This window comes from Panthera tigris, chromosome A3 (assembly GCF_018350195.1).
Source record: "Panthera tigris isolate Pti1 chromosome A3, P.tigris_Pti1_mat1.1, whole genome shotgun sequence".
Classification (NCBI taxonomy): Eukaryota; Metazoa; Chordata; class Mammalia; order Carnivora; family Felidae; genus Panthera; species Panthera tigris.
The window spans coordinates 113,404,320-113,692,677 of NC_056662.1; the positions used below are offsets into that span (position 1 = coordinate 113,404,320).

Genomic DNA, 288,358 nt, shown 5'->3' on the forward strand with positions numbered 1-288,358 from the left:
TAAGCCTTACCTGTTGCTCTGTGCTAACTACTCCTGGACAAGATTAGAAGCAGGAAGACAGATTAGGACGTTATTGCTTCATTTACACAGAGCAAATCATTGATTTTTGACGTTTCTTTACAGTCTTTTTAAAAACAAAATTGGAATCAAACAGTACATATTGTACTGTTTTGTGTAAGGATGTATTCTGACTTTTCTTTCTCTTGTATCTTAATTTTCCCAGAATTTTGTATTACTGGCCTTAAAAAATTCAATCATAGGCATGTGCCTTAACGTACATAATTCCTCAGTGATGAGTATAACAGGGTATAAATGTAGCATAAAGAAATCTCTCAAGCTATTTTAAAAAAGAAGATATACTACAGGGAATCGGGTATAAAATCATAGGAAAGAACTATACAGGAGATCAACAATGAAACAGAAGACTTGAGCAATACTATATACCTATTAGACCTAATATATCTCTAGAATACACCATCCAGTAACAGCAGAATACACATTCTTCTCAGGTGCATCTGAAGCATTTTCCAGGATAGTACATATGTTAGGTCATAAAACATTTTTCAAAAAATTTAAAAGGATTAAAATAGAAAATAGGTTCTCCAGACATACTGGAATGAAATTAAAAATCCAAAACTACAGGAAATTTGGGATTTTCACATCTTCTGGAAATTTAAAAAACATAGTCTTTAAGTCAGTAGGTCAAAGAAAAAAATCTCAAGAGAACTTTGAAAACACACTGGCCTGAATGAAAATGAAAATTCAACATACAAAATGTACTGGATATAGCAAAAGCTGTAGGTGGAAATTTATAGCTATAAATGTCTATATTTTAAAAAGAGGTAAGATCTCAAATCAATAAACTAACTTTCCATCATAGTAAGTGCAAACAAAAGCAAACAAAAGGAAGTAACTAATAAAGCTTGGAGAGGAAATACATAAATAGAGAATAGAAAAATAAAAAACTAAACAAAACCAAAAATTGGTTCTTTGAAAAGATCGATGAAATTGGCATAGCTTTACCTAGACTGACCAAGAAAAGGAGAAGACTCAAATTAATAAAAATCAGGAAAGAAAGAAGACATTTTACTATTGGTTTTGCAGAAATAAAGAGGATAATAAGGGAATATTATAAACAATTGAATGCCAACAAATTAGATAACCTAGATGAAACAGACTAATTTCTATAAAGACACAAATGTCTGAAACAGACTCAAGAAAAAATAGAAAATTCAATTAGACATTTAACAAAATATTGAATTTATAATTAAAGAAAAAAAACTTTACACAAAGAAAAGCTCAGGCAAAGATGGTTTTACTGGTGAATTCTACCAAATATTTAAAGAATTAGCACCAACCATTCACAAACTCTTCCCCCAAAATAAGAGGGAACACTCTCCAGTTCCTTACAAAGCCAGAGTTACCCTTGATACCAAAACTAGACAAAGACAAGAAAACTACAGACCAACATTCTGTGTGAATATGATGCAAAAAACCTCAACAAAATAGCAAAATAAATCCACCAATATATAAAATGAATCATATACCAGGAATGAGTGGGAATTATCACAGGAATGAAAAGTTGGTTCAACATATGAAAATCAGTGTGATATGCCATAATAATAAAGGACAGATGATCATCTCAATAGATGCAGAAAAAGCATTTGACAAATCCAACACCCCTACTTGGAAAAACACTCAACAAAGTAGGAAACACAGAAACGGGTTATTTGAGTAATTAGTCCTTTTAGTTTGGAGGTATACTATTTTGTAATTAGACCTAGATCTTTGTATAAAATGTCATCAGGCTTTTTATTTTGAAAATATTTTTGCTGTTAACCTTATTCTTCTTCCAGCTCTTTTGCTATTATCTGTATTATAAAGTCTCGCTGCATGTGTTTTGTTCACATATTATTTGTTTAATGTATAAGGGACTGTTCCAAAGGAAACAGATGTGGAGTATAAACCTGCTAAACCTTCAATTCAATCCTAGCCAGTTCTAAGACCTAACAATTGGAAGTTCCATTAGACTGGCAATCAATTGTTGAAAAAGTGACTTGTCAAATTGTGCCTTGGTTATCCTGGGCCTCCGTGAGGACATTCCCTGTCTTATCCATGTATCATTTTGGTTAGTCTATATTCTGGGGTCAATGATGGTTTGAATGTAATATCATTTCCTCTCCTTGGCTGCTTATAAAATATTTTTGCTTTTTTTTATTTTTTGCAATCTGATGTATCCAGATATGATCTCTGTTGTATTTATTCTTCTTGGGGTTCACTTAACTTTTGGTATCTGTAAGTTGATGTCTTTCATCAAATCGAGGGCAACTTTAGGTATGACTGCTTCAAATGTTTCTTTTGCCCCATTCTCTTCCTCTCCTCTACTTTTCGGTCCTCAAACCAGAGGTAAATAAGACTGATATTCTCCCCTACTCCTGAAACCAGTATTACACTATATGTTAAATAACTAGAATTTAAATAAAAATATGTAAAACAAAAATGACACATGAATTAAAAATAAAGTAAAACAAAAAATATTGATATTGTCCCACAAGTATCAAACCTTTGCTATTTCTTTTTTTCTTCCTCTGTGCTTGAATTTGTAATTATATTGGCTTGTCTTCTGGGGGTCTTCCTTCTGCTGTGTCCAGTTTACTCTGAAGCCCATCCAGTGAAATTTATTTCAGATACTATAGATTTCATTTCAGATTTTTACTTTTCATTACCAGACTTTCCATTTGGTTTTTAACTTCTATTTCTCCACTGAAAATCCTAATCTGTTCATCCATCTTTTTTCCCTATTCTTTAAAAAGTATTAAAACTGTTTTAAAATAACTGTGTTAATTCCAACCTGTGGGTCATCTCTCCATTTGCTTCTACATATTTTATGTTGATTATGGATTTAATTTTTCTTTGTATGATTAATTTTTTACTGTGTACTGGACTTTGTGGATATGTTGTGAGGACTCTGGATTCTATTTTCTTCTAAATGTGTTTTCTTCTGGCTAGCTGTTAAATTACCAATGGATAATCTTGATGCTGTGAAAGCTTTATTTTAAACTTTGTTACAGTGAGTTTATCCTTTTGCCCATAGTCCTAACAAAAGTATGGCCCTTAGGTCTAGGATGCTGTGCTTTCTCCTTATTATGGTCCTTTTTGGATTTCAATGGGAAACCCAAAATACTTACTAAATGTCTCTTAGTGGAAATTTTGAACTTTGTATTCCCCTGGCAGCTACTTCTTCTCTACAGTTTGTTAGACTTCAACTATTGCTTTCTGCTAGGTTTGACTATTATACTGCACAGGTACAATTTTGGAGTTCACTAAGGATTTGAAAGAAATTTGTAGGCATATTCTAGGGCTTATAGTTCTGAAATTCTTTTCAAGATTTCTCTCCTAATTTCCAGCTGTTCTACAAGCCCCAAATGTCCCCTCAGCCCAGAAAGACTATTACATTCTACTTGAAGTCTATTTCTAAGCACAGTGCACAAACTGGAAATTGCCCTTGGGGCAAAAGCTAGTTAATGTGGATCTCTTCTAGTACATGATTTTGTGCAATTTCTGCCTATTTCTGCTTGCTCTCTAGAGTCTTCTAATTATTGCTTTTTATATTTAGTTTATAATTATTGGCAAGAGTTAGTCCAATACAAGCTACTGCTAGACTGTAACCTCTGAAACCTCACATTTCAAATAAACAAGTTAAAGGCAAAATAAAATTTATTTATTTCCACTCCATTAGGATAAAAACCCTCTTTATGCAGCTGAACCTAATTCATTTTTTTTTTCTGAAGTACAAAAGACCAAATTAAAATTTGAAGCATTTCAAGGAAAATCCTTTGACTTAAGAGTCAAAAGCCAACCTGTAAAAGGCTCATTCTACCAAAAGAATTCATTTTTGGGGCACCTGGGTGGCTCAGTCAGTTAAGCGTCTGACTTCAGCTCAGGTCATGATCTCATGGTCCGTGAGTTCGAGCCCCGCGTCAGGCTCTGTGCTGACAGCTCAGAGCCTGGAGCCTGTTTCAGATTCTGTGTCTCCCTCTCTCTGACCCTCCCCCGTTCATGCTCTGTCTCTGTCTCAAAAATAAACGTTAAAAAAATTTTTTTTAAAGAATTCATTTTTGTACAAAATATAAAGAATTCTAGCCTATAAACAAAGACTGCTGCGTATTTACTTACATTGGAATGCTAGTAGCTGCTTTTCCTCCACTTCTTCCCAAGCACAAAGCACAGTCAGAAATCTAATAACCTCAGTGGGTAGACTGACTTAGAATATGCTTTTACCTGGGTTGCCTGGCTGGCTTAGTCAGTTGGGCATCCAACTTTGGCTCAGCTCAGATCATGATCTTGCAGTTTGTGGGTTTGAGCCCTGCATTGGGCTCTGTGCTGACAGCCCAGAGCCTAGATCCTGTTTCAGATTCTGGGTCTCCCTTGCTCTCTGCCCCTCCCCCACTTGCACTCCGTCTCTCAAAAATAAATAAAAACATTAAAAAAAATAAAAAATAATAAGCTTTTACCCTTAAGTTATCTGGAAAGACAGTACTGCTTTTTCTCCTGGCTCAAAGTCCTGTACATCAGTAAGTTTTAATGTAGTTTATAAAACTCTGCCATGTTAACCTGAGCACACCAAAGCTGAATGTTTTAAGCATTACTTTTCATGATGTTAATATGACACAGAGCTCAATGCAGAACCCAAAAGGTCACAATCTAATATTAATTCAGAAAGTCTCGACAACTTCTATCTTTATCGAAAATGACCAGACCGATCCCTTACACCTATTAGATCATTATCTTATTTTCATGATCCTTCTATGAAAAAAAAAAAAAAAACGCTTAAAATAAAACTTGGTCATAGTAAGTCATAGGAAGTAGGTCTCTAGCTCTAAGCTCAACTTCAGACTTTAGTCAAGGAAGTAAAATAATTTCTATACTGTATGGTTATTCATACAATAATATAATTCTCAGTGTTTATGACAATATTAATTTGTCTACCTCTTAATATTTGAAATCTTTGTTACATAAAAACTATTCCAATAAAAATAGTGAGCTACATTAAATTACTGCAGGTAGAATCATGATAATTTTAAAGATTATATTTTAAAAGCTGGGCTTGAAGCACACAGATCTTTAATATGACTGAACAGTTATTCACATATGAATAATGCTAATCCTTTTTTTTAAATGAAAATACAAAGTGAAATTTTATGAGCTTTATTGAAAATGTCTTAACTTTGGATATTCCCAACTCTTGTCATCATGTATGTATATTGCATCATCTTTTATTATCAAGATTTTATAATTGATGCTTTAATGTTTGAGACCTTAAAAAGACAGAACATATGACTGAAAATAGGCATGGTTCTGGCTTAAAAAAAATTTTTTTTTCTATTTATCCCAAGCCTCACTTCTGTTACCTAGGGAGTTCTAAGGTCATGATTAGAAGAGACATTTAAAATACAGCTACAAATAGCATATTATCTTAAGAAATGAAACATCTTCTATGTTTACATAAATCCTTGACAGGAACAAGAGGAAATTTAAGAAGAATGTATGTTTTCATTATAAAATTCTTATCTAGCCAGGGCAAGTTTTTAATGTATTCTCTCAAAACCAAAGGTATTTCTCCTAAATGAAAAAGTCTTTGTTACTACTGTAAAATTATTCTTTCCACCCATGACATCTTACATAAAAGCACCAAAGAAAATTTCTGTAAACAAACTTTTAACCAGTAAACTAAGGGCAAATATCCATTTGCCTTTATTACAGTATTTAAAAAGCCATGATATGAGTCACTACTTCCTACAATGACAGTTTTGTAATAAAATCCAGGCATACTTATACAAACAAGAAACGGAATTACTGTACATTTTGGGGGGAACAAAAGGCAGATTAACAGACTAACTTTTTAGTTAACAAAGTGAGCACAAGAAACCTATAAAATGTACGCAATGTATAAAAATTCAGTAATTTTTAAAGTTTCATTGACGGGATTAATCATCATTAGGAATAAAAGATGGTAGATCCACTGGCTTATAATCATCCTGTAAACAGTATGAAAGCAATGAGCAATAAATTAGAAATGTCTTAGCTCTCAGTACTTCCCTTCTCTCACACAGGAACCACTTTTACGGCAGTTAAAATTGGCCTTCTTAAATATTAGAATAAATCTAGCAGAAAATAAACTCCATTAGGAATAAATTAACAGTCTACAATAGATTTCTGACAAATATATTAGAAAAAAATACTGCAGGTCACACGAGGATTGATCTACACGTTGTATGACAGAGTGACTCAAACCTTCTAACCTCCTTTTCTATTTTACTAGATTTGCTGTGTTGCTATCAACAAATGGCTTTCTAAATTGGCAGCAAGGTAACAGAAAGGTGAAAATGCAATTGTATCCTGACTGTAGATTTATGGAAAGAAAAAAAACAAAAAACTTCAAAACACTTTTTCCTTTTACTGTTACATAGGAAGAAGTTTCATTTGGCACACTGGATTTGTAAAGAGGAAAGAAAAAAAAAGTAACTTAGAGTGTTTGGTATTCTAATCTGTAGTAAAGACAACAGTAGGAAAGGAAAATAGAAAAATTACTATTTTAAGAAAAGACATCAGAAGACAAACAACCAAAGGCGCTTGTGTCTTCTACCATTCACTGTCTCTGGAATACTTTCATCTGCAACACAATATACAAATTATTATTTACATTATGATTATATTGGTAAAGAAGACCAGAATCAGTTTTTGTTGTGCTCTAACTTACAGTGCCCATTGGGATAACTAGCAACATAGGCAAGAAGGCCTTCAACAAAATACTCCATTTCCATTGTATATTTTATTTAAATTTGTTGTATGGTTCATCTGCTGGGGTGCACAAGTAATTGTAAGACTCTGAAAAGTCCTGTAAACTTAGGCTGAATTTCTGTAGCTGATAACTATTCGACGAAGATGGTGTGTTACTCTCTTCGAAAGCAAAAACGTTCTGCAGGCTTATGAAGGTCTTTCCTTAAACAGTGGTATCGCCAAAGTCCTTGTTCCAACGTATGTATGCTTCTAAGGTTTGAGGGCTCACGCTGCGTTTTATCTTTTTCAAGGATTCAGTGAAGTCAGATAATCGAATATTTCTCATCTAGATTTTAAAAAAACACATGACGATACAAATGATGAATACGTACACAGTATTTAACCCAAAGATGGACTGAAGTAATGATGCTATTGCTTATTAATGTTATAAATCTATATAAATATATTCTTAGAAAATCACACCAATCATCTTATTTTACCTACTATAGGGTAGGCAAGTTTGCTATGTAAGAAATCTTACAAAAATGCTATACTAACATATGTGTTTAGCTTCTTAGGCATTAACATTTTAAATCATAGTATCTTCCCATTATAAAAACAGAAAACACCTATTATACAAAATGTGACAAAATATAGACAGGCAGAAAAAAGAATCACAATCCCACCCTTCAGAATTCTCAAGTTTCACTCACTAGCTAAATTCATGCTATGTTTATCGAAAAGGGAAAGAGGGTTTACAAGAAGCACATGAGACTTTAAGGAAATATTGCTTTTTACATTTCTTGTCTCATTTTCTGACCTTTTTAATGGGCTATGAGAATGTAGAACAAAACAATGCTGAGTTAACAATGTATCTGTATCTACTGAGAGATTTTTAAAACCCAAAAGGAGCTTGGCACAAAAAGACCCATTTTTAAAAATTGTCAGTAATATATACATGTGTATTTTGCCCAAAAAGAAGTTAAAGGAGAATCTGAGACAAAATGTCAACTGGATATTTATATATATTCTTTTTATTACTCTTATAAAACCCAACCTAAATACTTCATGCACGCTCTGATATCTTGATGTGCACAGATTGATAAAAATCACCCACATTTGTAACTTGTAGCCTAATCTTAGTCAAAAAGTAAAAGGATATATTGTTACCACATAATCACTATATGAGCCCTACATGTTTTCTTATTTAGCTATAAAACACACAGTGGCTCTTCCTAAAGGCCAAAGTGTGGAAGGATGATAAATGTACTACCTATGATATTCCTGAATAAAATTTATTATAGAAATTAAGGTTTTAAAGGTTTTGATGAAATTCTAATTGAACTGTAAAGTATGGTGTACATATACATATGAAATTTATATATGATATTTTGAAGTTAGAGACAAATGTATACAACAGGAAAAAGCAAATGGTAGCTAATTTGAGAAAGAGAAAAATAAATAGCAAAGATGTCTTAACAAAATAATGAAATAATAAAGTTAAGCTGGATACAAACTGTGTGCTTTAAAAACAAAGTATATTATACCCTGAATTTATAACCCCAAATTTTTAGCATTAACTTTTAAAAACACAGAATTCCAATACAATTGTTTCTATTCTTATAAACTATAAAATCAAATGGAGTTCATCTTACCTAAATGTGTGTATACAAACCAGTACCTGACAATACAGTTAGTTATTAAAGTTGTACTAAATAAAATTCTAGTATACTTAGGGCACCTGGGTGGCTCAGTCGGTTAAGTGTCCGACTCTTGATTTTGGCTCAGGTCATGATCTCCCAGTTTGTGAAATCAAGCCCCATGTGGGGCTCTACACTGACAGTGCAAAGCCTGGTTGGGATTCTCTCTCTCCCCCTCTCTCTCTGACCCTCCCCACTCATGTTCACTCACATGTGTGCCCTCTCTCTCTCAAAATAAATGAGTAAACTTTAAAAAAATAAATAAAACTTAAAAAATTACAAAATTCTAGTATACAATTTTAGAAACCAAATTACTTGTTTTCCTCTCATCTCATAAATATGACTGATAAAATAGATTTCCTTAATTTCTATATCAAAATGCCATTAATTATTTATGTATTTTTAAATCTATGGACACTTACATATGGATACATAGTATCCACACATTACACACAAGTAAGTCTCCGTATGGATACTGTGAATACTAGGATACTATGTAAGTGCCAGTCTGCTTTAAGCATTTTATATATATTAACTCATAAGTCTGGAACTAACAGCTAAAAGTCTACCAAATAATTAATACTAAAACCATCAGATTAAAAATAAACTGGATAAAATATACAGAACCAAAACTTATAACAAGGTCACAAAAGGTACTGTAATGTTATTTCTTGTAATTCATTCAGTAGTTTCATATTTAATTTTAGTGTTCCTAACATTTAGTTTAAAATAAGGTTCATATGGGGCGCCTGGGTGGCTCAGTCGGTTAGGTGTCCAACTTCGGCTCAGGTGTGATCTCACCATTGGTGGGTTCAAGCCCTGCCTTGGATTCTGGGCTGACAGCTCAGAGCCCGGAGCCTGCTTCAGATTCTGCGTCTCCCTCTCTTTCTGACCCTCCCCCACTCACACTATGTCTCTCTCTCTCTCTCAAAAATGAATAAACATTAAAAAGATTTTTAGGGGCGCCTGGGTGGCTCAGTCGGTTAAGCGGCCGACTGCGGCTCAGGTCATGATCTGGCGGTCTGTGAGTTCGAGCCCCGCGTCAGGCTCTGTGCTGACGGCTCAGAGCCTGGAGCCTGTTTCAGATCCTGTGTCTCCCTCTCTCTGACCCTCCCCTGTTCATGCTCTGTCTCTCTCTGTCTCAAAAACAAACGTTAAAAAAAAAATTAAAAAAAAAAATAAAAAGATTTTTAAATAAGGTTCATATATATTTTTAAAATAGTGGATAAAGTTATATTTTTAAGTATGGGATTAAAATTCAAGTAGATATTATGCTGTAATACTGGAATAAATGTACTCCATCAGAACGAATTCATGGTATTTTAAAAATACGTGTATTTTCAGGCTCTTGCCATTGGAATAGTCTAATTCAACACCAGTACTAATAAAAAACAATGTAGTATGGGGGTGCCTGGGTGGGTCAGTTGGTTAAGCGTCAGACTTCGGCTCAGGTGGGTTCAAGCCCCACGATGGGATCTGTGCTGACAGCTCAGAGTCTGGAGCCTGCTTCGGATTCTGTGTCTCCCTCCCTCTCTGACCCTCCCCCACTAGCACTCTGTGTCTCTCTCTCTCTCAGAAATAAATAAACATTAAGAAAAAAAAAAAAAGAAATGCGTTAGCATCTCATAAGAGGGCCTATCACACTAAGAAACTGCAATGAATCACATTACATTGGTATTGTTTTTATAAGGAGGAAAACAAACACTGAAAAACTAATAGAATATGAAGGGATTAACTTGTTACAAAGAGTAAAATCCTCAAGTTTTCTATGATTTTCTTCTGTTTAGTAGTTACATAACATGATTTGATAGAAAATGACTTAATGACTATGTACAATAATTTTTGTCCATTACCAAAGAACATTGTAAGAGACTGTAATTTGATATGCCTCTAGATTTTGAAATGAAACAAAGAACTTTTTCTAGCTTCTAACCAAATCACAGACAAAAATCCAGACAAAAGAGAAGTCTTACAATATAGAGAACCAGAGCAAAGAAAATTATAGAACAGTATACCTCACTGGCAGACATATTCTTTACTTGTTCTGGTTTCAGTTCTGTAAAATATAAGACAGCCACTTTAAAAAAAAGGTCTGTAAGTTTAAATTGCTGAAAAGCAAAACCAAGTAAAATGATCTAAAAGTACATGTTTGATAGAAATTATTTGTATTAAAAGGAAGACACAAAATATTAAGCACAATTTATAAATGCTTAGAATAACATTCCTTCTTAGGAGTAACTGGGAGGCATTCAATTTCTTTGCATATTGCCTAGGAGTCATAAATTTTACCAATTTGAGATTGAACTTAAAAGATTCAACTTGTTCTTTACAAAGGCTTTAGGTTATTTTTTTTTAAAGCCAACAGCTTTTGTCTGCTTCAGAATTAATAGCTAAAACATTCTGGAAAAAATACAAATGGTTTATATATTAGCTACTGTTTTGAGTCCACTATCTGAACAAGATTTTGTACCTCTGGCAGTGAGAGTTTGACTAGAATGCTTTGCCAGAATCTCAAAATATATTCTCAAAGTTATACTTATTTTGCTCCAAAGCAGCAATTCCGAGTCAGTACACTGTCTCACTGCAGGAGATGTGTTCTAGAAGCTGCATGTTCCATGTTCTATTTTATTACCACAGACAGCAATCTGAGTGCATAGTTAAGAGCATCACCCATCCACTGCCCATGCCGCCTGTGGAAAAGCAGCTGAGAATATCTAGTCTAAAGTGGTATCAGAATGGTATTTCAGAATCAACAAATAGGAATCAACACAAAGCAATTCCTCAAAAGATAACAAATAATAATACAAGTAAAAACTTCTCTTACACACTTTAATTTCAAGTGATAATCAGATTACTCAGGTTGAAAAAAGCCCAAAACCAGAAAAGAACATTTTCCCTTTATTTTTCTTTTTCGCTTGCTTAAAAATGTTTTCTTTTCCTTTGGGTTTTCTGCTGGCTACCTACTATCAAGAAGTGAAACGTAGGACAGATGGTAATTTATCATGGTGAGCACTCCTTAATGTACAGAGCTGTCTAATCACTATGTTGTACACCTGAAACGAATATAATCTTGTATATTAACTATATTTCAATAAAAAAATTTTTAATTAAAAAAAAAAACAACTGAAACCTGTTGTTTATAATAGGGGTCATGGTCTACTGATCCATGGACTGTCTTTGTATGGTCTGTGAGCTGAGAATGGTTTCGCATTTTTGTTTTTTTATAAAAACAAAAAACAAAAAGAATATGCAATGGAGAGCCTATGTGGTCCCACAAGCCTAAAATATTTATCAGGCCCTTCACTGAAAAGTTTGTGGACACTCAGTCTAGAGACTACCACATACCGGGGCACCAAGGTGGCTCAGTGGTTAAGTGTCTTGACTTCGGCTTAGGTCACGATCTCCCAGTTCATGAGTTCAAGTCCCACATTGAGCTCTGGGCTGACAGCTCAGCGCTCAGAGCCTGCTCTGGATTCTGTATCTCCCTCTCTCTCTCTGCCCCTCCCCCGCCTTGTGCTGTCTCCCTCTCGCTCTCTCTCTCAAGAATAAACATTAAAAAAAATTAAAAAGAACAAACAAGAAAAAGAAACTACTTCATATCAAGTTTTCCAGCAGCTTCAATGCTTTCCTACTACTACTTAAAAAACGCCTCTCAATAGGGCTTCCTAAACTTCGAAAGTGGGTCTAATCAATAGGTCAAAATGTCTCAAGCTCTGTACACATACCTCGGATAGGACCCAGTGCTGCATCTTTTGCCAAAGCTGTTAGATCACTTCCTGAATATCCATCGGTCATTCTGAGAATGGGAAGGAAGAAAGAGCAAATGATTCTCATCTTTGCAGATTTAAAATCCTCCATGTAGAAAGAGTGTAAAATCTAGTTTGCCTCTGTCATCAAGCAGACAGCTACACACTTTGATTTTAAGGGCACAGAAAGGCCCACTTGCTGAAAACAAAGAAAACCATCTATAGCAGGCAAGGCTCCTTAGAATGAATGTCTCAAATTTTCATCATAAGAATCATTTCTTTACATTAAGGCATATTATATGTCCAAGAAGCTCCATTAGATATAAATACATCCCCTGGAAAGGTAACAGCCATAAGCCATTGCTGGCCAACTGATACATAACCATTAATTATTGCTCTGTAAGTAAGTTAATGAAATGAATGTTTCTTTACCTTGACAAAGAACACTGCCAGTCAAGGTAGATTCCTTTTCTTTTTTTTAACTAAGAATATATATTTTTTAATTTTTCTAGTAAGCTCTGCACCTAACATGGGGCCTGAACTCACAACCCTGAGATAAAAAGTTGCATGCTCTACTGACTGAGCCAGCCAGGTGTCCAAGGTACATTTCTTTAAATATAGGACAGACAAGGTAAAGGACGAGTCTGGGGTAGAAGACATTGGCAAAAAGAGGCACACCTGAATGGGATGCCACAGTGGAGAGTCCTGGGCAGCCAAGAGATTATCAAAGGGAACTAAGAACTAGGGAGGGCAAAGGGGAAGAAGAAAATAAAACACGAAAAGAAAGCATTTACTTATCATGTACTATGTTAAATAACTATAGAGATCAAACATTATTAGCTGAATTCTTTACTGGAACAACAAAGAAGAACTTCACTATTTCCAAGTATTGAATTTATTCTTTCTTCATAGGTTATCTGGGACTCAGAGTATTTACTAAAATTACCAGCTATTCACATACTTCTTGAATATTTAAATTACTTTGTGAGATTTTTCAAAGACTAAAATTCAACAAGTGCACCTCCCATATTCAGTTTCTACTTAAGTACACCACTTAGAAGATGTAAAAGTTAAAAAAATTATGTGTAATATAAAGAACAAATTTATATGAGAATATTTGTGCTGGTGTGGGCAGAGATAAGTGTCTTAAAAATTTTTAAACTATTTTAATACCACTTATAAGTTTTAATAAATTTATAAAAAGCATGTACTACTATCAGATATTTAGGTCATGTCTTGTAGAGGATCTAGAAATTTAAATTCAGATACCATATCTAACAATGAGAGATAAGAAAAAACATAAAGGAAGCAGAGGATGAGACGAGCAGTTTTCTGAAAAATAAATTACTCATTTCACACTTGAGTTTACTTTAAACAAAAAAGAAAAAGACTTCTTTATGAAAGAAAAAACTTTAAGATAGACCAAATCAAATTACTCACCTAGCAAGTTGTGCTAGTTCTTTTTGGGTCAATGGGCTTCCTTGTTTACATAATAGATTTTTAAGTAAAAGTAGTCGTGTCTAAAAAGAAATATTAAAGAATTATCAGTCTCAAGAATTAGCTTAATGAAATATCCAAAAACTAGATTCAAATCCTGACCCTCATTTACGAGCTGAATGATCACACACAAATCACTCTAGTTCTTAGAGCCTCGCTCATGTCTGTTAATTGGAGTTGAAACGACCATTTTTTGAGAGCTCTTAAGAGACTTAAAGATAATCCAAATAAAGCACTAAGGAATTAGCTGCTGCTACTATCAAGGATGTTAAGGGTCTGAGCTAGACAACCACAATTTTTAAAAAAAACACTTTTCTCGAGGTATGAATTCATATAACACTAATCTCACCATTTTAAGTGTAACATTCAGTGACTTTTAATAAATATATAGTTTTGCAACCATACCGTACTCCACTTTTAGAACATTTCTAACACCCAAAAAAGTTCAATCATGCCTATTTACACTTAGTTCCCACTCCCACCCACAGCCTCTGCAAACCACGGTTTCCTTTGTTTCTAGAAATTTGCCTTTTTTGGATATTTTATATAAATGGAATCATATGATAGGTTATCTTTTACATCTGGTATCTTTCACTTAGTATGTTTTTGAGGTTTTTCCATATTACAGCATGTGTTAAGTATCTCAATCCTTTCATTGCTAAACAGTATTCCATTAAATGCATATACCATATTTGTTTATCTATTGTCTAATTGATGAACATTTTAGACTCCTTACAGTTCTTGGCTATTATTTATAATGCTGCTATAAAAATTCTTATATGTGTCTTTGTGTAGACATGTTTTCATGGAATTACAGGGTCTTATGGTAAGTTTACATTTATCTTTTTAAGAAATTGCCAAACTGGTTTCCAATCTGGCTGTACCAATAATTGGAAGATCAATATTGTCAAGATGGTAGTCCTTGTTTCCATGTTAAAAAAAAAAAATTCAGACATAGATACATACCTCCTCGTTTGGCAAAGACACATATACCCGTTTGATGAAACGCCTAAAAAAAAAGGATTCAAACAACTTCAGAAACATAGATTTGAATTTACAAGTAACTCCACTCAAGCAGCAAATGACAATAAAAAAGTTTTTTTTTTTTTAATGTTTATTTATTTTTGAGACAGAGACAGAATGCGACTGGGGGAGGGGCAGCGAGGCATAGAATCTGAAGCAGGCTCCAGGCTCTGAGCTGTCACTACAGAGCCCGACGCTAAACTCATGAGCTGTGAGATCATGACCCGAGCCGAAGTCAGACACTCAACCGACTGAGCCACCCCAACAATAAAAAAGTTGGCGCCCCAACAATAAAAAAGTTTTAAGTGTAATACTCAAGGTATCTGAATGCATTTTAGTAGTCATTAAAGTGAAAAATTATTTTGTTACTTTTTTTTTTTTAAGACTTTATTTTTACATAATCTCTACCCCCAACATGGGGCTTGAACTCATAACCCCAAGATAAAGACGCACACGACTAAGCCAGCCAGGTGCCCCTTGAGTTACTCTTTAAAACTCTCTAGATAATGTTTAAAATTCCTTAATTCACTATTGTCAAGTTCTCATATGTTTTTAATACAAACATACGAGAGCTATTAAAACAAAAAATCTGATATGAGGAGCAGAATAAAGAGATCTCTGCTGTCTTCTTGAAAGGGAAAACAATTAAAATCAATAAGGACCACAGAAACAGATATGCAAACTTCACTATCAACAAACTCAGGTAACATTTACACAACTAGAGTGTATGAAGAAGGGCTGCCTAGGGCAGTGAAAAATATACGAAGGAGGGTACACATAGCATCTGTTGCTGGAGGTTCCAGACACGGCTATCAGAGCACAGAGTTTTCCAAAGGAAACAGCACACTCAGGAGGAATAAAGCCAACGTCCCCATATTTAAAGAAGCATGTGAAGAACGGCTCTGCATATCATGTGAAACCTAGTCAGGCAGGAGCAGGGGAACTGCAAGGCAGGTGAGGCTGAACGAAGAAACTCAAAGACACATCATTTTTGTAAGAAGACATCAATCAGTCTGGCAAGATCACAAACTGTCTTGCATGGACTAATCTTCATCAGGTACGGTTTGATTGTGACTCAGGGAGACTGCCTGATAGTCCAGTCTACTCATACGACAACTCAAGATACTTGCTCGGTAGCTCTTCTCCTAGAGTATCACTCCAAAACTAGGTTTGCCAAGAAAACTCCCCTTTATTCAAATAAAAATAGTAACCAAACAGGCAAAAGCACATGGCTATTCTTTTAAGTGCTAAAAAAAAGAGGGAAAAGGTTACAATAAATATAGAGAACATACACAAGAAGATTTTTCCAAAGAGCAAATTAAATTTGTGACCAAGTAACTTTCTGTGAAATAAAATTATTTAATAAAAAAAAAAGTTTTTTACGAAACAAGAGCTCAATGAGATGTAAGTGTCTCAAGGCAATGACACACAAAAGCTCAAGGAAATAAGACAATAGAAGATGAAAAATGGGATTGCAGAGATCCGGAAAGCAACGAAAGCGAAGAAGAAAACCACCAAAGACACAGAGGTTACAATGGTAGCACAAAGAAGATCAGACACAAACTGAGTAGGAAATAAGGACAACAAACAAGAAGACAAACAAACAAAAAAAGAAATTAGAGTTAAAAAGGACTAGAAAGGAAATTAAAGATAAGGAAGACAAAAAGAGGCAACATAATGCATAAATTGTGTGAAAGAAAAAAAACAGAATAATGAATCAGGAAAAACAATTAAAGGTAGTATTCAAAATAACTTTCCTAAAACAAAAGAGATTCATAACTCTCAATTTAAACAAACACCAAATCCCAGAAAAAATAACACAGATCGACATCTTTTTCAAATAACTAGATTTCAATAGTTAAAAATTATATCCAATAAAGAGAAAAAAATCAAGTTAATCCATAAATGTGAATAAAAAGTAGGCTGGCTTCAGACTTCTACACTGCAACATTTAATCCTAGAAACAATGGAGCAATGTAATAAATTCGTCAGGCCAAGAAAGGGAGGCCCAAGAATTTTATGCTGAGTCAAACCATCCTTCTAGTGCGAGGGGAATAAATTTGTTCAATCATACAAGAACACAGAACATAATTTCCATGAATCCTGCTTTTATTTGCTTTTCATGAAGCCAACTAAAAGAAAAGTAAGAATCAATTCTGGTGTTTTAAGATAATTTAATCCTAATCAGAAGAAATAAACAATTTGCCTGCAACCAAAGTGAAAACTAGTTTTCGTGGTATCATGTTGGCTCTGCCTTCAAAATCTTTAGTAGGTAACAAGAGGCCAAAGGATGAATACCAGGAAGGAAATAATTTGTCTTCAAATTGAAAGTGAAGGAAATAAGACATATGTGAGGTGAACACAGGAGCAAATACACCTGTAATCGATGTGTGTTTCTACATAAATCCCCCTACCTGAGAACAGCCTCATCAAGCTCTTGTGGCCTGTTAGTTGCACCCATTACAAGCACTCTGTCATCTCCAGCAGATTGTACCTGTAAGACAAAAAAATTTTTCAGTACTTTTAGGTAAAGTAATAACAAAAATATGATAAATATCTGTATTTCTAATTTGAGTCATTTAATTTGAAAATATCTACACTAAGATGCTACCACCTTAAAAATACCATAATCAATACTTACACCATCAAATTCTATTAGAAATTCAGTTTTTAGACGTCTACTAGCATCATGTTCTCCTTCTCTTCTTTCACACAAAAGGCTATCAACTTCATCTAAAGGAAACAAAAGGATAAGACTTTAACATAAAGCCACACAACACCAGTCATCTGAGATTAATCTAGTTTACTACTTAAGTTATTAATATTGTAGGTCCTGCACAATTCATTAGTCTTTAACTTTGCACTTCTTTAAAACGTGTTCCTTCTGAATACTCTTTTTCATTATACCTCTCAAACTTGGAGAAGGGAATTTCATAAATATTCAACTAACTTAGTTAGAAAACATTTTCTTACCTATAAAAATTATAGAAGGCTGAAGTTCTCGAGCCACAGCAAAAAGAGCTCTCACCAATTTCTCTCCTTCTCCCACCTAAAAACAAGGCATTATACACTGTAATACACATAAAATGCAACATTATTCCAGCTGTTTAAATTTCATGATTAAAAGTCTTACATCTAGGAATTTCCTTTCTTTGCAACAACCAAAGATTTGGTTTAAGGAATTGTGGGAGGAAGGTTATTGAACCATCGCTTATTAAAAAAAAAAAAAAAAAAAAAAAAAAAAAAAAAAAAAGACTATTATTTAATACAGTCTGATAAGTTTTTTGGGTTTTTTTTTGGGTTTTTTTGGTGCTGAAACCTAGACTGGTCCGGTAAGTACTTTAAAAAATGAAAAACATCTCTGCTTTGCTTGACCCTACATTCTTAAGACTTGAGAATGGAATAGCTATTAGGGGTATAACTAGTGAGAAGATGGAATATTAGGAGAGAGGAACAGACACTGTACATATTTCTTACGTCCTTGGTTGTAGGGTATATTCATACAACCAGGTAAGTTACAAAGTGCTCTACTAAACTAAACTTACTTAAATTAACTCTCACAATAACACTGTCAATAAGTATAAAAGTATTTCTAGATAGCCAAGGAGGTCTATGAACACCCCTTGCGACATTCCAGGGGATGAAATGCTATAATAAAACAATTCTATGCATTAAAATCAACTCATGAAAGGGTCATGAGGTTTGGGGTAATCCACTGTAAAAACTCTTCTGTCCTCTAGGTGGCATCTATTTTTTTAATTGAAAATTTCATTAAAAAAAAGAATGGCCTCAGATTTAGAGTCACAAAGCAAATATTCTGAAGGACCCCCGTGAGAGATCACCTGCTGACAACATCAACACTTTATAAATGAGGCCTAAAAGTTTTCTTTTCTTAACACCAGCTCAGTACCCAACAGTTAAGTTGGAATCCTTATCTCCTAACTTCCAAGACAGTGTTTTCCATTATACTATGTGTATCATGTTGGGTACATCTACTTTAATAACAATTTCACTTATAAAATTTCACATAGAAAGTAAAATATAACTAAGAAAAGAGATATCATTTTACAGTTACTTTTAATTATGTTATAAAAATGAGAACTCAGCCAATACCTGATCTTGGATTTCTCGTCTTCAAAACTATAGGACAATAAATTTCTGTTGTGTTTATGGTACTTTGTTACACAGCCCCAGCAAATTAAAACAGTATTTGAGAGCACAATCCTAACTTCAAAAGAGCCTAACTTTGTCTTTTGAAGAGTGATTAATGTCCATCAGAGCTAAATAATAGATATAAAACTCAAAAATATTTCTTGTGTAATGTTATTACCATTTATACTTAGTAACATCTAGACACCAACATAAAATATGACAATACTGGAAAAAGAACACTCACATATTTTGAAGTTAAACTTGCAGCACTTATGTTGAAGAAGGTTGCATTGGATTCTGCAGCTACTGCTTTAGCCTTAAAAATCACAAGGGCAAAACATTATATTAGTTCAATATCTTCCTTCACAAAGAACCACACTTGAGGGGCGCCTGGGTGGCTCAGTTAGTTAAGCATCCAACTTCAGCTCAGGTCATGATCTCATGGCTTGTGGGTTTCAGCCCCACGTCAGACTCTACGCTGACAGCTTGAAGCCTCTTTGGATTCTATCTCTCCGTCTCTCTCTGCCCCTCCCCGACTCGTGTTGTCTGTCTGTCTCTCTCTCAAATGAACATTAAAAAAATTTTTTTAAATAAAAGAACATTTGATCAACTTAAACACTAAAAAAGATTTTCCAAAAATATAAAATATTACATGATTCCTGATATGTGGCAATCAGTGTGTTTCTTCTCAGCAATGAAGAAAAAGTCTAGGAAGAGCTATGCTTCTTTCCATTCTCCCTATTTTTTCTCAGGGAGATGGATAAGGAGTGGTTAAAAAAAAAGGGTGTTAATTCCCTTCTTAGTTATAGAAAGATAACTGGTTGGGGAAAGAGAAACAGCTCAACTCTTTTCCTCTTTACTTTTCCCCTCTAAAAGAGCTATACAGGAGAAAGAGGTATACAGATCCCAGTAAAACCTCGGGCAAAAGGATACTGGAAAAAAAAAATGTATGTAAATTATACTTCAATAAAAAAAGAAAGAAAAAGTGTGTTATCCTGATTATTTATTTATTTTGAGAGAGAGAGAGGGTTAGGGGCAGAGAGAGAGAGGAGAGAGGGGGAATCCCAAACAGACTCCACACAGCCAGCTGGGAGCCTGACATGGGGCTCAAACTCACAAAACGTTGAGACCACGACCTGAGCCAAAATCAACAGTCAGACGCTTAACAGACTGAGCCACCTGGGCACCCCCTCTGCTGAATATTTAAATAAAGCTGTTAAGATAGGAAGAAAAAAAAAATCAAGGGCTAGGAAGATACAGAATATAGTAAGGTAAGCTTTTCTGAGGTAAAAATGTTATTATTTAACTTGGGAAAATAATGAAAACTACACTTAAATTTAACCACTCCAAAACATACTACTGAAGAGAACATAATGTGTTTTTCCATCTATTTCTTCATTGAAAACATGTTTAAAAAAAAATTTTTTTTTAACATTTATTTATTTTTGAGACAGAGAGAGACAGAGCATGAACAGGGGAGGGGCAGAGAGAGAGGGGGACACAGAATCCGAAGCAGGCTCCAGGCTCTGAGCTGTCAGCACAGAGCCCGATGCGGGGCTCTAACTCACGGACCAGGAGATCATGACCTGAGCCGAAGTCGGCCGCGTAACCGACCGAGCCACCCAGGCGCCCCTGAAAACATGTTTAAAAACTTAGGAGAAGGGGTGCCTGGGTGGCTCAGTCGGTTAAGCGGCTGACTTCGGCTCAGGTCATGATCTCGCAGTCTGTGAGTTCGAGCCCCGCGTCAGGCTCTGTGCTGACCGCTCAGAGCCTGGAGCCTGTTTCTGATTCTGTGTCTCCCTCTCTCTCTGACCCTCCCCCATTCATGCTCTGTCTCTCTCTGTCTCAAAAATAAATAAACGTTAAAAAAAAAAAAAACAACTTAAAAAAAAAAAAAACTTAGGAGAAGTATATTATAACAAAAAGAAAATCATAAAAATAACTCAGAGGTTGTGCTTGCTTCGGCAGCACATATACTAAAAAATAACTCAGAGGCAATATAAACTTTTTTTCATAACATTATCTCTAATTATCTAAACAGAACATTCAAATTCTAAAAGAATTCTTACCAGCATTGTTTTTCCATTTCCAGGTGGACCAAAGAGTAACAATCCTCTGGCAGGAGCTCTAAGCCCTGTGAACAACTAAAATCATATACTTTAGTTCACAACTATGATTCTGGAGACACTTTTTTTCCCAAACATTTTAAGTCTGTCATCTGAAAAGCATCATTTTGGGGACGCTTGGGGGTGCAGTTGGTTGAGCATCTGACTTCGGCTCAGGTCATGATCGCATGGTTCGTGGGTGCGAGCCCTGCATAGGGATCTGTGAACAACTCAGAGCCTGGAGCCTGCTTCAGATTCTGTCTCTGTCTTTCTCTCTGCCCCTCCCCCACTTGCTCGCGCGCGCTCTCTCTCTCTCTCTCTCCCTCTCAAAAATAATTGTTAAAAATAAAAAAAAAAAGCATTTTTCTGTAGCATCCTCCTAAACAGAACTCCTCAGAGCTCTAAAGAGAACACATATAATCAATAAATTGGTGTAATTATTAAAAACAGAAGAAAACAAAGTTTTTAAGAATCTCATTGAAAATTAAAGCAAATTGGTTAAACAAGACATAATGAACACAGATATGCTTCTCTACTTCCTTTGGAAATGTCACCAAAATAATAGTAGATGAAAAAAGAAGATCTAAATCTTTAAAATAAAGAGAACACGAAAGGAAAAAACAGAAGACACAAAAATTTTTGTAGAGAGAGAACAAAGTGTGGTAAATTATTTTGCAGAGGTGATGGAGCTAAAACCTAAGTGCCTGCTTGTAAAGGGATACCTAGATACCAGCAGTGAGTGGATGTGAACAAAAACCCTGGAAAACGTCAGGACGTGGAAGTATGATGTATCAGAGAAAGCAGGAGGAAGGCGGACAGCCACAGAGGAACTGCTTGAAAGTTTGTATGAGGAACAACTAAACTGAGGTGCCCACCCCCCCTACCAAGATCACCAAGATCCAAGTACTCCTCTTTCACAAACAAAGGAGGCAAAAATTTTGTCCTTTAGAGATATTAAACCTGAGTCTCCAGACTCAAAGACACCAGGCATGGCAGAGAGTCAAGTGTGAAGCACAAGACTGATATCACTTTGCTTAATAGTGAAAGAGTATGTATTTTTAAGTTGAACCATATGAAATGGCTAATACTTAAAAAAAATTTTTTTTATTGTTTATATATTTTAGAGAGAGAGAGCACGAGTCATGGAGGGGCAGAGAGAGAAGGGGACAAAGGATCTGGCAGATATTCAACTTTCAAAAAAGTATTTATTTTGGGGGCACCTGGGTGGCTCAGTCGGTTGAGCGTCTGACTTCAGTTCAGGTCATGATCTTGTGGTTCATGAGTTTGAGCCCCACTTCGGGCTCTGTGCTGACAGCTCAGAGCCTGGAGCCTGCTTCAGATTCTGTGTCTCCCTCTCTCTCTCTCTCTCTGCCCCTCCCCTGCTCATGCTCTGTCTCTCTCAAAAATAAGTATTAAAAAAAATGATTACAATACTATAATACTATAATCCATGTAGTTGCAAATGGCAAGCTTTCATTCTTTTTGATTGCCGAGTAATACTCCATTGTATGTATGTATACACACACACACACACACACACACACACACACACACACACACACAACATCTTTATCCATCAATAGACATTTGGGTTCTTTCCATATTTTGGTTATTGTTGATAGTGCTGCTGTAAACATGGGGGTGCGTGTGCCTCTTCGAAACAGCACACCTGTATCACCTGGATAAATACCTAGTCGTGCAATTGCTGGGTCGCAAAGTAGTTCTATTTTTAATTTTTTGAGGAACCTCCATACTGTTTTCCAGAGCGGCTGCACCAGTTTGCATTCCCACCAGCAGTGCAAAAGAGATCCTCTTTCTCCGCATCCTCGCCATAATCTGTTGTTGCCTGAGTTGTTAATGTTAACCATTCTGACAGGTTTGAGGTGGTATCTCATTGTGGTGTTGATTTGTATTTCCCTGATGACAAGTGATGTTAAGCATTTTTTCATGTGTTGGTTGGCCATCTGGTTGTCTTCTTTGGAGAAGTGTCTATTCACATCTTTTGCCCATTTCTTCGCTAGATTGTTTTTTGGGTGTTGAGTTTAAGAAGCTCTTTATAGATTTTGGATACTAACCCTTTATCTGATATGTAATTTGCAAATATCTTCTCCCATTCTGTCAGTTGCCTTTTGGTTTTGCTGATTGTTTCTTTTGCTGTGCAGAAGCTCTTTATTTTGATGAGGTCCCAATAGTTCATTTTTGCTTTTGTTTCCCTTGCCTCAGGAGACGTGTTTAGTAAGAAGTTGCTGCAGCTAAGATCTAAGAGGTTTTGCCTGCTTTCTCCTCGAGGATATTGATGGCTTCCTGTCTTCCATTTAGGTCTTTCATCTATTTTGAGTTTATTTTTGTGTATGGTGTAAGAAAGTGATCCAGGTTCATTTTTCTGCATGTCGCTGTCCAGTTTTCCCAACACCATTTGCTGAAGAGACTGTCTTGATTCCATTGGATATTCTTTCCTGCTTTGTCAAAGATTAGTTGGCCATATGTCTGTGAGTCCATTTCTGGGTTTTCTATTCTGTTCCACTGATCTGAGTGTCTGTTTTCATGTCAATACCATACTGCCTTGATGATTACAGCTTTTTTCCTTTAATTTTCTTTTTAACATTTACTTAATTTTGAGAGACAGAGAGAGAGTATGAGCAGGGGAGGGGCAGAGAGAGAGGGAGACACAGAATTCGAAGCAGGCTACAGGCTCTGAGCTGTCAGCACAGAGCCCGACGCGGGGCCCGAACTCACAAATCGCGAGATCATGACCTGAGCCGTAGTCGGACGCTCAACCGACTGAGCCACCCAGGCGCCCCGATGATTACAGCTTTGTAATTCTACTTGACGTCCAGGATTGTGATGCCTCCAGCTTTAGTTTTCTTTTTCAAGATTGCTTTGGCTATTTGGGTCTTTTCTGGTTCCACACAAATTTTAGGATTGTTTGTTCTACCTCTGTGAAGAATGTTGGTGTTATTTTGATAGGTATTGCATTGAATATGTAGATTGCTTTGGGGAGTATTGACATTTTAACAATATTTGTTCTTCTTATCCAGGAGCATGGAATATTTTTCCATTTTTTTTGTCTTCTTCAATTTCTTTCATTAGCTTTCTAATGTTTTCAGTGTATAGGTTTTTCACCTCTTTGGTTATATTTATTCCTAGGTATTTTACGGTTATGCCCACATTTTAACTGGGTCATTTGTTTTCTTACTGTGCAGTTTTAAAAGTTCTTTGTATATATTTGGATACCAGTCCTGTATCATGTAATATGTTTTGCAAAGATTTTCTCCTGGTCTGTGGCTTGTCTTCTCATTCTCTTAACATCTTTCACAGAAAAGTTTTTAATGTTAATTAAGTTCAACTTACCAATTTTTCTTTTAAGGATCATGCTTTTGGTGTTATATCTAATATGCTATCCTCAAACCAAAAGATCACCTAGATTTTTTTTCCTATATTATCTTCTAGGAGTTTTACAGTTAGGTTTGCCTTTCACATTTAGGTCTGTAACCAATTTGAATTAATTTTTATGAAAGGTGTAAAAGTACAGTTCTAGAATTATTTTTCACATGGATGCCTATTTGTTCCAGCACCATTTGTGGAAAACACCATAGTTTCTCCATCAAATTGCTTTTGTGCCTTTGTCAACTGATGATATTTGTGTCTCTTGTGTTTCTGGGCTCTCTAGTCTGTTCTACTGATCTATTTGTCTATTCTTTTGCCAAAGACACACTATCTTGATTACTGTGGCATTTTTTTTTTGTTTTTAACATTTTCTGGTTTTACTTTGATATAACAGACATGACGCTAAGCTAAACGTGTACAGTATGATTTGATACATACATATATTGAACAATATTTACCAAAATAAGGTTAGTTAACACACCCTTCACTTCACACAATTATCATTTTTTTGTTGTTGTTACAACGAGAACAAACAAACAGATACATAATCATAAATACAGAGAACAAACAGGTGGTTGCCAGAGGGGAAGGAGTTGAGGGGTGAGCAAAACTGGTGAAGGGAATTAAGAGGTACAAGCTTCCCATTTTAAAATAAGTAAGTCACGGGATGAAAACACAGCATGGGGACTATAGACAGTTCTACTGTAGTAACATCGTATGGTGACAGGTGATAACTATATTTATCATAATGAGCACAGCTTAATGTACAGAGTTGTCAATGTTGTACACCTGAAACTGAAATAACATGGTATCTCAACTCTACTTTGACAGAAAATAGTTCTTCAAACTTCATAATTTTATCTTAACTTCCCTTGTCTGCAGTATGATTTGTCTCTTAATTTTAAATTCCTCTTCCCTTGATATAAAAATTATTTTCTGTTACCTACTTTTCCCTCAGAATGTTAAAAATAGATTGGTTATTAGGAACCATTATAGTCATTCTCCTCTAATAACCGGTCAACATCAATTGCTAATGTTTTTTTCAAAAAAAAAAAAAAATTTTTTTTAACGTTTATTTATTTTTGAGACAGGGAGACAGAGCATCAACGGGGGAGGGTCAGAGAGAGAGAGACACAGAATCTGAAACAGGCTCCAGGCTCTGAGCTGTCAGAGAGAGCCCCGACGCGGGGCTCGAACTCACGGACCGCGAGATCATGACCTGAGCCGAAGTCGGCCGCTTAACCGACTGAGCCACCCAGGCACCCCTGTTTTTTTCTTTTTAAAAACATCAAATGGGGGCGCCTGGGTGGCTCAGTCGGTTGAGCGTCCGACTTCGGCTCAGGTCATGATCTCACGGTCCGTGGGTTCGAGCCCCACGTCGGGCTCTGTGCTGACACCTCAGAGCCTGGAGCCTGCTTCAGATTCTGTGTCTCCCTCTCTCTGACCCTCCTCTGTTCATGCTCTGTCTCTTCCTGTCTCAAAAATAAATAAAACATTAAAAAAAAAAAATCAAATGAATTATATGAATTAATCAGTCTAGCACAGCTCACACATTTCTTTACTGCTAGTATGGATTCAGCAATGAATGATGCTACAGGAAAATGATAATATAAAGTGCTTACCTCAGGCCTTAGAGAAGGAAGAATAACAATTTCTTGCAAGGCTTGTTTTGCCAACTCTTGTCCAGCTATATCATCAAATTTAACAGCTGTTCCACTAAGAAAGAGAATTACAGTTAGCTCCACAACAAAATATGCTTCAGTTACTACCATATGAAATAAAGTTATTTTTTGGAAATAGTTATTTTTATGTTAACTGTGAAATTATAATTAAATCGGTAAAACAATGGTTTTCTGCATTTACTGTAACTGAAAACATAAAAATTAAATAAGTATATTAGACAAGATACTTTATTTTTTTAAGTTTATTTGAGAGACAGACACACACACACACGGAGAGAGAGAATCTCAAGCAGACTCTGTGCTGTCAGCATGGAGCCCAATGTGGGGCTTGAACTCACAAACTGTGAGATCATAACCCGGGATGAAATCAAGAGTCGGTCGCTTAACAGACCAAGGCTTCCAGGTGCTCCTAGACAAGATATTTGTTATCTATTTTACTTATATTAAATAAATTCAAAACTAAAACCATTAAATGAAACACTTTAGATGGCAAAACTTACTTGTCCACAATTTCGTTCATTATAAGGTTAGCAAGGTTGCTGTCCACATTCCTAAAATTCTTCAAGTCTTTCTTTTTGCGAACAGCAGTTGTAGGGGTAGAAGGTTTATTTGTTCTGTTTGTTTTTGGTGTACTCTTGAAGGACACAAAATTATAATGTAAAAATACAAACAACAGTTTTCACAAGTAAATTAACCTCAAAGTTCACAGAATTAAAAGCTTAACAATAGGAAAAAGGTTATAAAAAACCCAAAACTGTGTATTTACTCCAATGCAAAATGGTATTAACTACAGAACTACATTTGGCATGAAGTGGGCTTACAAGAGGATTTAACACAGAAAGATTTAGATACCATAAAATAAAAAGACACTATGATAATTTTGATTATTGTTAGAATTCTAACAAAACTCTGTGGTTAATGTTATAAAACATGTACATATATTTAAACAACTGAGTAACAAATTTAAAATGAACTCTATAGCATTACATAAAACAGACTGGATAAGCAGTTTACTACACAATACCGAATTAGGTCCAAAGGGAGTTAAAGTAAGATTTACTTTTTAATAGCAAGTTGTCCTTACAGATTTTTTTCTTGTAGATTAAAAAAAAAATTACATTCCGCTTGTATAAACTTATCAATGCTTTAAGATATTATAAAGTATTTATTATTATCTTAAGCAAGCAATTAAAGTTACTATCTCCAAATACCTTATGAGTTCCAGCTGCAGGACCAGGTCCCTGTCTCACTCCAGAAACCATGGATAAACCACTACAACTAGGTGCTCTGTGGTGGCCTGAAAGACCTGTGGATCCAGTTTTCATAACTGTTTTTGAACGAGGCAGTGAATTACTAGTGTGTGTCAAGGGATCTTTTCTTTTCGGAACAGCTCCACTTTCTATCAAAGAAAAAGTACAATCATCATGGATAGAAAACTGTGGCTAAACATTATAAAATAAAGATGGGTACAAATTTGCAAAACTAAGCTAAATACTATTTTTTTTTACATTAGCAATATTTCAAAATAAGATTTCAATTAGACTATCTACTAGGGTGGTCATGGGGTTATCACTTGGCAGACAAGATTACGGGTATTTAGGTTTTTCCTTTTCCTGATGTATAATAGTCTTATAAGGAATATTTATTTGTAATAAAAAGAACCACATTTATTTGTGGGGACAGGAGGAGGACATAAGAAGATTACCCAAAGTTGCTGAATATTTAAAAAACAAAATGCAATAAAGGCATTAAAATTATGTTGTAGAAGAAGTGGGGGGGTGGGGAACACTGCATTACCTTGTTCCAAACTTTCAAGACTATAAAATAGTATGAAAGTCCACAGTCTGTGCCCACCAAAGGAAACAATCAATTAATTTAATATCAATCAACTTTTAATTTAAAGGGTACAAAGACGTGGTTTTTATATGCTGAGTATTCTATGTGCTGTATATATGTAAATAAACACATATAAAACATTTTCAATTAAGCTTAAAAGGTTACCTGACCTATCTATATTGCACTTCTACATACGTTACAGGCTTTCAAATGTTCAAGTCTTACTACTTCTAATATTTTTATATACTCCCTAACAAACATCAGTTTATTAGTAACAATGTTTACAGTAAAGACAAATGTTAAATCAGTCAGCAAATTAGAACAGCCTAAAGACAAAAACCTTATTTTTGTGTTTGTCATCAAATCCAAGTGTTTTAAGGAAACTCAAAGGAAGAGAACTTTAGAGTAGAGAAAGGTGATCAAGAGGTTCTTCCAGTAAATAAATGTAAAGTTCTGAACCATATGTTCAAAGAACTAGTGGACAGTGACCCTAAAGGACAAAGCAGGAAAGCAATCTAGAAAAGGGGAAAATAATAAGGAAAGCAAAGGTGTGAAAAAAAGAGCAAAATCTGCTCTTATTGTCACAAACTGAACAAAGCAATGTTTACTTTCATAAAATTTAAGTCCTGGACATGAAACTAATACTGAAAAAGTCACCAATAAAACTAGCCAAGATGTCACAGAACTTAGGAAATGAGTATCTGTCCCCCACCCCAAAATAAAAAAGCATGTGAGATAAGATAAAGATTCATTTCAGAGGGAAAAAAGGAGAGGGAGGGGTGCGTGAGTGGCTCATTCAGTTAAGCGTCTGACTCTTGATTTTGGCTCAGGTCATGATCTCTCAGTTTGTGAGTTTGAGCCTTGTGTCAGGCTCTGCGCAGAGCCTGCTTGAGATCCTCTCTCTCCGTGTCTCTCTGCCCCTCCCCTACTCAAGCTCTTTCTCTCTCTCTCTCTCAAAATAAATACACATTAAAAAAAAAAGAGTGGAGAAGAATTTCTTCAGACAGTAAACATACAGTCCTAAGATTGTAAGTGAATAGAAATTTCCACAAGGAACTAAGAGAACAGAAAGCACACTTTTCATAAAAAATAGCAAAAGTTTAGTAGGCAACAGAGTAGGTAGGTTCAAAACACGGTAGCAAAAAAAAAGTGTTAACCTATTATCATTAAAAAAAATTTTTTTTTAAGTTTATTTTTGAGAAAGAGAGAGAGAGAGACAGTACGAGCAGGGGAGGAGCAGAGAAAGAGGAAGACACAGAATCCAAAGCAGGCTCCAGACTCTGAGCTGTCACCCAGACCCCAACACAGGGGTCAAACTCACTAGCCGTGAGATCATGACCTGAGCCGAAGTCGGACACTTAACCAACTGAGCCACCCAGGCATCCCAGGATTACTATCTTTCTTTACAAGCCTTTCAGTATTTCTTTTCTAATCAACCTTTTGAGGTATAATCTATGAGTAATAAATTGCATCCATTTAAAGTGTATAATTTGATTGAGTTTATAAAGATATACTTTAAAGATGACAGGATGCCTGGGTGGCTCAGTAGGTTAAGCATCCAACTCTTGATTTTTGCTCAGGTCATGAGCTCATGGGTAGTGGGACTGACCCCTGCCTCAGGCTCTGTGCTGGCTGTGGAGGCTGTTTGGGATTCTCTCTCTACCTCTATCTCTGCTCCTCCCCCTCACACTTTCCCTCTCAAAATAAATGTTAAAAAAAAAAAAAAAAAAAAAGATGAAATAGCCACTAAAATCAAGATACAAAATGTTTCCATCCTACCCAAAAGTTTCTTTGTACTCATTTGCACTGCATCCCTTATTGCCCCTGGCCCTACACAAACACTCATATGCTTTCTGACAATGTTGGGGTCACCTGATTTAGTAGTTTCTATTGATCTAGGATCAAGGTCATTGAATCTCTCATATGACATCTCCAATATGCTGTTGAGGTTATCTAATAATTTTTTTTTATTTTAGCAAGTATACTTTTCAACTTTAGAATTTCCATTATCTTTATTGTATAGTATGTTATGTGCTAAGTAAGATCACAGGTTTGCTAACTGATGCCGTATTTTTTTTTTATTTAAAAAAATTTTTTTTAACGTTTATTTATTTTTGAGACAGAGAGAGATAGAGCATGAACGGGGGAGGGTCAGAGAGAGAGGGAGACACAGAATCTGAAACCGGCTCCAGGCTCTGAGCTGTCAGCACAGAGCCCGATGCGGGGCTCGAACCCACAAACTGCAAGATCGTGACCTGAGCTGAAGTCGGACACTTAGCCGACTGAGCCACCCAGGCGCCCCCTGATGCCGTATTTTAACTCTTTGAACACATTTAATAATAGCTGCTCTTAAGTCTTTGCTACATCAACAACTGGGCCCATTCAAGAGTCAATTTCTATTGACTGATTCTTTTCTTACAAAAAAAATTTTTTTTAATGTTTATTTATTTTGGAGAGAGAGAGAGAGAGAGAGAGTGTGAGCAGGGGAGAGGCAGAGAGAGGGAGGCCCAGAATCTGAAGCAGGCTCCAGGCTCTGAGCTGTCAGCACAGAGCCCAACGTGGGGCTTAAACTCACAAACTGTGAGATCATGACCTGAGTTGAAGCCGGACACTTAACCGACTGAGCCACCCAGGCACCCGTGACTGATTTTTTTTTTTTAATTTTTTAATGTTTATTTGTTTTGAGGGAGAGACAGAGCACAAGCAGGGGAGGGTCAGAGAGAGAGGGAGACACAGAATCCAAAGCAGGCTCCAGGCTCTGCGCCGTCAGAACAGCGCAGCCCGATGTGGGGCTCGAACTCAAGAACCGCAAGATCATGACCTGAGCCGAAGTCAGCCGCTCAACTGACTGAGCCACCCAGGCGCCCCTGATTCTTTTCTTAAGTAACAGTCACACTTTCTTATTTCTTTGCATGTCTAGAAATTCTGAGTTGAAAACTGGACACTACAGATAACACACTGAAGTAATATGTAGACTTTAGCATAACTATTTCCTAAGAGAGATGAAATAACTCATCCATGTGAAACATCACAGAATATTCCAGGAGTGTGTGACACTCGTAAAACAGGCCTGAGTAAGCAAGTTCATTGACTAGGACTCGATGGGTATCAAATACCAGTGCTGCATTAATTAGCTGTGCAGTTGGTAAATACCCCCATCAAGAAAACAGGATAAAACAGATCACTATGGGAGGGGGGATGGGCTAAATGGGTAAGGGGCACTAAGGAATCTACTGCTGAAATCATTATTGTACTATATGCTAACGAATTTGGATATAAATCTTAAAAAATAAAAATAAATAAATAAATATAAAAACTGATCGCTAGGGATTTGAAATAAGATGGTTTGATTTTTTAACATAGGTATCAGGAAGAGAAAGTTGCTTTTTTGTTTTGTTTTGGGTTTCTTGCATGGCAGAAAAATACAATGGGATCTCACATGTGAAATGAAGTAGAAGAGAAGCAAGAAAACAAGGCAAAGGCATACCAGCTCTTCAGGGCTAGAAAATTTTGCTGTTTACATTGGTGGATTATTAGGATCTCAAATTTATGTCTTAGAAACTTAATTATTTGTATGTGGTAAATTCTTACATTTCTTGGTTTTTAAAAAAAGTTCCTTATGAAAATGTCAGCTCTTCATAGCTGGGCTGAGAGAAACAGGCAAAATATTTATTTCTAAATTAGAAATGGTGTTTTAAATCATGTACAGGAAGGGGGGCACCTGGGTGGCTCAGTTGATTAAGCGTCTGACTTCGGCTCGGTCATGATCTTGCGGTTCGTGAGTTTAAGCCCTGCATTGGGCTCTGTGCTGACAGCTCAGAACCTGGAGCCTGCTTCAGCTTCTGTGTCTCCCTCTCTCTCTGCCCCTCCCCTGCTTGCACTATGCCTCTCTCTCTCAAAAATAAATAAACCTTAAATATTATTTTTTTAAATCATGTACAGGGAGGAAAAGGAATACAGCCAGTCACAAGGGGCTCTGTACTAGAAGACCAAACCAAAATGAGAACTCCATAAGAGAGAAGTAAAGCCAGAAGGGAACGATTTGATAACCTATTGTCTCCAGTCCACTTACCTTAATTCTTCTTTTTTTTTTTTTTTTAAATTTTTTTTTTCAACGTTTTTTATTTATTTTTGGGACAGAGAGAGACAGAGCATGAACGGGGGAGGGGCAGAGAGAGAGGGAGACACAGAATCGGAAACAGGCTCCAGGCTCCGAGCCATCAGCCCAGAGCCCGACGCGGGGCTCGAACTCACGGACCCCGAGATCGTGACCTGGCTGAAGTCGGACGCTTAACCGACTGCGCCACCCAGGCGCCCCACCTTAATTCTTCTTAATTGAAGTCTTGAAGGTTTGTATTATGTATGAATAAAGAAGACAGTTGTCTTATAGTCTAAACTAAGGTTTTTCTGCTACAAATTGAACAAAGCAATGTTTACTTTCATAAAATTTAAGCCCTGTACATGAAACTAATGCTGAAAAAGTCACCAATAAAACTAGCCAAGATGTCAGAGAACTTAGGAAATGAAGATCTGCTGTAAGCTTCTGTAGGAGTTGATACCCCAAAGTTCGTGGAAAACAAATTTAACCCATAGTTAATAATAGTATTCTAATGTTTCCCCTTACTATGTGAACTCAGCTTCAAATTTTTCCTAAGGTACTATGATAAAACGTTCATGCATAGTAATTAAAATTGTAGAATTAAATATGTGCAATTAATATTGATATTTAACAAAGAGAAATTAAAATTTCTGACTTAAAAAACACCACTTCATGAAAACTTGGTACAGGTATGCATGAAAAAAACCACAAATGCTGAAAATGCAACAGAAACAAAAGAATATTTTAATAGCTTAGGAAAATGAACCTTCATATTTTATACTCTCAAAAATGGGTGGTTGCAAAATAAGCAAATAAAGCGTGTTGAGAACGGTTATATCCTATTTGCTACATATTTATATACCATGAATGACAGGGATACTGTATTTTCAACACAGCCCTGTGAAAACAAAAGCCAACGAAATAAACCATTATAAAATCAAATCAACATTATCAAGTTATATAGGACTCTACTCTGCATGCAAGCTTTATTATCTTCCATGTTAGTTAACCTAAACCCACCTGACTGGAGATGTCCATTGCGGCATGTCAAGTTAGTACTGTCATTATAGACATCCGTTTGGGACTTGGAAAATTGCAAAACTGGTTGCAGCTTCTCTATGCAACAGAGGCAGGTAAAAAAAAGAACAAAATAAATAAAAAGCAAAAACACATTATGAAAAAATAAGATGTACATGTGAAAATAAAAAGTAATTCAAGGTGTTAGAAGATGAAGGATTTTGGCATTTATATAAAATTATCTTAAAAATATCATTAGTAAAAACTCAGACATTAAAATAGCAACAGAAGTTCACAACTGGCTATTTTCAAAATATGCTTTATATAGGTGTTGTAACCTGAAGCAGGTTTCATATTACCACTATCACCAGCAAATATTTTCTGAGTATCTAATATACCCACATCATTATGTAGGGGAATAGCCTGGAGACAAAAAAATGAATATTGTTTTTATCATCCAGATACTTCTTTAACATGGCTGGCAACTTACAACACAATTTTTTTTTTATTTTTCATTTTTTTTACAACACAAATATATTAAAAAAAAAAAAAAAAAAAGATGTATAGGAGCACCTGGGGTGGCTCAGCTGATTAAGCATACAACTCTTGATTTCAGCTCAGGTCATGATCTCATGGTTCATGGGTTCAAGCTTGGGATCCTCTCTCTTCCTCTCTCTCTGTCTCTCCCCTTCTCACTTGCTCTCTCTCTCTCTCAAAAATAAATACATTTTTAAAAAGAAAAAAAAAGACTGTTTCAATCCTACCCTCAATTTCAAGTAACGACAAATCCTCTCAAGACCCAGGTCGCTATGTCTAGCACCTCAGGCCCAGGAGGGTACCATTTTGTGCTATCTTGCCCCTCTCTATCACTGATGCACTACCATTTCCCCATTCAAGTCATCCATACTACTAGTTGACCCTGTTTACCCTGCTTCACCACTTACCAGCATGAACTTGCTTTAGCCTCAGTTTTCTGAGGGTCTCAAAGATTAAACAAAATAATATACAGGAAGAACCTGCTATGTGCCCCTATTCATCACAGGGGCCCAATTCTTACCATAATTATTTTGTTGCAGTACTCCCAACTGTCATACTGATTCTTTTCTTCTGTACTAGGAGCTCAATGAATATACGAAAAAATGTAGCACATACATACTAACTCTCCTAAACTTTCATTTCTAAGGTCAGACAAGCAGGCGCCATGCTTGGTTTATGGTACAACCACACATGCCTTTGGGACAGGTTAAATAGCAGCTACCCTTTCTGCACAAAGCACAAAGTACTGAACTGTTTTTGTATCCTAGAACTGGCTGATACAATACACCTTGGAGCTTTTTGTTGTTGTTGTTAGTTAACAGATAGGTCATCTGATTTTTCTCAATGATAATACTTTTCAAATCACTGAGAAAGAAACCATTTATGTTGGTAATAGACATAACTTAGAAAAAAACTGTAAATATCTTCTTTATCAATTAACACTCCCTTCACTGAAATGTGACAAGAAGATCACGTATACATTCATTACATACTAAACATAAAGTAACTAACTCCTTGGTTTTGATAACTAATAACTAGGAATAAAAAGCCAGAGAAGTTGTTTTGGTGTGTAGGGTTTAGATTTATAGGTGTGGAAACACACATATACACAATACTACTATACTGCTAATATGAGCTTGCTCCAATTCATTTTTGTTAAAGAAAGTAAACTTAGTTTAATGCTTCTGTTTAGAATCATTAAGGTTGTATAGATTCATTAATGATTTAAAATAAAAGCATCACCTTGCTTCTTGGCTCCCACACAACCATCCGAGTCATCTACTTTATTAAAAGGAAAATATTACCACGTAACTTTTCTGTTTAAAACCCTTTAGCAGCTTCCCACTGCCCACAGACCAGAGCTCAAACCTCTTGCTATATAACATTAAGGCCCTCCATGATCTGCCTGCATCTCTCATACTGGAGTAATCCTATGTTCACTTCTTCTCCAGCACCCTTCCCTACTTGCCATGCTATTTCTTACCCAGAACCTCTGTTCATACTGTTACTTCTTCCTGAAATGTCTTTTCTTCCAAACATTCTTTACAGCTTTGTCTTTTTGGGGGCACTTAGGTGGCCCAGTTAGTTAAGTGTCTGACTCTTGGTTTTGGCTCAGGTCATGATCTCACAGTTCATGAGTTTGAGCCCCGCATCAGGCTCTCAGGCTCTGTGCTGACAGTGCAGAGCCTGCTTCGGATTCTCTCTCCCTCCCTCTCCCTCTCTCTCTCTCTCCATCTCCGTCTCCCTCTCCCCCTCCCCTGCTCGTACTCTTTCTCTCAAAATAAATAAACTTAAAAAAGAAATAAAAGTAATTTAAAAAAGAAAGCTTTATCTTTTTTAATCTCCCCTTTAGGTTTCACTTCTTCCAGGAATATTTCTCAGACACCTATTTTCCACCTCTATAAAATATTTGTACACCTCGTCCTGCAGTAATGGTGATTCATCTATTTATGTATCTGCCTCAGCCAATATATCATGAGAGCCTTAAAGAGAGGAATGTTATATCCAATATGTCAGTATATCTATCTGGTCAACCTTCATATATAATTATAATCCTACCACTTGTTACAATTTCTCCTCATATTATGCTGGTCCAAGCCTCCATCATTTTTCTCCTAGCTTACTACAATTCAATAGTGATCCAACTTGTTCTCCCTGGCTCTACCCTTGGAGCCTATTAGCAAGGTGATCTTTTCAAAATTTAAGTCAGAGAGGTGACTGGGTGGCTCAGTCAGTTAAGCATCTGACTTCAGCTCAGGTCATGATCTCACGGTTTGTGGGTTCAAGCCCTGTACTGGGCTCTGTGCTGACAGCTCAGGGCCTGGAGCCTGCTCAGATTCTGGGTCTCCCTCTCTCTCTGCCCCTCCCCTGCTCACACTCTGTCTCTCTTTCTCTCTCAAAAATAAACATTTAAAAAAAATATAAGTCAGATTATGTCATTCCTTTCCTAAAAATCCTGTAACTGCTCCTCTTTTCAGAGATGGCAAAAGTTCAAATCTTTATGGTGGCCTATAAGGCCCTGCTTGTTAGGATGAACCTCCCTGCCCCATCAGTTCTCTTACCTCCTCTCTACCATACTCTCCTGGCTGGGGCACACTGCCCTCTTTGCTTCTTATCAGACACACCAGGTATGTTTTCTTAAGGTTTTACATCAGCTCTTCTCTCTGGACCATTCTTCTCCCAGAGACCTGCATGGCTAACTCCTGTCATCTTTTCAAAGAGGGTAATTAACCATCCTATTTAAAACTAAAAGCTCAAACCACCTCCCATCCACTCCTAATCCCCATTACTATGTTTTATTTTTTTCTTTTTTTTCCACATATTTATCATCTTCCAACATACTGTATAACTTAATTCTTTTTTATGTTTATTCCCTACTGTCAGTCTTCCCCCTGCTGGAATAAAAACTCTATGAAGGATGGATCCTTGTCTATACCCTAACATTTATATGTAGAACATGGTAATCACCCAAAAACTATTTGCTGAGGGGCACGTAGGTGGCTCAGTTGGTTAAGCGTCTGACTTCAGCTCAGGTCATGATCTCGGGATTTGTGAATCGAGCCCCATGTGTGGCTCCACGCTGACAGTGCAGAGCCTGCTTGGGATTCTCTCTCTCTCCTCTCTCTCTCTCTCTCTCTCTCTCTCCTCCCCCGCTTGTGCACTCTCTCCCTCAAAATAAATAAACTTAAAAAAAAACAAACAAACATTCGAGGGGTACCTGGGTGGCTCAGTTGGTTAAGTGTCCGACTTTGGCTCAGGTCATGACCTCATGACTCGTGAGTTCAAGCCCCACATTGGGCTCTGTGCTGACAGCTCAGAGCCTGGAGCCTAGTTTGGATTCTATGTCTCCCTCTCTCTCTGCCCCTCCCCTGCTCACACTCTCTCTCTCTCTCTCTCTCACCAAAATAAATAAACATTAAAAAATTTTGCTGAATTACTAAATAAATTCAGTTAATATCATTGGCACTGTACCTGGTACAGAGTAAAGATTTAATAAGTGGATGCTGAATGAAGCTATTTATTTTTTTACAAAAGGGTAACCTCCAGGTATGCCAAAATTATTTATTTATGGTTAAGCTTTGCTCGAAGGCTTACTAACTTGAATCTAATATATATGAACTCTTCCCATTTTATCAGAGAGTCTGCATCCTCTCTAACCAATCTGTAGGCAGAACTCTTAGTATGATTCTCCATCCTAACTAGGTAACTACTGGGCATTCCACCTCTGAAAAGTTCCATTTCTCAACCAATACGTAGTATATAAATATGCTCTACTATGCACGTGTGCACAACTCTTTTTTACTGTCTTTGGTAGATACAGTCCTAGACTTTGAGATCTCAGAAGACAGGAATATGTTGAGGCCTCTATTCCACCTCTTCTTTTTTAAAGGAACCTCTTGCATGAACGGGCAAAGAGCACTTTTGAGGATGACAACAGACAATGACATCCAAAATATTAATTCTTTTAATGCCTAGCTTGTTATAGATTCTCTTTTCATCCTAGCACAAATAAGAAATTACAAAGCCACATTAAAAGACAAGTCTATAATAGATGAGATGCTTCCAATAATTCATCATATCACATCTTCAAAAGATAAATCAACCAACTCCTAATTACTCAATTAGAAACATGCTACTAAATGTGCCATAATTAAACTTAATCTGCATTATAGATATGATAATTTGTACATATAGTGAAAGGCATTATAGCCAAAACATAGAAAATACCAAGTAGAACAATTATTTTACTACAATAACCTTTGATATTATATTTAATTTTACTTGATACACTAGTGATCTTCACATAGGAAGTAAGAAGACAAACTCTGTCAGCCATAGACACCAGGCGAACATTGCCTTGTTAATTACCTGAAAACATTAAAGGCTTCTTTTTCATCTCTGTGGGGCAAAAAATTTACCAACACAATGGGTCATATAAGAATGAATGAACGAATGAAATATTTACATATGCATGTGTAAATACATTTTTCCACAAAAGCAAGGTGGTGATTACAGATAGACAAGGAGGTGAATAAAAACCAGCATTTTTGAGTACTTACTATGGTCTCTGTGACTGTCACAAATATAGTGAGATAAGTATTATCTATTAGCATATTATAAATGAGATGAAAAAGGCTCAAACATGCTAAATAACTTACCATAAATCACAGAGTAATAAATATATAAGGTCTATCTGTTTACCAAATATATACTTCTATCAAAACAAGTTATGGTACAGAATCACCCAAGAAGGATGGATTTTAGTTCCACTTTGTTTTAGGGGTAGATTTACCTTAAAAAAATAAGTTTAAAATCTATACCTTCAAAGAGAAGATGAAAAGTTTCTCTTTATAGACCTATTCAAACTGATAAATGCAGGAAGAATGACAGAATTATATCACTAAGCATCAGTCATCAATTGCTACTACTATCACAAAATGCCAGAAGTACTGACAAATAAGCATACAACCACCTATCACATATCAGAACTTGGATATTAAAAGAGACATATCGTATGAATCTTCTGGAGATCCTGATTCAAAAAATTACCAGAAAAATACTAAGTTATTCAATTATGAGATACTAACTAAACATTATATTATGCATTATATTACATTATATTATATATTATATATAAATTCTATTTGGACACTAATCATTTATTTGGCTATGATTTTTTTGTTAATATTAAAAGAAATATTGGTTATTTTTTAGATGTGATAATGGCATTTGATAATTTTATTTTTAAGGCATTTTTAGAAATACAATAGGAAATATTTATAAATGAATTAAAAAAATGTCAAGAATTTGTTTCAACATAATATGAAGGGGGGAAAGTGGGTATATATGCTACCCACTTTCCCCCCTTCATATTATGTTGAAACAAATTCTGTACATATACATATATACATATATACGTATATGTATATATACACGTACACACACACTGGAGTTGGCAAACTTTTTCTGTAAGAAGCCAGATAGTAAATATTAAAATATTTTAAAAAGCTATATATCAAAAGGCTTTGAGAGATTTATGATCTCTGTATCAGCTACTCCACTGTCACTGTAGCATAAAAGCATCCAGACAGTATCTACAGGAATGAGTAGCTGTGTGCCATCTTATAAAAATAGGTAGTGAACTGGGTTTAGCCCATGGGCTGTAATTTGCCAGCCCTTGAATATAGATACATCAAGACTGACTAGGAGTTGATAACTATTAGAGCTGAATGATGGATAATTAATTCATTATACTCTTCTATTTTGTATATGTTAGAAATTTTCTGTAAGTTATAAAAAAAAGCCTAGAACACATTTTTAAGATTGATCTATTTCCATCTAATTTTAAAGTTTCACTGAACACACATTTCAAATACATCTCATTCCAGTTATACAATTTATTAAGTGATACCTAGAAGTTGTAAACGGTCCTTGGCCATAACCAAATTAGTCATCATTTTAGCTTGAAGGCGTCTAGCTCTTTCACACTGTTCACCTGAAAGAACAAAGAGGAAAAAAAGTGAAAACATCTACATTTCCCTACTAATATTACTTCAAGATAAAATATTATCGGGGCACCTGAGTGGCTCAGTCGGTTAAGTGTCTGACTCTTGGTTTCAGCTCAGATCATGATCTCACAGTTCATGGTTTCGAGCCCCACATCGGGCTTCACACCACGGAGCCTGCTTGGGACTCTCTCACACTCTCATTCTCACTCTCACTCTCTCTCTCTCTCTGCCTCTCCCCTGCTCTTGCTCACTCACTCTCTCTCTCTCTCTAAATATGTAAATAAACTTAAAAAAAAAAAGAAGATAACATATTATCCCAACTAACCTCATGGAGAGTCATAGTCTTTATAATGAAAAGAGTATCTTTAAAAAATCAGTTACATTCCTTTTGATGGTTTCAGATCTACTGTTGTATTTCATGGATTTCATGTGTTATTTCATGGATTTTGAAGCATATCTTTTCCCCTACATTTAAAAATCTTTCAAACTGAGATGGGTTTTACAACTAGTACCAACTTACTAAAGCTATCAGCCAGGCTGCAGTCATACCACAGTCTGTCATTGCCTGTGCGTGAACAAATTTGGTCATTGATGTTAATATTGCTGTTACAGCTTTGTCTAAATAGGATGAAGACAGTACATTCAATAAGGTAAAAGTCAAATTCAAAGTGATGATAAGAAGAGAATGTGTCATATTTTAACTGACACTGTTTTTTCTCTTAGTGGTATAATCAAAGGCATTTTCGATTCAGTGAAGTACCATTTTTCTTATAATTTATTTTCTTCTAGCTCTTCTTCTACACAACTGACAAGGAAGAGCAAATACATTCTGTACATAATTCATAAAGTCATGCTCATAAACTCATGAAAAGTCTCAAAGGCCTAACCTCCCATATATACTTGTTCTATTCTGCTCTCTTTTCTATAGGACACCAGTAGCTAGAGAAGTAGTCAAAAAGGGCAAAGAAAAAAACCTGGCAGACATTAGACATGTTGCAATTACTGGGGATGAGATGATGTAAGTAGTAGATATCAGCCAACCAGATAACAAATATCCCTGGGTGGACTGATCCATAAGGCTAAGATTCTCATCCTATATAATTTTTCCTTCTGAATTTATTTTATCTTGATAACTAAAATATTTTACTTATTTTATAGTGATACCCACATACTGCACAATAGTCACAGCATAGTATTTTAGAATTCAGGCTCTGAAGTCAGATTGCCTGGGTTCAAATCTTGACTCTACCTACCACTTGCTAGCTATGAGACCTTAGGCAAGTTACTAAACTTCTTGGTACTTAAGGTTATTTATGTAAAAAGTAACAGTAATAGCAGCAGCCTCAGAGTGTGGGGTTGTGGTGAAAATTAAGAGATAACACACATGAAGCACACACACTGATGCCTGGGCACACAGCACAGTGTAAAATAAATGCTGCCTATATAAAGATAATATTAGACTCTAATTTTTAATTTTAGGTGATAGGAAAGTAAAGATGAAAAATAATTGCTTTGGTTTTAAAATGCCAAGTGTACATCAAAGTAAGACATTTACAGCTCATATTCTAACATGCAGTCAAGCATTACCCTTAAACACAAAAGGGAGTCTGATTAAACCATTCCTTCCTGCCTTGACAATGAGGGAAGGACCAGTTTCAAAACAGAGCTAAAAATGAGGCTAAAACATCTCCAACAGTGGGTCCAAGGAGGACACAAGTAATATCCTGGTTTTTGTCAGAATGCTATAGGTAATCAAGTTTGAACACAGGTAATAAAGCATTAACTGTAAGTCTATACACATTAATAATAACACTTAAAAATCTGTCAAATACTTTCAGTAAGTAGCTGGATCTGAAATCAGGGCAATCACATGAATATTATTTGGGATGGCTACCAAACAAATGTAAATAAAATCTTACCTTGTCCTGTAACTATGACAGCTATTCCTTTTTCTAGTTCTTCAATACCTTTCTTATACCATTCCACAGCTTGCTCCTTTTGTCCTGCTTTAAAACAGAAATAATTATTTGTATATATACTAGGCATTACATACTAGAATATACTAAACATTTCCCAAATCATGCTGTTATTAGATGATATATGAAAAAGAGGACTGTGATCAAATAAATCTGAGGAATATTACTATATGACCTCTTGGTACCTTTAGCATCCTAATGTGTATACATTTCCCAAAGGGGAGGTATAGACATCAATATTTCTCAAAATTTTAGGGTTGAGTCCTTTGTTTATCATCTCATGGTATTGATGCTTGTAACCACTGAAATACTGTACTATGGAAAGAAATTTTAATTAGGGAGAATTTATTTTAAATAATGGTATTGAAAATACATACAGTTAGAAAACATAAACCTGATTTCAATAATGGGGGAAAAAAGCACTATTTAACCAACCCAATTGTATTCAAATCGGATGTAATTTGTTCATTGTTGGGTGCCTCCTTTTTGGAGTTAGCTTTTATTTTAAAAATGATTGCATTATGAGAACTGATACATGAGATTACAAGTATGGCATTTAGTAAATGTCTATTTTCTTTCAAACAAATGACTGGTTTACAACATTAATTCTTGATCCAAGTTAAGCCTAAAAAAGACCTAAAAATTCAGCATAATCAGTATGTATCAATTTGTATGTAGAATATTTCTATAAAGTGTATGTATGTAAAGTGATAACAACCACATGCAAATCTCATTGTTTTTGAAAATTAATTTCTTAGTCTTTAGAATCTGAAAAGTGGCACAGAGATACAGTAAAGGTGGAAATCATCTATCAGAACTAAGTTTTTCTTTTTTTCCCAACTTACGTCCCCATTTAATCAAACAACAGTTCCCATGTCATTCCTTAATATTATCTGAAATTTCAAAGCCAGTAAAATATCATGACTCCCTTGATTAACAAAAGTGAAGTAGTCTTACCAGAAGCACCACACACAACTAAGTAATGCTGTCCCCTTATGAATGTGTACCACCTACTCCTTCCATCATCCCCCAAATAAATCACTAACTAGATTCAGCCCCTGGGATGGGGTAATTTCTTACTAATTGTAGTGCCACTAGTATTTCACACAGCTTCTAGGCCAGAATAATGACACATGAAGAAATTATTAAGCATTTGTTATAAGGGTGGGTGGCTCAGTCGGTTAAGCATCCAACTCTTGGTTTAGGCTAAGGTCATGATCTCATCGTTCTTAAGTTCGAGCCCCACATGGGTCTCCATGCTGACAGCATGGAACTGCTTGGAATTCTCTCTTTCTCCCTCTCTCTGTGCCCCTCCCCACTCACTCTCAAAATAAACTTAAAAAAAATAATTTCTTACGTACCAATTCAATTCAAATTTCTTACCATCCAATTCAAATTATTTGGATGCTGACCTTCCTATTTTTTTTAATAAAAAAACCTATTTACATGTACTTTTGGTTTTTTAATTTGAAAAAGAGGGAGGGAAATTATAGAAAACAGTAAAATAGCATTTACATTCTGAGTGGTGGGAAATGATAACAATGTCACATTTGCTTAAACATTTTTTTTCATAAATTACAATAATAGATACAAAAGAAGTTCCTTTTTTGTGCCTCTTCCCATTTCCAAGCTCCTTTCCTTTCTAGAAACCACTATAATATATTCAGTGAGTATCTTTCTAGTACATGTTTTTCTATTGTACCTATTTTATTTGTACCATTTAAAAATTTTACATCGCTTTTGAGTTCTATGTTGCCATATAGAGATCTACTTCATTCATTTTGACTTCTATATAGTATTCTTTAAAAAAATTTTTTTTAATGTTTATTTATTCTTGAGAGAGACAGAGACAGAGCCTAAGCGGGGGGAGGGTCAGAGTGAGAGAGGGACACAGAATCCGAAGCAGGCTCCAGGCTCTGAGCTGTCAGCACAGAGCCCGAAGTGGGGCTCAAACTCACAAGCTGTGAGATCATGACCTGAGCTGAAGTCAGATGCTCAACCGACAGCCACCCAGGTGCCTCTCGATATAGTCTCCTTTATCATCCTATAATTTATTCGACTATTTTTCTATTAAAATATATTTAGGTTATTTCCAGTGTCTCAGTATTTCAAATAATGCTGCAATAAACATGCTTGTACCTGTCCTTGTACGTATATGTGCCAATTTCTCTAGGGTATGTTTAAGGGGTAGAATTAATGAGTCATAGTTCAGTTCATTTCCATCCACCAGAAATCAACAAACTACTTTTTGAGAGTGCTTGCACCAATTTCCACTCCTAATAGCAGTGTATGACACTTACCACTGGCAACATCCAAATAAATGTTTTAAGGAGGCTGAGTAAATTACTATCTGCAAATGAAATGACTGATTACAGATAAATTCACGTGCTCAGTACTCAATTACCTAACATTTTTTGATAAGAGGTAGTTGATTTGCTGTATTAATTGAATCTCTAAGTCAGTATGATAGTAGAAAATGCATAAATAATTATTACAAGACTTATAAGTACAAGACTACTGGAGAAAGGATAGATATATAGGTCAGTAGAACAGAAGAAAAAGTCCAGAAATAGACCCACACGCATAACATGGATTGACTTTGACAAAGATGACAAGGTAAGTCAATGAAGAAAGAACAGCCTATTCAAAAAATGATGCTAGAATAACAGCCCTCCATATAAAGAAACCTTCATACAACATAGAAAAAATTAACTTAAAATGGATCACAGACCTAAATGTAAAACCTAAAACTACTTAATTGATAGAAGAAAACAGACAAAATTCTTTGTGATTGTGGCTTAGGCAGAGATTTAGAAGATAAAAATCACAAACCTTAAGAGAAAAAAACTTGATAAACTAGATTGCATTAAAATTAAAAGCTGGGGCACCAGGGTGGCTCAGTCAGTTAAGCGTCCAACTCTTTATCTCAGCTCAGGCCTTGATCTCACGGTTGTGAGTTCAAGTCCTATGCTGGACTCTGTGTGGAGCACGAAGCCTACTTTAAAAAAAAAAAAAAAATTAAAAGCTCCTGCTCCTTAAAAGACAGAGTTAGACAATGAAAACACAAGCCCCAGACTGAATGGGAGAAAATATTTGCAAACCACTATGTCTAAAAAAAGACATGTAACCAGAATACATAAAGAACTCTTACAATACAATGATAAAAAAAAATTATCCTCATTAAAATATAGTGGGCAAAAGATCAAATAATGTATACTTTATCAAAGACAGACATAACTCGCAAAGAAGCGCGAGAAAAGATGTTCAACATTATTAGCTTTTAGGTAACTACAAATTAAAATCACAAGATCTCACTAAGTACCTAATTTAGAATGGAAAACAATTCCAATACGTCAACTATACCCCCCCCCAAAATTTTTTAAAGCACTTAAAATTATAAGACAAAATAAAAATGGACCTCAATATACTTGGAAGGGTGAATACAAAGTACAGCCACTTTGGGAGAAAGTCTGATAGCTTATGATATTAACGTACACATGTTTACCACACAACCCAGCAATCCCTTCTTCTTTGTATTTACCCAAAGAAATGAAATGAAAACATTAAAGACCAGTACATGAATGTTTATAACAACAGCTTTATTCATAAGAGCTAAAAACTGGAAACAATCTAGATGTCCATCATTTAGTGAATGGATTAACAAAATGTGGTACATCCATATGTAGAATATTATCCAGCAGTAAAAAGGAACAAACTACTGGTAAATGTAGGAACGTGGATGAATCTCAAAAACATGCTAAACGAAAGAAGCTAGACACAAAAGGCTACAGACTGTATGAATCCATTTAAATGACACTCAGTGAAGACAAAACTATAGGGACAGATCAGATCTGTGACTACCAGGGGCTAATCGAAAGGCAAGGGGACTGATTACAAAGGGGCACAAAGTAGCTTTTGGAATGATAAAACATTCAGTATATGTTGTTGTTATGGTTACCCAACTCTTTGTAAATACTCACTTAACTACACACTCTTAAAAGGGTTCAATTTTACTGTATGTAAATTATACCTCAATAAATCTGACTCTTAAAAAGTGCAATACTCTTGGGGCGCCTGGGTGGCGCAGTCGGTTAAGCGTCCGACTTCAGCCAGGTCCCGATCTCGCGGTCCGTGAGTTCGAGCCCCGCGTCAGGCTCTGGGCTGATGGCTCGGAGCCTGGAGCCTGTTTCCGATTCTGTGTCTCCTTCTCTCTCTGCCCCTCCCCTGTTCATGCTCTGTCTCTCTCTGTCCCAAAAATAAAAAAAAAAAAAAAACGTTGAAAAAAAAAAAATTAAAAAAAAAAAAAAGTGCAATACTCTTAACATTTATGTAGAAGTATATTCATTGTGGCTTAGAATATTACACCTGAACTACAATCTTCATTACAAGATTAAAATACAAAAATTAGAAAAATATTTTTAAAACATCTGTTTAAAAGGATCAATGAGTTTTCAAAACAGTGAAAAGTACCAAAATTTGTAAAGGTACCATTTCATATTCATTAGCATGAATTACTAAAATTACAAAAATTACTAAAATATAGAAAGGAAAAAGGCCAACAGAGGTGGGTCTACTTTCTACTTGAAGCAACTGCCAATTCTGAAAGCAAAAGTGGCCAAGAAACTAAGCAGAGCTTTCAGCAGACTCATAGAACTAAATTGACAAAATGCAAATTCCAGGACATGTCCAGAAAAAATAGTGGCAAAGCTTCCAAGATTTTGGTTGGGACCCTGCATTACTGAAGAGTTAAGAACTAGACCAGCCTGCACAATGGCTAGAAACCATACTTAAATCACTTCACTACCTTTACCCTGAAAGTAAGGGAAACTACAGCCCTTACCGTCCACTGATCACCCTTTTGACTAAACTGTGGCAGAAAAACCAAAGCTTCCAATGGTCTCTAGCACAGAAAAGGCCCTCATTACAGTTCTTAGTTTCCTTTATACATTGTTCTTAACTCTATAAACCCAAGTAATACTCAAACTCAACCAACCAAACTGTACCAAGTCAAGAGAAGAGTGGGGTGGCAGAAACTTACATTCACTGTTGTAGTTGAAATTATTAGCTAATAATTTTAACTACAAGCAAACTACATAATCTATGGCAGTGACCCAAAGGTCAAATATTGTCAACTACCTGTTTTAGTACATAAAACTTTACTGGATCACACCTACTACATGAGAATTTTGAGTAGCTGTGACAACTTAAAATATTTACTAAATATTTACTAAATTCAACAACAAAAAATCAAACGCAACATAAAAACTGACAAAGGACATAAAAAGACATTTTCAAAGTAAATACAGAAATAACCAATAAGCAAATGAAAAAATGTTCAACATCATAAATTAGGGAATGCAAATCAAAACCATGATGAGGCATTGTTTCACATCCATTAGGAAGACTATTATTTAAAAAACCCTAAAACTAACCAATGTGGAGAAATTAGAAACCCTTGCCCACTGGTAGTAGCAACATACAAATGGTACAACTGATGTGGAAAAGTCCCTCAAAAAATTAAACACAGAATTACCATATGATCCAGCAATTCTACTCCTACGCAGATACTCAAAAATACTGAAAGCAGGGAAGCAAACAGATACCTGTATATTCATGTCCATAGTAGCATTATTCACAATAGATGGAAACAACCCAAATGTCCATCAAAAGACAAATAGTGAAACAAAATGTGGTGTGTGTGTGTGTGTGTGTGTTTGTGTGTGTGTGTGTGTGTGTATATATAATGGAATATTAGGCAGCCTTTAAAAGGAATGAAATCTGGGATGCCTGGGTGACTCAGTCGGTTAAGAGTCCAACTCTTGATTTCAGCTCATGTCATGATGTAATGGTTCGTGGCAGAACACCTGAAGTGTTCTGCACTGGCAATGGGGAGCCTGCTTGGGATTCTCTCTCTCTCTCTCTCTCTCTCTCTCTCTCTCTCTCTCTCTCTCTCTCATGCTCTCGCTTTCACTCTCTCTGCCCCTGCCCTGCTTGCTCTCGCTCTCTAAAATAAATAAATTTAAAAAAAGGAATGAAATCTGATACATACTACAACATGGCTGATGAACCCTGAAAACATTATGTTAAGTGAGGCAAGTCAGACACACAAAAAATACCGTATGATTCCATTTACATAAGGTACCTGGAATAGGCAAATTCATACAAACAGAAAGTAGAACAGAAATTACCAGGGACGGAGGAAAGGGGAGAATGGAGAAGGGAATATAGGTGGAGAGTTATTATTTAATAGGTACAGAGTTTCTGTCTGGATTGATAAAAAGTTCTAGAAATTGGGGCGCCTGGGTGGCTCAGTCGGTTAAGCGGCCGACTTCGGCTCAGGTCATGATCTCGCGGTCTGAGTTCGAGCCCTGCATCGGGCTCTGAGCTGTCAGCACTGTTTCAATTCTGTGTTTCAATTCTGTGTCTCCCTCTCTCTGACCCTCCCCCGTTCATGCTCTGTCTCTCTCTGTGTCAAAAATAAATAAACGTTAAAAAAAAAATTTTTTTTTAAAAAAAAGTTCTAGAAATGGATAATAGTGATGGTTGCACAACACTGGGAATGTATTTAATGCCACTGAATTGTATACTTAAAATGATTAAAACAGCAAATTCTATGTTATCTATGCTTTACCACAATAAAAAAATTACTGGGGCACCTGGGTGCCTCAGTTGGTTAAATGTCTGACTCCTGATTTCAGCTCAGGTCATGATCTCATGGTTCATTAGATTGAGCCCAGCATTAGCACAGAGCCTGCTTAGGATTCTCTCTCTCACCCTCTCTCTCTCTGACTCTCCCCCCACCCCACCCCCTGCACGTGCACATTCTCTCAAAATGAATAAACTTAAAAAAAATTACTAAATGGCCCATTATAAGCAATTTGCTATCCCTTGGTATACAGCAATGAAAATGAACAAAACTACTGCCATGTGCAACATCACAGAATAATTGACAAGCATTTATTGATTTCATTGTAAAGCTCAAGATGGGGAAAAACTGACCTATAGTGTTAGAGTTAGGATTTGTAGATACCTTCACAAAAGATGGGGAAAAGGAGCACGTGGAAGATGGAAGAAAGCATGACAAAGGCAGGCTTTTTGAAGTAATATTCTATTTTTTTAAATGTTTTTATTTATTTTTGAGAGAGAGAGACAGAGCAAGTGGAAGAAGGGCAGAGATAGAGAGAGAGAGAGAGAGAGAGAGAGAGAGAGAGAAAGGAGACACAGAATCCGAAGCAGGCTCCAGGCTCTGAGCTGAGCTGTCAGCACAGAGCCCCACATGGGGCTAGAACCCATGAATCACGAGATCATGACCTGCACTGAAGTCAGACACTCAACTGACTGAGCTGCCCAGGTGCACCAGTAATATTCTATTTCTTAACCTGGTGGGGTTTCAGACTGCTATGTTCACTTTGAAAATTCATTAAGCAATAAAGTAATTGTGCACTTTATATATAAGTTAATCAAAGTTTACTTAAAAACTAAAGAACAGGAGAAGATCAGATATATTGATATGCAAAGAGAGTCCCAATACATTGAAAAGGTACAGATCAGTTTATTATAACATTTGTTTCCTCTAATGAATACTTACATTTATATTAGTAAAATCAGATAACTTATTAGCAATCATCTTCCCAAGGCTAAGATTACAGAGGATTTTCACTCCCTATATTTGTTCATTATTTTAATTTTTGAGTATGTGCTACTGTACAAGCAACAGAAATACTAACAACATCCGTCTTTAAATTGATGTAAGTCTAGGGGTACCTGGGTGGCTCAATCAGTTAAGGGGCTGACTCTTGATTTCTGCTCAGGTCACAATCTCATGATCTGTGAGATTGAGCCCCATGCTGGGCTCTGCATAATGGCATGGAGCATCCTTGGGATTCTCTCTCTGACTCTTCCCCACTTGTGCTCGCTCTCTCAAAATAAACAATTTTAATTTAAAAAATATAAATAAATAGAGGTAAATATAGTGGACTAAGTTATGAATTATCTACTTCATCTTTTTCATTCATATAGTAGTAGTACCCACACTGCCAGAGGGAGGGTCAAAACAAGAGTAGTTTGAGGTAGAGAGAGAGGATATGTGTTTGCAGTAAGTAAGAAGATGGGGACATAAGTCCTCGCTCATCATTTAAAAAAATTTTTTTACATGTTTATTTTTGAGAGAAAGAGAGACAGCATGAATGGGGAAGGGGTAGAGAGAGAAGGAGACACAGGATCCAAAGCAGGCTCCATACTCTAAGCTGTCAGCATAGAGCCCGACGCAGGGCTCGAACTCACGAGCCGTGAGATCATGACCTGAGCCGAAGTCGGACGCTCAACTGACTGAGCCACTCAGGCACCCCATTGGTCATCATTTAATAGCAGTATGACTTTGGGAAAGTCAGTCAATCTCTCTGAGCTTTAGTCTCCTGACCTAAAAGCAAGATGACATTTTTTTACCTAACCGAGTTATGTCAAAAATCAAATGAAATAGGATATGTGACAGACAATACTTTAAATAATAAAGAAGCATGTAAACATTACTTTTACTATTTTTATTACACTTAGTACATTTGTTGGTTGACTAAATCCTTCTACTTCTGAACTGCATGCACAGTTGTACGTTCTTGAGTTTTCCTCATTTAAGTTATATAAAGCCACTGCTTTTACTTGTTTAGTCCTTAGTATACGCCTACAAAAAATTCCAGGGAACAAATATATTCATTTTCCTACACAATTTTCTGCTAGCAACTTGCAAGTGTCACAATTGACAGAGTAACAAGTATCTTTAAAAATCCTACAATAGAGTTTATTGTGTGCTAAATACTAAGAAACCACAGGGACCATGAAGCATCAGCAAATAGCCCCCAGATTAATTCTCTCATAGGTCACTATCACTGGAAAGGACACTTAATTTAAAAATTTTTTTTAATGTTTATTCATTTTTTGAAAGAGAGAGAGCACGTGCATACACACGAGTAGGGGAGGAGTGGCGAGAGAGGGGACACAGAATTCGAATCGGGCTCCATGCTCTAAGCTGTCAGCACAGAGCCCAATGTGGGGCTCAAACTCATGAACCACAAGATCATGACGTGAGTTGAAGTTGGACGCTCAACCAACTGAGCCACCCAGGCGCCCCTGAAAAGGACACTTTCTACTGTGTTTTAATTCAGCAAAAAAGTCACACTTGCATTCACTTTCTAACTTCAAGGTTTATTTCTAAAGTAAAAACTTATTTTCCAGGGCGCCTGGGTAGCTCAGTCGGTTGAGGGTCCAACTTCGGCTCAGGTCATGATCTCATTGTTTGTGGGTTTGAGCCCCTGATCGGGCTCTGTGCTGACAACTCAGAACCTGGAGCCTCCTTCAGATTTTGTGTCCCCCTCTCTTTCTGTCCCTCCCTGACTCATGTTCTGTCTTTCTCTCTCTCAAAAATAAAATAAACATTAAAAAATATTTTTTAACTTATTTTCCCATTTAATTCCCATGTTTTGAATTAAAAAGTTTTGAATCCCATGTAAAGAAATCATTTTGGTTGTGGACATTTTCTTTAAACCTTAAGAATGCCAATTAGTTTATCTTTTTAAAAGTCTTTTGTATTTACTATGGGTAGTGGGTAAGTTTAATTTTTTTCAGTGCATTTTCTCTATTTTCCAAATTCTCCACAAAAAGCTTGCATTACATTCATATATGAATACAGAAAGATTGGGGCGCCGGGGTGGCTCAGTCTGTTAAGTGTCGGACTCTTGACTTCAGCTCAGGTCATGTTCTCATGGTTCATGAGTGGAGCCCTGAATCGAGCTCTACACTAACAGTGTGGAGCCTGCTTGCGTGCTTGGGATTGTCTCTCTCTCCCTCTCTCTCTACCCCTTCTCTGCTCACGTGCATGTGCCCATGCTCTCGCTCTCTCTCAAAATAAACTTTACCAAAATTTTAAAGAAAGTACAAAAACATTAATTTTATCTCTTTTATAATAAGAAGCTAAGACACTAAGTGAGCTTAGGCGGAGACTTCCAACTTTTTTTCTGAACTAAGGGTCACAATTAGCAAAAAGATTTTTATATCACTCTTTAGATAATTCTCTTTCTTTCCCAAATGTAATTTACACTGCACTTGTGTCCTAAAAATGGTAACAGAAACTAGGTATGAAGGTTTAAAACAATGTTCTAACATAACCTCTAGGAGTTATAATTTAAGAGGATTGTTGAAATTAAAAACAGTAGTCTCATTTTCTGAGGACCTACTAGGTGCAAGCACTAAGTATTTTCCAAACATGGTCTCAGTATAGTAAGGAACTTGCCCAAGATCTTAAATAGTCAGAATTCAAATGCCATTTTGGATATTAGGCGCTGCAATTAAGGGTAAAATTAGACCCTCAAAGCTAAGGAAGAGGAAAGCAGTCCCTAACACCCAGGAGCTGGCCTAGTACTATTAGTATCAGCTAGGGTCTGGTGTAACTAAGAGTTGATCTGGCATTACACCTAGGTCTGGTGTTCTTTTGAACATAAACAATTTCATACAACATTAGCATCAGATAAGGCTACTCTATGATAGTGATGGATCAAGACAAACACAAGACACAGACAAAACATGAACACTGTCCAAGCCATGAAATACCAAACACCCCCCTTTTCAGCCTAATGAGTGCTTCTCAACCAGTAACAGCTTTAGCCTTATTCTATTCTTCCCTCTTCCTAAATCACATTTAATCACACTTAATCATAGAATATCTTCACCTCCTCATATCATCCAATCCAGAGTAAAACTCTACTTCCTTAAAATCCTCCTCAAAATCACCCAATACAAGCCCAAATCCTAGAGTAAGTTATTTCCAACACCCTTTCCCTAGGATGCCATGGTTTCCACAGCGCACGTTCTCCCTGCTTCAATGATAAATTGCACCTGTTCAATTACAGGTGTGTGTTCCTAGTGATGGTTGACTGAAAGACATTGACAAAACCCACTTAAAAACAACAGTTACTTCTCTTCCTCTCTATTGTAGCATAAAGTATCTGTAGAAGAGCTGGAAAGATACATGAATAAGTTTAGAATGTCTATGCTCTACCTAGTTAGCTGTAAAACAAGTCTCCAAGATAATCATAGATTTTGCTATTTTTCTTTCTTCATTGACCAGAAAGAACAACTGCTGACATGTGAGTCTGCTCAAAGTTTTATTCTATAGGATATCTAGCATGAGCAGTTAATCCACAAAGAGAAAAAATAGGCTACATTAGCACATTAATAATTTCACGGGTATTATATAGGTCAAGGAGAATTGTAAGTCAGAAAAAGAGGAAACCATTAGAAAAATAGAGAATCCATACATTGCTAGAAGTCAAAAGGCCAACTACTGGATTGGATGGAGCACGGGGAATATGATAGTAGAAAAAAGAGGTAGGAAAGGTTAGGGAAGATCCTTTGTCAATAATTTAATAATTTTAATAATTTAATAATTTAATATCCATTTACTGACTATTCCTCAACTATCATCTAGATGACTCATCTGGATAGATTCTTAGGAATCCAGTTACCAGGTGAGTTTTATAGGGTTTAACTACATTCTACATTAGGAAAAATATAAACTGCAATAAAAAAGATCTAAAAACACAGCAAGGGATACAGTTCCTAACAGTGGCTGCCTTTTTGTCTTTTTAGTGCAAATGCCACTAACTATTCTTGAAGAAAAATGTGAAATGTTTATTGTGTATTTAATAAAAGATGATGTTATTCTTTTGGAAAAGGGTGATATTATGTGAATGTCCATCCATCAGAATAATTATTTCCTTGTTCTAATCATAGAAACTTCAGAGCATAATCATCAGGCCCAAGAAAATTGTCTGAAATCAGTCTTTTCAACATGGTGACTAGCAGGTTTTAAGGGTAAAAGAAAGCATACCAAATCTGACATTTATTTTCTCTATTCTCTATCTTTACCTTCTGAAAATATAGATAGGCAAGTATTTTGTGCGTGTTTTAAACAGCGTAAGGATGAATTATAGGGAATTACACAATTATACGACAATGTTTCAAAATTCTGTTTTAAATATAAACTGGGAATAAATATAAAAAGATTCTATTAGACAATTTCTGTCCTTGATGCCAGGTTCTTCAGCCCTACAATATCCTGAGAAACCAACTCTCTCTCTTTCATACAACATACTGGGCCCTTACTGTCAAGTTCTACACACTCCAGGTAATCAAACCACACCTACAAAACCTGCACCACTACTTGCAGGAGTCATGCCAAACATGTTAGGTCATGTTCCGGTTAATCCAAAGACCCACTATGACAACCTCCTCCTTTCCCCCAAGTATTCCAAAGGGTCTAGTGCAAGCATTACACAATAGAGAACCTGCCTAGTATAAAGCAGAAAGTACAATATTCTTAACTTCACCTAAACTCTGTTCCTGGTTCTGCTAATGTGAGTTCACTCTTTAAATTTCAGTTTCTCCATACACATGATGAATATAAAAGGTTATCAGTTTTCCAAAGATGTTCAACAATTAAAAATATATCCACAAATTATTTAACTCCTTGACAAAAATGAGAGATATATAAAATGCATGAAAACACACACATCTTTTATTAATCACATAGCAAATGCCGTCTTATCTCACTGGAGAGGAAGTGAGTTTTTCTTAAGTAGCATCAAGAATGCAGAGCTATGCAAATGAATTAGTATCCAATAAATTCTTGCTTTAATGAATAGAACTCAACTATCCTTACATTAGGTAAACAGAATTTGCTGTGTTATTCTTCTCTGTTTAAAATAGTGTGGCTTCGGGGCGCCTGGGTGGCTCAGTCGGTTAAGCGTCCGACTTCAGCTCAGGTCACGATCTCACGGTCAGTGAGTTCGAGCCCCTCGTCAGGCTCTGGGCTGATGGCTCGGAGCCTGGAGCCTGCTTCCGATTCTGTGTCTCCCTCTCTCTCTGCCCCTCCCCCGTTCATGCTCTGTCTCTCTTTGTCTCAAAAATAAATAAATGTTAAAAAAAAAAATTTTAATAAAAAAAAAAATAGGGTGGCTTCATACAAACTTAGGCATTTATGAAAATTCAGTATCAAAGCTGAGTATGCCAAAAGAATAAAATACAAAATAAGCAGTCACTATATAAACCACATGTATACACTACTTTATTAAAATAAGATTTAATTTGGCCTTTATTACTTCAAGGCATCAAATGTTTCAATTAATTAACACCACTACAGTCTGAAATAGCGCACTTCACCTGCAGAAACAAAGTGGCTTTCAGCACATTTAGAAGCTAAGTCAAGTTGCTAAGGGAATAGCAGTGCATCACATTACTAGCCCCTTGATGGTTTACCAGAGTTAGGAAACCTTTGATGACTGATTTAAAGACAATTCATTTCTTGCTTTTTCTTTCTTTCTTTTTTTTTTTTTTTTAAGTAGGCCTCATGCCCAGCACAGAGCCCAGTGTGGGGCTTGAACTCACGACCCCAAGACCAAGACCTGAGCCAAGATCAAGAGTCGGACACTTAACCAACGGAGCCACCCAGCAGCCTCAAAGGGTTCTATTTGTTTATATATACAGTATTTTGACACAGTGGGAAAGAGGGAGAATGAAATTCTCGTATTCTTCTATACTGTCAAAGGCAGCTGAGAGATAAATAGGCTTCAAATGTGAACTCTTGCAACTACTGGATTAAGGCTCAAGTACAAAAAGTTTCAATATTCTAAAGAAAAAATAGGAGATAGAAGAGAACCATGACAATATAAACTTAGCTTTAACTCATTTTTAAAGGAAAATGAATAATTTGTTTCAGTTTGAATTAGTTTTGGCATATAAGGCATCAGTTGCAGAACTCAAACTGAAGAGTTACCAAAGCCCATTCCGACATCTTTTAGAAACTAAAATAAAGCAAAAAACTTTGAATAGAAACATTATTGGTAGAATGAGGGTGATGTGGTCCATGGATTGCTGAAATATTTATACTTAAAAAATATTTTAGGAGGATTTAACTATAATAGATGCAGGCATACATGTGATACTCTAAGATAAATTATAAGTATGAAACACAAAGTCTAAATTCTACTTCTGTCACTTATCCCTCACATGAAACTGATTTCTCTTTAAATCTAATAGCCTCAGATCTTTTTTTTTTTTTCATATCTAGGTTTTCCTTGCCCTCTCCTCTTATTCTACCTCCCTCCTAACTCCCATCACTCAGTGTTAAATAAAATATCCTTATATTTTCTGGCATTCTTTTCCTAAATACTACAATGAATCTACCTTTAAAGATCTTCCCTCTATTCTAAACCATCTTTTGACCTAGACTGGTAAACTTCTGAAGACCCTACTGTAACCAGATAGTGCAATAAAACAGTGCTTCTCTAGGAAGAGACGATGGTACTCTTCACCCTCACCAAGGATCCTTGGATGTTCCTAAATGGTGGTACAGCATAAAGCAGTTAACAAAAAACTTCCTTCCACAAACACATGGTATTTTTGTTCTTAAACAGAACTCCTTCCTATAACTCTTTTTTTTAAATAAAGATTTTTTTTAAAGCAATCTCTACACCCAATGGGGGGCTCAAACTCAGAACCCTGAGATCAAGAGCTGTGTGTTCCACCGACTGAGCCAGCGAGGTGTCCTTTCCTAGAACTCTCTTAACCTCCACTGTCCTAACAATCAAAAACCATGAATGCCTGTCCCTTTCCTTAAATCCAAAGGAAATAGGTTTCAACAAAACTGAAATTCTAGAACAGTTTCTGCAGTTGACAGTGGTGAAATATTGCAAATGAACAGCAGATTGGTTTTTTTTTTTTTTTCCTTTCTAACTGACAATGTAAGTGAACACCTAATTGAGGTGGGATAGAAAAATGTTCTTTGGTAGTTACAGGAAAAAGAAGATCTCAGCGTACCAGAGGAAGAGATGAAAGGAGGGATTTTCAAAATGTTTTAAGACATCTTCTAACTTCAGCTCTCATCTTCCATAAAAAAATTTTTTTCATTAGCAATCAGCATAGGTTTGAAATGCTTTAATCCTTTGGGACTCAGTTTGTTCATCTGTAAAATGCTGATACTAACAGTACTTTTAACTCACAGGGTAGTTGTGAGGATTAAATAGGTAATACACATAAACCTAATAGTACAGAGCTTGGTGCACAGAACCACTTAAAAACGTTTAAAAAAATCTAAAGGATATAGATTTTGCTTTCATTCAAAGTGGGAAAGAGGGAGATGGAAAAAAAAAGATATACATCTTTGCTTCAAGTTTTATTATAAAACGAGCTATGTAAGTTTTTCCTGTTCATTTAACATTTCAATTTAGAAACTTAGAGGCAACCTTGTTATGCTGATTTACATAAAATCAAACAAGGCACAAATTTCACGTTAAACTAGAACTTGATAGAAAAGCACTTGGGAGTCATTCTATTGATAAAATGCCTGTCCTGTAACTTCAAACAAAATGCCAATTTAGCTATAATCCGATGCAGCTGTTCCTTTCAAAATTAAGTCACCATTTGTTCTTTTTTTTTTTTTTTTTTTTGACACTACAGTACTTTGCTTTCATTAAAAGCTTCTAACAAGGCACAGCTTCTCCGATACCAAAACCTTTTGGAAACCTGGCTCAGAGGAAGCCACACACTGTTTACAGTGCTAGAAAGGATCCGTGTGGTCACTCTAGGACAACTGTCACTGTCACTAGCACGTCCGGCTGTCTCAGGGACTTGGGTCATGTCGAAGTGAAGGGGAAGGCTGGTGTCTGAAACAAAGTCGACAGCTAGGGTGGCTGAATGGGGGGAGGTTTAACTGAGAACAGGACGAGGGTCTGACCGCGGTGAAGCCGTCTGGTGGGGTGGATCAATTCCGAGGGTGCACTGCCCACTCCCAGAGCAAAGGGACGCAGGTGTTGCCATCCCTCGGCAACCCCACCGCTTTCTTTCTGGCGCCGCCTCCCCCCCTCCCCTCAGCCCCCTAGTTACCTTTCTCGTCCTCATCGATGCGCAGGGCAACGGAGATGTACTCGAAGGCCTGTTTGTGGAAGGCTCGGACGCGCTCGGCCTCCCCGCCCGGCACTGGTGCCGGGGGCGAGGCCGAGGCCGGCGCCGGCGCGGCCCGGGAGCTCCTCTTGGCAGCCATGAGGGCGCGGGAGAAGCGCTGGCAGAGCCACACGAAGAGGAGCCCCAGGTGGAAGGCGACGAACCGCAGCAGCGCGAAGCCTATGTACAGCGGGTAGGAGAAGTAGTACAGGTTTCGCTTATGCGGCGACTCGGGCGGGGGGGCCGGCCTGGGGGCGGGACGGGCGGGGGCCAGGCAGGGGGGCGGAGGCCTGGGAGGCACCGGGCTGCTGCCGCCGCCGGAGCCTTTCTTCTTCCCTCGTCCACCCGGAGAATTCATTCACAGCTCCCACTGCCGCCGCCGCCATAACCCGCCTCCCGCAGACCGACGGCGACCAAGCGACGGCGGCGGCCACTGGGACGGCGAGGGCCACAGACGCCCGCGCGCCCGCCGGTCCCAGGAGCTCGGCACCTCCACGCGCTGCTCGCAGGCTCCGCCCCTTTCTCCGCGCTCGGCCAAGAGCACAACCCCTTTCCTCCTCCAGCGGTCGGTAGCTCCTGCCCCTCCCTCTCGGTGTCCTCTCAGCCTCCTGGTAGCTCCGAGCGGTGACCGCGCACGCGCACGCACACCCATGTCTTTCTCCGGCGCGCGCGCGCACGCCGCCGTCTTTGTTGACCCGAGCTCCTACTGCGCTTGTGCAGTTCCCGCCCTTTGGGCCCTTCCCAGCGGGACTACTGTTCCCAAGGTACAGTTCGGCTACGTTGTCCTCAGGGACTGGTCGCTCTACTGACAACGCTGTCCCCGGTAACTGCTTAGCGGGGAACCTTGGTCATCAACTCCTCAGCGCAGCGGGTACAGCTGCGGCTTGGGGTCGTTCTGCTAGTTCGCAGGGCTCCTATCTCGCACTGTCATCGTTTTCTTATATTTCTTTCAGCATTTTCTGCCAGTCTTCCGCAAGGGATGGTTCACCTGTGTTCCATCTCAAAAGTAATGGGTACCATGAAAACACTCTCAGTGTCCATCTATAGGAAAATGATTAAATGAATTTTGGAATACCTATATGTAATTCCGTGGACCATTTAAAAAGAATGAGGTGGACCTATATGTACTGATAAAGGAAGGTGTCCAGGATATATTGTTAAGTGAAAATAGGAGATTACCGATCGGTGTGGTATGATCCTATTTTGTATTAAAAAGAAAAAAAAAAAAAGTAAGGGTACCAATCTGGGAATTATTATCTGAGAAAGAAGCAATTGTAGAGACGTATAAACTCAAGGTCACTGAAAACAAAAATGTTAGCTCACTGGAATGAAGTGAACGATTCTAGAGGTTTAATTAGTATGTGTTTAGATGTCTATTTTGAAGAATTAATTCGTTTGAATAGGGACATTCCTAGGTTTTGCACAGTAATCACCCCACAGCTTACTAAAGAGTCCAGACTGGGCCCTTTTTTTTTTTTTTTTTTTTTTTTTTTTTTTTTAAGCTACTGGATGTCCCTTCCTTTGGGGAACTACCTACCCACTTCTGCTGCCTGTATTCCAATGAGCTGCAAGCAATGAACCCAACCTCCCAGATCACAGAAGTGGAAACATGAAGTTAATATACTCTCCTACAAACTGGAATCTTGGATGGACACACTGGGATAAAAGATAGTAGGAACTGAGTTGCTCTAAAGAGCTAGTCTATCAGTTCATCTCATTGAGATCCCCAGAGCTGCCAGTCTCCTGGACTGGTCACTTGATAGTGTAACCTATCCAATAAACTATTCAGCCTGTATCTCTATTTCTCTGTTTCTCTCTCTCCCTTTCTCCATCTATCTCTCTTTTGTTTCCTCTCTTTTTCTTTTTACTTGGGTTAGCCATAGTTGTTTCTTGTTGCCTAAAATTAAGGAATCCTAACTGATAAAGTCCCCATTGTTGACAGAGTGAGGTTTATAAATGCTTCATGCCAGCTTCCAAGAATCTCCATATTCTGGCCAAAATTTTGTCTAATTTTTTCCCACCACTACCTCCCTACAAACATAGGTTATTGCAAAAATGACTTACCCCCTGTTTCGCTACAACTGCTCCCCACCCCTTTGCCTGCCTCTGTGCTTCTGCCAATTCCTCATTCTGAAATGTCCTTTCCTTCATATTTGATTAATTTCCATTCCTGACTTTTCTCTTTCGAACACCATAGTACTTTTGTTGTAATGTGAAATCCCTTATATTTATACATGTATCATGCAAAGAAATATGTGTAACTTATATGTACAAAGAAAAATAATGAAACAAACAGCATCCAGTTTAAGAAAAACTAATGTGACCTGTTCCTTGAAGCACTTTGTGAGCCCCTCCCTAATCTCAATCTCCCCCTTTCGAGGAAGCTGCTGTCCAAAATTTTGTACTCATTGTTCCTTTGCCTTTCATTTTAGTTTTGCAATGTCTGTATGTATTTCTATAGAATATATTGTATAGTTTTGCCTGGTTTTGACCTTATACAAATGCAACCATACCACATGTATTCTTAATTAGCAGTTTTCTGCTCAATAGTTAAGTGTTTGTGATAACTCCTTGTTGATTTGTATAGGTATAGTACATTTATTTTCACTGCTATGTGGTTTTCCACTATATGAATTTACAACAATTTATTTTACCATTCAACTGTTGATGGTGCCAGTTTTGTTTTTGTTTTTCCTTAAACAACTTTTTAACTTGCCAAGACATGGCATACAGTAGAGTGGATCTGGAGTCAGATTGGTTGCATTTTAATCCCTGCTCCACCACTTTCTATGATCTTGGACTAGTGAGTGACTCAGCTTTCACATCTATTACATAATAACAGATTAGTGCCTGGAATGAAGTTGCTGCTTGATAAGTTGTTGAAGGAAGAATGGTTCTCTCACATCTACACATATACTATAATCCACTAAAATGAATTACTAGCAAGTTTCCAAACATTCATTGCTCTTTCCTAGGACCACAGTTATCCTTGTGTCATTTTTCTTTCCCTTAGAATTGCTTCTCCTCCTACTTCCACTGTCAAAATCTCTCATGGCTTAACCATAATGTTATCTTCTTTTCTTAAATATTTATTTATTTTGAGGGGGGAGGGGCAGAGAGAGAGGGAGAGACTGAGTCCCAAGCAGGTTCCATGCTATCAGCACAGAGCCCCACCTGGGACTTGATCCCACAAACCATGAGATCATGACCTGAGCTGAAACCAAGAGTCAAATGCTTAACCAACTGCGCCACCCAGGCACCCCTGTAATGTTATCTTTTCAATAAATCCTTCCCTTATCACCTGCAGCAGAAATGATTCTATTTTTTAATTCTTATGACAATTTGGTTGTGTTACTCTATGACTCTTCTAATATATTGCCTTGTGTGACAGTTATTTAAATGCTTTATCACCTCCTGGTATAGATGATAAACTTATTTCAAGGCAGTGGCCAAACCTTACCCATTTTGGCTTACTTTCTATACCTAACCTGATGCCTTGCTTATAGTACTCACTTAATAAATACCAACAATTTGAGGGGCGCCTGCGTGGCTCAGTCAGACTTCAGCTCAGGTCATGATCTCACGGTTCATGGGTTTGAGCCCCACATCAGGCTCTGCACTGACAGCTCGGAGCCTGAAGCCTGCTTCCAATTCTGTGTCTTCTGCTCTCTCTCTGTCTCTCCCCTGCTTGTGCACACTCTCTGTCTCTCAATAAACATTTTTTTAAAATTAAAAAAAATCAATAATTCGAAAAACAATTCAAACAGGTAATTGTTGTAAATATCTGTTGCTGTGTAATAAGCCACTCCAAAAATTTACTGGTTTAAGATTACAGCCATTTATTTACTCATGATTTTGTGGATGAGCAATTTGGGCTGAGTTTAGCAGGCAATTCTTCTTTTGGCCTTGCCTTGCCTGAGGTCATTCATGTAGATGTTAGTCATCTGATGGCTTGATTGAGCCTGGGTGGCCTAACTATCCTCACTCATGTGCCCAAATGGCAATGGTAGCTGTTGGCTCGGGTATGTCTCCAGCAGTATATTCCAGACTTCTTTACATAGCATCTGACTTCAAGAGAGCACGTGTGAAGGGGCGCCTGGGTGACTCAGTCGGTTAAGCGTCCTAAGCTCAGGTCGTGATCCCACGGCTTGTGGGTTAGTGCCCAGCAGCATTAGGCTCTGTGTTGACAGCTCAGGGCCTAGAACCTGCTTTGGATTCTGTGTCTCCCTCACTCCCTCCCCCTTCCCCACACACCCAATCATGCTCTGTCTTTTAAAAATAAATAAATATTAAAAAATATATATTAGGGGCACCTGGGCGGCTCAGTTGGTTTAGAGTTCGACTTTGGCTCAGGTCATGATCTCATGGTTTGTGGGTTTGAGCCCCACATCGGGCTCTGTGCTGACAGCTCAGAGCCTGGAGCCGCTTCAGATTCTGTGTCTCCCTCTCTCTCTGCCCCTCCCCTGCGTGTGCTCTCTTTCTCTCTTGAAAATAAATAAATGTTTAAGAAATTAAAAAAAAAATTTTTTTAAAGAGAGTATGAGTGGAAGTGCAAGTTCTCTTAAAGCCTAAACCCCACAGCTGCACATTGTCATTTCTGCTGCATTCTGTCATCAAAGCAAATTGCAAGTCCAACTCCAAAGCCAGAAATGGGAGAATAAATTCTACACTTGATGGAGGAGTGACAAATTCACACTGCTAAGGGGGAATTTCTGTATGGAATTATTGTGGCCATCTTTGCAAATAATCTACCCTAGTGATTATGTGTAAAATTTCCTTTTATCTCAAGTTAAAATTTCAGCTTAAACTGTAGATGGATTACTCATCTAAGAAAGCATTTCCCAACCATTTTGCTGAATCACAAAAACCTTCTTAGTTTTAATCATGAGGTAAACTAACACAATTTTAGGGTAACAGGAACAATATGATGATGACTATTACTACTGCTAATATTTATTGACTCCATATTCTGGGCTAAGCAGGTTAACTTATACTATCTCATTCAACCATCACTATTTGAGTTAAGCATTGCTGTCTACATCTTTAAAAATAAGGAACCTGAAGCTCTAAAAGTCTGTTACTTGCCCAAACATCACATATTAAAGATACATACTACTTCAGGAAGTTAAGGAAAATGTTTTTACATGGTCTGTTTATATATTATTAATTATGAAATAAATATATCTTTGGCCCCTAGAGCAGGAGTGATCTTTTTTTTTTCCTTGGCATACAGGTGTTAAGTCTCTGGCCTCTGGCCTCCCACTTGCTAGGTCTCTGCTATTCACTTGTGCTTAATATAGACTGTGTCAATATACCTTTTCCAATTTTTTGTATGGTAAAAATATAGGATTGAGAGTCAGAAAGACAGGTTTGGTGTTCTGGTTCTGGCAGTCATTAGCTGTGTAATGTGGAACATATTCTTTAAGTAGTTCCTCTGTAAAATGAGTGGAATAAGAATTAAATTACAAAATGAAAGAATTCACTTAAAGCCTTCAGCATAATATCTACGATATAAGAGGTATCAATAAATTTTCTGTCTTTTACACCTACAGTGCTGTTCCAGAAATCAGACTTTCCTGGGATCTCAATTTTTAGTAAACTCAATACACATCTTCTGCCTCTTGGAATTATACCCCAGTCAAATCCATTTTCTGAATTGACATCTTCCTAAATTTGTTTCAAGAAGAACAGTGCCTGGTTGTTATCCTGGCCTTATAGTCTGCCTGGACTGAAGATCCTAACCTTTTCATTTAACCTACAGTGGGACAGCCTCCCAGTTTGCAGATGGTAAGGACTTGCAGGACACTTAATCTTAAATGGAATCTGGGCCAGTTTCACCAGGACAAAAAGGAGTAGCTGAGTACTGTGCTAACTAATCCAGGACATTTGGTCATTTTATCACTTTAACCCATTAACTTATTTACAAAGTGATTATCACCAGATAGTTTTTTGTTTTTTTTTTTTTTTTGGTTTTTTTTTTTTTTTTTTTGGCTGTTTTAGCTCTACTTCTCTTCTAAGGAACTCCTCAAACCTTCAGCTTGAGAGACACTGGATTATCAGAAGTAGGGTCCAATGACAGATATTAAGGACCACTTTTCAGAAAAGTTAAGAGAGAAACAAAAGACATGGTTGAAGGTGAGAAAGGGAGGAGTACAGTAACAGTTGGGGGATTATTATCCAATAGCTGTGTTAAGCAAAAACCTAATTGTGGGCAATTAATCATTTCTCTGTATTGAGTCCACATTGTGATGCATTTTATTCATTTACTTGTTCAACAAATAGATATTAAACACTGACAGCATGCCAGGCAATGAGTAAGGTACCAAGATTATAGGAGGGGGTAAAATCAGATTTATTGTCTGATACACTAAATAAAAAACTCAAGTAGCAACTAGCAACAGTGATGAGACATATACAGGAGTTCCAGGTGTGGTTGTGGTATTCAAAAATGTATGTATGGTATGAACAATGAAATTTATGAGAAATCAGAGTAGCATCCCCTTATGAAACAGGGCTGCTGTTAATCAGCCCCAGCTGATTTTTACTTTTCGAGAATATGTGCTGTACTGGGGCACCTGGGTGGCTCAGTCGGTTAAGTGTCCAACTTCAGCTCAGGTCATGATCTCCTGGTTCATGAGTTCGAGCTTTGAGTAGGGCTCTGTGTTGACAGCTTGGAACCTGGAGCCTGCTTCAGATTCTGTGTCTTCTCTCTCTCTGCCCCTCCTTTACTCATACTCTGTCTCTCTTTCTCTCTCAAAAATAAATACACATTTAAAAAAACTAAAAAAAAGAATATTGGCGTACTGTTGCCAGATTTTTAAAACATCTCAAGAGAAATGAGAATTCTCAATTTTTATGTGAAATCTATAGCTGAGGAGATATGGGCTCAAAATTTAAAAACAAACAAACCAAAACAAAACTGAGACACCAGTTTGAGATTCTCTGTTTCACAGAGGATTTGTTCTTAGTGAAAGCGTGAATGAGCTCATGGTTTTGAAATAGTAGTAGGTGTAAGAGTACAAATTGTTACCTAACCTGCTCAACGTGAGTTTTCAAGCTGTGATGCTGTGGAACCATAAGCAGAGGTAGCTAATACAGAATTTGAAATGAATGCCCTGAAGTGGCCATCCAGATTATGAGACAGTACATGCAATCATCACTTGGAGTACTTGGTTATAGTAATACACTCTTACATTTCTGTATTTATGGTGGGCAGGGCATGTTTAGCGCACATGAAAAGCAGGGTAATGGGAACTGTTAGCACCAGGTGAGTGTTGGGGCATGCCAACGGAATTGTCTGTTTTCAAACCAACAGCAGTGGGTTTAGGAAGCCTTCTTTATCCTTGAGATCTTCCTCTCCACTTTGTCAGGTTAACTCATTTCCTATATTCTGGTAATGATACCTAAGTTTCTCCATTTACTCTCCTCATTACTGTTTCAGTCTGTATTATGTCTTCCTACTCCTCCCAGCTTTGCTTAAACACCGATTCTTTGTTAATACTGCTCCAAAGACATATATCTCAACCTCATGTGAACTTCTTCAGAATTCATTTTCTATATCATTTATCTTAACCTTTAGGCGGTTATTATCTTATATCGTCATTTAAATGTATCATGTATATGTATATATCTCTAATACAAATTAACTAGAATACAAATTTATGAGGGCAGGCACTGCAATCTATATTTATCTTAAATTCCCTGAGCATTTGAGATCCTCAATATCACCTCCTGATTTGTTAGAAGGACTCATAGAACTCAGAATATAGTCATACTTACAGCTATGATTTACTTTTGAGAAGTTTTTTAATGTTTATTTATTTTTGAGAGAGAGAGAGCAAGAGAGAGAGACAGGGTGTGAGCTGGGAAGGAGCAGAGAGAGGGGGAGACACAGAATCCAAAGCAGACCCCAGGCCCTGAGCTGTCAGCACAGAGCCCAATGTGGGGCTCAAACCCATGAACTGTGAGATCATGACCTGAGCCGAAGTCAGACCCTTAACCAACTGAGCCACCCAAGCGCCCCTACAGCTATGATTTATTAAAGCATAAGGATGCACAGCAAAATCAGCAAAGGGAAAAAGGCAGGTGGGGCAAAGTCTGGAGAAAACTAGGTGCCAGCTTCCAAGAGTCTTCTCTCAGTAGAGTCACACAAGACACACTTAATTCCTCCAGCAATGAGTTCTGACAACAATATTGTCCACCATGACAGTCATTGGAAACTCAGCGCTTGGGTTTTACTAGGCACCCACTGACCACGGTGTACCAAAATTCCAGACTCCTAGAAGGAAAGCTAGTGCTTAAAAGAAATTATAGTGTTTGCACAAACAATTTAAGTCACTCTAATCATTTAGGGAAGTTTTGTATTTGTGTGGGGAACTGTTTATCATTCAAATTCTCAGATACCAGGCTTTCTGCTTTGCACAAATATATACATGCAAAAACAGATTCTTAACTATACATTTTCCTACAACATAAATTGTTTTTCACATAAAATTATGTAACAAATGTTTTTTTATGCCAGTATCTGTAGATATGTCTCAATCTTTTCAATGGTTACACAGTAGCCCATTGTATTGAGATATCTTAATTTTACCTACCCCCAATCTTTTCCTGCTAAAAACTATGGTACAATAAATATCTTTCTATTTGTGCATTTTTGTATTCATATGGGATAAAGTCCTTCACAGAGAAATGCTGTGTTATAGTGAAAATTCTGTTTTAGTTTATCCCTTTTATGGTAAGCTCATGTTGAAATTGAACTCTTTACATAATATGTAGTAGTGAATGTTTTTTGACTGACTAGCCAGCACCCAATCCTTTCTTTCCCCTTCCTACCCATTCTAAGATTTTCTCTTATAGAACCAACCCTCTTCCATTGTACCATGTTCATACAATTCTGGTGGGATCAACTACTACCAGGAATGGGCATTAATTCAGGTTAGCACATCACATCCACATTATCAACATAACTGGTTCAAGACGGATAGATTAAAGGAAAGTTCAGGTTTTTGGTACATGAGTAAACCTAAGAGAAGTGATGCTTTCTGTCTTTGAATATGAAAAAGAAAGCAAGCTGTCCTGAGTACTTGTAGCAACGATATCTTGACCATGAGAAATCAGCCTGAGAATGAAGGTGATATATAGAAGAGATGAAGGTGAGAAACTTGTAGATAAACAGTATAAAATCTAAGCCTGGAGGCACCTGGCTGGTTCAGTTGTAGGAGCGTGCGACTCTTGATCTCAGAGTCATTAGGAGAGCCCCATCTTGGGAGTGGAGATTTCTTAAACAAAATACTTAAAAGCTATGACGAGGGTGCCTGGATGGCTCAGCTGGTTAAGCAGTCCGATTTAGGCTCAGGTCATAATCTCGTGGGGTTTGTGAGTTCGAGCCCTATGTGGGCCTCTGTGCTGACAGCTTGAAGCTTGGAGCCTGCTTCAGATTCTGTGTCTCCCTCTCTCTCTCCCCCTCCCCGGCTTGCACTCTGTCTCTCTCTCAAAAATAAAAAAATAAACATAAAAAAATTTACAAGCCATGAATAGAGTGTGTTAGCTACCCACCTTATTACCACTGGAATTTTCAGTTGTTACTCAAAAAGTCTTGCTTGTTGTTTAACAAACTGGAGTTGGGATTTGTTACTGGAATCCCAAAGTATACTAATACATTTGTCCTCTATTTATGCATAGCTAGGAGCACCACTTTTGGAATTAGGTAGATCTGGGTTAAAATTTCAACTAGCCATGTAAGTTATGTAACTTTATATGACATTTTCTGAATCAATTTTATTATTTTATGGGGATAATTGTATTTACTTTATAAGGGATTAGAATATTATGTGGTAGAATATGTAAATCATTTCACAGGGTGCCTGAATCCAGTTGGATGTTTTTTTTTTCACCCTAGTTGGACTTCTAATTCAATTTTTTTCTGCATTCTCTTATACATGAATACATCAGTAATGCATTCTGATAATGATACTATAGAGAAACACTTTACACAATAATCTGGTATTATTGTGTAGTAAATTAGGTGGCATAACTACCAATTTCTATTTTACTGACCAAGTTTGTCTTTAAGAAAAGAAAAGGTTTGGGGCATCTGGTTAGCTTGGTCAGAGCATGCAACTCTTGATCTTGGAATGGTGAGTTCTAGCCTCATGTTGGGTGTAGAACGTAAAAAAAAAAAAAAAAAAAAGAAAAAAAAGAAAGAAAAGAAAGAAAGAAAAGGGAAAGAGAAATGATTTCAACATGTATTAATATGGAATGGCTCTGGGTGTCTTAAAATTAAAACATATCATACTTATATATTGTACTTATTACTTAATAACTCATGACCTATTTATAAACATACATTTAAGTTATTTGGATTGTAAAAGGAAAACATAAAACATAAAATCAACACTTTTTTTAAAAAAGATTTTGTTTTTAAGTGATTTCTACACCCAATGTGGGGCTTGAACTCGCAACGCTGAGATTAGGAGTCACATGCCTTTCCATTTGAGTTAGCCTGGTGCCCCTAAAAATCAACACTTTAAAAAAATTGAAAATCTCTTAGGAAATTTTGGGGAAAAATCTAAATATAACCAACCTCTTATGTGAAATGGAAATAATTGACAATTTAGGGACTGGGAATTATAGGAAGTTTAGCTTTTTTATTTTTAGTACTCTCATTGCTAAGATCATGGCTGTATCATAAAAATCTGAATACACTCTATTCATGTCTTTAAACAGCCCATTTGACATGTTCCTTGGTATATCAACATTTCTGAGATGAGGATGGTGGTAAGGGTGCTTGGGCATGGGGTTTGGTAATGGAGACAAGGGAGTTACGGGTAGAGTAGTTGTCTTCTAATATTAGCCACCAAAAGACACTTCCTTGGAAAGCTATTAAGCAAATCTGGAATATACATTTCTAGGTCTTCTTCAGAGGTGGTTGGTGTCCCTGTGCACAGACTATTCTCAGGAGGGTCTATTTACATTCAATAAATTCTATGTATTCCTCTGCAAAGACATTTGTGTTTGTGTGTGTGTATGAGTGTGTGCTGAATCATGCTCTTTATTTGAGCACTTTCTCACAAATCAAAAGAAAAAAGACTAGAAACAACAAAAAAGGTAGAACATATTCTTATAAAGAAGTAGTAAATGTAGATAAAATAGAATGTTTCACTTATGTACCTTCACACAATGCAGTTTCTTCTGTTTTATCTCATTTTATCCTCAACATGAAGAATTGTTATCCTAATCTACATGTGAAAAGACATGAAGCTCAGAAGAGTTCAAGTATTTGCTTATTTCCATGTGACAAACAAGTGAAGGAACCAGGTTCTGATATTCATCTAATCCCAAATCAAGCGTTCTCTACTACACATATTGCATTATTCCAAATAGGTATCATCTAATAGGTTAATATTTTATAAATGGGATTTTCATCAAGTCTATAAAAAGGTTCAAGTACAGTAATTTGTCTTTATTATTCTAGATTCTAGAATTCTAGTTCTAGAATCTCTAAACTACTGTCTCCCTAAAACTGCAAGAAAGAAATTCTAGAGTAGTGCTTTGGCGCAAGTGCTTGCTTTGCTTATAAATTCACTTCTTTGGAAAAAAAAATTTATTGAATATAAGAAACAAATACAAAGATGAATGTAATAAGATTTTTCCCTTTGAAGAACTAAAGAATCTAATTGTGTTTGACTGCAAACAATATATAAGGCAGAATGAGGTAAGCGCTGTAACGGAAGGACATAACAGAAGCAGATGAGAGTGCTGAACCGAGTTTGGTACTCCAAGTCCAAATAAGAGTTCAATGTTTTTCTCATTCTTTGCATTTATCCCTCTCTAGAGAGCACACATTATTGCAAATTTCTGTCATAATTATGGTTCTCAGGGCCCATCCTCTTTAGAATCTTTAATTTCATATAAGCACTCAGCATTCTGCAGTCTCTTCAAGTAACTTTACACTTCCTATCACTTTTGTGCTAGTTCATTTAAATCATCTGTAGTTGTCATGTTTTTCTCCCACCTCTCTGTGGCTATGTCTTTTTCTCTGAATTTTTCAAAAAGTTGTAAATGTAAAAATTTTAGTGAAGCTTTTTGTAAACCATACTTAGAAGTCTCTTCTAGATTGAGAGAAACCTGGCTGATAGTTAATTGTGTGTGCGCGTGTGTGTGTGTGTGTGCGCGCGTGTGCGTGTGCATGTATTTACCAAAAGAAGCAGCACGTATGTATATATGTGTGTGTATATATATATATAGAGAGAGAGAGCACACAAACACACACATATATACAAAGATATATATAGTCTTTAGTAGTTTCAGCATATATATTCATACTCAGCTTTGACTATGAATCAACTCCATATATGCTGTGAACCTTATGAAGTACTAAGTTATATAGGACAAGGTCCCTGCCTTGAAGGAGCTCAGTCTAGCTTCCCATTTTACTAAAACTGTTGGTATTTAGAAAATATAAATTCGCAGCTCTCAGTTACTTTCTGGAATTTGGAAATATTTATTATGCACCTATTGTGTTTTGGGAAATGTATGGATATATGCTGATATAGTAATGCACATTAACTATTAAGTTTCCCAACTATTCTCTAGACTTATTTGCTGTTATTTCCCATGCCTGAAAAGTATTTAATCTTAATATATGTAGTTGTCAATTTCTATTTCCTACACTTATGCATCCACATCTTTGCATCAGTCCTACATGAAAAATCCTCAAAGTGCCACATGGTAACTACCACCAATTACAATACTAATCAAGTATACTTTACAAAATTAAACTTTAAAAATGTACCCACAAGTCTAGTTACTAAACAAATGTATTTCAGATCTTTATCAATTCAGTTTTTGCAGAGTAGCAAAATAAAGTTGTATTCTACCTTTTTCAAAATGTAATATTATAATCATAAATATTTCTGTATTTCTAGAGTAATGACTTTTAATAGTTTACATTCCTTTATATTGATATGACATATTTAGTCTCCAAATATTCCATATGAAGTTTCCACATTTTCATATTACAAGTGCAGCTACAAATGGGATTGTTGAATCAAAGGTAGGAACTTCAGTGTATCACTTTTATTTACATTAAAATAAATGGAATTTATTGAAATTAAAACAATCTTGTTTGCTATTTACAAATTGTATGTAGGAGGCATATTATCCTTTGTGTTTTTTACAAATACAACAGTATCAATAGTATCACACTTTGGAAAGCAGGTTGCTTTTTGCTAATTTGATACAAGTGTAAAATAGCTTTAACATCGCATATTCACAGATTTAAGGACTTGACCAGAGCTTACCATGAAACCCCTAAACACTGCTTCTGCCCCCATCTGTTTAGAGTAAAACACTGACATTCTTTCGTAGACTGCTCAGCTTAGGTCTGATTTTTTTAATAAAAACCACCCAGCGGGTGGGTGATTTTGCTTCCGCGCGGAAGGGCTTCGGCAGAAGCTTTCAGGCAGCACCGCGGCATGGCGGGGCTGAACTCCTGCCAGTTGCGGTGGTCACTGGGCCTGCAGCTGGGCTGGCTCTTGCCTTGAGTGGGCAAGTTGAAGGACGAGTCTCTCGCGACCTCCTGGACCACATTTTGACCAGGACACTGCGGACCGCACAGTGCAACGTAAACTCAGGACAGGACCAAGGTACCATCCCGCCCCAGGTCGGCTGGGGAGTTCTGCGCAGGCGCGGCAGTCGTGCGACATCCGTCACTTACGGCTGAAGCGGTTTGTGCTGGGAGTTGGTGGCGCGGTGCAGGGCTCATAAGAACGAGCGGCTTGGGCGCGGGTAATCAGCTCCCTTTCCCCCTTTTCCCACTTCTTCTAGGTTCTTGGGACTACCGCGGAGCTTCCGGACCTGATGCGGGCGCCCTGTCTTGGACTGTCCCACCTTGCTCCTCTACTGCTCCGGGTGCTCCCGCGCCCAGGTGGGGGTGAGGGGCGGGGTCGGGGGCTGGGCTGGGCTGGACTCCATCCTGGCATCTTCGTGTTGAAATCTCCCGGGTAACTCGCCGTTCTTCTTGTTTTCCAAGACTGGTTTCCGGGGATTGTGACTTGCAGGGTCCGCCATGGAGCCAGAGCAGATGCTGGAGGGACAGACGCAGGTACCAGGAGGCCCTGGCTTCAGGGTGGCGGTGTGCAGCGAGAAGGGGCGGCTCGTGTCTCAGTGACCTGTGTTTTGTTTTCTAGGTTGCAGAAAACCCTCACTCTGAGTACGGTCTTACAGACAATGTCGAGGTAATTCGCCCAGTTCTTTTGCCGTTTCTGAGCGTCTCTTATGTGCTGGAGAAAACTTAGGATCCATTTTTACCAGGTTGCTTTGCACAAGGGAAAACTTTTATCTCAGCATGAACCAAACAGTATCAAGTTATGGGTAGCTTGTTTTATTAGTGGTACTAATGCCTCGTGGTATACAGAAGTCCAAATTACTTTTGAGTCAAGAGTTTGAACTTCTGAAAGTGATATAAAGAAACGAACATGCGTCACCAATGGAGACTGTTAGAGTCGTTTTTGCTTGGTGGCTATTGATGAATCTGTTGGGATATTCTTTGGAAAAATTGCGCATTAAAATTACACCCATTGTCTTTGTAGCAGAATAGTGTGCTGGTGGAATGAATAAGTGTTGCGTTCTTTTTGCGTTCAGTATTAGATGCCTTTGGAAGCTGTAACACACATAATAGACATTGTTTTTGTCTTACACATTGAAGTCTGAATTCAAAGAGTACACACAAAAAACATACACAAGTGGATATACTTTCCCAGAGCTTTTGCATATAAGTGCTAGGAGGTTGTTTAAAAGTGGAAGTTAGGGGTGCCTGGGTGGCTCAGTGGGTTAAGCATCCGACTTTAGCTCAGGTCATGATCCCACCGCTCTGGGTTCGAGTCCCATGTGGGGGCTCTGTGCTGACAGCTCTGAGTCTGGAGCCTGCTTCAAATTGTGTGTCTCCCTCTCTCTCTGCCTCTCCCTCGCTCATGCACTGTCTCACTCAAGAATAAATAAACAACAACAAAAATTAAAAGAAGAAGTTATTTTGTAAATGAATGAGTAAATGCTAGAGCAAATGAATTAGCCAAGGCTGGGTGGGATTGGTTAGGAAAATAGAGGCTTCCAGGAGATGTGTATGTTTTCTTGGAGGAGAAAAAAAAATAGGGAAAGACCTTGCCAGTGATTAAGTTTGGATAAATGAGTACAGGAGTATTTCCAAGCAAAGTAATAATAGTAGCAGCTACTATTTACACAAAAGAAAACCTTGTGTAAAGTAATTACACCAGTTTGTGTTCTATTCCTTTAAGAAACTTCTTTTAAGGCATCAGCGCAATCTTTCTGTGATGGTGCTTGTGTACGAAGGCAGAGCCGTGATACGGTACAGCAGTGTTTCCCAAAGTGTTTCTCTCAAGTCCTCAGACCAATTTCCATGGAAAAGTGAGGAAAAAATGAGTGGAGGGAGTACTTGATAATGATACATTGTTTGGTGATTGGTCTTCCTGCTTTTATAATTTAAAAATGCCCATTCTCTTGGGGCGCCTGGGTGGCTCAGGTCACCATCACGCAATTCCTGAGTGTGAGCCCCACGTCGGGCTCTGTGCTGACAGCTCAGAGCCTGGAGCCTGCTTCGGATTCTGTGTCTCCCCGCCCCTCCCTTCTCTCTCTCTCTCAAAAATAAGTAAACATTAAAAAATGTTTTGAAAAAATGCCCATTCTCTTATGAATTAATGGTGGTAGTAAAATAATATATTTATTTATTTGTAAGTTTTTACTTTGGAAAATAGAGTTCATTTCCCTATGTTGGTCCCTTCGTTAATTGTGTAATTTTGAATTTGTTGTTTGTGATATCTGAAAGTTTGGAAACCACTACAGCTGCTGCTACTTTCTGTCTTACTCCATTTTGTTTCCTAATTTCTTTTGGGGGGCTTGCTTTATGGTTTATAGCATGCAAGTCTAGCTTAACAATTCACCTTCAAGTGGTATTATTTCCTTTAGTGTGCAGTGTAAGAACCTTAACGACAGTGTTCTCCCATTGTCTTTCAACTGGCCTTTGTGCCATTGTTATATACCTTCTACATATTTTATAAATACCATAACTCATTATTTTTATTTTTATTTTTTTTTAATTTATTAAAAATTTTTTTATTAGTTTTCTTTATTTTTGAGAGGCAGAGAGAGACAGAGTGCGTGTCCGGGAGGGACAGAGAGAGAGGGAGACACAGAATCCAAAGACAGGCTCCGGGCTCCAAGCTGTCAGCACAGAGCCTGATGCAGGGCCGAACTCACTAACCATGAGATCAAGACCTGAGCCAAAGTCGGCCACTCAACTGACTGAGCCACCCAGGCGCCATTATTTTTATTTTTTTTATTTTTTAAAGTTTATTTATTTGTTTTTGAAAGAAAGAGAGAGTGCAAGCGGGGGGTGGGGAGAGAGAGAGAATGAGAGAAAAACCCAAGCAGGCTCACTGTGCAGAGCTGGATCCAGGGCTCAAACTCTTGAACCGTGAGATCATGACTGGAGTCAAAATCAAGTGTTGCTGCTCCCTTAACTGACTGTGCCACCCAGGTGCCCCTCATTATTTTTATTTTCTTTAAAAAGTTGTCTTTAAAGAGATTCAAACAATAAGAAAAAGGAATATTTCACATTTACTCACTTATTTACCATTTACCATATTTACCATCTTGACTCTAAATTCTTTTGTGTAGATGGAGATTTCCATCCGGCATCATTTTCCTTCTGCCTTAAGGGCTTCTGTTAACATTTCTTATAGTGTAGGTCTACTGGTAAGGAAGTCTTCGAGCTTCTGAGTGTCTTAAAAAAGGCATTATTTTGTCTTTATGTTTATTTTTTGAATTTATTTTTTTGTCTTGAGATATTTTGCTGGGTATAGATTTGTTCTATTGTCTTTGGCTAACATTATTTCTGGCAGGAAATCTGCAATCATTTCTGTCTTTTCTTCTCCATACTTAATGTCTCTTCTCTTGGTGTTTTTAATTTTATTACAGGTTTTAAATAATTTGATTATGATATGTCTTGGTGTGTTTTTTTTTTTTAATTATTTTTATGCATCTTGTGCTTAGGATTCATTGAGTTTCTTGGATCTGTGGGTTTAGAGTTTTCATGAAATTTGGAAAAATTTCGGCCATTATTTCTTCAAATATTTTTAAATACTGTTAGCTTAATTTATTTACATTTTCCTTTCCCTTCTTGGAGATGTGGAATATATTATAATAGCTGGTTGATGGCATTGCCTATTCTATCATCTGTATCATTTCTGGGTCTCTTTCTGTGGACTGAATTGTTTTCCTCATTATGTGTAGTAGTTTCCTGCTTCTTTGCTTGCCTGGTGATTTCTTACTGGAGGCTGAGCATTATGCATTTTATCTTGTTGGGTACTGGTTATTTTTGTATTCCTTCAAATATTCTTGAGCTTTGGTCTAGGACACAGTTAAGTTACTGAGAAACAATTTGATCCCTTTGAGGTTTGCTTTAAGCTTTTCCAGGTGAGACCAGACCGACCTTTAATTGAGGCCTAATATCCTTCTCTTGCATCTCCCCCAAGGCTCCGTATATTATGTGGTTTTCCAGTTTTGTGTCACAGGAACATGAACTATTCCTGGTCTTGTGTGAGCTCCGGGGATTCTGTCTCCTGCTTATTCTAGGTGTTTTTTTCCCTTAGCCTTGGGTAGTTGCCCTACATCCATGCCCTGATAAGTACTCACCTGAAGACTGTAAAGCAGTCTCTTTAGTGTCTTTCTGCACATTTCTCTCCTTTCCATGTACTCTTCAGTACACTGTCCTGTAAATTCTAGTTGTCTTGATCTCCCTGAAGTTTCTTTTTTTTTTTAATTTTTTTTTTTTTTTTAACGTTTATTTTTTTTTGAGACAGAGAGAGACAGAGCATGAACAGGGGAGGGTCAGAGAGAGGGAGACACAGAATCGGAAACAGGCTCCAGGCTCTGAGCTGTCAGCACAGAGCCCGACGTGGGGCTTGAACTCGTAGACCCCGAGATCATGACCTGGGCCGAAGTCGACTGCTTAACCGATTGAGCCACCCAGGTGCCCCAATCTCCCTGAAGTTTCACGTCTGTCTTCTCAGCTTGGGGAGATTGCTGGGCTCTGCTTTGGTTCTTTCTGCCTTGCATCCTATATGTTTTCTAGCAGGAAGCAGTAGCCTACGACAATCATAGGGGTCACCTTTTTTTTTCCCCCCTGTTTTTGTGATCATTGTTCTACACCATTAACATCTTATACCTTTTTTTGGAGGGGGGTGGATTTGTGTGTGTGTGTGTATATATATATAGATTAATTCAGGATTTTGGCTTAACTAAAATTAAGCATTAGCAGTTCGTACATAGTGCATATTCATTAAATATTTGAATGAAAAATGAGAGGATTTGGTCAAGGGGTTTTATTATAAGATATATAGGAGTTAATCAGGTATTGCTTAATTGAAGCAATTAATTGCTTCCTTATTGAAGGTATTGGAATGTCATGTAACTGACTAGTTTTTGTCGTATATGGGCATTATCTGTTGAAATTTACTGAGGAACAGTAAGTTTCTTAATCCATGAGCAAGTAAATAGATATTTTATACATTAATTAAGTACAGAACATTATCATCTTACTAAGTCTCAAAATAAGATGGAAAAATCATCAGCCTGATTAGAGTAGTTGCCTGACATAGTTGTGGGAAGTGTCTTTGGAAATCATGGTACATATATATTGTAGGTATATGATTAAAGTTTTTTTGTTTTTTACCACTTTTTACAAAATAAAATTGTCTAAAAAAGCTAAGTCTAGAAAATGTTTCTTTGTTGTCATTGACTCATTTATATCCAGTTTGAGTATGATTGAAGCAAAAGTTCATTTTTTTTAAAAATTTTTTTTACATTTATTTATTTTTGAGAGACAGAGTGAGACAAAGTGAGAGTGGGGGAGGGGCAGAGAGGGAGGGAGACACAGGATCGCAAGCAGGCTCCAGGCTCTGAGCTGTCAGCAGCACAGAGCCCAACGCGGGGCTTGAACCCACAGACTGTGAGATGACCTGAGCCGAAGTCGGATGCTCAACCGACTGAGCCACCCAGGTGCCCCAAAAGTTCATTTTTTTAAAAAGATTTTAAGTAATTTATACCCCCAACGTGGGGCTTGAACCCACAACCCTGAGATTAAGAGTTGCATGCTCCAGTAACTAAGTCCTCCATGTGCCCCAAAAGTTTATTTAAATGAAAGTGTTCTTACTAGTGGTTTGTCTTGTAGATAGCCACTTATTTCTAAATTTCTAAAATGGTCGATTTGTAAAAGAATGCAAAGTTTTTCAGTAAAGATGTCAGATGAATCTATGTGAAAGACCTAAATTTGGGGGTTTCTAGGAGTAATAGTATAAGTCGTTTCTTAAACATCATTTAAATATCATATTAATGATCTTTTCCATATGATCCTCATTTTTTGACTATCATTTACTTAATATTTTTTCTTAATTCTGTTCACTTTTAAAAATCATGAATGCATTTCTTTAAAAAAGAAACCAATGGAAAAACATTCTCATTTGATAGAGGATAACCATAAACAAGAAAATAGTGAATGTGAAATGGTGGGGATAAGTTTTAGCTATATTCTATTGCCATTGGAAAGCTCTGAGCCTGAAGCCTGCTCTCTCTGTTAAGAGTTTAGCAAGTGTTGCTAAAGTGTTACACACCTATTACTACGGAAGTGAGACTTATCCTTGATAACTGCCTGTGATGAAAGGATTGAAACAGGACTAGCTTTCTCACTGTGATTCAGTGCTACTTATTGTCATGTCCATATTTTTTGAAGCATACTGTAGGAAAGTATTCTTATGAAAGAAAGAAAAAGCACTTGTATTTATTCCTAAACAGGCAGAAGGAGAGAGAGAAAGAGTAGAATCTAGAGATAAGACATTAAAAGAATAGATACTATGGTGCCTTCAGAGAAGAAAGACTTAAATGAAATTTAGAGATGGGTCTGATTTTATTTTGGCAGAGAGATTTGCCCTACCATACCAACTCTGGTCATTGATTTGCCTTTTCTACTCAAGTCATATTTCCATTATTTTTTGTTTAGCACTCAATCTAGTTATTTGTAATATACATGCGTGTTTTTTGAATCCACTAGAGGATAGTAGACAATGAGAAGATTAATGCAGAAAAGTCATCAAAACAGAAAGTGGATCTTCAGTCTTTGCCAACTCGTGCCTACCTGGATCAGACAGTTGTGCCTATATTATTACAGGGACTGGCTGTGCTTGCAAAAGAAAGGTAAGATAGTGTCTGCAAATGGAGTTCCTGGAGAAAGCAAAATAAAGGCTTCCCTAAGTGAAATCTCATTAGTTATCATTAGTTATGTTTAATTATTTCTCGCAATATAAAGAGTTAATAAAATAAAATATAAGTCAGCCCTAATATCATCAATTAAGACACTTTCATTTATCTCTACTGATCTTAGATCATATGCATATTTGTAAAGATTTGCAATTGTGTACATGTAATTTTATCTCCTTTTTACTTAATATTATAAACTAAAACTTTTTCCATATCTCTGCATAGGCTTTGTGATTATAATTTAAATTATAACAATATTGCAGTTAGCCATTTTCTTATTGTTGAGCTCTTAGGTCCAATTTCCTTTGTTATTATAGGTTAGCAGGCAACCTGTGTTATATGTTTTCATGCCTCTTTTGCTTTTGTTTCATTACTTTCTTATGATAAATTTCCAAGAGTTGATTTGCAAGTTTGAGGAACATGACTCTTTTTATAGTGTTTGACACATAATACCATTTTTCCATCCAAAAACTCATCCTTAAGTTTCTTCCATTATCATAGTCTTAATAGCGTGACTGTTAACTTTTCTTGTCAAGGTATTTTGATTTATATTTCTTTATTAGCAACATTACAGTTTTTTCTGTACATGTTTTTTCCTAGTAATTCTACCTAAATTCTTTTTGTATAAGCAAATCCAATAGGGAAAATGTTTTTATAAATTAGTTATACGTATAAAAGAGGATTTATTTATGACTGCAAGTTATGTCTCGGCTCTAATTCTGTCAATTAAAATATGGGCATCTTTTATATTTTCTTGTTCTTTACAGAAAGCCAATATATTAGAAATTATAAATATTACTTTAAATGCTAGAAGGAAAAATTTGAAGAAGTTTTTAAGTAACATGCTATTATTAAAAACCATTTTTAAGGAAGGAATTCTGGCAAAATTATTCATGAAATTAACCATAAATATTATGTGAAAAATGTTGTTTATGTCTAGGCAGTTCAAAAGACTATTTAAAATGGTAAAGGAATGTTTTGAGATCACTGTAAATGAATTCTAAATACGCCTTTTCATAGTAGGATTTTAAATATCTGATTCCCCCAATTTTTCATCTTTCATCTTCTTTTTTCAGCAAGCATAATCTATGGAAAAGTGATAAATAGGAAATGACATCTTCTGTTAACATTTTTTCCTAGTTTTATTGAGAAATAATTGGCATATATCGCTGTATAAGCCTAAGGTATATACCACGGTGGTTTGATTTACATATATTGTGATATGATTACCACAGTGCATTTAGTTAACATCCTTCATCTCACATAGATGCAATAAAAAGGAAAAAAAAAATGAAAAGAAATTCTCGTTGTGATGAGAACTCTAAGATTCTACTCTCAACAACTTTGCTGTCTCTCACACAGCAGTGTTAGCCGAGGTCATCGTGTCAGATATCACACCCCTGGTGCTTGCTTATTCATCTTGTAACTGGAAGTGTGTGCCTTTTGACCACCTTTCTCCAGTTCCCCATTCTCCCACCTCTTAATTCTAAAAAAATATGTTTTAACTTCTCAGATGTGCTGTAGGGTAGCAGTATTAGAATTATTATTGATTTAAATATTTGAAGTAAAATACAGGTGACTTAAAATATAATAGAACTTACTTGTCCAAATGAATGTTGATTCCTTTGATTCGTTTTTTGGGAGTTCATCCACTCGTCTCACTGATGCTACAGCCATTTTCCTATATTGTTTTTGTACTCTTATTGAAGGATGATACTTGTGGAGAAAATTGTGCATGTCATAGGTGTACACTTCGATGAATTTTCAGAACCCAAACATACCCACAAAACATGCAGTCAGATCAAGAAACTGAGTACTGTCAGCACCCCAGAGTTCTCCCTGGTGACCCCTTTAAGTCTTTATTTCAATATCCTGGGTAATCGTCATCCCACTGTCAAACATTACATTTTTGAAACTTTGTGTTTTAGAATTGAGTTTATAACCAGATTTAAGTCATACAAAAATCTCAGCCTCTTTAAACCATATTGTTGACTAACTTGCTTGTCTGTTTCACTTACCATATTTACTACAAATGGCCTTTGAGTGTAAAATGAAAATTAAATTTAAAAAGATGTGTTTTTGTTAATGGAATAATACATTTAAATTAATACACCTAGAATATAAATTTCTAAATTTTGGATTTCTTTTCCCTTCCAGACCACCAAATCCCATTGAATTTCTAGCATCATATCTTTTAAAAAACAAGGCACAGTTTGAAGATCGAAACTGACTTATTGGGAAGAACAGAAAAAATTTTGTTTCTACTGTAGATTTACATGATTAAGAGGCAGCTTTAATTGCCAAGATTTCCCCCCCTTTTGGAAGTATAAGAACCTTCAGGACAACAGAACTTATTTCCGGAATTGCAGAAGAAAACATTTCCCTTATTTTGATTTAATCACAATACTTATTTAATGAGTGTATTCTGTGCAATTTTTTTCTCAGATTGTCTTTAACTTTGTTTTTAAAATTACCTTCAAAATAAACTGTTAAAACGTCATTATTTGAAAGTAGTTTTTGTTCTCTATGACAAATATTTTATATGGTTCAGTTATTTTCATGAATTGCTTCTTTCTTGGGTCTTAGAATGCTGCAAAATTTTACAACAGCATGAAAATACAACAGAGTCAAGTTTAACATAACAATCTCAGCCAGTTTTTCTCTTTGTTGTCCCTGGACCTCCTGGAGGGTGGGATCTGGGCATCTTCAGTTTTTAATATCACAGGTGATTCTAATGCACAATGAAGTTGGAGTACTGATAGAGGCATTGTGGAGGGTGTACAATATCCTTCACTGCTATAAACCTTAATGGTAATACAATAACAGCTGTCGTTTGTTGCAATTCTGTGTGTCAGGCATAAGTACTATTTTACTTAAATTATCTTTAACATTAGCAACTCTACAAAGTAGATATTGTTATTCCCATTTTGCAGATGAAACCTTTGGAGAGGTTAAGTGACTTGCTCAAGACCACACTGCTGGTAAGTGCTTGAATGGCATTCAAACCCAGTTCTGTCAATGTGTTGTTGATAGCTAAGTGAGAAGTACTTATGCAAGTTAACATCATTGCTGCTTTTTGAATAGAAAACACCAGCCAGTCCTTTCTGGGGGTCTGCTCACTTTGTCCTATATGAAGAAATTAAATAACTCATTAGCTCAGAAAAAAAAAAAAATTGTCTGAAGAAAGCCAGGCAGGAAAAATATTCATTAGGAGAAGTGGTTCTCAGTGGGGAGTGACTTTGCTCTCTCACCCCAGAGGACATTTGCTAATGTCTGGAAACAATTTGGTTATCACAACTGAAGTAATAGGGAGTTTTACTGGCATCTGGTGGATAAAGGCCAGAAATGCTGCTAAATATCTTATAATACATAGGACAACCTGTGTGCCCCACCTGTCCCCAAGAATTATCCAGCTCAAAATATCAACCAGTGCTAAGGTTGGGAAGCCCTGGTTTAGGGGCACATGGCTGGATCAGTTGGTAGAGTATGCAGCTCTTAATCTCAGGGTTATGAGTTTGAGCCCCACATTGGGCATAGAGTTTACTTTAAAAAAAAAAAAGAGCTTGCTTTGGAAGTGTATTAAAACTAATCATGTGAGGGCCAAGTTAGGAATTTAATGCTAATGAGGTATGTCTTAAAGTTCACTTCTTAAAATTTTTTTTATTTTTTAAAATGTTTATTTTTGAGAGAGAGATAGAATGTGAGTGGGGGAGGGGCAGAGAGAGGGAAACACAGAATTCAAAGCAGGCTTCAGGCTCTGAGCACAGAGCCCAATGTGGGGCTCAAATTCACAGACTGCAAAATCATGACCTGAGTCAAAGATGCTTAACCGACTGAGCCACCCTGGCACTCCTGTCTTATAGTTCACTTTAATGCATCAAAAGCTTATTTCAATAGGAGTGACACTTGTGGGGAGGTGACATGGTTTTGATTTAAAATTGCATATCTATATATTTGAATAGGAAAAACCTGTAAAGATTGGGATCTCTTATAGTTTCCACAAATATTAATTCCATCTGATTCATTTTGGTTATTTGGCTAGCTCCTACATTAATCTGCCTGAGTCTTTTTAGTGACATTTTTAACATTTGATTAAGTAGTAACTGGGTAATTTTTATTAAAGCATCAATAATTTTATCATCTTGACAGCAGTTCTTCACCTGTGACTCACATCAGAGCCACTTAGGGAACTTTTCATATTTGTTTCATATATAAATAGTCCTGGAGAGCCTGATTCAATTGTGATCAAGCCTGGGCTTCTGACTTTGACAAAAGCTCTTTAAGCCATTCTGATACACACCTCTGGTTAATGACCACTTTGAAGTAATGCAGTACTCTGCCTAGTGCTACATTATTTCTGGTGTTCTACTGAATTCTCTTTGAGATGGGGTTTAAATTACTCAATCTTGAAATTGATCCTTTTAAAAGTTACAGATGAGAATAGGCATATTTTGTGCTGGTAGTACACACGCTTCTTACTGAATGCTTATCATGTACCAGGCACCCATGCTAAATACATGAATTGTTATATAATCTTCAAACCCTGTGAGGTAGATTTAATTTTAATAACTCGCTTTTAGATGAGAAAAGTGAGATTTTTTTAACTTGCTCAAGGGGAAATAAGTTTGGGGCAGGGATTCAAACCCAGATTAATGCTATATTACCTTCCCTTAATGCTATGTTACTCTTTGCTTTAATGTTCTCAGGGGTGCTTACAATTTTTCTTTGGGGGAAAATCAGTTTGCCCTTGTGTGTGTACAGTAGGAGACCTTTTATCTAGTTGGTAGATGGAAAAGCGAGTCATGGTAGGGAAGCCTCAATGACACTGAACAATTTTTTTTAAACTTAAAAAAATATAAATCTTTTTAACCTGATAATATTTTTTTTCAATCTTTTCTTGGGTATGGGTTCTCTGCTTAGAATTCTGTTTCGTTTTTCTTCCTCAAACCACTTGTGTAATGTATGGTCTGAAAATTCCAGTTTTAGTTTTTTTCTGAAAGTAGAGGATTATTTTAGACATTTAAGAAGTAATTTCTAGAATCCTATAATTTTTTAATGATTTTTTTTCTCCAGGCTTCAGTCATCTTATCTGCCTCTAATTTGGCAGTTTTTACTTAGTCTTTCCAGAGTATTCCACCTAATTTTTGTAGCTCTTTTGCATTATGTGTTTGCATTTCATTAGTTTATGTAATATTTGATTAAATTGTGTAGTGGTTGTACCTAGTACAACTGGTATAAGTCAACTGGAGAACACGATGGACTCTTGTAAGTTATGTACATAAACCTGGGAGGAGATTGTAATAATGTGAGACTTTCCTAAAGAGTGTAGTCTATAACCTTCAAGAGTTCAACTTATATTTGACTATGGGAATGGAGAGCATCACTTACTCCAGTAAGTTAGTGAAGTAGAAACCAGTTAAGAAAGTTTCTACTACACTTTGATGAGGTATTTTATGTGTAGCTGGCAATTACATTATAGAAGCCATTCCTACCCTTTGAACACTTATTTGGGTAGGTTATTGTTTAGTAAACAACTATAGAAATAGAGTAAGAAGTGCTACGTGTTACAGAGAATTTGTGAATTATGTTGGTAGATAGCTTAGTGGGAAGATGAGGAGAGCAAATTAGGCATAGATTCATAGAGGAAACGGAGACCTTGAATTGAAAAAAAAAGAAAAATGGCTTGGGTAGAATGATATTGTCTACTTAATTCTGACAATCCTATAGAAAGAATATTGAACCTTTGCTTAAATCTCATTTAGGAGAAGGTATAGTGAGATTTTAGGATTGATAACTTCCTGCTTCCTGATAGAATGGTTGTAGGGATAGCATAAAATCTTGTAGCCAGATATTTTTCTGGACTGGATTCCAAAAAGGCATTAACAAATCGGATGCCTGATACCTGTCATCAACCTGTAGAAATGAAGGACGAAGATGAAAGCTGTAAATGGCTATCACTGAGAATCTATTTGTTTAAAAATCTCTCAATTTAAATTAGAAAAGTAATATAATAGTGGAAAATAGGTCACCAGAGATAAAAGGGCCAGGCAGTAATGAACATGAATTTTCTTTCAAAAAAACCCTCTTGTCAGACTTAAAAAAAACAAAACAAAACAAACCCTAAATCTTTTGACTCAGTTGTTTCATTTCTGGGAATTCTAAATAATATTAACAATACATTTGACAAAAGTTTTGAAAATTTTTTTCCAAAAAATTAGAAGTGAACAAATTTTCATCTCAATAGGAATCACTAAATCTGTAGTTAGCTTAGTGTCAGGTACATAGTTAAGTGTTTAATAGATATTACTTATAAAATTTGACTTCTAATGGAAGGGCAAAGTTGACTGACAATTAGTTTAGAGTACTAGTTAAAATTTTTTTTTTACTGAAGTATAGTTGACACACAATGTTACATTAGTTTCAGGTTTACAACATAGTGATTCGGCAACTCTAAGTTTTGCTGTGCTCACAGTATAGCTACTTTCTTTCACCACACAACACTATTACAGTATCATTGGCTATATATATTCCCTGTATTGTTCCTTTCCACCCTGTGACTTATTCCATCACTGGAAGCCTGCACCTCCCACTCTACCAGTTTTTTGCTCATTCCCCCAACCCTGTCCCCTCTGGCAACCATCAGTTTGTTCTCTGTATTTATGTGTCTGTTTCTGGTTTTTTGTTTATTCATTTGTTTTGTTTTTTAGATTCTGCCTATAAGTGAAATCATAATGGTATTTGTCTTTCTTAGAGTATCATTTTTAAAAATTTATTTTTATTTATTTTTGAGAGTGAGAACAAGCATGAGTGGGGAAGGGGCGGAGAGGGAGGGAGACAGAAGCCAAGCAGGCTTCCACTGTCAGCACAGAGCCCCATATGGGGCTTGAACCCATGAACCATGAGATCATGACCTGAGCTGAAATCAAGAGTAAGACGCTCAACCAACTGAGCCACCCAGGTGCCCCTTAAGAGTACCAGTTTTAATTGAAATCAAAAGAGCATCTTTATGTTAAAGTCTTCTCTCAATGTTGATTTGTCCAAAACTCTGTAGTTTTATTCTAGAATATTTTTCAGATATGGGGGTTTTAGTAAGTAGTAGGCTGCTCCTCAAGCTGCCAACCATGGATAAATAAATTATAAAAATGGTCAATTTAATATTGTCATGTAGATTCCAAACATGAAGTCTAAAGATGTAAGTAGTGTGTGTGTGTGTGTGTAGGTATATATGTAGATGGCACAAGTTTAATCTTTTGTCAATCCTTATGCTTTGGCCACCTAAACAAGTACCTTTACAATTTATTGTGTTTCCTTCTGGAGGTAATCTGTATATATGCAAGTGTACGAGAATACTTCCAAGTATTCATTTTTACATTAATCATAGCATACTTTAAACATTGTTTTCCAGTTTGCTTTAAAAAATTTTTTTTAAAGCTTTCCATACCAGTATATAGCACCACCTGTTCTTTTTAACGGGTGCATATGTGTGGATATATCCTAGTTTAACAAGACTCATATTGATGGGTATTGTGGTTGTGTTAGTTGTTTGCTAGTACAGACTGATGCAGTGAATATATGACATGCTGTTTCAGAAAATATGTTGGGCTATGAATGTTGGGTTCTGGGACTAGTGGTGCCTTATTTATTAAAGTCTTTGCTTCATAAGGACTGTATTAGTGAGGAATTCTTCCTTGCCCTTTGCTGTGACTGATGTTTATGGAGTGTCAAATCCAAACCCCTGGTGGATATAATGGAAATTGTATATAATACAGGATATAACACAGGAATTGCACAGTATTGCCACACAGGCTTCTCCTAGGATATGAAATGAATATTTTGCATTATATGGATCTCCATTAATTTAAGGGGAGGTAAGTGAATAGTTTCAACATATTTCTTTCAGGAGTCTGTTCTTGAATAAAAGATGGACAGGAGGAATAATGATGGGATATTTTGAGAGCATTCTAGAGATAATAGTAGATCTTTTAACCTTTCACTTCTGTTGGCATTGTGGTCTTTGCTGAGTTTGACCAGGAAGAAAACTCCTTCGGGGGAAAGAAGCCTTCAACAGAGCATTTCCATAGGGAGGAAGCTTAAATTTAAATTACTAGTTTGGAACGAGACCTAGAGTTGTTGCTAGGAGTAGAGGATAATGTTAAGAATAAACCAAGAACAGCTTATAAATTGTTTTCAGATTATTTTCACTTAATCTCACAGCAAGCCTGTGAGTTAGATATTATTTTTTGCATGTTGACAGATGAGAAAACTGAGGCTTGAAAAGGTTAAATCACTAGATGCCCATGATCACATAGCTGATCAGTGACAGCCAGGACTCAAATCTGATTTTCTAATTTGACCAGCCTGAAATATGAAGCTTTCTTAGTTCATTGTATCCAATATCCCTTCCCTGTCTTTTTTGGGGCCATAGAAACACAGTTAGGAGTCATTAACTTGAGGAACTACCACTGCTTATCAATGCCATATTAACCGTATCAACAGTTTTCTTGAAATTTATAATGAAAAGTTTACCGATTTACCATGTCATCATTTGCCACTGAGTTTTGGTATTCCAAGAAGAGTACCATGGAATTAGAGCTCCAGCCCGCCTTTTTGTTATCTTTAAATTGACTACTTGGCACATTTTTTTTTTCTTTTGGCTGTAAAATATGTTTATATTTGGGCAGGTTAGTGGTAAAGTGAGAGGGTTAAAAATTGAGTAAAGAAATACAGGTCAGTCTAAAATAAAAATAGATTTTTTTAAAAAATTTTTTTGTCTAATAACTGTGTAGAAGAAGGTGTGAAAGTCAGAAATGGTCCAGTATTTGACCAGGTTTTTAGGCCTGGGATCTCACACAAGATCCTTGGGCCTTAAAGCTGAAAAGGTGGGAGGAGGGATGGGAACAGGACAAGTAATTTAACACTTCCTCAGAGGTCCAAGATATCCTACTTTACTGTGATTCCTCTATAATTTTAAAGGAATTCTTTGTTCCTGGAACTTCTGTGGAAAAGTTGGATTTATAAGAGGAGGAAATGTTGTATGCATACTATGTCAGGCTCTTTACATTTATTAACTCTTGTAATTCTAGGGACACTCCTTGAATAAATTATTCCCTTTTCATAGAGAATAACTGATGCTAGGTATATCACACTTGAATCTCAATTAGGGAGTTAAGACAGGCACTTCCATCCATATAAAATGAAACAAGATAACGTTTATAGTAGTCAAAGCCAGGATTAGGTGGTCAGGGTGGCCCAGTGAAGCAAAAACTAGAATTTGCGGGACCACAGGCACACCACCATGTGCCTGTTTCTACGAATGAACTTCCCAGCGTGGCCACGAGCTCGCATCCCTGGGAGTGAAACCTTGGGGGTGTGAATTCACTAAAAATTCGTGTGCATGATGGGGGTGGGGGGGGGGAAGGGCAAACTGGACTGTCCTCGTGGAAAACCGCATCGGCGTGCCCTCGGAGCTCTACATTTAAGGAAGTTGGCTGGGGGAGGGGGCTTGCCCTGCGGCTGCGTCCTGCTCCCCGCCCCCCCCCGCCCCCCCCCCCCCAAAGCCTCTGCTGCCGCTAAACCCCGGAGAGCGGAGCGTGCACGTTGAGATTCCTCGGCGGGCCTGGCAGCGGCTGCTGGGCATGCTCAGTGGGCAGGACCCGTTAGAGTGGCGAGTAAGGAAGCGTTGGCTCGTCTCTGGGTCTGCCTTCCCCGGTTCAGGCCCCGGCCCTGGGCTTTTGTGTGCGCGGAGCTGCAGCCGCCGCTGCCTCCTCGCGGGGCCGCCCGACCCCAGATGCCGGCCGGCCTGTCCGGTTTCCGCCGTTAACCTCGCCGCGCGGCTGGAGGAGGAGCGGGGCGGGGCGGGGCCCGCGGGCCGGCGGCCGGGCGGGCAGGAGGGCCCTGCCGGGGGTGGGGGTGGGTGCGGGGAGTCCCGCGGGGGGTGGGGGGAGGGGGCGGGCGCGGAGTCACGGGGGTGGGGTCACCGGCGGTGGCTCGGGGAGGCCAGCTGGGAGGGGAGGGGGCCGTGGGGGCGGCTCGGCGGAACCGGCCGCGGCTGGGGAGCAGCGGCGAGGCCGGGGGCCGGGGCCAGGGCGTTCCGGGCTTCGCTGAAGCCGCCGCGGGCCCCATCTTCCGGCGGTCGCCGGAGTTTGTGGTGATTGTTGCTGCCTCCGCCACCGCCCCGGCTGCCATCTCCTCCTCCTGGGCCGCCGCCTCCTCCTCTTCCTCCTCCTCCTGGGCCGGGCCGATCCCCTCCCCGCCGCCGCCTCCTCCTGGGCTGGGCCCGCGGTGTCTCGTCCCCTCGCGGAGCCGCTCCTGCCGCCGCCGCCGCCGCCTCCTCATTCATCCTCGTGCACCATAGGCGGCACAGGCACCAAGATGTCCAACCGAGTGGTCTGCCGGGAAGCCAGTCACGCCGGGAGCTGGTACACAGCCTCAGGTAGGGCCCCAGGCCGGCCGGCCCGTCAGCCCGCCGCCGCCGCCTGGCCCCGCGCCCGCGGCCGCCCGAGGTCGGCGGCCCGGCCCCGCGCGGCGGCGGGAGGGACGAGGGCGCGGACGGCCGCCGGCCGCGGACCGCGTGGGGAGGGAGCGGCCCGGAGGCCGGCCTCGCCGCCTCCCCCACCCGGGTGGCAGCCCGCCGGGCAGCCCGGGGCCGGCCGCCCTTCTCGCTCAGCCCGGAGTTGGGCGAGAGGGAGAGTGGCCGCCTCGGCAGCCTGCGCCCTCCCTCGGGACCCGGCTGGAGGAGGGAATGCGCTCCCGGAGCTCCCGGACCCGAGTCTGCTGGTCGCCGCCTCCGGCTCCCGGGAGGCGGGCGGGCGGGCGGGCGGCTGGCCGGCCGCTGCCACCCCCCCCCCCCCCCCCCCCGAGAGGACGGTCTGCCCGGCGCCCGAGCCCCGCTTCCCCCACCCGGCGCCGAGGGAGGGACGCGCGTTCCTGTGCTCGCGGTTGCTCCCCGCCGGCGGTCCGAGCGGCGCCCGCCACCGGGGCAGTCCTCCGTCTGGCGGCGTGCACGGCCGCGTCCGCTCTCCCCTCTCCCGCGAGGAAGTCCTCTCCCTCCTCCGCTGGCAGTTTGGCAGGAGGCAGCGCTCCGCTCTCACCTTTAAGGTGCTCAGCTGTCTGGAGAGGAGTGCGCGGGGTAGTACTTTTTCCCGTTGCCGGACCGGAGCCCACGGCTCCGCCCGTGAGGTCTGCGGGAGCGGGGTCTTTTCTGGGATTTGCAGCTCTTGTGTGTTGGGGGTAGAGTAGAAGTATTGCCAGGCGGTGGCTTGGGGTGGCCTCCCAGCTCTTTTGTCAGTGTTTTCATTGTTACTGTCATTCACGAAGGGGGCAGCTGGGATTGGCATCAGCACTTTTGCTCAGCAGCCTCACCACTCTCTAGTCGCTCAGCACCACGCAGGTGCTGAAGTACCTAAGGAATTAGATTAGGGTCTGAGCGAACGGAGGCTTCTGTCCACACTGCCTAAAAACGTTTTAGAGCTCTTTAAGAAAGCCTAGGGACTTTCCCTTTAATAAACGTTTTGTTAGAGCGACTGTTTCCTGGGATTACTTTCAGGAGTCACATTTCTGGTAAGTTAACAAAGAAAAGTTCCCCTGTGATTCCTAATAGTTCTCAGTCATTTGGTATCGGCTTATCAATAGCTAGACCTAACTTTAACGTGGATCGCCTCATGTTTCCTTTTGCAAATAGTTGGATTGGCTAGTGACATGGTTTGTGAGACAGCAAAGATTTGGAGGAAAATTCATTGCTCTGAAGTTGCTGAACGAGCTCATAAATACATGCACTTTACTGACTCACTGAAGATTCGCTGCCTTAGGAAGACACAAAAGAATCATAATTTGCAAGCCTAACAGGTAGCTGTAGTTTTGTACTAAGCAAATGACATTTGACTTACCTTCATGGTCCTAAAGTACTTCATAAACATTTAATCATTTCTCACAACCTGAGAGTGTCAGTTAAGCTTTTCTTGTTCAACATATGGGCTGTGCCCAAGACTGTGTACTAGGCAGAACAGGAACTGAGAAATGGGGGAGTCCCTAGCTCCTGGGTTTGCCCTCCAATTTAGTGTATTGTTAACATCCAGTTTATCAATTATAGTCTTTTCAGGGTTGTAAGTCACTAAGCTTCTTCAGTGTATTTTGAAGGTTAAGAAGTCTCAGTTTTCACTTTCATGGCCTTCTTTTGATTTATTTCTTTTGGTTTTGTTTTCTATGCCTTTCTATAAGTGTTAAGTGTTTTAAACTTTTTTTTTTTTTTTTTTTTTTTTTTTTTTTTTGTAGCTTGCATTGAAATTTCAACAAAGGATTCTGGAGGAATCTTTATAGTTTCTTGAACATTCTTTGGGTAATAAAATAAGGCAGAGTTGACACTTTGGACTTGAAGAGACTTCTTCAATAATCTCAAATATGGGAATTCTTTTATCCGGCTCAAAACATTCTCTAAGTATAGCTATCATTAGGGAATGAAAATGAAGTAATTTCTTTCTTTCTTTCTTTGTGTGTGTGTGTGTGTAAGCATAATTTTATTTTTTTCAGTGTTAGGTTCAGGTGTACAGTATAGTGATTCAACAATTCCTGTAATGGACTGTTTTCTTAAAAAATTTGAAATACAATCTTATTTCCCTAAACTTTCAAAGAAATCAATAATGCCATTTTGATAATGTGAATAGTTATAGACAACTTCATTGTTAAAAAAAATTCAGAGCATGAGTGTCTTGTGTGTATGTATATATATGTGTGTGTGTGTGACTTTAAACTTAAGTGATTATTTAAAAAAAAAAAATTTTAATGTGTATTTATTTTTGAGAGAGAGAGACAGAGCGCGAGCCTGGTGGGGCAGAGAGAGAGGGAGACACAGAATCCGAAGTAGGCTCCAGGCTCTGAGCTGTCAGCACAGAGCCCGACGCTGGGCTTGAACCCACGAGAGACCATGACCTGAGCCAAAGTCAGACAACTGACTGAGCCACCCAGGCACCCCTAAACTTAAGTAATTATTAAGGACGAATTTAAAGCAGTGTAGTTGTAAAAGCTTATTTTGTATTTGAGAAATAAGTGAAGTAAAAATAAGTAAACTTCAACTTGGTTTGGTAACTTGTTTAACATTACCCAGTGTACCTATATTGATAACTTTGACCATTGGAAAAGTTTTACTTGTGTTATTATTGTTTTCCCTGGTGAACTACTCTTAAAAACTTGAGTAATAGGAGAGAGACAGATGTCATTGTGGATTGTCATTCTGTTCTTCCTACATCATTCAGATCATGTCCATAGAATTAAAGTATTTGGTTATGGGTGAAATCACATTTGCTTCAGTTCAGAAAAAAAAAAAGTGTGTGTGTACTTATATATGTTACATGTATATACACATATATATCTTTGTTTTTATTTACTTCTTGTTATATGCTAGATCCACTAATAGAAGTCTAAATTATTCCCTGCCCTCGAGGAATTTACGGTTTATTTAAAGTAGGTAATAAGACAGCAAATACATTTTGGAGAAATTAGGAGTGCTTTTATAGGAGTTCTGAGGATTGTGGAATCACTTTAAGGTAGGATTTGAATTGTGCTTTGAAGGAGTGGTATTTAGGTGGGTTTGGAGAGGAGAAAAGAACATTGGGGAACACCACAAAATACAGAGACAAATAATGTGAATAGATCAATTTAATAAGAATGGAAGGTTCACACTTGGGTATAGTTCTTGAGCCTGGAATAGTAAGTAGGTTCGTGCTACAGTATGGATGCCTGTGAATGCTATGCATAATAGTGATTTGACTTATTCAGTAGGCAGTCAGAACCAAGGGAGAAGTTTCTGAGTAGGGAGCTAATATGTGAGTAGCATTTTAGGAAAATTAATCTCATAGGAAGGTTAACCCTCAGTTCTTTACCTGTGTGTAGCAGGGATCAGCAAACTATGCCCACAGCCCAGATCCAGCCTGCGGTCTTTTTTTTTTTTTTTTTTTTTTTTTGGTAAAGTCCACTAACTAAGAATGGTTTTTAATTTTCAAAGGGTTTAAAAAACAAGCATAAACTAAAAAGTGCAGTAGAAACTGTCTGCGTGGCCTGTAAAACCTAAAATATTTAGGCCCTTTACAGAAAAATATGCCAGTATTTTACAGGAAAAATATGCTTCTAGTGTAGGTTAGTGGTTCTCAAAGTGTGATCTCTAGACCAGCAGCATAATGTATCTGTACTCTATATTTTCTCTTATAGCTTTTATTTCATTATTTCAGGCTCTTACTGTCTTATATCAAGACAGTTATAACTGCCTCCTAACTGGCCTTCTTTCTGCCAGTCTTATCCTCCTTAAGTCCATCCTCCACGTAGCTCCCTGAATAATCTTCTGACCACATAATTCCTTTACATAAATCTCACTGACCATCTTGCTTGTTGGAAAAGGTCTGTTTCTTCATGACTTGGCATCCTCCTTTTTGGCCACTCCCTTCTACCCCATCCCAGTCCTTGCTTTTACCACCCCTTAAAGCAACATGTAGCAGCTCTAATTGTTTCTTTAAATACATTGTGCTTTTTTACTCAAGCTGTTTGTCTGATGGAATGCACTTTGCCAGGATAATTCCTACTCTTTTAAAGACTCAGGTGTTCGTACCTCCAAGAAGCCTATCCTGTTGCCTTGCCTCTTCCTGGCTGTTTTTGATGTTCCTTTGTACTCTCATAACGTCCCGTGCTTAGCTTTATACATTTACCTGGTTCTCTGTATGTGTGGTCTTCCGTAACGTTAGGAATTGCTTGAAGCTAGGAGCAATATCTTACTCATTTTTTGTACCCTGAGTACTCAGAACAGATTTTATACTTAGTAGGTATTTAGTAAGTATTTGAATGAATGAATGTTAAAGTGCTTCACATATAGTAAATATGGACAAAGATCTTGATTGTTTAAATCCTGAAGAACAGCAGCGTGATATAAGATCATTGCTAGTTAAATCTCTGAGTGTACTACCAATGAAGAATGTTGGTGGTGGGAAAGGATTAGAAATCCTTTCACCAGTTGGGGACCTCATTTTATACAAGACTTTTAAAGAAGTGTAACATGCCTTTAGAAAATATGACTAGATGAATTTTCACATTATAAGCACATTCGTGTAATCAGTACCCAGCTAAAGAAACATATCAGTGTTGGAATCCCCAACCCCTGCTGTGTTCTTTGTATTCTAACACTAGAAAAGTTTTGCTTGTTTTTGAACTCTATATAAAGTAGGATCATAAAGTATATCTTATTTGAGCTTCTTTTGCTCAGAATATTATATTTATGAGATTAACCCCTGTTGTGTTGTAATTTGTTTTTTCTTCTTGCTTTATTCTGTTATGTGAGTATACCACAGTTTATTCATTCTCCTGTTGGTGGACATTGGATTATTTGGTGCAATGAACATAGTTGTACTTTTTTTTCTGGTAAAAAAAAGGTTTTTTTTTTTTAATTTATTTTGAGAGAGAGAGAGAGCGAGCGTGCGCGAGCGCATTACACGGCAAGTTGGAAAGGGGCAGAGAGAGAGAATCCCAAGCTGACTCCACGCTCAATGAGGGGTCTGATTCAGGGCTCGATCCCACAAACCATGAGATCATGACCTGATCTGAAATTAAGAGTTGGCTGCTTAACCGATTGATCTACCCAGGCACCCCTACAGTGGAATTGTTAAGTCATGATTATGGTATGCTCATTTTTAGTAGATTCTGCTAAAGCTTTGGAAAGTGGTTTTACGAATTTATGCTCCCACCACCAGTGTATGAGTTCTAGTTGTTCTGTATCTTTGTCAACACTTATTATTGTCAGTCTTTTTATTTTTACTTATTCTGGATTGGTAGGTAGTGGTATTGCATTGTAGTTTTAATTTTATTTTCCTGATGACTAATAAAGTTGAACACCTTTTTATATTAGGGACCCTATGATATTGGCCATTTGGATTTCTGCTTTTGTGAAGTATCTGTTACAAAGTCTTTGGGTCTTTTTCTATTAGGTTGTTTACTTTTTTCATATTGATTTGTAGTTCTATACATATTGTGGTTATAGTCTTGTTAGATTTATATATTGCAGGTATTTTTTACTCTGTAGCTAGCCCTTCCAGGATCTTGGTGTCCTGGTGAATCAAAGTGCTTAATTTTGTCCTGGTGAATCAAAGTGCTTAATTTTAAAGAAGTCTAGTCTGTCAATTGGTTAGTGCTTTTTAATTTCCATTTGTGAAATCTCTGCCTATGTCATTGTTATGAAACTACTTTCCTATGTTTAATTTTTAATTTTTATTTTTAAATATTTATTTATTTTGAGAGAGAGAGGGAGAGGGAGAGGGAGAGGGAGAGAGAGAGAGAGAACGAGCAGGGGAGGAGCAGAGAGAGGGGGAGAGAGAATATCCCAAGCAGGCTCCTGACTGATAGCACAGAGGAGGTCATGAGATCCATGACCTGAGCTGGAATCAAGAGTTGAAATAAAAAATCAGATTCATAATCAACTGAGCCACCCAGGCACTGTCCCCCACCCCCCATGTTTTCTTTCAAAAGCTTTATCTTTTTTTTTTTTAATTTTTTAAATGTTTATTTATTTTTGAGAGGGAGAGAGACAGAGCATGAGCAGGGGAGGGGCAGAGAGAGAGAGAGAGAGAGAGAGAGAGGAGAGGAGAGGAGAGAGAATGAATCCAAAGCAGGCTCCAGGCTTTGAGCCTTCGGCACAGAGCCCGATGCGGGGCTCGAACTCACCAATGGTGAGATCATGACCTGAGCTGATGTTAGCCACTCAACAGACTGACTGAGCCACACTGGCACCCCTAAAAGCTTTATCTTTTTACCTTTCATATTTATATCAATAATTCATCTGGTTGATAGCTGTATGTGTATGAAGTAGGTATATTACATAAATTTTTTTTGTTGAACTAAATGTAGATACAGAAAAAGTATTCAAGTGTACACTTTGATGAATATTCAGATTTAACATACTCTATGTAACCAGCCTGTTATATCAAGAAATAGAATGTTGTCAGCATTCCAGAAGGATACATTATGTTTTAATGTTTAAAAAAAATTTTTTTTAAATGTTTTTATTTATTTTTGAGACAGACAGAGACAGAGCATGAGCAGGGGAGGGGCAGAGAGAGGGAGACACAGAATCTGAAGCAGGCTCCAGGCTCTGAGCTGTCAGCACAGAGCCCAACACGGGGCTCTAACTCATGGACTGTGAGATCATGACCTGAGCTGAAGTTGGATGCTTAACTGACTGAACCACCCAGGTGCCCTGTTTAAATGTTTTTTGAAATTGGTATGTCTAAGTGTATATTTAATGTGGGGCCTTTCCCCCCTACCCTGTCCCCAAAAATGGTTGTTATATTGATGGTACATCTCATAATTACTGGTGTCCTGGAATCAAGGAAATATAGCAAAGTCTGATGATTTCAGAAAACATTCTTGAAGTGTTTGTATGATATATATCTTAAAAAAAAAATTTTTTTTTAATGCTTATTTTTGAGAGAGAGAAAGAGAGCATGTGTGTGAGTATGGGGGAAGGGCACAGAGAGAGAGAGAGAGAGAGAGAGAGAGAGAGAGAGAGACAGACAGAATCTGAAGCAGGCTCCATGCTGTCAGCACAGAACCTGACATGGGGTTCAAACCCATGAACTGTGAGATCATGACCTGAGCTCAAGTTGGACACTTAACTGACTGAGCCACCTGGGCACCCCTGTATGATATATGTCTTAATTGCAGTTTTACTTTTTGAGTTGTTTTATTCATTTTGCCATATTTCTAAACTTTTAATAAAATTTTGTCAGGGAGCTGTGGTTGGAAAACTGCAATTGTTTTACTTTTTTGACATGTGCCTTGAGTTTAGAGTGTCAAAATACATCTCGGTGTGTGAGAAACTGAAAAACTGTCTAATAAAGATATTCTCCTTTGAAGTAAAGAGATTATATGTATAATATTTAGTCTTAAAATTAACTTTTTAGGTTACTAGATACAGTGTTCTGTATGCTGATTTTTCTTTGCATTTCATCCTGCTGTTTTACTTGGAAAAAGGCAAGAAGGAAAGAACAAATTTAATAGGCAAACTGTTAAAGTTTTGTTTGATTACCACTGGCTCTTTCTCACTTTCCTTCTTGTTTTTTCTCATGTATTTTCCAAGTCAAAGTCATCTTTCTTACCTCCATGGTATAGTTTGTAGTTATCTCCTTTTGGATTTTTGTCCATTTGAAAGACCAGGATGATAGCAAAAATGTCCTTCATTAAACATATTCCATGGGTATGTTTCCTATATTTGTATATAATCTGTAATCCTCAAGGACACTACAAGGTTGGTATTGTCTCCATTTATGGATGTGGAAATAATGACTCAGAGAGGTTGAATAACTTGTTTAAGGTATATTTAAGTGGAGGAGTCTGATTGCAGGCAGCCAGTCTGACTGCAAGGAGACATGGTGAGATATGCTGCTCCAAACATTGAAGTTTTCTGCTCTTCAGGTTTTTTCTAAACTATTGACATTTAACTCACACTTGTGTATATCTTATGGTTTATAAGGCATTTTCTCATACATTTTTGATTTTCACAATAGTCCTGTGATTAGGTATAGTATAGGTAAGGCAGGCAGGCTTTAATCCACCCCCTCCTTCCTCTCTTATTGATGAGAAACTAAGACTTGGCGGATGCTAAATTGCCTGAGTCATACTACTGGTAAACGGCGAACTAGGATTTGAACACAGGACTTCTGGCTGAAGGCTACTGTTTTTTGTTTGTAGTGCTGCTGGAGTAAGAGAGAAGTGGAATTATTTGGAGTCAGTAAGCATCTCTATAATTGTTAAATAAATGTTTTAGATTATAAAATAATAAAAGTGTGACTAGAAACACTTATGAATATTGAATATTATTCATAGAAAATAAATACTGGTAAAGGAATTGGTTTATTTTAATTAGGCTGGTCCCAGAATTTGAATCAGGCCGAACAAAACTTGATACTTCTGGAGAGGCTTTGTTTAACATTCAGTGATTCAATATTGAATAAATTGAGCTCTGTGTGAAGGGTACTGCTCTAGGGACTAGTAGTGTAGCAGGAGATGAAACAAACAAAAATCCCTAGAGTGTATATTCTGTTTGGAGGAGATAGACAATAAATAAGGTAAGTAAGTAAAATATATAGTATATTAGACATGGGAAAGTGCTATGGAGAATTATAAAGCAAATCAGAGCTGCTGGTGCATAAAAATGTTTAAGAATCGGAGGGAAGTTGCAATTTTAAATAACATTGGAAGGGAAGACTTCATTTGAATGACTTTGAGTGAAGACTTGAAGTAAAGGAGAGAGAGCAAGCCTTGCATTGTAGGTAATTTTAGAGGCCAAGATAATTTTTTAAGTTTATTTATTTTTGAGAGACAAAGACAGCATGAGTGGGGGAGAGGCAGAGAGAGATGGAGAAAGAGAGAATCCCAGGCAGGCTCCACACAGTGCAGAGCCTGACATGGGGCTCAAACTCACAAAACTCACATGACCTGAGCTGAAAGCATGAGACTCTTAACCAACTGAGCCACCCGGGCGCCCCTAGAGGCCAAGATAATTTTAGGCTGAAGGTACGTCAAGTTCAGAGGTCCTGAAGCTAAAGCTGGCTTGGAGTATTGGAGAAACAGCAAGGAGGCCATTGCAACTGGTATGAAGTGACATGGATAGAGTAGTGTGATATGAGGTTAAAAGTAAATGGCTGGAGCAGAGGCACAGAGGTGCTTTGGTCAGATAGGTCTTGAAGACCATTGTAAGGACTTTTCTTGAGTGAGACAGCTGTTGGAAGGTTTTGAGCAGTTGATGACATGCTCCATTTAGATTTACTAGAATCACTTGACGCTGTATTGAGTGTCAGGGAGTGGTGAAGCCGGTGGCAAGGGCAGAACCAGAGAGACCAGTTACGAGTAAGCACTAATCCCAGTAAGAGATGATAAAGGCTGGCATTGAGTAATAATAGCAGTGGAGGCAGGTCAGAGTGATTGGTTACTGGATATATTTTGAAGGTAGAGCTGACGGGATTTGCTGCCATACTTGGAAGTGGGGTATGAGAGAAATAAGTCACAGGTATTTCTTTCTTTCTTTTTTTTTTTTTAATTTTTAAAATGTTTATTCATTTTTTTTTGAGAGACAGAGATACAGAGTGTGAGTGGGGGAGGGGCAGAGAGAATCTGAAGCAGGCTCCAGACTCTGAGCTGTCAGCACAGAGCCCGATGCAGGGCTCAAACTCACAAACCATGAGATCATGGCCTGAGCCAAAGTCGGCCACTTAACCTGCTGAGCCACCCAGGCGCTCCAGTCACGGATATTTCTTAAGGTTTATCTGTTAGAAATTGCAGTAATGGAGTTGCTACCACCTGAGGTAGGGAAGACTTATGAGAAAAAAAAAAAATTGGTAGAGGAAGGTTAGGAGCTCTATTTTGGTTTGTTAAATTTTGAGGTACTTACTGTAAGTCACGTGGGTACATGAGCCTAGACTTTAGGGGAGAGGCCTAGACTGGAGATGTAAAATTGGGAATTATCATTATATAGATGGTATTTAAAGCCAAGTGTCCGGTGAAATCACAAGAATGGGAATAGCTAGGCCAAAGAGGTTCATGACTAAGCCTTAAAACGATTCCAACCTGAAGAGGTTGGGTAGGTGAGGGAGATCATGTAAGGAAGACCAACTGAGCATCTCATTAGGTGGAGAATGAGATAGCCCAGGACCCAAGTAAAGAAAATGCTTGAAGGGGCGCCTGGGTGGCTCAGTCGGTTGAGCGCCGACTTCGGCTCAGGTCATGATCTCGCCGTCCGTGAGTTCGAGCCCCGCATCGGGCCCCTGTGCTGACAGCTCAGAGCCCGGAGCCTGTTTCAATTCTGTGTCTCCCTCTCTCTGACCCTCCCCCATTCATGCTCTGTCTCTCTCTGTCTCAAAAATAAATAAACGTAAAAAAAAAAAAAAAAATTAAAAAAAAAAAAAAAGAAAATGCTTGAAGACATCTCAGTGCAGTTAATATAGATTTGCCTTGGAGTTTTTTCTTTGACATACACATTTCAGTCTTGTCTAGGCTGCTCTGCTCTTCGACATCGTTTATGCTATTGCCAGAGCTTCTCAACTTGTTGCCTACTTTCCATTCTGTTCTTTACACAACAGAGAGAGAGAGAGAGACAGAGAGACAGAGCGAGAGAGAGGTATCTTCTAAATATGTGAATGAGATAATAGTCATTTTTCAGAACCCTCCCCTCATACTTAAAATCACATTCATAATTCTTACTGAGGCTTAGAAGGTCTTAACATGCTCTGACCTCTGCTCAACTTTCTGATTTCATCTCCTACCACTTATTCTTTATGCTGTTCCAACCATTCTGGCCCTCTTACTGTTTCCCAAATATGTCAAGCTTATTCCTGCCTTAGGACTTTTGCAGGTACTTCCCAAGATTGGCTAGTTCGGGCAGAGTAGCCAAGGAAAGGATATTTTTACTAATTCCCTTATTTTGCTAGTCACAACTAGGAGTAGAAATAGGAAGGGGTGAAAATGGGTGGGATAGCTTTTCTCAAAGTGTGATGAGAAACAGTAGTCCCTGGAGATGCCTTTGCAGAAAGGCTTTATGGTCAAATAAGTTTAGGAAATGTTGCATCTGTTTTTCTCCCTTGGGCCCAGATAAGTAACAATAGACTTGTTTTATGGCTCATTACATGGTCTGTCTTGGTGAATGTTCTGTGTTCATTTGAAAATAATGTATGTTTTCTGTAGTTGTGGGGTGGAATGCTTTCTAAATGTTAATTAGGTTAAGTTGGGTTATTGTATTTAAGTCTTCTACATTCCTATTGATTTTCCTTATTTTATTATTTATGTTAGTTCCTGAGAGCAGTATTGAAATTCCCAACTATAATTCTGGGTTTGTGTATTTTTCCTTTTAGTTTTGTTGATTTGTTGATTCATGTATTTTAAATATCTTATTTAATGTACATGTTTGGGATTATGTTTTCTTGAATTAACTATTATTATGTATGTTCCTCTTTATATCTGGTAATATTTTTTGTTCTGAAGTGTTCCTTGTTTTATATTAATAAAGCCAGTACAGCTTTCTCATAGGTAATATTTGTATGGTACATGCTTTTTCATCGGTGTCAGGGGTCACTGAGACTACCTTCAGGTTTGATGAGCCCTTAGAAGGACTCCTAGAACTCAGAAAAGCTGTTATACTTACAGGTACAGTTTATTACAGAGAAAGGATACAGATGAAAATCACAGAAAGGGAAAGGTGAATATAGTGGAGTACAGGACAAATCAGGTATCAGTGTGTCCTCTCTCAGTGCAGTTGCTCTGACAGTGTTAAATTCTCTCATCAATGATTTGACAACAAGTGTGAAGTCTTGACCGCCAGGGAAGCCCATTTGGGCCGTGGTATCCCAGGTTTTTATTTTATTGGGGGTGTCAGTCTTATAGGCATAGAGCACTCTTGTGACTGACCTTAACTAATCAGTCTCCAGCTCTCCTGTCTTTTGCAGAGCTCATAGTGATACAGTGTGGCCCATAGTATCAGGAAAACAAAAACAGGAATTTACGACAAATCATATTGTTAGCATAAACTAGCAAGGCCCTAGGTATACGAAGACCCCCCTTTTTTTTTTTTATTGTGGTAAAATACACATAGCATGAAATTTGCTATTTTACCAATTTCTAAGTGTACACTTCTGTGGCATTTAAGTACATTAATATAATTTGCAGCCATCACCAATGGTTTCCCCAACTGAAAGTCTGTACTCCTTAAATACTAACTTCCTATTGATTCCTCTTCTCATCTCCTGGCAACCACCATTTTACTTTCTTTATCTATGAATTTGCCTATCCTAGGTGTCTAGGTTAAGTGGACTCATAAAATATTTGTCCTTTTTTGTGTGACTTTCTTTACTTAATATGTTTTCAAGGTTCATCCTTATCCAAATTAGTATGTGTCAGAATTTCATTTCATTTCAAGGCTGAATAATATCCATTGTATGTATAAACCATATTGTATTCATTCATCTGTTGATGCAGAGTTGGGTTGTTTGTACCTTTTGGCTTTGTGAATTAATAGTCCTGTGAATGTTGGTGTGCAGGTATCTGCTTGAGTCCCTGCTTTCAGCTGTTTTGGGTATCTGTCTAGGAGTAGAATTGCTGGGTCATAGGGTAATTCCATATTTAACTCTTTGAGGAATTAGCAAACTGATATCCACAGCAGCCACACTATTCTTCATGCCTACTAGCAATGTACAGGGGCTCTACTTCCTTCACACCCTTGCCAACACTTGTTCTTCCCCCCCTTTTTTTCTTTGATAATAGCCATCCTAATGACTAATGATATGGAACATGTTTTCATGTGCTCATTGGCCATTTGTAGATTATCTTTGGAGAAATGTCTACTCAGGTCTTTCTCCTATTTTTAGATTGGTTTGTTTCGTTTTATGAAATTAAAAGAATTCATTGGATATTCTGGAAATTAATCCTTTATCAGACATATGAGTTATAAGTATTTTCTCCCATTCTATAGATGGTCTTTTCCTTTCATGATAGTATCTTTTCATGCACAAAAACTTTAATTCTGATGAAATTCAGATTTATTTATTCATTCATTTATTTATTTTTCTTTTGTTACTTGTGCTTTGGTGATATATAAGCAACCATTGACAAACCTAAGATCATGAAGATTTGCTTCTGCAGTTTCTTCTGAGAAATAAGTTTATATAGTTTTATATAATTTATAGTTTTAGCTTTTACACTTAGGTTGTTGATTCATTTTGAGTTAAGTTTTGTATATGGGGTGGGTTTGGGTTCAACTTTATTCTTTTGCATGTGGATGTCCAGTTGTCTCACCACCATTTGTTGAAGAGACTATTCTTTCTCTGTTGAATGTTCAAATCAATTGATTATAGATGTTTGGGTTTATTTCTGGACTCAGTTCTAGTCCATTGGTCTCTATGTCTATCTTTCCTATTCCATTACCACACTGTTTTGATTACTGTAGCTTTTTTACCCCATTTTTGATAGGTGGTTTGGTAAATATCGAATTCAGTAGGTGTGTTGACATTACTTCTTTTGGCACTTTATAAATGTTTTATTGAATTTCGGCTTGCACGGCTTCTGAGAATTCTGTGATTTTTTAAAAAAGTATTTGTTTCTCTCAATACAGTGTTGTTTTTTTTTTTTTTGTTTTCCTATGGTTGTGTTAAGCTTTTTTTTTTTTTTTTTTTAAACTTATTACCATTTTCCTGCTATTTTATCATCATGTGCCTTTGATCTGAGTTTATCCTTTTTTGGGATTCACTAAGTTTCTTGGATCTGTGGGTTATAGTTAGCAGCAGATTTAGAAAAATACTTGTCATAATCATTATTACCGCAAATATTTTTTCTTTTTACCCCCTTTGTTTTCTGGACTCCAATTAAAAGTATGCTAAGTAGCTTGGTATTGCCCTATAGTTAATTCAGAATTTTTTTCTTCTTTCTCTCTGTGCTTCCTTTTGGATAATTTCTTTTAAGTTCACTGATTTTTTTTTTTTTGTCTTGCGCAATATCTAAATTAGCTTTCAATTCCATCAGTGACATCTTTTAAGTACAAAAAAGTTAATGAAATAACTGCTAATTTCACCTGAATATTACCTTTTCTTTTTTAAGTTTATTTGTTTTGAGTTTGAGAGAGAGAGACAGGGAGACAGAATCCCAAGCAAGCTGTGTGCTGTCAGCACAGAGCCTAACCTGGGGCTCAATCTCACAAACTAAGAGATCATGACCTAAGCCACAATTGTGAGCTGGAGTCTTAACTGACTGATTCTGAGCCACCCACGTTCCCCTCATCTGAATATTTTCTTAAAAAAATTTTTTTTAATTAATTTATTTTTTAATTAAAAAAATTTTTTTTAATGTTTATTTATTTTTGACAGAGAGAGAGAGACAGACAAACAGAGCATGAGCGGGGGAGGGGCAGAGAGACAGGGAGACAGAATCTGAAGCAGGCTTCAGGCTCTGAGCTGTCAGCCCAGAATCCAACACGGGGCTCGAACTCACGGACCGCGAGATCATGACCTGAGCTGAAGTGGGATGCTCAACCGACTGAGCCACCCAGGCGCCTCTAAAATTTATTTTTGAGAGAGAGTGGGTACATGTGTGCATGCGAATGGGGGGAGGGGCAGAGAGACTGGGACAGAGGATCTGAAGCAGGCCCTGTGCTGATAGCATTGAGCCCAATATAAAAACATTAAAAAAATTTAAAAAAAAAGTAACTTTTTATTTTTTATTTTTTTCCTGATATCAGGGCAACCTAGAAATTGAAAATACATGTGAATTATACTTAATATTGGTTTAGAGTTATTTTCTTTTAAATTAATTTTTTTAATGGTTATTTTTGAGAGAGAGAGACAGAGCATGAGCAGGGAAGAGGCAGAAAGAGAGGGAGACCTAGAATCAAGAGTAGGCTCCAGGCTCTGGGCTGACAGCACAGAGCCCGACACGGTGCTCCAACCCATGAACCTTGAGATTACGACTTGAGTGAAAGTCGAACGCTTAACTGACTGAGCCACCCAGGCACCCCCAGTATTATTTTCTTTTAAATTAAATTAAGTTATAAATTTAAAAATACTGTGAATACATTCATGTGTTTTAAAAATTAAAGGATTGAGAAGCTCATTCCTATACCACCTTTGTAAATTTCATATTCCCCCTTCCTTGTAGGTGTGTGCTTTTATCAATTCCTTGCATGTCTATCCATTGTTTTGTTACGCATATACAAGCACATATGAGTATGTCATCATTTCCTACACCTTTTCAGCAAATGGTAGTATACTGTATTGTATAATTCTTTTATACTTTTGTACTTAACAAATTCAGTATTTGAAGGTCTTTCTGTGTTATAACACCAATAGTCATTATTCTACCTATCACATTCCCTTTTTTGGTTATTGCTTATTCTGGTTCTTCAAAGGAAGATAGTTATGATGCATTCAGTAAGGTGATACAGAATTGAATAGCTACATAAAGTATCATTAGATCTCTAGCAGTTATTTTGAAACTTTTCAGTCTCAGAGTCCCTTTATACTCCTTAAAATGATAACACCAAAGCACTTTTTTTGGCATGTGAATTAATCTATCAGTATCTGTCATTAGAAACTAAAACTGAGAAACTTAAAATATATGTGTAATTTATTTAAAAAATAATAAAAACCCATTGCATGTTAATATGAATAGCATTTTTAATGAAAATAACTTTATTTTCCAAAACAAGGAAAATATGAGAAATTAGCACTTGTTACATTTTTGCACATATTTTCAATGTCTAGTTTAATGGAAAACAACTGGCTTCTCATATCTGTCACTGCATTCATTATGTTGTGACACGTTGTTTTATCTGAAGCATATCAAGAAAATCTGGCTTCATACAAATATGAAATTGGAAAAAGGGCAGAATATTTTAGTGAACTATTCAGATGATTGTGGATATCCTACTCTGATGCTATACTAAAACTAAAATTTTTTTTTAATGTTTGTTTATTTTTGAGAGACAGAGCATGAGCGGGTGGGGGGGGGGGGGTGCAGAGAGAGAGGAAAAGATAGAATTGGAAATGGGCTCCAGGCTCCGAGCGAGCTGTCAGCACTGAGCCAACGCAGGGCTCAAACTCATGAACCAGGAGATCATGACCTGAGCTGAAGTTGGATGTTTAACTGACCCAGGTGCCCCTAAAGTTGTAGTTTTTTAAAAATTGTTTTATTGAAATATAGTTGACATATGATGAATGACACAAATGCAATATACCTGTGAGACTGTCAACAACAACATCAAGATGGTCTACTTCTAAAAGCACTTTTAGAAAAATTAATTCCAGGGTTGCCTGGGTGGCTTAGTTGGTTAAGCATCTGACTTGATTTAGACTCAGGTCATGATCTCACACAGTTCATGAGTTCGAGCCCCCCGTCAGGCTCTGTGATGTCAGCAGATTCTCTCTCCCTCTTTCTGTGCCCCTTTCCTGCTTGCACGCATGTTCTCTCACTCTCAAAATAAATACACATTAAAAAAAAAGAAGAAGAGAGATTAACTCCAATCTGGAATTTGAAATCTTAGCAATGAAGTTTTCATACTGTTTTCATTAATATCAGTCTATCCTCCACTTGAAGTGGATCTTTCATCCTTGCAGAATTCTTGTAACACCGTGTATTAGTCATATGGAAAGTATTTGTTCCTTGGGTTATATAGATCTTCCAAATGTTTACACATTTTATCAGTCATTGTTAAAGAATCACATTTGTTAATATCACCATTATTGTCAGAAAATCCTGTTTGACTTTGGAAGGTTTTAAGCCCTTAATGGTAGAAACAAGTTTTGCAAAATTTCAGTTTTCTCAAAGCTTGGATTTTATACTCAGCAATATACATTGACAGGTATGTTTTTTGATGTGATAGGCTCACTGTTGATTTTCAAGGAAATATCTGCTAAATACTCAAGATTAAGTAACCAGTATTTGTCAGTCATTGTTTCAAGAAAAACGGTGTTCCATAAAAAAGTGGCTAGGTCAGCTTGCAACTCAGTCATGTAAGTGCTTTCCCTTGAGACAACTGTCATACTTCCCATGTCAGCACACAGAATATTGAAAAGTGTATACTCCAGGCTTGAAATTTAATAAAATTTGTAGTATTTACAGCTATAGCTACATCAAAGACATTCTTAAAAGAAACTGGCTTTTTCTTTTTTTTAAAGTTTGGTAAGTGTGTGGTGGTGAAGACTGTAATAACTGCTAATATTGTTTAGTGCTATTGCTATTAAGATCCCAGCAGTTTGACCTAGTTACTTTTCAACCATCAAAGTAAATACCAATACAGTGAAAGAAACAGTCTTTTAGTATTATTATGAAAATAATTTTAACTTAGTGGACCTTCTGAAAGGGTCTTGGGGATCCCCAGGAATCTGGAAATATTACTCTGAGAACTGCTGGTGTGTAGAAATCCTCACTTCTTCCTTTGCAATTGTATTAAGCCCTCACCAAAAACAAACAAGCCCTCAAGATTTGTCTATTGTAGCGACTGTCAATCTTACTGTCTTTTCTTCCTGTCTCCCCGCCCCCCGCCCCCACCGCCCCTAACATACCCTGTACTATAATATACTCCTTCCACTAATTATAGTGGCTCATTTTTGCCTGATTCTGAGTAGGATAATGGGGGGATGTAATTTATAAATTGTAGGTGATTTTGATACACTTCTTCCTTCACCTCTGTTTCTTAAAGTGTGAGGGATTATTGGAAACCTGTTGAATTAGGATTGCTGATAAGTGGGGCCCAGATATCTGCATTTTTACATACACTAAAGATGGTTCTAATACAGAACATAGAGAACCACTGCTTTGAGACTTTAGGAAGAAAACTGGGTTGCTCGGAGTGGATGCTACCACCATTTTCAGTTTTGTATTTACTGGTCAGACTGAAAGGTGACATCACCACTATCATCTTTGCATTTCTAGCGCCCAAAGTAGCATCTGGCACATAACAGGAGCTCACTAAATGCTTTATGAATGATTACATGATTAATCTGACTACCTTGTTCTGTTATTTGTCTGATACTAACTTGCCAAATATAGGATGACAAAGTTAGCTTTAATTTATGTGTTTAATTATATTTCGTAGTGTGCTTACTTTACAAGAGTATGTTTTAGAACTTAAAAGCCGTGTAAATCAGATGTGACTCTACTGCTTCAGTGATTTTCTTTTGTATTTAAGCTTCTGATTATGGATAGCCTGCATGATTTGGCCTATGCCTGACTATCCTACATTATCTTTTGTCATTCTCCCCCTTGTTCACTAGGATTCATGAAACTGGTACTTTTTCCTTCCGGATTCTTTTAACATGGTAAGGTCTTTACTCAGGGCCGTTGTGCTTGCTGTTTTCTCTTTCTAGAAATTTCTGCCCCCAAGTATTTTCTTGGCTCTTCGTATTCTTTACGTCTCAATTCAGTTGGTAGCTACTTAAGGTGCCTTTCCTGCACCCCCTTTTTTAAACTGTCTTCTCTACTGGACATAGAGTGGCTATGAAATAATGGTTCTGTTTATGTGTCATAGCATTGATCACAATTCCAAGTTATTTTGTTGTTTACCTATTTACTGACTGCCTCCTTTCTCTAGAATACATGCTCCATGAGAACATAGACCTGCCTGCCTTTCCTTATTGTTGTCTCCTCAGTGTCAGAAACAGTCTTGACATGAAATAGGAATTTTGTAAACTTCATTAAATAAATAAATTAATGAATAGGTGAAGAGAATATATGAAAGAAAATTATTTTGGTTACTCTATATATCTTTTTAACATTTTTATTTATTTTGAGAGGCAGAGCATGAGTCAGGGAGGGGCAGAGAGAGAAGGAGACACAGAATCTGTGTCAGAGCCTGACATGGGGCTTGAACCCACAAACCATGAGATCATGACCTGAGCTGAAGTCAGATGCTTAACCAACTGAGCCACCCAGGTACCCCTGGTTATTCAATAAATATCTTAAACTTAATAGAAAAGATAATGTCTATATTTATTAATAATTAAGGACTTTATGTGAATAAGTTTGTTCTACTAGATTACGTGAAATGTTACATACAGATTAGGGCTTCTGGTTTATAAGAGGGAATAACAATAATTTCTGGTAGGAAATATGTAAATGAATAAGATAAAACCTTTGCTGTTTATAACCATCCAAGGAGTCATTTATTTTAGATCAGTTACCACTTTCAGTGTTACAGCTTTTATTTTAGGGATTTGGAAATATATGCAATATTTTCAATTTTCAGAAACACATTCTTTTTTTAACTTTATTGAGGTGTAGCTGACATATAACATTGTGTAAGTTTAAGGTGTATATGTGATTTGATTCCATGATATATTACCAAAGAAGGGTTAGTTCACACCTATGTCAACTCACATAATTACCATTTCCTTTTTGTGGTGAGAACATTTAAGATTTAGTCTCTTAGCAACTTTCAAATAGACATTACAGTGTTGTTAACTGTGGTCACCATGCTGTGCATTAGATCCCCAGCACCTAGTCATCATATAACTGGAAGTTTGTACTTTTTGACTAACCTCTCCCTGTTTCCACCACCTTCCAGCTCCTGGCAATCATTATTTTCCTCTCTATGAGTTTGATGTTTTTGGATTCCACATATAAGTGAGATCATACAGTATTTGTTTCTCTTTCTGACTTGTTTCACTTAGCATAGTGACCTCATATTTTCTCCATGTTGACACAAATGGCAGGATTTCATCTTTTTTAATAGCTTAATAATATTCCATTGTATACATAACTGCATTTTCTTTATCCATTCATCTTTGATGGACACTTAAGGCTTTTTCCATGTCTTGGCTATTATGAATAATGCTCAGTGGAGAAATGGACCTCTGGCAGCATCCTGCACAGCTGGATCATTCACATCCTTTCATTTTCCCTTGTGGGAGAAATCACGAGCAGAGGAGGTTTCTCTTGCTTTTCTTTTTTTTTTTTACCTTAAAAATTTTACAGCACTCTTCTTTAAAAAATTAAAAAAAATTTTTATTTATTTTTGAGAGAGAGAATGAGTGGGGGAGGAACAGAGAGAGAGAGAGAGAGAGAGAGAGAGAGAGAGAGAGAGAGACAAAGGCTTTGAATTGGGCTCTGTGCTGACAGGGCCTTGAACTCACAAACTGTCAGGTTTGTGATCATGACCTGAGCCGAAGACAGATGCTTAACCTACTGAGCCACTCAGGTGCGGTGCCCCACTCTTCTTTTGAAGTTTATTTATTTATTTGGAGTGGGGGGATGGGAAAGAGTGTGTGCTAGCACATGCACAGAGAAATAACAGAGAGGAAGAGAGAGAATCCCAAGCAGGCACAGTGTTGTCAGTGCAGAGCCCAGTGTGGGGCTCCATTCCATGAACTGTGAGATCATGACCTGGGCTGAAACCAAGAGTTGGATGCCTAACCGACTGAGCCACCCAGGTGCCCCACTTTTTAATTTTAAGTAGGCTCCACACCCATTGTGCAGCTTGAACTCATGGCCCTGAGATTAAGAGTCATATACTCTACTAACTGAGCCAATCCTGTGCCCCTGAGGAGGGTCTTTTGGTACTGAGCTGTGCTGCCTTGGGCTACAAGTGCCATGGGAAAAGTCAGACTTCCTCTTACGCTCTCTAGTGTGCCTAGACTTTTTAATTTTTATTTATTTATTTTTTTGCTTCAGTGGTATGCTGGAATTTTGCTGCTGGGCTCCTAGACTTCCACAAAGACTCTGTCATCTGTGGGTGATTGCATAGGACCATCTTCTCCAGGGGCTCTAATACTGTGGCCAAGAGGGACTGGAGCAAGTTTGTGGACCGCTGCAGGATCCGGAGCCAGAACTGAGATCTGTAGGCCTGTTCCTCAATGCATGGGTGGGCAAGACTCCTCATGGGTCTGTTGGCATGTGGTGCTGATTCCCACAGCTCCCACTAAGGAACTTTTTGTTCATGGATACATGTCAAATCTGTTGAGTCACTTAAGACTCTCCTAGGAATGTCGATTCTGGTGTGGTTTTTTTTGAAAGCTTTCCAGGTGATTCTGATGAATACCTTTTTGCTCTAGTGCTTTACAGGTGATTCAGGGTTTACTTCTCAGTTGGTGAGGCTGACCAACATAAACTGTGAGAATAGAAGGGAGGGAGCTGTTCAGTAGGACACAGATTAGTTTATCTAGTCTCCGTTTCTGCTTTGTATATAATTCTTCAATTTCTGAGGTTACCATATGGGCTGTTGCCTAACCTGTCAGTTGGCTCTTCTTGGGTTCAGACTCCCATTCCTGATTTAGCAGTCAGTTGTGACCAGGTTGGAAGGGTCATGAGGTATTATTACTGTACTTAGTACTACTTGTCTTTACGTTTGATTGCGGTGAAGAGGTAATACCGAGTGACTAAGGGAGAAGTTACCATAGATAGAGATTAGAAGAAGTCTTTCTGTGGAAGTAAAAATTAAATTGAAATTCAAAATGGTATGAAATTCTCAGGGAGAGAGATTTCCAGTAAGAGGGAATAAGTGGCTGAATTATAGTGAAGAATGTTGGAGAAGGAGATTAGGACTACATCATATAGATTCTTGTAGGTCTGGTTAAATGGGTTTTATTCTAATTATAATGGGAAATTGAAGTGGCTGGGAGAACTCAGAAAAAAGTCTGATTGGGCATTAAAATGTTTATGATAAACATTGAATGAAGAGTAGTGGTTTAAAAATAAAAAAATCTTAGATTTTTTTAAAATTCCATTGCTAATATGAATTTTAACATTAATGTATTCTAATCATCATTTTTTAATTCTTCCTAAATTTAAAAGTTATTTTTAAATAACTGACTTAAGACAATTTGTATTTTATAGACTTCTATGCAGTCTATTTACCCGTTTGTCCATCTGACATGGTAATAAATGGTTGGTTTGTACATATCAGTTGGTCAGGAAGTGTTTACTAACTATGCGGTAGTGTTTAAGAATTTTAGGAAGTAGAAGATCAGTACAACCCTGACACAAGTTCAGATGAGCCATGTGGTGGGGCTGCTGGGTTCTATTTAATGATTATGGCCGACATTTATTGAGTCTTTACTGTATGGAAAATCTATACTGTGTGTGAGGCATCTGCACTTGCATTTCTCTTTTAATATCACAGCCAGTGAAAAAGCTGAGGCTTCAGTTATTCAAGGTCACAGCGTTGTGCTAGGGTTCCCACCAGCTCGATCCACACTCAGAGCTCTTAACTACCATTCCATATTCCCATACAAGGCTTTTAATAAATTTATATCTTAGACTATTAAACATATATGTTTATTTGAAAATAAGAAGTTAGGGAATCACTTAACTTATAAAACATTTTATTTTGTGGAGCTTCATTGCGTAAATCGACAAAAGCAAGATAATAATACAAAAATTCTCAAATATGTAAAGTTTTTATCCCTGCATGTTGTGTAAACTATATAGTGCACATGTTTCAATATTCTGTCTTGTAATTAAAACACATTTTCAAGCATAAGAACTTTCATTGGTTACCCATTGTCTATATGGAATACAAGTAACCTTTTTTTTTATATCTCGCAGTGTCTGTGGGGCAAGAATCCACGTGTGGCTTAGCTGGCTCCTCTGTCCTAGGGTCTCCAAGTAGCTTCCTTTTTTTTTTTTTTTTTTTAAGTTTATTTATTTATTTTAAGGGAGAGAGAGACAGAGCGAATCCCAAGCAGGCTCTGCACTGACAGTGTGTAGCCCGACACAGGGCTCTAACCCACGAACTGTGAGATCAGAAACTGAGCTGAGATCAAGAAAGAGTCTCATGCTTAACCAACTAGCCACCCAGGCGCCCCTCCAAGCAAACTCCTTAATGTCAGCTTAAGGGGTTACTTATTCTAGCTCTTCCTTTCTCAACTATGCAAGCTTTTATTTCATGCAACTGAAAGGTCATTTCCACGTTTGTGCTTTTGTGCAGAGCTTCCTTCTGTTTGGAAATACTCTGCCATCTTCTGCTTTTCTGGTTCAGCTTTTAAGACCTAAGTTAATTTATTTTTCTTCCCAGCATTTTTCCTTCATCTGAACTCTTAAATCTCTCATTAGGCACTGTATATATACCTTACCTTGTTTTATTTATCTATTTCCTCAGCTAGGTAAACCTCTTGATGGAAATGGCTGTCATTGATACCTTTTTGTAGTTTGTGTTTTATACATACAAAGAGCTCAATAACTGCTTGCTAATGAAAAGATGGTAAAAAGCCATATATGCAATGTCAGTAATATTTTTATTGTTATTTATCTTAGTGTGTGTGTGTGTGTGTGTGTGTGTGCGCGCGTGTGTGTGTGTGAGAGACAGAGAGAGAGGCAGAAGGGGAGAGAGAATATCTAAAGATCCACGCTGAGTGTGGAGCGCAGTGTGGGGCTCGATCCCACGACCCTGGCATCACAACCTGAGCTGAAATCAAGAGTCAAACGCTTAAGTGAGCCACCCAGGTGCCTCAATAATGTTTTAAAATAAACATTTCATTTTGTTCATCTTATCTCATTATAAATCTTAAGTTTAAAATCTAAAAATTTATATTCTTGTGGAAGATTTTAGTGTTTAATTTCATGAAGAAATGTAAGGTTGGAGCTCTAAAAGAGAAAAAAAGGTATGTTATGTGTCAGTCTGTATAAATAGCAAGAATATGATCATAGTAATTAATATTTTTAGGTTTTTTTTCTTTTCTTTTCTTTCTTTTTCTGTTTTTAGTAGGCTCCACACCCAACACGAGGCTTGAACTCATGACCCTGAGATCAAGAGTTGCACGCTTCACTGACGAAGCCAGCCAGGTGCCCCAGTATTTTCAGTCTTTAGAAATGGATATTGCCTTTGACACTTGATATATTTAGTTATCTGTACCCCCAAAACAATTTTCCTGAATACTTTATATTGATTTGAAAACATTCTTTATAAATTTGGCTTACATTTCTTTCTAAATTTGGAATGTACATAGAGAAAGCTTTTAAATTCAGCTTGTTTATGTTCTTCATTAGTGTTTTTTTACTTTCAACTCTTTAAAAATTTTAAACTTTCTGTGAGGATTTGCTTCCTCATTTGCCACTTTATCTTTCTACTCTTCAGTGTTTAGTTGAGGAGCACTGATTTCAGGAGAAACATTTATTGAAAGCAATTGAAATTAGCTATATTAAGAGTCTAGGTGGAACTTAAGTTTACCTTGTTCACATTTTATGGGCCACGTCAAAAGAAAGCAGTTTGTAAGTGCAGTCCACACAATTTTCTGGGCATTGTGGGCTCTTTTTAAATTATCTCTTTATATTTTTAATGTTGGGGCACGAATCTTTTAGTACATTTTAGAAACATGGCTAGTTAGTCACCACTGATACTACATCTTTATAATGTATATATTTTCACATTATTTTCAGCCTTAAAATTATTATTATTATTATTTTCACAAGATTACATGACCATGCAGCTAGCTACTAGCACAACCCTGTGTGAGCAGCTAATCAATGTTTTCGTTCTAGGACTCTGTTCACAAGACTTTTTTTTTCTCTGAGACAGGTAGTCTGTTATGCTACTGGATTGACATTCTCCACAACCTTTGGAAATTCACATGGATAAAATGGTATTGATTGCGGACCATGAATGAATGTTTCTCCTGTGACAAAAAAACATTTAGTATTAGATACTGCCCACATTTTTAATACATTAAAACCAAGGATTGATACATTAGAGATTTTTTTTTCTCTCCTATTATCTTTTTTGGGAAATGTTTGAGGAGGATTTAAGTATTTTCAGCAGTTTTAATTTTTGCCATATTTAAATATGTTTATAGTCTAGACTCCTTTCTCAGCTCACCATTGCTGTACATTTGCTTCCTTCTCTTCCTTTCAGTCTGTCTAGAGACTGTTTCCAGGCAAAGATACTTTGTTTTCTAGTACTCTGCCCCCATGTGGGGGGCAGTGGGGAAGAAAAGAAACTAGAACAGACTACCTTTTTCTAGATGCCCACTAAACAATGCGTTGGCCAAGTACTCTCGAGATCTCGGTGGCATCTTCTTGAGATCTCGGTGGCATCTTCCATGAGTCTAGGTGGCAGGGCATGGGTTTAGGACAAGTGTAGGCTTCCACTTAACCGGGGCCAGTAAGACCCTATTCTATGTATGTTGCCTGCTGACTCCTCTGTCACACAGATCTAGAGATGAGAATTTTCCCTAAATCCCAGCTTTGTCTAGTTAAAGGAGCTTTATCCCAGGAGAATGCATAATTTAGGTGTCATTCTACTTGCCAAACTGGTATTAATTTATTTAATATTTAAAAATTCAATATACCACTGAGAACTTTTGTGGTTTCACTACCTATTTTATTACACATGACCATTGATTTATTGTTTAGTGTAGCATTATAAATGCAAATTTGAGTTGATTTAGATTTTGGTACTCTATGTCCGTCCATAGATGTTTTCTAAGTTTATTTCGTTTTGCAGTTTGAAGTGCTGTATTCCAAAGATGTTGAAGCCCTGAGAAAACAAACTGTATGCATGTGCATGTTTTAAATTTTTTAAAAAAGATTTTGTTTTTAACTAATATGTACACCCAACGTGGGGCCTGAACTCATGACCCTGAGATCAAGCGTTGCATGCTCCCCTGATTGAGCCAGCTAGGGGCCCCTTTAATTTTTACTTAGGAGTCAGTTTGAGTCCCAAGAAATGTGTGTAACACCTGAAGTATCCTTTACTAAGTCATCTTGTTAGGTATATATAACATGTTTTTTTTAAAACAATCATGTTTCGAATATAAAAACAAAATATGATTCCAACCAATATAATGTTAATTGAAAATAATTTTCATATATTTTCTTATTTAGTTTATTTATTTTGAGAGAGAGTACAAGAGAAGGGCAGAGAGAGAGGGAGAGAGAGAATCCCAAGCAGGCTCCGCACTGTTAGCATGGAGCCTGATGGTGGGCTTGAGCTCCTGAACTGAGATCATGACCTGGGCCAGAATCAAGAGTCAGACGCGCAACTGACTGACTAACCCAGGTGCCCCTAATTTTCATTTATTTCAACTGTTAACTGCAAATGATGTGATAAACTGACCTAGCTTCTTTTCTTCTTCTTCTTCTTTTTTTAACCTACCTCTTTCATTGATTATTAGGCAAAAATGTAGTAAGTAAATAAAGTGCCCCTATTTTAGTAATACAGAGTAAGTTAATATGTTTTATGGATGTCCTTGGTGTTAAACCAGGTACAGAAGATTAGAGACAGAGGGAAAGAGAGAAAGTTTCACAGTTTCTGATATAATGATTTTTCATTTTTATCATGCTTACGAACTGTCAGCTGGAGATTTGTGTAAATTGTCTTTTTTTTCTTTTTACCAGGGTGAAATCCACATAATATAAAGTTAGCCATTTTAAAGTGTACATTTCTTTTTTCTTTTAATTTATTTTGAAAGAGAGATAAAATGTGAGTGGGGGAGGAGCAGAGAGAGAGGGAGGGAGAATCCCAAGCAGGCTCCACACTGTCAGTGCAGAGCCTGACATGGGGATTGATCTTACAAACCATGAGATTGTGACCTGAGCTGAAATCAAGAGTCGGACACTTAATCTACTGAGCCACCCAGGCATTCCTAAAGTGTACATTTCATCGGCATTTATTATATTCACAATATTGTGCAGCTACCAGCTGTATTGAGTTTCAAAACATTCTTATAACCCCAGAAGAAATCTATTAAGCAGTTAACCTATTAAGGCTATTAAGTTGCACCCCATTCTTGCCTACCTATAGCTGCTGTCAGTCACCTATCTGCTTTCTGTCTCTGTGGATTTACCTATTTAGGGCATTTCATATAAATGGAATCATACAATTTGTGACCTTTTGTGTCTGGCTTCTTTTACTTAGTATAATGTTTTCAAGGTTTATCCAAATTGTAGTATATATTGGTACTTCATTCCTTTTTTACGATTGAATAATATTTTTTTGTATGCACATACCACATTTTGTTAATCCAGTTATCGGTTGGTAGGCATTTGAATTGTTTTCATCTTTTGGTGTTTGTCACTAGTGCTGTTATGGAGATTTGTGTACAAATATTTGTTGGAATATCTGTTTTTATTTCTTTTGGATGTTGTTGGAATTGCTGGATCATATGCTAATTCTATAGGAATTACTTAGGAACTGCCAAACTATTTTCCACACTGGCTGTACCATGTAATAGTCCCACCAGCAACATATGAACATTCTAATTTCTCTACATCCTGTCAATCACTTGTTATTTTCTTTAGAAAAAATTTTTTTAATGTTTATTTTTGAGAGGGAGAGAGAGAGAGAGAGAGCGAGCGAGCGCGAGCATGAGCACACAAACAGGGGAGGGGCAGAGAGAGAGGGAGACACAAGATCTGAGGCAGGCTCCATGCTCCAAACTGTCAGCACAGAGTTGGATGTGGGGCTCTAACTCATGAATTACGAGATCATGACCTGAGCCAAGGTCGGAGGCTTAACCGACTGAACCACCCAGGTGCCCCTTTTTCTTTTTTTAAAGTAAGCTCTGTGCCCAACATGAGGCTTAATTTATGATCCTGAGATTAAGGGTTGCATATTCTATTGACTAAACCAGGCCCCAGGTGCCTTTTCCTTCTCCTTTTCCTTTTTGTTTTCCTTTTCCTTTCCTTTCCTTCTTTCATAGCCATTGTAACTAGCGTGAAATGGTATGCCAGTGTAGATTGATTAGCATTTCATAATCACTAATGATACTGAACATCTTTTCATGTGTGTATTGGCCATGTGTATACCTTATTTGGAGGAATGTTTATTCTGGTCTTTTGCACTTTTTTAAACTGGGTTGCTTGTCCTTTTGTTGTTGAGTTGTAAGAGTTCTGTATATATTCTAGGTATTAATTCTCTATCAGATATATGAGTTGCAAGTATTTTCTCCTTTACGGTTGTCTTTTCAACTTCTTGACAGTATCGTTTCATGTGTAGAACTTTTTTATTTTGATGAAGTCCACTTTTACCTATTTTTTTCTTTTGTTTGCTCATACTTTTTAAAGTCATTTTGTTTATTTTTATCTCATTTCATTTCATTTGAGAGAGAGAGGAAGAATGCATGCATGTGTCGGGGAGAGGGATTGAGGGAGAGGGAGAATCTTAAACAAGCTCCACATTCAGCATGGACCCTGTGCAGGGCTCGATCCCACAACTCTGGGATTGTGACTTAAGCCAAAATCAAGAGTTGGACACTTAACCAACTCAGCCACCCAGTCGCCCCTGTTTGCTTGTACTTTTGATAGTATGTCTAATAAGAAACATTTAGCTGGGGCGCCTGGGTGGCTCAGTCAATCAAGTGTCCAACTTCAGCTCAGGTCATGAACTCATGGTTCATCGGTTTGAGCCCCATGTTGGGTGGGCTCTGTGCTGATAGCTCAGAGCCAGGAGCCTGCTTTGGATTCTGTGTTTCCCTCTATCTCTGGCTCATGATGTGTCTCTCTCTGTCTCTCAAAAATAAAAATAAACGTTAAAAAAAAACCACCCAAATTGTTAGCAAATGCAAGGTCGTGATGATTTGCCCCTGTTTTTATTCTGAGAGTGTTACAGTTTTAGCTGTTACATTTAGGTTATTGGTTCATTTTGAGATAAATTTTGTATATAGGGTGAGGGTAGGGTTCCAGCTTTATTCTTTTTTTTTTCTCTTTTCTAAAAATTAATTTATTCTTTTACATTCAAGTGTAATAACATGCAGCGCTATATTTAATTTCAGGTGTGCAATATAATGATTGCACAGTTCTGTACATTACCCACTGATCATCACAGTAAGTGTGCTCTTGATCCCCTTTACCTCTTTCACCCATATCCCCTCTGGTAACTGCCAGTTTGTTCTCTATATTTAAAAGGGATTTTTGTTGTTGTTGTTGTTTGTTTGTTTTTTCTTTTTTTGGTGTGTGTGTATCTCTTGTTCATTTGTTTTGTTTCTTAAATTCCACTTATGAGTGAAATCATATGGTATTGTCTTTCCATGACTGACTTATTTCACTTAGCATTATACCCTCTAGATCCATCCATGTGTTAGCAAAAGGCAAGATTTCATTCTTTTTTACGGATGGGTAATATTCTATTGTATGTATGCCACATCTTTTTTATACTTTATTTTTTTATTTTTTAAATTTTATTTTTAAAAATTTACATCCAAATTAGTTAGCAGATAGTGAAACAATGAATTCAGGAGTGGATTCCTTAGTGCCCCGTACCCATTTAGCCCATCCCCCTTCCCACAACCCCTCCCGTAACCTTCAGTTTGTTCTCCATATTTATGAGTCTCTTCTGTTTTGTCCCCCTCCCTGTTTTTATATTATTTTTGTTTCCCTTCCCTTATGTTCATCTGTTTTGTCTCTTACAAAGTCCTCGTAGGAGTGAAGTCATGTGATTTTTGTGTTTCTCTGACTGACTAATTTCACTTAGCATAATACCCTCCAGTTCCATCCACGTAGTTGCAAATGGCAAGATTTCCTTCTTTTTGATTGCCGAGTAATACTCCATTGTGTGTATATACCACATCTTCTTTATCCATTCATCCATCGATGGACATTGGGCTCTTTCCATACTTTGGCTGTTGTTGATAGTGCTGCTATAAACATTGGGGTGCATGTGTCCCTTCGAAACAGCACACCTGTATCCCTTGGGTAAATGCCTAGTAGTGCAATTGCTGGGTTGTAGGGTAGTTCTGTTTTTAGTTTTTTGAGGAACCTCCATACTGTTTTCCAGAGTGGCTGCACCAGCTTGCATTCCCATATTCTTTTGCATGTGGATGTCCAGTTGTCTCAGCACCGTTTGTTGAAGAGTTTCTTCTTTTGCCATTGAATTAGCTATACATGTTTGGGTTTATTGCTGGATTTTCTTTTCTATTCTATAGATGTTTGGACATATTTCTGGACTTTGAGTTCTATTCCATTGGTCTGTCCTTATGCCAGTACCACACTATTTTGATCACTTTAGTTTTGTAGTAAGGTTTGAAATTGGGAATTGTGAGTCTTCTACCTTTGTTCTTTTCAAGATTATTTTGGCTATTCAGGGCCCTTGGAAATTCCAAATGAATTTGAGGATCAGCTTTTCCATTTCTGCAAAAAAGAGAGTTGAGATTTTAATAGAGATTTCATTGGATCCTTTGATCACTTTGGGGAGTATTGCCATTTTAACAGTATTAAGTCTTTCAACTCATAAACACAGGATTTTTTTTTTTCATTTATTAGATCTTTATTTCAGTAATATTTATACTTTTTTGTGTATATGTCTTTCATACACTTGGTTAAATTTATAGCTAAGTATTCTTTTTGATTCTATCATACATAGACTTGTTTTCTTAGTTTCTTTTTTGGGTTGGTCCTCACTAATGCATAGAAATACAGTTGAGTTTTGTTTGATCTTCTTACAACACTGCTAAATTCCTTTATTAGCTTTAATAGTTTTAATGTGGGTTCTTTAGAATGTTTTTTTTCTTTAGAACTTTTTAATGTAAGTCATCTGTGAATAGAGAGAGTTTGTATCTTCCTTTCCAATTTGGATGCCTTTTATTTCTTTTTCGTGCCTAATTACTTTGGGTAGAACTTCCACTACAATATTGGATAGAAGTGGCAAAAGTGGGCATTCCTGTCTTATTCTTAATTTTAGGGGGAAAGCTTTCACTTTTTGCTGTTGAGTATGATATTAGCTGTGGGTTTTCTCACAAATGTCCCTTTCTTAGTTTAAGGAAGTTTCCTTTTATTCCAAGTCTGTATTTTTCACAAAAGGGTGTTGGATTTCGTGAAATGCTTTCTCTGTGTCAATTGAAATGATCATGTGCTGTGTTTCCTTTCGTTTAATAATGTGGTCTAATGCATTGTTTAGTTACATATATTGAACTGCCCTTGCACTCCTGAGATAAATTCTACTGGTTGAGTATAATCCTTTTACTGTGTTGCTGGATTTCATTTGCTGGTATCTCACTGAGGGTTTCTCCATCTGTATTCATAAAGAATATTGGTTTGTAGTTTTCTTGTGATGTCTTTGTCTGGCTTTGTTATCAGGGTGGCGCAGTAGAGTGAGTTAGGAAGTGGTCCCTGCTCTTCTGTTTTTTGGAGGACTTTGAGAAGGATTGCATTAATTCTATTCTATATGTTTGGTAGGATTCAGCAGTAAAGCCTTCTGGTCCTGGACTTTTCTTTGTTGGGAGGTTGCTGACTCAGTCTCTTTACTTGTTATACATATGTTGAAATTTTCTATTCTTCAGTCAATTTGGATAGTTTGTGTGTTTCTAGGAATTTATCTATTTCATCTAGGTTGTCTCATTTGTTGGTGTGCAGTTGTTCATAGTGTTCCCTTATAACCTTTTTTATTTCTGTAAGGTCATTAGTGTTGTCTTCTTTAAATTAGTTTTTAAGTAAAGCTTTCATTTTTGTCTTGTTAGATTATTTCGTGATTTGGTATGTTTCTCTAACGCAGTTCAGTTTTTCACACACATTAAAAGATGGAGGAATAGGAAACAGAAGACAAATATTACCTCCAAAAGTAGCTGTGTACTGGCATTACTGTACATCAGTTCAAGGAGAGTTAGAGTTAGGTTCATTATACTCCCAGACCACATCCCAGGTATACCAGTTAGAGAAACATTTGAGTGAAAGATTATTAACAAAAAAATGTACCACACACCTAATCCTAATTTTGTATGGTGCTATTACTAGTTTGTATTTTTCTGAATCTGGTGGTAAGACTTTTTTGATTCAATTTTATATTATTGAATCTTCCTCATGCTTGGTTTTTTTTTTTTTTTCAACGTTTTTTATTTATTTTTGGGACAGAGAGAGACAGAGCATGAACGGGGGAGGGGCAGAGAGAGAGGGAGACACAGAATCGGAAACAGGCTCCAGGCTCCGAGCCATCAGCCCAGAGCCTGACGCGGGGCTCGAACTCACGGACCGGACCGCGAGATCGTGACCTGGCTGAAGTCGGACGCTTAACCGACTGCGCCACCCAGGCGCCCCCCTCATGCTTGGTTTTAGTGGCATTTCCAAACAGAAAGTTTATTCTTTTAAACATTTTTCTGCAGAAATATGCCTGTCTTATGTTTATACCCAAGAAAGAAGGGTCTACAATCTTTATAATTTAACTGAATATCTCATAATTTGCAGGCTGTTATTAGCATCCATGTGAATGTATCAATGTGTAAGTTAATCTGAAAATGTAAAAAAGGCAAAATTTTTAGGTGGGGTTTGGAGAGAGGTAAACTTTTCCTGGCTAGTTAGTGGGTGACTGTATGAAATAACTTTCAACCTGAAACATTGCTTCAGATTGGACAAGGTATTAATGGTGGCAATAAAAGGTGTTTTGCTCATGTAGATACAGTATTTTTTTACTCGATCTCTATGGAATTATAGTGCATCCTGAGTGTGAATGAGAACTATGTATGCTGTTTCGTCAAGAAAGATGTCAACAGGGGCGCTTGGGTGGCTCAGTCGGTTCAGCGTCCAACTCCAGCTCAGGTCATGATCTCACGGTCCGTGAGTTCTAGCCCCGTGTCGGGCTCTGTGCTGACAGCTCAGAGCCTGGAGCCTGCTTCAGATTCTAGGTCTCCTCTCTCTGCCCCTCCCCCGCTCATGCTCTGTCTCTTGGTGTCTCAAAAATAAAATAAAAGAAAAGAAAGATGTCAACAGACAGTTACCTTAAGACTCATTAGGAAGCCAGGATGTGACAGTGCCTAACATTGAATGGGTATTTAATAAAATGTTTGATTAAGTGGATGAATCAACGAAACAAACGTAACTATAAAACTGCTTGAGTAGTTGTCTGAAATAGGACAGAGGCTGAGATCAATTAAACCAACATTAGCTCTTTTAAACTAGCCACATTTTGAAGTGTAGGGAGTAAAAGTGTTGTGAGCGCCCAGGAACAGAATTGTTCCTCTGTTTGGAGAGATGGCTATTGAAAATTATGAAAAAGAAAAGCTTGTGTTATTCTTATTACAGAAGTAGTTCAGATACCTTAAAGAAAATTTAGAAAATATAAGTAAATGTAAAATTGAAATAAATCCTCTCTTATCCTAAAATAACTTCATTTCACATATATATATATATATGGCTTTGTAACCTGATATATTCACTTAACTGGAAGTTCAACATATGTAACTTTCTGTTAAAATATTGGAGATTAGGAATCCTGCCAGAAAGTTTCCTGTGTGATTAATACAGTCTTAAATGACTAACTGGATGTAGTAACTAGCCTTTTCTGTATAATAATATTGAATTGTTTATAACACTTGCCTAAAATAAACATTATTATTCTTATTTTTTAAAATGTATTTATTTTAAGAGAGAGAGAAAGGGGCAAAGAGAGAGAGAGAGAGAGAGAGAGAGAGAGAGAGAATCCCAAGTAGTTTCTCTACTGCTGATGCAGAACCTGACACAGGGCTTGAATTGATGAACCATGAAGATCATGACCTGAGCCAGAATCAAGTGTCAGAGGCTTAATTGTCTGAGCCACCCAAGTGACCCTAAAATAAACATTATTAATGAATATTAATAAAAATATAGTATGTACATATGATCAAATCAAAATGTTTGGTATTTTAAATTTTTTAGTAGTTTAATCAACTACATATCTCCACCCTTTTAAAGTTTTGTTTTATAGGGGTGCCTGGGTGGCTCAGTTGGTTAAGTGTCTGACTCTTGATTTCAGTTCAGGTCATGATCTCAAGGTTTATGAGTTTGAGCCCCACATCGGGCTCCATGCTGACAGCTCAGAGCCTGGAGCCTGCTTCGGATTCTGTGTCTCCCTAGCTGTCTGCCCCTCCCCTGTTCATGCTCTGTCTCTCTCTCAAAAATAAATAAACGTTAAAAATTTTTTAAAAATTTTCTTTCATAAATAATACGCTGTAACCTGAAACAGTACTGTAGTGTTTTCTAGCTTTTGAGAATAGGTTAAAAACGAAGAATGGAAATGTCCTCGTTAGAGAGAAGATGTATTTATATCTAAAATTCTATCTATAATGGACAACATTGACAATAAAATTAAGATAAAAACAAAAAACACAAATAGATGTTGATTGTGAAATAAAACAGTTTATATGTCAGGAATTTGGGGGAGAGTATAGAGTTGAAATTCAGGGATATGAAGTGTGGAAGGTAGTTTTGTTATCAAGGAGATAAAAAGTAAGAGAAGGAGGCCTCCTTTGTAATTAATCTGAGGCACTTCTTCGAAGATTTATCACTATACAATTTGGTCACTGACAGAACACTCTGCAGTTGAGTCACTGGCAGAACAAATAGCTAGGTTTGCTACCAGGAGAAGGAAATCTGCTAATACTATTAGGAGTTGTAGGCAGTGCAAAATTCAGAGACTTCCAGGTTAGAAGATGGACATGAAAGCTCCTGAGCAGAGTTGTTAATCCCAAGGTAGAAGCTCTTTGTAGTCGGCCCCACTTAGGTGTAGGCAGCCCTGGGTCCCTTGGTGTTAACTGAAGCCAGAAGGATCCCAGGTCTGCGAATGCATCCTGTTGCCAAGAGAGGCAGAACCAGATACTAGGATCACTTTGCAAGATGAGATATTTGGAATTATTTAAATGATGTGAGATGGTTTCATGGGCTGGGGGAAGCTATTTAAGGTTTATAGGAAGAAAATAAAATAATCTTTAGTGAAGTGCTGTTATGTGGCTTGATACTTTCATATATATTCTGATTCAGTCTTTTTGGGTTAGGCTTTGGGGGAGTCTGATTTTTTATTAAGCACACCAGCTGATTTCTTGAACCACAGATTGAGTTACACAGGCAGGACTCCTGACTCTTGGTTGGGACTTGTAAATTTTGATTCCTGTTGTCTGAGCTTCCTGGTCATTCCCTCATTCTTCTGAGGCCTCAGATGGCTCTCCAAGATAATATATGAGAACAGAGGTCAGAACAGTAATGTCATTGTAACTATTTTCAGAACTCTTCAATTACATAAATGTTACCTCAAAATTTAAAAATTTTCCACTGGACACTAATATTAAAAATTTATAAAATTTTATTAAAATATTATATTTCTATTAAAAATAGTTACTATTAATTGATGACCAACTGATTGAGACCTATTAACTTCTTTTACATAGCAATTTTCATTTAATGAAGTTACATTAGTAACTACAGAACAATTTAGTATTCATTATTGTTTCCATGTCCCTTTATAGAATGAAGTCCTCTATTATTCTATATTTATACAAAGCTTTTTTTCCATCATAAAAATGCTTCATTATATAGAAAACTTTAGACTATATAGAGGTGACCAAAGTAAGTATCTAAAATTTGACATCCCAAAATAACCATTGACAGAAATGATTTTATACCATTGTACAAATGTTTTAGCATCTATTAGGTTGTTTTTGCCTAAATATGTTATTCTTTCCTAAGGTATTTAACTTAAAAAAATTGAGAAAAGAAATTTTTTTTTTACTTAAAGTTTATTCATTTATTTTGAGAGAGTGAGCACATGTACACACAAGTGGGGGAGGGGTAGAGAGAGAAGCGAGGTGAGAGAGAGAATCCCAAGTAGGCTCTACACTGCCAGTGTGGAGCTCAACATGGGGCTCAACGTGGGGCTCGAACCCACAAACTATGAGATCATGACCTGAGCCAAAGTCAGATGCTTAACTGACTGAGCCACCCAGGCACCCTGAGGAAAGAAATTTTTAATAAATTTTAACTAAAATATGTGTGACATCCTTGAAATCCGTAAAGAACTGGCATCAAGTGATTTAGCTTTCTCTGGGATGTGAATATCAGGGCTAGTTTTAATAGCAAACACTCATTAAACAATTTCTTTTTATAGTTTTATACCTTTATTTGACAATCAGCAGTTAGTTCTCATCCACATTAACAGTCTGTAGATTTTTGAAAGTGGTGACGGGTACATAGGTAACCAGTGTATAGAGCCTGTTTGGTGTATCTTCATCCTCGTTATGTTTTCTGGACAACTGCACACGGATATGGTATGGAATATTCCTTATTCCTTTGGCCCAAACAGCTTTGTTGAGCCTGGTGTCAATGCGCACATCTGGGGTTCCCATCTCCTTCATAGCAAATTTCCGGATCTCTTTGAGTGCCTGAGGAGCATGCTTCTTGAAACCCACTCCATGGATGCGCTTGTGAATGTTGATAGTGTATTCTCTGGTCGCTACTCGTTGATGGAGAATGACACTTCTTCTCTCCACCCTTCTTTGCGGGAGCCATTCTGCTGGGCCTGGGTTGGAAAGGAAGCTCATTAAACTATTTCTCTTTCTTTTTTTTTTTTTTTAATTTTTAATGTTTATTTCTGAGACAGAGAGAGACAGAGCATGAGCAGGGGAGGGCAGAGAGAGAGGGAGACACAGAATCCGAAGCAGGCTCCAGGCTCTGAGTTGTCAGCACAGAGCCCGACGCGGGGCTCGAACTCACAAACTGTGAGATCATGACTTGAGCTGAAGTCAGTCGCTCAACTGACTGAGCCACCCAGGCACCCCTCATTAAACTATTTCTTAATGGCAAAAGTAATAAGTACCACCTGTTAGCCAAAAGAAGTGTGTCTATTTGGAACTCTAAAAATCACCAAATAACTGGTAGTAGTAACTAACACTAGCTGGTGAGTGGTAAGTTTGTAAAATTCTTTTCATCTTAAAATAAGTCACCATTTAAGCATGGGGAATATGTAGAGTGTCTTCTGTATAAAACTGGGATACACTGTATACAGTATATTCTGGGGATAAAGTGATGGTTACTGGGGATAAAGGGATGGTTTTAGGAAGGAGGAGCAAATTGCATGTAGACTTATGAGGATTTAAAAAATTTTTCTCACTTTCAAAATGAGATTAGGCCAGTTGAGTTTGTGTTTGTTTAATACTTTAGGATACAGTTGGCTTTTTAAGGAAATACATGTTTTTGTATGTGTTATTCCACTTAATGCTAAGCCACCCTGTGTAAGGTGCTTAGTGTTTTATACTTATTTTTATAGATGAAAAAACTGAAACTCAAAGTTTTTTATCCAGGTCACAAACTCAGATATTTTTGGCTTTGTTTCCATTTCTTTCGCTCATGTTTACCATTCTCTGATTTCCAAAGTTCTTCTTTTTTAAAAAATATTTATTTATTTTTGAGAGGCAGAGACACAGAGCTTGAGCAGGGGAGGGGCAGAGAGAGAGGGAGACACAGAATCCAAAGCAGGCTCCAGGCTCCGAGCTGTCAGCACAGAGCCTGATGCTGGGCCTGAACTCTTGAACTGTGAGATCGTGACCTGAGCTGAGGTCAGATGCTTAACTGACTGAGCCACCCAGGCACCCCTCCAAAGTTCTTTTTAACTCAAATTCTGTGGTTTTACATAACTGGGGAGGATAGTGTAATGGATTCCCATTTACCTGTCCCAGGACTACAAAATTATTAGTCCATTGCCAGTTTGTTTCACCTGTATCCCCTTGTGTCTGCCCTCCCATATTATTTTTACCTCCATATTATTATGATTTTAAAGTTTATTTATTTTAAGAGAAAGGGGGGAGGGGCTAAGAGGGAGAGAGAATCGCAAGCAGGCTCTGTGCTGTCAGTGTGGAGCCTGATGTGGGCTCAACCCCACAAACTAATGACATCATGACCTGAGCCAAAATCAAGAGTTGGACACTTGACTGACTGAGCCACCCAGGTGCTTCTACCCCCATATTATTTTGACACAGATCCTAGAATATCATTTTATCTGTAAACATTTCAGTATATAGCTCTAAAAGAAACTAATTCTTAAAAGTTTAAAACATAACTGTACTAATATCATTACTGTAAAAAAGTCGTTATTTCATATCCAATTAATGCTTACATTTTCCTGATTATTAGAATTTTTTTTTTTTTTTTTTTTTTACATTTATTTTCGAGAGACAGAGCACAAGGGGCGGGGGCGGGGGGCAGAGACAGAGAAGGAGACACAGAATCCGAAGCAGGCTCCAGGCTCTAAGCAGGCTGTCAGCACAGAGCCCAACGCAGGGGCTCAAACCCACGAATTATGAAATCATGACCTGAGCTGAAGTTGGACACTTAACTGACTGAGCCACCCAGGCGCCCAGTCACAATTTTTTTTTAAACTGTTTTTAAGTTGCGATTCAAATAAGGCTTATATGTTGCAAGTGGTTAATATGTCTCATAAGTATTTAAAAAATATATTATTATTATTAAAAAAATATTTCTTTAGAGCAGTTTTAGGATCACAGCAAAATTGAATAGAAGAGGTAGAGATTTACCATATTTGATGTCTGTTTGTTCAGCCACCATTTGTTGAAAAGACTCTTCTTAATTTTATTGACTCCTTTCTTTTGTCGAAGATCAGATGACTATATTTCCGGGTGTCTATTTTTGGGCTCTCTATTCTGATCCATTGCTGTATTTGTTTTTTAGCCAATATCATTCTGTCTTGACTACTGTAGCTTTATCGTAAGTCTTAATGTTGGGTAGCAGCAGTTGTCCTCCAACTTTGTTCTCCTTCAATATTATGTTGGCTTTTCTTGGTCTTTTGCCTCTCCATGAAATAAATATTCAGAATGAGTTTGTTGATACCCACAAAATAACTTGCTGGGCTTTTGATTGGGATGCATTGAATCTGTAGATTAAATTGGGAAGAACTGACATCTTGTTAATGTTGAGTCTTCCTATCCATGAACATGGAATATGTTTCCATTCATTTATTTAGTTGTATGGTTTCATTTATCAGAATTTGTAGTTTATTTCATGTAGGTTTTATACAGTTTTGTTAGTTTCATACCCAAGTATTTCATCTTTTTTTTTTTTTTTTGGTATTAATATAAATGTTACTGTGTTTTCATTTCAAATTCCACTTGTTCATTGCTGGTATATAGAAAAGCAGTTGACTTTTGTATTTTAACCTGTGTTCTGCAACCTTGCTATACTTGCTCATTTATTTCAGGAGTTGTTACTGATTCTTGTGGATTTTTTTACATAGATGATCATGTCATTTGCTTAGATGGACAGTTTTTATTCTTTTTTTTTTTTCCCCGATCTGTATACCTTTTCTTTTCTTGTCTTTTCCAGTTTAATGTCAAAGAGCTGGGGTACCTGGGTGGCTCAGTCGGTTGAGCGTTGAACTTTGGCTTAGGTCATGATCTTATAGTTCATGACTTCGAGTCCCATGTTAGATTCTGTGCTGATAGTGTGGAGTCTGCTTCCAATTTTCTGTCTCCTTCCCTCTCTGCCCCTCCCATGCTTGGACTCTCTCTCTCAGAAATAAATAAATGTTAAAAAAAAAAAAAAAGAAAGAAAAGCTGTGATGAAGAGACTTTTTGCCTCCTTCCTGATGTTATGTCTTTTCAAATCTACACATTCCCTTTCCATCTCACTCTGTTTTTTCTTTTTTTTTTCCTTGCAATTTTGTTTTGTTGTTGAAGAGACTGGGTCTTTTCTTTTTTAGAGATTCTTGCAGGCTGGATCTTTGTAACTCCATCTCTGGGATGGTGTTCAACATGTTCTTCTGTCACATTTATTTTATAAAAATTGTTAATTAGATCTAGAGCAGCATTGTCTAGTATAAATTAAAAGAAAGCCATAAATTTGAGCCACATATTGGTAATTTGAATTCTTTCTGGTATCCACTTTAAAAACATAAAACAGGAGAAATTGGCTATTTATTTATTTATTTATTTATTTATTTATTTATTTTAATGTTTTTATTTATGTTTGAGACAGAGAGAGACAGTGTGAGCGGGGAGGGGCAGAGAGAGAGGGAGACAACAGAATCCAAAGTAGGTGCCAGGCTTTCAGCTGTCAGCACAGAGCCCAACGCGGGGCTCGAACTCACAGATTATGAGATCATGACCCGAGCTGAAGTCAGACGCTTAACTGACTGAGCCAGCCAGGCGCCCCGAGAAATTGGTTTTAATATATTTTATCCCACTTACTATATCCAAAATATTATTTCAACATGAAGCCAGCATAACTATTGATGTATTTTACATTTTTTGTACTAAATCTTAGAAATCTGGTGTATATTTTACACTTATATCACATCTCAATTAGAATTAGCTACAATTGCAAGTGCCTAGTAGCCACATGGAGCTAGTGACTCCTGTAGTGAACAACACAGATTTAGGGACTAGATCAGACTTAGGGTTTTTGTTTTTGTTTTTGTCAGACAGTAGGGAATTGCCTGATTGTCTCTCTTTGGTGATACCGGTAGCCATTCGTGATCACTGTTTAGATCTAATAATTTATTAGATTGTGAAGTGGTGACAGTTTTTAATCATTCTACCCTCATTTATTATCCATAATATTTCTCTAAGAGGATATTTCCTGTCCTCAATTAATCTAGTTACTTGAAGGAACAGTTCATTTAGAAAAAGTGGGATAAGTAATGCTTGATCCTTTTCCTTTATTTACCAGTTATCAAAATAATGAATTGGTTCCTTAGCATTAGGATAAAAGATACCTTTGGATACAGGTGACCAGCAAAAAAAAATTTTTCAAGTGTCATTGTGAACTCATAGACTTAAAAGATACTCAATTTGTCCCATCTTTAGTCAGTTGGAGTCTCTTTAAGCTAACTCTTGAGTCCTCTAGACATGGCCCTAATAGTCTTTGATAACTTTCCTGCATTGTGGTGTATTAGTCTGTATTATCTAGAAAAACATAACCAAAAGGATATATGCATATATATAGAAAGAGATTTATTATAATAAATTCGCTTATGAATTTTAGAGGCTCACAAGTTTCTTTTTTTTTTTTTTTTTTTTAAATTTTTTTTAACATTTATTTATTTTTGAGACAGAGAGAGACAGAGCATGAACGGGGGAGGGGCAGAGAGAGAGGGAGACACAGAATCTGAAACAGGCTCCAGGCTCTGAGCTGGCAGCACAGAGCCCGACGCGGGGCTCGAACTGAGGCTCACAAGTTTCAAGATCTGTGCTTAGCATCTGGAGGCCCAGGAGAGCTAGTGGTGTATGTAGTTCTGGTCCAGCTCAAGACTCAGGAAGAGCCAGTGTTGTTTTTTGGTTTTAGTCTGAAGGAAGGAAGAAAACCAGTGTACCAGCCTGAAGTCTGTCAGGCAGGCAGGACGAATTCCATCTTACTTGTGAGGGTGTCAGCTTTTTTGTTCATTCTGGCCTTCAAATGATTGGATAGGGCTCCCCACATCAGGGAGGGCAATTTGCTTTACTTAGTCTACAATTTCAAATGTTAATCTCATTCAGAAACATCCTGACAGACAAACCCAGAATAGTGTTTGAACAAATGTCTGGGCATCCTGGCAGTCAAGGAGTCATATAAAATTAACCATCATATCTGGGATAAGATGTTCCAGGCTCATTTTACATTTCCTGCCCCAGATGTAGAATCTGCCATTTTTCCAAAGAACCTCAGTCTTTACTGTCTTAAAGTCAAAGTGTCAAAGTCTTATAAATAATGCTGGCAATTAATAAATGAACTCTGGTGATTCTTTTGATGATGAAAACACATTAAGATTCATAAATTTAAAAGCTTTATGTTAAAAGGCTTTGTTTTAGGATTTTTATCAAGGTGTAATTTTTTTGGGCACCTGGGTGGCTCAATCTGTTGGGTGTCTGACTTGATTTCAGTTCATGTCATGATCCCAGGGTTGGATCAAGCCCTGTGTCTGGCTCCACGCTGAGCTTGGAACCTGCTTGGGATTTTCTGTCCCTCTCCCTCTGTCCCTCTTCCCTGCTCATGCTCATTCTCTCTCACAAAATAAATAAATAAACATTAAAAAAAAGTTGTAATTTCTTAAGCATCATTTGTCTTATATATTTCTTTTTTTGTATTTCTTTTCTTTTGGGAAAGAGGTCTTGGTATCTGCTCTGTCTCTCCTATGTTGATCTTTTTCTTTCTTTTTTTCTTTCTCTCTCTCTCTCTCTTTTTGTGAGCTATACACCCAATGTAGGGCTTAAACTCATGACCCTGAGATCAAGAGTTGCATTCTCTGCTGACTGAGCCAGACAGGTACCCCCTATGTTGATCTTTTTTAAGTTTCTGATAGAACACTCAAGAAAAGCATAGAATGAAAGCTGATAGTCTAGAGCTATACCTAGTAAAATGTATACAAGTGATTGGTAAGTATCTTTAAGCATGAATCTAAATAATTCTACCTCTTAGTATATTATAATAACCTAGAATTATAGACATAATTGAGTTTACTCTCTTCATTTTATAGAAAAGGAAACTGAAGCCTAGATCTGTGGAAATGTTAGTACTTTAACCTGGATCACTTGCTTCTTAGAGTAGGTACTGTGCTGAGTAGGACAGCTTCACAGCTCAGAGACAGACCAGCGTGGCCAAGAATCTTGGCATTGCCCTTTACTGGCTATATGAACTTGAGGAAACTCTGGTGTTCTTGTTTGTTTGTAAGCTAAAAATAATAGTGACTGTGTCATAGGATTGCTATGACAGTTAACCAAGAATAACATTTTAAGGAACCCAGTACTGTGCCTGTCACATTGTAGGTACACTAAATTCTGGCTGTTCCTCTACTCCCATTTTGTAGTTCTTTCTGCCTTATTACCTCCTTTTTGAATTAAACATCAAGTATATCTAAAGTAGCTGAAAACAGTGTTTTTGTTGTATTTTTTTACAGTGTTTGTAGTTTGTTTAATAGATTTTTTTCTTTAGTAGAATAAAAAAAGTTTATTCTGGCCTTCTGAATTTTTCTGGATGACAGTTACTGAAGTTCATGTTGAGAAGATTTTACTTTTCATTTTGAAGTACTTATCCAAAACAACTTTTGTTGTTATACCCCCATTTATCATAATTATTGAATATTAAACACAAATGTTTTAAATAATACTTTGTGTCATTCAGGTAGAAGGTGATCATGTTCATGCTTGTATTCTGCTGCAGCAAACAGGACAGTTCAGAATGACTATAATTAATAGGTGTTTAAGAGTTGCTTTGATGTCCTTAGATGAAAGCTTTGCTACCATTACCAAATGCTAGTATTTTAAATTATCACTCTCCTTTTTAACATGAACTATTGATGGGGCGCCGGGCTGGCTGGGTCAGTGGAGCATGTGACTCTTGATCTTGGGGTTGTGAGTTCCAGCCCCACGTTGGGTGTAGAGATTACTTACAAATAAAATCTTTAAGGGACGCCTGGGTGGCTCAATTGGTTAAGTATGTGAATCTTGATTTTGAGGTCATGATCTCATGGTTCATGAGTTCAAGCTCTATGTAGGGCTTTGTGCTGGCAGCCTGGAGCCTGCTTGGGATTCTTTGTCTCCCTCTCTCTCTACCCCTCCCCCGTTTGTTATCTCTTTCTGTCAAAAATAAACATTAAAAAAATCTTAAAAAACTGGTATGAACTATTGGCTTGAGTTCTATAGAACCACGTACAGGATTGTTAATGTCTAATACATGTTTAATTTGAATGTGTAGAGAAAAACCTTAGAAACTATCTTCCAAAAAATGCCCTCTCATATTCATTTTGGTTGCCATCTATTCCAAAAGCATGCTTAAAAAATGTTGACTTTCCCATGACAGCAAAGATAACTTACTTTGTTGGGAGGTTTAAACATATGATTGCTAATGCCTAAGGTTCTATTTCATAAAGTGAGTGAATTGATGTATTTGAGGTGTTGGAGATTTCAGATTGGGAGACATAGAGACCTTTTTTTTTTTTTTTTTTTTAATCAAAAAAAGGCAATGATAGCTGCTTTCAACTCTTCTTGGAGTGGTTTTCATTTGCCGTCTCCATTTTCTTGTAACTTCTCTGGTCTTTCACTACTTGTAATTTAATGTTTACCCCCAAATACTGAAAACTAATTGCCCTAGGGTTACTGATTTCTCATACTCACCAAATACATTGACTAGCATTTTCTCTGTTCTCATTGTGCTCATTCATTACAGTGCATCAAATTCTGTTTACATTGAAAATTTTAACTCTTTGCTTTCACTGTACTGTATTTTCCCTCTGTCTCTTGAGCTGCACCTCATTTTTCTTTCTCCCTGGCTCAACTTCTTACTTGCGTGCTCAAGTGTCTGTATCCAAAGACTTATGTTTTTAGCAGTTGTGCTGTCATCAATAGTTTGTGCATATTAAGATTGCTCAGCCATTCTCATCTTTCACCACTAATTAAATGGCTCTGAAATATACGTTTCTGTCATTCATGCTTTTTTCTGCACTTAAGGCTCTTACTCTTTACCAGCTAGACATCTTACCTAGTTGTCTTTCTGCCTCCTAAAACTTTCAGTGTGTCCAAGTCAAAGTCTTCATCTTAGAAAAGACTTCGTGGTCTTCCTTAATTGTCATTGGTATTGGTACTGTTGTTTTTCCTGTCCCCAACATAGTCATCATTGACTCACTCAATTTATTTTGATACAGGGGTCTACCAATTCTGATTTTGGGAAATGCTGGCTTATAGAGCTAAGGTTGGTTGAGTGGTTGTCTGTTTGTCTGTCTGTCTATCTATCTATCTATCTATCTATCTATCTAATTGGCCTAAGTGCAGAGGGGGTTTGGGAAGGAGTTTTTATTTCTTTAGTTGAATTTTTCTGGTGGCCGTGGTTTAAAAGAAGGTGCCAGTGATATTGTCTAAGACCTCTTAAAGGTACGAGTTCTTGAGCATGGCTGAGGCTTTCAAAACTTTTATGGTATGATCTTCTGGGAATGGGGAGAGGACGCGACCTCTTTAAACCCAAATATTCTTCAATCTGGGAAGCTTTTACCTTAATACATTTGCTTTAGTGATAGTTAAGTGAAAACAACCCAAAGGGATATGGAAAGGTTTGGTAGAGTGGCTGTACACGTACAGCTCACTTTCCATGTTTAACCACAGCCCTTAGTTTTCAAAGTTAGTTTTCCTCCTAAATTACCCATCTGTGAACTCCCTGGAAAGCGTTTTATCTTTGTGGCCATTATGCCTGACTACCTTTCCTTTTCGTGTGTATCTGATACCTGACATGCCCATCTCTTAGTGCACATTAGGTGTGTTTTCTTGGCTAGTTAGCAAGGAAGAACTTGCTGGGATTCTTTTTGTTTACATCTTATGGTTGCAAAATCAGAAACATAATTCTAGACGGATGAGCTGGCACATGCACTACCAATGCTTAGTGAAAAAACAGGCCTCAAACATGCCACAACAAAAGCACAAAAACAAAAATTGCATTAGATTATAGTTAATTACTTCAAAAAGCAACTTGGCTTCTCTACATTGTCTGGTAAATGATGGCTGAAAGAGTTAGAGTGGAGAATAACTCAAATCCCTTGCAGGACAAGTGAGAAAAACAACCAACCAACCTGAAACTATTATGTTTTATATATTACATAAAGGAAGATACTAATAAGGTGTTTAATGTCCTCTTTTCTTGTCTGGAATGTTTGCAAAAATTTTTTTAAAGTTTATTTATTTTGAGAGAGAGAGAACACGAGCAGGGGAAGGACAGAGAGAGGGAGAGAGAGAGAGAGAGAGAGAGAGAGAGAGAGAGAGAAAATCCCAAGCAGGCTCTACACTGCCAGCGCAGAACCTGATGCAGGGCGCGAACTCATGAACATGAGATCATGACCTGAGCAGAAACCAAGAGTTGGACTCCTAACCGACTGAGCCACCCAGGTCCTCCTAGAACGTTTTCTTGCTCTCTGTTTATACCTTTCAGAAATAGGGTAGGGAAGTGAAATAAGAAGGGGAAATCCCCTTTTGCTAGTGGGGGAAATCTTGTCAAATTGGTCCATGTGTATGTATCCTAATGCTTTAATGTATCTTTTCTTGGTCAATGGCAATTTTTAGCAGTGGGTTTTATTTAACTTAGATTATTAATATAGGTATTGTCTTAGGTCTAACAATGGTTTGTTAGTTGGGTTTAGCGTTTAGAGGCTTTTTGCCCCATGTCAATAAACAGATGTCTGCAGCATCATTTTTTTTTTTTTTTCTTTTTCTTTTTTAATGCCTGGCTCCAACCTATTATCTTGAGACAAAGAATTGCATGCTCCACTGACTGACCCAGCCAGGCGTCCCATGCAGCATCATTTTACAAAAGTTATTTTTAATTGAGGAGTTCCTGGGTGGCTCAGTCAGTTAAGCGTCTAACTCTTGATTTCAGCTCAGGTCATGATCTCATGGTTCATGAGTTTGAGCCCCACGTTGGGCTCTGTGCTGACAGGTGGAGCCTGCTTGGGATTGCCTGTCTCCCTATCTCTCTTCCCTTCTCCTGCTCATGTTTTCTTTCCCTCTCTCAAAATAAATAAACATTAAAAAAAAAAGAGGGGCACTGTGTGGCTCAGCCAGTTAAGTGTCTGACTTTGGCTTAGGTCATGATCTCGCAGTTCATGAATTCAAGCCCGGCGTCGGGCTCTGTACTGACAGCTTGGAGCCTGGAGCCTGCTTCGGATTCTGTGCCTCCCTCTGTCTCTGCCCCTCCCCTGCTTGCACTCTGTCTCTCTGTCTCTCTCTCTCAAAAATAAATAAACATTAAAAAAAAAAGTATTTAAAAAGTATTATTATTATTATTTTTTTTTTTAAGAGAGAGAGACACACACAGAATTTGAGCGGGAGAGAGGCAGGGAGAGAGGGAGGCACAGACTCTGAAGCAGGTTCCAGGCTCTGAGCTGTCAGCACAGAGCCCGATGTGGAGCTCGAACCCATGAACGGGGTGATCATGATCTGAGTTGAAGTTGGATGCTTAACTGACTGAGCCACACAAGTGCCCCTAAAAAATTATTTTTAATTGACATGTGGTTGACATAAAATATTAGCTTCAGGTATAGAATATAGTGATTCAACAATTATATACTTTACAAAATGTTCACCACGATAAGTGTATTATAGTAATGTTGACTATATTCCCTATGCTGCATTTTTCATCCTTGAGACTTATTTATTTATAACTGGAAGTTTGTACCTCTAATACCTTTCACCCATTCCACCTATCCCTCCACTCCTCTCCCCTTTGGCAACACCAGTTTGTTCCCAATGTTTATGAGTCTATTTCTCTCTTTCTTCTCTTTCTTTTTTATTTTTATTTTTTTAGCGTTTATTCACTTTTTGAGAGACAGAGACAGAGTGTGATCAGGGCAGGAGCAGAGAGAGAGGGAGACAGAGAATCCAAAGCAGGCTCCAGGCTCTGAGCTGTCAGCACAGAGCCCGATACAGGGCTCGAACTCACGAACAGTGAGATCATCACCTGAGCTGAAGTCGGATGCTTAACTGACTCAGCCACCCAGACGCCCCTTTCTTTATTTTTTTAAGAAATTTATTTAAGAGAGAGAGAATGCATGCAGGTGAGTGGAAGAGGGGCAGAGAGAGAAGGAGGGGGAGAGAGAATCTCAAGCACATGGAGCCCATTGCAGGGCTCAGTCTCATGAACCATGAGATCATGACCTGAGCCTAAATCAAAAGTTGGACGCTTAACTGACTGAGCCACCCAGGTGCTCAGTCTGTTTCTCTTGGGTCTGTTTCTAGCCACCCAGTCTGTTTCTCTTTTGTTGTTGCTGCCTGTTCATTCATTTGCTTTGTTTTTTAGATTCTGGATATAAGGGAAATGATAAAGGTGTTTGTCTTTCTCTGGAGTATTTCACTTCCCATAATACCCTGTAGGTCTATCATGTTGTCACGAATGGCAAGATTTCATTTTTTTTTTTTTTTTAATGGAGCATTATTCCATTGTGTATACATACCACATCTTCTTTATCTATTCAGTAATTCATGGAACTTAGGTTGCTTCCGTATCTTGGTGCAGCATCATTGTTTATAACTTCATGTTATTATGTTATATGAATGCACCATCTTTTTTTGTACTCAGTTTTTGGATAGGTGGTACATGTACATAGTACAAAATGTGAAAGATACAAAAAAAGTACCCAGTGAGAAGTATAATTTCGCTCTACTCTTAGTCAGGATGCAGTTACTTTTATCCATTTATTTCATGTTCGTCCAGAAATATTTTACATAATCACATATGTGCACATACAAAATGACAACATATTATACCTTCTCTTCTGTACAGTGCTTTTCTTTTTCTTCTGAATTAAGACATCTCCCATAGGGATTCATAAAAATTTGCATCACTGGTTAACATTTGTTTAGTCTTCTACTTCATGGATTTACTATGATTTATTTTTAATCAGGCATTTCTTTTGTTTGTTTGGTTGGGTTTTTTTGGTGGACACTTAGATTGTTTCAGATCTATTGTTCTATCAGTTCACAAATAGGCAGTCATATTACACGTTTCATTTGATGTAGTCCACTGGGCCTGATCTACTTTTTCTGGTTAAACTCTGTAAGTGAAAGCTCTTGGAGAAGAAGATCTGTATTACACAGAATAAGATGAGAATGTGGTAATGTCTGTAAATTGGTTTTGGGGTGGAAATATGTGAAAAGTGAAAATTCTGACTTTTCCTTTTAAACTTTTTCTTTTTTCTTTCTTTCTTTCTTTCTTTTTTTTCTTTTGGTGAAGGAAGTGTTACCTTGTGTGGGAAGTGTTACCTTAGTCCTGATTCTATCCAATAAGGCAGACTTGTTTTATTTTTCTACAGATTATGTTTTTGGATTTGCTATCAAAGTATCCAGATTCACTAGTATCAGTCAACTGACTGGTTATAACCCAAAGAAACATTAGAAAAAGGAAGAAAAACACACTAGTTGCAATTGGAAGAAAATGATTCTTGGTTAGATACACATTAAGTATTATGGACCCAATTTTAAGCATTTCTATCATTTTAGGTGGTTGCCTTTTATGAGTCAGGTTCATATTTCCTCAGTAGAATACCTGACTCTGTGTTAGAGGATAAACGTGGTATATCTTCTTGAAGCCTCCATTTAAATTGCAAATAGGAGGATGGGAGTTTTGAGATTACAAGTAGTTATTCCTATTACTATAGTAATACAAATATAAATGTCATGAATTTTTGGACTAAAACAGAAGATTTAAGAGGGAATTTGAATTTGTGTATCACCTAGTTTCTAAGAATCTGAGTTGACTTTGTCATCAAGGTTATTTTGAGAGCAAAAGCTGGAGAGGCATTGATCCTAATGGGAGGCTAGAAACACCATTAAAAATAAACTTATGTAAATTTTAAGAAACAATGAAAGTTACGGCTTTAAAGTAGTTTGGAGGTAAAAGTTCATCCATTTATATTTTGCTAATTTAAAGATGATGTGATTTTTTTTTTTTTTTTTTTTTATGGTGATGAAAAAATCTCAGTTGTAAACCTTCCAAGAGCCTGTTTGGCCACATTCATTCATATAGCATGGGCAAATAAACTCATGTATGGCAGTGCGCCTAACATTTTAATGTGTATAGGAGTCCCCTGGAGAGCTTGTTAAAATCTTGTTTAAAAAAATGTCTTCATCCCCTGAGATTGCAATGATAATGGCTTTGTGATGCTCTGTGGTAAGACCTAGAGATCTCTTTCTTAGGTAAACACATCAGATGATTCTGGTCTGTAGACGACTTTTTGACTATTGAAGGAGAAACCCCATTAGTTAGAAAATTTAATGGTAGGAGCATGTCAAAATCTTCAGGATTGTAATTTAAAACAGCAGCATGATGCAGCATAATACGCTTGATTTTGAATTGAACTTGTCTTCTGTAAAGGCCTATAGATAGTAGTTGTTTGCTGAACATTGGTAATGGGAAACTTGTGACTGGCAAGAATCACGTTGCTGTTCTACCATCCAAGTAGAAATAAGTATCTTAGAAGTCCAAATACATTTTTCTTAGAAGTTAACTAACATTTCTTTGGTTAAAGACATAGAATATTTAATTTAATTTGAAATGCCAAATATAAGGGCATTAGATTTTAATTTTTATCAAATGGGGGCATGAATTAAATTACTTTATCTTTCAAAATATTACTTTGAAGGGAATGGTGAGGTTTTGGTGAAATAGGCATTGTCATACATATAATTATGAATAGATGCAATTTTGGGTCACATTTTGTTTTAAGTTTATTTTGAGAGAGAGAGCAAGAGTGAGAGCGTCTGTGTGAGTGTGGGAGGGGTAGAGAGAGGGAGCGAGAGAATCTCAAGCAGGCTCTGTGCTGTCAGCGCTGGTCCCGCTGTGGGTTTTGATACCATGACCTGTGAGATCATGACTTGAGCTGAAATCAAGAGTTGGATACACAACTGACTGTGCCACCTAAGTGCCCTCATTTGTTAGGGATAGGGAATTTGTTTATAAATGGAGAATGGGAGTAGGAATAGACAATGCAAATTCATAGACTGTTAAAGAGATTACTGCCAAACCTATTTTCAGATGACAGTTTTCTGTGTGACCTGGAGGGAGAAATACACTGTTATCCTCCAAATTTGCAACCTTTTTAGATATGAAATGCCAATGGAATTGGTATTAACTGTGAAAATTGTGAGAAACTGTATATGAGTGGGTAGAAGAGTGGGATGTAATTTCCGGTTGGCCAAATATAAGAGTTTGTTGGTACACACTAAACATTTATTTGAATGATTAATTGCTCTAATGCAATTGTATTCTGAATTACAGAGTTTTAAAAATGTAAGTAAATTCTTAAAATGTTTAAATAAATTGGTGGATAATAAGGAATCCAAGATATTTGGATTTGGCCTAAACTTTAAGGTTTTTATTAAAGAGAATAATCATTGTTCTTCACAGCAAAGGTTTCTTTTGGGTTGATTTAGTAATGCTCTGGATAGTTTTAGGTTAGATTCAGTGTGGCAGTGCCTGTGGTCCCAAGAGCATATTATTTTCTATGTGATTAGTCCTATCATAGATACATAAAAACAAATAGTATCTCTTTAGATGTATCTAAAAATAAGATACTAAGTTTTATAAACAGCATAACAATAAATTTTAGGTATGTGATTACAATACAGCATCAATAATGAGAGAAAGGATTTAGGGAGAACTGCTGAAAGTTTACTTAAAATTAAATGAGATTATTATAGTTGGTAAGGCTTCTCAAAACACTTTTCATTGTAGTGAGAAGCAGTGGTCCCAAATGTTGGTCTTTGATGAATATAATTTTTGCTGTTCTGCAATAAAAGGAAAAAATCAGAACATTGTAGTGAGTGTAGTTTTTATAGTGCCTACTGTATTTCATCAATTTTAAGATGTATATATTCCCACATTTTAACATTTCTGAAATTGATATGTTTTATAATCAATGGCACCTTGACGTTATTGTTGGTTGTGAAATAGTTGCCACTGTCTGCATATATGTGAACTCAAGAATTCATTCTGCTTCTATGACTGGACACCTGTGACCCCTTGATGTTTTAGTTAACATAGCATTTAAGGACCATTTGTGGAAGAGATTACCATTCCTGGGTTGTCTTCTGAAACCTTTCGTTAGTTACATCTTCTGGTGACACTTTTCATAAGATCAAGAAATGTATGGTGTGGGAACTTGGACAGTTTGTGTCAGTTTTTTGGACACGAGTCCCAGAGACAATAGAAGAACACTTTTACAAGAAATATTTTAAGGCACCTGGGTGGCTCAGTTGGTTGAGCTTTGGACTCTTGATTTTGGCTCAGGTCATGATTCAAGGGCTGTGGGATCGAGCCCCATGTCGGGCTCAGAGCTGAGCATGGAGCCTTCTTGAGATTCATTCTCTCTCTCTCTCTCTCTCTCTTCCCCTCCTTCCCTCCCCCCTCCCTCTCTCTCCCTGCTTCTTTCCCCTGCTCATGCTTACTCTCTCTTAAAAAAAAAAAAAAAGATAAAAAAATAAATATTGCATCACTAATTCCATAAATGGTACAGAGGATGATTTTATGGAAAAACAAAGATTACCAGTGACTGTGAGTTAAAAAGCAATTTAGATATCAGATTGTGAAGTTGAAGACATTAAGAATATTTTGAGGGGTGCTTGGGTGGCTCAGTGGGTTGAGTGACCAACTCTTGATTTTGGCTCAAGTCATTATCTCATGGGTTTGTGAGATCTAGACCCCCCCCCCCCTTCGGGCTCTGTACTGACTGCATGGAGGCCAAAATCAAGAGTCTGATGTCCAGCTGACTGAGCCACCAGGTGCTCCTGTTTTGCTTTTTAAAATATAAACATGAATGTTTCTGATAATTCATATCTCAGTAAGTTTTAAAAAGCTTTCTTAGTAAATAAATTCTAAGTGATAAGAAGCCATGTGTCCTAGTTTAATTGGGAGTATTTTTGTCTCAGTAGTACATAATGGTGCACTTTAACACTGATGCACTTTAACACTGGGTTAAGTTAAAAAGTTAAAAATTTTGACAGTATCATATATTTGTAAGGATGAAGAGAAATGCAAATTGTTGAGCCTTGCTGATGTTGGAGAAATATAATTTAAGCCAAAGTCTCTATTTTAAATGATGCACTTTAACACTGGGATTCTCTTTCTTTAACACATTCAACGAAATGTGGTTAATTTATTCAGTTTAAAGGACTGAGATAATCTTACTTTGTACTCATCTTACTTTTTGGTGTTATTTATTTTATGAAGTCATGGTGATCGTAGATAAATGGCTGATATGTTTTAAATGTCCTTTCTTGCTAAAATAAAAATTAGTGTGTTGGTTACCCCCATTTTTTTTTGAAATTTTATTGGCCTATGAAACTCAGAGATCCAGCAGCCACTGTTATAAAAAGTCTAGCATAAATTCTTATTATTTGTAGATTTTTGATCACAGATTAGTTTTTTACTTTGAAGAGGTTTCACAGAATGATTGCTAACAAAATCTGACAGCATACTTGTGTTTGGATTTGTAGTTTTTGCTTCTGCTTTGTCTCATGTTACTTTGCCTTAACCAATCCTGTGGAATTAAGTTTACTGTGTCAATGGGCAGGTACCACTTAAAAATTAATGGTAAAAAAATTGTGGCAGTTGGTCATTCTTGATATATATGAGATACTTTGAGCAACTCTAGAAGTCTCTTCTTTTAACCAAAAATGTCTCCTTTACTAGATTGTCCTGGTGTCTGAAGTTTTTGTCTTTGAGCCATTCTTTGGATTTAAGACACCGACAGAGGCTCCATGGAGGCAGGCATCGCATCTGTCCTTTTAATGCTGTAACTGCATCATCCATTTCATTCACTTCTTGGTGCATAAATAAGTGTTCCGTAAATATTTATTCAATTAATAAATGACGGCAAAGTTATTTGTGACGTTAGAACATTATTGGTCATAACGAACCCTCTGATGTGTTAATTTATTCAGTAGAAAAAGAGAAGAGCTTACAGAACACATGAGTTTTGTTCAGAGTGAGGAGACCACTGGAAGTTTTTATTTGCAAAGAAAAATATCTTATTCTTCAGCAGGCCAAACAGATAGAAAAGTGTAGAAAACCAATTTGGCTTACTCAATTACATATCTTAGAATTGTGTCAGTTGCATAGGAAGAGCAGGATTGGTTTTATGTGTGTGTGTGTGTGTGTGTGTGTGTGTGTGTGTGTGTGTGTGTGTGTAGTATCTCTTTACTTTTGTCACCATGAGAATAAACTTGCTTGTGAACTTGTTTAACTCAAGAAGGATAAAAACAGAAGTGTTAATAAGTTACATTATAGTAAATACAGCCCATTATTTATTGTCTGTTTCCTAAGGAAATACCTGAGCTTTGATCCTTTGGGAACCTACTTTTAGTATCTTATCCTAAGAAGTAAATACCCATTGATCCCTTTCAGGGCAAGATCACACAGCCGTTAAATAGTTTTACTAGGATTTAATAGTACTTTTGATTTTCCTACTCATTAGTGTGCCTTCAAATCCAGTGGTATTTGAAAAATAAAGCAATAGTTCATCATCATCTTGTATTAAATAAGGATACCTTATGGCCAGGTATCAGTTAGCCTCTCTGGAAGAATTCATTTTTTTACTTGACACTTTGTAGATCAACAATTAAGCAACCATATGTAATAAATAGATATGCTCAGTTATCTTATTCAAAGACAGTTAAGAAACTTGGAGTTTAGCTTTTACCTTAGGATCCTTCTGAGGAAATTGGTCTTTTAATAAAAAGACTGCTAAGAGAGCTTGATTTAGAGCTTAAAATCAGTGAAGTTGATGGCAGTAGAGTGCCTAAATTGGGAGATAATATGTTCTTTGCTTTTATCCGTTATTCATTTTCTGTTTTATAAACTTTCTATAATGTGGAAATATTTAGAGCACTATTTTTTAAGTTAGTATGAAATTTGTTAGGCAGCTAAAAATTTACTTTGAAAATCTGAACTATTTTCCCTTCAGTTAATGAGATTATGTAATATAATTTTTTGGGAGTAATTGTCCTTAAATTTAAGTTTTTAGGGGTGCCTGGGAGGCTCAGTAGGTTAAGCATGTGTCTTTGGCTCGGGTCATGATCTCATGGTTTGTGAGTTCAAGTCCTGCTTTGGGCTCTGCACTGACAGTGCGGAGCCTGCTTGGGATTCTCTTTCTCTCCCCCTGTCTCTGTCTCTTCCCCACTTGCTCTCACTCTCTCAAAATAAATAAATAAACTTTAAAAAAGTTAAAAATTTTAAACAAACTACAATATTTGCTGAAATCAGAACTTTTTTGTACTTTGGTATTTTACTAATGGGGCTGTTCATTATAAACTTTTTTATGTGTATAGTCCTAAATATATATACAGAGAGATATCCAAATCAGTAGATGTTTAGTTTGAGTGGATATCAGGGAAATACAAATAAGATTTAATAAAGGGATACCATTACATACCCATAATTTGCCAAAAAGTTAAAAATTTTGACAGTATCATAGATTTGTAAGGATGAAGAGAAATGCAAATTATTGAGCATTCCTGATGTTGGAGAAATATAATTTAAGCCAAAGCCTCTATTTCAGAAAAACCTCTCTTCAAAGGTAGAAGAGAAAGAAATTTTTTTTTCCTTGAGTAAGCATTGAGCCAGAATGTGAAGCACATTACAGGCAATCTGCTAAAAGAGTGCAAAGATCTAAGGAGAGCTCACGCTTTTCTATACCCAAGCAGATACAACCCATTACATACATGTTGTCAAGATAAATTGTAAGTAGTGCTCAAGTAAGAGAACTTGATAGCAGCATTTCTCACATGTGACTTATCCTAAATCTCTTGGTAATTGGGGTGACCATATGTATTTGTTAATTGGCTAAAAATAAACTTGAATGTTTTGCAACTTGGAGGTAGATGGCTGGCTACTTAGTGCTCATGTCTTCCCACAGAAACTGGCAGAAAGAGGGTGCTCTCTCCTTTGGTGCAAATAACATTTCAAAGAAGTGGTTATTAGGTCCATAAGATAGTCCTGGGGTGCTGGTTAGAATCTTGCTTATTTATTTATTTGTTTGTTTTTTCATTTACACAGTTATTTACTAATTTAATTTTTTAAAAAGTAAGTTCTACATCCAACATGGGGCTTGAACTCATGACCCTGAGATCAAAAGTCTCATGATCTACTGACTGAGCCCCAGCTGGGGTGGGTGGAGGGGATAGAAGCTTATTTAGCTTTTAAAATGATTTACAAATACATCTATTTCAAAGGGATAAAGAAAGAATTTACAATTACAAGCTTTCTAGAGAAAGTGCTCTAAGAAAAATGTGTGGGGTATCTCTTCCCTGTTTGATTTTATGTAGTTAATTTATTTTTAAAGCTTATTTATTTGTTTTGAGAGAGAGCATGCAAATGTGGGGAAGGGGCAGAGAGAGGGAAGAGAGAGAATTCCAGCAGGGTCCACACTAACAGTGTGGAGCCTGATGCGGGGTTCTAACATATACACTGTGATATCATGACCTGAACAGAAAGCAAGAGTTGGATGCTTAACCAGATGACCCATATTGTATTATATTATTATATTATATTATATTATATTATATTATATTATATTATAAGCAGGCTCCACACCTAATGTGGGGCTCCAACTCACGACCCTGAGATCAAAAGTCACATGTTCCACTGACTGAGCCAGCCAGGTGTCCCTCTCTTCCCTTAGTTTTAACAGGGAGAGTTAAAGCTCTCATTTTTTATGCCCTTACACTGATGGGTAAATTGATCTGGCCACTTTAGTGGGCAATTTAGTTTGCAGTGTTCTGGTAGAGTTGAAGATGTGCCTACTCTATGATCCAGTACTTTTGTTTCTAGTTAAATCCCAGAGAAACTCTTAATACATGTTTATAAGAGACTTGTAACATTGAGTATTAACAGTGAAGCTGTAGAAACAACCAAATGTCTGTGAAGAGAATGAATAGGTAAATTTTGGTATGTTCACACAATACTAACAGTATTGAGAGTGAGTGAATTAGAGCTACAAACTCAACATGAATAACTTACAATGTTGAGTGACTAACTCAAATTATAAAAGAATATGCACAATATATTTATTTAATATTTTAAAACATGTAGAACAATACCTGTGCAGAGAAATGCATAGTTTTATAGGTATATATATTAGTAAAACTGTAATGCAATGAAAAACACCAAAATCAGGAAGTGGTTACCTCTAAGGAGGGAAATATATAATGGGCTCAGCAATTTTTTCTACTGTGTCTGTAATATTTTATTTTTTAATAAAGGAAGATCTTAAGCAAATAAGAATGTTATATTTGGACAGTGGTTACGTGGGTGTTTGTTTTATTATTATCTGGATTCTCTTGTAATGTTTAAATATATTATGATCAAAAGCTTAAAAAAAAGAGAAAAAGGGGGCCAGAGAAATGAGTGGTAGTTGGGGGGAAATCAGTCCGCTTATTTTATATATTTGCATGTTAATAGTAATGATCTAGTCAAAAGGGACCAAGTTAGTGTAGGAAGACTGGGATAGTTACAAAAGAGCAGCGTCCTTGAGAAGAAAAACAATGGTACCCAGTGCAGAAGTAATTTGTTGGCTTTTGATAGGAGTAACGACCATTTGTTGACACAGGAGAGAAAGCAGAATAAGTGGTAGAAAGGGGAAGGAGTTCTTTTCTGAATTTAGGGTGACTAATGTCCAAGTTTGCCTGAGACTAAGAGGTTTCCCAAGATGCAGAACTTGCATTGCTAAAACTGGGAAAGTCCTGGGTAAACCAGGATGGTTGGCCATCTTCTGATTTTCTTTGACAAATTGAAAAGCATGATCATCTGGGAGTGAGAGGGGGATGAGAGTTCAAGATAAAATGGAAAGCTCTATGAAGTGATTGTCTTAAGGCTGAGAGAGCAAATTCTCTAAGTTAATGTAATATGTTTTCTGAGCTTTCCTAAGGGTCTGCTGAAGTTTATGGGCATAATTTCAAAGTTCATTTGGTTGTATTTCTTTGTTATCTCATTCAGCTATATAAGTGAAGGTACTGTGTCAAGTGGAAAGATGGTTTTAACTATGACTTTACTGTGATAGAGGAAGAGAGGTACAAGACTGAGGGCAAAGGCAAGGAAATGATTGTAGTGATGGATCATCAAGTCTCAGGCTGGGTTAAGAGGTGAAGAAGAAGAAAGGAGAGGAAGGATAGTGGGAAAAGTAACTCCATATCTGTTGGGAACGAACAGATTTCTAGAAGTGAACTGGAAAGATAGGATGTGAGGAGAGTGGGATGTTTGAAATTGAGATTTTTTAATAAAAACATTTTTTTTTTTAATTTTTGAGAGACATACACAGAGTATGAGCGGGGGAGGGGCAGAGAGAGAGAGAGAGAGAGAGAGAGAGAGAGAGAGGGAGGAAGTGAGACATAGAAGCTGAAGCAGGCTCCAGGCTCTGAGTTGTCAGCACAGAGCCCCATGCGGGGCTTGAACTCATGAACCACGAGATCATGACCTGAGCCAAAGTTGGACGCTTAACCAACTGAACCACCCAGGCACCCTGAAATTGAGATTTTAAAAAAATTTATTTTATTTTGTTTTTTACTTAAAAATTTTTTTAAATGCTTATTTTTGAGAGAGAGAGAGAGAGAGAGAGAGAGAGAGAGAGAGAGAACATGAGTACAGATGGGGGAGGGGCAGAGAGATAGGGAGAGAGAGAGAGTCCCATGCAGGCTTCTCACTGACAGTGCAGAGCCTGCCATGGGGCTTGAACTTATAAACCATGAGATCATGACCTGAGCTGAAATCAAGAGTTGGATGCTCAATCAACTGAGTCACCCAGGCAACTGAAATTGAGATTTTTGACATGGCATAGTCATTGGTTATTAATGTGGTCAGCGGAGTAGGGGCTGGAATGGATAGGAGGGAAAGGCATTAGGTGTGGGAGTGATCACTCCATGGATGTGATTTTAGTGACTAAAGCAAGTTTTGGCATTCTGAAAACAATCACTTGGGTATTTTCTTTTCATTTGCCAACAGTCTTTTGTTTCTTGTTTTATTTTGTTTAAACGGTGCCTCAAATTGTAGATTGAATAGTTCTGGAATGAAGATGGATATAAATAAGTAAATGGATAAAAGCAAATATTGTTTAATCAGTACATGATCTTATCTATGGCTTGCTTAGTAGTTGGTTAACTTTCAAACATTATCATCCAAGCTAATGATCCCACTGCCCATTAAGCTATTTTAGTCCTAAATAGGTTCAGTGAGGGCTTTGTGTCACATATAGTTATATATAGTACATTTCTCTGCTGACTCCAGTTTCCCTCTTTCTCTTTTTATAGGACCGCAGCTGAACGCACAGCTAGAAGGTTGGCTCTCACAAGTACAGTCTACAAAAAGACCTGCTAGAGCCATTATTGCACCGTAAGTTTTAAGGTTCTTTACCTTAAAGACATCTTTACGTGTTTCATATGTTAATTATTAATATAGAATGAGTAACTACAAATTGAACTAAATTTTTAAAAAATTAAAAAATAAATGCTATGTTGAGCTGAAGAAATTATATTTAGTCATTTTCATGATTCCTTTGGCTTCCACTTTAACTCAAGGATAAAGGAATTAGCTATTTTCTCAGGTGCAGTAATTTTAAAGTTTATTTTTGGTAATAAAACTGACTTAAAGCTGAGGGTTATTTGCAGTACATAAACTTGGTGATTTCAGATTGATGTAAATGAGTAATCTCGGTTTTAAATATTAAAAAGATCTACTTTAATTCAGCCAACTTTTTCCTTATATTAAAAAAGGTGCGTTCAACAGAATATCATGCAGTATGGAGTAGCAAACAAACCTGCGGGAGGGTTTTTTTTTTTTATTGAAGAAAATCTGTGATTATTTTGTCTTTGAATCTCAGAAGGCTTTTTAGAACTACAAGCTAACAAATAAACAGTTAACAGAGTGTCTGTATGTGATAGGAATTCAGTTCATTTTGTTTTGGTTTCCAATGTAACTTTCAAAACACATTTTTTTAAGCACATGTTAACTGTTTCCTGAGAAGAGTAAAGGTTAGTGTTTGTCCCATTTCTTTCACAGCAGTGTCTTTTCTATAACTTCTGTTGCATTAGGTTTGGTGCCCCGATAAATAAAAAATAGTGAAAATAATAATATAGCATCTACTTATTAAACAATATGAGAAATCAGTAAATACACATAAAGAGTCTACATTAATGTCTGGCACATGTAATAAGTATTCCATAAATACTAGGTATTTAATGTGCCAAACATTTCGTTAAATGCTCCATTTGTATGATCTAACTTGATCTCATTTAATAGATATAGGAGGCTGACTGTACCACTTACAAGGAATGTGACATACAAGTTACTAAATCTCTTGTGCCTTTGTCTCATTGGTAAAATTGAAATATTAATAGTACCTCCATAGGGTTTTTGATGATTAAATCAGTTAATCTTTATAAACTTTTAGCATAACTTAAACTAATAACTTAAACAAATATGTACCTGGCTAAATGCCAGGTGTTCTTAGTGCTGCTTTTTGTTTCGTTAAGATTTTTGGAGGGGTTTTATCTTAATCTTTTGTTTGGGGCATATTCCTCTGTTTCCTTAGTTTGCTTGACTCTCTGTGTTTGTTTCTATGTATGAGGTGCAGTACCCCTCTCTCCCAGTCTTGAAAGAGTGGCCTTGTGTAAGAGATGAACCTTATCTTTCAACCTTACCCTAGCTCTTGGCTGTCTCTGAAACTTTTGTGAATGTCTAAGCAGCCTGATTTATTCTTGATAAGTCCCAGTTGTTGAGAGTGTTCCACGACTTGTCAGTGTTCTGAAAGATCTCACTCAGCCCTTAGTTTCAGTCTGATTAGAAGCCAGACCCTCAGGCAGCAGCTTTTAAAGTATGCATACATAGTCCTGGAGACTGTAAACCCTGTTGGCCTCCAGACCAGGCGATCTAAAGGTGTTCTCTGGGTGACAGTGGCAAAAATCAGGGCTTCAGATGAGTGTACACGCTCCTTTCTGGGAGGTACTGGGGAACTGTAGTGAGGCTTAAGGAGAGTGTGAAGATGGTGTCCGCTGGCCTACTTTCCTTGAAAGCACCTCCGTAGCCTCTGGTTGTGTGGCCAACGTGAATGCTGCCCCTCAGGCTGAAGCTCTGGGACAAGTAAATAGGCTTGTTTCACAGAAAGACTAGGATATGTTTCAGACTGTTGTCTGCGTGGTGCCCTGGAGGTAGCCTGTCCAGAACTGTCTTTCCAATTGTTATAGCCCAACGGACCCAGAAACACAAGCCGCCTTGGCCACAAGGACCAGGTGATCGATCAAGGAGTATCCCCTGTGTAGACTGCGTGTGCCTGCCGGCTTTAGCAAGGCCACGGGAGAGTGCATGGCTGATGTGTACACATCAGCTTTTTACATGGCCATAGGAAAGCACGATGCTGGGTCACCCTGCTGGTGCTATCAAGGCAGAGAGAGAGCACAAAAATGGCCTTGTGCCTCTGTTCTTGGAGAGAGTTCCAACAGACTCCTGCCCCTCTGGTAGATGCTTTAAGATTAGCCAGTGAATCTTCTTCACTACAGTCTAGGCACTTTGCAAACTGCTGTTTCTGTGCCAATTTCCAGAGCTACTGAGTCTGCATGTGAGCCCGTAAGAGAAGTATCTCAGTTTCTACAGCCCTTCAGTGTCTCCTGGATATGAGCCCTGTTGTTTTTCAAAGCCCGATGTTTTTGGGATTTGTCTCACTGTTACACTTCCCAAGGATTGGGGTACCTAATGTGGGGTACAAACCCTTCAGTTCTCAGGGAGAAACTCTGGATTTGTGAGAGTCCTCCTGATTGTGGGTCCCCCTGCTAGGGGTCGGGTTTTGATGAGACTGTCCTATCTCTCCTCCCCATCTTAATGTGGCCCTTTTACCATTTGTTGTGAAGGAACTATTCAGTTAGTTTTCAGATCTTTTTCAGAGGGAATTGTTCCATATGTAGCTGTAGATTTGGTGTGTCCGTGGGAAGTGAGTTCAGGATCTTCCTGTGCTGCCATTTTCGACTATCCCCCTAGAGTTGCATTATGAATAAACTCACATTACTACTTTCATGGGAAAGTACTTGGGAAAAGCAGACAATAAATAATTACATGCATACATCAGAGATATATGAGTACTTGGGAAAAGCAGACAATAAATAATCACATGCATACATCAGAGATATTGTGGGTTTGGTTCCAGACCACTGCAATTAAACGAATATTGCAATAAAATGAGACCAATGAATTTATTTGTTTCCCGGTGCATATAAAAGTTATGTTTACACTGTATTCTTTTGAGTGTACAATAGCATTATATCTAAGAAAACAGTGTACATACCTTAATTAGAAAACATTCTAGGGGCGCCTGGGTGGCTCAGTCAGTTAAGCATCCGACTCTTGATTTTGGCTCAGGTCATGATCTCATGGTTTCTGAGTTTGAGCTCCACATTGGGCTCTATGCTCGCAGTGCGGAGCCTGCTTGGGATTCTGCCTTTCTCTCTCTCTGCCCTCCCTCCCTGCCCCCCCCCCCCCCCCACCTCTCTCTCAAAATAAATAAATAAACTTTAAAAAAAAAAAAGAAAAAAATACTACTGAAAAATGTTTACCATTCAGTGAGTTATAATCACTGATCACAGATAACCATGTAATAACAATAAAAAAGCTTGGATTGCAAGAATTACCAAAATGTGACACAGAGTCATGAAATGAGCAAATGTTGCAAAAATGGTGCCGATCAACTTGCTTGATGCAGGGTTGCCACAGACTTTATAGTTTGCTTAAAAAAAAACAAACAAAAAACAGTATCTGTGAAGCTCAATACAGCAAAGCACAATAAAATGCCTGTATATTCTGTATCAGATGCTAACGGGTGCTAAGAATAATAAAGCCGATCAGAGGATCAAGAGTGTGACAATATGAGTATGGAGGTGCTAGTTTATATAGAATAGTAAGAAAAGGTCTCCCCAATAAGGTAACTAACACTTGAGCCTAAATAATGCGAGAGAGAAGTTATACAGATATCCAGGGAAAGGGTTTTCCGGTTGAGGAACAGTGAGTACAAAGGCTCTGGAGCACGATATGCTTAGTATATTTTGAGGAAAAGCACGGAGGAAGGTGTAGTTGGAGTGGCATGTACAAGGGGAACAGTAGTGGATGAGACAGGCACCAGGGGCTACATTGTAAGGAGGCTTTGTAGGCTGTTATGAAAACTTTATGTTTTATTCTAAGTGATATGGCAAGTCGTGAAAAATTTTGAGAAATGACATGACCTGACTTAGATTTGAAAAGGATTACTCTTGCTATTGTATGGATGTTTAGTTTTGTGGAAACAGGGAGTCCAGTTTCGGAGGCTTATTATAATAGCACAAGAAAGAGATGACATAGTGGCTTTGACAGGGGGCTAGTGGTGGATGTGGCGAGAAGCAGTATCTTCCAGATATATTTCGAAGGTAGGACCAGCAGAGTAGAAGAAGAGTCAAGGATGACTCTTAAGTTTTGGCCTGTGAAACTGCAAACATGGAATTGATTTTATACTGTAAGGGACAAACAGAGGTAGAGGTGGGAAGTAGATTTTAAAGTGTTTTGTAGATGGCACAAAAACAGACACATAGATCAATGGAATAAAATAGAAACCCCAGAACTAGACCCACAAAAGTATGACCAACTAATCTTTGACAAAGCAGGAAAGAGTATCCAATGGAAAAAAGACAGTCTCTTTAACAAATGGTGCTGGGAGAGCTGGACAGCAACATGCAGAAGAATGAAACTAGACCACTTTCTTACACCATTCACAAAAATAAACTCAAAATGGATAAAGGACCTGAATGTGAGACAGGAAACCATCAAAACACTAGAGGAGAAAGCAGGAAAAGACCTCTCTGACCTCAGCTGCAGCAATTTCTTACTCGACACATTCCCAAAGGCAAGGGAATTAAAAGCAAAAATGAACTATTGGGACCTCATGAAGATAAAAAGCTTCTGCACTGGAAAGGAAACAATCAACAAAATTAAAAGGCAACCAATGGAATGGGAAAAGATATTTGCAAATGACATATCAGACAAAGGGCTAGTATCCAAAATCTATAAAGAGCTCACCAAACTCCACACCCAAAAAACAAATAATCCAGTGAAGAAATGGGCAGAAAACATGAATAGACACTTCTCTAAAGAAGACATCCGGATGGCCAACAGGCACATGAAAATGTGTTCAACGTCGCTCCTTATCAGGGAAATACAAATCAAAACCACACTCAGATATCACCTCACGCCAGTCAGAGTGGCTAACATGAACAAATCAGGAGACTATAGATGCTGGAGAGGATGTGAAGAAACGGGAACCCTCTTGCACTGTTGGTGGGCATGCAAACTGGTACAGCCACTCTGGAAAACAGTGTGGAGGTTCCTCAAAAAATTAAAAATAGACCTACCCTATGACCCAGCAGTAGCACTGCTAGGAATTTACCCAAGGGATACAGGAGTACTGATGCATAGGGGCACTTGTACCCCAATGTTTATAGAAGCACTCTCAACAATAGCCAAATTGTAGAAAAAGCCTAAATGTCCCATCAGCTGATGAATGGATAAAGAAATTGTGGTTTACATACACAATGGAGTACTACGTGGCAATGAGAAAGAATGAAATATGGCCCTTTGTAGCAACGTGGATGGAAATGGAGAGTGTGATGCTAAGTGAAATAAGCCATACAGAGAAAGACAGATGCCATATGTATGTTTTCACTCTTACGTGGATCCTGAGAAACTTAACAGAAGTCCATGGGGGGGGGGGGGGGAAGGGAAAAAAAAAAAAGGTTAGAGAGGGAGAGAGCCAAAGCATAAGAGACTCTTAAAAACTGAGAACAAACTGAGGGTTGATGGGAGGTGGGAGGGAGGGGAGGGTAGGTGATGGTCATTGAAGAGGGCATCTTTTGGGATGAGCACTGGGTGTTGTATGGAAACCAATTTGACAATAAATTTCATATATTAAAAAAAAATAAAGTGTTTTGTAGAATCTAGGATTGTATTTTGACCATGTTAATGTTTTGAGACGCCTGTTAGGTATCTGTAAGTGGAGATCTCAAATGGGCAGCTAGATATATGAATCTGGAGTACAGAGAAGAAGAGCCAAGGCTGTGTTGATACGTATATCACACTTAAAGTCTAAACAGCCTGTGGTTGTGTAGCAAGTAAAATACAGAGAAGAGGTTCAAAGACTTAAGCCCTTAGGCAAACTAATTTCATTTAGAGATCTGGATGAAGGTGAGCATTTGCAAAGGAGATACTGAAGGAAGACCAGTGGGGAAGGAGGAAAACCAGGGGCGAGTGGTGTCTGTAGGAGGCAAAAAAGGATGAAAAATGTGTCTGGGAGGAGAAAATGATCAGCAGTGTCAAATTCTGTGCCAATATGTCAAATAAGATGAGGGCTAAGAATTGATAATTGGATTTGGCAATATGGAGATCACTGGTGGCCTTGATACATACGATTTCTGTGGAGTGGTAGGGATGAAAGCACGATCGCACTGGGTTCAAGAAAGAATTGGAGAGGGAAATGAGTGAGGATAGTTTTTTTTGCTTTTTTTTTTTTTTAACAGGCTTTTCTATAAATCAAGGAAATGAGGGAATGGGAGTATGTTGTCAGGTGAGAATTTTTATTTAAGATGGGAGATACTAAAGTGTTTATGATATAGATGAAATGATCCAGTAGAGAAAGAAAAATTGATGCAGGGATGAGGGGGGGAAGTTTGCATAATTCTCGATTGGGTAAGAATGGATTAATAATCATGTCTTTATAGTAACTCAAGACATAGGTTCTATTGTCATTCTAATTACTTTGCTGGTATTTAAGTATTTTATGCTACCTTCCTAGTTAAAACTTGTTCTAAATGTGGGAGCTGTGCTAAATGAACATACAATTAAGTTGAGGCTAGTTATTCATGAAAGTGTAGCTAGACTTGTTTCCTTTTTATTATTAGCTTTAAGTTGAAATTGGCAATAGACTGGGAAATGAAATTTTTGAGTCTAAGTTACAAATATATTGATTTGGAAAAGATTCCCAGGTTACCTTAGGTTTTAAAATGGATATTTGAAAATAGTTTTGGCTTTGGTCTGGATGTTTCTGTTATATAGTGACTTTGTAGTTATTTTTATGCATATATAATGCAATTTCCATTTTGTTAATATGAAAACTTTAAATATATTCAAGTTTATCTTATTATATGGCTTCCAGAAGTAATGATTTTCCTTTCCAGAAGTGTCTTTTTTTAAGTTTATTTGTTCATTTTTTGAGAGAGAGAGAGAGAGAGAGAGATAAAGAGTGCAAGTGGGAGAGGGGCAAAGAGAAGGAGAGAGAGAATCCCAAGCAGACTCCTCATGGCCAGTGCAGAGCCCAGTGTGAGACTCGATCTCATGAACCGTGAGATCATGACCTGAGCTGAAATCAAGAGTTGGATGCCTTACTAACTGCATCACCCAGGCACCCAAAGTAGTTTTTTTTTTTTTTTTTTGAGGTAGAAAAGCAGCAACAAATATTTTGTTGTTTATGTAGAGACACAAAATCATCTTTGTTAAGAACATGCTTATCTAGTAATTAGAAAACTTAAAATTTTTAGATCTCTACTTTTAAGTCTATTAAAAAAATTCTTTTTTTTCCTTAAGGTTTATTTTTAAGTATTCTCTACACCCAAAATGGGGCTAGAACTTACAACCCTGAGATTAAGAGTTGCATGCTCTACCGACTGAGCCAGCCAGGTGTCCCTAAAAAAAGTTATTTAACTTTTATAAAATTTAGCTCTCTGGGGCCAGCTTTTCTTAGATTTTGTCTTCATAGGCATAAATTCTGTAAGGGGAGCCTTAAAAACAAACAAAACCCAACTCAGAACCTGAGTTTTAACAGATTACTTTTAACAGATTGCTCATTTGTATATTGATGTAGATTAAATAGAATGATGTTGTTAAAGAATAAATATCGACCCATAAACCAACTGTTGATCAATCTTAATGATTTTAATCTATATGACATATAGGCAGGCACAGTTGGAAGATTCAGAAGAATTTAATTTGATTTAAAAATATCCTTTGATTGAATTTAGGATCGCCTTACTTATCTTGAGGTGCAGGAAACAGTGTGTTGCTCAAAGATATATACTGAAATGATCTCACAGACTAGGAGTTCCAAAAGCCTTCCTACCATGACTGCAAGACACCTTGATGCCAAAATTGTTGTTTATCTTGCAGTACGCAGGAATATCTCAGGAACCCTTAGAATGGAGCTGTACAGTTATGCATCACTTAAGAAACCTCATATTGGAGGAGCACTTGGGTGGCTCAGTCGGTTAAGCTTCCAACTTCAGCTCAGGTCATGATCTTGCGGTTTTGTGCGTTCGAGCCCCACATCGGGCTCTGTGCGGACAGGTCGGAGCCTGGAGCCTGCTTCGGATTCTGTTTCTCCTTCTCTCTCTGCCCCTCCCCCATATGTGCTCTGTCTCTATCAAAAATAAATAAAAATGTAAAAAAAAAAAATAAACCTCATGTTGGTTAGAAAAGTATAGTCAGATAATTGGAGAGGTTACTTACACAAGTAAGGGGGCTTACTTACACGATTAAGCAGATACTGTGGATATTGAAGCACTCTTCATGTATTTAAACTAGAGTTTGATTTGTGACTAGTTAACCTAGTAGGAGTAGTATGGAGTAAAGGATACTTTCACTTTTCATGGTGCCCCCTTTTTTATTGTTTGACTTTTTTACACTGTGTGCATGTATTACTTTTAACACAAAAGTGAGTTTAGTAATTTTAAAAAGCTGAGGAACATTTATATAGAAGACCAGTTTACATACTGTGAGGCATACCTGTTGAGCTCCACCAGTGTATCATGAGACAATGAATCTTCATAAATCATGTAGTTCTGTTTAAGTTACTGGAGATGTATAAATTGTTTATTTCTAGTCCTTGTTTATTTTAAGTGGTAGGTTATTTATGGCAGTATCTCAGGTCCTGTATACTTTAGCGGTCAGACAATCTAGATGTGGAACATTGTGGTCAGTTTGTTCTTATTTGACTTGGATAATTTTAATACCTTTTATTAGTTCATAGTATTGTTTACTTAATACTTGTAAGATTCCATTTTTAAAAATAAAATATTCTGAATAATGATTTTTGAACTGGATGTTTTTTGAGATATAATCATTTAAATAAAAAAAAAATTTTTTTTGATGTTTATTTCTTTTTGAGAGAGAGAAAGAGCACGTTCATGCACAAGTGGGAGAGGGCCAGAGAGAGAGAGAGAGAGAGAGAGAGAGAGAGAGAGAGAGAGAGAGAGAGAGAGAGAGAGAGAATCCCAAACAGGACTCAAACTCATGATCTGTGAGATCATGACCTGAGCTGAAATCCACTTAATTGACCTAGCCGCCCAGGTGCCCCTCATCTAATATTTTTTTATGAAGCAGGAATCTTGGGGACCTTTGAGCAATGCCTATGAGAATAAAAGAATAAAAGACGAGGTGCAGCGAAGTAAAATGCAGAGTAGCAATGTGAGGCCGCTGCTTCTGGGAACTGTTTAGAACCAGTTGTTCATGTTAATCCCATATGCTCCCAAGTGTTTTTAAATTTAGTTTCTGGCTTTCTAGATCATAGCTTTAGTAGATCTTATTGACTTTTCTTATTGCTGCAGGAGATTATTTTATCTGGTCCAATCTTCTCATTCCATCTAGTCCAATCTTTTTATTTTGTATTTTTGCTGCTATTAAATAGAACTAGGCTATGAGAACCTGATTTTGTTGAGTCCAAGTGTTTTTTTATTGTTCTCCATATCCTCTTTGATGAAAAGCCTCTCATAGAATATGTGGTAGGCTCTTGGCATTCACACTTTATGCTATTCACCTATAACTTTGAAGGTCTCAGAATGAATAAGTGAAAGTCCATGTCATGTAGTAATTGGCAATTTTCCTCACATAGGAATTTTAATTATACCCACACTGCAAGGCTGGCTGTGTGCGAAACTGTGAATGACCATGGAGAGTACCCTTGCATCCTCATTTGTTGCAGCTCTGTGGGGGATACAGAAATTCTAGAAGGTTAGGAGGTGGACTGGTGTGTAGGAACAAGGACAGAAGCAGAAGTACCCTGTGTTATAAGAAGGATCAGTTTTTAGAGACATGTTTTTAGTCTAATGAGAAATGATAGCTGTTACAGTATAAATTTGTGTTTGTCTTCATGAGGTTACATTGGGAACCAGAGTGATCTGGAAAAGCGAACAGGGATGACTTTGCATTAAGGTTTTAAGAGCCTTGAAAGACTGATTGGAACATACTTTTATGATGTATATTCAAATATCTGTGGAGCTCACATTTTCTTTTTTTTAATTTTGAATGTTTATTAATTTTTGAGAGCACAGGCAGGGGAGGGGCAGAGAGGGAGGGAGACAGAGAATCCGAAGTGGGTTCCAGGCTCCAGGCTGCCAGTGCAGAGCCTGACACCGGGCTTGAACCCATGTGAGACCATGATCTGAGCCAAAGTCAGCCACTTAACCGACTCAGCCACCCAGGCACCCCTGTAGAGCTCACATTTTCATTGCTCTTCTATAGGCACAAATGAAAAGCACCTTAGCTGTTCTCTTAGTGAAGCCTCTTTTATTGTGAATGATCCCTTAATGAAACCTTGCTTCCACATGTATGTGTAATCATGGATTCTATTAGCAAGAGAAGGGTGTAGGAGTAGAGGATCATTAATGAGATTTGATGATTGTTACCATGGCTCTCTTACTTACCATGTGTCTGGGCCAGGATAAAGGAAAGTACTAGAAATTCTTTTCTTTGGCTATGATCTTGGTCCTTTTATGAAGTAGAGTTTCTCAGGATATGGGTTAAGGGGGATGGTACACTTAATGATTTTTTTTAAACACTCCGCAGTGTATTCTCTATTCAAGTTAATAAGATTCTTCCTCTCTTTTTACAACTGTTTTGTCTTCTAGCAGACTTTTAAGCCCTCAACTTGAAAATCTGAAATTATGAAGTCTGAGTTCTATAAAGCATACTTACATCAGTTAATCATATTTTCAAAACCACCCACCTTCCCTACAGTCTTATAGGATATATGGTATTCTTCCAGTTTTTAGGGTCGTTGATTTTCCTACACCATGAAAACATTCCCTTCTTCCTTAAAATATGTAAAGTTCTCTTACGGTGGTTAAGAATGGGTTCTGGAGCTCTACTGCCTACAGTAGAGTCTTATAGGATATATGGTATTCTTCCAGTTTTTAGGGTCGTTGATTTTCCTACACCATGAAAACATTCCCTTCTTCCTTAAAATATGTAAAGTTCTCTTACGGTGGTTAAGAATGGGTTCTGGAGCTCTACTGCCTACCTTTTAAGTCCTGATGTGGCCACTTACTATTTGTGTGACTTAGAGTAACTATCTTAACCTTTCTGCTTTAATTTCTTCATCTGTAAAAGAAAAATAGTAATTCCTACCACATAGGGTTGGTGTGAGGATTCAGTGAATTGCTGTCTTGCCTTACGTGGATGAGTGACACATAGTAAGCTTTGAGTAAATGTTAGTTATTATCATTATCTTAGTTACTCTCTTCCTTCTCCTCTTCCTCATTCCCCGATACCTCCTTGGTTACTAAGCTATGTCACTTTTTCTTTTTACAGTGTAGGTCATTCATATCTCATTTCCCACTGGCATTGAGACCTTTCTAGACCATGACATTACTACCACAGGCCAAATTTTTGAGAGAGAGTCATTTAACACTTCCTGTCTCTGATCTTATATTTTTCAGTTCTAGACTAGTAACAGTTTCGTATTGTCACTGCACTGCTCCAGAGTGTACAGCAGTTTTTCAGTAACTTGTTTTATCAAGCCCAGACTCCTTTGTCTGTCTGTGCCTTCAAACTACTTCTTGTTCCACTCAGGCCAGTCTCCTATTTTCTCACCTACGTCATACACTTGGGGCATTTGCGCATGTTCTTCCTTCAACTTTGATGCTCTTCCTTTGTGCCTTTACTTCTCTACTCTTACTATTATTTCTATCGTATCTGTACTTCAAGAATCCCACGTTTCTAAGACAGCTTTCTGGCTTTTAAGAACTGTGGTTGAGTAGGAACAGGATTGATGAAACTGGGAGAGATTCACACTGGAAAGACAGACTGAGAAATTGGAGTATGGAATGAAGGTCAGGGCCTTTAAATTGAAGAATGGCAAATAGGAATTAAAGTCTGAAAAGCTGATCTAAGATGTATCAATTTAAAGAATAAGGGTTGGGACGTGGAGGGATAGGATATGAGTGACAACTGAGAGCAATGCAGTATTGAAAATTTGAGATATTATTCTGGTTTGAGACAGACCAGGACAGATGCTGGTGGATCAAATGGTTTTCAAGGTCCACCTGACTAGGGAAGATAACATATTTCTGAATTGACAAGGGGGAGCCAGTAATGTTAAGATCAGGAACAGCTGTCAGGAATCTGAAGTAGTTTGTACTGGGGTGTTTGGCACTGGAGGATTGGGGACAGAATTGGAAACAACTGAGCCCCTGGTTAGGCTAGAATATCAAGATCAGCAAAAGTGAATGTGCTGAGCCGTAGAACAACTTACATTTCTTCTGGCTAAGATTAGAACCGGGTTGTGGAGAATATTGCTGTACTAAAGCAACTTGATAGGCTCTCTTGCCAGAAGTATACGGATAGAGTGACTACCATTAACCCAACCAATAAAACCTTCAGTGATTTCAGTGTGCTTAGTGTAGGTACCATATTACTTAACTCCTGATTAAGCACACTACTATCCTATATTGCTGTGATTGACTTATGTGAATCTCTTTTTCTCTATTCATATCTTAAGCTAGATCAGATGATGACCCTTTTTAAAACAGCTCTATTGTGGTAGGTTAACCTGCAGCTGCATATCTTTAAAGTGTACAATTGGATACATTTGAAATATGTATACACCTATGAAACCATCACAGTGAGGATGATGAACATATTCATCATCCTCAAGTTTCCTTGTGCCCTTTTGTGATTCATCCCTTCTGTACCTCTCTGCCTCTCCTTTCCAGTCACATCCATTGACTTATTCTTTGTTGCTACAGGTTAGTTTTTATTTTTTAGTGTAATGATACAGTATGAACTCTTTGTTGCGTTCTCTATTTTTTTTTTTTTTTTAACCATCTTTTTAAGTATAATTATTTCTGGGTGTATCAATAGTTCCTTTCTGTTGCTGGAGAGTTTTCCATTATATGACTATATCTCCATTTTTTTGTGTTTTTGTTTTTGTTTTTAATGTTTATTTATTTTTGAGAGAGAGAGAATGAGAGCAGGGTAGGGGCAGAAAGAGAAGGAGACACAGAATCTGAAGCAGGCTCCAGGCTCTGAACTGTCAGCACAGAGCCCAACATGGGGCTCAGACTCAAAAACCGCGAGATCATGACCTGAGCCAAAGTTGGACGCTTAACCGACTGAGCCACCCAGGCACCTCTATACTTCCATTTGTTTATCCATTCATCTTTTGAGGAATTAGGTTTCCAGTTTTTTACTGTTGCAAATAAAGCTGGGATGAGCATTTGTGCACAAATCTTTGTGGTAATAATACTTTCATTTTTCTTAGGAGTGGAAAGCTGGGTCATATGGTAGGAGTATATTTAACTTTTTAAGGAATTGCCAAACTGTTTTCGAAAGTGGTTGTAACATTTTACATTTCCAGTATACATTTCCACTTTACATTTTGAGTATAGCTCGAATTTCACTTCTGCATCCTTAACATACTTGATATGGTCACGTTTTTTGGTTTCAGTTATTCTACTGGCTGTTTAGTGGTAGCTTTTTGTAGTTTTAATTTGCCTTTCCATAGTGACTGAATGATGTTGAGCATTCTTTTGTGTGCTTATTTGCCATCCTGGTATATTCACTAGATTCTATATACAGTGACGGATCCATTCATCCATCAATGGACATTTGGGCCTTTCCGTACTTTGGCTATGGATGTGTCTCTTCGAAACAGCACACCTGTATCCCTTGTATAAATACCTAGTAGTGCAATTGCTGGATCATAGGGTAGCTCTATTTTTAATTTTTCTGAGGAATCTCCATACTGTTTTCCAGAGTGGCTTCACCAGCTTGCATTGCCACCAACAATGCAAAAGAGATCCTCTTTCTCCGCATCCTCGCCAACATCTCTTGTTGATTGAGTTGTTAATGTTAGCCATTCTGACAGGTGTAAGGTGATATCTCATTGTGGTTTTGATTTGTATTTCCCTGATGATGAGTGATGTGGAGCATTTTTTCATGTGTTAGTTGGCCATCTGGATGTCTTCCTTTGAGTAATGTGTATTCATGTCTTTTGCCCATTTCTTCACTGGATTATTTGTTTTTTGGGTGTTGAGTTTGATAAGTTCTTTATAGATTTTGGATGCTAACTCTTTATCTGATATGTCGTTTGCAAGTGTCTTCTCCCATTCTGTCAGTTGCCTTTGAGTTTTGCTGATTGTTTCCTTCGCTGTGCAGAAGCTTTTTATTTTGATGAGGTCCCAATAGTTCATTTTTGCTTTTGTTTCCTTTGCCTCTGGAGACATGTTGAGTAAAAAGTTGCTGTGGCCAAGATCAAAGAGGTTTTTGCCTGCTTTCTCCTTGAGGATGTTGATGGCTTCCTGTCTTACATTGGGGTCTTTCATCCACTTTGAGTTTATTTTTGTGTATGGTGTATAAAGGTAGTCCAGGTTCATTTTTCTGAGTGTTGCTGTCCAGTTTTCCCAGCACCACTTGCTGAAGAGACTTTCTTGATTCCATTGGATATTCTTTCCTGCTTTGTCAAAGATTAGTTGACCACACATTTGTGGGTCCATTTCTGGGGTTTCTGTTCTGTTCCATTGATCTGAGTGTCTGTTCTTTGTGTCAGGGTCACAATCTCTTGGTTGGAGTTTGAGCCCTGAATTGGGCTCTGCGCAGACACTGCAGAGCCTGCTTGAGATTCTTTATTTCCCTCTCTCTTTGCCCCTCCCCTACTCTCTCTCCCTCTCTCTCAAAAATAAACATTTAAAAAAAAATGTATGAAAGTATGGAAGGAAATATTCTTCCTAATATTTGAAAACTTATCTAATCAGCAGAGAAGTCATTCATGTCAGGCATGTGTTTTCATTGTTCCACACTTGTCAGTTGCAGCCACTGCTTAGCTATGGACATAAGAATTCAGTCCATCAATAGATGAATGGATAAAGAAGATGTGAGATACACACACACACACACACACACACACACACACAGAGGAATATTACTCAGCCATAAAAAAGAATGAGAGCTTGCCATTTGCAACAGCATAGATTGATTTAGAGGGTATCAAGTGAAGTAAGTCAGAGAAAGACAAATACAGTATTTCTCTCCAATGTAAAATTTATTTTTTTATTTAAAAAAAAAATTTTTTTTTAACGTTTATTTATTTTTGAGACAGAGAGAGACAGAGCATGAACGGGGGAGGGCCAGAGAGAGAGGGAGACACAGAATCGGAAGCAGGCTCCAGACTCTGAGCCATAAACCCAGAGCCCGACGCGGGGCTCGAACTCACGGACTGCGAGATCGTGACCTGAGCTGAAGTCGGACGCTTAACCGACTGAGCCACCCAGGCGCCCCTCCAATGTAAAATTTAAAAAATAAAACGAACAAAGGAATAAAGAGACAAACAAAAAACCAACCTATTAAATACAGAGAACAAACTAGTAGTGGCCAGAGGGGAGGTCTGTGAGGTTGATGGGTGAAATAGGTAAAAAGGATTAAGAGTATATACTTCTTGATGAACACAGAGAAATGAACAGAATTGTTGAATCATATCTTATATACCTGAAATTAATATATCCCTGTATGTTATGATATAAGAAACCATAGGAGACTCTTTTTTTTTTTTTAGGAGACTTTTTTTTTTTTAATTTTACTTTTTATTTTTAAGATTCACACCCAAATTAGTTAGCATATAGTGCAACAATGATTTCAGGAGTAGATTCCTTAGTGCCTCTTACCCATTTAGCCCATCCCCTCTCCCACCACCCCTCCAATAACCCTCAGTTTGTTCTCCATATTTATGAGTCTCTTCTGTTTTGTCCCCCTCCCTGTTTTTATATGATTTTTGTTTCCCTTCCCTTATGTTCATCTGTTTTGTCTCTTAAAGTCCTCCTATGAGTGAAGTCATAGGATTTTTGTCTTTCTCTGACTAATTTCACTTAGCATAATACCCTCCAGTTCCATCCATGTAGTTGCAAATGGCAGGATTTCCTTCTTTTTGATTGCCAAGTAATGCTCCATTGTATATATATACCACATCTTCTTTATCCATTCATCCATCAATAGACATTTGGGCTCTTTCCATACTTTGGCTATAGTTGATAGTGCTGCTCTAAACATGGGGGTGCACGTGTCCCTTTGAAACAGCACACCTGTATCCCTTGGATAAATGCCTAGTAGTGCAATTGCTGGGTCGTAGGGTGGTTCTATTTTTAGTTTTTTGAGGAACCTCCATACTGTTTTCCAGAGTGGCTGCACCAGCTTGCATTCCCAAGGAGACTCTTAACTATAGAGAATAACAGGTTGCTGGAGGGGTGGTGGGTGGGGGGTGGGGTAAATGGGTGATGGTTGTTAAGGAGGGCACTTGTGATGAGCACTGGGTGTTGTATGTAAGTGATGAATCACTGAATTGTACTCCTGAAACCAATATTACACTATATGTTAATTACTAGAATTTCATAAAAATTTGAGAAAAAAGTTTAAAAAATAAAAAGAAATTTAAAAAAGATGAGTTATTATTATAGGATATTTGATTTATTTAGATTTAACTTGCTCTTGGTCTTACTATTATGTAATAGTCTGCTAATGGTATTGAAGAGGAATGTATAAATTCTATTAGTATTACATTAGCAACTTCAAGTAAGCCTTGAATATCTAAATTTAATTGTCCTGTAGACCAAAAATGTTACAAAAGACTTTTTAAAATTTAAAATTGGAACATAAAGCAATTATGTGTTTTCTGTTGTCTTCTAGAGTTTGCATCATTAGCTATATTGCTTTTATTTTTACACTCACCTCTGTTATGTTTACCATAGTTTTATTTCTTTCAAAAGGTTTTTTTGTTTCAGAACATCTTGATTTTGAATCTGATGATTAAATTTAAAAATATTTTGTTTTTTAGCCATGCAGGATATACATACTGTGGGTCTTGTGCTGCTCATGCTTACAAACAAGTGGATCCATCCATTACGTAAGTAATACGTGGTTTTGTTTAAATGGGAGAAGGTTGGGAATTATATCATAACTGCTCTGTCATGAAGTAATTTGCTTTTGCGTGCTTATTGTCATATACTCGATTTCATTAGGAATTTGACTTTTTATTTAATACCTTCTGTAGATTATGAGAAGCTTTTGTATTGTTTTTCATTTCTGAACATTTAGTCTTGACTTTTCCTTTTGTTGGTAAATGTTTAGTTGTGGAACTGTTAGAAGGTTAAATATTTTGGTTTTTAAAGTTTTCTTTCAAAACCCAGGAGATGAACATCTTTAAGAAGAATGCAGAGCACTTTGTTCTGTGTTAATCATTTTGTAATTAAAAATTCTTTATTATACTTATGGTTAATGAAAGAAAATAATATTTCATTGACAAGATGAAGTAGCTGAATTATTTTAGAATCTGATAGTGAACTTAATGTGGCGTTTGAAGCATGTTAGCTCTTAGTAATTTGGTGGGAGCTCTGAAATTAGCTTTAAAATTTTTTTCTGGCAAATTGAGACTTATAAAGTGATACACTATTCTCTAAAATAAGAAATTTGTGAAGTTTGAAAAGCTTCTGCTAGAAATAGTCACCCAAATTACTTAATTTACTGACCAGCATTTTATTTAAATAGTTAATTCACAAATGTGAACTAGTATCAGGCTCCAGTCTGTATGCTAGTTATACAGACACTCTACACATAGGTAAAGTCAGTTATCTTCCCTGTGTCAAATGTTGATTGCTAGGTTCGAGTTGTGCTAGTGGAGGTGGAGTGTAATCATTCCAAGGAAGTAACTCACAGCAGCCATGAGTTTAAAAAGGAAGCCTCACCCCACAGCCTACTCCTTTGCCTTTGAGCAATTTGTTCAAAAGAGATGCTCTTTTTTGTTCTTATGTAGTGTGCTCTGCTCATTGTATCATACCTTTGTTGGAAATTATTTTTAGTAAGTTTTTCATAATAAATAAAATAATGTTGCCAAATTGATGAAGTTTTGGTTAGCCTTCATTTATGTTTTGAGGAGTGTTTTAGCAAGTATTTAATACCTATTTAATGTACAATTTTAACTAATGTATTTCATATGTAAGAGCAAAAATAGATTGGAAAGACTTTCAGAAGCTTCCTTCATTTGATCCTGGGTCTGTATTTCAGTGATAATCAAATGTAGTTTATATGATAGCCTTTCCCAAACCTTTTTCTTTCTTTTTCTTTCTTTCTTTCTTTCTTTCTTTCTTTCTTTCTTTCTTTCTTTCTTTCTTTCTTTCTTTCTTTCTTTCTTATATATATACATATATATATATATATATATATTTATTTAATGTTTTTTATTTACTTTTAAGACAGAGAGAGACAGAGCATGAGTGGGGGTGGGGCACAGAGAGGGAGACAAGAATTTGAAGTAGGCTCCAGGCTCTGAGCTGTTAGCACAGAGCCTGAAGTGGGGCTCTAACTCAGGAACTGTGAGATCACGACCTGAGCCGACATTGGAGACCTGAGCCAATGTTGGACGCTTAACCAACTGAGCTACCCAAGCGCCCCTCCCAAACCTTTTTCTATTTGATAATGTTATGTAGAGAGATATAGAATCTATATTGGTAGAAGCAGAAAGCATGTATTAAATAAGTGGATAGAAAGTGAGAATGCGAGGAAAAAGAGAAAAAGGAAGAAAGCCAAGGACTAAGATGATGATGATAAAGTGAGTAAAGAGAGGCAAATGATGCATGATGATGTGATCAGCCTATTTTTGTAATTAGTATATAATAATTGAATTTTGAATAAATCTAAAGGTCCTAATATTAAAAACAATTCACAGTCATAGCTGTATTCTCTTGAAGGTGGCTGTCCTTGAGATTGGCAGTGTTTCAAAGTTCTTTGAGAAAATAGAGAAAGAACATTCTTCTGGGAACTATGAAAAGTATAGAGAAGAAATAACAGTCCAAGAGAGATTAAATTCTATACCACTAGCTTCCATTCTTACCTTCCATACTAATTCATTCCCTACATGTCAACTACGGTCATCTTTTGTACTATCTTGTACTTTGAATGCATCTTTTACCTTTGCATCATTTCATTAACATCTTACATAGAACATTTAGATGATATTTGTTTTTTTTTAATGTTTATTTTTGAGAAAGAAAGACAGAGAGAGAGACAGATAGGGAGGGAATGCGAATGGGGGAGGGGAAGAGAGAGAGGGACACAGAATCCGAAGCAGGCTTCAGGCTCTGAGCTGTCAGCCCAGAGCCCAACATGGGGCTTGAAGTCACAAACTGTGAGGTCCTGACAAGCCGAATTTGGTTGCTTAATGGACTGAATCATCCAGGCACCCATAGAAGATATTTGTTAATTGAGTTATGCCAATCTTTTGAATGTTGACATTTCATCAAAAAGTGCCAAAAAAACACATTTGTTGATATTACCACAAATTTCATCAGAAATATCTTTAATTATTGGGAAGCTGTTAATTTCATAGTCGTAGAAGTTTTGCAGAAGTCTAATATTCACTGGAAAACTTCAGGTATATCTTGGGTAATGTTTTCTTTGAAGTGGCAGGCCAATTTTGTTCATTTTCTAGGAAATTTCTGCTAAGTACCTAAATTGGAATAGCCATAATTTGTCTACAGTCATTTTTTGAAGTAAAAATTGTGTTCCATGAAAAAAAGGTCTAGGTTTGGATTACACTCAAAAATCACACAAATGTTTTCCCTGAGACATAATTCTATATATATCAAAAGTGCTTTATGCATTTCAATCACTACAAATTTAAACATTTGTCATACAAAATATTTTTATAAAATTTTACTCAGAGTTCAAGATTTATTGGAAGTAAGTGATACTGGCCTTAAAAAAACAAGCAAAAAGCCTTGGTGTGGGTGGAGATAACGGATGTATGACTAGTAGTGCGTTCTGATTCCATTATCTTGATCACAGTTCTGATGTGCCAATGGTTTAATTTACCCAGCCGCATTTTTGTACCATAAATGCAGATGGCAACATAGTGGGAAAGGTAGGTTCCTCATTATTACTAAAACGGTATTGATTTTGTGGACTTCTTTGAAGGGTCTTGAGGAATCTACAGTCCACAATTCAAGAAATGCTGTGATACCAGGATGATTGGATTTAGATTATGGGAAAGGTGTTGGGGAAGGCATTTGATTTTGGGGAAGGAAATGATTTCGAAGCCAAGCAGAAGGAACAGTAGCATGTGTGAAGGCTTTCGCCTAGATGGAGTTGTTCCAGTCATCAAAGAACCGCAAGACCAGTATCATAGACTATTGTGATCAAGGGGTGGGGGTGGGGAAAGTAATGCAAGACGGGGCTAGTTCACTGAGACTTTAGAACCCATTTTAAGGATTTTAGATCTTATCCTCCAATTATATGAAAAATCACTGAAAGACTTTAAAAAATTTTTTTAGCATTTATTTATTTTTGAGAGAGAGAGAACAAGTGGGGGAAGGGCAGAGAGAGAGGGAGGGAGGGAGAGAGAGAGAGAGAGAGCGAGCAGGGCAGGGGCAGAGAGAGAGGGAGACACAGAATCCGAAGCAGGCTCTAGGCTCTCAGCTGTCACGCAGAGCCTGATGCAGGGCTTGAACTCACGGACTGTGAGATCATGACCTGAGCTGAAGTCGGACACCTAACTGACTGAGCCACACAGGTGCCCAAAGACTTTTTCAGCAAGGGAGTGATAGGATCTGACTTATGTTTCAAAAGGAGTAAAGGAATTTAAAAAATGATGCATTTAAGTAAGTTCTTTCCCATAATTATCATTGCTGAGTCTTTTCCTATTACTAAAACTTTAATTAAAAACCTGGAATTCAGGATGTACTTAGATAGTAATTTGATTTTGATTTATATCTTTCAGAAAGCCTTTCAGTTAGGAAAAGAGAGCCAAAGGAATCTTCTTTGTGGCCACATGTCATTTAGTTCTTCAGTTAAAATATCTCCACTTGCCAGGAAACATCTTTAGAGAATTACTTGTATTCCATTATTTAGATTAAATTGTTGAATATTTATAAGGGCAGATACTAAGGTAACTTACATATTTGATGCATAGACTATAATTCTTGTAGTAAGTAATTCCACAAATGTGAATTCTCTGGAGGTATTATACATGAACTACATTCCTTTCTTTCTTTTTAAGTTTTATTTATTTATTTTGAAAGGGAGAGAGTGCAAGCAGGGGAGGGGCAGAGAGAGATAAAGAGAGAGAGAATCCCAAGAAGGACCCTCACTGTCAGTGCAGAGCCTGATGTAGGGCTCAATAACATGAACCATGAGATCATGACCTGAGCTGAAACCAAGAGTGTGTTTAATTGCAAGAATTTTGAAATTAATTGAAGGAAGGGAAAGTGACGTTGCTTCCAATGCCTGTATTATTTCTCTTCAAAATATTCCTGTGGCCTTGGTGTTTATGGATCTAGCAATCTAGCAAAAAGAAAGAAAATAGTGTTTTTTATTTACATTATTAATTTGGTTGGCATGTAGCCAACAAAGAGACCCATTTTGAGATTATGCACTTTTTTTTCCTTCTTTTCATTGTCATGTAGCCTTTTTTAATTTTGGGGTTCATCACTTATAAGGGTTTTATATTGATGTGACCTAAACTTTTTTTCTGTGTTGCATATGAGTGAGTTTCTGCCAAACTAGAAGGAGTCTGTTGGGTACACAACTGGCGAATTCAGATGAGTGGGAATTCTTCCCTGTAGGTGTTACCATTTCATCCAGGTTGGGTCTGACAAAAAAGGTGAACAAGGTAAATAAATAGTCAGGTACCAGAGGAGGCAATTAGACTTTACATGCTGACCTCTGATGTTTATTTCTGGAGTAGTGCTCCTATTTTGGTCACTGTTAGAACCTTGCTGCACTTACCTAGAAATGTATCTATATCTTGAGTTTAAATTGGTGTTTTAAAAGTCATCTCATATTTTAATTATATATGATGGATTTCCTAGAAGTGTTCTGATTTTAAATATTCTATTCTTCTGTCTTTTCATAGAAGTGCATTCCTCAGTCATAAAAATGCCTTCTTTTTCATACTTGATTCTTGGTTCATGTAATAGCCATCCTTAGGCAGGTCACCTGAGCACTCAGAGTTACCATTGTCTGTTTCCCACATTAGACTTTAATTTTAAAAATTGTGGTGATATTTATGTACTGTTAAGATAAGAGGACATACTGGTAGCTCTTTTGTTCATTTAGGATTGTAATTTGATTTGATCTTTGGTGTGTGTGTGTATGTGTGTGTAAATGGTTGTTGATTTGCTCATAGAGGTGATGACAAGAAGTGAGTATTAGTAGTGTAAGAAGAGGAGGAGGAAAGGAGATTATGATTTTAACTAGAAATGGCCTGTGGTTCAGGTCTTATGGTTTTCTGTATATGACATCTTGAGGAAGTTTTGGGACTCTAAACTGAGAATTGCTGTTTCCTTATCCACAGCTTTCTTACCGTCCCCTCCCGCAGCCATAGCATGTAACATATAGCAGACAATAGGTTGTCTTAGCTGTAATTGAATTTTATGAAAATAAGTATATTGCCTAAGTACATTCCTTGACTTGCAAGTTTTTTTCTATTCTTTTTTTTTTAAGTTTTTTTTTTTTGATGTTTTATTTTTAAGAGAGAGAAAGAGAGAGAGAAAATGAATGAGCGGGGGAGGGGCAGAGAGAGAGGGAGACAAAGAATCTGAAGCAGGCTTCAGGCTCTGAGTTGTCAGCACACAGCCCCATGTGGGGGTCTAACTCATGAACTGCCAGATCATGACCTGAGCCAAAGTCAGACGCTTAACCATCTGAGCCACCCAGGTGCCCCTACTTGCAAATTTTTGATATGAAAAAACTAGGTCATGTCTCAGTCTTTGTCCATTAATTGAACAATGAGTAGTAATTAATTTTTTCTAGGTACATAGCTTATCATATAACCCCTTCTTTCTCATAGGTTTGGCTTTTCGAGTCTAAAAGTTTGTGTGTATGTGTGGTGGGGGGAAGTTTCGTTCATATGACTCTGGGAAAACAGAGAAAATGGATAGTTTTAGAATTTAGATTGTAGGGATGTTTGAGGTAAAATGAGGGGAAGTTAATTTTACTCTTGATGTCAAGATAAAGGGATTATAAAGATTTAAGCTATAGTTTAACCCAGTTCTTTTCTTTAGCTATAGTGCAAATAACACATAATCAAATTTCTTTGTTTTTGAGAATGACTTCTACTTGAATGGGAACAGAGAAAGCTTATTATACAGAATTTTTCTCAACAAGATTCCTTTTTTCTCTGCTATGGTAGAAATGTGGAAATAGCTTTATCAGAATGGTTCTTTGTAGTGATATTTTGTATGGACTTTTATAAATTATGCTATTATGTATTTCTATTAAAATTGTGGCAGATCTTGGGAGGCAAGGTTAGAATGTGTTAGAATTTTAAGATTTTATTTAATAGCTGAAATGTTTAAATTCAGTTAAGATAGCTACTGACAATCTTCTGTATCTTAGGCATTGTGAATACAGAAATGATTTTAAGCATATCAGTTGCTTTACTGTAGATCAGTAAATCAATAACTAGTATGCCTAGGTGTTGGAAATGGTTCCTTTAAAGGCCTTCCAACAAAAAGACAAAGATAAGGAATTTAATTTAATTAACTGAGAAGCAAATCATTAGTGGGCATATTAGTTTGCTAGGGATGCCGTAATAAAATACCATGAAGTAGGTGGCTGAAAACAACAGAAATTTATTTTCTCACAGTTCGGAGGCTGGAAGTCTAAGATGAAGGTGCTGGTAGAGTTGGTTTCTCCTGAAGCCTGTCTCGTTGGCCTCAGATGGCTGTCTTCTTGATGCCTCTTCACATGGTCGCCTCTCTGTGCATGTGCACCCCTGGCATCTCTTCCCCTTCTTATAAGGATACCAGTCACTGGATTCAGTCTTTACACGAACAGCCTCATTTTAACTTAATGATGTGTTAAATACCTTAGCTCCTAATATGGTTATGTTCTGAGGTACTGGGATGGAACTTCACCATAAATTTTAGGGGTGCATAATTTAGCTCATAACAGTAGGTAATGAAGTCAGTCAAGAAGGAAAATGGTACCACATGTGATTTTTAAAAATTACTTGTTTTTTTCCCTTTCGTTTAATAAGGTTTGTGTAGAAGTGCAATTGTTCTGTGCTTTTTGTTGTGTATCTCCTAGCCGGAGAATTTTCATCCTTGGGCCTTCTCATCATGTGCCCCTCTCTCGATGTGCACTTTCCAGTGTGGATATATATAGGACACCTCTGTATGACCTTCGTATTGACCAAAAGAGTAAGTATATAGAAATCTTACAGCTTTTAAACAGCTAAAGAGTTTTTAAAATGAGAATTGTAAGTTAATTTAAAAAATTGAAAATGTGAATATTGTAAGTATTCTCTCAGTTTTAAAGGTAAAATTGATTGCAACTTATCTGCAAACAGCAACAACAAAGAAAGGATATCTTCTGTATGCCTAAAAGATGACTAGACTTTTTTTGCCAGCCACAAAAATCTCTGTCAGGTCCACTAGTCTCCAGACTGTTAGTGGTTACATCTGTATTGAGGGAAGTACCATGTACTCACTATACCACGAGACAAGAAGTTAGTATGCACCGTAACTTGATGAAAGATCCTGAACATGTTAGTCTGCCTCTGTGTTATTACTTGCCTCATTGTAAATAGATTATGGTGATAATGCCTTTATTTCCTCTCAAATAATCTTTATTGGGGAAAAGAAATAAGATGGTACTTGTGAAACTCTGAAACAAAAGCTGAAATAAATCTCAAGTGTATTTTATTTTTAAAACATGCCTGTTACTTTGATATATTTTTTCCATAGGATTTTAGAAATCACATCTTTATTTAGTTGTATCTCACTTTATCCATTGAATGTATAAATTAAAACCTTTGACTTTATAATAGTATTTTTGGAGGAGGGGGGAGCCTAATTTTAAAAATACAGAACAGTACAGAGAATAGTGTAACAAATATTCTTGTACCTACCATCCACAATTGACTCAGAATTTTTCCCTTATCTGAATTCCGTTTACTTTCCCAAAGACCATCTTCATGAACTTGCTGTGTATTCTTCCAGGGCATCAAATTACATTTTTAAGTATGTTGTGTGCTTATTGTTTCTAGAAATTTTGGAACACATTCTTCTGTAGAATGAAAGAAGCCATTTGCAAAATAGATAATCACCTCGTTTTCCTATTTTTAGGCCTAATTTTTCATAGTTTGGGGTTTTCATTACCATGGAGTATTAGTAATTTGTTGTTAGAATAATTTTTACTAATGAAGCTGGAGTATAACTAGCCTTATTACTCTCTGTGATGCTCTTAGGAGACACACTTTATTTTTAATACCTTGGGGCATTCAGAAAATTTTGGTTTAAATAGCATCCTAATGAGGGAATGGATGATTTTTAATAAGGTATAGTTTTGCAAAAAAAAAAAAAAAAAAAGAGTTATACCATCATTTGTGTCTTTCTCTGATATTGGTAAACCCATTTATAAAAATGTTGGTTCTCTTCTATGATAAAACTATTCTTACTCATTTTACATATTAAATTTCATCTTTTTTTTGATACAATATCCAGTTTTAAGTTTGATTTATCAGAAGGGTCTGAATTACTAGATCATTTTAAGATTATTTATGGCATGGTACTCTGGTGAATTTATGTTCTGGGCTGCCCCAGAGGCCTAATTTTTAATTTTGAGGAATATAGCATGCTTCATAGGAATTTTCTGTTCCCAGTGTGGCAGGCATCTGAGGTGGGAAATAATAATCCCATAGATTTTATTACAAAAGAAAACAAAACATAAAAACTGTATTATTAACCTCACAAGTAGGTAGATCAGTGGCTTTGCCATATTTTACTAGGAGTTCTAATCAACTATGTTCTTGTTGTCATGTGCTGATTAAAGTCAAGGAAAAGCTTAGACCCAGAGGTAATTTTAGATGTAATGAAAAGAACTGATGAAAATTTTGAATTACTATTTTAATATAACTGTGTAATATATGAAAGTGCTAAGTAGTCATTACATGTGTTATTGCTTTGTCTGGTATGTAAAAAGCTACTTTTTTCTTCTTTTTTTAAGATAAAAATGAGGGAAATTATTATGTGGTACTTCTGTCTCTTGCCAAAGCGTGTAGTTTTTTGTTACTGAGTGGAGTCTCACAGAATAAGGATATACATTAATATATTTGTTTTACTATATTTTGAAATCTCTTTAGTTTACGGAGAACTATGGAAGACAGGAATGTTTGAACGCATGTCTCTGCAGACAGATGAAGACGAACACAGTATTGAAATGCATTTGCCTTATACAGCTAAAGCCATGGAAAGGTATACTGATTAATATAAGAAATCCCAGAGAAATCATAAATATTAATTTCTTTGGAATTATTTTCACTGGGTAAAATAATATTTAGGATAAGGAGATATAAAAAATTTTTTTTGTTGTTTGATGGGCGCCTGGCTGGCTCAGTTGGTAGAGCATGTGCCTCTTGATCTTGGAGTTGTGAGTCTGAGCCCCACACTGGGTGTAGAGATTACTTAAAAATAAAAAGTCCTAAAAAAGTTTTTTTGTTCTTTGAAATGATATAAAAATTTGCGATAGATTTTCCTATTGTGGATTGAAGTTGGTTTTGACTAGTTTGCCTATAAAGGCTGACCATATGAATTGATAACAGTTGTTTTATTGGGTGATAATATTTTAAAAACCTGTGTGTGTGTGTGTGTGTGTGTGTGTGTGTGTGTGTGTGTGTATTGATCTGCCTGTTATTTTATTCATTAGACATTTATCTCAGAATAACAGTTACATTCTTTTATGCTGTAAGTAAGTAATCACACAATTTTAGATTTGGAAATTACATAGAAGGTCATTTATTTCAGTCTTATGCAAAGTACATGAATATCTTTTAAAATATGTGTGACAGATTATTATTTGGGACTCCTAAAGGTCTTCCAGTGATAGGATGTACACAAAACTACTAAGTAGAATGAGGACAAGGACAGTATCTATTTTATTCTTCACTTGTATCCCAGTGCGTAGTGCAATGCCCATTACATAGTCATTAATGTATTTTGTAAAAAGAAAAATTTTTTAAAGAGCTTTCTTTCTTCTTTTAGGGCAGTATTCAAATTAGAAAGTCCTTCCTTTTGTAGGTCACATTTCTCTAATTTTTCAACTGTTTCCTGTATATGGATTTAATATTCCGTACATAGTTTCACTAGTTCTAAATATGGTGAGATTATTCCTTCTGGATCTTGTCCCTATATTCTCTTAGTAAAATACAGGGTATATATATATATAGGTTTTCAGTAAATGTTTTTTTGATTAAATGATCAAAGTAACCCGAGATCACATTAACATTATTCATGCTGATATGGCTTACATACTATTGGCTAATACACTTGTGGTCAGCTAAAACCCAAGTCTTTTTCATACAGTTAAATTGAATTATTTTCTCTCTTGTACTTTTGGGGTTTCCTTTCAACCCTCAGTTACTACTGTTTAATTTTTTCTTGTTGGTTTTAGTCTATTATGGCAGTCTTTTTGGATCATTTCCACTCTTAATTCTGTTATCAAAGTATTATTTAACTTCTCTCAGTCTTATGTTATCCCCATCTATACACAGTGATAACTATGATGAATTGTGTATACCTGAAGAAGTTTCCAAAAATCAGTGTGATAATAAATTATAAAGAATATAATTTTAGGTTAATTGTGTTTTACTACATTCTAATTCTTCAGAAATTGTTAAACCAATGTATGCTGTTTATTTCTCAGAATGCTAGTATAATCAGAACACTCCATTCTTCAGTTACATAGAATAAGAGAAAACTTTTATTATTTCCTGAAATGTTTACATATTTTGTTATGAAAAAATATATTTTAGACCTGGTAAATTTCAACACACTAGAACCAGTACAATTAAAGCCAACAATATCCTTAAGGAAGTTTTAACAAAATAACATTTTTTGTTGTTATTTCAAAAGTAAAATGTGTAATATTGAAAATTTAGGAAAATAGAAACTTAAAATCAACAAAAATTCTTTTTAATAATTCCCCTTCTATTAAATGGTGTTAAATAACCACTATTAAATATATCACTTCTCAAGAGACCTTCCCTCTCTCCCAGATTACATTTGCATCTCTGATACTGACTAGTACCTAGAAGGTACCTAGTGCTTTTCCTTTATAGCCTTTGGTGCACTCACTGTGTATATTAGTTATGCGTTACTGCACAAGATATTGCTCCAAAACTTAGAGGCTGAAAATCACAACTATTTTATTGCTCATAATTTTTAGGTCAAGAATTTAGGCAGGGGACACCTTGCTCTGGTCCATGAAGAGTTGACTGAGGTAACCTGAATGGGGTTAGAGGATCCAAGATGGCCTTAGTGCTGGTTTTTAGTTGTTAGTTGACCTCATTTGTTCTCTAGGTAGCTGGTTCATTCATCAACCAGGGCTTTTCTCTCTTCTTGGCTTCTGTCTAGAAGGATAGCCTGGATTTGTTTACATGGTGATTTTGGTAGCAAGAGAACAAAAACAAAAGTTTCTCAGCCTGTTAAGGGCTAGGTCTGAAACTGCATGGCATTATTTTTATCACAGTCTCTTTTTTAAAGCAGAACACAATGTCAGCCAAGATTTAAAGGAAGGAGAAATAAATAGATTCCGCCTCTTTTTTTTTTTTTTTTTTTTAAATTCTAGTTAGTTAACATATAGTATAATATTGGTTTCAGGATTAGAAATAGATGATCAATACTTTTCTTGATGAGAAAAGTAGCACGTGTATACAGGAATAGGAAGAATTGTTGGCAGCCATCTTTGCAGATGGATTACCACAGTTCTTCTGGTGGGCAATTCAGTGTTTATCCAACATGCAGTATTCAGCCCTCTTAAGATGCCCAGAAATCTCATTCATTTATACCCTCAGGTTCAAAGTCTGTTGCCTTATGATCTGCATGAGGTTAAGATGTGGATGAGGCTTTCTGGGTACAGCTCCTCTTGATTTGGATACCTGTGAACTAAGAAGACAAGTTTTACTCCATTCCCACCCTGCCATACACTCAGTATACAATTTTGAGACAGGAACACTTAATCACAATAGAGCCTCCTAGTGGAGAGTGAAAGAATGGCAGCCTCTGACCCAAAGCATTTCTGGAATCTGATCAGGGAACAGAGAATGTTCTTTGATTATGGCTTGTTTCTGGCTTCTGGTTGCAGCTTCATAATTCCTTATTTTTCTCAGCTCTTAGCTTGCTCCTTTGGGCTCTTGGCTCTACTCACTAACTCATTTTTATTTCTCCGTAAGAAATGGGCCTTGTTTACACCCAAGTAGCCATTTCAGTCGGCTTCATGTATGTGACAGTTTGAAAACCTAAAGGCCTCTCTCTTTTCATTTGGAACAGTGTTTGTTTTAGTCCAAACGGATAGAACTCCATTAAATACTGTGGGTTTTCTATTTATCAGTTTATAAGTGCATTCCATTAGACAAAAATTGCATCCACAGTTCTTTCAGTGACAGGACTCTCTCTACTTTGGATCCCAAGTTAGGGTCCTGTAAGGTTCTTAGAAGCCCTTTTGCCTATCTAAGAGAGTATTTAAGCCTTACCTTACTAAGTCTTTCTGTTTTGGGGGCTCATTCAGTTAACTGTCCAACTCTTGATCTCAGCTCAGGTTCTGATCTCACAGTTTGTGAGATCTAGGCCTGCATTGGACACTGTGCTGACAGTGTGGAGCCTGCTTGGGATTCTCTCTTTCTCCTTCACTCTCTGCCCCTCTGCTGCTTACTCTCACTCTTTCTCAAAATAAGTAAACTTAAAAAAAGTCTTTTTGTGGTCTTAATAAAAGGTTTTACAGATGAATTTTTGATTTGATGATTGTGAGCCCATGATTTATTGGCAGCACTCTGGATTTGTTCTTTGTCTTTATGTTGTTTCTTTGACAGTCTCTTGCTATCTGTAGAGGCTAATGATGAGAAACAGCTATTTTCCGACTAGGCAGCTCCTGCTTAGACATCTTTCGTTTAAATTCTGCATGTAACTCTTTAGCTCATGTTATTCTTCTTTTACCTTCTCACACTTGGCTATAGAGAAGCCAGTGACACTTTGAATCTTTTGCCTGGAAATCTTCTTAGCTAGATCTGCGTGTTCACTAGGTATATTTTTAATGTTCTAAGTTACTACTTGGAATTGTGTGTAATTATGCTAATTGGTCTGACAGTAAATAATACGGGCCCCTTTTCTCCTGGTCTTGCATAGCAGTTTCCTTACTGCTCTTCCAGTTTACTGTCTTCTTGCCCTTTCAGATTCTGCCTGCCTCTGTGTCCTCAAAGCCAGTGTTTTAGGTTTTCTGTTCCAGTAGTAACCTTTTTAAGCACCATTGTTCGTCTCACTTACCTATTGTATATAACATAACAAATCACCTCAAAGTGCCTTTGTTTTTTTTTGTTTTTTGTTTTTTTTTTTTTGCTTATGACCCTGAACTAGAAATTTGGTCAGGGGTGAGTGCTGACAGCTCGTCTCTGTTTCATCTGCTGCCAGTTGAAGCAGGCTGATGTAGGCTGAAGGCTCTAAGATGCCTTCACTTGTTGTCTGGGGCTGTGATGCTGGTTGTCTGCTGAGGCAGCTTGGTTCTCGTCTTCGTGATCTCCCATCTCCACCTGTTGTCACTTGCCCTTCAGGGCCTCTCTCTTCCCATGGTGTCCTCTTGCAGGATAGCCTTGGACTATTATGAAGTTCATGGCAGTTCAGGGCAGCAAGAAAGCAGGCTAGAATTGTTCAGGCCTTGTAATATCTAGGCTTGGAACTGGCACAGTGTCAGGCCATATTCTACTCATTCAAGCAAGTTTCAAGGCTAGGTTCAAGGGGAGGGAGAAAGAGACTCTACTTTTCATGGGAGGAGTGGCATGAGCATTCAGAAGTGGGAGGAATTTTCAGGGATGTTACCTAAAGGCAGCCTGCCATAGTACCACTGCAGTTAAATAGCTCTTTTGGTGATTACCTGTTTGTCGCCTATCGCTGGTAATTCCCCAGTCTTCTCTGTGCCTGAGGGCAGCTTGTCTTCACCTTCCGTGCCCAGCTCGGTACCTGGTACACAAAAGGATTTCTGTAATTAATTGTTAAGTGAATTAATAATGATCTTCCCATTTGCAATACTTTCATTAAATAGTTTTCCCAAAATGAGGTGAGATGTTCTTTTTTATTAGCTGCTTTTCATATCATGACCATATTTCCATGTCATTTTTACTCTTTTTGATTGAGTATACATAGACTTTGTAGTATATGTTTATGTAATAGTTTAATCAATTGACCATTTAATTTCCTAACTTTTCTTTCATTTTTTTCACTATAATCGTTACAGATTTTTAAAAATTAAATACCTAAGGTGTTACTTATAATTCTGTGTATTATCTTAAACAGATTTAAAAAACAATACTCATTTCAACTTTTAAAATAATAATGAGTAGTGTAAAGGAGAAAACATGATATGACCCATAATCTCCTTGCTTGGTTTGATCCTGTTGACATTAAAAAAATACTTGTACAGTACCGTACTTGGCTTCAAAATGTAAACAGCATCAAAAAGAATAAAATGAACCGTTAAAGCCTCCCTGCTTCTCCTCAACCAATGTTGATTAGTAGTAGAAATTGTTATGCATATGCTAACAATATATGTATGCATATATGTTTGTGTATATATATATTATATATATAAGATTTACATACATATTTATTTGTGTGAATAAAACCTGCAAACGAGATAATATCTTAGGTACTTTATTTTGATCCTTTTTTCCATGTATTATCTTTACTATTGAAATTCATAATAATTTTTATATTGCTAATAATTGTATTCAGACAGTTAATTTAGGATATGTAGAAATGATCCATTTTGAAAAAATTGAGTTAACTCTGAAAATTAACAGCACTGGATCTCAGCTCTTCTTTTTTTTCCATTTTATTTTACTTGTTCAGTTACATTTAATGTCTTTCCACCCCCCCCCCCACATTCTTTCTGTGTCATACTCATGTACTGTTTGTTTGCAGTTTAAAAGTTTAATTGATTTTTTTGGCAATTTATATACAGTAAAATGTACTCTTTAAGGCACAGAATTCTGTGAGTATTGACAAATGCAGAGTTGTATATATCCACCACAGTCCAGATATAAAACAATTCCTCTGCCTCAGTTGCACAATTTTTTGTTCAGAGAAATGTGCAGAGTAAATAGAATGCTTTAGTAACTTTGAAAGTGTTCCATTGAGAAATATGGCACTCTAAAACCATTCATGTTCATTATAAAAATAGTCATCATTATTATCTTAGCCATTTACTACTTTTTGTTACTGCCAATATTTTGGAACATAGACAACTTGAAAGTACAGTACAATGTACTTAAATCTGTCCCATCTTCTGCTTTAGGTTCTAGTCAATCTTATAAATTCAGTGTGGTTAGGATTTGATAACTCTTGAAGTGCTTAGACTATTATAAAAAAAACCAGCAACTTGATTTTGTGTAGTTTACCCAGATATTTAAGCTGAAGTCTTGTAATTCTTATGTTTGTCCATATTGATTATATGTTTGAGTTTCTCGAGTGAGAACACTATCCGATGGCTTGGTTTGGTATTAAACACTATTAACTGAACAATTTTCTCTGTTCTTAATGTCTTGCATTAGTGTACATTTGTTACAGTTGATGAAGAAATATTGATACATTATTAATACCTAAGTCCATAGCTTAATTAGGGTTCCCTTTTGGTGTTAGTTTATTGGTTTTACCAAATACCTAATGTCGTGTTATCTACCATTATAGTACCGTACAGAATCATTTCATTGTCCTAAAAATCCCCTGTACTCTGCCTGTTCATCCTCTCCCCCTCCACTCCCCCCAACCATACCCTGGTAACCATTTACCTTTTTACTGTATCCATAGTATATAGTCCTATTGTTTTTGGAATGTCATATAATGGAACCATACTATATGCAGCCCAAGTTGGCTTCTTTGATTTAATAATATACTTTCAAGATTCCTCCATGTCTTTTTTTGGCTTGATAGCTTATTTCTTTTTATTGCTGAGAATATTGTGTTCTATGGATGTATCACAGTTTATCCATTCACCTCTTAAAGGATTACTGGTATACTTGGATTAATATCTCTCACATGTGTTACTGCTATCTACTTATTGCCCTTGTTTTTTATTTCTTTTTTGCTTTCTGTTAATGTTTCTGCCTTCTGTGGTTTTAAGTGAGCATTTTATGATTCCATTTTTTTTCCCCTCTAAGCATACCAGTTATAGTACTTTTTTTTTAACCTTTGGTGGGTGCTCTAAAGTTTGCAACATACATTTGCAGTGAATCCAAGTGCACTTTAAAACAACACTGTACTGTTTCATAGGTAGTACAAGTATCTTATAACAGTATTTCCTATTTGTCCTTCCTGTCCCTTGTAATACTGCAGTCATTTGTAAGCTATAATTACAGCATGTTGCTACTGTTAAGTTTTGAAGGAATTGTTATCTCTTGGATCAATTAAGAATAAGAAAAATACGGGTGCCTGGGTGTCTCAGTTGGTTAAACATCAGACTCTTGGTTTCAGCTCAGGTCATGATCTCACAATGGTGAGATTGAGCCCTGTGTAGGGCTCTGCTCTGACAGTGTGGAGACTACTTAGGATTCTCTCTCTTCCTCTCTCTCTCTCTCTGCCCCTTCCCTGCTCATCTGTGCTTTCTGTCTGTCTGTCTGTCTGTCTGTCTCTCTCTCTCAAAAATAAGTAAATAAACTTTAAAAAAATAAGAAAAATAAACTGAAATAAACTAAAGATGTTGCTTTATTGCTTTCTTTATTGATGTAGATCTGAGTTTCTGACCTAGATCATTTTCCCTTTTTCTGAAGAACTTTTTAACAGTTGATACCTCTGATTGTATTCTTTAGTACTTGCTATTTTGGGTTGAAAGAAGGAATTCTTTATCACCACCTCAGGAATACACGAGAAACTCCTTTTATGATGTTTGTTTAAATCACAAATTAAGAATAATGTATTTTATATATGGGGAGTAATTTTGTAGGCTAGTAAACAAAACTCATTTTGGCTCCCAAGTGGTGATTGTCCTCCCTTAAGTTTTTCTAGTTAATATGTATAAAAATTTGATTGGTTTTAAAATGGCTTAAGACACCATACAGAGAAAGACAGATACCATATGGTTTCACTCTTATGTGGATCCTGAGAAACATAACAGAAACCCATGGGGGAGGGGAAGGAAAAAAAAAAAAAAAAAAAGAGGTTAGAGTGGGAGAAAGCCAAAGCATTAGAGACTGTTAAAAACTGAGAACAAACTGAGGGTTGATGGGGGGTGGGAGGGAGGGCAGGGTGGGTGATGGGTATTGAGGAGGGCACCTTTTGGGATGAGCACTGGGTGTTGTATGGAAACCAATTTGACAGTAAATTTCATATATTAAAAAATAAAAATAAAAAAAAAAATAAATAAATAAAATGGCTTAAGACATTTCTCCTGTCAAGATTTAAAACATTTGGTTATTTTAACATTTAATATGTTAACATTTCAAATGTTATAGAGCTACCTAGCTGTACTAATCTCTGTGGAAAGAATAATGGGAAATAGACAAATAAGCAAACATGGTATATTTTTCTCAGCATATAGCCTGTTAAGAAAGTTAAAAAATGTATATAAATAAATGTAATATAATTCAAAATGTATTAAGTGCAGTTGAGTTTGTGGGATCAGAAAAAGGGGATGTGGGAACAGAGAGATGAAGTTAGGAGAGCACACAGGTTGCTTCATGGCAGAGAGAGCATTTGAGTGGACTTTGAAGATGGCTGAAGTTTTCTCAGAATGGGGCAGAAGGTTTCTGTGGGAAAGGGACTTCTGTAAATACAAAGTACAGGAGTAGGAAAACCCAGGGCTTAAGAATAGAGAGCTACCTGCCTTGGCCTAATGTAGTTGCAGAAGGCTTGCCTAGTAACTGAGATATGTCTATAGATTTTTTTGTTTGGCCTGCAAATTTAGAAAACATTTTCTTATATATATGAATGTTTTTGGTTGGCTCTTAGTCCTGCCGCTTCCTGTTATCTTATACCTTATCCACCTTTTAACATGTATATAATGCCAGCCTGAAGCTGGAGGCATTTGGGTAAGTGACCTGTAAAGACATACAGTAAGAGGGGCAAGATTAGCTAGTTGGAACAGTGGGTTGGGACCATATTATAGAGGTCATTGAATGTCATTTTAAGATATTTGTATTTTATCCCCTGATTGGTATAGAGCTAGTAAAAGTTGCTTAGCAAAGGGAGGACATGGTTGGAACTTGGAATCATAAGAATATTACTCCTTTTTTTTAAAAGTAAGCTCCATGTCCAGCGTGGGACTTGAACTCTCGACCCTGAGATCAAGAGTCGCATGCTGTACCAACTGAGCCAGCCAGGAACCCCGAATACTACTCCTTGATGGTGTGATGGTGAAGGATGGATTAGAGTTGGAAAAGATTGAAAGAAATGGTTTAGTAAAGAAGTCATGGGACTTTGAACTAAGGCAGTGGTGGATGGGGTAGCAAACTGAGCAGATAATAGGAGACATTTGAAGATTAGAATCATAGAACTTGGTAAATGTTTCTGTCTGGAGCAGTAATGTGATTTTAAGAGTGCAAAAGTGAAATGCCTAATTGTATATCATTATCAGAGATGGTAAAGTTAGAAATAGGTATCAGTTTAAGAGAATATAGGGAATAGAAATGTTGACTTGTTCCTAATAAAATACTGAAATTTCTCTATAATTTGGATTGCAAGCTTGGCCAATTTATGATAGGATTATTTTGCTTCAGATGGTTGAGTAGTACCTGAGATATTTTTGCCCATGTAAAAAACCTTTTTTCTTAGTATTCTTATTCAAATGGAAATTAAGAAAGGCCTATATAACCTTTGAAATTTATTTTGATAATCTGATTAGATTTACTTACCTGATGATACAGCAAAGATTTATAATGACTTAAATGTTACTTTTAGTTGTCATTGACAGCTAGCTTACTTCCTCCTTTTCCTTTCTCCTCCTCCTTCCTTGGTTCTTCGGTTCTGCTTGATGTTTTCTGGATCTTTTTAGTTTGTTCTTCCTTTGAGTGAGTCATAGTATTCTTTACAAAGTCTATATCTATGTCTCTGTGGTCTGAAGGTGAATTTGATCAGGAAGAAAAGATGAGAGAAATTATTTTTTTTAGAAGACTCCCTAAACCTCTGCAGTTATGGTTCCTTTATGCCACTTTGCCTTTAACGCAGTTTCAAGAGTTCCACCACCAGTCTCACATTTGAAGACTCACTAGAAGGACTCACAGTTTATTCATGGTTATGGTTTATTGAAAGAGGTATGATACACAACAGGACCAGCAGAAGGAAAAGACATATCAGGCAGAATCTGGAGGAATCCAGGTGTATGCTTCCATCATTCTCCTTCTCACAGGGTGGGCTAAATAGAACATGTTTCCTCCATCAGTTTAACACGTGTGCAGTGTTTCTGTCCAGAAAAGCCTGCTCTAAGATTCAAACTCCAGGATTTTGTTTGGGGACTGGTCATGTAGGGACCCCCTGCTTGCATAACTAGCTCCAGCTACTGAGATTCTCTGCTCTCAGAAGGAAAGTACGTGTTTGCCATTATCATTTTGTTTACAATCCAGGCAAGCTGGTACAGTGTCCCAAGTGGTAAAGCAGGCTTAATCACCATAGGGAACATTGTAAAAGCCAAGGGCCAGTCTTTACAAGCAGCCCCTTCTAGAAATTGGAGCAACAGACCTACTAGGTCTATTAACTCTCCTACAAAAGTCCCATTCCTCTTTTCCCAGTTCCAGCCTGCCATAAGTTTCTGACTCATTATTTTAAATGAAATTCTAACCCTCCTTATAGCTTAGGTTTGTATTAGATCTTAAAATTTTACTTTTCTTCCTGACTGTGGCCCCAGTCAAGGTCGTCAAATATTCCAATATAGATTTTTAGTGCTCTGTGCCATTAAGAATATTGGTGGTATAGTAATATTGTTTGTTTTTAAAGAGAGTGCTCCTCTCTTGGTTCTGGGATTTCAGTTTCTTTTAGTTTGTTACACATCTTGGATGTATTAATTTTCTGCAGCATGGTTTAAGATATAGGACAGAAAAAGAAGGGATAAAACTTAACTCTACATTACTTAAGTGCTCACAAGAGCCCTGTAAGGCAAGTATTATTAAGTCTGTTTTTACTGATGACAAAATTGAGGCTTAGGATAGTTTTAGGTAACCTACTGCAGGTAGCACAGCTTACAAGTGGCAAAGATGGGTTTTCTTTTTTCTTCTTTTAACAGATTTATTGAAAGATGTTTTACATCCTATAAAATTCACTCACTTAAGAGTACAACTCAATGATTTTCAGTAAATTTACAGAGTTGGGCAGTCATTCTCACAATCTAGTTTTAGAATGTTTGCACTACACAAAAAAGAAACCTTGTGTCCCTTTGAGGGCAGTTCTGGCTCCAACTCTCAACCTTATGCAGCCATTTATCTGCTTTGTCTCTATAGAATTTTGCATTTTCTTTTTTTTTTTAATGTTTTATTTTTTTATTTTTTAAATTTATTTTTGAGACAGACCATGAGCAGGGGAGGGGCAGAGAGAGAAGGAGACACAGAATCTGAAGCAGCCTCCAGGCTCTGAGCTGTCAGCACAGAGCCCGACGCGGGGTTCGAACTCACAAACCGTGAGATCATGACCTGGGCTGAAGTCGGACGCTTAACTGACTGAGCCACCCAGGCGCCCCAGAATTTTGCATTTTCTAGAAATTTCATGTAAATGGAATCCTACAAGATGTCTTCCGTAGCTATCCTTTTACACTTCGCATACTGTTTTTGAGGTTCACCAATCTTTTAGCATGTATCGCTAGTTCATTCCTTTTTATTGCCAAATAATTATTACATTATATGAATCTGTGATATTTTCTTTATCCATTCACTAGTTGATGGACACTTAGATCAATTCCATTTTTGGCTATTAGGAATAATGTTATAAATAACATATCATACAAGTTTTTATGTGAACATATGTTTTCGTTTCTCTTGAATAAGTACTTAGGAATGATATAGCTGGGTCATATAAATCTGTTTTAACTCTTTCAGAAACTGCCAAACTATTTTGCAGAGTAGCAGCACCATTTTATATGCCAGCAGGAACACGAGGTCTCCAGTTTCTCCCCATACTGGCCAGTATCTGTTATTGTCAGAGTACAATAACATTTTTGATTACAACCATTCTAATAGATATATATAACCTGACTTGGTGTTAATTTGCATATTTCCAGTGACTCATGATATTGAGCAACTCTTCAGTGTGGTTATTAGTCATTTTTATGTCTTCTTTTGTGAAATGTCTGTTCATATATTTTGCTCTAGTTTTAATTTGATAATTTGCCTTCTTACTGAGTTGTGAGAGATTTTACATATTCTAGATACAGATTATTTCACTCTGTTGAAGAGCAAAAGGTTTTGATGAAATAATTTTATCACTTTTTTTCTCGTGTGGATTTTGCTTTTGGTATCATATTTAAGAAATCTTTGTCTAGGAGCACCTGGGTGGCTCAGTCAGTTGAGCATCTGACTTGATTTCAGCTCAGAGTATGATCCCAGTGTTCGGGAATTGAGTCCTGAGTTGGGCTTTGTTCTGAGCATGGAGGCTGCTTGGGATTCTCTCCCTCTCCCTCTCCCTCTCCCTCTCCCTCTCCCTCTCCCTCTCCCTCTCCCTCTCCCTCTCCCTCTCCCTCTCCCTCTCCCTCTCTCTCCTTCTTCCCCATTCCCCCATTTGTTCTCTCTCCCTATCTAAAAAAAAAAAAAAAAAAGAAATCTTTGTCTAATTCAGGGTCACAGAGATTTTTCTCTTCTTGAACAGGAATCAGCAAACTATAGCCTGCAGACCACATCTGGCCCACAACTTGTTATTGTAAATGTTTTATTGGAAGACAGCCATCCATACCCACTCATTTACATATGTGGCTGCTTTCTGTTTACAGTGACACTTTGGCAGCTACAGAGATTGTATGGCCCAGAAAATGTAAAATATTTACTTTACGGCTCCTTTGAAAAGATTGTTGCTGACCCCTGTTCCAGAAGTGTTCTTAGTTTAGCTCTTAATAGTTATGTTTATTACCCAGTTTGAGTTAATTTTTGTATATAGTATGAGGTAAAGGTCTAATGTACTTTTTTTTCATATGGATATGCAGTGGTTCCAGTACTGTTTGTTGAAAACACTATCCTGTTAAGTAATGAGTCATTTTCCGTTTGCCGCTTTTAAGATTTTTTCCTTGTCTTTGGTTTTCCTCAGTTTCATTACAGTGTATCTAGATGGGGATCTCTTTGTGCTTATCATATTTTGGGTTGTTGAGTCTCTTGAAACTGTCGATCAATGTTTTTCATGAAATTTGGAAAGTTTTCAGCCATTATTTCTTTTAAGTCTTTTACTGTACTTTTTGGGACTCTCATTGTATGCATCTAGTGTGTTTGATGTTGTCTACAAGTCTCTAATGCTCTGGTCATTTCCCTTCAATCTTTTTTTTTTTCTCTACAGGTTCAATTATTTGTTTTATCTTTAATTTCACTGATTTTTTATGTAATATTGAATCTGCTTTTCAGACCATCTAGTAAATTTTAATTTCATTTGTTGTACTTTTCAACTCTAAAATTTCCATTTGATTCTTTTATTTTTTATTTAAAAATTTTTAATGTTTATTTATTTTTAAGAGAGTGAGAGAGACAGAGCACGAGCAGGGGAGGGGCAGGGAGAGAGAGAGAGACACAGAATCTAAAGCAGGCTCTGGGCTCTGAGCTGTCAGCACAAAGCCAGATGCGGGGCTTGAACCCACAAACCAGGAGATCATGACCTGAGCCGAAGTTGGATGCTTAACTGCTTAACCTACTGAGCCACCCAGGTGCCCCCCCTCCTTTTTAATGTTTATTCTTGAGACAGAGAGAGAGGAGAGAGCGCGCGTGTGAGAGAGCGCATAAGTAGGGGAGGGGCAGAGAGAGAGAGAGGGAGACATAAAGTCGGAAGCAGGCTCCAAGCTGTCAGCACAGAGCCCAACGTAGGGCTTGAACCCACGAACCACAATCATGACTGGAGCTGAAGTCGGACACTTAACTGACTGAGCCACTCAGGCTCCCCTCTATTTAATTCTTTTAAATAGCTTGCATTTCTTTGTTGATATTCATTAATTATTTAGTCATTGCCATATTTTAACTTTTTAAAGCATGGTTTCCTTGATGTTTTGAACGTATTTATAGGAATTGTTTTGAAGTCTTTGCTAAATCTGGTCTCACGTGGATACAGCTTCTATCTATTGGTTACTTTTTTCCCCCCTGATAATCTGTCACATTGTCCTGTTTCTGTGGCTCATAATTTTTTCTTACAACTGGACTTTTTATATCTTATAGCAGCTTGATTCCAGTTTTAATATAATTTTTTTGATGTTTATTTATGTTTGAGAGAGATAATGAGAGTGAGCACAAGCAGGGAAAGGGCAGAGAGAGGGAGACACAGAATCTGAAGCGGGCTCCAGGTTCTGATCTTTCATCACAGAGCCCAGTGTAGGGCTCTAACTCATGAACTGTGAGATCATGACCTGAGCTGAAATTGGACGCTTAACTGACTGAGCCACCCAGTCACCCCTTGATTCTGGTTTTATTAAAATTTTCTGCAGGTGGTAGTAGTGGTGGTAGTTGTTTCATTCATTCATTCATTCATTCATTCATTCACTTTTCATTTGTTTGTTTGTTTAAGTAACTTGATTGGCTTTATCTACAGAATTTCTCTCTCCCAAAATGTGTGGCTACGGATTTATCTCCTCAACTTTTTAAAAATTCTTATGAACTTTGGCTTTCTAGAGTTCATCTCTGTGTCTGCATTGCTTAGTGCTTAGTAAATGATTGGTTGGAAGTTGTAATTGAACACCTTGAGCCAGTAAGGCTTTTGTCCTCTGCTGGAGGATTGTGTATATTTTGGGGAGTATGTTCAAAATTTGGGCCATTTTCTAGCTTGCCTCCTTTACTTTCTATTGGGTCTTCTCTGGTCTTCCTGTGTATACATGCAGATTTCCAGGCAGCCTAGGATGTGGGAGATGTTGGTTTTTCTCAGGTCTCTAATTTGCCTTGGATATGCTCTTAACCTCCTAATTAGCTGGCATTCTGGGGGGAGCTAGGGACCTTAGGGGTCTCCCCTGTACATTTGTGCTTGCTGCCTTCTAGTCACATGGGGTTTTGTGGAGGACATCAATCCTTTCCTCAGAATAAATGAATTTATCTGGTCCCTGCGTGGCTCTCTCCTTTCCAGAATCTCCATGTTAAATTTCTAGGTTTGTGGGTTGCCTCAAGTGGTTCCATAACCTCAGGCTACAAGAGCTGTGGGCTTTTCTGTTTCGTGCTGAGTGTGAGTATTCTGCTCTGTCCTCCAAGTCAAAGTCAGCCCCTTTTAGCAGTGAAGCTGCTGATTTTCATAGGCAGCCTCTGCCATGTTGGTGGATTGGGGCAGGGGGATGGAGGCAGCTCCTGGTAAGATGCCAGACTTCCACTGTTCTTCCCAAGATGTTCACTTATTTTACGCTGATAAACTCTTCTCGTTGTGTTTTTTGCCTTGTTGAATTTCTAGAGCCACAAAATGGTTATTTTTGACAGTTTTATCATTGTTTTCTGAGGGCAAGATTTTGTACTCCTTCACTGGGAAAAACCAACTTGACAACTTGTATTCTAGAGCCTAGGAATATTATATTTCAAAGCCAAATACTCATTTTTCTAATTCATGCTTTGTGAGAAGATAGAACAAGTAATTTTTTAAAGAGAAATGACGAAGAAGTAGATAGATGGATCTTGATTCAAAGCTTAGATTTCTGAGTAGTTTGAGCCTTTTACCTTCGTATAGACTTGCAAGATGAGACCGAGGTTAATTGAATGGTTTGGTGGCTGTATGGAATAGTAGACATGTATTATTTCTTCAGAGTGAGCCAACTACTGTTGATAAACTACTTTTCCTATAGCGTTGCTCACTTCATAATAGTTTCAGAAAATAGATATTGTAATTATGATCATTTGACAGATAAGGTAAAATGCATTTTTAGGTTAGTGATTTACCCACCCTCTCAACTTTTATTATATGATGGAGATGGTACTTGAACCTATTTCTTCTGACTTCTTTTTTTTTAATACTCTTATATAATTGCATCCCTACCATGTCATAATTACTTACACTCTTTGATGATCTTAGTTTTTTAAAAATTTATGTAGGTAGTACTTGAAGTTAGAACAATTCATAACAGTCTTCTTGAATTTTTACTAGAGCTCAAATTCTTTTCTTTCAAGTGATAATCACTCTTAGCTTACTGAAGGGCCCCTATTCCTTCCTGCAGTTGTAAAGCAAACTGGTGAAAGAGTCAGAGAAAGAGATATTCCATGGCAGCTTCCTCTGCCAGCTTCCTCTTTTTTTCTTACTCCATAGATGCAGATTCTGCCCAAGAAGCCCCTGCATTGCAGAGGGACTGGAGATCTGTATGATCTGTTTATTTCGCAATTGACAAGGGTAAGGGGGCCTTTATGGGGGAGGTGCTTGGGTGCCCTGAATTTAGCTTTATGAAGCTGGGCTAACACTTATTTGGGGAATAAACTAAAATTTCGTATTTTTAAAAACCCTTTTATGAATTGTTTGTCCTACATCAGTTAAGTGTCAGATTATCATATTAAAAAGCATTTATTATAATGGTGATTTTTTTTTTTTTTTAAAGTCCTGTTCAGAACAAGTCAGACAAACATGATTCACGCTTCTAAAATTCCAATCTGGGATCATTTAGAATATAAATAATATTGAATATATGTAAGTAAAATTTCACAACAATGAAAATTTTAAAAGGTTTGGGGTAAACGTCTGTTTCTATAGCCCATCATAGTTATTCTTTATTAATCTGCTCTGTTCCTTTTCCATAAATCTGTCAATCTGTAGAGTGAAAAAGGGACTTGTGGATATGTCATAAACATTGTGGGTGGTTGTGGTGTCTTTTTCTTGCTGCTAGAAATTAATACCTACTTCCTTGAATTCTGTGTCCACCCTAGAGACCAGTGAATTTTGAGTTGTATCGTCAGACTGTCCTGTATGTGTTTATTAGTTAGTATAGGTATAAGGTGCACTTGGTGTATCTTACGGAAGCCAAGGGTTAAGTTCTGTAGGTCTCACTTGGCAAGGTCATAGAAGTGCCAGAAGTCGTGGTATTTGTAACAGGATAGGATTAAAATATTGAGGAAGAGTTTAATGCTCTTTTAAAATTGTGGAAGGATTGGGCAGATGATTGTAGCTTTGCTTGGTAGTTGAAAAGACTTGACTTGGTGATGGTCTGATGGGCTTATTTTTATTTTTGAGGATATTATTATACCTAGTAGTAAAATAGCTTTGTTTACCTAAAAAGTATTGTATATTTCTGTAATTTAAATAGATATTTTTAGTATTGTGTCTCTCTCTTATTTTTAAATGGTCTTCTTTAAACATTTTATTTGCAGATTAAAAAATTCAATAATATGTATATTATCCTTACCACAATTAATAATGTTCCACTTTTAGTGCCAACACACTGGAAAACTATTTTTATTCTTATACTTCTTAAATGACTTTTTTTTTTTTTTTTTTCTTCTTCTGTTTTCTTTAAGCCATAAGGATGAGTTTACCATTATTCCTGTACTGGTTGGAGCTCTGAGTGAGTCAAAAGAACAGGAATTCGGAAAACTCTTCAGTAAATATCTAGCGGATCCTAGTAATCTCTTTGTGGTTTCTTCTGATTTCTGCCATTGGGGTAAGTTCTAGATGTTAACATATCATGGTAGATATTATATACTTGTGCTTAATGGTATCTTTTCACTGTAAGCTCTGATTTTCTGTTCCTTATCACTTTCCTTGGAGAGTTTTACTTTTAGCCACAATACTTCAAAGTGAATAAAAAAGTCTTTTGGTCATTTAAAAAGGATCAGATTATGATAGTGGGTCATGGATACATTTCCAAAGGCGACTGGTATAATTGGATTCACACTGTGAGGGCATCCTTGCTTAGCTACTTACGAAAGTGGGAGTAAAGATCTTTTAACCCTATTTCCAGGTAGAGTTGTGTGGTAGATTCTCTGAAGTTAGTTTTTTGGTAGATAAAACAAATGTTCTTCTTTAGAAGATAGGAGAGCGCTTTGTGCTATGCCAGTCCTTTACCACATTTCTTTTTTTGTAATTAGTGTATTTTTTCTTTCTATTTTTCTTTTGGTGCTTAATTTCTGCTATTAGCTTAGAGCTACCCTACAAAGATTGTAACAGGTTGGCTATTAGCACTGTGGTCTTCATTGGTAATGGTTTATAAGGGTAAGGATTCTGAAGTGATTTTTGTTATTATTGTGAATAAAAAGAGTAAGGAAACTTAACAGTGAATAGATCATAAAATAAGTGAGACATTTGTGGATGCTTCTTTTAGTAAATTTTGATTTTTGATTTCTTTGGATACAATTTGCTCTCCTTTATCCATTGCTGTTCTGGATTATTTCTGAATCCTGTTCCTTTTAGGACATCTCTCATTGGCTTAAGAATGCCAATATCTATTCATCCTTCAGTTATTTCTTTGATTATAGAGAAAACAGAAGGCACAAGACTATAAATTTTAAGATATAGTACTAGAATGGCCAGAAAAACATCCTCAATGAGATATAGGGAGGCCTGGCTTTTATATGTCTTAAGCATTGATTCCTAGAGTTGACAATATTTATCTGGCCTGGTTAGGCTGATATTTTCTCTTACCTTGCTCTGTGAGTGGTTTTGAGATTTCATTTTAAGAGAACCATCCTCCCTAATGGTATAGATAAGTATTGGGGTTTAAGTCACTGATTTCTCGTCTGGGGCTGATTGTCCTCTGAGGGGGCATTTGGAAATGTCTGGAGACATTTTTGGTCATCACAATGGGGTGGAGGTGGGAAGCGGGGATGCTTTAGGCATCTGCTGAGTAGAGTCCAGAGAAGCTGCTTCATAAACATCCTATAGTACACAGGACAGCCTTCCACATCAAAGAATTATCCTGCCTAAAATGTCAGTAGAGCTGAGGTGGTGAAGCCCAGGTTTAAGGTATGCAGGTAGCTGTACTACCTTGCCAAACTCCCTAAGAGGTTCTCAGGGATGTTTAGTAATCAGTTCTATTGGCTAGTTTGCTACCTTTGGCAGAAGTTTTTTTTTTTTTTTTTTTTTTTTTTATGGATTATAAGTATATTACTTAGATCTGAGGGCTAGGTATTTGCTTAAAAAGAGTTCTTTTCTTAGAAATTCTGAAGTTTAGTCATAGTTGATCTTAAAAACTAAGGTATATCATTGAAAAAAGGGCTCTTTTTCTTAGTATTCTGAATTTACATTGATAGTAAAGCATGTCCATATGTTTTAGAAATTAAAAATTCTTAAAAAAATTTTTTTTTATTATTTATATTTTGAGAGACAGAGCTTGAGGAGGGAAGGGGCAGAGAGAGAGAGAGAGAGAGAGACAGAGAGAGTCACAGACTCCAAAGCAGGCTCCAGGCTCTGAGCTGTCAGCACAGAACCTGATATGGGGCTCGAATCCATGAACTGACCTGATCATGACCTGAACTGAAGTTGGACGCTTAACCTACTGAGCCACCCAGGTGCCCCAGAAATTAAAAATTCTTAAAGCATGTGACCCGTCTCTCTTCACTTTTAAGACCTCTATGAATCACTTTACTTTTAAGATTTAAGTAGTTAGTTCCCTGATACTGTTCTTCAGAATTGAAGTTCTCCCTCTAGGTTGGTACCATGTGCACTCACAGCATAAATCCACACAAAAATCAGTATAATGCTATAATAGTGCTCTTCTCTGTAAAATCATCCTTTTCACCTCAATAATGAATTCTAAAGCAAACAAGCCCTAGTTCATTACTATATTTAAGTACAATATTGAGAGAGAGAGAGAGATGAATTTTGTTTTATACCCTACCTAGGTTTTTAGAAAATTATTTAGGCCGTTTGATCTGTGTTCTAGAAAATTTTGGTATTTAAATTATAAGATTTCCTGGTGATAATTACAAAAAAGAACCCCAAGTTTCCAAAGATTGGTAGATGTTATGAGAATTATCCAGAAACTAAAACATATTTATATTTACATTTGGTGGTTAAGTAACAGAACTTTTCCAAGTGTTTGTTTTTCTAGTATGACTATCACTAATAATACCCATTAAGTGCTTGTTTTGTACTTATGAAAAAAGCACTGTACTAATTCTTATTGGGAAAGTTGATGAAGGTCTGGTGATAAGTGGAAGGTATTGCATGGATACTATTTCAAAATTGGTGTTTCCCTCTATAATTGTAATAGTAACTGTCATTTTTATAAAGTAAGATTTATTTTCTATTTTATGTGCCTAATTGAAGTAATATGAATCATGGGCTAGTTATGGGTTAAAATGTCTCAGAAATTTTCATGTTTCTTAAATTCATGCTCTGGTGGTGTTGGTCATCTTTTCTGTATTAATGGATGCTATACTCCCACTTCAAAAAACTAGCTTTTTCTTGTGAAGATATTTCTTAATGGTTTCTTCTTCTGTCTTTTTTTCTTTTTTTGTAAAGATACTATATAGATTGCTTTTACTATATCATATTAATGGTAACACTGAATTGTAAATCATTTCATAGGAAGGATTCACTTCCTCAAATATTCAGAGATTTTCAAAGTATCATTGAGTTAAGCTGTCAACACACTGTATATTTCTAAATAGCTGATTTTTGAAAAAAAATTGATTATGGTACAGTTGACAAATTACTCAGATATATACAGTGGAATTTTGTTTTTGTTGAATAGTGGATTAGAGTCCTGGCAGAGACAACAAATTTCATTTCTAGTCATTGTTTATATTATGTCCAGCTTCTGTTAAAAATAAAGCAGGGAATTTGGTGACAGAGACAGTGGAAAACCTGTATGTAATTGGCAGGGTTTTGCCTGGTTGATTTTATTTGTTAGCCAGTGTCCATTACAAGAATGACTTTTTTTTTTTTTTTTTCAATTGTACTTTGTTTTAAAGATGTTCCATCTCTCAGATCCCATTTAAATTTTATGTGGACTTGAAAATGGCATTAGAGAGAGAAAAGGCAGAAAGACTAAAATATTCTCAAGTTTTCTTTTTGGGTGGGAAAAACTAAGGGAGAGTAGAAACCTGGATTACATTATGCCCCTTCTTTCTGTCCCTTCATTTGAATCCGCATCCTCCCCCCCCCCCCCCCCCCCCCCGCCCAAACCCTCAGCATTTCAATTCTCGCCTTTTATTTTATCGTAAGTCTAATCCACATGGAAATTCATTAGTCAGCCCAATAGAGTGATGTTTCCTAGTAACACTTTTCATAATCCTACCTCATTTCACCCTTCTTGCTGCTACCAGGGATTGTGGCATAAGTGAAGGACATTTGCTGCTAGTAATTGATCTTTACTCTGGTTAGGTAATGTGACCCCTATACTTTTTCTGATCAAGTTTCTTGTCCTATAAGATGGCTCCATATAAGAGAATTTTGACTGGCCCTATTTTAGTTTTTCTAATTGGTAGAATTTTCATTCTGTTTTCCTAACTTTCAGTTTTGCTCTTCTCTCTCTCTCTCTCTCTCTCTCTCTGTCTCTCTCTCCACGCGCACACACACACACACACACACACACACACACACAATGTTTGAACTTTTCTGATCGCTCTGAAATTCATATTTTCAAATTTAGATTATTGATAGCTTTCATTAACATTTTTAACTTCTAAGATGTTTCTAAATGAAACTGGATCTAACAGAAATTGAAATTTTAAAGTTGATTCATTCTTCTATGTAATTTTTCTTTTATGGTGGTTTTAAGTGCAAATCAACTTCAGTAAATTTACTTGGTAAATGTTAATGATAAATTATTAAAATATGAATAAAGTTTACTACAGTCACTTCAGCAATTTTGGATTTTTACATATAAACTTTTATTTGTCTAAGTTTACATAATTTCTCTTTTATAAGTATGTGTCATCTATTAAAAGTGGCATTCCCTTAAATATTTATGATTTTATATCTTAGTTCAGATTTCTACTTTAATATATATTAACGAGTGATTATTCATGCATGCTCTTTTTCCTTTCTGTTGTCAGTCTCTTAGGAGTATACTAGGGTATTACTGTTTTCTAAATATTGAAATTGGTTTGAGTATAAGTTAGCTAATTTCAGAAATACATCTTATCGAAGCTTTCATATTTGTCTTCTCAAATTTCATACATACTAATTTGACATATTTAAGTTTTTGATTTTTTGCAAGTATGAGAGAAGACTTTTTTTTTACATTATAACTAAGACTTCAGAATGTAAGGACTATAGTTTTTTATGATTTCAATTATGAATGTCCCCAGTTTAGGCCCTTAGTATAGAATGAATGGCCTCATAGTCTATCTCACAAGTTGTTGTGAGGTTAACTCAAATAATTGAAAATATTTTAATATATAAACATAAAGTGACTAAGTGAATGTATAATAGTACAGTTTTTACTGGACATATGTCTGAAAGTCTGTCTTGTTGACTAATCTTTTGGGAGGTTTATTGATCAACTTTCCAAGCTCATTGTTTATTTCTACAATCCAGTGTATAGCTTAATGTTGAGGTATTTGATATTTTTTTACTTTTTGTTTTGAGGTACTTAAAAAGTAGTGTTGGTTCTTGTACCATTCATTGTTATGTTTGTCCTCATTAGTTGATTGTTGTGTGTTAAACAGACATCCCTGGAGCTTACTCTCCACACTCTGTGAATCCACTCATTAATCACCAGTCACCTTTGGAGATGGGAAAATTACTTACCTGTATTTCTTTTTCTCAGAAAGCGTGCTCTGGAATGGATTCACAAATGAGCTACCCTCCTTCCCTCAAAGAGTAAGGTTTCTGCTTTACAGGATTTTTTTTTTCTTGGGTTATTTTTCCTCTCATCTTTTGAATTTGAAAAGAACTGAGGGAAGGCACCTGAAGAAACTACTGACATACTCACTAGGGGAGTTCCAAAGCTTGTGCTGCCCCTAGGGGCAGTGTCAATGGCTCTTAAAGCTAGAAAGCTCATACTTGGAGTTGAAACAGGGGCTCAAAGAATCCATTTTCCCAGTGTACCTTCTGAAAGGATAAGTTTCAGGTAAGTAATTTTCTCTTACTATGTGATATGCTTTATTCATACTTATAAAAATATGCAAGTCCAGTTCTCCAGGTACATAGGCAACTGTATTTACTCAGTTTAGATGCATAAGCTTTACTGAATGTTAGAAGTATTATAAAACAAATGTCTGATCATGAGTTATATGAAATCATAATATATTTTAAATCAATAAATATTTGATTAAAGGTGCATTTGATAAACAGTGTATTGTGCTAGTGTTGTCATGTCTCTTATTTCTCACTCTGGATAAACTTTTTAATAATTAGATACAAAAGTGTTTTTTTTTTTTTTTTGCATTCAAATTCCAAGAGGTGTGTAGCTAAAGTGTGTGCATGCATGAGCGCATGCACACCAACCCACACCTATATACACATGTAGGCTAGGATGATGTAAACTATTTACTTCAGATTAGATGTTTTCTGTATGTGTAGTGACCAGAATGAATTACTCAAGTAATTTTTAAATGCTTGTACAATTTTTAAAAATTATTGTAAAGACAGTTTGAGCTGTTTAAGTAAGGTATTTTTTCAGTGTAGTAGCTATATGTAGTGTGGATTTAGCTACTTAGTCAATATATTATTTAGAGCTCATAAGTATTTCTACTCAATTCTTCAGCTACAAAATGCAAGGTAGCTACCTAAAGAGTAGCAAGAGGTAGATAGCAAAATGTTAAACATTTGCTCATCAATCTTCTGTGTATTTTGTCCTTCTTTTTAAATCACATGCTGATTTAATATTTTAAAACATTTGAAACATTTTCTGTATTTTTCTCTTCAGAAGTAGCTTTTAAGTGAATGTTACATTGAAAACGGTCCATACGAACAAGGCAGCATTTTCAAATATAGTTACCCTTTTCACTTATGATTAAGGCAGGTTTGACCAACTTCATTCATTTGAAATGGCAGCTCCGAACTTGGAAATACGCAGAAAAGACTTTCCAGTAGCAAATGGTTATCACAAAGTCCATGCATTTTACTCTGCACCTGAAGAGTAGCAGTTTTCAGATTAGATAATTGTGTCCCAGTCACAGGGTTTATTGACAGCTAAAACTAATAGTTATTTCCTGAAGCAAGAAAAAGAATACATTAGTATAACCTGAAGCAGTTCAAGTTCGAAGAATATTCACTGTGATTGCTTCCAAGGATATTACTCTTACTATAGTTGACAGTGAGTCAGAATTTTCTTGTCTAAGATTATTCATTTAATTGTTCATTCATTTCACAAATGATTTGGCATAACTCTATCCAAAAAACTTTGAAATAGAAGTAGAAATTTCGTACTAATGAATTGAATCAATGAGTTATTGGGACAGGCTTTAGATTTGTCTTTGAGCCTTCAAATAGCCACCTGGAAAATAGGAAAAATAGGGTTATAGAGTCTCATTATTAGGTAGGAGTAAGTACGTACATTCTGTAAAGAAAAACAAAACTAAGCCTAACTCTAAATTTTGAAAGAAATGTATGATGAGTTATTTAACATAGGGGCATTGAATGATGAATTGTCACTATGTAAGAATTTTTTCAGTGCAAGGACTGTAATGGATCTCATAGTTATGGCAACATTTTGTAATCTTCAGTGTTTACAAAAAAAGTTGTTGTATCCAGAAAGCAGATAATCGTCTTAGAATCCTATTGCTGATTCTAGGATATCATGAATTATAAGATGCAATACTGATTTAATAGAAGCTCTTGAGGGAAAGTAAGAACTGCTACATTGAGTAATTGTACATAGTAATGTATGTGAAAAGCTAAAATGTGAAAGTTAAGGAAATACAGTATATTATAGAAAGATGACCATCAAATATGACCAACATCAACATGTAAAGGAAGTGTTGAGAACTATGATGTGTGGTTTTTTTTTTTTTTTCCAAAAAAGAGCATCAAAGAAGTTTTTTTATTTTCCGTTGCTCGTCATTTCTAGTAAGATTAAACAGAAAACCTAGAAATCATAATTATCCAGCTGGAGAAACCCATCTTCTCGGGTGTGAAGATAATAATTGTATATGTGAACTTTGGTGTAAAAATGAAGCTACAAGACACATAGTGTGTGCATACATGACTGGTATACTCTAATACTTTTTAAGTGCATTGATGGATCTTTAAAAATGACTAAATACAAAAGTAATGAGTTCCTACATAGGCATCACAGAAATAAATACAAGTGTAGATGTATCTGAAATACAACATAATCAGTGGAATAAGATAACCACAATTAGTTATGAATATATTTAACTTTTGGTTTTTATGTAACTATAGTAGGAAGCAAAATGTATTACCTGAGCCTTTTGTTTTCTGTCTTCTTTTCAAGCTTCTTCCATTTTACCCTCTCTTGGAGAAGAGCTAAACGTTGAATGTTCTGTGCTTGTACTCTTACTGAGATTTTGTCAGAGTAGGACTATTTATTATATTTATTCTTTTGTGCCTCCTATTTTAAGGCACCTGTATTGCTTTTTCAAGTAGAGAGTTTTGCAAAAATGAGATAAATTTTTTTATTGAGGTCATAAAAATCACATAAGCCATGTGTTTCTCTGATCTGCAATTTTTTTTTTTTTTCTGTAATAGAGATCAAATCTTTGTACTTATCCAGCAAAAGCTAAGCTTCCATTGATTTGTTACATTGAGATAGTTTTCTTAAACCAAATTTCCTTGAATCGTATTCTTTGGGTTTACCTTCCGTTACAGACTGATACAATATGTTTAACATTGCTTCTAACTTTTAAGCTGTTTTGTTTCCTTAGTCTTTTGTATTGCTCGTCACTTTAAGGTTCTACAGTTTGAAATAGTTTTTAACATCATAGAACACTGTTGATATATCATTTCTTTATCACCTTCCCAAATATGCCTTTTATTTTTATGTACAAGGGCTCTTGGGAATGATTCTCTCAGAGGCTTAAGCTGTGCTTTGCCCTCCATGAGAACTGAAATTATTTGGTAAGCGCTTGCTTTCTTTTTAGCTTCTAATTTTTCCCTATTTTATTTTGTACATGATATTTGTTTCAAGGTCAAAGGTTCCGTTACAGTTACTATGATGAATCCCAGGGGGAGATTTATAGATCCATTGAACATCTAGATAAAATGGTAAGTCTTTCAGGTGTGGGTTTTAATGCTCTAAGGTGTTTTCTTTCATTTCAGTTTAGTGATTCAAGACTTAATATGTTGAATTATACAGTGGACTAATAATTCTTTCCCTACCTACCTAACTAAATGTGCAAAATATAGTTTATCATCATATGAATATTGATTATAAAAATAATCCCTTTTCTATTAGTTGAAATTTCCTTTATCTTTTTTTGATTAATGAGACTAAGAATAATTAGATTTGGATTTTAGATGCTATTTGGGGGAGTGTCTCAGGTTTAGGGAAGACAGGATACTAATGCCATTACTTATTTTTAAGCAGAAACAACCACAGCAAATTCTTAGTTTATTTTATTATTTAATTGTATCTTTTGGCCATTTGGATTTTCTGAAATGGTGTTTCATTTTGTTGTTTTATATATATAGAATTTAAAAATGTGATTGTATTCTTACATGGCCCAGGACTACAGTAGACATTGATCTTGCTGTCATTTTTCTTGAAGTAGTACAGTAGTCATAGTACTTGTTTTCATATTTAAAAAGTCATACAAATAATTTTTTTTTTTTTTTACCTAAAATAGAATATTAAATATAGCAGATATCTCACTGATTGGAACAGAATATTAAATATAGCAGATACATCATTAATTTGAACAGAATACTAAATATAGATGAATCTCTAATTTGAACAGAATATTAAATATAGCAGATAAATCACTAATTTGCTCTGACCTTTGACATCATTTTAGTTCCCTAGTCCTCAATTTGTCATCTCTAAGATAAGAGACTTGGAGTAGGTGGTCTCTATAAACTCCATCAGACTTTAAGCCTGTGATCTGTTAAAATCAACTTTACCCCTGTTTGAAAAGCCTTATGCATATGTTTTAGTACAAGAATATTTAGTCTAAAGTAGATAAAACATTTTAGTAAAGAATCTGGATCTAAAACTATAGCTGGGCTATTATCTTGTATATTTTATTAAAAGCAAAATGGAATGAATGCAAATTTAGTTACTTAGGAGATTTTATCATATTTAAATTTATCTTGTTACTTAGATCCAATTATGTCTGAACACTTTTGCTTTGGAATTTTGTTTGGATTTTAATCTACTGACTTTTTTTTTGCCTTTATGATGTTGTTGTTTCAGTCTTTAATTCTTTTCTGGCTTCTCCTTCTGATCTTATTCTTCTGAGGCTTAGTGCTCACTTGCCTCAGAAAACTTTTCTGGTTCTGTTGTCATTTATTTTTTTCATGTAGCAAGTGGTTAATGGGTGTCTAATGCGTGTCTGGTACTGTGTGAAGTATTGCAGATGTTAAGAAGAGAAAACATTGTTTCTCACTTCATGGAACTTACAGTGTAGTCATTGAACAGACTTAGAAGCTATTATGGTGTAGAGATGTAAGAGATATTTAGGACACACACTCTCCTTATTGTTCCATGAAAATGACATACATGTGCCTAGCTTAGGACTTTTGCCCTTTCTACACTCGACTGTCTCACTTACTCTGTGGCTTTGCTCTGCTTCAACTTCCCAATGGTACTGGCTGCCCTGTTTAATTTTGCATCATACCCATTTAGCATTCCCAATCCACTTAACCCTGCTGCAGTTTTTCTTTCAACAAACTAAATATTGTACTTATCACAGTTTTGTTAGGAAATTTATTTTGTTCTCTGACGTATCCAAAGTGCTTAGAGTCGTGAGTAGAACATTAGTAGGTGCTCAATAAATATTTTTCAAGTGAATGAATTAGTGAATATAATCTTCCTCCGTACATAATTAAATTAAGCAAATACCCTAACTGTAAAATGAGAAAGAAATAAAGGGAAAGTAATTTATAATAAACTAGTATATTTTTTAATAGTGTAAGCACCCAGATGCCAACTATATTAGGAGACATTATGAAGTAGTTAAATGCTTCCACATTGTATCATTAATATAACAGCTACCAATCCAGACCTAAACAGTTATTTTATATTTGTGACTCACATTGCTAAGCTGTGTTGCAGGGTGACTCGATTTCCCAAAATGGTGAATAATTCTTAGCAAAGTTGTAACCTAAACAAAATATAGCCTTCCCTCAGTTTACGTGATATGGAAATTCCTGGCGAATCTACTGTATATTAAAACCAGGCAAAACTTCTTAGTATTTATATATAAAATAGGGTTAAGGGTATAAAGAATTATACATGATTGTTTCATCTATGTGGACATGTCAGAGTGCTTTGGGATGAGAACAGTTATTTGTGTGGAGGACAGTCCTGTGTTAGAGGACAATCAGCATCCTTGGACCCCACTCACTAAATTTCCCAGTAGCATCTTCTAATTATTGGGACTTCGCAAAAATGTGCCCACAACTTTCCATTACGCCCCTATGGTAAACCGTCCTTCTATGACCCTACCCTACTTAAGTTTTCTTCTCAATATTAATTACTGTGTGACTTGTTATTTGTTGATTTGTTTGGTGATACCCTTCCCTATTAGGTTATAAGCTTTATGAGATCAGGATCTTTGTCCATTTTTTTTTTTTTTCAGCCTTTCACTGGGTACTAAATATATATAGTTATTGAGTGAATCAATGGAAGAATGGACAGGGTAGCGGTGAGAAATGAAGCTAGAGAATCTGGAGCAGGCTGTTTAAAGGGTATTAAATAGGAAAGTGATAAAATCAGATTGTATTTGAATAGATCACATAGCTGCTGTGTAGCAAGTAGGCTGCGTGGGAGGTCAGAAGAGAAATCAGCAGACCAGTTTGGTAATCCAGGTGACAGATGGTAATTTAGACAGTGGATAGGGTGGTGATGGTGGAAGAGAGGGACAGAGTGGATATATCCAGTGTATTTAAGAGATAGATTGATGATAGGACTTGGAGATTGCTTGAACTTGCTGAGGAAGGAAGTATCAAGGATAGCTTCTAAATTTCTGACTTATGCTGCTGGTTGCATGTTGGTACTATTCACTTAGGTTTAAAGCACAAGAAGATAGGACTGATGTTTTCGGAAGTAGGGAAATCATAAATCTATTAAGGATGTGTTATATTTGCTGTTGCCTTTAAGATATCCAAGTGGACATGTCAGTCAGGTAGGCATTTGGATTTTCATTTTGCTAGTTATTTTCGAGTGCACTTACAGTCCTAGGCACTGTTGGAGATATGGCAGTAAACACACTTGCTCTCACAGAACTTTTTTTCTAACAGGAGGAGATATATATATATATATATATATATATATATATATATATATTATATGTATATATATTATAAAGGTAAGGGTATGTATAAGTTAGTTTCCAATAGTGATATGTGCTATACAGAAAATATAGAAAGGGTTTTGAAATGGTAAATGATTTGAGTGATTGGTGACTGAGTGATTGTAGAAATACTTCCCTGAGGAGAGACATTACGCTGAGATAGTGATGGTAAGAAGGAGCAAACCAAATTCAGATCTGAGGAGAGAGCATTCTTGACAGAAGGAACTCCCTGTGCAAAGATGGGAAAGAGGCTGGTGTGTGAAGAAAAGGAAAAAAAGGACAGTGTTGCAGGAGTGCAGTAGGTAAGGCTAAGAATGGTACAAGCTGTGGCAGGAGGGACAGACAGAGAGCAGATAATGGAGGACTTTATATTCTAGGGTAAGAAATGTATGTAAGTACAAGGGGAAGTGAAAATGATGTAATCACATTCTTTTAAAGGTTATTCTGGTGGTTGTGTAGAGGATGGATTCTACATAAGGTTCAAGAGTAGTAATGATGGACATGGGCAGTAGTTGAGGGGAGAGATGATAGTAACTTGGACTAGGGTGGTATAAGTGGATATGGAAAGAAGTTGGTAGATTTGAGATCTCTTTAAGAAGTATTAAACAGAGCTTTGCTAAGGAATTAACTATATTGGCTTGAAGCCCAGAGAATAGGCCTGGAGTAAGTTTGAGAGTTCTAACAGGTAGATGGTAATCAGAGCCAGACCAGAGGTAAGACTGTCTACTATAGTAATCCTTAACCTTGTCTTTATAACCTAAATCATCCATGGAACTTTTTCAAAATAGACTTGCCCATACCTGCCCCAGGAGATCGCCTTTTGGTAGTATGGAAAGAGTCCTAACATCTTTTTACTCCTAAATTTGCTTTGTTAGGTGAATTTAAACTGTCTTACTATAGCCCCTAATCTGTTTAAGTAGAACAAAATTTCCTATTTATCTGTCTTCCCTTGTTTTCTATTCAGCTCTTTAAATCATTAGTCAACTTTAATTAAGCAACATTTAATTTTGCACAGGTAAGAATTTGTGAATCCATGAGTTGATGCTTTTAGCACAGAGATATGTTCTCCCCAAAATACTAGTTTACCCGGTGCTCTGAAGTCACCAAACATAGTGCCATTCTTTGGAACTCTCTAGAACTGTGGTCACATTTAAAAACTTTAATATTATTTACTATTCTATGTGTGTATATATATATATATATATATATATATATATATATTTATATATAAATATCCGTACTTAATTCTTTTAGTCTTCTTTTTTTTTTTTTAATTTTTAAAATGTTTTTATTTTATTTTTTGAGACAGAGAGAGACAGAGCATGAACGAGGGAGGGTCAGAGAGAGAGGGAGACACAGAATCTGAAGCAGGCTCCAGGCTCTGAGCTGTCGGCACAGAGCCCGATGTGGGGCTTGAACTCACGGACTGTGAGATTGTGACCTGAGCTGAAGTCGGACGCTTAACTGGCAGAGCCACCCAGGCGCGCCAATTCTTTTAGTCTTCTAATTCTATATTGATTGTTAGCTATTATTAAGAGAAGTAGCTTTGTTTATCTTTCTTGATGTATATTATCAGTTAGGCAGATAGACCTTGGTTTCTTACTTTGAGGCAGAGCAAAAAGAGTAACATTTATCCGTTGGCATCATTCTCATAATTCTCCTGAAATTGTTGCCTTCTCTGGTAGCTTCTAAGTCTTTGAAATTAGAACTTTTGTTCAAAAGTATATGTAGAACCAGTAAGCTTAAGATTGGCTTCTAAGTCTGCATCCAATTTACCATACTTTAGATGTCCAAAATCACCAGGGCATAATTTTTAAATTTTTATTTAAATAGACTGGGATACAATTACTGAATATTGAGTATTTGCTTCTTATTAATATGTTTGAATTTGATATTTGATTTGATAGTTGACTTGGAGTCTGATATTTGTGGTCCCTTTCTATTTATAGAATTTTTAAATGGCTCATAAGTGTTCCGTTCCTTTATTAGCGTGCTCTAAATTCAAGTTATAAGTCAATTCTGGGGGATTGGAGTAAATGGGTTGAAATAATCAGAATGGTTAGTTCCATACATATAATCACGTATGTATGTCTTTATGCATATATGTATATATGTACACTCACTGTTAGACTCTTATATAACCTGATTTTTAACTGATTTATATAACCAAATGGTGAATATCCCTCTGTATATTCCTTTTCCAAAGTGCCATTTTATGTTATAAATTATTTCATTCATTCGAGAACCATATTTTAGTTTATGTGTGCAATCTTTTGAGAGCAAATATAATTGGATGGTTCTCTAGATGTATTAGCAAATGTTAGCAATTCTGAATTGTAATTATTATGCCTTTTGAAGTTTGATAAAATGAAAAACTATTTATAAAATTTTAGGTACAATCTGTTCAAAATTAGTGTGTAATAAAGTTTTGGCTCTTTTTGTTATCAGGAAAATCTTGTTACATATAGTTACTAAAGTAAGTAAAAGGGTTTCTAGGTTCCAAAAACAGAAGAAAAACAGCTTTTCCTCTTATTGCAAAATAATTGTATCTCTAACATTTGAATATCTTGGAATTGAATTATGTGAAAAAGATATGTAAAGAAAAATATATAGGAAAATAAACTGGATCTTCCAGATGTTGTAATTGGGGAAAAAAAAGTAACTAGTTACAGGAGATATAGATTCTGGAAGTGTTACAATAGAATTGGCTCCTGATTATGTTTTTGGTAATTAGTACTTTGCAATTTCAGTAATCATAGTGACCAAAGCAGAACATACTTTAAGACATTGATTTTTGTGTACTTTGGAGATTATTTACTAGAAACATTAAAGATACATAAGTACATACATACATATTTTATATATGTCACATAACGTAATTTTTTTCTGTACCACTATTGATGTAGACCAGTGTGTCATTATGGACATTGCCAGCTTATTTATGATTCGGCAAAGAGGATCTGAAAGTGTCATTGTAGCCATCTTTGTAATGTATTTTCCTTCCAAATTTACTCGTAGTCCTTTCATTTAATTTGAACTTGAGCTACTTTTCTTCCTATTCTTTTGTAAGTGAAATTGTTCATATTTGTCTACTCCTATTCTTTCTTGAACTTAGGCCAAGGTTTTATAATATCTTCTTTTAAGAGAGCTATTTATTAGTATGTTGCTTCTTAGCACTGCTGTCTTTAGGGTGATTTTTTTCCCCCATAAAACTTCTTTCACTCTAAGATTTTATCTTGTCGCCTCTTACAGAAAGCAGAATATTTCCTTTTCTTACCTTGCCTCCCTAAATGTATACTCATCTCTCTAATATATATATATCCTTACTTTAGAAAATGAGGCCTCAATGATAATATGGGATTAATTATGTGTTTGTAGTAATAAAAAGACATGGTTTTAGTTCTTATGTCTTAAAGTCCTCTAAAAACGTTTGCTCCTTTTTTGTGTTTGTTACTTTAGAGGGAGATTGCTTCTGGGTGATAATATTTAAAACTAAATTAAATTTGGGACGCCTGGGTGGCTCAGTCAGTTACACATCCGACTTCAGCTCAGGTCATGATCTCCCAGTGCATGTGTTTGAGCCCTGCATGGGGTTCTGTGCTGACAGCCCAGAGCCTGGAGCCTGCTTCCGATTCTGTGTCTCCCTCTCTCTCTCTGCCCCTCCCCCGCTCCTTCTCCCCCCTCCCCCACTCTCTCTCTCCCCCCTCCCTCCCTCAAAGATAAATAAACATTGAAAAATTTTAATTTAAATTAAATATCATAGATAAACTTTTTTTAAAAGGGAAGATTTTTGTTGTCTTAATCAGAGTCCTGAATTTTCAGCTTTGTCAGTTAAAACTGTGTATTCAGTTTAGGATTGCCACTTGGGATTTGACATTACAGGCTTTTTTACTCATTACTTGGAGAGTCAGCATAATGATAGATTCCCTCTGCCCTTGTCCCCCCTCAAGGTAGAGAGTTAGCTTTCAGTCTGAGGATTTCTTGTTGAAGGCTGCTAAATTTCTCAGAAACCCACATCGTGATGGATATAGGCTTTTGGAGTTCATGATGTTTGTTTTGTATCTTAGATCCTCACTGTTTCATATTAGATTTAAGTTCATGCCAACAGATTCTCAATGTGCTAGGCCCTAGGCAAGATTCTCATCACCTGGACTTCAGATTCTTTGATCATATCTTCTAGTATTTTAGGGAATAGAAGATTAAGCATATTTGAGAAGCACTTAGTTTCTTCATCTTCTGCGAATTTTGGCAGTAGTATTAAATTAGCATTTTCATCTCCTTGGAATTTTGGTAACAGTAATTTAAAAATTGTTAGCATCAAAATATAAATATATACAAAAGAATATATGCCAATGTTCTCTATTACTTCATAGATATCCTCTTTCTCATCATTATTGCTGTTGTTTGCAATACTTTATGAATTTTCCAATTGGAGACTTTCACTCATGAGAAAAGCCTTATTTTTTCTCTGTATCCCTTTATAAAAGTGCATACCCTTTCACTATCTTTATTTGTCAGAGAATTGATTGTAATGGAATTGATTCTTGTCCTTGTAGGTATATAACACACTTTAGGGAATTAAAAATTTAATTTTAATCCCTTAGTTTTCATCATCTCAATTTTTTCTTTTCCCTTCTGTAATTTAACCATTATATCTTAATTTTGAACACGTTATTTAGTAGTGTCTTCTCTACATGTATAACTTTATATCTTTCTCTATGAAGCTTCTTGGCCAGCCATTTTGAATTCTTTGTCTTTAACAAATTTGAGCATTAAGTTTTCTTCTCTTTGAATTTTTCATGTCAATATATAAATGTGAGAAGTTTGTTCAAAATGTACATTAAGATTTTAATATTAAAACATATAACAGAACCTCAGTGTTGCCTAATTTGTTGATGAGTAGAATTCTATTTAAGGTAAGCTGTCCCAACTTCATCCAGAAACAATAAAAGTTCTCTCAAAATGTGTGTACCAGTTACAACTATGTGAGAGTATTTAAAGAATTGTTTGTATGTCTCTTATACTATATGAAGCAGAGTAAGTCAGTGAGAAAGAGCCTCATATTAGAAATTTAGAGGCAAGCTTTTAACTGGTTTTTTTTTTTTTTAATGCCTCAGTTTCTTCATCTTGTAGGAAGTTATATCTTGATTATCCATATGTATGGAAGAGATTTGTAACTCCATCTCTGCATTACTACTTGGTTTGGAAATATATTGTGTCATTTTCTTTGTACCAGAATCATGATACTAATTGTTTATCTTAGGTTTAAGTTTTTGTTCATATTTCTCTGAACTTGCACCATATGTCACTGGAGACTGTTGACCTGGAAGCCTCCTGGTCTGTAAGGGAAAACAACTTAGCACATTAAACACTGGTTGTGGACAGATCTGAGAGTGGCTAATTGATGTGCAGTCAATTGAAAGTTGACTACATACACACAACTATCTTTCAGATGTATTTGCAGGAAAGTGTGATGATGTTTATGAATGACTTGAATACGCTGAAAACAGGTTCTTTATAAAATTAAATTTTCATGCTGCCACTGCAGTACTTGTATGCAACCTACTGATCTACTGATTACTGTCATTTTTCAGATGAGTGTTCATCTGATTACTCTAGGTGCTTTTCCACTGCTGTTGTTTTAAAACATGTTGAAATATGATTTAAAAACCACACAAAATATAGCAGTTGATTCCCTGGTTAAACCACAATTTACATTCCTCTCAGAGTATGTTAGTCCAGTCTGTTGGACACAAATGTAAAATATTTTACCTGCATTAGAAAACAAGGTAAGGTAATTGGTGAATGAATGAGAATCAGTGATTTATTTGCTTTATTAAATGTGCTCTCTATTATTGTACTATGATCACATTATTTAAAGGCATTTGCAGAGTATGGAATTTAGTGTGAATAAGTGTCCAAGTCATAGTGGTTGTTTTAATAATATTAATAAGATTTTTGATTCTGAATTAAAATCTTAAATATAATGCATTATAGTTGAAGGTATAAAGAGAGAAAAAGATTTTTAACAACTATTCAAAGAAGGACGATTTTGCTTAAGCATTTATCTTTTATGAGCTTTAAATTAATTAAAATATGGTAGCTTTTTCTTAGTTTGTGCTATCTTTTTATCACATACTGATAATTCAGAATGCCTTGCATGTTATGTTTAAGTGTATGTTATGGAATTAGCTAAATTATAATAAACTTTTAATTATTTATGCCAGTGGCAGGAGAAATATGGTAGTTATGGGGAAAAACCAGCCATATGTCAAATTTAATTTTAGATTTTATATGAACATTTTCACAGCAGATTTACTTTCCTAAATATATTTATATAAGAAAAATATAAAATTGTGAAATGTTTGAGGATTGTGACCCAAGTCGTAACTGGTGATGGTGCTGTAGAAACATACCAGGAGGTCAGAAAAAACTAAAACTGAAGATTGGAAGTGTTCTGTTACTAAAGTATAGCTATTGTTTAGAGTTGACCATAATGAGATTACCTTTGATGAATGAGTTGGATATTTCACAAGGATTACTTAATGTATTTTCTTTACTTCTCTTTAACTAAAAAATTATGGTTTTTAGCTCTAAGTAACAGTTTTAAAATGTCATGAGAAAATAATAAATTATGTACCTTTTTCTTTGTCTTTCATCTTCTTTTTCTCTTCCTTTTTTAGGGTATGAGTATTATAGAACAATTAGACCCCGTATCTTTTAGCAATTACTTGAAGAAATACCATAATACTATATGTGGAAGACATCCCATTGGGGTGTTATTAAATGTGAGTATCCTTAGGAAGCCTTAATTTTTAACATTTGATCCTGTGATGTTTCAAAATATCTTAATTATTATCATCTGTGCTACCTTATTAGCATTGTTTTTAGGTACATATAATAAATATTCTTTTTAGTACACTTAAGATAATTTGGATTTCCATTATTTTGGTTACATGAATAAAGTTTTTACTGGAAGACAGGCCAGTGCTTTCTTTTAAATATCGAAAAATAATTAGAATAGAAGCCTAGTTTTTCTCTTGACTCACAGCCAATATGTTCTTTGGTAATAAGTAACCTTATTAATTTTTCGGTTTTATTTAATGTTCTAGACTCCATAAAAAATAAACAGAAGACTCTGTTCTTGAACTTCAGATACTCATAATTTAGTAACACAAGACAGATGGCATGTATATATTTTTCTCTTTATAACAATAATATTTCATGTAAAGAGTAGTAAGAGGCAGAAGTTTCAGGTAGTTGGATTTTTGAAAGAGATAATAACAATAATTTTTCCTCTAATAAATAAAACAGTATGGCATTCCTGAAAGAAAATGTGAGACTTTTTAAGAAAGAAGAAAGTGTATATACTCAGGAATGAGAGGAGGAAGCAATAATGTGTTCATTGTTTGGAGAGGCAGAGAAATCACGGAGAAGGTAATGTTAGTCTAGAACAGGGTAGGGTAGGACCTTGAAGTCCAGTTTCGTTTAGTGTGATTTGATTTAGTACATTGTGGATTTTTAGGAATGGTTTTCTCTTAAGCAGTATTGGCTGGAAGAAGAGCCTGTTCAGGGCTTTAAACTAATTCTTGAAATTTAAACTAGGTAAGCTGCACTAATTTCCTAAAGTCTGAATTGGAGCAAATAAAATTTTAATGAAGTAAATGATGAACTAATCCACAATTAAAGTAAAAATCCTGGTTTACCTCTTAGGTTTAGAACTTAATTTATATATGTATTTCACATTTCGTCAAACTTAGACAAAGAAGAGACTCCAGTATTTCATGACAGAAGTGGCTCCGATTTGGTTTAGAGAAAAGAGAGGTATATTTTTCTTGAAAGTGGCCTTATTAAATATAATAAAGGTAGGGTGAAAGATGACTGATACTTATCAAGAAGCTAGGTTAGTAGAAGTTCTTTGAGAGAATGAAATAAGGAGTCCTCTGTTTTACCTATTTAATATGTGACAAGATATTCAAGAAACAAATCAAGAGAAGAGTAAAGAATCTAGGCTTCAGCTGTGAAGCGGACAAAGTTAAGCCACCAACACATTCAAAGAGTACTCACTTTTTTATTATGAGGTCTGTTGTAACTAATTTTTTTTTCCCCCCCAGGCTATCACAGAGCTCCAGAAGAATGGAATGAATATGAGCTTTTCCTTTTTGAATTATGCCCAGTCAAGCCAGTGTAGAAACTGGCAAGACAGTTCAGTGAGTTATGCAGCGGGAGCACTCACGGTCCACTGAAGCTCTGAATCCTCAGGGATGCCACCTGCACATACTCATTCTCTGTCCGGGGTCCCAGCCTAGCCCTTACCAAGATACTGGTCCTGGTTTGGGGGGATTCTGAAACCTCAAACTAATAGAACTTTCTTCTCTTCTTTTCTAGTAGGTGTAGTCCTTCCTTAATTTCAACTCATTAAAAAATGCTTTATAGTTTAGGGCAGTGGAAGGAAGGCTGGCATCAAAATATTTTGATCAAAAAAGATGGCAATGTAAAGGCCCAGTTGTGGGAGACAGTTTTTTTGAGAGTAACTTGTAAAGCATTTACCATATCCTAAATTTGCACTCTTTGCAGACTTGTGCACATATATTCCGCTTTCAGAATAGTTTTGCAAATTGTACACAAACAAACAAAAAAGGGTGGAAGCTTTTTAATAAAGAAATTGCATTTATAAATGATCTGTATTAGAATATAATAAATCTCCAGTTATAGTCAATTACTACCCGTGTTGTACAACAGATACCTTCTATTTTAGTTGCTAATAAAGGGCTACACAACTCAAAATAGTCTGATTTAAACTTATTGCTCTGTGGTACATAAGAAAATTGTTTTTTTATTAATTCCATCTCAGAATTTTTATGTTAAAAGTGGTAAACTTCAGCTCATGTAGAGATATGTTAGGATGTATTTTATTTTTTACATATTTATGTGATTTTTTTTATCACAGATAGAATCATATTTTAAAGTTAGCTTTTAAAATTACATATAGTTTGCCTTTTTGTGTGTGACATCACTTTGTGTCATTACTATATTGTAACGATATAAATTCAAGATTGGTAAAAGAATGTAGATGTAGTCCTTTCCTTCAAAGATTGTGTTTGATAGGCACTAGTCTGCAAATGAGGAAATGTTGAAGAGTATTCTTAGTGATTTTTAAATCATTGCAGACCAAACACTACTGCTATGCCTTTGTAGTGCTTTTAAGCAGTTTGACTCTCTATTTGAATTTATAGCAAGAAATCATTAACAATAACAAAAACAAAAAAAGCCACTGGATTTTCGTACAGTTCTACAAATTTTTTTGTCATGATTTTTGGTGCGGCTCTTCCAACTAAAATAATGGTATGGTGTTGTATTTCTTTTTTTAGCATAGACCATTCCTAGTCACTTCGGGGGGAAAAATATATAAATATATATAATTTGATTAGTTAATTATTGGCCACCATGCATGTATTAGATTATACCTGTTTCAGTATAACACTGGGTATCTACATCACACTGGAGAGCATTTGTATCTTCAGTCTTATGCCGGAATAGCACAATTTTTAGATGCCTTGCACCAATTTTATTTAAAGATTTGCATTTCTTAGTTACTAAATATCAACTTTCTATACTCAAGAATTGAGAAAAAATAATGTTTCGGATTCAAAACTACCCACCTATATGTGTATGGAAATTATACTTGTACACGTTAATGATTTATTTCCCATCACTTAGGTATACTTTTGAGTACCATAAATATTTATTCCTTATTTATTATACAGACTATAAACATTTTAAACTTGACTACAGAGTGCATTTTTATTTTCTGAGTATAAAATGGATACATGATTATTATAGAAACTTTAGAAAATACTGAAAAGGATAAAGAAGAGAAAAAAATTGTCTGCAACTTCACTATCCAGAGATAACACTGTTAATATTTTTTGTATTTCCTCTCAGTCTTTGTCTATGCTATTTATATGTATGAGTGTGTATATGTGTTTGTGTGTGTGCATAATAACAAAATTGAGATTATATTGACCATATAGTTGTATATCCTACTTTTTATAACTTCCTAAGTACTCCCCCATATCTTGGAAAGTGTGATTTTTAAAAAATGGCTGCCTAATATTTTATTGTATGAATATATACCATAATCGAACCAGTTCTCTCTTTGGATATCAGATTGTTTCTAGTATTTCACAATTATAAATAATAGTGGGATGAACATCTTTGTATGTGAAATTTGAACTGTATATTTGACTAGTTCTTAAGGATATATTCATGGGAGTGGGATAATTGGTTTAGATGGTGAGAACTTTTTAGGCACTTTAAAATATGGCCAAATTACCCTTCAGAAAGTTTGTACCAAATTAGCAATACATGACTACCCATCATACTTCCCCTTCTCCACTATTGATTATTATTTTCTAAATTTTTGACAATTTGTTAAGCAAATAATTGGTTGTACTTTTGATCATTCTAGTAAGAGTGGCTTTACCGTGAATACATTTTTTTTTTCCTTCTGTGATTTTGTAATTGATTGATTAATAGAAAACATGAGAGGATTGCTTAGCTTGAGTGGGTGACACCCCTGTGAATATGTTTACTGTGCGTTTGAAACTCTGGAATATTTCACCATCACTCTACCCTTTCCTAGAATATGAGCATATCTTTCATACTCAATTATGAAGTAGAAAGAGTTCCAAACTGGTAGTTGAGTACTGGATTCTAGTTCAGTCTGTGCCACTGTTGAGTTCTCTTACCATAAATATTTTGTGTTCTATTGAGACATTCTCATCTGTAAAATGTGGATGTGATCTTTTAAGGACGTTTTAGTATCAAAGTATTTTAGTGTTGGGACTATTCTTTAGAGATTCTGGTGTCACTTAAATGTTAAAAAGCTACATGATTAAATTAGATTAGAAGTTTTATCTAATTTCAACTCTGCATACATAAAAATGAAAGTCTTAACACAAAAGGGAAATTAATTTGCATAATTCAATACAGTTACTATTACCTAAATAATAAGCTTTTCTACTTTAAGTGCCTTAAAAGTGTTTTGTATTTGAAATCTAAAATGTAAAGGAAATTATTATGTAGTTCTGTACAGTTTCTTCTTTATTATGTACTTGTGAGTTATTTGCAGCAACTTTTTTTTTAACCGTAGATTGCACAGAGCAGTATATTCATGGATTCTTCACTATTCTGCTAGTGAGGCGTTGGGAAATGTATGTTAAAGATTAGCTCAGTGAGCAGGTAAGTAAATGCTTTGTCTTGGGTGGGCAACAAATCTTCATACAGAGTAGGATAAAGGACTATTCAGATATCCCAGTGTTTATATTTAGATACTCCAGTGTGGGTGGTATGTCCAGAGTTAGTCATTGATTATTGTTGCAGGTCACAAATTTTTCTTTGGCAGTAAATAGTTTATTGCCCTAGATTAGACGTTGGCAAATGTTTTGTGTAAAGGGCTAGATACTAAATTTTGGGGGTTTGCAGGCCATATAGTCTCTGTCCCAACTATTCACCTTTGCCACTTGTAGCACAAAAGCAGCCATAGGCAATATGTATGTGAATGGATGTGGCTCTGTTTCACTCAAACTTTATTTACACAAAAATACAGCTGGATTTGGTCCATGGGCCATAGTTTGCTATCCCCTGTCCTAAATATTGTAGTTTACTTGTATTTCAAATATTGGTCAGTAATTTAAACTGCAACAAATGATTTTAAGTTTATATTATCCCAAATCTCTCTTAATTTGATGTAGTCTACATGGCTGGGTTTGAGTGTTATGCAGAATTATAAAGATAAGTAAGGAAGTGGGTAAAGGAAACTGGGAGGTCTTAGGAGCTAGTGTTAAAACACTTTGAAGCCCTTTCATTTGCTGAAGTCCATTGAGAGTTTTGCTTTGCTACCAAAAATTAAGAGTGATGAGTGGAGGTTGTGACTGGTTGTTGCAAATTATAGAAATTATTTTAAGCCCTTGGCTATGTAGATGGTATTAGAAGATGGATGAGATGAACCTTTTACCTGAGTATTCTAGGCATAGACCAATAATTTAAGAGATATGGTAAGATGTGACTCTGTTTTGTGACTACCATCTTTCATCACCATCCCTTAATATTTAACCCCCCACTCCCACCCTGCCCAGTATTTAGTTGATGGGAAAATTACTACACTGTTTTGGTCTCATTTACTCTGGATCACTGAAAACTTCATCAAAGATTAGTATTAGTCCATAGACTGGCAGTTGGGTAGTGCTGGGGTATGGTTGCTTGAAAGACCTAGTGTGGTTGTAGAACTATTACTGATTAGGAGGTGTAATAAACCACATGCAGCCTGACATTCAGTCTAAAATGTTTATATTATTATGTTGAATGGTAAGTGCTACATATTAAGGGGGACATTATGAACTATAGTGTGCATAGGGAAGCATCTGGAATGATGAAAGTCGTGAGTGCTATAGAGAGTGGATGTAGTTAAAGAAATTGATAATATTTATTTTGGAGAAGATAAGTTTAAAGAGAGGGAGTCCCCCCCCCCCCCCCAATACTTGATTACCATGTGTAGGAAGGGATAGAGTTGTTCTTTGTTGTTCTTGGTGGAAAAATTAAGAAATGGAAGTTTCTGGTTCCACATTTAATGTTCTGTGTGAGAATTTCTAAATGCGAATCAGCTGTGTCCTCATAAAAGCATTGGAAGTACTCAAAAGCTAGATCAGTGGTTCTCAGAATAGCATCCTTTACTTTCAGCATCGGCATCATCCTGGGTATATTATTGGTGTAGATCTAAAATGATGGAACACCAAGCTGAAAAAAAGCTAATGGAATTAGTACAAATAAAATGGAACTTACTTCATGTGTATAAAATTATCAAGGGCAGTAATTTTTAAATAAAAATTGATTTTGATCATTTAACACTAACTTTCAACATAGATTATGAATTGATTGTTACATGTTAGTGGAGGAACACTGGACCCTTAGAATAATTAATATGCTTTTGTTTTAGTGAAAACATTTAAATATAAGCTAGAAGTTTCTATTTACTAAAATAAATTTAAGTTGTTCTTTAAATCATTGACTTAACTTTGTTAAACAGGTGCTTCTTCAACATTGAAACAGCCATAACCATAGCAGAAGAGGGTGTTGAGGGAGCTTGCTCTTTTTATACATGTGAATGTCAGAATATTAGGAAGGGAGCCAAGAGCAGCTGGCAGATAAATTTTCTCTGCCTTCTTTCTCTTTTACCCTTAAGTACGACTGAGTGACAGGTCACACTATTATTGACTGTGCTATATTTGGTAAAAGTACTTCAAGTGATGCTGGTAACTGGGACTTCTGTCTTTTTAAAGTCACTGTTGTGGATGGAATTTGTTTGCCTATCATGAGTTCATTGATAAATGCTGCTTTTGGGGGTACTATGTGAAATTTAGAGTTTTAGATTTATTGTTTATTTAAAGGTTCTCTGGGGGATTTCAGAGTGGTTTGTGCCCAAGATGTGTCACATTTATTGCTTATGTGTGTAAGTTTAACTCTAATACAAGGTTTTTGCCAACACCCTATAAAAGAATAGAAAAAAACTTTTAAAGCCAATTCTTCTGATTTTGAAAGCCATAATTTAATACAATTGGTTTTTCATTATAAAATGTTTAAATGCATATTTCATACTGTACAGTGAGGTTTTAACTTTACTAACTGTAGTCCTATTTTTTTCCTGTCATCCTAATAGTGAAACCAAAGAGCATATAAAAACCATTATTAAGCTATTGAAGACCAAGTGTATTTGGCTGTGTGCAAGACCTGACTTCTGGTCTTTAAATCGGCCAGTGCAACTTTTCGAAAATATTTTAATTTTTCTGACCACCATATTCTCTAAATTACTTACTGAACGTGGTGTTATATACATTTAAGTAAGAAATACTAGAACATGTTGAAAACTCAAAAAAAACCCAACACAAACACTAGAATGATATATAAATGACATATGAATGACAGAGTTTTGTGAGTTTTTAAATTAAATACTTAGACTGTTGAAGTAGATAGATTTAACAAAAGTATTTTTAGCTTAACAGTTTCGTAAATGGAATTTTTTCTAAGTTTTCTTTTCTATTAAAATTTATCCACTTGAATCTAATACAATAGACAAAATTTGTTCGATTTTGATGAATTTTAAAGCAAGGAGAACAAAAGAGTGTTCATATGAAGTGTTTTCTGAAGGACAGGAAAGTATAATCCTTTTAATTGGAAGCATTTTTTAATTGGATTTTTCCATTTTCAGTTTTTAATTGTGGAAACCAGCTTCCTTACTGATTTTAAAAGATGGTAGAATTTAATATTCCCAGGCTCTTTGTAGTGCCAAATGAAATGAATGATAGCGTAAGTGATCTGGTAAATTTGAAACCACTGGCCCAAGGTCCTTAGTTCATATTTTACAGTATCTTTTGGTGTTTACTGGTATTTAGAAGTGTTACAAAGTTTTAAAAACAGTAATTAAAGTGTGCTTGAGCTGCTTGCCCAATGACATGTTGAGCCAACTCTGAACTAGTAAGATACTATAGCTTCTTTTTCACTGGAATTCATTTTCAGCTTTGCTGATGAGTTGCTACGGATTTGCTGAAACAAGTCAGTGCTCTTTGCTAGAGCAGAGTTTCTTTCTTTATTAATGTGAGTTAGAATTGAATGATATGACCCCTTTCCACCTTTGGCTTTTTATGACAATAATAATACCTTATTATTAAATATATTGTACTTTTAATTTTTAAAACGTTTCACAACTTTTTCTTTCCTCTTAGTCTCTACAATAAGTAGGCCAGACATTGTTACTTTATTATTGGTAGAGAACCTGATGCAGGCCCATACAAATAATATGACTTACATGAGTTTGCATGGCTAGTTAGTATCAGAGCAAGGACAAGAACTCAGTTCCTCTAATTTTCAGTCCTATGTGTTAGAAATGCTGTACCTTACTATTACTACTCTATGTTTTGTTTTTGGTGCTGGCTGTTTGAGATATGTTAAATTCAAATAGTAATGGGATTTTGCAACTTTAATAAAAATGGGAATCATTCATGTACATGTCTACTTTGATTAATTTAGGCAAAAATAGACTTCTTTTGGTAGATTAAAGTACTCCATACTTTTACTAACTCTGAAGACTTCTATTTTCTTTTCTCGGAAGTTTACTTTAAGACCTAAAAATTCTATTCTGTTGCTTGCCATCGTTAAAATGCACCGCTGGTTTGTAATGGGACACTGACAAAAGTGAAATTTAGGTTATTGGTATGTGAATTACTGATGGTGAGACTTTGCAGCAAACGCTTGGCTCTCACCCTTCCAGTCCATGCATAGAGTGTCCTGCAAGCACCCGTGACTCTGCCTTGGATTGTCTCATCTGTACACAGGGCAGATTGGAAATGCTAGGAACATAATGCCTTGGGAGCAGCCCTCAGCCAGTGATGGACGGGAGTTGGAGGATAATTATTCTAGCTAACTTGCCCTTCTGGTGATACTCTGAGGTATATTTCACATTGCCTCTTAAGAGTTTCCAGTGGGACTGGACTTCATTGCCCACAGCAGGAAACTGTTAAATATGTATTCTTTATTTTCTTCCTCCTCTTCACTGTCTCACTTCCATGCCTTTATCCAGTGTTCCCTGGGATTACCTCCCAAATGAGCTTCTTGTTTTTTGAATTCTTGTCTCAGAGTCAGTGTCTGGGACCATCTAAAACACTTTTTCTTGAAAACACTTTTCACCTGGGAAGTAAGTCATTACTAGTATTCTTGTTAGATATGAAAGATTTCTTTAAAAAAGACAATTATTTTGAACCAGATCTAAAACAAGTATTTTAGTGTTCTATTTTAGCTTGTCTCAAAATTATATCCATGTTTAGTTTAATTTCCTTAGCTTCATTTCATAGCGAAGGAAAAACTCAAAGTAAAAACTCTTAGGTAGTAATACAAGCTAAATATCTTAGGTGGAAATCTTAAGAAGGACACAGTGAGTTACCTGTTTTGGTAGAAATTAAAAAGGGTTTGGTTCAACTAAAATTATGGATTATTTCCTACTTGGATCCTACTTTCTCGTTTCTTACCAGGGCCTGCTTATTCATAGTCAGGGACCAGGATTAACCTTGACTAACACTGATTGTAAGGATAAATTTAGTTTCTGGATAATTTTCCCAGAGATTTTTCTATGATTCTCATTAAGTCCAAACTTTTTTGTGATCTTATTAAGGATTAAGGAATATGGAGTTTATAGTTTGAATAAACTGTACATTAAATTTAGTGCATTGTAAGTTTATCTTTTATAGCTCTTTGATATCTTTTTTTTGAATTAGGAATACTGGGTTTTACATGTTTTTAAAAAACAATGTGGGAAGCATTCATTTTAGACACATGTTAATTGTCAGTCTTCTTTCTTTTATCATGTAAAAATTGTGATATGTGTGTGAAATTTATGCTGTATTGATTTGGTTTGTGAAATGGAATATAGATGAATTTAAACAGGTTTATATTTCTGTTTTTTAGGGCCATTCTAAGATTAGCATGCACAAATATTTTCCCAAAGGAAAAACAAAACATTGGAAGAATATATTTTAATTAGTTATTCTGTTTACAAAATACCATCCTAAAACATCTCTGTATTTTTTTAAGAAAAATTCCAGAGAGTGTATACATAGTGTTTTCCCCTCAATGTAACTGCCTTGTGGTGCCTTCAAGATTCTACTGTGTTTTTGAGTACGTGACAGGACATTTGACCTTTGGGGTTATATTTGTCTGTTAGAAATGGTCAAAAGTCAGCGGAGTGATGAGATTGGACAATATGGTTTAGAGGGAAAAATGTTAGTGGTAAAAGAATAAGTCTGCCTTTCTCCTGGGATACATTAAACTGCTCTAAAGTGGAGACTCTCCACAATTTCGGTAGTGGCATATTGGAATAAGCTTGTAGTCTGTTAAAGTAACTATTTGTAAAAATAATTTTTGTTACTTCAAAAAATTAATCTTGTTACTTTTTAGACATGTTACATCCAAGCAGCTGCCTAAATCCAGAAAAGGCTTTTGGCATTTCAGATATCTCAATATGATAGCTTGAAATCTGGTATAAGAACCAGAGACGATTTTTAAAATGTGTAAGAAAGCTGGCCCATTTCCTGAACACTAAATATTGAAGTGATTAAAAATGGGGGATATGTTTTTATAAAGTCTTTACTGAAAGTTGACTTCTACAATGTGAACAATCTCATGATAACCTGATCAATAAAATAAGCTTAAAAAATTGTCTCTTTTCAAAAGTTAACATATTTTCTATCACCAGTAGGCCACTTATACAGTACTTCTGTATTAAGGATTTAAATACAACCTGGCCTTTTTAAGGTTCAAAAGTGCTCCCTGCCCTCCACTAATGTTAAGTACTTGTGTTGATTTGAAAATGTTGTGTTTCTGGATGTTTGTTAATTTGATGAATCTTGCAGGGTAAGTCTTTAACTGAAAGTTCTGCTTCGTACAATTGTCAGAGAAGATTAACTTGGATGAAACAATGATGCATGTTTTAACAGTTAAAAATTTTAAAAATTTCTGTTTAAAATCAGATCTCTATAACTGCCACAGATAACTTTATAATTTTTGTTCCCAGAATTATTTGTGTGTTAGGAAAATATTGTACCTTATAGTACCTGGTTTGCATTTTTTTTCTGCTGTTTTAAAAAATCTTCACATTAATTTCTCTTAGCAAAACTAATCTTGAAATAAATGTTTACATTATTGAATGGGGAAAGGTTAAACCAATTATTAGTACTAAAACAGGCTGAAATTTAGGTCTGGCGTTTTGAATGGAGTTTGGATTGAATATCTAAAGGATATCAGTTTCTTCTCAGGTATTTACTTCAGAGTTAACATTAGATTCAGAATTACTTGATTGTAATTTACATTTTAAATGTTAATGTAGAGATTTTGCATCAACAGTGTTTTTTAATTTCCAGATTCATTTATGCTTATTTTTTAAACGGAGATTTAAATAATTTTTAAGTAATAGAAATGTAGGTAAATATGTTGTATTTAAATTATTACCCCTTTATTACTTGAAAGGAACTTTGGTTCTGTGCATCATAATAGCTTTTGATATGGTATAACACATTTTCCTTTATTTTTTCCTTGAAATTTTACCTCTTTACCTGAAGAGATGTCTGTCCATAATAGCCTCAGGTGTCTGTGCCCAACTCATATGAGTGAAATTACTGTTACTATACAATGGCTTAGAATGATATTTTTTAGCAGAAATTTTATAGTAATTTCATTACTACATGGTAATGAAAAGCTTTCTGATTCGGATCTTTAGCTTTTCTTGCTAGTTTCTACCCTATTATTCTTCCTTCTCCTCTCCCTTTTTAATGTCTACATTGTTAGTATCTTCTCTACAATTTTAGGAAACTAGATATTTGAAAAAGGAGTCATTTTCACTGAGTTTTAGTTTTTCTGTTCAAGATGAGCAGTATTGTGATAAGGAGATGTACTTCCTTCTTTTATAACAGCTTATGGCACTTAATATACTTAATGAATAAACCTTTACCAGATGTTACACTCATTTGCAGATCAGCCTAGGAACACCCTCAAGAAAGAAGCAGTTGGGTTGTGTAGTAAAATAGAGATACTGAGATTTTTGAGCGTGGGGATTTTGTCATGTCCAGTGAAGAAAAATGTTCTTTCAATGAAGATAATGAGGCTTACAAATGGAGAATATAGTGCAAAAATATGAATAGTTAAAACTATTTTTAAAAATATAAACTATATTGAAAACAAATTAAATAGGTTATTCCCAAGAAAAAGATACTGTATGTTTAAATTATCTTATATATATGTGGCCTTTAGAGCAGTAAATGCCAGGATTCATCTGTTTCTCTCCTCCTTTTTAGGTAATTGGAACAGGTACTTCGCTAATATTACTGGCTTAATTCTATAATGCTTATTATTTTCTAACATTTAAACAGACATTTCCCTAAGATAAATGAGAAAAGATACTGATATGTGTCCATCCTCCCTTCCTCTTTGTTGTATTTTTTCTCTGTATATAAAAAACAACAATAATAAAATAAGCTTGCTTTTAAAGTTCTGAAAAGGCTGCTGTTACCATAGAGAAATGTTTTCAAGGTAGTTTTAAACCTGTAGCTCCTTGTCATAGGTAATCTGTTCATTCTGTGGTATTTTTAGCCTTAACTTTTTTTTAACGGAGAGTGGAGCTCAGGAGATACGATACCGTCACAGCAGCGCCACATTTGCTTGGGCACATGATTTTGGGCACATTCTCCCTTTGTAGTGGTGTTCTCAGATGGTTGATCTCCCCTTCCCCCCATTAACAACTCTGGCCTCCCAAAACCAGCCTCCTTATTGCTCTTTCTCCCTCTGACTCTTTCCTACTCTTTCTCTCCCTCCTTCACTGAAACACAACAGGGAGAATAAGACCCTGTAAGCATGTAATTACTGTATTTCATATTCTTAATTATCACTCATCACTTCAGTATTATCTCCTAATAGAGCAGTCCTATCAGTAATCCTACTCGTTCATCGTCCTTCTAAATGTTGGTGTCAATTTACATAGCTTTTAAGCGTATCGGAGACATGACCATTTATAAAGGTATTGGCTTTCACTGCTTATGGTAAATAATGTTTTAATCTTTTGCCAAATGAAAAGAAAACTTTTCAAAGGAAAGGAAAAGTTATTTTATGCAAGTGTTTGTAAACATGTATGTAAATATGTCGTTTTTCTTTCCCTCCAAAAAATTATTAATAAAAATGGATTTTTAGTTTCTTCTTGAATGGGGTTCCTTTGTGTATAGTAGGGCAAATTGTGCAAGTCTAAAGCCACACTGCAATCTGACTTTTTTACACCACATCACATCAGAAGGGATATAGCTTTTTATGCTTTAATTTTCAAACAGTATTTACCCCCTTTATTTAAGAAAGAGTGTCATTGATATTTTTTAAATTGAGGTGTAATTGACACATAACATTAATTTCAGGTGTACAACATAATGATAGAATATTTGTATATATTGTAAAATGATCACCGCAGTAAATCTAGTTAACATCTATTACCATACATAGTTATCGATTTTTTTTGTGATAAGAAATTTAAGATTTACTATTGTAGCAATTTTTAAATATGCAATACAGTATTATTAATTATATCCACCATGCTGTACATTACATCACCATGACTTATTTCATACCTGGAAGTTTGTACCATCACCCATTTTGCCCATCCACTGCCACCACCTCTGGCAACCACCATTCTGTTCTCTATGTCTATGAGCTTACCACTATTTTAGGTTCCACGTATATAAGTAAGATCATTTGGTATTTGTCTTTCTCTGTCTGACTTGGAATAATGCTCTCAAGGTTATCACATTTGTTGTCACAAATGGCAAGATTTCATCTTATATTTTATGGATGAATAATATTCCAGTGTGTGTGTGTGTGTGTCTGTATGTGTGTACACACGCATGAACACCACATTTACTTTATTCATTCATCTGTTGATGGGTACTTAGGTGGTTTCCATGTCTAGTTGTAAATCATGGTGCAGTGAACATGAGGGTGCATTATTTTTTTGAGTTAGTGTTTTCATTTTCTTCAGGTAAATAGCCACAGGTGGAATTGCTGGATCATATGGTAGTTCTGTTTTTAATTTCTTGAGGAACGCCTATACTGTTTTTCATAGTGGCTATACCAATTTACATCCCTACCAGTAGTGCACGAGGGTTCCTTTTTCTCCACATCCTCACCCATACTTGTTATTTCTTTTCTTTTTGTTAATAGCTGTTCTAACAGGTAGCAAGTGATGTCTCATTGTGGATTTGAGTTGCATGTCACAGATGATAAGTGATGTTGAGCATCTTTTCATGTACCTTTTGGGCATCTGTACATCTTTAGGAAAATGTCTATGCACATCTTCTGCCCATTTTTTAAATCAGATTGTTCGTTCTTTTACTGTTGTTGTGTGAGTTCTTTATATATTTTGGATATTAATTCCCTACCAGACATGTGATTTACAATAATTTCTTTCGTTCAATAGGTTTTCTTTTCATTTTGTTGTTGATTTCCTTTGCTATGCAAAAGCTTAGTAGTCCTGCTTGTTTATTTTTGCTTTAGTTGCCTTTGCTTTTGGAGTCCTTTTCAGAAGTTGCTGTGTCAGAATGCTTACCCGTGTATATTTTCTTCTAGAAGTTTTATGGCTTCAGGTCTTACATTCAAGTCTTTAATTCATTTTGAGTTAATTTTGTGTGTTATGTAAGATAGTGATCCAGTTTCATGTCTGTGTTGGTTTATATGCATGAAATGAAACATCCACCTCTCCTAGCCTTGAAGGAGTAGCCTTGTTTAGGGAGATGAACCTTAGTTCAACCCCGCTGTAGTTCTTGGTTGTCTCTGTAACCTTCATGGTTGTCCAAGTAGCCTATTTTATTTTATTTTATTTTATTTTATTTATTGTTTTTTTTTAATGTTTATTTATTTTTGAGAGAGACAGACACAGAATGTGAGTGGGTTGGGGCAGAGAGAGAGGGAGGCACAGAATCCGAAGCAGGCTCCAGGCTCCAAGCTGTCAGCACAGAGCCTGATGCGGGGCTCGAACTCAGGATCTGTGAGATCATGACTTGAGCCAAAGTTGGACACTCAACCGACTGACCCACCCAGGTGCTCCTATTTTATTTTTAATAGATCTCAGTAGCTGACGGGGTGCAGAGACCTGTCAATGTTCTAAAGGGGACTGTTGCAGTCAACACATAGATTCAGGCTGATTGGTAGCCAGAATCTCATTCAGCAGCTTTTAAATGATGCAAATAAATACAGTTCTGGTAGGCCATAAGCGTAAACCTTATTGGCCACCAGAGCTGGCTGATCTGGAGGTATCCCCTGGGTGACAGTCACAAAAATTGGGGCTCTAGCTGAATGTATAAGCTCCTTTCTGGGAGATAACTGGTGAGCTGTAGCAAGGCAGAGGGACAGTGTAAAGATGGCATCTCCTGGCCTATATTCCCCAAGATCAGTTTTCTGGGCCTCTAGATGTGTACCAAATCTGAAGTCTGCCCCTTGGTCCAAAACTCCAGGACAAGCATATAGGCTTTTCCTCAGAAAGACTGGGGGCATGTCTGCTGTCTTTGTGGTGCTCTGGGGCTGGCAGTCTCTGGGGCTGTGCCAGTTGTGATGGTCTTTGGGACCCAGAAATGCACGTCTCCTTCTCCACCGGAGCCAGGTGATCAAGGGACATCCTCTGGATGGCACCCATAAAAACTGGGGCACCAGGTGTGTGTAAAAGCTTACCTCTGGGAGATACTGGTACCCTGGAGCTTGGCAGAAGGAGAGTGTGAAGATGGTGTCCATCGAGACAGGAGAAAAAAGGTGCCACTGGCTTTTGCAAGACAGAAGGAGAGTGCAGAGATGGCTCTCACCAGCCTCTGTCTTAGAGAGTATCTCAGCAGGCCCCTCCCCTCGGGCTGATGCTTTCAGATTAGCAAGTGGATCTTTTACACATAAATTCTGAGCATTTTTCAAATGACGCTGTGGGCCCCTGGGCCCTTGTGTGAGTGATCCACGTGTGAGCTCTCCAAGAGCTGCTTCTCGGTTGGCTACAGCTCTGTGGATCTTTTGGATAGGAGTCCCATTGGTTTTCAAGGCCAGATGTTTTGGGGGCTCATCTCTCAGGTGTAGGTCCTAACAGTTGGGATGTCCATTGTAGGGTATGAACCCTTCACTCCTCAGGGAGAAGCTTCAGGTTTGCAAGTGCCCTCTCGATTTTGAGTCACTGAGCTGGAGTTGAGTTTTATGGTGAGATGGTGTGTCAGCTCTGCTCCCTGCTTCAGTGTGGCCTTGTTTGTTTGCTCGATGTGAAGGATTTGCTCAGCTAGTTTTCAGCTCTTTTTCAGTGGAAATTGTTCCATATGTAGCTATGGATTCAGTGTGTCTCTAGGAGAAGGTGAGTTCAGGATCTTTCTGTGTCACCATCTTGAAACATTTCTCATTGATTTCTAAATATTGTTTTTGAATAAATTAGGCCTCTCGACTGGTTGATCAACAGCATTTACTAAACCATTGAAAAACTAATTATTGGTCGGACGTCTTTGTGATATACTGTCATTCATGAAAACCAATGAGTTTCAAAAAGAGAAAAAAAGAACTTTTTTGGAAATAGAAATTTTGCTTATTGCAATCCACTCAATATGGCATCTAATGTACACTGGAAAGAAATGGCTGTCCTAACAGTGTTTTGCAGAGTCCTTACAAACATAAGAATTTTGTGCTTAATTTTGGACTCCACACATGGAAAGAGGAGAAAAAACTCAGAGGTAAGTGGCACACATGAATGATGATTTGAGGAAACAGGATTTGGATGAACAATTTAAAAATGTTTGACGAGTAAAGTGGAGAGATCAGGGTTGACTGTATCTTTAGGTACGGGAAGGAACATGGCTTGGGTGATGATGAGGACTTCCTTTTTATTTTAGTCAATAATCAGTTTTAAACAGTCGTAAATGAGACTGGACTCTGGGGAACCTGTACTCGTGCAGCTCCAGGAGCATAACAGCACACAGTCATGGGAAATTTTGGTGAAGAAAAGGGGAAATAACTTCATCAGTAATGGTTTAGGTGAGATGCTGCCCTGGAAGTGCTTCAAAGATGGTTTTCAGTCCAAGGTGAGATTGTAGAATTCATTATTAAAAGTGACACCATGGGCCGTTTTGTGTGATGTATGTGTGCATGTGGGATTCAGAGAGGGAAGCAAGAAAGAATATACCTCAAAAATTTCAGAATCATTGCTTTATCTTAAATTCCAATCTGTAAGCAGGATGGTCAAGATTTTAACTTGGTGGATGGCCTTTAGACCATGTAACAGTACAAATGATTTGAAGACTTATAGATTATGTAGTTGAAACTCCTGGACACTTCAGTGGAAATTGATAAGTGATGTCAAAGTACAGCTCTTGAAAATGCAAAAGCTCAAAATTTGTTAACAACTAAATTCCTTAGAATCGCTCTGACATTTGGTGAGATCTGAACTAGTGATTTTGATATAGGAAAAATCCTAACTTTTACTTCATTAAAATTTAAAAGATGTTTGAAATGACATCCTTCAGTTTTACTGTTTTGGTGATGAACTGATGTTTTTTTTTTTTTAATCTGGAACAGAAATGAAGACATCTGCAGCTCTGATTCTTAATGCAATAATGCCACTTAAAAACTGTTAGTTGTGCTTTTAAAAATAGCAGTATACTTAAAACAGTTTTTGGCCGTACTCATAATTTCTTTTAAAGGTCATATGGCATTTAAAAGTTTGTTGTTGTTTTTGTAAAATTTTGCATATAATGAATATTTTGAGTATATTATTTACCTAGTAATTGAAAATGATACAGAACATTGTAATATTCAGTCAATTTGTAGGCTATAACACAGGTCAATTCTTATTATAGGAAGTACTGTTTAATATAAAATCTGCATAGGGGCACCTGGGTGGCTCAGTGGGTTAAATGTCTGACTCTTGGTTTCAGCTCAGGGCCTGATCTCATGGTTTTCGGGGTCAAGCCCTGTGTTGGGTTCTTTACTGAGCATGGAACCTGATTAAGATTCAGTATCTCTCTCTGTCTCTCGGTCTCTCTCTCTTTCTTTCTCTTTGTCTCTGTCTCTGTCTCTCTCCATTCCCTTCCTTCCCCCCCCACCTTCCCTTCCCTTCCCCTCTCCCCTGCTCAGGCTCTCTCTCTCTCAAAAAAAAAAAAAATTCCTTCATGTCATTTTCATTTGATAGCTCTTTTGTTTTTAGCACTGGTATTCCATTCTCTGGGTATACCACACATTTATCCATTCACCTGTTGAAGGACATTTTGTTTTTTTCCCAAGTTTTAGCAGTTTTGAATAAAGCTTCTGTAAGCATCTTTTAGCAGGTTTTTTTGTGGACATAAGTTTTCAGCTCTATGTAACTACCACGTAGTGCGATTACTAGGTCACATTAAGAATATGTTTAGTTTCACGGGCGCCTGGGTGGCTCAGTTGGTTAAGTGTGTACAACTTCGGTTCAGGTCATGATCTCACAGTTCATGGGTTGGAGCCCTGCATTGGGCTGTGTGTTGACACCTCAGAGCCTGGACCTTGCTTTGGATTCTGTGTCTCCCTCTCTCTCTGCCCCTCCCTCGCTCACGTTCTGTCTCTCTCTCTCAAAAATAAATAAAAACATTAAAAAAAAAAGAATGTGTTTAGTTTTAATAAATTGCGTACTGTCTGTGAAAGTGTCTGTACTATTTTGCATTTTTAGCAATGCAATGAGAGTTCCTATTACTCCATATCCTCCTCAGCTTTTGGTGTTGTCAGTTTTTTGGATTTTAGCCTCTTAACTAGTTTCTGGGTTTTTCACAAATGGAATTTATCCATGAATTGTTGAGTTGGTATCGACTTTTGGGGAAGGAGGGTCCAGGGTTTTCTATTCTGTCATCTTAGTGACCCTACTCTCCTTTTATGTCATGACCCCTACCAAAGGAATAACTGGTCAAGGGAACAACAACAACAAAAAAGATTTGAATAACCATGAAAAGTTATTTTCTTTATTTACTCAGAACTCTGAAGAGTTAAAGTCCTTTGTGTGAGACATATCTAGAATGCAACTGGTAACCTGGAGTCAAACTAAAAAAAGAACCCAATTTTACTACAGTATTTGTTTTCATATCCCCTTTTCCTATTCTTTTTTGTTGTTGTGGTTGTTAAATGTTTATTTGAGAGAAAGAGAGTATGATTGGGGGAGGGGCAGAGAGACGGAGAGAACAAGTCCCAAGCAGGCTCTCGACTGTCATCGCAGAGCCTTAACACAGGGTTCGATCTCACAAACTGTGAGATCATGACGTGAGCAAAAATCAAGGTCCAGATGCTTAACCAGTAGCCACCCAGGTACCCCTCCACCCCCCATTTCCCTATTCTTAAGGCCTCTCCTTCCCCTACTGAAAAAGTAGAACAAGTTGCGGTTCTGCAAACTCTCGTTGAAATGGTTTGATTTGAGAAAAGCTCAGTCTTTTAAAGCTACCTGGGATGATTGAATGCAGTTATGTGGTAAGGTATCTGTTGGTACCCTAGCACAAGATACTTCATTATCACTTAGAAGTGATAAAGGGTTGAATGGCGACCATTTATTTACAAGTTTCCCTCAGTACCTTCCTGGCAGAGTTTAACTTGAGAGTGAAAATAAAAATTTATTTTGATATTTAAGTTCATATCGAATCTATATATAGTATTTGTGGAGTTTCCCAAGATACTTGTAGATCTGTATAACCAAAATTATAGCAGCAGTAATAAAAATAATAGTTACTACTCCTGTAGACAGGCATGACTGTATTTGCTATCCATAATTTCTGTCTACCTTAGCAGCAGGACCTGTGGCTGTACTCCTGCTACTGCTTCCCATATTTTTGCCAAGTTAGAGGGTTCAAACTTGTAATGCCATTGTTTTGTGGAATTTTGAAATGATCTATAGATTCTGGAAGCACAGAACTTAACCAGAATTTGGAGAATAAGATTCAGAAGTACTCCAGCCATGTCCTAATATGTGAGGGAAAAGAGTGCCATGGTCTGATAATTTTCTTGCTATTTTGAAGGTAATATCCTTAAAGGTGTATTGTTATCTCAATTCTAAATTTTAAGAAATACATGGAACTTGGGTGGTTCAGTCGGTTAAGCTTTCGACTCTTGATTTTGGCTCAGGTCATGGTCTCACATTTCGTGAGTTCGAGCCCCGCCACGGGCTCTGTGCTGACAGTGCAGAGCCTGCTTGGGATTCTTTGTCTCCCTCCCTCTGTCTGCTCCTACCCTGCTCTCTATCTTTCTTTCTCAAAGAAGTAAACAAACACAAATTAAAATAAAAAGAGAAATTCATGGAGTTTCAATATTCCTTATTATTCCCCCTTTTTTTCAGGACATCTTTTGATCCCATAGCATCACTTACTATTGCAAAAGTATTGGAGAGTAAATATGTATGTGTTTCAAAGATTTCCTTATTGCAGAAGGGAATGTAATTGTCAATACCTTTCAAGTGGTGATGAATAAATTGTTCTATAAATATAGATTGCTGAGGTCTGCCCAATTGTGTACAGTCTTCAGAATGGTCAGGGGATTCTCTAGTGACCACTACAACATTTCTCAGTATAGAATCTAGACTTCGGGAGGTCAACTTGCTTGTTGGTTGGCTTTAAAACAGAAATGATATCGAGCCTGCTGTCTTTCTTTAAGAGCTCCAGGGGAAACCTCATAATTTTACCAAATGACTTCCATGTGTTTATTTTCCCCTTATGTACTTGAAAACATTTCTGACTTCATTACCTCCACAACCCCAGACTACTTTTCCCTGGTCTAATTCATTCCTGGTCTTGAATCTTTTCTTTCATGTTTATTAATTTATTTTTGAGAGAACACAGGCAGGGGAGGGGCAGAGAGAGAAGGAGACACAGGATCTGAAGCAGGGTCCAGGCTCTGAGCCGTCAGCACAGAGCCTGTTGGGCGACTCGAACTCATGAACCGTGAGATCATGACCTGAGCTGAAGTCAGACGCTCAACTGACTGAGTCACTGAGGTGCCCATTGAATCTTTTTTTAGTGTATACTTCCATTTAAGCATATTTAATGCTCTTTTCTGTGCTATTTCTTTATCACTCTTTGGTAATAGGAGCATGGTGTTATAGTGAAGTCCTGGACCAGGATGCTTTTTCATCTTCTGCCTTCCACCTCCTAAACTAAGATCACTTTATCAAGTTGCCCTGACAGTAGAATAGCACTTTCTTCTCACAAGAATACTAGAGTGTCCTGGTATATTGTCAGTTCCTGTTTATTAGGAAATTGAATGTCCCATAGCCATTGTGTTTGTGCAAGGTACTCCTGCTAGTATGTACTAGTTACCTATTGCTGTGTAACAAACTGTAACAAAAAGTAATGATTCAAACCCACACATTTATTTATTTTTTTTTTATTTTTTTTTTATTTTTTAATATATGAAATTTACTGTCAAATTGGTTTCCATACAACACCCAGTGCTCATCCCAAAAGGTGCCCTCCTCAATACCCATCACCCACCCTGCCCTCCCTCCCACCCCCCATCAACCCTCAGTCAAACCCACACATTTATTATCTCACAGTTTCTCTGAGTTAGGAACCCAGATGCAGCTTAGCTGGTCATCTACCTCATGGACATCTCCTATGGTTTCAAAGTGTCAACCAGGGCTGAAGTCTTATCTGAAAGCTTGTCTGGAGAAGGCTCTGTTTCCAAGCTCACTTATGTGGTTGTTGGCTTAACTGAGTTCTTTTTTGGGTTGTTGGACTAAGGCATCAGGTCTCTGGCTAGCTGCTGCCTGGAAGCTGCCCTCACTTCCTAGCCATTTCAGCTTCCCAGTACAGCAGTTTGGTCAAAGCCAGCAAGGGATAGAGCCTGCTAAGCAACGCAGAAGTCAGATTTTTTTTATAGTCTAACCATGGAAGTGATGCCTTCTCAATGTTGGTTAGAAGCAAGTTACTTGAGGGGAAGGGACTGTATAACATCACAACTAACAAGAAGCAGAGATCATTGGGGGTTATCTTAGAGGATGCCTACCACATGACATTTAAAGGACATCTTTTTATAATCCCTAAATAGACTAAGATTATTCACAGTGGGATAGGGGAGCCTAGACCATTCCATGTGTTGGCCCTGCATGTGTTAAAAATGTAGAGATGATTCTAGAATGGGGCTCCAGTTCAGGCTTAACAGTCTAAAATTTCTGGAAATGCACCCTTTTCTACTTTAAAAAAATTGAATAGTATTTACCAATTTCTGGTCTTTTGTCCCCTCTTGTGCTTTCCATTATTTTTTAGAAGTAATACCAACTCTCACATCTTACGCACATTTGGTTCACCTTCTGTATGTAATTTTTAAACCATTTGTTAAGTGTTTTCAAACACTTTCACATATACTCTCATTTGGTCATCTGACAGTACGCTAAGTGACACAAGCAAGGCAGGTATCATTGTCCACATTTTATAGATAAGACTTCTGTAGTAGGCTTTTCACTAGTCTGCCTGCTTTGAGTCTCTTTCTTCAGTCTCTTATTCACACCAGCACCAGAGTTGTCTAATAGCAGAATTTGATTGTGCTTCCCTGCTGTTTAAATTCTTTAATGCTGTTTAATTATCATTGGGATAAAATCTAAATTCCTTTACAAGAGCTTAAAGAGTTTCTTATTTAGCCTCACCTCTGACCTCCTCCATTTTCTTCTCTAATCCTACAAAATTATGCTTAGCACTTTGGTGATTTTACATTTGCTGTTCACGATTCCTAGAACACCCGCTCGACACCTGTCTTCATGTTCCTGATCTTGTTAATCTTGGCTCAAAAGGCATGCCAGAGAATGAATGGTATTCCAAGGCCAGGGTTCATAACGTGTTGTTTTTCTTTTCATCACTACCTATGCACACTAAAGCATCAGGATGTTTTCTTGTTACATCCTAAATTTTTTTTTCAGTGCTTTTCCTGTAATGTTTGGTATTCTCTTTAGTTTGAACAGCATTCGATCAATGTGTGTGTGGATGTGTGTGGTGTATTACATCGACTCTGGTACACATATAGCAATATACCTAAATATATATAGTAAATATACAGCATTACATTATGTATATAAAATATAAGCCATTTCTTTTATTTTTTTTTTTATTTATTTTTTTTTTTTAATTTTTTTTTATTTTTTAATATATGAAATTTACTGTCAAATTGGTTTCCATACAACACCCAGTGCTCATCCCAAAAGGTGCCCTCCTCAATACCCATCACCCACCCTGCCCTCCCTCCCACCCCCCATCAACCCTCAGTTTGTTCTCAGTTTTTAACAGTCTCTAATGCTTTAAGCCATTTCTTTTAAACTTAAGGTCTACGTCTTTTGTTTTCCTTCTTCCTGTGATCATAGTTATGAGAACCTCTTTTGTTGACTTCTGCATTTTTCTCAGGTTTTATCTATTTATTTTTACTTTTATATATTCTTCTTACTTTTGTCAACTGCATTTATTTGAGTAATCTGTTCAGGAATCTTTTCTCCAGTTGGCCATTTGGTTGTATTTATTTATTTAAAAGAATTGGTTTTTTTTTTTTAGTGTTTATTTTTGAGAAAGAGAGAGAGCGCTAGTGTGGAAGGGACAGAGAGAGAGGGAGACACAGAATATAAAGCAGGCTTCAGGCTCTGAGCTGTGAGCACAGAGCCTGACGCTGGGCTTGAACTCACAAACTGTGAGATCATGACCTGAGCTGAAGTCGGAGGCTTAACTGACTGAGCCACCCAGGAGCCCATAGTTTTATTAAAAAGAAGTACAGAGCAAGTGCACATTAGCCCCATGTAAGTGTCATTAGAGCATGCACATTGTCTGAGTTTCAGGAGGGTAAAAACATGACCAGTCTTTTGTCTGAGGTTTTAGTTTAGGAATGGGTTTCACCTTTCTGATTCTCCTGTCATTGGTTTGTGCCATATATCCCTTACAAATCTTAATACTAGCTGCAATCTACTGATAACCTACTTTGTACCAGAATGTTTTATCCTTAAAATAATCATAAAAAGTAGATAGGTATCCTCATTTTATGCAACTTAAAAAGGTATCTAATTTGAACCCACTCAGACAGTAAGTAGCTGAGCTATGACATGAGTTCAGACCTGTAAATATTGTGCAGAAGATACATTGCCCTCTGGTTAGATTCTTCTATTTAAACTGTTTGTTTTCTTCAGAAATAAGGCATTGTGGTTCAGCACATTTAGTGAGTACCTACTGCATGATAGATACAAAGGTTCTTTTCCAACCATATGAAATTCCTGCTATTTAACCATATTTTTACATTACTAAAATTGTAATTTTGTGTTATTCAACATTATTCCTTGTTTTAGTCAGTTTTCACAATAAACCCCATCTTCAAGTAGGTGTTTTCCTAGGTTAGAAAACAGTTTCAGGAGGAGTAAGCTTATTCAAGGCCACTCATGTATAGGGAACAGACTTGGATTTGATCCCAGGCCTGTCTTTGTTGTTGTTGTTTGTTTGTTTTTAAGTTTATTTATTTATTTTGGGATAGAGAATAGTGGTGGAAGGGCACAGAAAGAGGGAGAGGGAATCCCTAGCAGGCTGCATGCTGTCACTGCAGAGCCCGATGTGGGACTCCGTCTCACGAACTGTGAGATCATGATCTGAGCTGAAATCAAGAGCTGGACACTTAACTGACTGAGCCACCCAGGTGCCCCAGTCCCAGGCCTGTCTTACTCCAAAGCCAATGCTCTTTTATATTATACCTGTTTTCCTCAGAACTTTTTGGAGTTTGTTCTTTTTTGAGTCTGGTATAAATTTCCTCAATATTTTCTCATATTGCTATCCAGGAAGACCTCATATTTCCCTCCTCGCTTTCCATCTCTACTGTTTTACCTTTCCTGGAGTGTATTGTTTATTTCCCAACCAGTTGCCCTGTTACTCTGTCTCCTTCTTGATGTTCCTCCCTGTGAATTCCTGTAGCCTGTTTCTCATGCAGTTTTAGCACTTGATTACTTTCTTTTCATGTTATTTTTCTCAGCTCTATTACAGATTTCCTGAGCATGGGATGTTTAATGCTTCTGTCACTTCTCACGGTTCCTTGCCTTGCATTCAGTGTAGTAGAATAAGTGATTCTATGCTTTTCCCCAGGGCATGGACTCAGCACAAAAATGATCCCAGTGGGACTTATTCTGGAAGATTTTGGCCAACTTTTGTGTGATCTGATACTGGATAGTTTGAAATGGTGACCCATGCAAGCCCCCATACTTCTTTTCTCTTTGGAAATGTAAACATCTGGCCATTCAATTCTGTATATTAATGTCAGCAAGAGTTCCAAGACAGTAAGAAACTGCTTCCTTCCCCACCAACGAGGCAAATGTTAGCTGGTCCTGCAAGCCTGTAAGTTCCCCTTATCTATACCCTAGACATACCTGACCCATAAATTAAAAAAAAAAAAAAAATCTTTTGTAGGGAAAAATCCAATCACACGTATCTATTTTTATTTTTTTATTTTTAATTTTTTTTAATTTTTTTAACGTTTATTTATTTTTGAGACAGAGAGAGAGACAGAGCATGAACAGGGGAGGGGCAGAGAGAGAGAGGGAGACACAGAATCTGAAACAGGCTCCAGGCTCTGGGCTGTCAGCACAGAGCCCGACGGGGGGCTCGAACTCACGGGCCGCGAGATCATGACCTGAGCGGAAGTCGGACGCTTAACCGACCAAGCCACCCAGGTGCCCCAACACGTATCTATTTTTAAGAGTAAGCATGTAAATAAAAGGATAGAAAAAAGAAATCAATAGTATCATGCTCCAGAGATGGTCACTGTTAATATTTTTTGCACATACACGTTTGAGTGTGCATTTCTGTCTTTTATATATTTTTTAAAAGTGGAATCCCACCATATATATAGTCTGTTTGCTTTTTTTTTTTCATTAAACATCATGGAAAAATGGTCCAGTGTATTAAAATTGTTCCAAAATGTGTTCGTGGCTGCATAGTATTCCATTGATTATATAAGGAGGAGGATACCATGTCACAAGTCATACAGAAATATAACCATTTTTATAACATTTAGTTTTTTTTTTTAACGTTTGTTTATTTTTGAGACAGAGAGAGACAGAGCATGAACGGGGGAGGGGCAGAGAGCGAGGGAGACAGAGAATTGGAAGCAGGCTCCAGGCTCTGAGCCATCAGCCCAGAGCCCGACGCGGGGCTCGAACTCATGGTCGGCGAGATCGTGACCTGATCCGAAGTCGGCTGCCCAACCGACTGAGCCGCCCAGGCGCCCCAACATTTAGTTTTTATCTAGGGTTTTTGATGTTAGCTTATGATAAAAAAATTATATTGTCAATTCTAAGCTTTCTCAATCAATTCAAGAAAATTTTCTTTCTTGATTCAGAGGTTTTTCCTTTTATTTTTGCTTCCTATGCAGTATCGGAGTCCAAAAGTGACTTGAATGACAGCTAAGTGTTTAATAAATAAGTCTTATACAAGTCCCTGTTTGCCCACACCTAGGAAGCTGGATAAAATATTGGACAGTGCAAGACTGGGATTCATGAGTGAAGGGAAACAAACAAGTTCAACCATATGACTGCACCAGATTACCACCTGGAGGTAGTGTTAGTGCAGGGAACCCAGATAGCACAAAGGGTGGACAGAGTTTAGGAAGCAGGTCAGATCTTGGGGAAGCCAAGATGACTTGAATTTGTTGAGTCAAGTAACAGAGGAGGTTTGCTCTACAGAGGAAGGGCTCTAGAGACCTGCGGAGGGGTCCCATTCAGTCTTGGGTGAGTACTAATTTGCGCATGTTTGAGAGGAAATGATCTGAGGCCAGGAAATGAAGGACTACAAAAGAGTAGGCATAATGGTTTCCAGAGCTGAGATGACTAGGAGTAGTTTGCTCCCATCACCAATGTATGGGAGGAATCCTCAGAAATGATTAAATTAGCCCTAGACTAGGGTTCTGCTCTGTACCTGTTCTTAATAAAAAGCTTGAGAGCAAGACTCAAAGAATCCAGCTGACCCCGAATAACCATTGCCAGAATAAAATTCAACCACATTTAAAGGAATTTAACAAAAATCCAGTATGCAGCATGCAAGATTCAGAATGTCCAGCATCCAGTAGAAAGAAATCAGGTACACAAAAGGCAGAAGAACATGACCCACAACTTAGGGGGTGTGGGGTGGAATCAATAAGAGACCCAGAAATGCCAGCAGTGATAGGAGTAGCGGGACATTAATAATCCATGCTCCATGTGGTCAAGAAGGCATAAGAAAACAGCACAATGAGTGAAGTGGAGGATTAAAAAAAGGACCAAACTGGAACTTCTTGAAATGAAAAAGTATCTGGAATAAGAAATCGCTAAATGGGATTAACGGGAGATTAAATTGAAGACTACCATCCAGAATGAAACAAAAACAGAAGAGGCTTGTAAAGGGAATAAATAGCATCAGTGATCCATGGGATAATAATAAGCAGTTTAACATAGGTGTAATTTGAGTCTCAGAAAAAGGGGGTGGGGGGTAGGAGGGGAAAGGGACAGAAAAAGTGTTCAAAGAAATAATATTCAAAAATTTTCCAAGCTTCTTAAAAACTGGAAATGCACAGGTGCAAGAAACAAAATGAACAAAGATTAAGCATGGAGAAGCTACAAGGCATATCATAATTGCTGAATGCCACTTACCAGGACAGAATATTTTTCATTCACTTGAATTTTTTTTTACTTCAAAGTGAAATTTATAAAATGTGGTTCAAGGACCACCTAGATCAGAATTACCTTGGGTTTTTATTAAAACTGTATGTTCCTAGGCTTCATACCAAAGCCACTGAATTAGAATTCCCTTGAGGATGGCCCAGGAATCTCAACTCTTAGCCCTCTTTCCACATGAATTTGTACATTGAAGTTTGAGTACTACTGAAGTGATAATAAAATCTATACAGTTGGGAGAGTGTGGTAAAATTAATGTCACTCTGTCAGATATTAGAAATCTTTAATATCAGCTGTTTTCAGACAAAAGAAATTACTTTCTTGTAACAGTGTAAGTTACTGATGCGATTAAATCTGATTTTCTGTCAAAGGAGGCAGAAAACAGCAAGGATTAGTCATATAGATTTTAATTTTAATTTATTACATAGCTTCCCAGAAAAGGGGCTGCAGGATACTGCATTCAGAATAGAGGATACTTTTGAGTAGAGTCTAGAAGGGTAAGACTGCCAGTTTCATTTAGATGTTTTCTACAGAACAGTTTCAAACTGATACTTTGGAAAGACACTTGCTTCTTATCTTGGATCAATTACTTATTTTCTCTGTGCCTGTTTCATAGTTTGTAAAATTGAAACAGTAAGTTTTCTTTTATTGTGAAATGAGATCACATGCTGTGTTAAGCAACCAATTTGCATATGCTGAGTATTTGATCAGTGTTAGTTATTATTTCCTCTAATAGACATTCTCATTGAGAATTTGTGATTTACTCGACACTGGAAGTGGGAGTAAAAACCAGTCTAGCAGACTGGTTTAAAAGTAATTTGACTGGTTCTGTACAGGTTTAATTAGGTTCAGTTGGAAAGGTTAAATTACAGGCTGCTCTAAGAAAGTTAAAAGGGAAGCCCTGGGAGCAGCCAAGTTATGCTTGATCAAACTAATTGAAAAGCATGACATTGAGCTTGTTACTCACCTCCATAACAATTTTATTCCCACTGGGTTAAAACAGCATCTTCATATCAGATTTGGGACAGTGTAGCTGTGAAGGAAGGAGAAGAGAAAGGAAATAAAACTTCCTCCAATTGAACAGAGACAATGGAACAGCAGCAGTGAGACACTGTCAAGACCTGGGGAGCATGTTTTCTCAAAGAGAGAGGCTGAACCGTTCACTTGGGGATTGTACTCACAACCATAGTCTAAGCACCAGCTGCTAAGCAATGGAACTCAAATACCTGCATATTCTTAATTAAAGGTGTAAAGAAAATAACATTAGAAAAGAAATAACAGATTCTTAGCCTTTCATTAATGTATTTGCGCATTATTGAGTAGTCCCTACGTGCTAAGTTTTTGCTTTCAATAAATGTGAAAGGCACATGCTCTCTCTTGCTTCTTGGAGCAGTTAGCCTAGAAAGCAACAAGATAATTTAAGGAAAGATAGGCTCACCTCTTAAAAAATTACACTGTAATGTATATTGCTCACAGGAGAAGAGCTGTCCTTGAAACACTCAGAGGTAGCCGGAACCTGCCCAGAAGGCTCCACGAGAGTCTTCTCTGCCCTCAGAGGGAGAATGAGAAGGTAGAGGACCAGGATAACTCTAGGGCTGACATCCGGCCGTAGAAAGAGACGTTACCTCAAGAGGAGGGCTGGCTCAAAGTCGTGGGCCTCAGATTTTGTTGTGTTTTCTATGGTAACTCATGAATGGTATTGAATAAAGTCTGTGTAAACATGCACTTCAAGTGAATACATAGAAACTAACTTAGCCATCTAATAAAACAATCCTGCCTGATTCCTTTAAAAACCGTGATTGGGTGCTGCAGCTCCAGAGTCTGACAGACCTGCATTTGAATCCTAACTTACGCAGGAATAAAATTTAGTTTAACTATTTAAGCTTCTTTCCCCTTTTTGTGTGAAATAGGAATGATGATAAAAAAAAGTTGTTCATAGTTCATGAAGAGAAATATGTTGAAAGTGCTTGTGCAATGCTTAATGTATAGTAAATTCTCAGTAAATGTTTGCTATTATTAAACTATATCCCAACAGCCATTCTTAAAGGGAAGGAAGGAAAGAAGGAAAGAGGGAGGGATGGAAGGAGAAAAGGAGGGAAGGAGGGAAGAAGGGACAAAAGAAAGGAAAATAGGAAGAATGAAAGAAAATCAGTCAGTACACTAGGTGTCAGCATTGTGCTGCAAATAGTCATGTACACAAAATGCCTATTCTGATTTTATTTACAGGGTGTCCAGGTTGAACTGGCTTGCAATAGAAAGGTACTTAAGCAGATCTGGGAAATTCAGAATCCTAAAACTGCAGAAGAGGGATATAACAATGTTCTGGCCCAGGCCACTATGCATCAATTATTTTTCAAACTGGCAAGCCGTTGAAAATAAGAGCTGCCCATCTCATTGGACTCCTGCTATCTCCATAAACTCAGTGTATCAGAAATTAATAACAACCTCTTTGTCTATTATGCTAGCATTTTTATCATCTTAGGCTTTAAGTCTTGACATCCTCAAGGAACTTGTGATTGAATCATACCTTTACTACTTCTTAGCCATATGGATAACGATAACTGTTTTAGCTACTACACAGGGACATCAGAATGATATCTGAAAAATAAATGTATTTAAAATAGACTTACTGAAATGTAAGCCCTAATTATAATTCTATGTATTTAGCAACAGTAAGAAACAAAAGTAGAGATGGGGGAAGAATTGACCCAGAATTGTTTTTTTTTAATTGAGATATAATAATTGACATACAACATTGTGTAAGTTTAAGGTGTACAGTGTGATGATTTGATACATTTATATACTGCAATATGATTACCACCATGGCCTTACCTAACATCTCCAGCATGTCACATAAGTATAATTCCTTCCTTCCTTTCCTTCCTCCCTCCCTCCCTCCCCTTTCTTTCTTTCTTTCTTTCTTTCTTTCTTTCTTTCTTTCTTTCTTTCTTTCTTTTTCTTTTTCTTGCTTTTGCTTTCTTTTTGTGATGAGAACATTTAAGATCTAGTCTCTTAGCAACTTTTTTTTTTTAATTTAAATTCAAGTTAGTTAACATACAGTGTGGTCATGGCTTCAGGAGTAGAACCCAGTGATTCACCTCGTAACATATGACACCTAGTGCTCATCCCAAAAGGTGCCTTCCTTAATGCCCATCACCCATTTAACCCATTCCCCCCACCCACCACCCTTCCAGAAACCCTTAGTTTGTTCTCTGTATTTAAGAATCTCTTATGGTTTGCCTCTCTCTGTGTTTTTATCTTATTTTTCCTTCCTTCCCCTATGTTCATCTATTATGTTTTTCAAATTCCACATATGAGTGAAATCATATGATGTCTTTCTCTGACTGACTTATTTCGCTTAGCATAATAACCTCTAGTTCCATCCACTTAGTTGCAGATGGCAAGATTTCATTCTTTTTCATCACCAGCTAGTTTCCATTATGTGTGTGTGTGTGTGTGTGTGTGTGTGTGTGTGTGTGTGTGTGTATCACATCTTTATTCATTCATCAGTCAAGGAACATATGAGCTCTTTCCTTAATCTGGCTATTGATAGTGCTATGAACATTGGGGTGCATGTGCCCCTTCGAAACAGCATACCTGTATCGCTTACACAAATATTTAGGAGTGCAATTGCTAGGTTGCAGTGTAGTTCTATTTTTAATTTTTTTTGAGGAACCTCCATACTGTTTTCCAGAGTGGCTGCACCAGTTTGCATTCCCACCAATAGTGCAAGAGGGTTCCCCTTTCTCTCGACCCTCACCAACACCTGTTGTTTCCTGATGTTAATTTTAGCCATTCTGACAGGTTTGGGATAGTATCTCATTGTGGTTTTGATTTGCATTTCCCTGATGATGAGTGATAGTGAGGTTTTTCTCATGTGTGTGTTAGCCATCTGGATATTTTCTTTGGAAAAGTGTCTGTTCCTGTCTTTTACCCATTTCTTCACTGGATTATTTGTTTTTTGGGTGTTGGGTGTGATTAAGTTCTTTTTTTTAAATTTATTTTTATTTTTTAATTTAAAAAAATTTTTTTAAATTTACATCCAAATTAGTTAGCATATAGTGCAACAATAGTTTCAGGAGTAGACTCCTTAGTGCCTCTTACCGTTTAGCCCATCCTCCCTCCCACAACCCCTCCAGGAACCCTCTGTTTGTTCTCCATATTTAAGAGTCTCCTATGTTTTGTCCCCCTCCCTGTTTTTATATAATTTTTGTTTCCCTTCCCTTACGTTCCTCTGTTTTGTCTCTTAAAGTCCTCATATGAGTGAAGTCATATGATATTTGTCTTTCTTTGACTTACTAATTTTGCTTAGCATAATACCCTCCAGTTCCATCCACGTAGTTGCAAAGGGCAAGATTTCATTCTTTTTGATTGCTGAGTAATACTCCATTGTATATATATACTACATTTTCTTTATCCATTCATCCATCAATGGACATTTGGGCTCCTCCATACTTTGGCTATTGTTGATAGTGCTGCTATAAACATGAGGGTGCATATGTCCCTTCGAAACAGCACACCTGTAGCCCTTGGATAAATGCCTAGTAGTGCAATTGCTGGGTCGTAGAGTGGTTCTATTTTTATCTTTTTGAGGAAGCTCCAAATTGCTGGGTCATAGGGTGGTTCTATTTTTATCTTTTTGAGGAACCTCCATACTGTTTTCCAGAGTGGCTGCACCAGCTTGCATTCCCAGAGTGTGATAATTTCTTTATAGATTTTGGATACTAACCCTTTTTCCAGTATGTCATTTGCAAGTATCTTCTCCCATTCCATCGACCGCCGTTTAGTTTTGTTGATTGTTTCTTTCACTGTGCAGAAGCTTTTTATCTTGATAAGATCCCAGTAGTTCATTTTTGCTTTTATTTTCTTTGCCTTCAGAGATATGTCAAGTAAGAAGTGGCTGCAGCCTAGGTCAAAGAGGTTTTTGCCCATTTTCTCCTGTAGGATTTTGATGGTTTCCCCTCTCTCACATTTAGGTCTTTCATCCATTTTGAATTTATTTTTGTGTATGGTGTAAGAAAGTGGTCCAGGTTCATTCTTCTGCATGTCACTCTCCAGTTCTCCCAGCACCATTTGTTGAAAAGACTCTTTTTTCACTGGATACTCTTTCCTGATTTGTTAAAGATTAGTTGGCCATGTATTTGTGAGTCCATTTCTGGGTTCTCTATTCTATTCCATTGATCTATGTCTGTTTTTGTGCCAGTACCATACTGTCTTGATTATACAGCTTTGGTAAAATATCTGTTTGCTGAAAACTATAGAAAACTATGAAAGAATTTGAAGAGACACACAAAAAAATGGAAAAACATTCCATGCTCATGCATTGGAAGAACAAATTGTTAAATTTGTTAAAATGTCAATGCTACCCAAAGGAATCTATGCATTCAATGCAATCCCTATCAAAATGACACCAACGTTTTTCACAGAGCTACAACAAACAACCATAAAATTTGTATGGAACCAGAAAAGACCCTGAATAGCCAAAGTAATGTTGAAAAAGAAAACCAAAGCTGGAGGCATCACAATTCTGGACTTTAAGCCATAGTCTCTTAGCAACTTTGGAGAATATAGTATAGTATTGTTGACTATAATCATAATGCTATGCTTTAGATCTCCGGAACTTAATCCTCTTCTAACTGCCAGTTTGTATCCTTTGACCAACATATCACCAATTCCCCTGCTCCACAGCCACTGTCAACTACCAGTCTATTCTGTTTCTGCAAGTTTGGGATTTCTTTACGTTTCACATGTAAGTGATACCTTATAGTATTTGCCTTTCTCTGTTTGACTTACCTCATTTAGCTTAATGCACTCAAGGTCCATCCATGTTGTAGCAAATGACAACATTTCCTTCCTTTTTATGTGAATGATGTGTGTGTGTGTGTGTGTGTGTGTGTGTGTGTGTGTAATCACATTAAAAAAAATCCATTGATCCATGAATGGACCTTAAGTTGTTTCTATATCTTGGCTATTTTGAATAATGCCACAGTGAACATGGGTGTGCAGATATCTTTTCAATTTCCAGTTTTTTCCTCCCTTTTGATATATACCCAGAAGTGGGATGGCTGAGTCATAACGGCAGTTCTGTTTTTTAATTTCCTGAGGAACCTCTGTACTGTTTCTGTAGTGATTGCATCAGTTAATATTCCCATCAACAGTACACAAATGTTCTCTCTTCACATCCTCACCAACACTTGTTATTTCTTGTCTTTTTGGTGATATCCATTCTAACAGATGTGAGGTGATAGCTCATTGTAGTTTTGATGTGCATTTCCCTAATGATTAGCGATGCTGAGCATCTTTTCATATATCTGTTGGCCATTTGTATGGTTTTTTTTTTTTTGGAGAATGTCTATTCAGTTCCTCTGCCCATTTTTTAATTGGATTGTTTTGTGTTACTAAGTTATATAAGTTCTGGATGTTAAACTCTTATCTGATACATGGTTTGTAGAACTTTTCTCTCATTCTGTAGGTTGCTTTTTTCATTTTATTATTTCTTTTACAATATAGAAGCTTGATTATAGAGTATGGCTTGGAGTGCTGTGGAATTTAGTTTCCTAGTATTTTGTTCAGTATTTTTTCCGTCTGTGTTGATCAGGCTTATTGGCCTATAGTTTTCTTACAGTGTCTTCTTCTGGCTTTAATGTAAGGGTAATGCTGGCCTCATAAAATGAATTCGGGACTGCTTTCTGTTTCAGTTTTTTTTTTTAAGTGTTTGGGGAGAATTGACGTTAATCCTTCTTTAACTGTTTGATAGATTCACCAGTGAAATCATCAGCTTTTGGGATTTTCTCTGATGAGAAGTTTTTTGTTACCAGTTGATCTTCCTTGCTCATTGTGATCTGTGTAGATTTTCTATTTCTTCATGATTCAGTCTTGGTAGGTTGTATATTTCTAGGAATTTATCCATTTCTTCTAGGTTATCCCATTTGTTAGCATATAATTGTTCATAGTAGTCCTCTACTATCCTATGTATTTCTGTGTTATCAGTTGTCAATTTTGTTTATATTTTTTTAAAAAAGCAGTTTTTAGTTGATCTTTTCTACTGTTTCTCTGATCTCTATTTTATTTATTTCTGGTTCAATCTTTGTTATTTACTTCTGCTAACTTTGGGCTTATTTTTAGTTCTAGTCCCTTGAAGTAAGAAGTTTGATTGTTTATTTGGAATATTTGTTTTTCTTAATATATGCATTTGTCACTATAAATTTCCCTCTAAGAAATGCTTTTGCAGCATTCCATAGTTTTTCTTATGTTGTAGTTCAATTTTCATTTGTTTGAAGATATTTTGATTTACTTTTTGATTTCTTCTTTGACCCGAGTGTGTTGTTTACTTTCTGTATGTTTGTAAATTTTCTAGCTTTCCTCTTGTCGATTTGTCGTTTCAAAGCAATGTGGTTGGAATAGATGCTTGATGTGATTTAAATCTTAAATTTGCTTAGATTTGCTTTGTGGCCTATCATATAATCTATTCTGGAGAATATTCTATGTGCAGTGAGGAAGAATAGGTATTCCGTTGCTGTTGGATGGAATATCTATTTATGCCTGTCAGGTTCATTTGGTCTAAAGTATGGCTCATGTCCATTTCCTTGTTGATTTTCCTGTCTGGATGATCTATACATTGCTGAAAGTGGAGTATTGAAGTCTTGTATTATTATTGTTTTCTTTTTCTCCCTTCACATCTGTTAGTGTTTGCTTAATATATTTAAGTGTTCTGACATTAGGTGCATATATGTACAATTGTTACATATTCTAGATGAGTTCATCCTTTTATCATACCTTATTTGTCTCTTGTTACCATTTTTGACTTAAAGTCTATTTTGTCAGATATAAATACATTTATCTCTGCTTTCTTTTGGTTTCCACTTGCATGGAATATATTTTCCCATCCCTTTGAACCTATGTGTGTCCTTAAAGCTGAAGTGAGTCTCTTGTAAACAGCATATAGTTGGGTCTTGTTTTTCTTTTCTTTTCTTTATTTTTTTTTTTTTATTCAGCCCACCAGCCTTTGCTTTTTAAAAAAATGTTTGTTTATTTTGGAGAGAGGAAGAGAGTGTGTGTATGTGCACACGTGAGTTAGGGAGGAGCAGAGAGAGAGGCAGACACAGGATTAGAAATGGGCTTTCTGCTGACAGCAAAGAGCCTGATGTGGGGCTTGAACTCACAAACCATGAGATCATGACCTTAGCTGAAGTGGGATGCTTAACTGACTGAGCCACCCAGGTGCTCCAGCCTTTGCCTTTTGATTGGATAATTCAATCCATTTACATTTATTGTAATTGATATGTAAGTACTTACTAATTCCATCTTAATAATTGCTTATTAATTGCTTATTAATTAATGGCCGTTTTGTAGCTCATTGTTCCTTTGTTTTCCTCTTTTGCTGACTATCTTTGTGAATTAGTAATTTTCCACGGTGGTATGCTCTAACTCCCTTGTCTTTATCTTTTGTGAATCTGTTATAGGTTTTTACTTTATGGTTACCATGAGGTTTACATAAAACATAGAACAGTTCATTTTATGCCAATAGCAACTTAACTTCAATCTCATACTCAAACTTGACCCTTCTACTCCCCTACTTTTATGTTTTTGAAGTCACAGTTTACTTATTTTTGTATTGTACATTTATTTATTTATTTTATTAAAAAAAAATTTTTTTTTTAATGTTCATTTATTTTTGACAGAGAGAGAGACAGAGCATGAGCAGGGGAGGGGCAGAGAGAGAGGGAGACACAGAATCGAAAGCAGGCTCCAGGCTCTGAGCTGCCAGCACAGAGCCTGATGCGGGGCTTGAACTCACAGACCGCGAGATCATGACCTGAGCCGAAGTCGGACGCTCAACCGACTGAGCCACCCAGGTGCCCCTGTATTGTACATTTATTAACAAGCTATAGTAGCCATAGTTATTTTTACTGATATTTTCCTTTAATCTTTTTTTTTAAAGATTTTTTTTTTTTAATGTTTATTCCTTTATTGAGAGAGGGTGTGGGAGGGGCAGAGAGAGAGGCAGACAAAGAATTTGAAACAGACTCCAGGCTCCAAACTGTCAGCACAGAGCCCGACGCGGGTCTCAAACTCACGGACTGTGAGATCATGACCTGAGCTGAAGTCGGAGCTTAAATGACTGAGCCACCCAGGTGCCCCTCCTTTAATCTTTATGCCATAGTTAAGTTGCATTTAGGAAAGTCTTTATTTCTCTTTCGTTTCTGAAAAATAATTTTAGAGGATAGAGTATTCTTGGTTGACTGTTTTTTTTCTTTAAGCACTCTGATTATTATTCCACTCTCTCTTGGCCTGTACAGTTTCAGCTGTGAAATTTGCTGATAGCCTAATCGGGGTTCCTATAGCTTAATAGCTATTTTTCTCTTGCTGCTTTTAGAATTCTCTCTCTGATTTTGGTTTTTGACAGTTTCATTGTAATGTGTTTAGAGAAGACTGTTTGGAATTGAAATGGGGTGGTCTATTAGAAAGAAAGGAAGGAAGAAAGCTCTTCATTCAGCCATCTGTAACCTTTAATAATGAGATAAGTTTCTGGCAGCAGAGGAAATAGGAAGGACTTCTTTCTCATCATTAATCCTCTTCCTTTCCTAGCCAGTGATCTTAGAGCTCCAGAGGAAATGAGAAACAGTTCTTACTCTCAAAAAGGCAAGGTATCCTTAGATCATCCAATTACATGGCACAAGACTGGAATCAGTAAGTAGCTGAAATAAATCAAGATGTAAGGTTTAAAGTTGTTACCCCCCTAATAGAAAATTATTTTGTTCAGAACTTTCACTCCTTCTCTAAATCTTTTAAAGTAAGAGTAGAAGTGGTGGAGATCACACAATAATATAAGAAATTAGGCTGGCCTGAGCTCTGGCTCTTCGAATCTAGTGATTAAACAACTTTGTTCTTAATATTTTGATTTGTAACTGACTTAAGATGTTATTTTGATTTGTGATTGCTCTGGAGAAGGAAACATAATTTTGAAACATTTAACTTTCTGAAGACCTAAAAATTAGTTAACTAACAAGTTCTTGATATGGCAAATAAAAAAAAAGTTCTCAAAGTAGTCAAATATGAGTGGCTTTTACATTTCCTAGTCGTTGCTTCTATATTAGGGCTTAAATATGAGTGATATGGCTAATTTCTTCCTGATCTTTTGAGTTAGGATTCTTTGGCATTTTGTAAACAATCTACAGCCATGTAAATGTCATTTAATAATCTCCTCACTGTAGGAAAAGCATCTCATTTATGTAGCACTCTTTTTAAAACAAAAAAATTTTTAAATGTTTTTATTTATTTTTGAGACAGAGAGAGACAAAGAATGAGCAGGGGAGGTGCAGAGATCAAGGGAAACACAGAATCTGAAGTAGGCTCCAGGCTCTGAGCTGTCAGCACAGAGCCTGACGCAGGGCTTGAACTCACAGACTGTGAGATCATGACCTGAGCTGAAGTCAGATGCTTAACCGACTGAACCACCCAGAAGCCCCATCATTTATGTAGCATTCTACAAAGTGCTTTCACATAATCATTTGACTTTTTACATCTATGTGAACTAGATAGGAACTATATTGTCATACACCAAAACAAAGTTAATTCAATAAGTATTTATTTACTTAGTTTTAAGTGTACAAGGTGGTGATACAATACTTCCATATAACACCCAGGGATCATCACAAGTGTGCTCCATAATCCACATCAGTTTGTTTTCTATAATTAAGACCCAAATGTGAGATCTGAAACCATAAAAATCCTAGAGGAGAACACAGGCAGAAACTTCTTTGACATTGGCCATAGCAACTTCTTTTTAGATATAACTCCTGAGGCAAGGGAAACAAAAGCAAAAATAAACTATTGGGACTTCATCAGAATAGAAAGCTTCTGCATAGCAAAGGAAACCATCAACAAAACTTAAAGGCAACTCATGGAATCGGAGAAGATATTTGCAAATGACCTACCTGATAAGGAGTTAGTATCCAAAATATGTAAAGAACTTATAAAACTCAACACCCCAAAAAACAAATAATCCAGTGAAGAAATGGGCAGAAGACATACAGATAGTGAACAGACACATGAAAAGATGCTCAGGGTCAGTGATCATCAGGGAAATCCAAATCAAAAGTACAATGAGATGTGACCTCACACCTGTCAGAATGCCTAAAATCAACAACACGAAACAAAAGTGTTGGCAAGGATGTAGACAAAGGGGAACCCTCTTGGCACCATTGATGGGAATGTAAACTGGTATAGCCACTGTGGAAAACAGTATGAAGCTTTCTCAAAAAGTTAAAAATAGAATTACCCTACAACCTAGCATTTGTACTACTGGTTACCCAAAGAAAACAAAAATACCAATTCAAGGGGATACATGAACCCCGAGATTGATAGCAGCATTATCGACAATAGCCAAAATATGGAAACAGCCCAAGTGTCCATCGACTGATGAATGGATAAAGAAGATGTGGTATATATATTTTATATACATACAATGGGATATTACTTAGCCATAAAAAGAATGAACCCTTGCCATTTGCAATGACATGGATGGAGCTGGAGTATTATGCTAAGGGAAATAAGTCAGAGAAAGACAAATACCATATGATCTCACTCATACGGGATTTAAGAAACAATTGAGCAAAGGGAAAAGAAGGAGGCAAACCAAGAAACAAGTATTGAGGAATGCTCTACTCTGACAGACACTGATGACACATAGTGAATGTGGAGTTTCTGTACTAGTGGGGAGAGGCAGACAACAAACAAACACAGGTGTATGTCATTCCCTTACAGAAAAGTTGAGTAGGGTACAAAGGACAGGGAACATGGAAGATGTCCATGAATGCTGCTCTATTTAGAATGATCAGGAAAAACTTCTCTGATGAGATGACATTTGGGATTCCAGAGGAAGAATATTCCAGGCAGAGGAAACAGGACATAGAAAGGCCTGAAGAAGGGAATGCTTCTTGATGTGTTCAAGAATTGAATAGAAAGAATGGTAGGAAAGATGGGACTAGAGGGAAGTGAACAAAAGAAGAATGGTCAAAGACAAAGTCAGATGAAATTCGTAAAAAGGCTGTAAGATTAACTGAGTTACTCTTGATTATTCAATAAGTGACAGAATTGAGTTCAAACCCAGGTCCCCTGACTCCAGATCCTGTGCTTATATACTGTGTTACTTCAGAGACATAACCAGTAGTAGTAGCTGCTCTATTAATGCTTCTTCGGCGGATTCAGTGCATCTAGGGAACTGAAAAGCAGTGTCAGAAAGATAATATTAGGGGCGCCTGGGTGGCTCAGGTCATGATCTCACGGTTCATGAGTTCCAGCCCCGTGTTGGGCTCTGTGCAAACAGCTCAGAAGCCTGGAGCCTGCTTTGGATTCTGTGTCTCCCTCTCTCTCTGTCCCTCCCCCACTCATGCTCTGTCTCTCTCTCTCTCTCTCAAAAATAAATAAACATTAGGGGCACCTGGGTGGTGCAGTCGGTTAAGTGTCCGACTTCAGCTCAGGTCACGATCTCGCCGTCTGTGAGTTCGAGCCCTGCGTCAGGCTCTGGGCTGATGGCTCAGAGCCTGGAGCCTGCTTCCGATTCTGTGTCTCCTTCTCTCTCTGCCCCTCCCCCCTTCATGCTCTGTCTCTCTCTGTCTCAAAAATAAATAAACATCAAAAAAAATTAAAAAATAAATAAATAAACATTAAAAAAAAGAAGGATAATATTAATCTGCATGATCTCTTTTTGGGTTGCTATCATGTGGTGGCATTTATGAAAATCTTCTTGGCCAAGGACAAGACTAGACTCTACTGCTCAACTAAATAGGCAACTAAGACTACTTCCCACTACTTCTCTTGTGGTTTAAAATTTCCCCCTTGAAATATTTCATTCAGCTGTCCTTAACTCTTTTTTTAAAGTTTATTTATTTTGTGTGAGAGAGAGAGAGAGAGAGAGCACACACATGAGTGGGGGAGGGGCAAAGAGAGAGAGGGAGAGAGAGAATCCCAAGCAGGTTCTGTGCTGTCAGCGTGGAGGCTGACACAGGGCTCCATCCCATCAACCATGAGATCTTGACCTGAGCCGAAATCCAGAGTTGGACGCTTAACCAGCTGAGCCACCCAGATGCCCCAGCTGTCCTTAATTTTGAATATTGAGGCAAGTTCTGACAGCAGAGGAAATAGGAAATAGAGTAAATATTAACAACTTGAAAGAAATTGCATGAGATCATTGGACTATGTGAAGTGCATGTATAAATATAAACAGAAACATATATTCTTACATATACATATATGCACATATATAAACCCCTCCATGGGAAACATTTAAACATTATTTTTATTTTTTATTTTTAATTAAAAAAATTTTAATTCTAGTATAATTACTGTACAGTATTAGTTTCAAGTGTACAGTTCTGCACATTACATTCATTAATTCTATACATTACTCAGTGTTCATCACAATAGGTCTACTCTTAATCCTCATCACCTATTTCACCCATCTCCCCCCACCTCCCCTCTGGTAACCATTAGTTTGTTCTCTGTAGTTAAGAGTCTGTATTTTGTGTCTTTTTCAATTTGTTCACTTATTTTGTTCCTTAAATTCCATATATAAGTGAAATTATATGGTATTTGTCTTTCTCTGACTTATTTCACTTAGCATTATACTCTCTAGATCTATCCATGTTGCATCCATGCAAATGGCAAGAATGAATTTCATTTTTTTTATGACTGTAATATTCCAGTATGTGTGTGTATGTTACCACATCTTCTTTATCCATTCATCTCTCGATGGATGTTTGGATTGCTTCCACAATTTGGCTATTTATGCTGCAGGAAACGGGTATGTATATCTTTTCAAATTAGTGTTTTCCTATTCTTTGGGTAAGTACTCAGTTGTGGAATTGCTGGATTATATGTTAATTCTACTTTTAATTTTTTGAGGAAACTCCATACTATTTTCCACAATGGCTGCACCAGTTTGCATTCCTCCCATGGGAAACTTTTATTGCTAATGTTAGTGGTAGAAGTAGATATAAATTATGATAAAGGTGATAACATCAGGGGTGCCTGGGTGGCTCAGTCAGTTAAGCATCCGTTTCTTCATTTTTGGCTTAGGTCATGATCTTGTGGTTTGTGAGTGTGAGCCTTGTGCCAGTCTCTGCACTGACAGTGTGGAGCCTGCTTGAGGTATTCTCTCTCTCTCTCTCTCTCTCTCTCTCTCTCCCTCTCTCCCTCTCTCCCTCTCTCCCCCTCTCCCCCTCTTCCTGTCCCTCTCCCTCTCCCTCTCCCCCTCCCGCTGACCCTACCCCACTCATGCTTGCTCTCTCTCTCTCAAAATAAATAAATTAAAAAAAATTTTTAAAGATGATAACATCACACGATGTCAATTTCAATAGAATCTACTCAATGAGTCCATACTATAATCATGGGTTATAGACCAGTGTGAATTTTAAATATAAATTTTTAATAATAATACAACACCATAATAATATGTAAACCATTACAGTATGCAAATATTACCTATTAAATGATGAATTAATACTTGTTCGGATTGAACATTGAGTTAATTCTGTCTTAGCATACTTCTAGAAGACCACGTGTTACTTAATCAATTTAAATAGGAAATCGGGCACCTGGCTGGCTCAGTTGGTGGAGTGTGTGACTCTTGATCTCGGGGGTGGGAGTTTGAGCCCACATTCATTGTACAAATTACTTAAAAATAAAATCTTAAAAAAATTTAAATAAGAAGTCATAAATTATTTTACTTCAGAGATTGCCATGTAGTACCCAGCACAATGGCTTAAACACTGAGTGGAAGACAGCCTAGAGTAGTAGTTGGGAGAACACAGCTGTTAGATTTAAGCTAAGGTAAAACCCATCTTCGCACTTAGTAGCTGTGTGATCACAGACAAATCTTAAATGTCCTCATCTATAAACTGGTTTAATAATAGCACCCACCATATAGAATAGTGAGACTTAATAAGTTAGTTAATTAATATGTAAGGTGCTTAAAATGATCCTGACACATAGTAAGAACTAAAATGGTGTTGTACTACTTTTATTAACATAAAAAATATTTGTTGAAGTTAATTAATCTTTTGCAGATAGGATTGGTTGATTTAAAAATAGGTCAGGTGTGTACTAATATGAAAGCTGTGCTGTTATGATGAGCTCAAGGTTTAGGGAATTGTTTCTCCATGTCTGACTTGCAGGCATATTTACTCACTAATACCCATTTCTCCATCTCTTCTTTTCTCTCCTAAGTGACAGATATTAAAACTGTCTTCCCATGAGGCAGAAACTTGGAGGTTTCCCTCTTTTACTTCGTGATCATTTTATATTTGTCTTTATACTTGTCTCCCTTCTTTTCTAAAAGGAAGATCTAGAAAGGAAACCTAGCCTGGTTAGTTTAGCAGTGTTTTTTCAAATGTTTTAAAAATGTGGGTTGTAAATCAATTTAGTGGGTTTCAGTCAATTAAAAAAATTTTTTTTAATGAAAGTGCATCACAGGGAGTAAGATAAGTATTGTTTTATGAAATATCACACACATATATGTGTATACATAAATATATTCCTACATGTGTAACACACATGAAAGATAGTATGTGTAATGATTAAGGGCATAGACTCTGGAGCCATGTTGTGTGTATTAAAATCCTGGCTTGGCTCTTTGTCTTGTACAAGTTTCTATGTGCCTCAGTTTACTCATCTGTAAAATTAAGGTAATAAAAGTACCTACCTCACAGAATTGTGAGAATTAAGTGAGTTAACATATGTAAAGAGCTTAGAATTTATAAATCCCTTTCTCTCTGTTTACCTATCCATCTATTCACACACACAGATATACACACAGATCTATATATCTACACACATACACACATATGCACATAGTAAGAGCTGTGTAAAAGGTTATCAATAATGTGTGTGTGTGCTTGTCCTGATGTAAAATATGTTTCTTACTGTGAGTTGTGGCCAAAAAAGTTTTAAAGTTACTTGTTTATCAGGTGGAAGGATATTGTGAGTGGATTTGGAGTGAGGAGACTCTGGTCCAAGTCAATTCTCTGTCAATCCTCATGTTACCTGGAATGTATCATTTGACTTCTTTGTCATTATCTTTCTCTTAAAGATGAATGGACTCTCAATTATCTTAAATGGGCCAACAAACACTATAACTCTATGCTTTTATTCTTTCTGCCTCTTCCCTTTCTTCCATCTTACTTCTGAGCAAACTGAGAAGTTCTTTATGGATTGTAGCATTATGAGTTTTGACCTTGGCCAGGATGATTGAATGAGGATTAGGTACCTTAGGAAAAAGACATGCAATAGGGACTCTTGACACAAGATAGTGACCAACTCACCAACTCTTTCCTTTGAGGGGAAGTTGAATGTGGGAAGACAGGCAACATTAGGGATGTCTAGAGAGACATCACAATGGGGGAGGATCAGAGCGGTGTTGTAGTGCCCTACAAATTGTGGTAGGAGGAAAAATGGCCTATAGAATCAATGCTGGTGGTGGAATTCTGTGGAGGGGAGAGAACCATCTCAAACTGCCTCTGACCAGCTTGTATGGTTGTGGAAAATCTGCCCCTCAGGACATTCCCTAGGTGGGTTATAAGTGAGATAGAGAGTTACTTGGGGTTGGGGTGAGCCAGGAGAGGAGATGAGACAAAGGGGGCCTAGGAATATGAGAAAGAAGAGTTTAAATATAAGAGACAACCAGTGTAACTTTCCTGGAAGCAGGGATAGTTAAGAGCATTTTCAATTAATGGGGATTTCTAATTCTCAATTTTTTGTTGACTGTGTCACACAGGGTTCAACTCCTCTCTTTTGTACCATTCATACCCTCATCTTTGAGTCAGTAGTGTTCCAGAAAGAAAGGGGATTAAGGAGGGCCCATCAGCTTGATATAAGGAAGAAAGTGAAATTCAGAATAGATATCAAGAATGTAGTGGAAGCAGGAACTCAGTTGAATTGTAGCCCCCACACCTGGGTAGCACAGTTGGTTGAGCTTCTGACTTCGGCTCAGGTCATGATCTCATGATCTGTGGGTTCAAGCCCCACATCGGGCCCTGTACTGACAGCTCAGAGCTTGGAGCCTGCTTCAGATTCTGTGTCTCCTCTCTCTGCCACTTCCTGACTTGTTCTCTCTCTCTCCCTTCCCCTCCCTCTTTCTCTATCTCAAAAATAAACATTAAAAAAAAAAAAAGAAAGAAATGTGTAGCCCCCACCAGACACCCAGACATATTAGAAAGGATACCAGTTTTCCCAATATATGTGGAATGAAGGTTTGAGCCAATTTGCTTAAATATTGGAAGACAGGATGAGTTGAGCAAGTGCAAGAGTTGGAGGCTTTCAAGCAGCTGATACATGATATAATACCGTAATTCTCTGTCATTTAGAGTGTTGTTTTCCAAAGAGTATCTCTGCGCACTAGCTTTGTTTCTCCTCACCAATAAGAGTTTCATGAGGAAATAAATTTGGGAAGTCCTGGGCACTTCCCACTCCACTCACCTTAAAGATCTGCAGTTTACATCAGCATGTTATAACTCTGGGAAGTTGAGCAGTGAAGGTTCAAGATTACATAGTTGCCTTCCTTGGAGCCCAAAAGCACCAAAGGAACACAGTCTAGTTTCCAATTACTTGCTAGATTTTTCTATCTTGATTTCAAAAAAGACATTGCCACACAATGTCCAGAAATTTCTCTATGAAGTGAATTTACCCTATTGTCACCATTTTGGTTAATAAGATTACCACCACATGTCATCTCAGAACTCTCAAATATCTTTTATTTTTGACCATTAGCTCTTCTTCACACCTGCCATACACATACAATAGAATTAATTCATTATCAGATCTTGCTGATGCTTGTAAAACACATATATCTCTTGTTACATGCCAGACTTTTTATAATTTTTTTTATAATTTTTTTTAACGTTTATTTATTTTTGAGACAGAGAGAGACAGAGCATGAACGGGGGAGAGTCAGAGAGAGGGAGACACAGAATCTGAAACAGGCTTCAGGCTCTGAGCTGCCAGCACAGAGCCCGACGCGGGGCTCGAACTAATGGACTGTGAGATCATGACCTGAGCTGAAGTCGGCCGCTTAACCGACTGAGCCACCCAGGCGCCCCAGACTTTTTATAATTTTAATGTATATTGGTTATTTAAGATACATTGAATCTTAGTAACAGGAAATTGTATTTTCATATACCAAGCAATAAACAATTGGAGTTTGAAATTAAAGTACCATTTATAATAGCATAAAAAATTATTAATCATTTAGGGGTAAATCTGACCAAATATGTGAAAGACCTGTACACTGGAAATTACTAAATATTGCTGACAGAAGTAAAGAAAATTTCAAGAAGTGGAGAGCTATACCTTGTAAATGGCCTGGAAGGCTCAATATTGTTAAGGTATCAGTACTCTACAAACTGATTTATACATTCAATGCAATACCAATAAAAATCTCAGCAGACTGTTCTGGGTCGAAATTGGTAAGCTGATTGTAATATTCATATGGGAATGCCAAGGACTTAAAATAATTAAAGCAACCTTAAAATAGTAAGAAGAAAGTTGGAGGGGTACACTACTTGATTTTAAACATTATTATTAAGCTGTTGTCACCAACACAATGTGGTATTGGCATGGAAATGGACAGATACATCAAAGGAACAGAATAGAGAGTTCTGAAATAGACCCATACATTACAAACAATTGATTTTTTTTTTTTTTATATCAGAGCAAAGGCAATGCGATGGGTAAAGGATAGCCTTTTCAACCAAATAGTGTGGGCATAATTGGAAGTCTATTATTTTATTTTTTTAAAGATTTTATTTTTAACTAACTTCTACACCCAATATGGGGCTTGAACCCACAACCCTGAGACCAAGAGTGACGTGCTCCACAAACTGAGCCAGCCAGGCACCCATGGATATTTATATTAAAAAAACAAAAAAACAAGAAACTTGGATCCATACTGTGCACCATTTATAAAAACGAATTCAAAATGGATCATATGCCTAAATGTAAAACCTAACACTATAAAAATTCTAGAAGAAAACATGGTAGAAAATCTTTGTGAACTTGAATCAGACAATACTTCTTAGAAAAAAATACCAAAATCACTGAATAAAAGGATAAATTGATACATTAGACTTCTTCAAAATCTAAAATTTCTGTTCTTCAGATGACACAGTTAGGAGAGAATGAAAAGACAAGCCACAGACTGGGAGGAAATCTTTGGGAAGCATATATTTACTAACGGACTTGATTCCAGAATATATAAAGAACACTCAAAACTCAATAATAAGAAAACCCAATAAAAATGGACAAAAGATTTGAATAGACTTCACCAAAGAAGATCTATAGATGGCGAGAAATTACATGAAAATGTGGCTAATAGAAAACTTACCTGGCGGGGGAGACACCATGATCACAAAGGTAGTTCTCCCAGGGCGAGGTAGTTCATCCATTGCACTCCAGATGTGCTGACCCCTGTGATTTCCCCAAATGACTTATTGGAGAAATGCAAATTAGAAACTATAAGATGTCACTACATAACTGTCAGAATGACTAAAATTAAAAAGATTGACCCCACCAAGTGTTGGAGAGGATGCGGAGAAACTAGAAATCTCACATACTACTGGTAGGAATGTAAAATGTATGAACACTTTGGAAAACAGTTGGGCAGTTACTTAAAAATGTTAAAAATATGGCTGAGCCTGCTGGTCTTTGGCAAGCTGCTGATGCCGGTCTCTGTTGTGCAGGATGGGGTTTGTTAAAGTTATCAAGAATAAGGCTTACTTCAAGAGATACCAAGTGAAATTTAGAAGAAGACAAGAAGTTAAAACTGATTACTATGCCCGGAAATGCTTGGTAATTCAGGATAAAAATAAGTACAACACACCTAAATACAGGATATTTCGTGTAAGCAACAGAGACATCATTTGTCAGATTGTTTATGCCCGTATAGAAGGAGACATGATAGTTTGTGCAGCTTATGCTCATGAACTCCCAAAGTATGGTGTGAAGGTTGGCCTGACAAGTTATGCTGCAGCATATTGTACTGGCCTGCTGCTGGCCTGCAGGCTTCTCCATAGGTTTGGTGTGGATAAGATCTATGAAGGCCAAGTAGAAGTGACTAGAGATGACTGCAATGTGGAAAGTATTGATGATCAACCTGGTGCCTTCACCTGCTATTTGGATGCAGGGCTTGCCAGAAATACTACTGGAGATATAAAATTTTGGGGGTCCTCAAGGAGCTGTGGATGGAGGCTTGTCTATTCCTCACAGTACCAAATGATTTCCTGGTTATGATTCAGAAAGGAAGGAATTCAATGCAGAAGGACATCGGAAGCACATCATGGGTCAAAACGTTACAGATTATATGCAGTACCTAAGGGAAGAAGATGAGATGCTTACAAGAATCAGATGCTTATAAGAAAGCTCCTGCTGCCATATGAGAGAATCCAATCTATGAGAAGGAGCCTAAGAAAGAAGTTAAAAAGAAGAGGTGGAATTGTCCCCAAATGTCTCTTGCCCAGAAGAAAGATCAGGTAGCTCAGAAGAAGGCAAACTTCCTTAGAGATCAGGAGTGGGCTGCTGAGAGCTAATAAGCCAAACCACAATTTTCTATGAAGATTTTTTGGATAAAGACAATAATAAGCTTATTCACCAACCAACAACAACAACAACAACAACAACAACAGCGAAGTTAAGTATACATCTACTACATGACCCAACCATTCCACTCCAAGATTTTTTACCCAAGAGAAAAGGATGAGCAACTGAGTGGCTCAGTTGGTTGAGCATCTGACTCTTAATTTCAGCTTAGGTCATGATCTCCGGGTTCGTGAGACTTGGATTCTCTCTTTCTCTCTCTCAAATAAATAAACTTAAAAAAAAAAAAAAGGAATTATGTCCTTGTAAAGATTTGCACAGAAGTGTTTATAACAGCTTTGTAGCCCCTAAGTGATAAGCAACCCAAATTTCCATCAATGGGTAAATGGATAAACACATGGTAGCATATTTATACAATGCCATTGTAGCAACAATAAAAAGGAATGAATTGTGGATACAGTCAACAATAACAGCAGATCAGTTTGTTTGGGGAGGTGTGTAGGGTGGAGGAGCACAGAAAAGTGGGAAAGGAAGGGATTCCAAAGGGACCTGAAGAAATTTGGGGCCATAATCCATTGTTGACTATCTTGATTGCAGTGATGGTTTCACAAGTATAAGCATATGTCAAAATTCAACAAATTACACACTTAAAATATGTGCAGCTTATTTTATCTCAGTTGTATCTCAAAACTGTTTTTTAAAAAGATGGTTCTAACATGCATTTATTTGAGGTTGTGTGTGGGTAATTCAGGTAGGCATGTCCAGCTTAGGGTTGGAAAAAGGGATGTGTAACTCTGGGGGAAGGTGAGGGAAAAGATTTTAGGAATAAATTGTCCCTCCCTCCCTTATCCTCTTTCTTCTCTCCCTCCTTTATCTGTCCTCCATAAAGATCTGAGATGGTTAAATATTATTTATGTGGAGCTGACAGTTGAAGATATGGGAAAGGCTGGTTGCATAAAGGAATGGGTTATTGAGGAAAGAAACGTGAGAAACACTGAGGCATGTTTGAAAGGGATACTGAAGAATAAAAGAAACTAGTATGATCAGAAGAGTGGTGGGCATGTAGGAAAATAATTAGTAAAAGGGAATGGATGAACTACTTCCTTTTTGCTTAGTACTGTCTATTTCTGTGAATGTTGGTCTGTCTTTTTAGGGCTCAGGAACATCTCCAATGGGATAAAGAACAAACCAAACAATCACAGGGCTATGCTGGTTAATACCCTATTGTTTCTAATGGAGTAGTATGCTGTTTAAAAAAAAAAAAAACAAACCCACAAGTCTCCTGGGTTGCTCAGTCAATTAGCTGGCCGATTTCCATTTAGGTCATGATCTCCTGGTTCGTGAGTTGGAGCCCCACATCCGTCTCTGTGCTGACAGTTCAGAGCCTGGAGCAGTCTTCGGATTCTGTGTCTCAGTCTCTCTCTGCCCCACCTCTGCTTGTACTCTGTCTCTCAAAAATGAAGAAACATTAAAAAAATATTTTTAAAAACCCCACAAAATGAAACCTCAATAAAACCAGTATTCTTAGGAAATGGGAGTCATTTCACATATAATCCTTTAGCTAGCTCAACAAATATTTGCATGGCCCCAACATCTTCTGGTTTTATTTTATTTTATTTTATTTTATTTTATTTTATTTTATATATTTTATTTTATTTTATTTTATTTTATTTGAGTAAGAACTCTATACCCAGGGCGCCTGGGTGGCTCAGTCAGTTAAGCATCAGACTCTGGCTGAGGTCATGATCTTTCAGTTTGTGAGTTTGAGCCCCGCCCTGAACTCTGTGCTGACAGTGGGTAGCCTGCTTGGGATTCTCTCTCTCTCCATTCCTCCCCTGCTTGTGCTCGCATGCTCTCTCTCTCTCTCTCTCAAAACAAATAAACATTAAAAAAAAAAATCTCTGTACCCAACATGGGGCTCACACTTATGACCCTAAGATCTAGAGTTACATGCTGTACTGAGGCAGTCAGGTGCCCCATGCATTTTGTTTTTAAAAGACCACATGAAAATGCTGAGTTCCTTCAAAGAGGTATAGTAATTTATGCCCTCCTGTTTGGCATAAAGTGGGTGAAACATTTTTAATGTCATAGAACAAAGAAAAAAAAGTAAATTATATAAAAACATATATGAGGTCTTTAAATGGGTGTCCTGGCTGCAGTCCTTTTGAGATGCTTTTCAGCTTTTGTGCTGCTCCTGCCTGAGAAGTCCTGATAATAATTTCTATAAAGACTGCTCCATATTATATGACGTATTCGTATTATATGAATGTGCCAACAAGAAATTAATCCGTTATTTCAGAGAAATAACAGCCACTGTGGAAAAGACCCCATCAGGGTTAGGATTTCTATTTTCTTATATTCTTTAGATTTCCTACAATAATAAATGATCATGAAATCTAAAGATTTGCCAGGGAAGATTTAATATTCATTTCAACTGAAGAACTGAAGTATCTTTTTCAAAGCCTTTAGAAGGAAGTGGATTGGATTTCTTACCTGTGGCTTAAGTTAACAGTGTTCAGGGGAAAAGAAGAACCAAAGAGAAATTAGCCAAATGACCAAACAAACAAACCCAAATTCACAAAAATAAAGACATTCTATATACCAGATAACAACATTCATTGCTGACCGGTTTGTTAGATGTCAGACAGATCTCTGTTCTGACTGTTGAGCTGTGTGACCTTGGACAGATTGCCAGTCTCTCTGAGCTTCTGCTCTTCCTTAAAAGGGGCCATAATACCTACCTCACCAACAGAGACTTGGTGGGGCATGAGACAGGGGATTTATGAGAGAGTGCCCGGCCCAGATTGTCTTAAAATGATCATTTAGTTCCTTTCCCTTTTTCTCAGGGATTAACTGAAGCTGACAGTTTGGGGTGCAGGCAGATAGTTTGCTGCAGTGTGTAAACCAATTCCAGTCTCCCCTTCTTTGGTGTTTCTGTACCTTCTTGGAGTGTGAATGAGGAGGGTCCTCTTCTTTTGATGTACAGGCTTGGGGTAGATTAGCTAGGAAAGTGACATGTCTGGCTTTTTTCCTGCTGGCTTATATCTTTGGCCATGTTTCCACCAGGCTGTGGCCTCAGTGCTCTGGTCAATCCAGAGTCATCAAAGCTGAGAGAAAAAGAGGTGAGGTGGCAAACTGTGTGGGGAGCTCAGAGCTGGTATTCCCAAATTCTTCTGATCTGCCCCACAGAGAGCACAGTCTTGATTCAGGCAGGCTTCCTCTCCACAATAGCCAGGTTTCTTCTTTACCCTTCCAGAGTCCTACACTCTCTCAGGAGGAGGGGTGATGGATGTTTTTGGCACTGAAGGGAAGAAATCCTATTCCAAAGAGGAATACTTCTGTTCTACTCCCCAGTTTTATTTTGTCTTTAAACTTCAGGTTCTCTTTTCCAGGAGAGATTTAAATCGGATTACAGTAATAATTCCTGTTTGTTACATGCCACATGCTTTATATCCATTAACTCACTTAATTCTTACAACAATCCTGCAAGATACATGTGGTTGGTTCCATTTTATGGATGAGAATATTGAGGCTCAAACAGATATGAGGACTTGTGCAAAGCAACATAGCTGGTGACCGTAATATTAATCCCCGGACATGTTTTATTTTGGAGCTGTGAAGCAATTTGTCTCTCAGTCCTATTTACCTGTGTTTTCACCCCACTCACCGTACCACCACCCTGGCCTGGGGCAAGTTACTAGCTTAAAGGATTTATTTGCCATGTAAATCCTGAGATGTGATCTCTTTCTCTGTCTCATCCCTAGGATATCATTAGAGAGAGTTTGCCAGCTGGGAAAAGATACGAACGACCCCATAGCATCAGTGAGTACAGTGTGTTCTCATAAAACTGGTGCTCTAAAAATGGCTACATTTTACTGAGAGAATTAACCACAAATTGAGGCTAGTTTTTACAACGCCACAAGTGGGGCTGTATTAATTATCTATAAAGACGATTCTGAAGGGGTTCTCTGCTCTCAAATTCCAAAGGAAGCAAGTAAGGTACAGTATGCAATGTTCTCTGAGGCGGATGATCCAGTCTTCTCAAGTTTTAGAAGGTCTCACTGGGGACAGTCAGGATCCTGAACTGTATTATGATTTTACTTTTTAAAAGGCTCTGTGAAGCCCTCAGAGCAGAACAAGCTGGCCTATCTCAGTGCACCAGAGCTAGATCCAAAGTGCATCGGCATTTTTTTCCTAGCAAAACAAAACCAAACATGAACAGTATTTCCTCTAAAACTGAAAAACAAAGTCAACAAGGAGAAACAGGATAAAAAGAAGGGCAGTTTTGGATTTTTGAAAGAATTTGATGCAGTACGTGGTGTGAATTGAATTTATTTAACTGTCATTCACATTTAAAGGCCTAGGCCCAGGTCTAGAAGAGTTATTGTAGCATTCCATGAAAGACTTTCCTTTGTTACCCACACTTAGTTTATGTGATTGGTGCACTAGGATTATTTTTCCAGTCTGAATGGATATAGAAGATGTATGGACCTGCAGTGTGTACAGAGCTGTTAGCATCACTCAGAAATAAGCTCCAGTCCCATTGCAACCCATATACATCTTGCATAACAAAGGATTTGGGGCTTAAGGTGGCATTTCAACCTCAAACAGTGTTCAATATGACAAACTTTTATTGCAGTTGAATTTATTTGTCGTTCTAGGTGTTCAAAGCATCTTATTTATTCTGAGGTACAGAATCAGTTTTTAGGGTGGTAATTAACTCTTTAATAGATGACAAAATTGATGTCTGATATTACAACATGAACCCCTACATCCAGCTATAGCTGACTTGACTCTATTGCAAGGAGCTCAGGCTTTGGAGTAGGTTCTGCTATTTATACACTTTGGCTTTGGGAGAATCACTAGTGAGTCTTAAAATTGAATGTGCCTATAAATCACCTGAGGTTTCTGTTCAAAGGCAGATTCTGCTTCTGTAGGTCTAGTGTGAAGCCTGAAGTTCTACATTTCTAACGAGCTCCCAGATGGTGAAGATGTTGACAGTCACACTTTGAGTGTCAAAAACTATTTGAACCTTAGTTTTCTCACCTGGAAAAAAAGGGGGGGGGGATGAAAATAACTACTTGAGAAAATTGTTAGGAACATTAAATGAGTCAGTGAGGTGAAGCATCTGACACGTAGGAAGATTACCACAAATATAAATGTCCCACTCATCCTTTTCCCGTTTGTTCCTACCTAGCTCAGCAGGCAGGAACTCTGTTTATTCAACTCTGTTTCCTCAGCTGCAGTTTTTAGTGGGTTTACTTTCATATTTATGTCATAGAATTAAGTTCATCGCAGAAAGACATGTGTAAATAATTAAGAGCCCACCCCGTCCTCTTTCCCCAAATTATGTGCCATTCAACATTACATGGAAAATCTTATGCCCAATGCGAATGCTCAAAATTGAATTGCAAAGCAACTTGTTCAAAATAGCTGTAAAACTTTGCTAACCATTAGCAAAACATTATTTGGGATCACAAAACAATACTCAATTATATTTTTGGAAGACACACTTCTAAAACAATGTTTTAAAATGGTTGGAAATGAAAGAATGGGCAAAAATATACCAGGAAACTCAAATATAAGCAAAGAGGGTTCTAATCTTAATATCGAGTGAGCTAGAATTCAACTCATGCAGTTCCATAAAGTACAAGAGGAGGGAATACTTCTCAACTCATCATCTGAGGCCAGTTTTACCCTGATACCAAAACCAAACACATCAGGAGAATAAAAACTATAGGCCGATCTCTTACGAATGTAGCTGCAAAAATCATTTTCAACAAAATACTAGCAAATTTAATCAACCTATCAAAGAGTTTTACATACCAGATATCATTATCCCATGAACGCAAGGGTGGTTTAACATTTCAAAATTAATTTGTGTGATATGCCGTATTTTAAAATTACATGATCGTTTCAATAGGTGGAGAAAAGCATTTGATCAAGTCAGGTTCTGCTCAGGATAAAAATACTTAAACTATAAATACGAGGGTAGTCTCTCAAGCTGATAAAGAGCATCTATGGGAACTTACAACTAATATACTTAATGGTGAAGGTTGAGTGTTTTCCCTCGTAAGATAAGGGACAAGACAAAGATGTCATTCTCACCACCTCAGTTCAGTAGTCTACTTGATATTCTTTCTAGGGGCAATGTCTTCGTCCATTCAGGCTACAATTACAGAATACCATAGACGGGTGGCTTGTAAACAACAAATTTATTTCCTGCTGGTAAGGGGGCTAAATGCAAGATCAAAGTGCCAGCAGTCTGGTGTCTGGTGAGGGGTCGCTTCCTGGTTGTTTTCCCTGTGTTCTCACATGGCAGAAGGGTCAAGGACCTATCCTAGGCCTCTTTTATAGAGGCACTAATCTAACTCCTCCATCCTCATGACCTATTTACCTCCCAAAGTTTCCACCTACTACCATGACCTTGGATGTTAGGACTTCAACATATGAATTTTTGAGTGACGCAAATATTCACCCTATAGCAAGCAATTAGACAAGAAAAAGAAATAAAAGACATCCAGACTAGAAAGGAAGAAGTAAATCTATATTTGCAAATGTCATGATCTTGTGTATAGAAAAACTGAAAGAACCCACTGAAGACCTATTAGAGATAATAAACAACTTCAGCAAGGTTGTAGGATACAAGAGCAATATTAAAAAATCAATTGCATTTCAATACATTAGCAAAAAACAATCTGAAAATGAAATTCAAAAATAATTTCTTTTATAATAGCATGAAAAAGAATAAAATAAGAATAATTTAAATAGAAGTGGGTAAGACTTGTATACTGAAAACCACAAAACGTTGAAAGAAATGAAAGATCTAAATAAGCAGAGAGACATCCTATGTTCATAGACTGGAAGACAATACAGCAAGTTAAGATGGTGGTACTCCCTAACTTTGATCTGCCAATTCAATGCAGTCTCTGGCAAAATCCCAGAAATTGGCAAGCTGATCCTAAAATTCATGTGGAAATGCAAAGGATCTAGAACAGCCAAAACATTCTTGAGAAGAACAACACAATTATAGGACTCACTTGCAGTTTCAAAGCTATGTACTTTGCAGTTTGTACTGTGAGGTTACAAAGTGATGACAGTATGGTACTGCCATAAAGATCAATGGAATGAAATTTAGAGTCCAGAAGTAAACCCTAACTTTTATAGTCCGTTGGCTTTTGAATAAAGGGCCAAGATGATTTGATGGAGGGAAATAATAGTCTTTCAACAAATGGTATTGCATACATTAGATATCCACATGCAAAAGTATGATTTTGGAATATTATTGGAATAGTGGAAATTTTATTGGTATAATAAACTAATCTCAGCTCAAATATCAGCATCATGCATCTTAGTCTTTCTGCAAAGGAGATAAAACTATCATATATAGGGATGATAGCAATGTTATACTTTCAGATTGTGAGAGAATCAATTGAAAAGCTTTGTCAAGCAATAAGGGAATTCAAAGATAGTTACATACAAAATCACTATAGGGAAATCAGTGGCAATCTCTCTATCTGTACCATTATCTGTATATATCAACCAGTTAGAAGATAAGATCTCACTTGGAATAGCAGTCAAAAAGATGAAATACCTACGGATTCAGCAAGACACAGATGAAGAAAACTTTAGAAGTCAATGAAAAATACGAAAGAAGATTTGAACAAATGCAAACCTTTTGCATGGTCTTAGAAAAACACTTCCATAAAGTCGACAGCTTTCCCCAGGGTAAATTGTACATTTAACATGATCCCAATAAAAATGCCTGTACTTTCCTCCCTGAAGTGGTGAAGTGTATTCAAAAGTTCATATGACAAATGAGACAAATGAGAACAGCCAGGAAATTCTGACAGAGAAGAGCAATGAGGAAGGGTTATGTCTATCAGATATTAAAGCATAAAGCAACAACAATTTTAAAGGTATGATAATGGTGTTTGAAATAAGCAGATGGACCAATAGAACAAAAAAGCATAAATAAACCCATAAACATACAGGAATTTAGTAGATGATAAGATGATATCAATGGGGGTGGGGGGGAAGATACCATTCAGATAGTGTTGGGACAACTAAAACCATCTGGAAGAATGCAAAATTGGATTAATATTATTATACTTAATAGTATAGGAGGGTAAGTTCCAAGTGAATCAAAGATTTAGATGTTAAAAATAAGGCCAAATAAACACAAATAAAACATGAGGAAATTACAACTTTGGAGTGGAGAATGCCTTTTTGATTATGACTAGAAACCTAGTGCACGGCTCCCTCAGGGTGCTTGGGAGGCTCCTGGCATGTCACTGGGCATGTCCCTGGGTAGGGAGTAGGTCTGGTTTGAACTGCAGCTGAGAGGCGCTGGGACTGAGTCACAGGGCTGCTTTGGGGGCCACAGCTGTGACTGAGGTCTACGGTCACAGATGGGCATACCTCCTGCTGGATGCCTAGGCTGGCAGGACTGCTCCTGGATTGTAGCTGAGTAGGACAGGAATTCGATCATAGGGCTGCTTCAATATCTACAGACAGAGCCAAGGTTGGCAGACTGACTCCCTGGGGCACATGTCCTTACATGTAAATCTTTCTCAGAGTTTCTTTCATAGCCTAGTAGCTCTTTTCATTCTAAATGCTCTGTATGGGCAAAGCTACCGTGGCTGGAGCAGATTTAGTGAAAGGGAGTGGAAGTAGATGAAGGTAAGGAGGTGAGAGAGGACTGATGACAAGAATAGTATGTCAGCAGATTCTGAAGTGCTGACCAAGATGGAAACATAGGAAGCCCCTGAGCTTTTTTCTTCCACATGCACACCAAATGTACAGATACAATTGCACGTGGTGCAATTCCCTGTGACAGAGATCTGGAAACTAGCTGAACAGCTCCTACACATCTAACAAACGAGAAAATACCCACATCTAAATGAATAGGAAAGGCCAAGAAAGACACTGTCTTGCTATAAACCCCACCCCAACACAGTGCCACACAATTGGGGTGGAAGCCCACATCTAGCATCCCAACTTTTAATACTCCCACTGGAGGAACAGACTCCTGAAACACCCATATTGGAAAGCAACAAGGCTTGTGTCCGTAAGACTCCAAAACTACAGCAAGTAAAGAAGCAATTCTTAATGAGCACACAGCGTTTGCTGTGACTATCCCCTTAGGGCTCAGTGCAGAGGGAGCTGGCACAATTGCCTCTCCTCTACTTTCCCTGAAACACATTTGTCTGCATAATTTAAAAGCTGACCCCAAAGGGCCAGGTTTCTAACTTAGCAGGCACTAGGGACTTGGGAAGCCAGAGGTCCTCTCTCACCTTCTCCCTCTAGCTCATTCCAAGTCACTAGTCACCAGTATCTTTCTGGAACAAGCTTATACACACATCTGCACCCCAGATATTGTGGCTGTCACCACAAAAAGATTGAAAAAGAATCCCTACCCTCCATCTCCATCTATAATTCTTTTTATCTCCGTCTATAATTTTTTTCAGTAACACTGAAACTATACTTGGTGGGGTTTTGGGGGTGATGGTGGGGGGGGGGGCGGATCTGAAGCCGATGGCCAAGAAAGAATTGTTGAGACATCTTTGGTGCCTAAAGGCAATTCTATAAACCACAGGGACAGGACCCGTGGGCAGAAAGAGCTGCTCCGGGACCCTGAGGAGAGACTGATTATATACTTGGGAGTTGGGGGAGGTAAGTCAAGAGGAAGTTTCCCAAGAGATTTTCATATGCTAAAGACTCACAGGGTACTGGAGGCCTAGCTGTTGTCAAACTAAGGTTGTTTTTACCTCTAGGAAAGCATTAGCATTAAGACAGTGGGGGTGGGGGGGCAGCGGGGAGTTACTCTGCCTGCCTTAAGTATTTGTCAGTGGGCTGCAGGTTATAAGGAAATTTAATTTGATCTTCCATTTCCTTCTGCTTTTGTTTCCCATATCATACCCATTAAACAGTAATTCCCCATCTTTTCTCTTCCCAGCCCCTGGCAACCACCATTCTACTTTCTGTCTCTGTGATTTTGACTACTCTAAGTTCCTCATGTAAGTAGAATCATACAGTATTTGTCTTTTTGTGACTGGCTTATTTTACCTAAAATAATGTCCTCAAGGCTCATCCATATAGTAGCATATACCAGAATTTCCTTCTTCTTCTTCTTCTTCTTTTTTTAAATGTTTATTTATTTTTGACACACAGAGAGACAGAGCACAAGTGGGGGAGGGGCAGAGGGAGAGGGAGACACAGAATCTGAAGCAGGCTCCAGGCTCTGAGCTGTCAGCACAGAGCCCCACGTGGGGCTCGAACTCATGGACCGCGAGAACATCACCTGAACCGAAGTCAGACGCTCAACCGACTGAGCCACCCAGGCACCCCACAGAATTTCCTTCTTTTTAAAGGCTGAATTATATTCCCTTTTATGTATATATCACATTTTGCTTATCTATTCACCTGTCATCAGACAGTTGGGTTGCTTCCACATTTTAGCTATTGTGGATAATGCACTCTGAACATGGCTATACAAATATTTCTGAGACCCTGTTTTCAATTCTTTTGGGTATATGCCCAGAAATGGAATTGCCGGGGGGTGGGGGGGGGCGCCTGGGTGACTCAGTTGGTTAAGCTTCTGACTTCAGCTCAGGTCATGATCTTGCAGTCTGTGAGTTCCAGCCCCAAGTCAGGCTCTGTGCTGACAGCTCAGAACCTGGAGCTGCTTCGGATTCTGTGTCTCCCTCTCTCTGCCCCTCCCTCCCCCTCTCAAAAAATAAATAAATAAAAAACATTAAAAAATACAAAAAAAAAGAAATGGAATTGCTGGATCATATAATTTTATTTTTAATTGTTTGAAGAAACTCCATTCTGTTTTCCATAGCGGCAGTACCATTATACATTCCCACAAAGTGCACAAGGTTACTGATTTCTCCACATCCTCGCTAACACTTATTCTTCCCTTCCTTCCTTCCTTCCTTCCTTCCTTCCTCTCTTTTTCTTCTTTCTTTCTTTCTTTCTTTCTTTCTTTCTTTCTTTCTTTCTTTCTTTCTTTCTTTCTTTCTTTCATAGCAGCCATTGTACTGAGAGTGAAGTTGTATCTCATTGTAATTTGATTTGCGTTTCCCTAATGATTAGTGTTGTTGACCATCTTTTCTTGTATCTATTAGCCATTTGTATATCTTCTTTGGAGAAATGTCTGTTCACATCCTTTGCTTATTTGTGAACTGGGTTGTTTGTATTTTTGTTTTTGAATTATAGGAATTCTCTATATCTTCTGCACATTATCAGAATATTCAGATATATGATTCTTTTATCATGATTATAATTTGCAAATGTTTTCTCCCATTCTGTGGATTACATTTTTACTCTGTTGATAGTGTCTTTGATGCACAAAATTTAAAAATTTCTATACCATATAATTTCATTCACATATGGAATCTACAGAAGAAACCCACAAATGAATAAACAAAAAGCAGAATCAGATCTATAAATGCAGAGCACAAACTGATGGTTGCCAGAGATGGGGGCTGGGGATGGAAGGTAGAGCAAATTTGGTTGAAGGGAGATACAGTCTTCCAGATATGGAATGAATAAGTCAAAGGAATAAAAGGCACAGCATAAGCAGTATAGTCAATGATATTATAATAACAATGTATGGGGACAGATGGTAGCTACATTTGTGGTTAACATAGCAGGATACATAAACTTGTTAAATCACTAAGTTGTACACCTGAAACTAAGGTAACACTGTGGGTCAACTTTGCTTTAAAGTTTGGGAAAAAAATTTTCAGGAAGTCCAATTTGTGTATTTTTGCTTTTTTTTATGTGTCTTTGGTGTCATATTGAAGAAATCATTGCCATATCTAGTGTTGTGAAGTCTTTGCCCTATGTTTTCTCTAAGAGTTTTTATAGTTTTCATTGATTTTCTCTACTGCTTTTTTGGTTCTCTATTTCATTTATGTGTGCTCTAGTCTTTACTATTTTCTTCTTTCCAATAGCTTTGGGTTTACCTCGTTCTCTTGTTTCTAGTTTACAACATTAAGTTGTAAAGGTAGGTTGTTGATTTGAGATTGATTGTTTAATGTAAACATTTATATCTATAAATTCCCTCCTTAGTTGCACTTTTTATGCATCCCATAGTTTTGGGATATTGTGTTTTTGTTTTCACTCATTTCTAATTATGTTTTCATTTCCCTTGTGATGTCCTTTTTGATCAATTGATTGTTTAAGAATATGTTGTTCAGTTTCCACAATTTTGGGATTTTTTTTCCAGTTTTTCTTTAGTTAATGATTTCAAACCTTATCCCATTGTGGTCAGACAAGATACATTATATGATAGCTATCTTTAAAAGTCTATTGAACAGGGGTACCTGGGTGGCTCAGTCGGTTGAGTGTCCCACTTTGGCTCAGGTCATCTCACAGCTGATGAGTTCAAGCCCTGCGTAGATCTCTGTACTGATGGCTTGGAGCCTGGAGACTGCCTTGGGTTCTGTGTCTCCCTCTCTTTCTGCCCCTCCCTCGCTCATGCTCTGTCTCTCTCTGTCTCAAAAATAAATAAACATTAAAAAAATTTTTTTTTAAATCTATTGAACAAAAATCAATTGAGTCTTAATTTGTGGCCTAATGTATACTCTAGCCTGTAAAATGTATCCTGTGCACTTGAGAAAGGTTTTTATGCTGTTGTTGTGGAGTAAAGCGTTCTGTATGTGTGTTAGATCTAGTTGGTTTATTGTATTGTTTTTCTGTTTCCTTACTGGTTGTTCTATCCATTATTGTGAGTGAGGTATTGAAGTCTCCAAGTAGTACTATAGGGCTATTTATTTCTTTCTTCAATTCTGGCAGTTTTTGCTTCATATATTGTGATGGTCTGTTATTAGGTACATAAATGTTTATAATTCTATCTTTTTGCTTTATTGAACTTTTTAGTAATGTATAGTGTCTTCTTTGTCTCTTGTAAACTTTTTGGATTTAAAGTTTGTCTTGTTGTCTTGCTTGGTATTAGTATAACCACTACTGCACTCTCTCTCTCTGTCTCTGTGTGCGTGTGTGTATATGGAATATCCTTTTCTGTTGTTTCAATTTCAAACTATTTGTGGCTTTGGATCTAAAGTGAGTCTTTTATAGACAACATATAGTTGCATCGTATTTTTCAAAAACCATTCTGCCTTTTGATTTAAGAGCTTAATCCATTTACATTTACAGTAATTACTGAGAAAGAATGACTTACTTCTGTCATTTTACTGTTTATTTTCTATGTAATTTATAGCTTCTGTCCCTCATTTCCTGCATTATCTTCTTTTGTGTTTAGTTTTCTTATAGTGAAAAATTTAAATTATTTCTCATTTCCTTTTGTTGATATTCTGTAGTTATTTTCTAGGTGATTACCATGGAGATTACATTTAACATCCAAAAGTTATATCATTCTAATTTGATTTTATACCAGCTTAACTTCAAAAACATACAAAAACTAGCTCCTTTATAAGTCTGTCATCACCCCTTTTTGATGTTGATCTCACAAAATTACATTTTTCTACCTTGTGTGCCCCAAAATACTAATAATTCTACTAATACACTAGTCTCTTAAATTATGTAGAAAAGAAAGTATGAAATTACAAACCAAAGTTACAGTAATACTAGATTTCAGACTGTTTATATATTAGTTTCTTAAATCATATAGAAAGTAAAAAGTGGAGTTATAAACTGCTGTTACAATAATACTAGCTATCATTATTGTCCACGTTTACCTTTTTTAAATTTTTAAAAATATTTTTAGTTAAAAAACAATTCCTTTTTTTGAGAGAGACAGAGCGTGAACGTTGCTCCAGGCTCTGAGCTGTCAGCACAGAGCCTGATGTAGGGCTCAAACTCACAAATTGTGAGATCATGACCTAAGCATAAATTGGATGCTTAACTGATTAAGCCACCCAGGTGCCTTCCACATGTTTACTTTCATTGAGATCTTTATTTCTTCATGTAACGTCCAGTTACTGTCTAGTGTCCTTTCCTTACAGGACTTATCCTGTATCTTACAGGACTCTCCTGAGTATTTCTTGCAGGGAAGTTTAGTAGTGACAAACTTCCTAAGTGTTTGTTTATCCGGAAATGTCTTGATTTTATACCCACCCACTTCTAAAGGACAGTTTTGTCCATGTAGGATTCTTGGTTCAGAGATTTTGCTTTTAGACCTTTGATTGTGTCAGCTTACCGTTTCTTAACCTCCAAAGTTTCTGATGAGAAACATGCTTATAATCTTATTAATTAAAATTTTTTTCCTCTTAATTCCAGTGTAGTTGACATACATGGTTATATTACTTTCAGAAGTACAATATAGTGATTCAACAATTCTTTTTTTTTTCCAATATATGAAATTTATTGTCAAATTGGTTTCCAAACAACACCCAGTGCTCATCCCAAAAGGTGCCCTCCTCAATACCCATCACCCACCCTCCCCTCCCTCCCACCCCCCATCAACCCTCAGTTTGTTCTCAGTTTTTAACAGTATCTTATGCTTTGGCTCTCTTCCACTCTAACCTCTTTTTTTTTTCCTTCCCCTCCCCCATGGGTTTCTATTAAGTTTCTCATGATCCACATAAGAGTGAAACCATATGATATCTGTCTTTCTCTCTATGGCTTATTTCACTTAGCATCACACTCTACAGTTCCATCCACGTTGCTACAAAGGGCCATATTTCGTTCTTTCTCATTGCCATGTAGTACTCCATTGTGTATATAAACCACAATTTCTTTATCCATTCATCAGTTGATGGACATTTAGGCTCTTTCCATAATTTAGCTATTGTTGAGAGTGCTGCTATAAACATTGGAGTACAAGTGCCCCTATGCATCAGTACTCCTTTATCCCTTGGGTAAATTCCTAGCAGTGCTATTGCTGGGTCATAGGGTAGGTCTATTTTTAATTTTCTGAGGAATCTCCACACTGTTTTCCAGAGTGGCTGTACCAGTTTGCATTCCCACCAACAGTGCAAGAGGGTTCCCGTTTCTCCACATCCTCTCCAGCATCTATAGTCTCCTGATTTGTTCATTTTGGCCACTCTGATTGGCGTGAGGTGATATCTGAATGTGGTTTTGATTTGTATTTCCCTGATAAGGAGCGACGTTGAGCATCTTTTCATGTGCCTGTTGGCCATCCGGATGTCTTCTTTAGAGAAGTGTCTATTCATGTTTTCTGCCCATTTCTTCACTGGGTTATTTGTTTTTCGGGTGTGGAGTTTGGTGAGCTCTTTCTAGATTTTGGATACTAGCCCTTTGTCCTATACGTCATTTGCAAATATCTTTTCCCATTCCGTTGGTTGCCTTTTAGTTTTGTTGGTTGTTTCCTTTGCTGTGCAGAAGCTTTTTATCTTCATAAGGACCCAGTAATTCACTTTTGCTTTTAATTCCCTTGCCTTTGGGGATGTGTCGAGTAAGAGATTGCTACGGCTGAGGTCAGAGAGGTCTTTTCCTGCTTTCTCCTCTAGGGTTTTGATGGTTTCCTGTCTCACATTCAGGTCCTTTATCCATTTTGAGTTTATTTTTGTGAATGGTGTGAGAAAGTGGTCTAGTTTCAACCTTCTGCATGTTGCTGTCCAGTTCTCCCAGCACCATTTGTTAAAGAGACTGTCTTTTTTCCATTGGATGTTCTTTCCTGCTTTGTCAAAGATGAGATGGCCATACGTTTGTGGGTCTAGTTCTGGGGTTTCTATTCTATTGCATTGGTCTATGTGTCTGTTTTTGTGCCAATACCATGCTGTCTTGATGATGACAGCTTTGTAGTAGAGGCTAAAGTCTGGGATTGTGATGCCTCCTGCTTTGGTCTTCTTCTTCAAAATTACTTTGGCTATTCGGGGCCTTTTGTGGTTCCATATGAATTTTAAGATTGCTTGTTCTAGTTTCGAGAAGAATGCTGGTGCAATTTTGATTGGGATTGCATTGAATGTATAGATAGCTTTGGGTAGTATTGACATTTTGACAATATTTATTCTTCCAATCCATGAGCAGGGAATGTCTTTCCATTTCTTTATATCTTCTTCAATTACCTTCATAAGCCTTCTATAGTTTTCAGCATACAGATCTTTTACATCTTTGGTTAGATTTATTCCTAGGTATTTTATGCTTCTTGGTGCAATTGTGAATGGGATCAGTTTCTTTATGTGTCTTTCTGTTGCTTCATTGTTAGTGTATAAGAATGCAACTGATTTCTGTACATTGATTTTGTATCCTGCAACTTTGCTAAATTCATGTATCAGTTCTAGCAGACTTTTGGTGGAGTCTATCGGATTTTCCATGTATAGTATCATGTCATCTGCAAAAAGTGAAAGATTGACTTCATCTTTGCCAATTTTGATGCCTTTTATTTCCTTTTGTTGTCTGATTGCTGATGCTAGAACTTCCAACACTATGTTAAACAACAGCGGTGAGAGTGGGCATCCCTGTCGTGTTCCTGATCTCAGGGAAAAAGCTCTCAGTTTTTCCCCATTGAGGATGATGTTAGCTGTGGGCTTTTCATAAATGGCTTTTATGATGTTTAAGTATGTTCTTTCTATCCCGACTTTCTCAAGGTTTTTATTAAGAAAGGTGCTGAATTTTGTCAAAGGCCTTTTCTGCATCGATTGACAGGATCATATGGTTCTTATCTTTTCTTTCATTAATGTGATGTATCACATTGATTGAATTGTGAATAATGAACCAGCCCTGCAGCCCAGGAATGAATCCCACTTGATCATGGTGAATAATTCTTTTTATATGCTGTTGAATTTGATTTGCTAGTATCTTATTGAGAATTTTTGCATCCATATTCATCAGGGATATTGGCCTGTAGTTCTCTTTTTTTACTGGGTCTCTGTCTGGTTTAGGAATCAAAGTAATACTGGCTTCATAGAATGAGTCTGGAAGTTTTCCTTCCCTTTCTATTTCTTGGAATAGCTTGAGAAGGATAGGTATTATCTCTGCTTTAAACGTCTGGTAGAACTCCCCTGGGAAGCCATCTGGTCCTGGACTCTTATTTGTTGGGAGATTTTTGATAACCTATTCAATTTCTTCGCTGGTTATGGGTCTGTTCAAGCTTTCTATTTCCTCCTGATTGAGTTTTGGAAGAGTGTGGGTGTTTAGGAATTGTCCATTTCTTCCAGGTTGTCCAATTTGTTGGCATATAATTTCTCATAGTATTCCCTGATAATTGTTTGTATCTCTGAGGCATTGGTTGTAATAATCCCATTTTCATTCATGATTTTATCTATTTGGGTCCTCTCCCTTTTCTTTTTGAGAAGCCTGGCTAGAGGATTGTCAATTTTGTTTATTTTTTCAAAAAACCAACTCTTGGTTTCGTTGATCTGCTCTACAGATTTTTAGATTCTATGTTGTTTATTTCTGCTCTGATCTTTATTATTTCTCTTCTGCTGGGTTTAGGCTGCCTTTGCTGTTCTGCTTCTATTTCCTTTAGGTGTGCTGTTAGATTTTGTATTTGGGATTTTTCTTGTTTCTTGAGATAGGCCTGGATTGCAATGTATTTTCCTCTCAGGACTGTCTTCCCTGCATCCCAAAGCGTTTGGATTGTTGCATTTTCATTTTCGTTTGTTTCCATATATTTTTAAATGTCTTCTCTAATTGCCTGGTTGACCCATTCATTCTTGAGTAGGGTGTTGTTTAACCTCCATGCTTTTGGAGGTTTTCCAGACTTTTTCCTGTGGTTGATTTCAAGCTTCATAGCATTGTGGTCTGAAAGTATGCATGGTATGATTTCAATTCTTGTAAACTTATGAAGGGCTGTTTTGTGACCCAGTATATGATCTATCTTGGAGAATGTTCCATGTGCACTCGAGAAGAAAGTATATTCTGTTGCTTTGGGATGCAGAGTTCTAAATATATCTGTCAAGTCCATCTGATCCAATGTATCCTTCAGGGCCCTTGTTTCTTTATTGACCGTGTGTCTAGATGATCTATCCATTTCTGTAAGTGGAGTGTTAAAGTCCCCTGCAGTTACCACATTCTTATCAATAAGGTTGCTTATGTTTGTGAGTAATTGTTTTATATATTTGGGGGCTCCCGCATTCGGCGCATAGACATTTATAACTGTTAGCTCTTCCTGATGGATAGACCCTGTAATTATTATATAATATCCTTCTTCATCTCTTGTTACAGCCCTTAATTTAAAGTCTAGTTTGTCTGATATAAGTATGGCTACTCCACCTTTCTTTTGGCTTCCAGCAGCATGATAAATAGTTCTCCATCCCCTCACTCTCAATCTAAAGGTGTCCTCAGGTCTAAAATGAGTCTCTTGTAGACAGCAAATAGATGGGTCTTGTTTTTTTATCCATCTGATACCCTGTGTCTTTTGGTTGGCGCATTTAATCCATTTACATTCAGTGTTATTATTGAAAGATACGGGTTTAGAGTCATTGTGATGTCTGTATGTTTTATGCTTGTAGCAATGTCTCTGGTACTTTGTCTCACAGGATCCCCCTTAGTATCTCTTGTAGGGCTGGTTTAGCGGTGACGAATTCCTTCAGTTTTTGTTTGTTTGGGAAGACCTTTATCTCTCCTTCTATTCTAAATGACAGACTTGCTGGATAAAGGATTCTCGGCTGCATATTTTTTTCTGTTCAACACATTGAAGATCTCGTGCCAATCCTTTCTGGCCTGCCAAGTTTCAAAAGAGAGATCAGTCACGAGTCTTATAGGTGTCCCTTTATATGTTAGGGCACGTTTATCCCTTGCTGCTTTCAGAATTTTCTATTTATCCTTGTATTTTGCCAGTTTCACTATGATATGTCGTGCAGAAGATGGATTCAAGTTACATCTGAAGGGAGTTCTCTATGCCTCTTGGATTTCAATGCTTTTTTCCTTCCCCAGTTCAGGGAAGTTCTCAGCTATAATTTCTTCAAGTACCCCTTCAGCACCTTTCCCTCTCTCTTCCTCCTCTGGGATACCAATTATGCGTATATTATTTCTTTTTAGTATATCACTTAGTTCTCTAATTTTCCCCTCATACTCCTGGATTTTTTTTCTCTCTTTTTCTCAGCTTCCTCTTTTTCCATAATTTTATCTTCTAGTTCACCTATTTTCTCCTCTGCCTCTTCAATCCGAGCTGTTGTCGTTTCCATTTTATTTTGCATCTCGTTTAAAGCGTTTTTCAGCTCCTCGTGACTGTTCCTTAGTCCCTTGATCTCTGTAGCAAGAGATTCTCTGCTGTCCTCTATACTGTTTTCAAGCCCAGCGATTAATTTTATGACTATTATTCTAAATTCACTTTCTGTTATATTATTTAAAATCCTTTTTGATCAGTTCATTAGCTGTTGTTATTTCCTGGAGATTCTTTTGAGGGGAATTCTTCCGTTTGGTCATTTTGGATAGTCCCTGGAGTGGTGCGGACCTGCAGGGCACTTCCCCTGTGCTGTGGGGTATAACTGGAGTTGGTGGGCGGGGCCGCAGTCAGACCTGATGTCTGCCCCCAGCCCACCGCTGGGGCCACAGTCAGACTGGTGTGTGCCTTCTCTTCCCCTCTCCTAGGGGCAGGAATCACTGTGGGGTGGTGTGGCCCGTCTGGGCTACTTGCACACTGCCAGGCTTGTGGTGTTGGGGATCTGTCATATTAGCTGGCGTAGGCAAGGTGGGTAGGCAAGGTGCACAAGGGCAGGAGGGGCAGGCTTAGCTCGCTTCTCCTTAGGTGATCCACTTCAGGAGGAGCCTGTGGCAGCGGGAGTCAGACTCGCTGCCGGAGGGGTGGCTCCGCAGAAGCACAGTGTTGGGTGTTTGTGCAGAGCAAGCAAGTTCCCTGGCAGGAACTGGTTCCCTTTGGGATTTTGGCTGGGGGATGGGCGAGGGAGATGGCGCTGGCTAGCGCCTTTGTTCCCCGCCAAACTGAGCTCTGTTGTCCTGGGGCTCAGCAACTCTCCCTCCCTTTGTCCTCCAGCCTTCCCACTTTCCAAGTAGAGCTGTTCACTTATGACCTCCCAGATGCTAAGTCCCGCTTCCTGTCGGAACACACTCCGTCCGGCCCCTCTGCTTTTGCAAGCCAGACTCGGGGGCTCTGCTTGGCCAGGGGGACTCCCCTCCGCCCCGGCTCCCTCCTGCCAGTTCGTGGAGTGTGCACCGCCTCGCTGCCCTTCCTACCCTCTTCCGTGGGCCTCTCGTCTGCGCTTGGCTCCAGAGACTCCATTCTGCTAATCCTCTGGCGGTTTTCTGGGTTATTTAGGCAGGTGTAGGTGGAATCTAAGTGATCAGCAGGACACGCGGTGAGCCCGGCGTCCTCCTATGCCGCCATCTTCCGAAAAAGGGAAAAGTGATTCAACAATTCTATACATTACTCAGTACTCATCATGATAAATGCTCTTTTAATCCCATTCACCTGTTTTACCCATCTCCTCTCCCACCTCCTCTCTGGTAATCATATGTTTGTTCCTATAATTAAGAATCTGTTTTTTTTGGTTTGTCTCTTTTTTTCCTTGTTTGCTTTGTTTCTTAAATTTCACATATGAGTGGAATCATATGGCATTTGTCTTTCTCTAACTGGCTTATTTCACTTAGCATTATACTCTTTAGATCCAGTAATGTTGCAAATGGCAAGACTTCATTCTTTTTTATGGCTTTGTAACATACACACGTACATGCACATACACACACACACTCACCACATCTTTATCTATTCATCTATCGATGGACACGTGAGCTGTTTCCATTATTTGGATATTGAAAATAATGCTGCCAAAAACAGGGGTGCATATACCTTTTTGAGTTAGTGTTTTTGTATTCTTTGGGCAAATGCCTGATAGTGAAATTACTGGATCCTATGGTAATTTTACTTTTAATATTTTGAGGAACCTCCATGCTGTTTTCCACAGTGACTGCACGAGTTTGCATTCCCACCAATAGTACATGAGGATTCCTTTTTCTCCACATTCTCACCAACACTTGTTTATTGTGTTTTTGATTTTAGCCATTCTGTCAGGTGTGAAGTGATATCTCATTGTAGTTTTGATTTGCATTTCCCTTGTGATGAGTGATGTTGAGCATCTTTTCAGGTGTCTGTTAGCCATCTGTATGTCTTCTTTGGAGAAATGTCTGTTCATGTCTCCTGACCATTTTTAATGGGATTATTTGATTTTTTGGTGTTGAGGTGTATACATTCTTTATATTTTGGATACTAACCCTTTCTCAGATGTGTTGTTTGCAAATATCTTCTCCATTCAGTAAGTTGCCTTTTAGTTTTGTTGATTGCTTCCTTTGCTTTGCATAAGTTTTTCATTTTGATGTAGTCCCCATAGTTTGTTTTTCCTTTTGTTTCCCTTGCCTCAGGAGACATATCTAGAAAAATGTTATGGGTGATGTCAGAGAAATTACTGCCTGTGTTCTCTTCTAGGATTTTTATGTTTTCGGGTCTCACTTTTAGGTCTTTCATCCATTTTGAGTTTATTTTTGTGTATAGTGTGAGAAAGTGGTCCGGTTCCATTCTTTTGCACATCACTGTCCAGTTTTCCCAACACCATTTGTTGAAGAGACTGTCTTCCTCCATTGCATATTCTTTCCTCCTCTGTCAAAGATTAGTTGACTATATAAACATGGGTTTATTTCTGGACTTTCTATTCTGTTCCATTGATCTATGTGCCTGTTCTTATGCCAGTACCATACAGTTTTGATTACTAAAGCTTTGTAGTGTATCTTGAAACCTGGGGTTGTGATACCTCCAGTTTTGTTCTTTTTCAAGATGCAATGGATTTCTGTGCACAGATTTTGTTTTCTGTGACCTTACTGAATTTATTTATTAGTTCTACTAGTTTGTTTGTGGAGTCTTTAGGATTTTCTATGTAGATTATCATGTCATCTGCAAATAGTGAAAGTTTTACTTCTTCTTTACCCATTTGTAAGCCATTTGTTTTTTTTGGTTGTCTGATTGCTGTGGCTAGAATTCCAGTACTGTGTTGAATAAAAGTGATGATCATGAACATCCTTGTCTTATTCCTGAAGTTAAGAGAAAAGCTCTCAGTTTTTCACCATTGAGTATGATGTTGGCTGTGGGTTGTTCATATAAGGTCTTTGTTATGTTGAGGTGTGTTCCCTCTGAATCTACTGTGTTGAAGATTTTAATTTTCATCATCATCATTATTATTTATTTCATTATTTTCAAATAGCCAGCATGAGTGGATGTTGTACCTTGCCAAATGCTTTTTCTGCATCATGTTGAAATGACCATATCATTTTTAATCCTTTCTCTTATTGATGTAATGTATCAAGTTGATAGATTTGCAAATAATGAACCACCCTTGCATCTTAGAATAAATCTCACTTGATAATGGTGACTTTTTAAAAATGTATTGTTGCTTTCAGTTTGCCAATGTTTTGTTGAGGAATTTTGCATCTAAGTTCATCAGAGATGTTGTCCTGAAGTTCACTTTTTGTGTGTGTGTGTGTGTGTCTTTATCTGGTTTGTTATCAGGTAATGCTGATCTCATAGAATGAATTTGTAAGCCTTCCTTTCTCTGATATTTCTTGGAATAGTTTGAGAAGAATTGATATTAACTCTTCTTTAAATGTTTGGTAGAATTCACCTGTGAAGCCATCTGGTCCCATATATTTTTGATTTCTTCTTTGAGTTCTTGGTTTCATTTTTAGTAACATGTTATTATATTATATTATAGTAACCAATACATTGTTAGTAACATGTTATTTAATCTCCATGTATTTGTGTTCTTTCCAGATTTTTTTGGTTGATTTCTAGTTTCATAGTGTTGTAGTCAGAAAAGATTCATGGTATGACTTCAGTCTTTTTGAATTTGGTGAGACCTGCTTTGTGTCCTAACGTGATTTCTTTTGGAGAATGTTCCATATGCACTTGAAAAGAATGTAATACAGTTAAGAAATGGGCAGAAGACGGGGAGCCTGGGTGGCTCAGTCGGTTAAGCAGCCAACTTCAGCTTAGGTCATGCATGATCTCACGGTTTGTGAGTTCGAGCCCCGCACGGGGCTCTGTGCTGACAGCTCAGAGCCTGGAGCCTGCTTCAGATTCTGTGTCTTCCTCAATCCCTGCCCCTCTCCCACCCATGCTTTGTCTCTCTCACTCTAAAAAAAGAGAATAAATGTCAAAACAAATTTAAAAAAAAAGAAATGGGCAAAAGACTTGAATAGACATTTTTCCAAGAAAACTACAGATGGCTAACTGACACATGGAAAGATGTTCAACATCACTCATCATCATGGAAATGCAAATCAAAAGTACAGTGAGCTATCACCTCACACCTGTCAGAACAGCTAAAATTAACAACACAGGAAAGAACAGATGCTGGTAAGGATGCAGACAAAGGGGAAATCTCTTACACTGTTGGTGGGAATGCAAACTGGTGCAGCAACTCTGGAAAACAATTTTTGAAGTTCCTTAAAAAGTTAAAAATAAAACTACCCCGTGATCCAGCAATTACATTACTAGGTATTTACCCGAAAGATACAAAGATACTGATCAAAGGGGCATGTGCACTCCAATGTTTATGGCAGCATTATCCCCAATAGCCAAATTATGGAAAGAGCCCAAAAGTCCATTGACTGATGAGTGGATAGAGATATGGTATATATATCTTTATATACACACAATGGAATATTACTCAGCCATAAAAAGAATGAAATCTTCCCATTTGCAACAACATGGATAAAGCTAGAGTCTATTATGCTAAGCAGTATGTCAGAGAAAGATAAATACCATATGATTTTCACTCATGTGTGGAATTTAAGAAACAAAAGATACGAACATAAGGGAAAGGAAAACAAAAAGAGAGGGAGGCAAACCATCAAACGGACTCTTAACTGTAGAGAAAAAACTGATGGCTGCTGGAGGGGAGGTGGGTGAAGGGAATGGGCTAAATGGGTGATGGGTATTCAAGAGGACACTTGTTGGGATGAGCACTGGGTGTTATATGTAAGTGATGAATCACTAAATTCTACTCCTGAAACTAATATTACACTATATGTTAACAAACTAAAATTTAAATAAAAACTTGAAACATTAAAAAATATGTATTCTGCTCTTTTAGGATGGAATATTCTGAATCAATCTGTTAGTTCCATCTGGTCCAATGTGTTATTCAAAGCCACTGTTTCCTTGTTGATTTTCTGTTTTGATGATCTATGCATTGATATAAGTGGGTGCTAAATTCCCCTACTATTGTTAGATTATTATGAATTACTTCCTTTGTGTTTCTTATTGCCTGCTTTATGTATTTGGGTGCTTTCATGTAGGGTGTATAAATATTTACAATTTTCATATCTTCTTGTTAGATTGTTCCATTTATGATTATATAGAGTCCTTTTTTGTTTCCTCTTACCTTTGTTTTAAAGTCTATTTGGTCCAGGGGCGCCTGGGTGGCTCAGTCGGTTAAGCATCCGACTTCGGCTCACGTCACCATCTCGTGGTTTGTGAGTTCGAGCCCTGAATGGGGCTCTGTGCTGACAGTTCAGAGCCTAGAGCCTGCTTCAGATTCTGTGTCTCCCTCTCTCTCTGCCCCTCCCCTGCTCACTCTGTGTCTCTGTCTCTCAATAATAATAAGCATTAAAAAAAATTTTAAGTCTACTTGGTCCTTTATAAGAGATGCTACCCCGGCGTTCTTTTCACTTCCATTTGCATGATAAATGCTTTTCCATCCCTTCACTTTTTAAAAATTTTTTTATTTTTATTAGTTTTTAAATGTTTATTCTTTGAGAGAGAGTGAGAGAGAGAAAGCACAAGCAGGGGAGAGGCAGAAAGAGGGAGACACAGAATCTGAAGCAGGCTCCAGGCTCTGAATTGTTAGCACAGAGCCTGATGTGGAGCTTGAACTCATGAACCATGAGATCATGGCCTGAGTCGAAGTTGGACACTTAACCGATTGAGCCACCCAGGTGCCCCTCCGTTTCTTCACTTTCATTCTGTATGTGTTTTAAGGTCTGAAGTGAGTCTCTTCTAGTTAGCATACAGATGGGTCTTGGTTTTATATCCATTTTGTCACCTGATTGAAGAGTTTAGTATATTTAAATTCAAGGTAATTATTGATAGGTATGTACTTACTGTCATTTTTTTACAATTTTTTTTTTAGTTCTTCTTTGTCCCTTTCTTCTCTTGCTCTGTTCTCTTATGATTTGATGGGTGTCTTTGTGATATACTTGGATTCTTTCTTTTTATTTTTTGTATTTCTATTACTGGATTTTGATTTGTAGTTACCAGTAGGTTTGTATACATTATGTTATGCATATGGTAGTCTATATTAAATTAATGGTGACTTATGTTTGAATTCATTCTTTTTTTTTAATATGAAGTTTATTATCAAATTGGTTTCCATACAACACCCAGTGCTCATCCCAACAGCTGCCCTCCTCAATGCCCATCACCCACTTTCCCCTCCCTCCCACCCCCCATAAACCCTCAGTTTAGTCTCAGTTTTTAAGAGTCTCTTATGGTTTGCCTCCTTCCCTCTCTGTAACTTTTTTTTCCCCTTTCCATCCCCTGTCGTCTTCTGTTAAGTTTCTCAGGATCCACATAAGAGTGAAAACTTATGGTATCTGTCTTTCTCTATATGACTTATTTCACTTAGCATCACACTCTCCAGTTCCATCCATGTTGTTACAAAAGGCCATATTTCATTCTTTCTCATTGCCAGGTAGTATTCCATTGTATATATAAACCACAACTTCTTTATCCATTCATCACTTGATGGGCATTTAGGCTCTTTCCATAATTTGGCTATTGTTGAAAGTGCTGCTATAAACATTGGGGTGCAAGTGCCCCTATGCATCAGCACTACTGTATCCCTTGGGTAAATTCCTAGCAGTGCTATTGCTGGATCATAGGGTAGATCTATTTTTAATTTTTGAGGAACCTCCACACTGTTTTCCAGAGCGGCTGCACCAGTTTGCATTCCCATGTTTGAACTCATTCCAAAAGTACTACATTTTTACTCCCCTCCCCACCATATTTTGGGTATTTGATGTCATACTTTATATCATTATGTCTTGTGAATCTCTTGACTAATTTTTATAGATATACTTAATTTTACTGATTGTTTGCTTCCTACTTTTTTTTACTCCTGCTTATGGTCTTTCCTTTCCACTCAAACCATCCCCTTTAACATGTTTTTTGAGGTTGATTTAGGGGCAATGAGTTCCTTTACCTTTTGTTTGATAAGATAAACTCTTTTTTTTTTTTAATTTTTTTTAACGTTTATTTATTTTTGATACAGAGAGAGACAGAGCATGAACGGGGGAGGGTCAGGGAGAGAGGGAGACACAGAATCCGAAACAAGCTCCAGGCTCTGAGCTGTCAGCACAGAGCCCGACGCGGGGCTTGAACTCACAGACCGCGAGATCATGACCTGAGCCGAAGTCGGACGCTCAACCGACTGAGCCACCCAGGCGCCCCTAAGATAAACTCTTTATCTCTCTTATTCTGAATGATAGTCTTGCTGGATAGAGTATTCATGGTGGCAGGTTTTTTTTTTTTCTTTCTTTCATCACTTGAAATATATCATTCCATTCCCTTCTGACCTGCAAAGTTTCTGCTGAAAAATCAGCTGATAGCTTAATGGATTTCCCCTGTATGTAACTATTTTCTTTCACCTCATGCTTTTAAAATTCTCTCTTTATCACCACTATTCACCATTAAAAGTTTTAAAAATTGTATTATTTTCTTTTATTTTTACTTTTGTATATATAGACAGAGTGTGAGTGAGGGGAGAGGGACAGAGGGAGAGAGAAAATCTTAAGCAAACCACAATCTCAGCGTGGAGTCTGATGCAGGGGCTTGATCCCACCACCCTGGGATCATGACCTGAGCTGAAATCAAGAATCAGATGCTCAACCAACTGAGCCACCCAGGTGCCCGACTATTTGCCATTTTAGTTACTATGTGTCTTGGTGTGGACCTCCTTAGGTTGATTTAGTTAGGGGCTCTCTGTGCATCCTGGATCTGTATTTCTCTTTCCTTCCCCAGATTCAAGAAGTTTTCAGCCATTATTTTTTCAAATGCATTTTCTGCCTCCTTTCCTCTCTCCTCTCTCTTCCCCTGTGATACCTATAAGGCAAATGTTATTATGCTTGATGGTGTTGCTGAATTCTCTTACTCAATTTTCATTTATTATTATTTTTTCTGTATTCTGTTCGCCTTGATTACTTTTCATTACTCGATTCTCCAGGATGCTGATCCATTCTGGTTCCTGTCGTCTACTATTGATTCCCTCTTTTGTGTGTGTGTGTGTGTGTATGTGGGGGGGGGTAATTCTTTTCTTTTTCTCTTTTTTCTTTTAATTTATTTATTGTTTAATTGACATTCAAGCTAGTTAGCATATGGTGCAACAGTGTTTTCAGGAGTAGATTCCTTAATGCCCCTTACCCATTTAGACCATCTTCCCTCCCACAACCCCTCCAGCAACCCTGTTTGTTCTCTATATTTGAGTCATATATATATATATATATATATATATATATATATATATACACACACACACACACACACACACACATATATATGTATATATATACATATAATTTTTCATATATATATATATATATAATTTATTGTCAAATTGGTTTCCATACAAAACCCCTTGCTCATCCCAACAGATGCCTTCCTCAATGCCCATCACCCATGTTCCCCTCTCCCCCACCCTCCATCAACCCTCCATTTTTTCTTAGTATTTAAGAGTCTCTTATGGTTTGCCTCCTTCCCTATCTGTAACTCCCCCCCCCCATAACTTTCCCCCCCTTCCCTTCCCCCGGTCTTCTGTTAAGTTTCTCAAGATGCACATATGAGTGAAAACATATGGTATCTGTCTTTCTATGCCTGACTTATTTCACTTAGCATAATACTGTCCAGTTCCATCCACATTGCTGCAATTAACCAGATTTCATTCTCTCTCATTGCCAAGTAGTATTCCCTTGTACATATAAACCACATCTTCTTTATCCATTCGTCAATTGATGTACATTATGCTCTTTCCATAATTTGGCTATTGTTGAAAGTGCTGCGATGAACATTGGGGTACAAGTGCCCTTATGCATCAGCACTCCTGTATCCCTTGGGTAAATTCCTAGCAGTGCTATTGCTGGGTCATAGGGTTGATCTATTTTTAATTTTTTGAGGAACCTCCACACTGTTTTCCAGAGTGGCTGCACCAGTTTGCATTCCCACCAATAGCGCAAGAGGGTTCCTGTTTCTCCACATCCTCTCCAGCATCTATAGTCTCCTGATTTGTTCATTTTGGCCACTCTGACTGGCATGAGGTGGTATCTTAGTGTGGTTTTGATTTGTATTTCTCTGATGAGGAGTGACATTGAGATTCTTTTCATGTGCCTGTTGGCCATCTGTATGTCTTCTTTGGAAAAGTGTCTATTCATGTCTTCTGCCCATTTCTTCACTGGATTATTTGTTTTTCAGGTGTGGAATTTGGTGAGTTCTTTATAGATTTTGGATACTAGCCCTTTGTCCGATATGTCATCTGCAAATATCTTTTCCCATTCCGTTGGTTGCCTTTTAGTTTTGTTGACTATTTCCTTTGCAGTGCAGAAGCTTTTTATATTGATGAAGTGCCAATAGTGCATTTTTGCTTTTAATTCCCTTGCCTTTGGAAATGTGTTGAGTAAGAAATTGCTGCAGCTGAGGCCAGAGAGGTATTTCCTGCTTTCTCCTCTGGGTTTTGATGGTTTCCTGTCTTGCATTCAGGTCCTTCATCCATTTTGAGTTTATTTTTGTGAATGGTGTAAGAAAGTGGTCTAGTTTCATTCTTCTGCATGTTGCCGTCCAGTTCTCCCAGCACCAGTTGTTAATGACACTGTCTTTTTTCCATTGGATATTCTTTCCTGCTTTTCAAAGATTAGTTGGCCATACTTTTGTGGGTCCAATTCTGGGGTCTCTCTTCTATTCCATTGGTCTATGTGTCTGTTTTTGTGCCAATACCATACTGTCTTGATGATTATAGCTTTGTAGTAAAGGCTAAAGTCTGGGATTGTGATGCCTCCCACTTTGGTCTTCTTCTTCAATATTACTTGGGCTATTCGGGGTCTTTTGTGGTTCCATACAAATTTTAGGATTGCTTGTTGTAGCTTCTAGAAGAATGCTGGTACAATTTTGATTGGGATTGTATTGAATGTGTAGATTGTGTTGGGTAGTATTGACATTTTAACAATATTTATTCTTCCAATCCATGAGCACGGAATGTTTTTCCATTTCTTTGTACCTTCTTCAATTTCCTTCATCAGCTTTCTATAGTTTTCAGCATACAGATGTTTTATGTCTTTAGTTAGGTTTATTCCTAGGTATTTTATGATTCTTGGTACAATTGTGAATGGGATCAGTTTCTTTATTGTTGCTTCATTATTAGTGTATAAGAATGCAACTGATTTCTGTACATTAATTTTGTATCCTGCGACTTTGCTGAATTCATATATCAGTTCTAGCAGACTTTTGGTGGAGTCTATTGGGTTTTCCATTTATAGTATCATGTCATCTGCAAAAAGTGAAAGCTTGACTTTATCTTTACCAATTTTGATGCCTTTGATTTCATTGTGTTGTCTGATTGCTGATGCTAGAACTTCCAACACTATATTAAACAACAATGGTGAGAGTGGACATCCCTGCTGTGTTCCTGATCTCAGGGAGAAAGCTTTCAGTTTTTCCCCATTGAGGGTGATATTAGCTGTGGGCTTTCATAAATGGCTTTTATGACGTTTAAGTATGTTCCTTCTATCCTGACATTTTCGAGGGTCTTTATTAAGAAAGGATACTGTATTTTGTCAAATGCTTTTTCTGCATCGATTGACAGGATCATATGGTTGTTATCTTTTCTTTCATTAATGTGATGTATCACATTGAATTGTGAATAATGAACCAGCCCTGCAGCCCAGGAATGAATCCCACTTGATCGTGGTGAATAATTCTTTTTATATGCTGTTTAATTCGATTTGCTAGTATCTTATTGAGAATTTTTGCACCCATATTCATCAGGGATATTGGCGTGTAGTTCTTTTTTATTTATTTTTTAATTTTTTTTTATTTTTTTTATTGCTGGGTCTCTGTCCGGTTTGGGAATCAAAGTCGTGCTGTTTTCATAGAATGAGTCTGGAAGTTTTCCTTCCCTTTCTATTTTTTGGAACACCTTGAGAAGGATAGGTATTATCTCTGCTTTAAATGTCTGGTAGAATTCCCCTGGGAAGCCATCTGGTCCTGGACTCTTACTTGTTGGGAGACTTTTGATAACTGATTCAATTTCTCCACTAGTTATGGGTCTGTTCAAAGTTTCTATTTCTTCCCATTTGAGTTTTGGAAGTGTGTGGGTGTTTAGGAATGTATCCATTTCTTCTAGGTTGTCCAGTTTGTTGGCATATAATTTCTCAGAGTATTCCCTGATAATTGCTTGTATTTCTGAGGGACTGGTTGTAATAATTCCATTTTCATTCATGATTTAACTATTTGGGTCCTCTCCCTTTTCTTTTTGAGAAGCCTGGCTAGATATTTATCAATTTTGTTTATTTTTTCCAAAAACCAACTCTTGGTTTCATTGGTCTGCTCTGCTCTTTTTTAGATTCTATATTGTTTATTTCTGCTCTGATCTTTATTATTTCTCTTCTTCCGCTGGGTTGGGGTGTCTTTGCTCTTTTGCTTCTGGTTTCTTTTTTTTTTTTTTTTTAATTTTTTTTTTCAACGTTTTTTATTTATTTTTCGGACAGAGAGAGACAGAGCATGAACGGGGGAGGGGCAGAGAGAGAGGGAGACACAGAATCGGAAACAGGCTCCAGGCTCCGAGCCATCAGCCCAGAGCCTGACGCGGGGCTCGAACTCACAGACCGCGAGATCGTGACCTGGCTGAAGTCGGACGCTTAACCGACTGCGCCACCCAGGCGCCCCGCTTCTGGTTTCTTTAGGTCTGCTGTTAGATTTTGTGTTTGGGATTTTTCTTGTTTCTTGAGATAGGCCTGGATTGCAATGTGTTTTCCTCTCAGGACTGCCTTCGCTGCATCCCAAAGCATTTGGATTGTTGTATTTCATTTTCATTTGTTTCCATATAATTTTTAATTTTTTCTCTAATTGTCTGGTTGACCTGTTCATTCTTTAGTAGGGTGTACTTTAACCTCCATGCTTTTGGAGGTTTTGCAGACTTTTTCCTGTGGTTGATTTCAGGTTTCATAGCATTGTGGTCTGAAAGTGTGCATGGTATGATCTCATTTATTTTATACTTATTAAGGGCTGTTTTGTGACCTAGTATGTGATCTATCTTGGAGAATGTTCCATGTGCACTTGAGAAGAAAGTATATTCTGTTGCTTTGGGATGCAGAATTCTAAATATATCTGTCAAGTCCATCTGATCCAAAATACCGTTCA

At 37.0% G+C, this 288,358-nt stretch overlaps 3 protein-coding genes, 1 long non-coding RNA gene, 1 other non-coding gene and 2 pseudogenes across 12 annotated transcripts; 5 read left to right on the plus strand and 2 right to left on the minus strand.

The window, feature by feature from the left end:
- Positions 1-6,813: 6,813 nt before the first annotated feature.
- Positions 6,814-58,127, minus strand: SPAST (spastin). Of its 2 annotated transcripts, none has more exons than XM_042982210.1 (17): positions 57,476-58,127; positions 41,489-41,572; positions 39,473-39,556; positions 33,028-33,123; positions 27,284-27,471; positions 26,573-26,706; positions 26,013-26,106; positions 20,968-21,042; positions 19,143-19,214; positions 17,720-17,795; positions 17,388-17,479; positions 17,161-17,240; positions 14,690-14,732; positions 13,667-13,746; positions 12,206-12,276; positions 10,496-10,536; positions 6,814-7,126 (listed from the first exon to the last, which is right to left on the minus strand). In XM_042982210.1, exons 1-17 carry the CDS (start codon positions 57,888-57,890, stop codon positions 7,004-7,006), a joined length of 1,848 nt encoding a protein of 615 aa, XP_042838144.1. In that variant the 5' UTR covers positions 57,891-58,127; the 3' UTR covers positions 6,814-7,003. The 2 variants fall into 2 exon arrangements, with proteins under 2 accessions (XP_042838144.1, XP_042838143.1); XM_042982209.1 differs by having other exon boundaries at positions 41,489-41,575.
- Positions 58,128-70,995: 12,868 nt separating this feature from the next.
- Positions 70,996-80,363, plus strand: DPY30 (dpy-30 histone methyltransferase complex regulatory subunit). Of its 3 annotated transcripts, XM_042982211.1 has the most exons (6): positions 70,996-71,181; positions 71,363-71,462; positions 71,568-71,639; positions 71,725-71,772; positions 77,658-77,800; positions 80,021-80,363. In XM_042982211.1, the coding sequence occupies exons 3-6, from the start codon at positions 71,604-71,606 to the stop codon at positions 80,091-80,093; spliced, it is 300 nt and encodes a 99-aa protein (XP_042838145.1). In that variant the 5' UTR covers positions 70,996-71,181; positions 71,363-71,462; positions 71,568-71,603; the 3' UTR covers positions 80,094-80,363. The 3 variants fall into 3 exon arrangements, with proteins under 3 accessions (XP_042838145.1, XP_007082513.1, XP_007082512.1); XM_007082451.1 differs by lacking the exons at positions 70,996-71,181; positions 71,363-71,462 and adding an exon at positions 71,242-71,323; XM_007082450.3 differs by lacking the exon at positions 70,996-71,181 and having other exon boundaries at positions 71,276-71,462.
- Positions 80,364-87,498: 7,135 nt separating this feature from the next.
- MEMO1 (mediator of cell motility 1) lies at positions 87,499-212,760 on the plus strand. 5 transcript variants are annotated; one of them, XM_042982215.1, is made up of 10 exons: positions 87,499-87,772; positions 88,218-88,295; positions 146,782-146,863; positions 163,626-163,694; positions 170,873-170,985; positions 172,929-173,040; positions 190,398-190,540; positions 198,920-198,996; positions 208,928-209,032; positions 210,359-212,760. In XM_042982215.1, exons 1-10 carry the CDS (start codon positions 87,499-87,501, stop codon positions 210,488-210,490), a joined length of 1,185 nt encoding a protein of 394 aa, XP_042838149.1. In that variant the 3' UTR covers positions 210,491-212,760. The 5 variants fall into 5 exon arrangements, with proteins under 5 accessions (XP_042838149.1, XP_042838148.1, XP_042838147.1 ...); XM_042982214.1 differs by lacking the exon at positions 87,499-87,772 and having other exon boundaries at positions 87,972-88,295; XM_042982213.1 differs by lacking the exons at positions 87,499-87,772; positions 170,873-170,985; positions 172,929-173,040 and having other exon boundaries at positions 88,137-88,295.
- Positions 124,132-124,534, minus strand: LOC102960160 (annotated as a pseudogene).
- Positions 212,761-245,298: 32,538 nt separating the features above from the next.
- On the plus strand, positions 245,299-267,062 carry LOC122237405. The gene is made up of 4 exons (XR_006215939.1): positions 245,299-245,339; positions 246,073-246,174; positions 260,835-260,892; positions 267,029-267,062. It is a non-coding gene; the product is annotated as an uncharacterized LOC122237405 (long non-coding RNA).
- Positions 255,855-256,016, plus strand: LOC122237547. The gene has a single exon (XR_006216148.1). It is a non-coding gene; the product is annotated as a U1 spliceosomal RNA (small nuclear RNA).
- Positions 256,211-257,121, plus strand: LOC102960433 (annotated as a pseudogene).
- Positions 267,063-288,358: the final 21,296 nt, after the last annotated feature.

Excerpts from the sequence above, each read along its gene's own strand:
- DPY30 (XM_042982211.1), top strand. The coding sequence starts at position 71,604 with ATGGAGCCAGAGCAGATGCTGGAGGGACAGACGCAG. Across the intron at positions 71,640-71,724 it reads TGCTGGAGGGACAGACGCAG|GTTGCAGAAAACCCTCACTC; the intron begins GTACCAGGAGGC and ends TTTGTTTTCTAG. Across the intron at positions 77,801-80,020 it reads GCTGTGCTTGCAAAAGAAAG|ACCACCAAATCCCATTGAAT; the intron begins GTAAGATAGTGT and ends TTTCCCTTCCAG.
- SPAST (XM_042982209.1), bottom strand. The coding sequence starts at position 57,890 with ATGAATTCTCCGGGTGGACGAGGGAAGAAGAAAGGCTCCGGCGGCGGC. Across the intron at positions 26,707-27,283 it reads CTGCAGCTGGAACTCATAAG|AGTACACCAAAAACAAACAG; the intron begins GTATTTGGAGAT and ends GTGTCCTTCAAG. Across the intron at positions 17,480-17,719 it reads GCCTTCTATAATTTTTATAG|ATGAAGTTGATAGCCTTTTG; the intron begins GTAAGAAAATGT and ends TGTTTCCTTTAG.
- MEMO1 (XM_042982215.1), top strand. The coding sequence starts at position 87,499 with ATGCTCAGTGGGCAGGACCCGTTAGAGTGGCGAGTAAGGAAGCGTTGG. Across the intron at positions 163,695-170,872 it reads CAAGTGGATCCATCCATTAC|CCGGAGAATTTTCATCCTTG; the intron begins GTAAGTAATACG and ends TGTATCTCCTAG. Across the intron at positions 173,041-190,397 it reads ACAGCTAAAGCCATGGAAAG|CCATAAGGATGAGTTTACCA; the intron begins GTATACTGATTA and ends GTTTTCTTTAAG.